This window comes from Somniosus microcephalus, chromosome 19 (assembly GCF_052327205.1).
Source record: "Somniosus microcephalus isolate GS21.2 chromosome 19, FLI_Smic_1.0, whole genome shotgun sequence".
Classification (NCBI taxonomy): domain Eukaryota; kingdom Metazoa; phylum Chordata; class Chondrichthyes; order Squaliformes; family Somniosidae; genus Somniosus; species Somniosus microcephalus.
Window position 1 is genome coordinate 53,544,561 of NC_141005.1, and position 288,358 is coordinate 53,832,918.

The 288,358-nt window shown below is 46.4% G+C and overlaps 2 protein-coding genes across 2 annotated transcripts; both read right to left on the minus strand.

Moving 5' to 3' along the window:
- Positions 1–6,467: 6,467 nt before the first annotated feature.
- On the minus strand, positions 6,468–166,192 carry LOC147104441 (uncharacterized). The gene is made up of 5 exons (XM_085962183.1): positions 166,138–166,192; positions 163,627–163,828; positions 159,472–160,469; positions 158,309–158,484; positions 6,468–6,569 (listed from the first exon to the last, which is right to left on the minus strand). Exons 1-5 carry the CDS (start codon positions 166,190–166,192, stop codon positions 6,468–6,470), a joined length of 1,533 nt encoding a protein of 510 aa, XP_085818309.1.
- Positions 166,193–166,227: 35 nt separating this feature from the next.
- LOC147104442 (uncharacterized) lies at positions 166,228–169,708 on the minus strand. The gene is made up of 3 exons (XM_085962184.1): positions 169,112–169,708; positions 168,615–169,045; positions 166,228–166,306 (listed from the first exon to the last, which is right to left on the minus strand). The coding sequence occupies exons 1-3, from the start codon at positions 169,706–169,708 to the stop codon at positions 166,228–166,230; spliced, it is 1,107 nt and encodes a 368-aa protein (XP_085818310.1).
- Positions 169,709–288,358: the final 118,650 nt, after the last annotated feature.

Sequence of the window (288,358 nt, forward strand, 5' to 3'; positions counted from 1 at the left end):
TTTGTGACACATCCCACAGCTCTCCGCCTTGCAGCTCCGAGCGATGTGTCCAGACTTGCTGCAGTTATAACAGTACAAGTCCGGACAGTTTCTTACAAGATGGTCGTGTCCAAGACAATAATAACAAACCTTCACTTGGTTATCATGCAGTACTTGGAAGTATTGCACTCCTTCCATTGTCTCGAATTTCATGCTGTGCGGTAATGACTTCACCCGCTCTGGGAACCGCACCTTTATGAAACGGGTTCCATCTGCTACCCATGTTCCTGGATAGTATCTCCTCTTTATTGCCGAGCAAATTTTAATGTCCCACGACTCCAACTTTTTGATTAGCACACCGTCCTCAATATAAACTGACAAGTTTAAGAATGAGACCACCACCTCTTCCGAATATAGCAGAGATACAATGGGGAACAAAGAAATATAATGGGGAACAAAGAAATGGCAGACCAACTAAGTACATATTTTGGTTCTGTCTTCACAAAGGAGGACACAAATAACCTCCCAGAAATACCGGGGAACATAGGGTCTGATGAAAGGGTGGAACTGAAAGAAATCAGTATTTGTAGGGAAATGGTGTTAGGAAAATTGATGGGACTGAAGGCCGATAAATCCCCAGGGCCTGATAATCTACATCCCAGGGTACTTAAGGAAGTGGCCCTAGAAATAGTAGATGCATTGCTGGTCATCTTCCAGAACTCAATAGACTCTGGAACAGTACCCATGGATTGGAGGGTAGCTAATGTTACCCCACTATTCAAAAAAGGTGGCAGAGAAAAAGCGGGGAATTATAGACCGGTAAGCCTGACATCGGTAGTGGGGAAAATGCTAAAGTCCTTTATAAAAGATGTAATAGCAGAGCACTTGGAAAGCAGTGACAGGATCGGACAAAGTCAACATGGATTTACAAAAGGTAAATCATGCTTGACTAATCTACTGGAATTTTTTGAGGATGTAACTGGTAAAATAGATAAGGGAGAACCAGTGGATGTGGTGTATTTGGACTTTCAGAAGGCTTTCGATAAGGTCCCGCATAAGAGATTAGCGTGCAAAATTAAGGCACATGGGATTGGGGGCAAGGTATTGACTTGGATAGAGAACTGGTTGGCGGACAGAAAGCAAAGCATTGGAATAAACGGGTCGTTTTCTGAGTGGCAGGCAGTGACTAGTGGGGTACCGCAAGGATTGGTCCTAGGACCCCAGCTGTTCACAATATATATTAATGATCTGGACGAGGGAATTGGATGTAATATCTCCAAATTTGCAGACAACACAAAGCTGGGTGGGAGGGTATGCTGTGAGGAGGATATCATGAAACACCAGTACGATTTGGACAGGTTAGGTGATTGGGCAGAAACATGGCAAATGCACTATAATGTGGATAAATGTGAGGTTATTCACTTTGGTGGCAAAAACAGGAAGGCAGATTATTATTTGAATGGCAATAGATTGGGAGAAGGGGAAGTGCAAAGAGACCTGGGTGTTCTTGTACACCAGTCGCTGAAGGTAAGCATGCAGGTGCAGCAGGCGGTTAAGAAGGCAAATAGTATGTTGGCTTTCGTAGCAAGAGGGTTCGAGTACAGGAACAAGGATGTCTTGCTACAGTTGTACAGGGCCTTGGTAAGACCGCACCTTGAGTATTGTGTGCAGTTTTGGTCGCCTTATCTGAGGAAGGACGTTCTTGCCATGGAAGGAGTGTAGCGAAGATTCACCAGGCTGATACCTGGGATGGCAGGAATGACGTATGAGGAGAGATTGTGTCGATTGGGCTTATACTCACTGGAGTTTAGAAGATTGAGAGGGGATCTCATCGAAACCTATAAAATTCTGTCAGGCCTGGACAGACTAGATGCTGGAAGGATGTTCCCGATGGTCGGGGAGTCCAGAACCAGGGATCATAGTCTAAGGATAAGGGGTAGGACATTTAGGACTGAAATGAGGAGGAATTTCTTCACCCAGTGAGTGGTGAACCTGTGGAATTCTCTGCCACAGAGGGCGGTGGAGGCCAGTTCATTAAATATATTCAAGAAAGAGTTGGATATATTTTTTAAGGCTAAAGGGATCAAGGGATATGGGGAGAAGGCAGGGACAGGGTACTGAATTTGGATGATCAGCCATGATCTCATTGAATGGCAGAGCAGGCTCAAAGGGACGAATGGCCTACTCCTGCCCCTATCTTCTATGTAAGAACTTATCACCAATCTTCAAACTGAGTAAAAGTCTTTCCACCTCCTCTCAGCCACTGACCGTCACCTCGAACCCAACATTCGGCTTTGGTTGGCAGGAAAAGCAGCTTCCCTCGCTACAGTCCTCATGTACCGCTTGGATAATACCCCAAGCTCGTATCTCCTTATCCTCGCACTGAACCACCATCGTGTTTTCTTTTCCAAACCTCCTAGGATCCTGGCCCAAATCTTTGGGCCTTTTTCTCTCCCTTCCAACCACAGTTTCTCCCCTGACCTCTGAGGGACCCAGCTCTCCAGACCCCTCAGCAACTATCTGACTGCTGTTTATGGGCCAAAAAGGCCCTAAAACCTGAAACAAAAAACCAAAAACCCACCACCAACTTTTTACAAGCTCACTCCAACTCCCTGCAGTAATCAGGCAACCAGTAACACCTGCTCACTCCTAGCCCCTCCCACCTAGAGAGTGCTACCCACTGAGCCACAGCTGACACTATACCACTCTATAGTCTTCCACGTTGAAGTTCCAATGCAGTGCACCACCATGCAGTACATTGCTGTCTTCCTTTTGATAGGTTTGTGCAAAATACTGATGCAATGGATTTTCCAATGTAACTGATTGTGCTTTTACTGCAGGGAGTGTGCATGGGTGACTTTCAATTCATGAAGGATATTTGGAGGTACTGCACTGTGTTGAAAACCAATCAGGTCATTCAAACATTGTAATGAAAGTAAATAAAGTGAGATAGTATCATGTGACAAGTACCTGGATGGTAAGATTACAGTATTGTAGTTTGATGCCCAATTCTTCAGTATATACTCTACCGTAATACTGCTGAATTTGTTTGTAGTGGATTAATTCAGCAATATTTATCAAATGGAGTAAAATATTCCACCTTATCCACTAGAAGTAGTGCTTCCTTTATAATGCACTAGGGTAGAAGTATAAGTAGTGATTGTGATTTAATTTAATTGATTGCTTACTCTGCCATACAGACACTTTCCTTGACCTTTAAGCCAGGATGGCTAATTGAGCCGTATTGAGTAAGATTACTGTTAACAGCGAATGCTGAGTTTATTCTGCAGCCATTTGTGTCCATTTTATTTAGACAGAAATAAAAGAGAAAAATAAGAAAGAAATGCAGACAGATTAACATGTATGCATGGAGATGTATCCAAATAAAGTAACCGCTGGAGCATTTTGGTCTATAATTATAGCATAGTAAGTAGGTCAGACAATGGGGCTGAATTTAACCTGGAGCGGGCAGGGGGCAGGCTGAGAGTAAAATGCACTCGCTGGCCTAAGTTTCAAGCCTGCGGTATTTTAAACACCGGGCCTCATTTAAATGCCACTGGTCCACGGGTAGGAAGAGGACACAGAGTGGCTGTCTGCACCCTTGGCCGTCCATTGCCCTGCAGGTGAGTGGTGGGGCAGGTGTTTCAGGAGGGCCCTGTGGAAAGGAAGGAGGGCAGTCATAGAGTCATAGAGTCATAGAGTAATACAGCACGGATAGAGGCCCTTCGGCCCATCGTGTCCGCGCCGGCCATCAAGCCCTGTCTAATCTAATCCCATATTCCAGCATTTGGTCCGTAGCCTTGTATGCTATGGCATTTCAAGTGCACATCCAAATGCTTCTTAAATGTTGTGAGGGTTTCTGCCTCCACAACCCTTTCAGGCAGTGAGTTCCAGACTCCAACCACCCTCTGGGTGAAAAAGTTCTTTCTCAAATCCCCTCTAAACCTCCCGCCCTTTACCTTGAATCTATGCCCCCTAGTTATTGACCCCTCTACTAAGGGAAAAAGCTCCTCAGCATCCATCCTATCTATGCCCCTCATAATTTTGTACACCTCAATCATGTCCCCCCTCAGCCTCCTCTGCTCCAAGGAAAACAAACCCAATCTGCCCAGTCTCTCTTCATAGCTGAAGCGCTCCAGCCCTGGTAACATCCTGGTGAACCTCCTCTGCACCCTCTCTAACGCGATCACATCCTTCCTGTAGTGTGGCGACCAGAACTGCACACAGTATTCCAGCTGTGGCCTAACCAGTGTTTTATACAGCTCCATCATAACCTCCTTGCTCTTATATTCAATGCCTCGGCTAATGAAGGCAAGTATCCCATATGCCTTTTTTACCACCTTATCCACCTGTTCCGCCGCCTTCAGGGATCTGTGTACTTGCACACCCAGATCCCTCTGACCCTCCGTCTTGCCTAGGGTCTTTCCATTCATTGTGTATTCCTTTGCCTTGTTAGTCCCCCCAAAGTGCATCACCTCGCACTTTTCCGGGTTAAATTCCATTTGCCACTGTTCCGCCCATCTGACCAACCCATCTATATCGTCCTGCAGACTGAGGCTACCCTCCTCGCTATTTACCACCCTACCAATTTTTGTATCATCCGCGAACTTACTGATCATACCCTTTACATTCATATCCAAGTCATTAATGTAGACCACAAACAGCAAGGGACCCAGCACCGATCCCTGTGGTACCCCACTGGCCACAGGCTTCCAGTCACAAAAACAACCTTCGACCATCACCCTCTGCCTTCTGCCACTAAGCCAGTTTTGTATCCAATGTGCCAAGGCACCCTGGATTCCATGGGCTCTTACCTTCTTGACCAGTCTCCTGTGCGGGACTTTATCGAAGGCCTTACTGAAATCCATGTATACCACATCCACTGCGTTACCCTCATCCACACACCTAGTCACCCCCTCAAAAAATTCAATCAAATTAGTCAGACATGATCTTCCCTTGACAAAGCCATGTTGACTATCCCTGATTAATCCTTGCCTCTCCAAGTGGAGACAAATTTTGTCCCTCAGGATTTTTTCCAATAGTTTTCCTACCACTGATGTTAGGCTCACTGGCCTGTAGTTCCCCGGTTTTTCCCTACTACCCTTCTTGAATAATGGTACTACATTAGCGGTTCTCCAGTCCTCTGGCACATCCCCTGTGGCCAGAGAGGTCCTGAATATATGTGTTAGAGCCCCCGCAATCTCCTCCTTTGCCTCACACAGCAGCCTGGGATACATTTCATCCGGGCCTGGGGATTTATCCATTTTTAGGCCAGCTAAAACCGCCAATACCTCCTCCCTCTCGATGTTAATATGTTCGAGCATATCACAGTCCCCCCGCCCTATTTCTATGTCTACATCGTCCTTCTCCATAGTGAAAACAGATGCAAAAAATTCATTTAGAACCCCTCCTACATCTTCCGGCTCCACACACAGATTGCCACTTTTGTCCCTAATGGGCCCTATTTTTTCCCTAGTTATCCTCTTACCCTTAATATACTTATAAAACATCTTCGGATTTTCCTTTATTTTGCTTGCCAGTGTTATTTCATGGCCCCTCCTTGATCTCCTAATTTCTTTTTTAAGTATCCCCCTGCACTTTTTGTACTCCTCTGGGGCTTCCTCCGTCTTTAGCCTTTTGTATCTACCAAAAGCCCTCCTTTTTTTCCTAATCCATTCTCGTATATCCCCTGACATCCAAGGTTCCCTGTGGTTTTTGGAACCACCCTTGACCTTTACGGGAACATGTTGCCATTGTATGATCCCAATACAGTCGAGGGGTAAGGGGAGGCCGTAACTTTCCTTTTGGGGTCTGGAAGAACACATGTGTGTGACAGTTTGGAATGGGAGCAAGGGAAGCTCCATAGGCAAAAGTTATTTTAAATAGCCTTTAAAACATTTTTATTGTACTTTTTTAGAATATTTTTAATTTTTTCCATATTTTTGAATTTTATATTAATATTTATATTTCTGCAATTATAGGGTTTTTTTCATCCTTAAGTTCATTTTTAAAGTGTCTGAAATACAGTATGTCATGGTTGAGGTTGTACAAGATGAATGGAGGCATATGAAGGATTTCTGTTCCAATCCCTCCATGGTCTCGCCCCTCCCGATCTCTGCAAATTCCTCCAGCCCTACAACCCTCCAAGAACTCTGGATTGCCCCAATTCTGGCCTCTGGAGCATCCCCAATTTCCTTCGCCCCTCCATTGGTGGCCGTGCCTTCAGCTGCCTAGGCCCTAAGCTCTGGAATTCCCTCCCTAATCCTCCCTGCCTTTCTACTTCTCTCTCCTCCTTTAAGACACTCCTTCAGACCTACCTCTATGACCAAGCTTTTGATCACCTGTCCTAATGTCTCCTTATGTGGCTCGGTGTCAAATGACGCTTGTCTGATTACACTCCTGTGAAGCGCCTTGGGACGTTTTACTATGTTAAAGATGCTATATAAATGCAAGTTGTTGCTGTTGAGATATACTGGCCCCTGACCCTATCAGCAGATCTTGGCATAATTAACCTGCTTAAGACCAAGGACAACTGTCTCAGCTTGCTCCAGGTCAGCAGTGCAGAGCTTTAGTATCTGCAGCAAGGACACCTGCAGTCAACGTACAAGATAAGGTAACACCGCCAGCAGTCCGCACAGTCGCCACTCCTCAATTATATCCGTGGCTCAATCCTGTCTCCCATTGCAATATCAGGTAATGTGCTGCACACACCTGCATCAAGCAGGTGACTGGCGCGTCAGTCAGCATAGCCAACACTTACATCTCCTTTTTCCATTGCTAAGCACGACATGACATCTCAATGCTATCGCACTGGTGCATTTCACAAAATACAGAGGGTCATTGATGGCTGCCCTTTAAGGACTGAATGCTCTGATATTCTGTGTAGTCCCCTTCATCTTCTGCAAAGCTCAAGCTGTCCAAGGAGCGTGTTTAAATGAGGTTCATGGGCTGGCCTTGCCATATCCGATGATGCCAGTTCATCACTTGATCCTGGTGGTTTTACTTGGCCAGGATTGCCGAAACATCCCTCAGATTCATTGCCATTAGACAACCATTGATGGGCACCCATCTACTGAGTTTATTCTTAGGTAGAAGATGGATAGCCTGATTATATCAATATACTCCTGTGAATATATCAACCAATTTTTCTCTCATAAGTTGTCTCTTCTGATAGGAAATCTTTACCTCCTCTGAGATTTTATAGGACTTTCTCGCTACCTGACTTCAATGCATCTCTCTCCCTGAAAAGGAGAAATCTTCCCAATACAAATAAAGCTTTAAAACCCATTTATAAAATGCTGCCTTTGTTGCATCAGTATTGATCTTGCACACACGACAGATGAATGTCCTAGGTATATTTTATTAAGCATTTAAATGTAAAACATTCTACTTTGATAGTCTTGAAAGTTGTTTATCTTGAAAGCTGTTTATCTTAAACTAAATGAGTTTTGCTTTCAAGAAAACTTTTAGTTTAAAAACGTATGTCTTAATATAGAACTACAGAACGGGATGCAAAAATAAAACTTACTTTACGCCCTTGAGAACAGAACTCAGTTTGAATATGTTAGCACAGGAACACACACTGCAACACAGAACACCTCTTGGTTCAAAGAAGTTAATTTAAAAATTGGCAATAGTCAAGGCTACTGAGCTAACAGCTTAGATGACTGGTGACTTAACACAGTGTCATGTTCCCAAGTCTGAGATCTCATTTCATACTGAAGGTTTTGAGGAAAGCCTGTTTCGGATATTTCTAATTTACTTAGGTGCATCTAAACATCAAAAGTGAGTGCCAGGGTGAGTGTCAAACCAAAGATTGAATAAGATTTAAGTCAAAATGTAGCTTTTCATGAAAACATGAATTCTGGTCACACATGGATCATGCACCTAAACCTTCTTTTTCCCAATTTGTCATTTCTTTTTAAAATGAAGCTTGCATTAGATTATTCTGTTCAATCTGCCCCTTCCCTTTTCAATACTTTTTGAAAGGTTCTGTGGCATAACTAAGACTGCCTATTTCCACTTCCCTAACATTGCCCATCTCCGCCCTTGCCTCAGCTCATCTGCTGCTGAAACCCTCATCCATGCCTTTGTTACCTCTAGACTTGACTATTCCAACGCACTCCTGGCTGGCCTCCCCCATTCCACCCTACGTAAATTTAAGGTCATCCAAAACTCGGCTTCCCGTGTCCTAACTCGCACCAAGTCCCGTTCGCCCATCACCCCATGCTTGCTTTCCTACATTGGCTCCCAGTTAAGCAACGCCTCGATTTCAAAATTCTCATCCTTGTTTTCAAATCCCTCCATGGCCTCGCCCCTCCCTATCTCTGTAATTTCCTCCAAACCCACAACCCTCCGAGATATCTGCGTTTCTCTAATTCTGCCACCTTGAGCATCCCTGATTATAATCGCTCAACCATTGGTGGCCATGCCTTCTGTTGCCTAGGCCCTAAGGTCTGGAATTCCCTGCCTAAACCTCTCCGCCTCTCTACCTCTCTTTCCTCCTTTAAGCTGCTTCTTAAAACCTACCTCTTTGACCAAGCTTTGCAGATGACACAAAGCTGGGCGGGAGGGTAAGCTGCGAGGAGGATGTCGGGAAACTCCAGTACGATTTGGACAGGTTGGGTGATTGGGCAGAAACATGGCAAATGCACTATAATGTGGATAAATGTGAGGTTATCCACTTTGGTGGCAAAAACAGGAAGGCAGATTATTATTTGAATGGCAATAGATTGGGAGAAGGGGAAGTGCAAAGAGACCTGGGTGTCCTTGTGCACCAGTCGCTGAAGGTAAGCATGCAGGTGCAGCAGGCGGTTAAGAAGGCAAATGGTATGTTGGCCTTCGTAGCAAGAGGGTTCGAGTACAGGAACAAGGATGTCTTGCTACAGTTGTACAGGGCCTTGGTGAGACCGCACCTTGAGTATTGTGTGCAGTTTTGGTCACCTTACCTGAGGAAGGACGTTCTTGCCATGGAGGGAGTGCAGCGAAGATTCACCAGGCTGATACCTGGGATGGCAGGAATGACGTATGAGGAGAGATTGTGTCGATTGGGCTTATACTCACTGGAGTTTAGAAGATTGAGAGGGGATCTCATCGAAACCTATAAAATTCTGTCAGGTCTGGACAGACTAGATGCAGGAAGGATGTTTCTGATGGCCGGGGAGTCCAGAACCAGGGGTCATAGTCTAAGGATAAAGGGTAAGCCATTTAGGACTGAAATGAGGAGGAATTTCTTCACCCAGAGAGTGATGAACCTGTGGAATTCTCTGCCACAGAGGGCGGTGGAGGCTAGTTCATTAAATATATTCAAGAAAGAGTTGGATATATTTCTTGAGGCTAAATTGATCAAGGGATATGGGGAAAAGGCAGGGACAGGGTACTGAATTTGGATGATCAGCCATGATCACATTGAATGGCGGAGCAGGCTCAAAGGGCCGAATGGCCTACTCCTGCTCCTATCTTCTATGTTTCTATGTTTCTATGTTTGGTCATCTGCCCTAATTACCCCTTATGTGGCTCGGTGTGAAACTTTTTTTGTCTTCTAATACTCCTGTGAAGTGCCTTGGGGCGTTTTACTACATTATAGGTGCTATATAAATATAAGTTGTTGTTGTTGTTCCTGGCAGATTTTTAATGTTTTAATCAAAAGGTTTTTCGTGCTGTTTCTCTTTCCAGCATCTTTCAGTGGTCACGAGTATCTGCGCTGGGATAAGAAAATATAGACAAAGAATTAATGTGCCTCTTGGAAACATATCCCACCTGTCTTGTGACCTTTTATGGCCCAAGGTGACAATTATTATTCACCCATGCATAGACTTAGCCATGAATCTCCAAAAGTAACTGATACCGTGTTCATGTTTTTGGTCAGCCAAGTATTGGACATATATGGAAACCATCATCATGCTTTAGCATCTCCAAGCCAAACTACTGAGTAATCCAAACACGTAGAGTTCCCTTTTGCCTGATTTGGAGTGTACATTCTCTCCCTGTTTACCTAAGTCCTGAGAACAGAGGTGCAGTTTGACAAGAGCCAAGGCCTAGAGATCTTAAATGTGAATAGGGGCACTGCTGGTTTAATCAACTAAAGAAAGGAAGAAAGAAGAAAGAAAGAACTTGCATTTATATAGTGCCTTTCATGACCTCAGGATGCCGCAAAGCGCTTTACAGCCACTGAACTACTTTTTGAAGTGTAGTCATTGTTGTAATATAGGAAATGCAGCAGCCAATTTGCACACAACAAGCTCCCACAAACAGCAACAAAAGAAATGACCAGATAATCTGTTTTGGGTGTTGGTTCAGGGATAAATGTTGGCTAGGACACCGGGAAAACTCACCTGCTCTTCTTTGAATAGTAACATGGGATCTTTTACTTCCACCCAAAGGATAGCTCCCCCTCAGTACTTCACTGAAGTGTCAGCCAAGATTATGTGCCCAAGCTTCTGGAGTATGACTTGAACCCATGACTCTCTGACTCTGAGGCGAGAGTGTTACCATTGAGCCAAGGCTGATGCTGAAACTATGCAGCAATGGTAAGATTACTACCAATTGTATGGCTACAACCAGCTAACCCATTAGGGTGTTGAATTGCAAAGTTACCTGGAAGTGAGTGGGAAGAATCCCAGTCCCAAATGATCAGTCTATCCTGCAAGACTGACTGGTTTGCAGTGCCCTGGAGTATCTGAACCTGCCAGGCTTAGATATGAGATTACCAACTCTGTCACAAAGGACTGACTTGGCTTTAATCTCCCACCACTAGACATACACTCTTGGAGGCAATTCAACCCCAAAGAGATCTTCAACTTACATTCAACTTAAAACTTCATTGTTGTCTATAAATCGCTCCATGACCTTACCCCACCTTATCTTTGCAATCTCATCTAGTCTTATATCCTCTCCTGCACACTCCATCACTTTGACTATGGCCATTTGTGGAACCCCTTCCTCACCCCATCATTGATGACAGAGCCTTCAGCCACCTGGGTCCTACTCTCTGTAACTCCATCCCTAAATCTCTCCACCTTTAAAATTCTTCTCAAAACTCATCTCTGTGAGTAAATTTTGAATTGCCTCCCCTGTTTTCTTCTTTCCTGGCTCAACATCCGTTTCCTTATATCTATTTGTGAAGTGCCTTGGGACATTTCCGTACCTTAAAGGCACTATGGGGCACAAAATACATGCTGATTTTGGTGAGATAGGAGCATAGTGCCAAGGTGGCAAAATTGAGAGGGTTGGATTTGTGGCTGGGACCCGTTTCCACCAATATGGTGCCCATTTTTCTTCCTGTCGCCCAAAAATGTTCTGGGTGGTAGGGGCCATCTTTTGCATTTGCCCCTTCACCAGTGTGTGCATGCAAATTACATGCATGACATAACACATCCGAATTCCCAGCAATTATGCCTCCATTAGATGTCATTTCCATGAATGTAACTTACATGCAGATAAATGAGGTGTATCCTTCTCATGAACTGACTCATTCAGCAGAAGTGATCCATTTAAAAGTGCTCATTGCTTGGAAAAAAATTATCTGTTTCTCAAATCTGCCTGCATATTTCAGAATTAATTAATTTTTTTTTGGGGGGGGGGATGTGTGGGAGGGGGTGTGGAGGCTACTGAGTTGTACTTCTAACTATTGGAGTGAGGGGATCTTTGGTCACTCGCACATGCTTGACTTCCCCCAAGCACAGGAATAGATAATACTTAGCAGCATGGGTTTTCCTATGGGGATTCCCTCTTTTGCAATCTTGATGGAGAAGCAGGAAGTGAACAGAAGGGAGAAAGCGAGAGTGCAGCAGCTTCATGAGGCCAACATGCTATTATTCTCACATATATACATATAATAATATAGGTCCCACTGATCCTTATGAGTCCATGATGCGCAAGTGAAGAGGTGGAGGTGGCCGTTCCCTTACCTTGGCTGCCCTCATCTGGTCATTAAGGGGGAAAAATTCGGTGGCGCCCCCTTTGGTGCGCGAACTTCGCCGGGGCGCTACTTTTAGTGCCCTGAAAAAGTTAGCGCCCCAGCGCCATAAATTCAGTGGTAGCGCCCCAAGCAGGAGGTGGGGCGCTACTGGAAGCGCTCCCCATCCTTCTCGGGGCGCTGCAAGTGAATATCGTGGCGCTATGCCAAAAAAATGGCTGCCCGACACCTGCCCCTTAAGTAATGCCAGCGCGGATGCAAAAACGCCCCCTGATCCTGTCGGACATATCGTCCGGCGATAGGTTAGGGGTCGCAACTGAAGTTTGCGGCCGGGGCACGGGCGGGGCGCTGCGCACGGCGATGATGTCATTGCCAGAGGAGCAGCGCCATGGGGTGCTGCCGGCTACCGCCGCCGCTAACCTCCCGGGGGCACTAACAGGAGGCGTAAAGCAACCCAATTTTTCCCCCTAAGTATTTTGCAGCACTGTTCTGCTATCCTGGTGGTAAGAGAGATGGACTCGGTGTCACTGCCACCTCCCCCACACAGCACAACAGACTGGCCCAGAAATTCGGGTCGGAGGCTTCCAGCGGGTTCAAGCCTCCAACCTGCACTTACCTAGCGCGCCGGCCATTGTGCTGTGGGCCCGCGTGGGATTCCGATCCTGGGCCTCCTCCAATTGCCGGCGCGCAGAGCTTGCGTATCCCAGGGGCGCAGTTAGTTCGAAGCGTCCCCTGGGATCAAGTGGGCCATGGAGAGCCAATGGTAGCAGGGAATCTGTATTCATAGATTTGACAGGAAGAGCTGTCAAATCTATGAATACAATTCAGCCCCAAAACATCACTCAAACTTCAAATAATTTTTTTTTAAAAATCACATTTTTAAAATAACTATAAATGACATAAAATAACTATTTTAAACAATAATTTACATTTTTGAAAAAATTAACTACAGTTTCTAACGGGGCTAAAAATAAACTTACCTTTCTTTAAAGCATTTAAAAATAATAAACCTGTGGAAAAAATGTTTTAATTTAACTTAATTCACCACTTACCTTGTTAAAAGCAAGCCTTGCGACTGCTTTTTACAAGCGTAGCTCCTGGAGACTTACCCTCCCGGAGAAACCTGCAAAAAAAATGGAAGTTCCAGGCGTACGCGCTGCCTCTCCGGCGCACGCGTTCGACCTGTGAACCCCTTCCTTTAAGGGAACGGAAGTTCCGGTTTCCCGCGCATGCGCAGTGCATGCACGAAACCGGCACTTTCGTTGGGCCTACACGTGAGTACCCAGCGCGTACTCACCAGTGGGGACCCGAATTTCTGGCCCAAAAATTTTGGTAACCTCCTTCCCTGAGAGCCCAGCAGACGGTCTCTGCTCTGGCAGACCTAGTCCGGGAGGATCAGCAACATTCTGGGCTTGCCTCCTTCTGCCACTACTTGCCTGAAGCCTTCCATATGAGCCATCAGTGTGTGAAGTTGGAACCATGATGAAGTCTTGAGAAAATACAGAGGAATCCTTTGGCAAGAATTCACTGCGGGAGAACATTTGGCAAAAGGGGAATTTGGAGAAAACATAACACTTACCTGCTGTGCCTTCACCACCTTAAGTTACTGCAGACTTTTAAATCCTGCAGCCATAAGTTGGCTACTCCCTTCCCAGCAATTCACTACCGTGTTACATGGGGGTTATACTCCTGGCCCACCATTCAATAATTAAGTGAGCTGACCAACAAATTCCGGTGGCGTCAGCAGCGGGTGGAAGTCCTGTCCCATCAGTAGCATTACTGCAAATGGCAGTGTGGATTTTCACACCTATTGTAAATGGTGGTGGTGGTGGTTGTTGTTGACTTTCTACTGCAAAGAGGATAGTTTGCTTGGTCATTAACTAACTGACAAGCATGGGTTGGAGCCCTTAAGTACCCGGTACCAGGACCCCTCCTGAACAGCAGGACTCACCATGAAGTATCACTGCTCTGCACGAACCAAACTGACCACAACTTGAAAACGCATCTGAGCCCATCAAACAGTGTTTCCACAGTATTCATAATCCTCTACAGAGCACTCGACCAGCAGACCGGTAACATTGTCACTCCCTGATACTGAGTTCCTTTGTATAGAATTGCTCTTTTGCTCTCTGACGGGGCTAAAGGACTGCTATTTTATTCCATAATAAAAATAGGCCTGGGCTTTGGCATTCCAGATTACCATGAAGCAAGAATGATGTAGGATTTTTAAAAATCAATCTTAAGAGATCGAATATGAACGAAAATAAAGATTTAGCATTTGTAGTATATAGTAACCATGGGAACTAAATCATTTTCACAATATGCATATCATGCGTAAGTAGTACTCCCAGAATTGAATCTGCATTCATGAACTTTCAAGTGGCAGTGGACTGAACTACAGCTATTGTACAGCACTAGTGCAGAAAGTAGTCATTGATATTATGGCATCTGGGAAAATGACAGCTGAAGAGCTGTATAACTGATGTTATCTGCTTTCTGATGCGGTTTCCAGGGATTGTAAACTATTTGGATGGACTAAAATCCACCTTGATTAAGATCTCCAATGATCTCTCCTCGCAAGCAACCTCATAATCCCTGTGTGCACCTGCCACGATAAACCCTCCGCACATACCTGCCTTTAGCAACACACAGTTGGCTGTCAGTTGAAGCTTGATCATTGCTTCCCACCTGCAGCTCAAAATTCAGTGGGATAATTTTGAATGGGATTCACATAACCCCAAACCCTGTGAAGGAAGATGCAGTAACTGCTGTTCTGAGCTCCTGTGTCTTATGCTTTTAAACTTTCAAACTGCTTGGGAACACATAGATTGTGTAAAGCCCCCTCCTCAGTCCCGTCTTCAAAATTCAGTTCAGTAACATCATGAATTCCATTCCATCCAAAAACGCCTATGACCAGAATATCTCTGAGAAACAGTTTTAAAGCAAAAAAAACAGGGAACAATGGATGGCAGAGAAGCTGGTAAATGTACAGTTTACTATTCTTTACACTTAGTTGGGAATGGAATAGAATTCACACATACACTGAATTTGACCTTCAAGATGTCACTGAAGAGAGAGCTCCTGATCTGTCATCGACCAGCAGTTTAAAAGCATAAGACACTCTAACCCAAAGATTCTAATTCTCTACAGAATACAAATTGATGTAACATGAACAGAAAATAACAAAAGTCAAGCAGAATTAAAATTAAAATAATTGATTGATATCCCTTGTCTTCCATTATCGAATAATCTTCTGACACTCAACTATCTCAACTCACAGATGAAGAAGGGCCCCTTGGGTAGATGCTGGAGGGCACCTGGCATCTGTGGAACTGTAAGTTAATGCCTTCAGGGGAGGAAGGTGAAAATTGGGGTAAAGGAAGTAATTAAAGGATGTCATAGAGTCAATGGGCTGGATTTTACCAGCCCTGAGGAGGCGGGTCTGGAGGCGGGACTGCTGGGAAAATCGAAAAGAAAGGGAGCGGGTCCCAAACCCGCTCCCAACCCACCACCAACCAATCTTCCTGGGAGTTGGGTTCCTGATTTGCGCAGGGACCCAACTCCTAGCGGCGGGAAGAGGATTATAGCCACTTAACTGCCTGTTAACAGGTAGTTAACAGGCAGTTAAGAGGCCTTTTCCAATTTTTAGACTTCTGCTGCGGGCTTCCCGACATCGGGGAACCCCGCCAGGGTAAGTGAGGCATGCTGTGGGTGTACTGTAATGTTTGTGTACAGATGACAGCTGCAGAAGTGGTGTGAAGGATGCAATGGGACACTGGTGAGTATCAGAGGTAAGGAAATGTTAGGAAAGTCATTTTTAATGTGTTTAGATTTTTCTGTAGGTGACAAGCTTTGAAGTGTTTGTGTGGCCTCACCTCATTGGGAGAAGTGACAGATCGCTTCTGTACCCTCACCTGCAGCTGCCATCTGTTTCATCCTAAGGAGAGAGTCAGTGGAGAGCCTGGGTTCAAGGGCTCACCAGTGTACAGTGATTGTCAGTGTTTGACAGCACCTCAATGCTGTCAAACACTGTCAAATCACCTGTCAAAAATTTATGGTTCATGTGCCTTTAAGAAAACTGGCAGATGAAGCGTCATCAACTGACACCGGCTTTCCCTTAATTGTCCAGCAAGTCTGCAGGGTGGGCTTAACAAGGCCAATCAGGGGAAAATAGCGTCATGCGTCGGACGTCGCTGGGGGCGGGACTAGAACCCAGAAGGCAGCAGTCCTGCCCCCAACACGTTTCGGTGAATAAAATCCAGCCCATAGAGTCATAACGGCACAGAAAGAGGCCATTCGGCCCATCGAGTCCGGGCTGGCTCTCTGTAGAGCAATCGAGTCAGTCCCATTCCCCCACTCTATCCCCATAGCCCTGCAAGTTTCTTCCCCTCAAGCGCATGTCCAGTCTCCCCTTGAAAACATTGAGTGTCTCCGCTTCCATCACTTCCATTGGCAGCAAATTCCAGGTCACCACCACTTGCTGCGTAAAAAAGTTTTCCCTCACGTCCCCCCTGTATCTCTTGCCCAAAACCTTAAATCTGTGCCCCTAGTCCTTGTACCATCAACTTGTGGGAACAGCCTTTCCCCGTCTACCCTATCCAAACCCGTTATAATCTTGTACACCTCTATCAAATCACCCCACAACCTTCTTTGCTCTAATGAAAACAAATCCAGCTTCTCCAACCTGTCCTTGTAGCTAAGATCCCCCATCCCTGGAACCATTCTGGTAAATCTCCTCTGCAGCCTCTCAAGGGCCTTCACATCCTTCCTAAAGTGTGGTGACCAGAACTGGACGCAATACTCCAGTTGTGGCCTAACCAGCGCTTTATAAAGGTTCAGCATAACTTCTCTACTTTTGTACTCAATACCTCTATTTATGAAGTCCAAGATCCCATATGCTTTGTTAACCACTCTCTCAATATGTCCTGCCACCTTCAGGGACCTATGCACATTAACTCCCAGGTCTCTCTGTCCCTGCGCACTCTTTAAAACTGTGCCATTCAGTGTATAAGCCTCTCCCTGTTCCCTCTGCCAAAATGCATCACCTCACACTTCTCTGTATTAAATTTCATCTGCCACTTGTCTGCCCATTCTGCTAGCCTTTCTATGTCCTGTTGCAGTCGATTGGTATCATCCTCACTGTTTGCCACACCCCCAAGTTTGGTGTCATCGGCAAATTTAGAAATTCTACTCTGTGTAGCTTCAAAGCACCCTGACAGGGATGTTGCTCCAACATGCTGTGTTAAAACATTCACGTGCTTACAGAAGTTACAACTAATGGCCCAGTAATTCCGGGCACAACGCGTGAGTACGGATGGGGTACTCACGCATGTGCCCGGAGGAATTGCCGGTTTTCAGCATGCACAGCGCATGCGCTGAAAACCGGCATTTCCTGTCCTCTGACCCAAGGGGTTAAGAGGCAGAACGCGTGCGACTGCACAGGCAGCGCGTGCGCAGTGAAATTCCTTTTTTTTTTCAGAGTTGCCCGAGTGTAAAGGCCTCCGGTTTTTACGCGTAGAAAAACCAGACGTAAGTATTTAGTTTTTCAGGTAATTGGGCTTTTAGTGCAATGTAGAATTTTTTTTTCCATAGGTTTGTTATTTTTAAAGAATTTACAGTAAGGTAAGTTTAGTTTTAGACCCTATTTAAAAAAAAATTTTTTTTTCAAAAAATTGATTAATTGTTTAAAACATTTTTTTAAACTTATTTATAGTTAATATAATAGTGGGATGTTTTTTAAAAATTTTATTTAAAGTTAAAGTAGTGTTTTGGCAGCCCATACTTTTCATGAGTTTGACAGCTCTTACTGTCAAACTCATGAATGAGTTTCCCCTCCCCTGATTGGCTGCACAGTGCTCACCTGATCCCAGCCGGCACATCGCACTAACTACGCCGCTGGATCAGGCAAGCACAGCGCGCCGACAGCTGAACCGGGCCAGTGACAGGAAATGCAAGCAGGCCCGGGCTTCAGATGTTGGCGCGCAGGGTGAGTGCACATCGGGGGCTTGCACGCGCGGCAAGCCCCCAATCCTAATTTCAGGGCCAATGTCTTTACCAATTTCAACAACCTTTTATCAAATGAGTAGTTTTTAAGGTAACTGGTGGAACTCACATGGTCGAGTGTATAGGCATTCTGGGGCATGGAGTGTTGTGTTCTATACTTAACTGATATCACGGGGGCAGTTTTAACACACCCTGCCTGGCAGGAATGGGGCAGGTATACAGTTAAAAGAGCCATGCAAAGACTTACTGCCCTGCTCGCACTCGATTCCCATCCGCCGCTAACTGGGCCCTTCCTTTAGGTGGCTGAGCTGCCTGCGTAATGCAGGTGAACGTCCCATTAGTACATGCCACGTGAGGTCATGTGATGCCATTACCACCCTGATGGCATTTTTAACGGTCTACTGAGTGGGACGCCCGCTGTGGGCACCCTACACCCTACTTAGTAAAACTTGGCAGGGAAGGTGAGGAGGCCCTCTAAGGTAAGTCAAAAGCTGTCCTTAACGGGGTCAGAAAAGCCTCTGCTGTCCCAAGCTTCCCTCCCTTTCCACCTGTGAAACAGACTGGCTTTCCCCTCTGTGAATTACCTTGTTGCCGATGGGCGGGTCACGTGATTTTGACTTGACCGAAGCCGGCCAACCGCTTCTTTTATTGGCTGTTTTGGGCGGGCAGCTGACTGGCGAGATGTAACTGAGGCCCTGGTGGTCAAACTGGTGATGTCAGGCGGGTTCGATCTGCTGCACCCCCCAACCTGCCCGGCCGGATACATACTAAAATCCCCCCTACCGCTGCCGCCATTTTGTTTCCTACTGAGGTCTTGCAATTGCCTAGTGAGAACTTTCTTTATCACAAGATAACAAGATATTGATTAGGAAGGTCATTCGACCCATCTTAGTTCAGCCATTCAGAATGACCTTAAAATCTTCCCATTGCACCATCCAATTGTTTGCTAAATAATCACAGGTGTTTCACCTCCACTACTCTAGCTGGAAGTCCATTCCATGTGTGAAGAAGATCTTCCTGACCCAGTCCTAAATTTACCTTTTACAAGTTTGACCCGGTGTCTCCTTCACTTACTTTCACAATTTAGTTTGAAGTAACTTTCCGGATTTAACCTTTCCTTGCTTTTCCCTATCTTATCAAGCTCCTTAAGCTCAACTTTCAGATGCCTGAAAAGCTCCAGTTTCTCCGGTCTTGCGTCATAACACTGACCTGGAACACTAGGGATCAGCCTTGTGGCTCTTCTCTCCATGGACTCCAGTGCTTGAATGTCCTTCCTGGATTTATGATGGAGATCAAATGGGGCAGATGCCCCAAATTCCTACCCTACCCTGCAGGAGAAATGACCACTTTACGGCCTCCGCAACCCATGAAGCTTGGGCCCTTAATGCCCACAGGTAAACACAATATTAATGCATTGGAAGGGTTTTCTTTAAACCGCTACAGCTGAAAATACTGAGTTGAACCCCAGCTCTGCTCATTTGCCTCTGTGTCTGATCACTGCTCTGGCCCTGCCCATGTGTGAGTGTGCACTCTTTTCAGGCCTCTTTCAGTATGTTTTATTGTGTAATATTTACATTTCAGAAGAACAATTATTTTGTACTCTTCGATAATTAAAAATAATATATGAGTAAGTTGTTTTTTCGGTCAAGTATATGTGAAGCCTGCTGCCACCAGTTCTAATAAACACTGCCATTTCCCTGAAGGAAAAGCTGAAATGTACAGTAATTATGTGCAAAGGTATTGCCAAGGAGCAGATTTTTATACTACAATTTCTGACAAGCCATTTTTGACCTACAGTAATGCATTTTCTGAGCAGCTTTGCTTAGTTTCAACTTTAAATGCATTGTAAATCCATTAATTTTATGACAATGTAGCAGGATGCAATTAAAAATATTAACTTTGTTTTGCATGAATGTAACTCATATGCAAGATGTAGCATTTTGTTTCATATTTTTATCTCCTGTAGAATGTCACCTTCGATAGGCCTTAATGTGTGTACGAGGGAGTGACAGAGAATGAGGTTTTCATCCAATATTACCCTTAGGTAAGTCAGAGACAATCTATATTAATGACTTGGATGAAGGGACCGAGTGTACTGTTGCCAAACTTGCTGACAATACAAAGAGAGGTGGGAAAGCAAGTTGTGAGGAGGACACAGAGTCTGCAAAGAGATATAGAGAGGTTAAGTGAGTGGGCAAAAACTTGGCAGATGGAGTATAATGTGGGAAAATGTGAGGTTATCCACTTTGGTAGGAAGAATAAAAAAGCAAATGATTATTTAAATGGAGAAGGACTACAGAATGCTGCGGTGCAGAGGGATCTGAGTGTCCTCGTACATGACACACAAAAAGTTAGCATGCAGGTACAGCAAGTAATTAGGAAGGCAAATGGAATATTGGCCTTTATTGCAAGGGGGATGGAGTATAAAAGTAGGGAAGTCTTGCTGCAACTGTACAGGGCGTTGGTGAGACCACACCTGGAGTACCGCGTACAGTTTTGGTCTCCTTATTTAAGGAAGGATATACTTGCATTGGAGGCAGTTCAGAGAAGGTTCACTAGGTTGATTCCTGGGATAAAGGGATTGTCTTATGGGGAATGGTTGAGCAGGTTGGGCCTATACTCATTGGAGTTTAGAAGAATGAGAGGTGATCTTATTGAAACATATAAGATTCCGAGGGGGCTTGACAGGGTAGATGCAGGGAGGATGTTTCCCCTCGTGGAGGAATCTAGAACTAGGGGGCATAGTTTCAGAATAAGGGGCCTCCCATTTAAAATGGAGATGAAGAGGAATTTCTTCTCTCAGAGAGTCGTGAATTCTCTACCCCAGAGAGATGTGGAGGCTGAGTCAGTGAATATATTCAAGGTGGAGATCGACAGATTTTTGAATGATAAGGGAATCAAGGGTTATGGGGAGCGGGCAGGGAAGTGGAGTTGAGGCCAAGATCAGATCAGCCATGATCTTATTGAATGGCGGAGCAGGCTCAAGGGGCCGAATGGCCTACTCCTGCTCCTATTTCTTATGTTCTTATGTTCTTAGAGACAAAAGCCTTGATTTTATTTCCTGATGGGTCCACACGAGGCCTCTTCTGGCCTTGGATATTCTTGCCACCAGATTGGCCTGGCGGGGATGCCACGACAGCTTCCACACTCAGGCCACGGGTTAAAATTGCAGTCAGGCCCTGACGACGTCATCGGAGCCCAATCTGCATATTTAGGGAAGAACCCTACTGTCGTCTAATGGGAGTCCCCCTTGCCTGCTCAACAAAACAGGTTAAAGTCGCAACTGCGGGAAGGCAGTGAGATCGGAGGGGGCAAGTCTGTGCAACTATTTTAATTGTCCACCTTCCAGGTTTCCATGGGTGGGCAGTATTAAAATTGGCCCTGAACTCTCTCACATTCTGATTGGCTATGTATAGAGTAACATGGCAGTGAAGGTGAGGTGTTGATCCTTTTGACTGGAATATGTTACAGAGGGAAGAAGTGAGCAGAAGGCATTTTTTAACAAGTGAGGAATGTCTCTCTTTTAAGGCAGTCATCAAATCACACATTTCGTTAGCTATCTTACCAGGGAAGAGAGAATTAGCCTCAGTTCAGCTATTTAGTTCAATTCATTCAAAACCAACCCAGGCAGATCAAACACTGAGTAGGAACTGAGAGTTGAACCTGGTACTAAATCAACAGCAAAGTGAAAATGGATTTACCAAGTTTCTAACCAAACTCACCGACATCCCACCTTTCTAATAGGAATCCAAGCACTGCTCAGTTTAGGATTGGCTACAGTGAAGTAGCCAAATTCAGACTCACTCCCACTGTCTGTCCAGATATGTGCTTGTCCCTTGTGTTGAGACTGGGTTCCTGCACGGCCACAGAAGACACAGTGGAAAGTATAAACAGACACCGAAGTCTAAATTTACATGGAAGATGGTGACTTCATCCGACGCCAATAATTCAACTCATTGTATAATTTGGAATGGCACCTGCCTTGCGGTTATTATGGTGCTTGTGTGAGGACAGGGAACCAGTCTAACACCGTATTCACTGAGCCTGCATACTAAAGGACACATTTTCCAATTGTGCATTGCCCGCAGGGAGAAAACTCATGCATGCAGTCCACAATTTTCTGGCGAATAATGGGTAATTCCTGAAATATGCTTCTCATGAGAGACGTTCTACACTGGAAGCACACAAAAGGGGGGCATTCGGCCCATTGTGCCTGTGCCGGCTCTCTGAAAGAGCTATCCAATTAGTCCCACTCGCCGCCTCTTTCCTTTTTAAGTATAATATCCAATTCCCTTTTGAAAGTTTTTATTGAATCTGCTTCCACCACCCTTTCAGGCAATGCATTCCAGATCATAACAGCTTGTTGAGTAAAAATAAGTCTCCTCATCTACCCCCCACCCCAGGCTTTTTTTGCCAATTATCTTCAATCTGTGTCCTTGAGCAGAAAATGTACTCTCAAGTGCCATTTGTATATTTATTACCTTTTTAATGCCCCACTTCAGATCCTCCTGTGACGTATATTGTGAATGTGGGCAGACAGCTTGCACCCAACTTCTGCTATGTGGTGTGTGAGAATGTTCAATGATTACACAGTGTTCTGGACCGATGGACTATTTTATGTGCAGATAGCACCCTCTGGTGGTGGTTATGTGTTAGCAGTGTGTTTGTATGAAACAGAGGTCATTTGACCTTTGTTCCTTTCTTCCTGTGTGAGGTCATTTGACCTTTGTTCCTTTCTTCCTGTGTGAGGTCATTTGACCTTTGTTCCTTTCTTCCTGTGAGAGGTCATTTGACCTTCGTAATCTTTCTTCCTGTCTAACCCAGGAAGTAGAATCCCAGGAAGTAGAATTCCAGGAAGAACCTGGCAGTAATGGAGGATTCCATGAGGGTTTCACAATCCAATGTAATCTGATTTCATATGTTAGGCCAAGCGCAATATCTGTGAGTATCTTTGTTTGTTAGCATAATAGCAACATTGTCAGAGTAGTATTTTGACAATAATATGTTTATAAAAGGTTAATATTTGATAGTTACAGAAGTTAGTCCAAATGTTAGTTAGTTATACAATTAATCTATTCTACTGTTGTAAATATGTTATATCTTATGTAATATCGAATGTATAGTACTCAGTCTATGTACAAAACATACTTTATCTTTGTTTACAGTTTCACAAAAATTGTTCAAGTAAAGGCTTCAAACAGCAAACGGCTTCACGAAGAATTATTTTGAATAAGTGTTTAACTTGCTGGATAACTAGATAGGAGCACGTCTAGCACGGCCAGTACACACAGCCTGGAATTTCCATCCACTTCTATGGGTAAGCACCTAGCCTCCCGAGAGCCCAGTCAAGATAGGGAACTCAGTGTTGGGAATTGCAACACGGACATGGATCCTACAATTCCATGGCACAGGGCTGCCTGAGAATTTTTTTTTAATTAAAAGCTTTCTTTATTTTTGGAACCTTTGAATTGCCTAGCAATAACTGCAACATGTGAAGAAATCACACAAGCAAGAAAAATACCAATAATTAAACAGTCATCACAATATATAGCTATAATATAGCAAGAAAACCTATATCGCAACAATAACAAGTTTAGGATTCTGGAACCGTGAAGTGGGGCCTAGTAATATACAAAAGAACATCCTTCACACACTGGAATATGACTGGAATTTCCTCAGAGATGCTCCTGCTCCTCTGTCAGAAGTGCGTGTACTCTTTTGGTGCGCACTATAAACAAATAAACTGTAACTAAAAAACCATTAAAGAAAACTTAACAACTCAAATTAAAATTTGGTTGTCGGGGGTGATGATTGCACTCCAGTCCCTGCGGTGCCCACCAGTCGCGGAAGGCCTCGAGCGTGCCGGCGGACACCGCGTGCTCCATCTCCAGGACCACCCGGGCGCGAATGTGGCCGTGGAAGAGAGGCAGGCAGTCGGGCTGCACGACCCCCTCGACTGCCCGCTGCCTGGACCAGTTGATGGCCACTTTGGCCAGGGCCAGGAGCAGTCCCAAGAGGAGGTTTCCCCGATCTGCCTGATCAACCCCCCACCCCCCCCTCCACCCCTAACACCGGGTGACCAAAGATCAGGAGCGTGGGACTGAAGTGCAGCCAGAAACCGAGGAGCAGCCCCTTCAAATAGTTTGCCCCACTTCCGGCAATGTTACGGCTCCAATAAAATTCCTGGCTCTCACCTTCTTTGCTGATCACTCAAATCCCTTAAATACCTGGAGTGACGAGAATGATAGCGACCAGAATAGCTACAATAAAAAGTAGGGACCACTAGAGGGCGCCCCTGCTGAGGCTTGCAGAAGTTGAAATTCTGAATGCAGCATCTGCTTGAGCCACCTATGGCCAAGGTCTCTGCAGCTCATGGAGTTCTGGAAGTTGTCAAGACTGATAAATGTCTACCATTTAATGGAGTATAAGTGCAACAATAACAGAGTATCTTCGACTCTGCCACATTAGCTAGAAGCCAATGAAGAACCAGAAAAATTCACAATCCGAATCATGGGAGCAAAAGTATGGAAATTTATGAGAACCCACTGTGTCAGTCCATACACAAAGGGCAGGTGAAGCACCCGCTACAGCCTTATCAATTGGAAAAAGATGATCGCTTTTACCACATATGAGCAAGACAAAGCAGAATGGTCTGATCCAGGAGGACATCAAACAGTCAAAAAAACAAGGTGAAGGAATATCTTGATAAAAGAATATGGGGGAAAATTTCGGTTGATTAGCGCCTCCTGTTAGCGCCCTAAGAGGGTGCTAATGAGGCACAAAACAACTAGCACCCATGCGCGGCAATGTTTGCACCGCTCGTGAAATTGACCAGGCGCTAAACACTATCGCCACGATCTCCTGCGCCCGCAGATCGTGACATCAGTCGAGCGTGCAATGCCCCAGTAGCGCCCTGGACCGGATATTGAGTGGCGCCCCCTGCCTTTCCAGAGGGGAACATTTTGCAGTCGTGAAGGGACTGGGGGAGCACTATTTAAAGGCAGCCGCTTCCTGCCTTTTTTTGTCGGTGACATTTTTGCACCACACATTCTGAGAGAGAGAGAGAGAGAGAGAGAGACTACTGGAGAGATTCAACACTGTGTGAAGGAGTTTTGGGTACTGAGCAGCACTTTGCAGGTTCATTTTGATTTGACATTCCTTGCATCGATTTAGAAGAGACTATGGGGGCTGCATTCTGAGCTCTTTCCCTGCGTCTCTCCATTGTTCTTTCCAGCAGAATTGATGTACAGGTCTCTCCAGGCCGAGATTTAAGGCTACAATGAGCAAGGTGTGGATGGAGAGCAAGATCGACCCTCCCCTTTAAGAACTGGCCGGCGCCAGTGTGTCTGTGTTCCATTGCTGACTGACATCAAATGAGCTTCGCCAGCGCTCTGAGGTAGCGCCTCGCTCCTTGGCGTTAGCGCCTTAAGAGAGGTGTGTAGCACCTGATATAGCACTCAAATCACCTCCAAGGGCGATAGAAGCCAAGTTTGCAGTCGGAGACGATAATTAGCGGCAGGCGCTAAACTTTGCGCCCAGCCGATAATTGTGCCCCAAACGAGGCGATACCGAATTTCTCCCCCTATTTGTTGAAAGGTCAGAAGTTAAGAAAGGGTTGGTGAAAAACTATGGGAAAGAAAAACTGTCGCCTCCACAAACACACACAGTGATGTGAAATAGCTCAGGAAAGTATGGTGGTGGCAGTGTGTACTGCAGTTAAACTACTGGTAGTTTTATTCATGTCTACAAATCATTCTTGAAGTTTAACGTTCAAAAAAATTGTGTAAGTGTTTGCCGTCTATTTTCATAATGTCCTCAATGTTATGTACCAACGTACTAAACATGCCAGCATATTGTGGCAATTAGGTTTTGTCAGTGTTCAACATTTAACTTTTGAAAGGAAGGAGGGATGTAATGTTTAAGACTGTTATTCTATTACATACTTACCCAGTAACAGAAGAAGCCTAGCCCTGGAGGGAATGCTCTCATGAGAACACTGCCTAATCTGCCTCCTTCTCTGCCCATCTCTTCCTGCTTTGGCCATTCTATCTCTGCTGGCTTTTACAGTCCCTCACAGCAGGAGTCAGGGAGGCCAGCTGAATAATAAGCTATCTCATCCTCCTCCGCAACGTGAAACCAATCGACGGTGCAAGAAGAGCAGCTGTATAATGTGAGGGAGGTTGGGATACATTTGTACGTTTGGGTCAGCTTGTGTACTTTATATTGTTCTAACCCAAGAACCTCAGTCACACTTCTGGCCTCTTGCTCAGCCCTGCTTTTCATTGCTGCACCAGAGGGGGCCGTGTCTTCAGCTGACTAGGCCTTAAGCGGTGGAATTCCCTCCCTAAACCCCTCCGCCTCTCTACCTCTCTTTCCTGCTTTAAGACTCCTTTAAAGGATGCTCCTGTAAAGCACCTTGGGATGTTTCACTATGTTAAAGGTGCTATATAAATGCAAGTTGTTGTTATTGTTGAGGCTGCCAAGTTGGTATCATTTTGCAATATGCCAATCATTGGGACACAGTCCAAGTTGATTGCAAGTTAAGCCAGTGCTCAGCAACACCCTTCTCTGCAAAGAGCACAAAGCCTTGACCTGAACAGGATGGTTTGACACAACTCCCACAAGTGCACATTGTCATTGCAGGCAACATGGTGAGCAAGTTGCTTTACAGCATTTCCAGTACTGAGTAGTCTCTGATTCAGTCTTTGTGTAAGGGCTGAAGAGTTTTCACACTTGGCATGTATCCACAAGCAGATTGTCGCGTAACTCAAAAATCCCGCGTCATTCACTCCACGATTAAATGGCATTAACAAATTTAAAATCCTGAAATCTGTTGACAACTGTATGGCTGATGTATTCCAGATATATAGTTTATAAAATGATATCTGACAGCACCTCATGGTCCATAGCGTGTCATTTGCAAAATGTAATCTGTTGGATATACCTTGTACGATTGAATTTAGTGATTTTATTTCCCTCACGATAAATTATGCATTTATTGCAATGCATTAAAGTGAATGGATACTAAATTTTTAATTTTCATAGCTCATTTAGTTTTAGTGTTTAATAGATATTTCAAATGTTAAGGCCTGCTCTTAACTGCTCATTCCTTACGTTTTCTCTGTATTGCTAGTTTGCAGCACAGAGGTACAAAAAAGTAAGAAAAGAAATTTCCGTTGATTTCAATGGCAATGCCAATCGAGCGGTTTCTACAATGCGCGGCTGATCCACAACGCCAGTTTTATGCCCATCAGCATGTTATAAAATCTACCCCATGCATGGTATGCAAAGAGGAAAGACTTCATGGAATAAAAACAGAAAATACAAAAGCAAAATACTGCGGATGCTGGAAATCTGAAATAAAAACAGAAAATGCTGGAAATACTCAGCAGGTCAGGCAGCATCTGTAGAGAGAGAAACAGCAGGTCAATGACCCTTCGTCAAGACTTCGTGGAGTTGGGTGTTAAGTCCATTGACTGCTCTCCACCAGAGACAGTAATAGCTGTTAGAAGTGGAGTTGTTTGCATATTAATAACAGCCTTTTTGTTTGTATTTTTCCATCTTTGTAACAGTACAAGTGTCTGATGTCGCTTCAAATTAAATGCAGTTTCCTCTGCCAAATGGATAATTTAGCAACCCTGAATGCATCAGGGTCCTGATCCAAATGGGTGATGGGATAAGAGGCAACTGGTCATCCTCATCACAAATTATGAAACAGATTCAAACGTTTCATTGACATTTTCATTTACGACAACTGTAACTGTCACATTTCGGGAATTTTAATAATCTTTTTCTTCATGGAAAGAATTTTAGGATTGAGTTATGTTTAAGTTTATATTTTAAAGCAAAATGAATTTGCACAGTCTTTTTTTAAATAGCCACAGGTTGCAGCCACTGAAGATGTATATAAAAGCCAGGCGGGCTAGTTTGAGGAATGTCACAGCTTACATTCTGCTTCAAGCTGATACAGTGAGGGCCAATTGTCCCATCCCAGGCCCATTAGCCAGGATGGCTCCCCTTCATTTTTGAGAACAGCAGGAAACGTTTCCTTTAAACCCACAACCAAGGGAGCAAGAGAGGTAGCCCACTTTATTGACAGACCTATTAGCAAATCACTAATGAGGAGGAAATCAACATTACAGCGCTGCCCTTGGATGAAAACAGAGAAGAAAGGACATAGAAAAACATACAAACATAGAAAAACATAGAAAAAAATAGGAGCAGGAGTAGGCCATTCGGCCCTTCGAGCCTGCTCCGCCATTCAATATGATCATGGCTGATCCTCTATCTCAATACCATATTCCCGCTCTCTCCCCATACCCCTTGATGCCTTTCGTGTCTAGAAATCTATCTATCTCCTTCTTAAATATATTCAGTGACTTGGCCTCCACAGCCTTCTGTGGTAGAGAATTCCACAGGTTCACCACCCTCTGAGTGAAGAAATTTCTCCTCATCTCAGCCCTAAATGTCCTACCCCGTATCCTGAGACTGTGACCCCTCGTTCTAGACCCCCCGCCCCCAGCCAGAGGAAACATCCTCCCTGCATCCAGTCTGTCTAGCCCTGTCAGAATTTTATACGTTTCAATGAGATCCCCTCTCATTCTTCTAAACTCTCGTGAATACAGGCCTAGCCAACCCAATCTCTCCTCATACGACAGTCCTGCTATCCCAGGAATCAGTCTGGTGAACCTTCGCTGCACTCCCTCTATGGCAAGTATATCCTTTCTTAGGTAAGGAGACCAAAACTGCACACAGTACTCCAGGTGTGGTCTCACCAAGGCCCTGTACAACTGTAGTAAGACATCCTTGCTCCTGTACTCAAATCCTCTTGTAATGAAGGCCAACATACCATTTGCCTTCCTAACTGCTTGCTGCACCTGCATGTTTGCTTTCAGTGACTGGTGTACAAGTACACCCAGATCCCTTTGTACATCAGCATTTTCCAATCTATCACCATTTAAATAATACTCTACCTTTCTGTTTTTCCTACCGAAGTGGATAAATTCACATTTATCTACGTTATACTGCATCTGCCATGTATTTGCCCACTCACTCAACTTGTCCAAATCGCTTTGAAGCCTCTTTGCATCCTCCTCACAACTCACAATCCCACCTAGTTTTGTGTCATCAGCAAACTTGGAAATATTACATTTGGTTCCCTCATCCAAATCATTGATATATATTGTGAATAGCTAGGGCCCAAGCACTGATCCCTGCGGTATCCCACTAGTCACCGCCTGCCACCCCGAAAAAGACCCATTTATTCCTACTATCTGTTTCCTGTCTGTTAACCAATTTTCAATCCATGCCAGTATATTACCCCAATCCCATGTGCTTTAATTTTGCACACTAACCTCTTATGTGGGACTTTATCAAAGACCTTCTGAAAATCCAAATACACCACATCCACTGGTTCTCCCTTATCTATTCTACCAGTTACATCCTCAAAAATCTTCAGTAGGTTTGTCAAACACGATTTCCCTTTCATAAATCCATGTTGACTTTGTCTAATCCCGTTGATATTTTCTAAGTGTCCTGTTATCACATCCTTTATAATAGACTCTAGCATTTTCCAAACTCCTGATGTTAGGCTAACCGATCTGTAGTTCCCTGTTTTCACTTTCCCTCCTTTTTTAAATAGTGGGGTTACATTTGCCACCCTCTAATCTGCAGGAACTGTTCCATCTATATATATATAAACTGGTACATCTCTCTGTCTGTCTCTCTGTCTGTCTCTCAGCCTGTCTTTCTGTCTGTCTCTCTGTCTGTCTCACTGTCTTTCTGTCTGTCCGGCTATACAATCAAAAGTTATAGAGCGTACCTACACGTATGTTATATCGAAAGAAACCTTATCATTAGGGGACTATCGTAGGCGTATTTACTTTTTTGTCAGACAAAAATTGTTTGGACAGTATACAAAAAACGTTCAAAAATCCACTCAATAGCGGTTGACCAATCCTACCTCTCATTAGCGTTGAGTGATGTGCTGCTTTACCAATCCTACAGTTCACTCACCTGATGGTTGACCAATCAGTGCGTCATGGGCGGGTCCTAATCCTCCAGTCTCCCTAAACTTCGCCGCCATTTTTTCCATCCTCACAGGGACAGCAGCAGCAAAAGAAACCCCCACATTGCGGCTCCCGATCCCGCTCCCGCCCCGCTGGAGCGGCAGGTAAGTTGTGCTCACTCGGGCCGTGCCTCACAACCGCTCGGCCCGACACACACAGCGGTTGGGGGAGCGGCAGCGGCCGGCCATCAGCCGCGCGATCCGCGGGGGAGCTCAGCTTGGGTCCGTCTCGACCCGACAGCTCGGCCGCGCCTCAAGCGCTAGGCCCCGCATGGCCGCTAGCACAACAGCACCGGGCCTCAGGCGCTAGGCAGGGAGGGAGGGGGAGGGGAGGGAGGGAGGGGACAGCACAGGGAGAGGGAAAGAGGGAGAGATAGGGGGGACAGACAGGGGCAGGGAGACCGCGCGGCCCAAAATTGCCCTGGCAACGCCGGGCACCCCCAGCTAGTAACCTATTAAATTTTGGAAGATGACAACCAATGCATCCACTATTTCCATGGCTACCTCTTTTAGTACTCTGGGATGCGGATTATCAGGCCCTGGGGATTTATCGGCTTTCAGTCCCATTCCCTCTTTTAGTACTCTGGGATGCGGATTATCAAGCCCTGGGGATTTATCGGCTTTCAGTCCCATTAATTTCTCCAGCACTATTTTTTTACTAATACTAATTTCCTTTAATTCCTCCTTCTCACTAGACCCTTGGTTCCCTAGCATTTCTGGGAAGTTATTTGAGTCCTCTTCCGCGAAGACAGAACCGAAGTATTTGTTTAATTGCTCTTCCATTTCCTTGTTCCCCATTATAATTTCTCCCATTTCTGACTACATTTGTCTTTCTTTTTTCATACTTGTAGAAGCTTTTACAGTCTACTTTTATGTTCCTCGCAAGTTTACTCTCATACTCTATTTTCCCCTCTTAATCAATCTCTTGGACCTTTTTTGCTGAATTTTAAACTGCTGCCAATCCTCAGGCTTGCTACTTTTTCTGGCAACTTTATATGACTCCTCTTTGGATCGAATACTATCCTTAATTTCTTTTGTTAGCCATGGTTGGGCTGCTTTTCCTTTTGTGTTTTTGCGCCAGAAAGGAATGTATAACTGTTGCAATTCATGCATTCGCTCCTTAAATGTTAGCCATTGCCTATCCACCGTCATGCCTTTTAATGAAACTCCCCAATCTATCATAGCCAACTTACTCCTCATACCTTCGTAGTTTCCTTTGTTTAGATTTAGAACCCTAGTTTCGGATTGGACTACTTCACTTTCCATCTTAATGAAGAATTCTATCATGTTATGGTCACTCTTCCCTAAAGGACCCCGCAAAACAAGATTATTAATTAACCTTGTAGTGTATGTGCCTTTAAGACAGAACTACTTTTACAGCTCCTATATACTGTAGTACCGGCAGTGACCACACCTGTATATAAGCTTTGCGCATGCCTCTGTACCCCCAGCCTTGAGACTACCCTCCTCCAGTAAATACCTGTTTTATTGTTAAGTTACAGCATCCGTGTGGTTATTGAAAAGCAGCATACCCTCAGAATCACGGATCTAACAAACCTCAATACCCAATCTAGGATAGTCTGTTCCCTAGTTGGCTCCTCAATGTACTGGTCTAAAAATCCATCTCATACACACTCCAGGAATTCATCCTCCACAGTCTTATTGCTAACTTGGTTTGGCCAGTCTATATGTAGATTAAATTCACCCATGATTACTGTAGTACCCTTGTTACATGCATCTCTAATTTCCTGTTTGATGCCATCCCCTACATTACCACTACTGTTTGGAGGCCTATAGACAACTCCCACCAATGTTTTCTTCCCCTTGGTGCTTCTTAGCTCCACCCAGACTGATTCTACATCTTGATTTTCTGAGCCAATATCCTTTCTCACTATTGCTCTGATTTCATCCTTTACAAACAACGCCACCCCACCTCCTTTTCCTTTTTGCCTGTCCTTCCTAAATATTGAATTACCTTGGATATTCAGCTCCCAGCCTTGGTCACCCTGTAGCCATGTCTCCGTAATCGCAATTATATCGTATCCGTTTACTTCTATTTGTGCTGTTAATTTGTCTACCTTATTACGAATGCTTCGTGTATTCAGATACAGTGCCTTTAGATTTGTCTTTTTAACATTTCTAGACATCTTAACATTTTTTTGTGCTATGGCCCTATTTGCCTTATTACCATTTTTTCTTACCCGGACCCTATTTGTTAGTGCACTCCTTTGTTTGTACGCTCTGTCCCTTCTTGACACAATCTGGTTATCCTTACCCCAATCACTTTCCTGCACTGCTTCCTTGTCTTTTCTCTTTAGCATTCTAGATTTCTCTCCACCAGGACCCTCCCCCAACTTATTTAGTTTAAACTAAGGGATATATTGGCCGGCAGTCAGGCTGTGAGGTTTAGGCCCAGAAGCTAAGTTTTGGTTGAGAAGTCAGCCAATGGCTTGGCCATTACAATCGACTGGACCTCCCTGCTGCCACTCCTGAATGGGCCGGCCCGTCACTAGGCCACATTCCCACCTTGAGTTCAAATCAACCCCAGCCTTGTTATAAAAGGGCAAGTGTTAGATGCTGCCTCAATTTAGAGATTCAGCTTGTGCTGTGAAATGGATCATTTAGTGAGACTGCAGTTAATACCTGAAATTTAACAATTAAATTGGAAGGTTTTGACCCAAGTGCTTTTGCTTCTCCTTGAGGTGGGGGTGGGGGGGGGGGTTGGGTGAGGTACATAGGTGAATTATGAGCCCTTTCTCACACTCTGCGGTGGTAATACAGTATTTAATATGTACATATTACTGTGGAAGTATGAGAAATGATATGAATTTTAAATTGTAAAATGCTCCTGAGCAACTTTTTATTGATGAGACAATAAAGTTGGTGGTTGCTCTCATGATTAGGTTTCAGGATATATTTTGCTGTTGGTGTTCCATTCTTTTAGAATTTTTTGTGCTCATCAGAATGAGGAATGTTAGTGCTAGGGAAATGGAACACTTCCTCACTTTTATTACTTTGTGTCAGCATCAAGCATTCCCAGGTCAGGTACAGCACAGCTGGATGTGGACAGTTCCCACTGTAGCAAAATCATAAATCTGCGCTTACGGTTTCTATACAAATAATAAACCTTCCCTTGATCTGCCTTAACTCCAGCCCCAGAAGAGCATCCATTACTGAACTATCAGAATGACAGAAAAAAAGGTCTTGCATTTACATAATACCTTTCATGACCTCAGGATGTCCCAATCTGCTGCACAGCCAATGAATTACTTCCTTTTTGACATACAGCCATTGCTGTAGGCAAATGAGGCAGCCAATTTGCAAACAGATTACTGACCATTTACTCATTACTATTTCCCAAATTCCCACAAAGAGTGATGAGATAAATCTTTTGGTGGTGTTGGTTGAGGGATGAACAGCCTCAGATTAATGTTTCATCTGAAAGACGGCACCTCCAACAATGCAGCACTCCCTCAGTACTGCACTGGAGTGTCAGCCTAGATTATGTGCTCAAGTCCTAAATAGGGTTTGAACCCACAACCTTTAGACTCAGAGGCCAGAGTGCTATCACTGAGCCACACTGGCACTCAAGTAAAATTGTACTATTAATATCCATAGAATAAATATTAGAAAAATGCTACATTATAGATTATTAATTTTGTTAGTTTTACCAGTATTAATAGATACATCAGATTGATTTATGCTTCACATATTGAAATAAGGGAAATATTAATTTGGTTTACATGATGCTGCTATCCAATGAAGACTCCTAAAAGAGTGATCTTGTCAGTTTTATTAATGTCATTCAAGCAACTCAACAAACGTAGTCAGGCTCCTCTGTCACCACAGTGCATGCTATGACATTGGAATAATATAAAAGCCTCAAATATCCCAGATCAGGCGTATTCCCCAGACCTTCAACTTAAGTTAGAGATAGCCGAATTCCATAAGACGCTTACATGGGTATAAAGGTTCAGGCTATCTTTCCCTAAAGGAACGGAATGACTGAAGATGTTACTGTCCTCCAGATAGTACTTTTAATAAGTTGAACTAGACTGTAACCTTCCGGATATTATGAGGGTCCGGAATACCCCCCAGAATTCTGCAACTCCTTACAAAAGAGTGTACAGGATTTGTGGGTTTGCAAGTTTATACAGAATTACTCTTTGAGACAATTCTAAAACTATATAGTTTTATTTAAGAGCCGACTTTCAGTTAACATCTGTTGAATCAGTTGCAACATTAACAATTCAAAATACAATTAGCTTACATTTCTTATTTCTCAGAGATCCTTATTCTCGAATCTTTACTTCGTTACATTTCTTATTTCTTACTTATTTCTAAATCCAGAACATCCACCAAAATCAATCACTTTGACTTCCCGAGACTCATAGTTAAAGACTTACAGAGATTCCTCTGAAGAGTTGAGAAATGCTTTGCCCATTCAGCGAGTTCTGACTTTCTGTTCAAAAGGTCTTATTTTTATACCTTTTTGGCAGTGGTTTCTTCTTTGATGTTCTCTGCTGATGTCAGCTAATTGTCTTTATTGATACCTCTTTCGAATGCTTTCTATCTTACTATCATTTCAACTATTGCATGCATAATTATTTCTCTACCTTTAGGTGTTCCAAAAACCATCATAAAAACAATGACAGCTATGGTTTCTGTTTGATGTCATTCTTACAAAATGCTTTTCATTCAATTCTTAATATTGGCTTTACTGGTTTTTAGCAGACATTTTGACTCCCCTTACTGCTCCAAGTTCAATATAAACACAATGCAATTGCTTGGTGTATCTACTGAAGTCATATTTTCAAAGCCTTCTTGTTGGTATTATATTTACAATATGTAAATCAAAACCACTTTAACTGTGTGTTTACTTGTTTTCTAGCTATCTCAATTGGTTGCATATTTAATCGTGTTTCCTGTCTTATTTGATGTTACTTTTACAAAGGCACATGGTTTAATCAATATTTTATGTTCCTGTTCAACATGTTGGTTTTTAACACCTCACTTGGGTCTTCCATTGTGTTTCACCCAAACTCTAGACTCTTCGGAAGCAAGTCTTTGCTTTTCAATAGGGTCTTAATTTCTTGGTCAATATTCCTTTCCCATTCCAAAGCTTGTTTTCAACTTTGTTATCAACTGATCTTTTCTCAGAAGCCTGTATTTCGTTTGCAGCCTTGTCTGCTGAGACTTGTGTCTTTTAAACTCAGTATATTCTGTATTAATAATATCAGAATTCTGTTCATAGTATCGTATATTTCTCTGAATCATGGCTATTCCTTCACAGTATAATCTATGCACATTATGTCCAAAGCAAAAAACCCATTACAGCCTCCAATCTCTTTATTTCCTTATGCTATTAATCTTTCTCATTTTATTTTCTCCGCATGTTTTCCTTTGTCATTTTATTCCCCCCCCCAAGTTTCTATTTAAAACTGAGGAAAAAAACTGCAGTCAGCGTTGATTTCCTCTCCCCGTCTAATTTACCCCCCTCCTTGCCTGAAGGTGCTAACTCTCAATGGGTCACATTTTCCATGAGGGCCAGAAGCCTCCAGTACCCCATCCAAGAGGCCATGTGTGAATGTAGACACTCCGGCCCCAATTTCCCCCCAGCCGTCAGGCGGGGTTTCAGGCGTGTGGGGGGAGAAAATCCCAAATTTGGGGGTCCCGACACCATCCAGCCCAAAACCCCGCCCCACGTAAGTTTCAGGGACGGCGGGTACCCGCCCCGTACTGGGACCCGCCGAAACCAGGCGGGAAGGGATTAGTGCCAATTAACTGCCTGTTAACAGGTAGTTAACAGGCAGTTTTTAGCCTAATCCCTATTTTGAGGGGTTTCGTGTGGGTTTCCCGACGGCTCCAAACCACGCCAGGTTAGAGCAGGCGGGCCGTCGGGTTGAAGGAGCTGGAGGGGTCGCGATGTTGATGCTCAGGTGAGTGATGGGTGCGTGAGTGTAAAGGTAAGTGTGTTTGGTGTGTCTAAAGTGTGTAAAGAACTTTTGCTTACCTGTACTTACCTTCACAGCCTTTCTTCCTGTAGCTGAACGGCTGCGATCTGTCAAAAGTGACAGCCTTCAGCTTTGAGTGCCGGTAAGAGTTCTAACTGAGTCTGTGCAGAATGACTCATGTCAGAACTCAGACTGTCAGTGTATAGTAATCTGGGATGTAATGCTTAAGTTATCCACCAGATGGAGACAAATAGTGAGGGATCACAATTACCAGTGTTTTAAGGTAATGTCCTGGCACACCACTTATTAAAGTAGTGGTATTGCATTCTGGGTATGACTCAGAGGTTGATCATCCATCTTTTGCTCGTGCAGTAAGAAATAGAGTGCTTTGCCTGCAGCTGTAAGAGCTATGTTCTCTGCTAAACCATGTAATTAAAAAGTTAAGTTTTGGTTCCTGAAGTCTGGCTTATCACAGTTTCTGACCTTACCACTTGGATATCACATTTGGTGATGAGGCTGAACAGATCTCATCTTGAAGAAGGAGAAATAAAAGAAAAGCACTGAATCAAGAAATCATGGCGGCTATGGTAGGACAGATATCTGCTTTTGATGTTCAAACGCTGACATGGAAAGAATACTGTGAGTTGCTGGAGCATTTCTTTGTAGCAAATGATATAGTTGATGTCGGGAAAAGGAGAGCTATTTTGCTCACTTCCATGGGAAGTCAGACGTATAGTTTAATGAGAAACTTACGCAGTCCTGAGAAGCCTAGAGACGTAACATTTGCTAACTTAGTGGACTTGCTAAAGGAACATTTCAATCCCAGACCGAGTGAGATTGTACAGCATTTCAAATTTAATTCACGGAACAGGAAACTGGGAGAGACTGTATTGGATTATGTAGCGGTGTTGAGAAAACTGGCACATGATTGCAATTACAGGAACAGTTTGAAAGACATGCTGAGAGATAGGCTTGTTTGCGGGATAATGGATGCTCGAATACAAAGGAGATTATTGTCTGAGACTGGGCTTACGTATGAAAAAGCGTTGGAACTTGCTCAAGCCATAGAGACAGCTAACCGTGATGTAAAAGAAATACAAGGTTCAGACTGGGCTACGACAAAGCAAGTTGGAGGTCCGGTTGTGCACAAGTTAAATATGAGTCAGAAACCACAACGTGAGCATGTAAAGGCATGTTATAGATGCAATGGAGATCACCTGGTGAGGGAATGCAGGTTTCTGGAGGAAAAGTGCCACAAGTGTGGGAAAAAAGGACATATAAAATGTGCATGCAGAGCAAAAGCTACCCTGGAGGTATGCAAACCTAAAGGGGGAGAAAAGCAAAACCTAGTAAGAGAAGTGACAAAACAGGGAGCACATCACATCAGTGGAGAAGCTGAGAAAGAAGACGACATGTTCATATTGCATAGTATGGTAGAGGACATTCCAAAAGTGGATCCTATCACTTTGCAACTGATAGTAAATGACTCTAAGGTGAACTTTGAGGTGGATACCAGATGTGGTGTTACCATAATGAACAGGGAGGAGTACTCAAAATTGTGGAACCGTGCAAAAGTTCCAAAGTTAAAGTCTTGCTCTATGAAGCTTAAAACGTATACCGGTGAACGAGTGGCAACATTGGGTACAGCTATTGTAACTGTGAAACACAGGGATACCGCAGAACAGCTACCTGTAGTTGTAGTATCGGGTTCTGGACCAAACTTGTTAGGTCGGGGCTGGATACGAGAACTTAAATTAGATTGGGGAGCAATAAATCACCTAGAGGGAGGCAAACAATTGTCTTTGCAAGACGTGTTGATTGAACATGAGAACGTGTTCAAGGAAGAACTTGGAACATTTAATGGCCCCCCAGCTAAGATTTATGTCGACAAGGAGGCACTGCCAAGGTTTTTTAAACAACGACCTGTGCCGTATGCCATGAAACTGAAGGTAGAGGCTGAGCTTGACCGTCTTTTGAGAGAGAACATTCTGGAACCCGTAAAATGTTCAGAATGGGCAGCTCCCATTGTACCTGTTTTAAAACCGGACAATTCGGTAAGAATCTGTGGAGATTATAAATTGACAGTAAATAGGGTGTCTAAACTTGAACAGTATCCTATTCCTAAAACTGAGGATCTTTTTGCAAACCTGGCTGGAGGGAAGAAATTCACGAAGCTGGATATGAGTCATGCATACTTGCAGATTACACTAGATGAGGAATCCAAGAAGTATGTAACCATAAATACACACAAGGGTTTGTTTACCTATAACCATTTGCCATTCGGTGTCTCATCTAGTCCAGCTATCTTCCAGAGGACTATCGAGGGTGTACTGCAAGGGATTCCACATGTTTCTATTTATCTGGATGACATTCTGGTGACGGGAAGAACCGACCAGGAGCATCTGAGCACTCTGAGAGAGGTACTACAAAGATTGGATAAGGCTGGGTTACGGCTCAAGAGGAGTAAGTACACTTTCCTGGGGAATGAGGCCATGTTCCTGGGACACAGAGTGGATGCCACAGGGCTCCATCCAATCAAGGAGAAGGTACAAGCACAGCAGGAGGCCCCAGCTCCTACAAATGTGACTGAGTTAAAAGCTTACCTGGGACTGCTAAACTATTATAACAGGTTTTTACCAAACTTGTCAACTGTGTTAGCACCTCTTCACAAACTACTGCGCAGGGAGACACAGTGGCAGTGGGAAGAGGAACAGAGAGTTTCATTTGAACAGTCCAAGAAACTGATACTGTCTTCGGATGTGTTGGTTCACTACAATGCAGAGAAAGACATCATTCTCTCTTGTGACGCTTCACCTTACGGGATGGGGGCAGTTCTTTCACACAGCTTGGAAGATGGAACAGAAAGACCGATAGGGTTTATGTCTCGAACTCTGACCCCAGCGGAAAAAAACTATTCCCAGTTGGATAAAGAGGGATTAGCCGTAATGTTTGGGTTACAGAGGCTTCACAAGTACATATATAGCAGGAAATTCACCATATGCACCGATCATAAACCTCTTCTATCTCTTTTTAATGAGATGAAAGCAGTACCACAGATGGTGTCACCCAGGATCCAGAGGTGGGCAGTGACTTTAAGGGCGTATGAGTATGTCATCGTTTACAAGGCGGGCAAGTACCATGGGAACGCAGATGCCTTGAGCCATCTTCCACTACCAGGTACACCTAGCCGTGCAGCTCCAGAGGACAGAGTTTTGATGTTGGAGGACACGGATACGGCAATTGTGACCGCGGAACAAGTAAGGACTTGGACTGGTAAAGATCCAGTACTGTCTAGAGTCCGAGAATATGTAATGAGGGGTTGGCCACAACATCCGGAAGGGACTGATTTCACACCTTACAGTGTCAGGAAGACAGAGCTGAGTGTGCAGGATGGTTGTGTGTTGTGGGGAGCTCGAGTGATTATTCCACAGCCAGCACGACAGTCTATCCTAGGGCAACTACATCAGTGTCATCCTGGAGTTTCGCATATGAAAGCCTTGGCAAGGAGTTACTTGTGGTGGCCAAAGCTAGATGAGGAGATAGAAAATCTTGTCAAGACATGCAGCACTTGTCAAGTACACAGGAAGGCACCAGCCGCGGCTCCTCTCCACCCCTGGGAGTGGCCGGATAAACCATGGAGAAGATTACATGTAGATTATGCGGGTCCATTTATGGGAAAGATGTTCCTCATAATCATTGATGCACATTCGAAATGGATGGATGTGTATCCTGTAAATTCTGCTTCATCTACTGTTACTATAGACTGCCTGCATAGGAGTTTTAGTAATCAAGGGATACCGGAGATCGGAGTAAGTGACAATGCCACGTGTTTTGTGAGTACAGAAACACAAGAGTTCATGAGAAACAATGGCATAGTGCACGTGACTTCAGCTCCATATCATCCATCTTCAAATGGACTTACGGAGAGAGCCGTAGAAACATTTAAGGAGATGATGAAAAAAAGCGCGGAAGGGAGTTTGGTAGCACAGGTGTCATGAGTTCTGTTCAGTTACAGAATAACACCTCAATCTACCACAGGACTCTCTCCTGGTGAGTTGTTGTTAGGACGTCGACTACGCTCCACTCTTGACCTGGTTCACCCAGATCTAAAAAGGAAGGTGGAAAACCAACAAATCAAACAAAAGGAGAACCATGACAGAAGGACAAAGAGCCGCAGTTTTGGAAAAGGTGATGCGGTCCTCACCAGGAATTTCAGTTATGGTCCAAAATGGATTCCTGGCGTCATAGACTCAATGACCGGTCCAGTTTCATATACGGTCATGGTGGGAACTGGTCAGGTAGTACGCAGACATGTGGATGAGATACTGACCAGACAAAGGGAAATCGAACTGGAGGTTCCAGAGGAAATGTTGGAGGACAAGTTGGTCCCCAGTTATCCAAATGCATTGGTGGTACCAACACCACGAACAGAGCCAATTATACCTGGACCCCTTCATCAAGAGGAAACCATCGTAGCAGAGTCAGATACTCTGAGTACTGCTCAGGAGCAGCAGGTGGCTCTACCACAATCAAGCAGGGACTTGAATGTGAGATGTTCACCAAGGCCTCACAAGCCGCCAGAGAGATTGATCACGACCTGCTAGATTCGTTCAGTATGGACTATCGTTAAAGGAGTTTCCTTATGGACTTTTTAAGAATGTTGTTAAGAAATTATTGTAAACATAAGAGGGGGGGGATATAGTAATCTGGGATGTAATGCTTAAGTTATCCACCAGATGGAGACAAATAGTAAGAGATCACAATTACCAGTGTTTTAAGGTAATGCCCTGGCACACCACTTATTAAGGTAGTGGCATTGCATTCTGGGTATGACTCAGAGGTTGATCCTCCATCTTTTGCTCGTGCAGTAAGAAATAGAGTGCTTTGCCTGCAGCTGTAAGAGCTATGTTCTCTGCTAAACCGTGTAATTAAAAAGTTAAGTTTTGGTCCCTGAAGTCTGGCTTATCACAGTTTCTGACCTTACCACTCGGATATCACACAGTGTTTTACAGCTTCAAACAGCTGTGAGACACTGATATTTCATCTGTCAAAAACTCTTGACAGATGAAATTGCAGTCTGTGACATCACTTGTTGCCGGGTGGCCCTTAATTGGCCTGCTGAGCCCGCTGGGCGGGCTCAACAAGGTCAATCAAGGGAAAATCGTGCGGATTGGCCGAACGTTGAAGTAGGCGGGTCAAAAACCCGAAAGGGGAAGTCCCGCCTTCTTCCCGACAGGTTCGGGAAAATCTACCCCTCAGTGTTGGAAGGTTATTGTAGTACAGGTTGCATCGCAGCCAAGTGCTGTCCTGCCCTTACCCGACATCCATACAAGTGTACTTTCCAGCAGAGTCAGTGAATAGTAAATAGGAGTGGGCTGATGTTTCCCCCCAACCCACCCTAGCCTAGCCCAAGGTGCTGAGGCCAATTGTAGTGCCCACCTTGCAGTGCAAGCTGATTGGCTAATTCAAGCCAGACTGAAAATCAAACCTGGAGCTTTCCACAAAAATGGGGGTAATTTTTAACTTTTGGCCCAAGGGGGTGCTAAGTGAGTGGTGTGTCCATGGTGCCAGACCAAAGCCTTCATCAGAAGGCCCCGAACCATTTTCAGCTACTAGCCTCATTTGAATTTAGCCGGCAAGCTGAGGGGTGCCAGCGGGCACTCTGCTGCAGCGTGCCGGTTTCGGATGGCTGTAAATTAGTTGGTTTCTGCATGGAGCAGGCTGATAGGTTGGGCCTGTTTGAGGAGGAGGCGAGAATGGAGGGGGGGAGGGGGACTGGACCACCCCAGCAGTGGGCCGCTGTTGTTTTACGGGGCCTGGAGGAGCACTCCTGCTCCTCTGGGCCCCACAAGTATTGCCCACAAAAAGTTTCCCAGACCTTATTTGGAGCGGCCTAACCAGTGGTCCCTTTAAGGATCTTTCCTCTGACGAAAGGTTATCGACCTGAAACGTTAAACCTACCTTCTACTCCCCAAAGGTGTTAAATGATCTGTTAAGAGTTTCCAGTATTTACTGTTTTGAAAGTGTTCAGCTTGGGCTAAATTCGGGTTTTCTGCAATTTCAGTGAAAGTGGCCACTTTGAGTTTGGGATTCAGTTTAAAGCTTATTGTTAACTGTCACTTTGTATGACAAGGTTGTTTTTCTCTCCTCGCACACTGGTTCCATCTATAGAGAAACACTGGGTAATAATTTGTTTCACACTTTTTCTGAATCTAGTTTGTATTCCCACTCTGAAGGAAGTTCTTCAATAATTTGAGAATGCTGAAATAAGTGACACATAATGGACCTTACTTAGAAAGCGATTTGACAAACAAACTGACATGAAAAGGATGCCTAAAAATAACATGGCTTCTTACTTTCACTCAGCCAATAAGTGCCACTCCATTGTGGTTAAAACCATTTGACAAAATCCCCAAATCCATCCGCACATCAGATGCCCAGTTTGCTTCAGGATCATCCAACATGTCAGATTAAGTCAATTTATCATCCATCTGAAAGAAGAATCCACCACACAGTGTGACACATATAAAGCGGGACCTTTAACAAGATAATACAATACATTTAGCACAGAGTGACTGATCAGTTCGTTGAACACATTCACATGAATTCTCAGGTGGACGTAAAAGATCTCTATTGGAAGAAGAGCAGGGGAGTTTTCCCTGGTGTCCTGGGCAATGTTTGTCCCTCAACCAACATCACTAAAACCGGTTATCTGGTCCTTATTTTATTGCTGTTTGTTGGAGCTTGCTGGGCATAAATTGGCTGCCGATGTTCCTACATTACAACAGTGACTACACTTTAAAAATACTTCATTGGCTCTGAAGTGCTTTGGGATGTCCTGTGGTCACTCGATAAATGCAAGTCTCTTCTTTCTTTTAGCTGCTACTGAATGTGAGTCCACGTGTATCTGGAGACTCTAAAGAGTAGGCAATAACTTTTAAGGAAAAAACATCCATTTCTGTGGAAGTAATGAAAATGCTGGTTTTTGAAATACAATGCATCAGGCTCCTGATGTACACCATTTATCTTGTCTATTATAGATTCTTCACTGGCTGTGGTTAGCAAGTTGGTTGAGTGAACACTGATTTACCTGTAAGTATTTAAAAGTAACCATCAGTTTCTCTTACACTGTAACTCCTGAGCCATGTAATCAGCAGGACAGGTGACTACTTGGGAACTCTGCAAAATCACATAAAAATGCTAATGTGGCCCCATGTCAGGTTTTGGTGATAATATTTGCTCATCGGATGATTTGCATCCTGGGATATTCTATTACAAAGTGATGTACCTGTTTAGTAATCTGTCTCTGGTCAAACCGCATTAGACTCACGGCAGGAAATGAGCTTTCTCCTTTAGGCTAAGTGAGTGCGGAGGTGATAGTTCTAATGGAAGTCTGGTACTCAAGTATCTGTACTGTTCAGCATGTATTAGGAGAATAGTCTGTGCAGTGTTCTGTAAAAATGCATTAAGCTTGATGGAAATACAATTAATTTTGTATTAAATATTATTTGCCTGTTCACACTTAAAGGTAAGTGAACATTTATTTTGGCCAGACATTTTGTGTGATGTCTTATTTAAGGAGGGGTTTTGTATTAACTATAAAGGAGATGTGTCAGAACCTATGCATTTATGATTAAACTAGCTGAAGTGCCCGGCGGTGCCGAGGCTTTTTCGAGGGCATGTTGTTGTTGGAAGAGAGAGAGAGAGAGCGACTGGGGGGGGGGAGGGAGGGCGGGGGGGAAGGGAAGGGGGGGAAGGGAAAGGGGGGGAAAGGGGGGAAGGGAAGGGGGGAGGGGGGAGGGGGGGAGGGGGAGGGGGGAGGGGGAGGAGGGGGGAAGGGGCGGGGGGGAGGGGGGGAGGGGAAGGGGAGGGGGCGGGGGGGGCGCGGGGAGGAGGGGGGGAGGGGAAGGGGAGGGGGGCGGGGGGGGGCGCGGGGGGGAGGGGGGAAGGGGAGGGGGGAGGGGAGGGGAGGCGCGGGGGGGGAGGGAGGGGAGGGAGGTCGCGCCCCCCCCGAGGGTCGCGGCCCCCCCGAGGGTCGCGGCCCCCCGTGGGTCGCGGCCCCCCCGAGGGTCGCGCCCCTCCGAGGGTCGCGCCCCCCCCGAGGGTCGCGGCCCCCGCAGAGGGTCGCGCCCCCCCCCCCCCCGAGGTGAAGACCGCCGATTGCAGCTGTGCGAGACGGCCGGGTGGCCGGTTGCCAGGGGGACGCTTGACGCTCAGCAAGCCCCGCCTCCCGGCCGAGCCAGAGAGAGACGCCGCGTCTCAGCTCCTGCTGCGCGCGCACCCTAGCGGCGCTGGGCTGAGGCTCGGCCCTCCAGCCTTCGAGTGGGGCCGGGAGGTGCCTAGCTCGGGCGTGGGTGTGAAGGAGAAGCCGAGGCTTCGAGGCCTACCTGGAAAAACGGGGAAAGGTAGGAAAATTAATGAGATTAGATAAGTTAATTCGTTTCTAAATAATTTTTTTAAAAACAATATGTGTTTTAAAAGCAACGTTTTTTTTTAAGACGCAGAAAGTGGGAAAAAGAAAGGAAAAGTTTGGAATCAAGATGGCGGCGACTCACCTCGGTTCAGAACGATAAAGCCCGGCCACACACGCACCGATTGGCCCGGCGGCACACGCCAGCAACCCGGCGTACGATTGGTCGAGCTCAAGGTCACTCTGTCGCTAATGAGCGGATAATGAGATGCTAATGAGCGGAATGTTGAAGGTTATTGGGATACCGCGGGCGCAATTTTAGCCCGGCCGAAACGTAAATACGCTTAAAACCGTCTCGGAAGCGTAAGCTTTCTTTGGAGGTAACGCGCGCGTAGGTACGCCCTGTAACTTTCGAGCGCATAGCCCGCCAGACGCACAGGCGATGACAGACAGAATGACAGATAGACAGAATGACAGAATGACAGAAGTACCGATTTATATATATAGACTAGCTGAAGTGCCCGGCGGTGCCGAGGCTTTTTCGAGGGCATGTTGTTGTTGGAAGAGAGAGAGAGAGAGTGACTGGGGGGGGGGGAGAGAGAGAGAGAGAGAGAGCGCGCGACTGGGGGGGGAAGAGACGAGAGCGACTGGGGAGGGGACGAGAGAGAGAGAGAGAGAGGCGCGACTGGGGGGGGGAAGAGAGAGAGCGACTGGGGGGGTAGAGAGAGAGCGACTGGGGGGGTAGAGAGAGAGCGCGGGTGGGGGGAAGGGCAGGCGGGGGGGAAGGGAGGGCGGGGGGGAAGGGAGGGGGGAAGGGGGGTGAAAAGGAGGGGGGTAGGGAGGGGGGGAAGGGGAGGGCGGGGGGGGGGAAGGGGGGGGAAGGGAGGGGCGGGGGGGGGAAGGGAGGGGGGCGGGGGGGGAAGGGGGGCGGCGGGGGGGAAGGGAAGGGGGGGAGAGGGAGGGCTTGAGGCTGAGAGACAGGCACGGCCATGCCCGGTTGCCGGGGTAACCCTGCCGTGTCGCCCCGCACTGCCAAGAGCCCAGCTCTCCGAGCCCCCGCCCCCCCCGGCCGAGAGCCGCGCTCTCCGAGCCCCGCCCCCCCCGGCCGAGAGCCGCGCTCACTCCGAGCCCCGCCCCCCCCCGGGCCGAGAGCCGCGCTCTCCAAGCCCCGCCCCCCCGGCCGAGAGCCGCGCTCTCCAAGCCCCGCCCCCCCCGGCCGAGAGCCGCGCTCTCCAAGCACCGCCCCCCCCGGCCGAGAGCCGCGCTCTCCAAGCCCCGCCCCCCCCCCGGCCGAGAGCCGCGCTCTCCAAGCCCCGCCCCCCCGGCCGAGAGCCGCGCTCTCCAAGCCCCCGCCCCCCCCCGGCCGAGAGCCGCACTCTCCAAGCCCCAGCCGGCCCGCACTCCCGCTGCCGGGGTAACCCGATCCGCACTCTCGAGAGCCCCGCACCCCCCCCCGCCCGAGCCGAGCGTGGAACAGAGTCTCACCTGCTCCTGCTGCGCGCGCACCCCTGACCCTCGTGGCTGACGCCGTTGCCCCGGGTAACGTGACACGGGGCGGGGGGGTGGGTGTGGTGAGGAGCTTAGCAGCAGCCCAGTTACCTAGCTCGGGCCTGGCTGGGCAAGAAAGGCCCAGGCTTTCAGGCCTAAGAAAAAAACGGGCAAAGGTAGGAAAAAGAATGTTCAGGTGAGATAAAATATTTACAAATGAGTGATTTATTTTAAAAGAATTTAATAAATTGAATTTTATTTTGCTGGAAATGTATATTTGAAAAGAAAGACGCAGAAAGCAGGAAAAAGAATGGAAGCAAGATGGCGGCTACTCACCTCGGTTCAGAACGATAAGGCCGCCCACACACGCACCGATTGGTCGACCGTCAGGTGACCAAAGCGTAGGATTGGTCGATCGTCCCGTCACTCGACCGTAGGAGGGCCCGGCCGCATGCGGCAGCAAGCCGCCGTACGATTGGTCGACCTCGAGGTCACTCTGTCGCTAATGAGCGGATAATGAGATGCTAATGAGCGGAACGTTGAAGGTTTTTCAGATACCGCGGGCGCAATTTTAGCCCGGCCGAAACGTAAATACGCTTTAAAACCGTCTTGGAAGCGTAAGCTTTCTTTGGAGGTAACGCGCGCGTAGGTACGCCCTGTAACTTTCGAGCGCATAGCCCGACAGACGCACAGGCGATGACAGACAGAATGACAGAATGACAGAATGACAGACAGACAGACAGACAGACAGACAGACAGATGTACCGATTTATATATATAGATAAGAAATAAGCTGTATTAACTTCACAATAAAGCTATGTAGCAAGAAAACATCTCTTATTTAAATGCTGGCTCAAGGAGGGTAATTTAAAACACAAAGATAAAGGCCGCGATTTTGCCGGTGCTCAGAGAGGCGGGTCAGAGGTTAAAGTGGTATTCATTGATGGCGGGTCCCGAACCCGCCGTCAACCCACCTCCAAACAGCTTTCCCAAGTGTTGGGTCCCTGATTTGCGAATGGACCCGACACCTACCGGCGGGGAAACGGATTAAAGGCAGTTACCTGCCTATTAACAGGTATTTGTCAGTGGTATTCGGCCTGTTTTTTGATTTCCCTGCTTCTGGGTCGGGTTTCCCGATGTCTGGACACCACGCCAGGTAAGTGTGGCGTGTTGTGAGTCTGGTGTAATGTTTGTGAAAAGCTGACAGCGGCAGAAGTGGTGTGAAGGATCCAATGTTGCACATGGTGAGTTTCTGACCAAAGAGAATATTGGTTACTGCATTTTTAAAACATATACAGATTTCTTTAGCTTACAATTTTTAAAGTAGGGAGGTTATGCTTCAGTTATACAGGGCATTGGTGAGACCACATCTGGAGTACTGTGTACAGTATTGGTCTCCTTATTTAAGGAAAGATGTAAATGCATTGGAGGCAGTTCAGAGAAGATTTACTAGACTAATACCTGGAATGGGTGGGTTGTCTTATGAGGAAAGGTTGGACAGGCTAGGCTTGTATCCGCTGGAGTTTAGAAGAGTAAGAGGTGACTTGATTGAAACATATAAGATCCTGAAGGGTCTTGAAAGGGTGGATGTGAAGAGGATGTTTCCTCTTGTGGAAGAATCTAGAACTATGGGTCACTGTTTAAAAATAAGGGGTCACCCATTTAAGACCGAGACGAGGAGATTTTTTTTCTCACAGAGGGTCGTGAGTCTTTGGAACTCTCTTCCTCAGAGGGCGGTGGAAGCAGAGTCTTTGAATATTTTTATGGCAGAGGTAGATAGGTTCTTGATAAGCAAGGGGGTGAAAGGTTATCAGGGTTAGGCGGGAATGTGGAGTAATCGGATCAACCATGATCTTATTGAATGGCGGAGCAGGCTCGAGGGGCCGAGTGGCCTACTCCTGCTCCTAATTCGTATGTTTGTATGTAAATCCAACTGTATGTCCAGTGCCACCTCATTGGGAGAACCTCTCTCACCAGTGACAGATCGCTTCTGCCATCTCACCTGCAGCTGCCATCTATTCCAGCATGTGGAGGGAGTCATTGGAGAGCCTGGATGCAAGAGGTCACCTTTGTGCAGTGACTGTCAGTGTTTTCAGCACCTCAATGCTGTCAAACACTGAGAAATCAACTGTCAAAATAAAATTGTGCATGGTCCCTTTAAGGAAGCCGGCAGATGAAGCGTCATCAAATGACATCAGCAGACCTGCTTCCTGTTAATTGGCCGGCAGGGCGGGTTTAACAAGGCCAATCAAGGGAAAATCACATCTGTGGAGTGGAGGCAGCTGGGGGCGGAACCGGAACCTGGAAACCTTCTGTCCCACACCCATCCCGACAACGAACGCAAAATCGCGGCCAAAGAGTATGGACCTTAAATTCCTCGGTTTGGAGAGGGCAGAAGCCCCACTTCCACTTGGGGGACCTGGAATATGGGCCAGAATCCCTCCTACATCAGGGGGGCATGTCGGCGGAAGTTCCAGGGCAATCCAGGAATTCCTCCGTTCACGCCCCTGAAAGGCCTCAATGGAAATCACACCAGTTGATACCTGGCGTGGGACCTTTTTGAATTCTTCTGAAGACCCCAAACCTTGACTGCAATAAGGTAATCGATCCTGAAGGGAATAGATTGCCCTCTCTCACATCAGAGCTGCTCCAGCTGATGCTGACGATTGGGGATAAAAATTGGGTTGCTTTGCACCTCCTGTTGGTGCCCTAAGAGGGCGTTAATGGGGTGCAAAGCAACTAGCGCCCGGGCGCGGTGCCACCCACGCCTCCCGTGAAATTCAGTGGGAGGTTAGCGGCGGCGCTAACTGGTAGCGCCCCACAGCGCTGCGCCACCGCCGATGATGTCATTGCTATGTGCAGCGCCCTGCTTGCACCCCGCCGTGATCTTCGGGAGCGCCCCCTGACTTACTGATGGACGCTATGTCCAACGGGGTCAAGGGGGCCTACCTGCGGCCGGGGAGGCGCAATTTAAAGGCGAGGTGTGGGGTGGCCATTTTTGTTGCTGGCCGCCTGCCAGCACCTGAACACCCCGCCCTGCGGAGTGCCGGCAGCACCTGAACACCCCCCCCCTGCGGAGTGCCGGCTGCACTCCATGAGCTTGGCACTTCTCTTAAGTGTCGGTGTCGGTGCAGGCTCGATGGGCTGAAATGGCCTCTATCTGCACTGTGGGGTTTCTGTGATTCTGTGATTAAGTGCCGGGCTCTTTTGCCGGCACTCCTGATCCCTGGGGGCCCAGCTGGGCCCCGGGTCGCCCTGCGCAAGGCTCCTCCCCTTTAAGAGGGGTGGAAGGCCTGCAATACCACGGCTCAACGTAGCACCACGATATTGACTCACAGCGCCCCAAGATGGATGTGGGGCACTTCCAGTAGCACCCCGCTTCCCTCTTGGGGCGCAACCATTCAATTTCTGGCGTGGGGGTGCTAATTTTTCCGGGGCGCTAAAAGTAGCGTTCCGGCGAAGTTAGCTCCCCAAATGAGGCGCTACTCAATTTTTAGCCCTCTATCTCAGGCCAAATAAAATTTGCAACTAGGAAGTGTTCTCAAGCAGCTAGGGAGTGACAGCCCAGAACTGCTCACAGGTGTGGTCTAACCAGGGCTTTGTATAGCTGAAGCATGACTTCTACCCCCTTGTATTCTAGTCCTCTAGATATAAAGGCCAGCATTCCATTAGCCTTTTTGAATATTTTCTGTACCTGTTCATGACATTTTAATGATCTATGTAGCTGGACCCCCAAGTCTCTTTGGGCCACCAATGTTTTTAGCTTTTCACCATTTAGAAAGTGCTCTGTTCTATCCTTCTTAGGTCCTAAGTTATAATGATGACTAAATAAGTTAACTTCTGTTTTTCTTGTATGGGATTCTGGGATACTCACTGGTGTTTTTGGAGTCACATTCCATGATTCCATCCGTAAAAATTACAAATCCACCACTTTGCACAACGTCTCAAACTCTCAAGGGGAGGAAGGTGCAATGTGATCGCTGGCAACCATTGACTCAAGAAGCTAAGATGGAATCGTTGTTGACTGCGGTAACTTTATACAACCACAACAACAACAATAACAACAACTTGTATTTATATCGTGCCTTTAACGTAGTAAAACGTCCCAAGGTGCTGCACAGGAGTATTTTAAGACAAAAAATTTGACACCGCGCCACATAAGGATAAATTAGGGCAGGTGACCAAAAGCTTGGTCAAAGAGGTCAAAGATACAACCACACACAAACTGAAAGTAGCCAGACCAGTAGTTTCCAAACATTAAACCTCTCTAATGGAATTTACGGGGAGAACTTTAAATTTCATGTAGAAAATAAAGCTGAATATTCACAATGTGCAGCCAAAGACTGCATATTTTAGGGGTGCAACCCTTACATTCCCTGTCTCATTTTATTTCAAAGAGAGTTCAGTGACAATAAATGAAATAAAATCCCTTCTTCCTGGTTATATAAGCTTCCTTCCACTGTAGATTTCATCTTACTCTGCCACAAGCCAATATTACTCAGAAGGAGAAGGATTTGCCTGTCACCATTTTTGACAAGTTAAAAAAATTATGAAGTGAAGGGAAGCAAATGACTAACTCTTAATCTCTGTGTTCTCTGCAAAGGTTATACTCAGCTGAGGAGAAGCAAGGGAATTTTACATGACAGGAATGTTAATAAAGAAGCTTCAAAGATATCCATCTGGAGAACCATTTTGAGTTTCATTCTGCACCCATTCTGCCTATTTCATGGTGTATGAACATTAGGTTTATCAGTGCTTTGCCTGCCTGATTGTATACTATAGACTAGTATGACCCTGTGGTCACTGACATACATTATCGCCCATTCCAGCAACGCCTCGATTTTAAAATTCTCATCCTCGTTTTCAAATCCCTCCATGGCCTCGCCCCTTCCTATAGTAACCTCCTCCAGCTCTACAACCCTGTGAGATTTCTGCGGTCCTCAAATTCTGGCCTCTTGCGCATCCCCGATTTTAATCGCTCCACTATTGGCGGCCGTGCCTTCCGCTGCCGAGGCACTAAGCTCTGGAATTCCCTCCCTAAACCTCTCGGCCTCTCTACCTCTATCCTCCTTTAAGACACTCCTTAAAACCTACCTTTCCTAATATCTCCTGGAATGCTTTGGGACGCTTTACTACATTAAAGGTGCTATATAAATACAAGTTGTTGTTGTTGTAGTACGTCTGATCTGTGATTCTAGAGTCTGCAGACTTTGCTCATTGACTAAAAGTGCAGCTAGTTCCCAAAGATGGAATGTCCCATTGTCAGGTTAATCTTGTTGATCACTTTTGTGACCTGAGCACTAAGTTGACCCATTCGGTGAACAGAATATCTTTTAGATGCCATGCATTAGTCTAGGGGCCCACATCTTAAGTATAAACCTCACAGAGGGAATGCTGCCGACCGTTAAAATGGGCCCGTCTCATATTTGGGGATGTAACTCACAACCCCCCGAGATATCTGCGCTCCTCTAATTCTGCCCGCTTGAGGATCCCTAATTATAATGGCCCAGAAATTCGGGTCTCCACAGGTGAGTACGCAAGGGGTACTCATCCGTAGGCCCAATGGAAGTGCTGGTTTTGTGCATGCACTGCGCATGCGCGGGAAACCGGCACTTCCGTTCCCCTGAAAGAAGGGGTTAAGAGGTGGAACGCGTGCGCGGGAGAGGCAGCGCGTGTGCATTGAACTTACGTTTTTTTTGCAGGTTTTCCCGGGAAGGTAAGTCTCCAGAAGTTAGACATGTAAAAAGCAGTCGCAAGGCCTGCTTTTTACAAGGTAAGTGGTGAATTAATTAAAATTAAAAAAAATTTTCCACAGGTTTATTATTTTTAAATACTTTAAAGAAAGGTAAGTTTATTTTTAGCCCTGTTAGAAAATAATTTTTTTTTCAAAAATTTAAATTATTGTTTAAAATAGTTATTTCATGTAATTTATAGTTTATTTTAAAAATGTGATGTTTTTTTAAAATTTATTTGAAGATTTAGTGATGTTTTGGGGCTTATAGTATTTATAGGTTTGACAGGTCTCAAACTTATGAATGAAGCATTCCCTGCTACCATTGGCTCTCCATGGCCCACGTGATCCCAGAGGACGCATCGAACTAACTGCGCCCCTGGGATATGCAAGCACTGCGTGCTGGCAGTTGGAGGAGGCCCAGGATCGGAACCCCACGCAGGCCCACAGCACAACGGCCGGCGCGCAAGGTAAGTGCAGGTCGGAGGCTTGCACCCGTGGGAAGCCCCCGACCCGAATTTCTGGGCCAATCACTCAACCTTTGGTGACCTTCTGTTGCCTAGGCCCTAAGCTCTGGAATTCCCTGCCTAAACCTCTCTGCCTCGCTACCTCTCTTTTCTCCTTTAAGACGCTCCTTAAAACCTACCTCTTTGACCAAGCTTTTGGTCATCTGCCCTAATTTATCCTTATATGCATCGGTGGCAATTTTTTTGTCTTAAAAGACTCCTGTGCAGCGCCTTGGGAGGTTTTACTACGTTAAAGGTGCTATATAAGTGCAAGTTGTTGTTGTTGTAACTGCATTAGAATATCTTTTATTTCTGGATTTATATTGACGATAATCTTTCTAAAAACTTCTGTTTCCTTTAACTGAGGTGATTATTAACGCAGTTAGTTTGGAAATTAGTACAAAAAAAAAGAATCTTAGACATGCACGAGGTATTCAGTCAGTCAGCATCTGGAAGAGAAAGTTAACTTATTGCAGCAGCTGTGACACTTCATCAGAACAATTGTCTGATCCCTGTAGCTGCAGAATAATCAGCAATATATCCAGAATGAAGATTATTTTATTAAATAGGTACCTGAACATCCTAAATTAGTATGAATAAGCTAATTTGCTGTTGAAAGATAACTTTAATACAGTTTTAATATAATTTGATTCCCATCAACATTAACAACAACTTGCATTTTTACAGTGCCTTTACTGTAGTAAAATGTCCCAAAGTGCATCACAGGAACGTTATCAAACAAAATTTGACATTGAGCCACATAAGGAGATGTTAGGACAGCTGACAGAAGCTTGGTCAAAGAGGTAGGTTTTAAGGAGTGTCTTAAAGGAGGAGAGAGAGGCGGGGTGTAATTTGTGGAGGAAAGGTCGAATGGGTGGAGACTGACACCAATATGGTTATAGTGATTCTTTATTGTCAACAAGTAAAAGATTAATACATGCAGGTATTTAAGCGATAGTTAACAGAACAGAGCAAGAGTTGATATTACCCACTGCACTCTAGGTGGAGTCCAGTGTCCAGTTTGCAAATGCTTTTGTCCCGTCATGTTGCACCTTCATCTCGTGTCTTGACTCTACACTGTGGACGTGGCTCCTTGTTTTGACTCGATAACTTTTCCTGCAAACGTAGCTCTGCTTTTAAACCCTGAGAATGAAGAACCTATACTGCACTAATCGGGTTTCCCTGTGGCTGTTTTCCCTCCTGGAGAGCCAATCACTATAGCGACACATCTGCCCCAACCCCTGAACCATCAAAACTGTGGTTAACACCTTCCCAATTTCATCTCTGTTCAACAGACAATGGCCATCCTGTTTGACTAACTACTAATCAATTTAACCTAATACAAAAGCAAAATACTGTAGATGCTGGAAATCTGAAATAAAAACAGAAAATGCTGGAAATACTCAGCAGGTCAGGCAGCATCTGTAGAGAGAGAAACAGAGCTAACATTTCAGGTCGATGACTTTTTGTCAAAACTGGAAAAAGCTGGAGATGGAACAGAGATTTTAAGCAAGTGTGGGGGCAGGGAGAGGGGGGAGGGGAGGAAAGAACAAAAGGGAAGGTCTGTGATAGGGTGGAAGGCAGGAGAGATTAAGAGACAAAAGGGATGATGGTGCAAGGCGAAAGGAGATGGTAATAGGACAAGTTAAGAAACAAAAGATGACTCTAGATGAAGTGTAAATGGCAATGGCAGAATGATTGACAGCTGCCATGTGAGAGAGAGAGAAAAAATAATGATAGGGGCAGAGGTTATGATCTGAAATTGTTGAACTCTATGTTGAGTCCAGAAGGCTGTAAAGTGCCTAATCGAAAGATGAGGTGCTGTTCCTCGAGCTTACGTTGATCTTCGTTGGAACAGTGTAAGAGGCGGAGGACGGTGAGGTGTGAGTGGGAGCGGAGCGGAAAATTAAAGTGACAGGTGACCGGAAGCTCGGGGTCACCCTTATGGACTGAACGGAGGTGTTCCACAAAACGGTCACCCAATCTGCGTTTGGTCTCCCCAATGTAGAGGAGACCGCATCGTGAGCAGTGAATACAGTATACTAAATTGCAAGAAGTACAAGTAAATCGCTGTTTCACCTGGAAGGAGTGTGAATCAATTTAACCTGTTGTTTCCTGCCTGCCATTTCAAAGGAATATGAGAGGCCTTGAACCCATTCCAGACTGTTAATGTGATTTCGCTGCTAGTCTATCTACCAGTTTCTGCCCCGCCATTGTTCTGGCTAATCTCTGATATTAACACCTCACAGAAGAACATGGGATGCTTTCCACACACAATATGGAATGGCGCGTTCCTGCTTTTCCACTGTCCTGACTAATCACCAATATTAGCACATACTTATCTGACAATGACCTCAGGATGTGATTAACTTCTGATTTGCATCAGCAGTTTTAAGGTTTAAACGTTATCACTTTGAATAATTTGCAATGCAGGATGGTTAATATGGCCAAGCAAGAGACATCCATTTTACTCCTATGCCCAATATTCTTACAAGAAAGGCAGAGAGGTTTGGGGAGGGAATTCCAGAGTTTAGGGCCTAGACAGCTGAAAGCACCGCCACCAATGGTAGAATGAGGAGAGCAGAGATCCCGGAGGGTTGTAGGGCTGGAGAAGGTTACAGAGAAAGGGAAGGTTGAGGCCATGGAGGGATTTGAAAACAAGGATGAGAATTTAAAAATCTTTTAAAAAGAATGAAGCATGAGTAAAGATTTCCATCGGAATTCTTCTAATCAGCCGGCATAACTCCGGCGGAAACCCCGGATAGATGTGTAAATGAGGTTTACGCTGATCTTCCGTTGAAGATACGGTCACCGATCAGGAGAACCCACGAGGGACCTCCTGCCAATTATATCTTGTTTATTCAGGCATTTGGACTGAACTGAATTTCCTGAATAGATGTGGGGAAGGGGCGCTAAGGTAGATGCGGGGTTCCAGAGGCGGCCGAGCATTGGGAGCGAGCTGGGCAAGCATTGGGAGTAAGGCGGGTGATCCAGGAATGGAGTGGGATGGGTGAGAAGTTGTATCGGGAATGGCACAGGTGGGACGGAAATGGGATACACTGGGAATGGGCGTGGGTGACCCAAGAACAGGCTGGGTGGTTGAAAGGTGGCATCGGAAACGTGCCGGGTGAGCAAAGGCATCGGGAATGGGAAGCTTACCGATTATAGGTCATTATGGTGCAGAACTTCGGGTCTCCACGGGTGAGTACGCATGGGGTACTCACCCGTAAGCCCAATGGAAGTGCCGGTTTCCTGCATGCATTGCGCATGCGCGGGAAACCGGCACTTCCGTTCCCCTGAAAGAAGGGGTTCAGAGTTCGAACGTGTGCGCAGGAGAGGCTGCGCGTGCTCATCGAACGTACGTTTTTGTTGCAGGTTTTCCCGGGAGGGTAAGTCTCCAGAAGTTAGACATATAAAAAGCAGGTGCAAGGCCTGCTTTTTACAAGGTAGCTGGTGAATTAATTAAAATTAAAACATTTTTTCCGCAGGTTTATTATTTTTAAATACTTTAAAGCAAGGTAAGTTTATTTTTAGCCCTGTTAGAAAATATTTTTGTTTTTTCAAAAATTTAAATTATTGTTTAAAATAGTTATTTCATGTAATTTATAGTTTATTAAAAAAATGTGATGTTTTTAAAACATTTATTTGAAGATTTAGTGATGTTTTGGGGCCCGTAGTATTTATAAGTTTTCTCAGCCCTTCCTGTCAAACTTATGAATGAAGCATTCCCTGCTCCGATTGGCTCTCCATGGCCCACGTGATCCCAAGGGACGCATCGAACTAACTGCGCCCCTGGGATACGCAAGCACTGCGCGCTGGCAGTTGGAGGAGGCCCAGGATTGGAATTCCACGGGGGTCCACAGCTCAACGGCCGGCGCGCAAGGTAAGTGCAGGTCGGGGGCTTGCACCCGCGGGAAGCCCCCGACCTGAATTACTGGGCCATTATTTCTCTTTTCTTTCATTGGTCAAGGAGTTAAGCCATTGGGCACGATGTTCCCCAGGTCCCAGAAGTGACATTGACATCGCTGTGCCGTTATTGGATCGATGTTCCAGCAATTTTTGGCGCAAAGTCCAATTAACGTCGTTTGCCACCAAATCATCAAAGATTTCGGGAAGGATTAAAACAATGCACACTTAATGAGCAATTGCAATTTTACACTCATTGGTGCCTAGTCTATGTTAAAGATGGGAATCAGCCATTTTTTAATTGGGAAACTGAGGCGAGAGGCTAAGTTCTGTATCACAAGTCACTACTTAAAAGAGTAAGCGAAGAGGTAAATCAAAAATAGTGATTTACTGATGCCAAGTGTTGATAAGAATGAAACAAGAGGGTAAATGGGGGAAAGGTAGAGAATCCCTGCATCCAGACACTAGGATCTTTGAGATGTGCCAGTGGTGCAAGAGAATCCAGGTAGATCTGCCACCTATTGTGAGAGTGAGCCAAGGTGACTTCATTCTGGTGAAAGAATATTTCACTTATTTCTATGATTGCTGTTCCATTCGAGCTCGTGGCGACAATTCTACGAGATCTATCTACTCTCATGTCCTCTTAAGTATGAGTTGACAAATGGTTTATAGTACAGGGCTCTCTTAGGGGAGCTACTGTGAAATCATTGAAAGGGAAAAAATATATCTTAAACACCCAAAAACTGCAACACTCAGAAAGAATTTAAAAACTGACTGCTTTTTAACGATATAGTGGTAGATTTTCAGCTTGCTGTTCAGGTGTAAAGCTACTGTTGTTGTAGATCGGATGCTCATTCCAGAAACCACCTCATTTCATTTCCATTGATTTCGTCGGAAATGAAAATTGGACTGTTTATATAACAGGTGGTCAATCGGCAACATCAGCTTTACATAAGCAGAATACTGCGGATGCTGGAAATCTGAAATAAAAACAGAAAATGCTGGAAATACTCAGCAGGTCAGGCAGCATCTGTGGAGAGAGAAACAGAGTTAACATTTCAGGTCGATGACCCTTCGTGAGAACTGAAAAAAGCTGGAGATGGAACAGATTTTAAGCAAGTGTTGGGGCAGGGAAAGGAGGGAGGGGAGGAAAGAACAAAAGGGAAGGTCCATGATAGGATGGAAGGCAGGAGAGATTAAGAGACATTAGGAGAGCTTAAGAGATGGTGCAAGGCAAAAGGAGATGGTAATGGGACAAGTTAAGAAACAAAAGATGGCTCTAGATGAAGTGTAAATGGCACTGGAAGAATGAAAGAAGCTGCCATGTGGGAGAGAGAAAAATAAAATAAGATAAATGGAAAAAAAGGATAGGGGCAGAGGTTATGGTCTGAAATTGTTGAACTCTATGTTGAGTCCAGAAGTCTGTAAAGTGCCTAATCGAAAGATGAGGTGCTGTTCCTCGAGCTTACGTTGAGCTTCATTGGAACAATGTAATAGGCCGAGGACAGTGAGGTCTGAGTGGGAATGGAGCAGAGAATTAACGTGACAGGTGACTGGAAGCTCAGGGTCACCCTTACGGACTGAATGGAGGTGTTCCGCAAAGCGGTCACCCAATCTGCGTTTGGTCTCCCCAATGTAGAGGAGACCACATCGTGAGCACCGAATACAGTATACTAAATTGCAAGAAGTACAAGTAAATCGCTGTTTCACCTGGAAGGAGTGTTTGGGGCCCAGGACAGTGGGAAAGGTGGAGGTAAAAGGGCAGGTGTTGCATCTCCTGCGCTTGCATGGGAAAGTGCCGGGCGAAGGGGAAGGGGTGTTGGGGTTAACAGAGGAGTGGACCAGGGTCTCGCGGAGGGAGCGGTCCCTTCGGAATACTGAAAGGGGAGGTGAGGGGAAGATGTGTTTCGTGGTGAGATCACGCTGGAGCTGGTGGAAATGGCGGAGGTTGATCCCTTGAATGTGGAGGCTGGTGGGCTGAAAGGTGAGGACAAGGGGAACCCTATCGTGGTTCCGGGAGGGAGGGGAAGGGGTGAGAACAGAAATGCGCGAGATAGAACGGACACGGTCGAGGACCCTGTCAACCACGGTGGAGGGGAATCCTCGGTTGAGGAAAAAGGAAGACATGTCGGAAGCACTGGTATGGAAGGTGGCATCATCAGAGCAGATGCGGCGCAGATGGATAAACTGGGAGAATGGAATAGAGTCCTTACAGGAAGCGGGGTGGGAAGAAGTTTAGTCCAGGTAGCTGTGGGAGTCAGTGGGCTTGTAGTGAATGTTTGTCAATAGCCTATCCCCAGAGATGGAGACAGAGAAGTCGAGGAAGGGAAGGGAAGAGTCGGAGATGGACCATGTGAAGGTGAGGGAAGGGTGGAAATTGGAAGCAAAGTGAATGAAATTTTCTAGTTCAGGGCGAGAGCAGGAAACATCACCGATACAGTCATCAATGCACCGGAAAAAGAGGTGAGGGAGGGGACCTGAGTAGGACTGGAACAAAGAATGTTCCACATATCCCACGAAAAGGCAGGCATAGCTGGGACCCATGTGGGTTCCCATAGCAACACCTTTAATTTGGAGGAAGTGAGTGGAGTCAAAGGAGAAGTTGTTCAATGTGAGAACAAGTTCAGCCAGGCGGAGGAGGGTGGTGGTGGATGGGGACTGGTTGGGCCTCTGTTGAAGGAAGAAGCAGAGCGCCTTCAGGCCATCCTGGTGGGGGATGGAGGTGTAGAGGGCTTGGACGTCCATGGTGAAAAGGAGGTGGTTGGGGCCATGAAAATGGAAACTGTTGAAGTGGAGGAGGGCGTCGGAAGAGTTGCGAATGTAGGTGGGAAGAGACTGGACAAGGGGAGAACAAATAGAGTCGAGAAAGAAAGAGATAAGTTCCATGGGGCAAGAACAGGCTGAAACGATGGGTCTACCAGGGCAGTCCTGTTTGTGGATTTTGGAAAGGAGGTACAAGCGGGCTGTGCAGGGTTGGGGAACTATGAGGTTGGCGGCCATGGAGGGAAGGTCTCCAGAGGAGATGAGGTCAGTGACGGTCTGAGAAACGGTGGCTTGACGTTCGGTAGTGGGGTCATGGTCCAGGGGGAGGTAGGAGGAGGTGTCGGAGAGTTGGCGTTCAGCCTCTGCTAGGTAGAGGACGGTTCACCAAACAACAACAGCACCACCCTTGTCAGCAGGTTTAATGACAATGTTGGGGTTGGATCTGAGAGAATGGAGTGCTGCAAGTTCAGAGGGGGGTAGGTTGGAGTGAGTGAGGGGAGCAGAGAAATTGAGATGGCCGATGTCATGCCGGCAGTTTACAATGAAAAGATCTAGAGAGGTTAAGAGGCCAGAGGGAGGGGTCCAGGTAGAACGAGAATTCTGAAAATGGGAGAAAGGGTCAGCCGTGCGGGGGAAGACTCCTGGCCAAAGAAGTGGGCACGAAGACGAAGGTGACGGAAAAAGAGCTCAGCATCGTGCCGAGCTCGAAATTCATTGAGATTGGGGCGTAAGGGGATGAAGCTCAGGCCTTTGCTAAGGACTGATCGTTCGGAGTCAGAGAGGGGAAGGTCAGAGGGGATAGTGAAAACACGGCAGGGGGTGAGATTGGAAGAAGGGCTCATCCTCCACCATTTCCGCCACCTTCAGTGTGATCCCACCACCAAACACATCTTCCCCTCACCTCCCCTTTCAGCATTCCGAAGGGACCACTCCCTCCGCGACACCCTGGTCCACTCCTCTATTACCCCCAACACCCCTTCCCCTTCGCCCGGCACCTTCGCATGCAAACGCAGGAGATGCAACACCTGCCCTTTCACCTCCACCCTTCCCACTGTCCTGGGCCTCAAACACTCCTTCCAGGTGAAACAGCGATTTACTTGTACTTCTTGTAATTTAGTATACTGTATTCGCTGCTCATGATGCCCTACATTGGGGAGACCAATCGCAGATTGGGTGACCGCTTTGCGGAACACCTCCATTCAGTCTATAAGGGTGACCCCAAGCTTCCGGTCGCCTGTCACTTTAATTCTCCGCTCTAATCCCACTCAGACCTCACCATCCTCAGCCTCTTACACTGTTCCAATGAAGCTCAACGTAAGCTTGAGGAACAGCACCTCATCTTTCGATTAGGCATTTTGCAGCCTTCTGGACTCAACATAGAGTTCAACAATTTCAGACCATAACCTTTGCCCCTGTCCTTTTTTTCCCATTTATTTTATTTTATTTTTCTCTCTCCCACATGGCAGCTGTCTTTCATTCTGCCAGTGCCATTTTCACTTCATCTAGAACCATCTTTTGTTTCTTAACCTGTCCCATTACCATCTCCTTTTGCCTTGCACCATCTCTTAATCTCTTGTAATGTCTCTTAATCTCTCCTGCCTTCCATCCTAGAACAGACCTTCCCTTTTGTTCTTTCCTCCCCTCCCCCCTTTCCCAGCCCCAACACTTGCTTAAAATCTGTTCTGTCTCCAGCTTTTTCCCAGTTCTGACGAAGGGTCATCGACCTGAAACGTTAACTCGGTTTCTCGCTCCACAGATGCTGCCTGACCTGCTGAGTATTTCCAGCCTTTTCCATTTTTATTTCAGCTTTACATACCTGGGTGGTAAGTTGAAAATCTACACCAATCTCTCAGTTTTATGAGACTTTCTTAGGACTGTTGAAACACTCATCGTTTAGTACAATCGTACTTATGCATCATTGTCTGAGCATTTTCCACTAAGGGATTTTATGTTGATGAGAGTTAACAAAAGCAAATGATCTGCATTGTGAGGAGATGTCCCGAACAAAGCACAATAGCAGATGATACTTCATGCCAACATGTGCTTGTAAGATTAATACTCCTTTCGTTGGCCTGCAGAGAGTGTGTTACTGCAAGAAATCAGCTGTACACAATGGGTGTTCATACCACAACAGCACACTAACAAAAAACTAAAATGTTATTTAAAATACCGGTTCAAGACTGAACATGTTATAGGGTTGCCACCGACACTCCAGGACTGTCCTGGCGTTCCCAGGAAATGAAGATTGCTCTCCAGGGCACTGCTGCGAGCATTCCTGGAGAAAGATCATCCAGGAAAAGAAAAACATTTGTGTGTTTTTTTTCATTTTCTTTGAACACATTCATTTATTAGTTATAAAAAAAAATTGGAGATGGGGAGGGGGGACGATTTCCTCAGCCCCGAGGAGGCGGGTATGGAGGCGGGACTGCCGGGAAAATGGCAGAATTTGGGGGCGGGTGACAAACCCGCCCCCAACCCGCCTCCGTGCCATCTTCCCAGGAGGCGGGTAGCAATCCCACGCCGGGTCCCGTCTCCTTGGAGGCGGGAAGGGTTTAAAGCCTATTAACTGCCAGTTAACAGGTAGTTAACAGGCAGAAAATAGGATTATCCCCTTTTTGCCCTCACAAGCGCGGGCTTCCCGAAGGCTCCAAAACCCGCCAGCTCAGCTCAGCGAGTAGGCGGTCTGCGGGGGTTGGTGGGCGTGCAAAAGTGTGGTGTGAAGGGAAGTGATGGGTGCAAGAGTGTCGAGGTGAGTATCTGAGATAAGTCCTAAGTGTTTTTAAAAGTGTACTTACTGTTGTTTCTTCCTGCAGGCTTCAGTCGGTTTCTATACGGGGAGTCTTGCACCTCCGTGTTGCAGATGAAAGATGTCTGTTGCATTTTCAGATGCAACAAACATCTCACTTCTGAAATAGAAAGAAGGTTGATGAGGTCTTGTATGCAAGACCTCATCAAACTGCAGAGATTGTCAGTGTTTGACAGATTCACAGGCCTATCAAACGATGACAATTCAGCTGCCAAAATTTTTGACAGATGAAACGTCATACATTGACGTGCTTGGCAACCGGCTTTCTGTTAATTGGCCTGCTAAGCCCGCTGGGTGGGCTTAACAAGGTCAATCGGGAAAATAGCGTGGGTTGGCCACAACATGATGGAGGCGGGACTGAAACCCGACAAGCAGCAGTCCCGCCTCCAACGTGCCTCCATTCACAAAATCATCCCCCGGGAAAAGGGTTGCTTGACTGAAGTTGAGAATCACCCAATTGGTTAATGAAACGTCTATTCGCTTCTCGATTGGCTGTGGGAAGTTGGTGTGCTGCGTGTATGGACGGGTTGGGCGACCAATAGGGGAGGCGGGAGGTCATGTGATGAAACCTCCAGGGAATATGTCCAACCAGAGTTGGTGACCTTTAAACGTGTATAATATTCACAGTTTTGAAATGGAAAGTTGCAGAAATGCCATCATTTAAGATTTAAAAAACCCACCAGCATTAAAATAGTGGTCTGAGAAATACAGACCTATTTGTTTTTATTTTAAAAAAGTACTTGAATTTAATGAACTTAATCAAAGGAGCCATACTTAAAATCAGTGAAACTTCAGTCATCTGAGGTCCAGAACCTGCTGGAATAATCTGTATTTTTTTTCTATTTGAAGTAGTTCTTTATAAAAATCAATTTTACTGACTGGATCTCTCCTTGACATTTGCTGGATCATCATTCTTTCTGAACAGTTCGGCTACCTCATCACTCATTTAGTTTAGTTAAAACCATAATAACCTATATGTTTATTTTTAGAAAAAGGCAACTTAGAAAGTTGCTGAAATATGGATCTTGTTGCTGGAAAGTTGGAATGATTTCTTGGTCGCAATCTTACCTGAGGAGGCGTGTTGGGGGCGGGACTGCTGGTTTCTGGGTTCTAGTCCCGCTCCCAGCAAAGTCTGAGGACCTGATGCTATTTTCCCCTGATTGGCCTTGTTAAGCCCGCCCTGCAGGCTTGCCAGCCAATTAAGGGAAAGCGGGTGTCAGATGAGGTCAGTGCATGATGCTTCATCTGCAGGTTTTGTTAAAGTGACAGGCACCATAATTTTTTGACAGATGATTCGACAGTGTTTGACAGCATTGAGGTGCTGTCAAACACTGACAATCACTGTCCAAAAGTGAGCCCTTGCACCCAGGCTCTCCAATGACTTTCTCCTTAGGAGAAAACAGATGGCAACTGCATGTGAGATTGCAGAAGCCATCTGTCAATTCTCCCGATCAGATGAGGCTTCATAGAAACATCAAATCTTGTCACCTGCAGAAACATATAAACAGAATAAATATATTTCTCACTACATTCTCTCACCTGCCATACTTACCTGTGCACCATTGCACCCATCACACTACCTCTGCATCTGTCATTTGCACACTTACACTGCAGCAGACCCACAGCTCGTCTCGCTGACCCTGGCGGGGTTCCCTGACGTCGGGAAGCCTGCATTAGCAGGCGGAAAATGGGGAAAAACCCCTTAACTGCTTGTTAACTACCTGTCAACAGGCAGTTATTTGGCTCTAATCCCCTTCCCGCCGCTAGGAGACGGGTCCCTGTGTGAGTCGGGGACCCGCCTCCCGGGAAGATGGTTCGGAGGCGGGTTGGGAATGGGGTTAGGACCCGCTCCCAATTTTTCCCATTTTCCCAGCAGTCCTGCCTCCAAACCCACCTCCTCAGGGCTGGGAAAATCTAGCCCAAGAATTTAGGTAGGCCAAAATCAAAGTTATAAGGGTAAATTTCTCAACACCTAGCACCACCAGTGCAGCCTTGCACGCCCTGGTACAAGAGGCACATCTTTAATGTAGACTAGACAGCCCATTTACCAATAAGCACATATTAGAAAACCTTAGCATGATTTTCTGTCCATGGATGGAAAATGCAGCTGTGATTTTCCATTCTACGCTGTCTGCATGTGATTCTCTGCGAGTGTAACAGGGCCACACAAAATTTACTTTATATGACATATGCTGCAGTTTGTCTGCTGTTTTCCATAGCATTAGACTTCAAAATGGTCACTAAAGACCTCTGATGGCTCACCTGGTAAAGCACCAATCTGTGTGTTAACGAGTTACACAGACTAAGAAGGTCCCAGGTTCGATTGCCCCGATCTGTACTGATTTAACGGATTTGAGACAGAGAGGCAGCACCTGCCACCTTTTCCTCTGGATAAGAGAAGGGAAAAGAAATCAGCCGAGGTTCTCATTCCTGCTCCTTATCCAATGGCTCCTCCTAAAAAATGCAGGTGTGTTGACATTAGGTGGGAACAGGATCAAGCTCAGTTGCACTGCTTTCCCGCAGCTGAATAGTTTACTGAGCTGATTGGCACACCAGGAATGGACATTTGGGCAAAGTACTAAAGTGTGGCTGGCAGCCATGGAACTTCAGGAGGTGCAGCAAGAAAACTGGAGGAAAATATGTGCAGTGTGTGGTCTATGGCTGTCTGATTTGCACATTAAATATGGTGACGAGTACCAGAGAGGCACAGATATAGCTCTCAGCACAAACACAAGGCAGAAGGTAAGCAATGCAAACAATGTTTAACTCAATTATATAAACTGTAGCTGTGTAACTATTACTTCATGATGCTGCTGGAGTTTTCCCAGTATGATGGGGCAGATCCATTTGAATCATGGAGGTGCGATGTGCACCTCAAGCTTACAAGTCAGAGTCAGCCTCTGAGTCAGAAGACACTGGCCTAGATATTCTGAGCCTGTTTAATTGACATAGCTCGGGCAGCCCTGATTGGAAAATGGGCCAGAGCTTTGGTCTACTGGCTCTCCGCCCATTTTAGGGCCTGCCTCATTTTCTGTCATCATTTCTGTAGGGCGGTGGAAGGCACCCCCCTGAAAACAGTTGGGAAACTTCATTCTAATACTAATTTAAGGGCAAGGACATCCTGCATGTTTCCTGAAGTCCTGGTATACAGAACATAGATTCTCGATAACGTTTGTGAACTGGATTGCTAGGTAATGTTGAGGATATAGAAGTTCATTCAAAGAACACGGCACTGTTAAGATAAATGTATTTCAACAATTTCTTGACCTTTTACTTCATTTTTTTTCTGCTGGGTTCTCACGAGCCTTTGTTACAATTTTATAATGGCCCCTGGCACCGTTATCTTCCCGTCTCTCTACTAATGGATTTTTCAATGGGTTTCCCTGTCTGATGTGTTTTCAAGAACAAAAGGACCAAGAGAGGGATGCTAGGCAGGTCAGGCTGCACTCAAGACTAACTGTAATGTTGGCGGTTGTGTAGAATGGGCCTGTACTCTCTGGAGTTTAGAAGAATGAGAGGTGATCTCATTGAAACATACAAGATTCTGAAGGGGATTGACAGGGTAGATGCTGAGAGATTGTTTCCCCTGGCTGGCGTGTCTAGAACTACGGGGCATAGTCTCAGGGTAAGGGGTAGGCCATTTAAGACTGAGATGAGGAGGAATTTCTTCACTCAGAGGGTTGTGAATCTTTGGAAGTCTCTGCCCCAGAGGGCTGTGAATGCTGAGTCTTTGAGTATATTCAAGGCTGAGATAGATAGATTTTTGGACTCTAGGGGAATCAAGGGATATGGAGGTCGGGCGGGAAAGTGGAGTTGAGGTGAATGATCAGTCGTGATCTTATTGAATGGCGGAGCAGGCTCAAGGGGTCATATGGCCTACTCCTGCTCTTATTTATTATGTTCTTATGCCACCCCAGAAGCACCCCAATCACAGTATGTCATGCTTTCATTGGCATTCCTCGCTCAACCAAAAAACAAATTAGCTGGTCACTAATTCTATTGGAAGAAAGATTCAAAATTTTACAGCACATTTCAAAGAGCTTCACAATTAATTATTTTTGGATTGCGGTGATTGAAATAGCTGTTAGATACCAAGATTGGCAGATGATGGACTAGTGCAGTTGGAATCAAGGCACTCCTATGATTGTTCCCAGTCAACTTGCATAGTGTGATGCCTCAGTGCAGCTGGTTGAAGCAAGTCTGTACAGAATAAAAATAAAACCCAATTGTTTTCAAAAGTCCATTTAACTTGGCCACATGAGGATAGCCAACGTGACTCAGACTAGAGACACAAAGGAGTATTGCAGTATTATTCCTATCGCTCACAGATTTCCTTTGGCGTTACTCACAGTAAGTCGGAGCACATGCTGCTGTGTAATGACAGGACTGACCTACCATCTAAAGCATAATGTATTATTCTGCTGCTAAGTCAGAGGTGTGTTTCACTCTTCCCCATCTCTTTAATGCCACAAAGTTTAATTTGCTGCAAATAAGCAAAACCTGAGGTGAACCGGAGATTAATTGCTGTTAGTGAGAGCTGTTTGCAGATTGGCAATTGCTTGTAATTCCTTCTAATTTCCCGTCTCCCCATCAAAAGAAACTTGAATGAAATGACTGGCATTTTCTATGTCTTTTTTTATACCTTTAATATTTTGAAATGTGATGTCTAAAATATGAAGGGCCCATGTTAGACTTTAACCGCATTTCAAGCTGGCTGGCGTGACCAATACTCATGAGTTGTCCTCACCCTGGTAGTTCTCTTGTGGGTTTTCAGCTTCTCTCCTCCCAGGTGAGTCTTGTTTACCTTAGTTCCTGCCCAATGTCTTCATCTAACCGCAACTAATAGGCACATGTGACGGGTGAAACTACGCACTTCAATTCTTGCCGTTGTTTTTTATTCTGTGATGTGGTCGATTATTTTTTATTACTGTGTATCTGAAAGAATACGAAACATGAACAGCAATAAAAGGGTTAAATTAAAGGTGGTCAATCCTAGCAAGAATGTATCAATATTCAAGTATGGAAGGGGTGTTCTAGTTAAAATGTCTTGAATTTAAACTTTAACAAGTATTATAAAAGGTGTTCATTTTAATCAGATTGCATTTTGGGTATCTCTAGCCATCAAGGAATCATGGAAGGAATTATAAGGCAGAATATATTAGAGCTCTATCTAGTACTGAAAGAAAATGTGGTTAAAGCAGGAGGCTGTAAGCTGGTACAAGTGCTTTAGTTTGTTTAATGTAATTGTAAGTGTTCATATATGATATTTTTTGGTTGGCTGAGAAAATATCTATTTTCTAAACATAATATTAATAGGCTGGTTATTTGATATCTGCAGCATTGGTTGGACTTTGATGAAACCAGTTCTTTGGTGAATAAAATTTATTATAAACACAGACAGCTGACTTGCATGCTTGAGAGACAGTGGGCTCAATTTTGCCAGGCCCGAGGAGGCGGGATTGGAGGCGGGATTGGAGGCATGTGAGGTGGTAAAATCGCAAAAAATGGTGGGCGGGCCCGATCCCGCCTCCATCCCGCCTCCGAGCAATTTTCCCACATGTGAGTTTTCTGACCTCGTTTCCATCCCGCCTCCAAGAGGCTGGATAGGCCCTTAAGGCCCTTAACAACCACTTAATTGCCTCTATAATCCCATTTTGAGAGGCCTTTCTGATTTTCCCACTTTTCCCACGTGCTGCACGTCTCCTCTGGAACACGCCAGTGAATCCTGGCGGCATCACAAGTGGATTGCTTACTAACAACTGCAGCTCCACCATTAAAAAGGGGTTTTCACCAATGATCATTTTCAGGTGGCGGAACTTTGTTGTCTCAGGTCTGGGGGAACTTTTAGCAGGCATACTCGTTGTTGTGGAAGTTTGGAGCCTGACACCCATCTCCAGTGAGACCTCCTGGGAAACCCCTCTCCCCATCTTGAATGAGCGCTTCCTCAGCTGAGGTATATACCAGAAGAATGGGAACTATTTATTTCCTTTCCTCCTGGACATCAGATTCAGACGAAGACCAGCCGCGACAGCAGCAGAACCCTGAACAACAGCAGCACCAACTGCAGGAGCAACAGCAGGAGCTCCAAGCTGCTGCTCACCCACCTGAAGCTGCACAGGCAAGAAGACGCCAGCGCATGGAAGCATGTCGGCGCAGGAGATACCCCCAAAACAAGGTCTACAGACAGAGAATCAGCTACCTCAAAATGACTGAGCAGCAGTGCCAAAGGAGGCTCCAAATTTCGCGAGAGGTGGTGGGTGACATCTGCACAATGCTGCAGCAAGACCTGGAGCCCAGAGGAGCAGGTGGACACCCCTTACCAGTGGCCGTCAAAGTCACCACCGCACTCAACATTTTTGCTTCAGGCTCATTCCACGGATCAGCAGTAGACATCAGCGGCGTCTCCCAGGCGGCCGCATACACTTGCATCACGCAGGTAACTGATGCCCTCTTTGCCATCGCGCACAATTACATCAATTTCTCCAAGGATCAAGCCGGTGTAACTGCGCGTGCAGTTGGGTTTGACAATCTGGCAGGCTTTCCAAGGGTGCAGGGTGTCGTTGACTGCACACATGTGGCCCTTAAGGCACCCCATCACAATCCAGGTATTTTTGTCCACCGCAAGGGCTTCCAGTCCCTCTACGTACAGCTGGTGTGTGACCATAAGAAGGAAATTTTGCATGTTTGTGCCAAGTACCCTGGCAGTTGCCATGACTCCTTCATCCTGCGCCAGTCTAGTGTGCCTCTGTTCTTCCGTCCGCCAGACCAACTTTTCGGATGGCTACTTGGAGATAAGGGCTATCCCCTGAAGACGTGGCTAATGATGCCGTTGAGGAGCCCATCCACCGAAGCTGAGGAGCGCTACAACTCCAGCCACATTTCCACCAGATCCATAATCGAGCAACCCATCAGCTTGCTGAAGATGCGCTTCAGATGCCTTGATAGATCAGGTGGAGCCCTGCAGTACTCAGCAGCCAGGGTCTCCAGAATGGTCGTGGTTTGCTGTGCACTTCACAACATGGCACAGCATCGTGGCTTGCAGATGCCTGAGGAACAAGTGGCTCATCACATAGCCTCCTCAGATGAGGAGGAGGAGGAGAGCGACAATGAACAGCTTGCAGAGGTGCATCAACCAACGGCAGCAGCTTAAGAGCACATTGCTGCCCGGGATGCAAGGCATGCACTCATCTTGGCCAGATTTGCTTAGCCTGCACAATCAAACACTTTTGCCTCGCACCTTCTTATCAGACCATCGACAATAACCAAGAACCTGTGGATTCCTATCACTCTGACCACCATACTGACAATTACAAGTCATCCTAAGCCCTCAATGTGGAAGTCCCATTAGCGAAATGACACACGCCACAACTGCAACAGTTTGCCATCAGAAGTTTTAATGACAATAACCAACTGATGGCATTTCAAAATTAAACATAACATTACACCCAAGTGACTATCCTTGTGACTACTTGTGCAATATCTTCCTCTTACGCATGCTCCTACATGGTGCTTCCCCTGTGGCTTCAGCAGATGTGGAGGCCCCTTGCTCGCTTTCTTGCGGCTCCTGTCTCAACACCTTTGGCGGGCGTCCTCTGGGGTTGCGAACCTGTGAGGACTCGGCAACAGTCTGCTGCTCCTGCGGCTGTACAGGGGTTGAGACGCCGATCTCAGTTGGGTGGGGACTCTGGTGGGGCTCTGACCATGGGCTTTGCAGTGGCATGGTCGTGTGAGCGCTTGGAGAGGAGCCCCCACTTACTTGTCTGCCACCAACATCCCTCTCATGGGTCAGCCCCACTTCAGAGCTAGCAAGTGGCTTGACAGCACCTTGCTGCACTCCAGGGGAGCCATGAGGACCCGTTTTTGTACTGGAAGTCCTACTCCCGAGGACTTGCATGAAGGTCTGGTTTGTTTGCTCAATAGCTGACCATCGCTCCTCAAGAGATGTCAGTCTATTCTGAACAATTACCATGTTTTCCATACCCTGGCGACTAAGCTCCTCCATGGACGTAGCCATCCTCTCCTCTGCTGTAGCCATCCTCTCCTTTATGGTAGCCAACCTTACCATGGCAGTAGCCATCCTTTCCATGGAGGTTGCCATCCTTTCAGAGGTGATGCGTTCATGCGCCAACACCTCCACAAAGGCTCTGCTCATGTTAGCAATGGACTCCTCCATTCGCTCTACACTCGCAGCGACCGTGGAGACAAAACCTGCCAGAGACTCCTGCACCTGTTCCTAGAGTTCCAGCACTGCTCTCCTTCTGGATGGACCCAGAGGCACAGGGTCGACATGCAGCGGAGCTGGGAGCCTCCTGCGCCCTCCGACGAGGACTCTCCACTGCTGTCCCTATCTCCACCATCTGCTGATGCTCACTTGTGAGCTGTGATACACCAGGTGACAGCTCTACTCTATGTCCCGAAGGTCCCACCGAGGTGTGAGTGTCTGCGCTGGTGATGTGTGTGCTTAATTCTGCTGACGCAGCGCCCTCAGAGGTTACAGCTTGCTCTGAGGAGTCTGGAAGCTCAGTCTCTTCCTCCTGGACAGTGGGGATGGGGGCTGTCGATGGTCCTGTGGGGGAGTAAAGGAAAGAGTTAGAGATGTGAGGTAAAGGTTGCATGCACATTGAATAGTGCAGATGATCATAAGTCAATCTGTTAGAGCATCAGATTCATTGTCAGTGACTCATGCAATGTCAATGAGAGAGATGCCAAACTATTCTGTCACCAGCTTGCTGTGATGCGCCTGCCCGTCCGTCCCCCACTTGGGAATCCTCCTCAATCCTGGCAATTTCCAGGGCCGCCGCCTCCGAGGTGGTGAGCTGGGCTACTGAGGGTGGCCCTCCTCCTGTCCTTGCTCTTTCCCTCTTATTGTGGGCTCTCTTTTCCTGCAATGAGGGACACAAGTGGAGTTTGAGTGAGAATAAAGGAGTGAGTGTAGAGATTCCATAGCATAGATGCTTAGAAGGAGACAAAGGGCCCTTCCTGTGTGTTGTAAGTTGTCATTGCATCACAGTGATGGAGAGTGTGAGGGCTGCATGGTCGAATAGTTAATTGAATGTGACCATAGAGAGAGAGGGAATGGGTAAGTGTGCAGGGATGTAAGTGTCAAGTGGGCTGCGGAGGAGAGGTGATGGGGATCAGATTGAGGGTGATGGGAAAGTCATATTCACTTTTCCGGTGCGCAGAAGGTCATGAAACCTCTTACTGCACTGCAGCCTGGTTCTGCGGCGCATAGACATTGAGTTGACCTCCTGGGCCACTTGCATCCACACAGCTTTAGTCTGCTGGGGAGGCTTCTTCTTCCCTGAGGAATGGAAGAGCACCTCCTTATTTGCTCTTGCTCCCTCCACCAGAGCTTGGAGGGAGGCCTCATCGAACCATGGAGCACACTTTGGCCTATTGCTGGACATAGTTGCTGAATGAAGTGATCACAGCAATGGGCATAAAGTTTAAAGTCTCCAGAAGAAGCAAGGCTGTTTGCAGGCCTTAAATCCAGCAGCTTTGGTGACATCATCGGAGGCGACTTTCAGGATGGAAAGCCTAATTGGGCCAGGGGTTCCCACACGCTGGAAATTAATTGCCCAATTAGGGGAAAATTGCTCTTTTTCCCACATCACACTGGAGTCGGGTTCAGGACTCTAAAAACACATGACACGCCCCCAGCCCGCCCACACTGGCAAAATCAAGCCCAGTTTGTGAGAGAGATGGGCAGGTGTACTAAAAAAAGAAGTAACAAAACAACTGTAGGTGCTCCTATTATAATAGTCAGTTATATGGGGAGGCTGGCAGAGGTTGTTTGAAATGACCTGTGTAAACTTAAAGGAAAAGCCATTGATCCAGATGCACTGAATTGGATAAATCCTAAATCCACCAATAATAGCAGACCTTTCTAAAATGCATGAGCCATGAAAATCAAACAGATGAGCTCAAGGCCATTAAAACGTTATTTGCCACATATGCAACAAGAGGTTTTTCTTTAACTGAACAAGGCAAACAAATTCCCCATGACTCCTCCAGAGTGCTATTATAATAGGAGGACCTGATGGGCTATAACAGGGGATGGAGCAGACAGCATTGCCTGTGCTGCAGTGCCCTATGGCCTGAGCATCATTTCCGCAGTGGCTATATCCCTGGCCTAAATTACAGTTCCATGCAATGAAAGATATCATATGGTATAGAGTCATAGAGTAATACAGCACGGATAGAGGCCCTTCGGCCCATCGTGTCCGCGCCGGCCATCAAGCCCTGTCTAATCTAATCCCATATTCCAGCATTTGGCCCGTAGCCTTGTATGCTATGGCATTTCAAGTGCTCATCCAAATGCTTCTTAAATGTTGTGAGGGTTTCTGCCTCCACAACCCTTTCAGGCAGTGAGTTCCAGACTCCAACCACCCTCTGGGTGAAAAAGTTCTTTCTCAAATCCCCTCTAAACCTCCCGCCCTTTACCTTGAATCTATGCCCCCTAGTTATTGACCCCTCTACTAAGGGAAAAAGCTCCTCAGCATCCATCCTATCTATGCCCCTCATAATTTTGTACACCTCAATCATGTCCCCCCTCAGCCTCCTCTGCCCCAAGGAAAACAAACCCAATCTGCACAGTCTCTCTTCATAGCTGAAGCGCTCCAGCCCTGGTAACATCCTGGTGAACCTCCTCTGCACCCTCTCTAACGCAATCACATCCTTCCTGTAGTGTGGTGACCAGAACTGCACACAGTATTCCAGCTGTGGCCTAACCAGTGTTTTATACAGCTCCATCATAACCTCCTTGCTCTTATATTCAATGCCTCGGCTAATGAAGGCAAGTATCCCATATGCCTTTGTTCTGGACTTATCACATGCAGATAGCACCCTCTGGTGGTGGTTATTGTGTTAGCAGTGTTAGTATACAGCAGAGGTCAGTTGACCTTTCTTCCTGTTTGACCCCGGAAGTAGTTTCCCAGAAAGAACCTGGCAGAGCAATGGAGGATCTTCCATGAGGGGTTCCACTCTCAATCCAGTTCCATCTCATCTCATATGATAGGCCAGACGCAATATCTGTGAGTATCTTTGTTTGTTAACATGATAACAACTTTGTCAGTGTAGTATTTGACAATACTTTGTTTATAAGAAGTTAATAGTTGGTAGTTACAGAAGTCCAGCTCAAATGTTAGTTAGTTATACAATTAGTCTATTCTATTGTTATAAATATGTTTATATCTTATGTAACATTTAATGTATAGTACTCAGTTCTATGTACAAAACATACTTTGGCCTAGAAATTCAGTCGCGTTTGCGCCCACTTATGGGCTATAGAGTGGTTTGCGCCGGAAGTTTTTTCACGCCCAAAATTCAGTTGGTCCGTAACATCGACGTTAGCCAGTAGCGCTGCACCGGCACCGACGACGTCATCGGTGTGTGCAGCGCCCCGGTTCCAATGCAATTCCGGTCCGACCGCCAAATTCAGTTGCGGCCGCCTCTCCCGTGGCGGCCGCAAACAGCGTTTGCAAAACGGTGCCTTGCAGCTCCGAGAGGCCGGCGCATAAAGGTGGAGGGGCGGCCGGCCGCTTTCCCGGCGGCCGCCTGGCCGCACCTCCCTCCCTGGACTCCTGCACCACCCCCCCGCGGCATTGGTGTGTCACTCCCGCGAGCCCGGCACTTCTCCGTGGTGCCGGGCTCATTTGCCGGGGGAATCCAGCGGCGATCTCACGGCTGCAGGCAGCTCCTCCTTAAGAGAAGGAGGAGGCCTGCAGTACCCCAGCCTGCCGCACCGCATCGGGTGCCGCAGCGGCAGCTGAACGCCTGAAACTGACATTCTTCGCCCCAAACGAGGCGGCCAAACCCTCCAATAGCGCCTGCCTCCGTGTTGGGGCGGCGCAACTGAATTTCAGGCGGGCGCTACGGGAATCCGGCCGAGCGCTAAATTTCGGGCGCTAAAGACCTGGCGGGGCTATACTTAATTTCTAGGCCTTTGTCTTTGTTTACAATTTCACAAATTTGTTCAAGTAAAGCTTCAAAACAGCAAACCGACTTCTCGAGGAATTATTTGAATAAGTGTTTAACTTGCTGGATAACTAGATAGGAGCATGTCTAACGAGACCAATACAGTGAAAAGATAGCATTACGGCTAGCTGTGAAGAGCGGAGCAGCAGGAACTCAGAGCAGGCCATCATGACGGAGCCAGCTTAAGTCTTCACCTTGTACACCACACTTACCTCACATCAACATGTCAGAAGATAATACCGAAAACGCTACTCAGCGAGTAGAAGACCTTAAACAGCCAGACGAAACTGTAGAATGCGATAATCGGTCTATAAGCTCTGGTTACTACAGATCGCAAGCTGGTTCACGGTCATCAGGTGGTTCTAGAGTAAGCATGGCCATCGCCAAAGCACGGGCTAGGCTAGGAGCAGCTCAAGCCAGAGCTGTGCATGCCGACAGAGAAATAGAAATAAAAGTAGAACAAGTTGAACTCTGAGCTGAACTCCAAGCTGATCAGGCCGGTCTCCAAGCCGACCAGGCCCGACTCCAAGCTGATCAGGCCCGTCTCCAAGCTGATCAGGCCCAACTCCAAGCCGACCAGGCCCGTCACCAGGTTGGACGCCAGGCTGAACAGGCCCGTCTCCAAGTCACATTAGAGGCTCTGCAGCAACAAAAAGAGATAGATGCTGCATTAGCAGAGGCACAAGTATTCGAGGCAATTTTGGAGGGAGCTGATCCCGAGACAGCTTACAAACCTTTAATTCCCGTTCCACGGCAGAGTTGACGACAGCGCACCAGAGATTACGTGAGCAACCATGCCAACATACAGTTTACGAGAGAGCGGGATGAAGGCCCGCACATCTCTACAGACGCAAGCACTTCATATAACATGCCCCAAGTTGCCAACCAAGGTCAAAGTAGACAGCATGCCTCAAGCCGCAGAGTCTCCCCCAGCAAAACGGAAGACACGGTGCAGAGGAATAGAACGCTGAAGAGAGAAAGTCAGCAGCAAACCCCCTTTCGTTTCCTTGAGACTCCCAACAGAGCCCCTACACAAGGCAACCCTGGCACAGGTCCCAGCACCTACGACCTTGCCAAATACCTTGCACGCAGCCAGCTGGTGACTACAGGGTTAACCAAGTTTGATGACAGGCCAGAGAATTATCGGGCTTGGAAGTCCTGCTTCCACGGTGCCATATCGGGCTTAGACCTGTCGGCAGGAGAAGAGCTCGGCCTCCTTATCAAATGGCTCGGCCCAGAGTCCGCCGGCCAGGCACGCAGGATAAAAGCGGTCAATGTGGGACAGCCGCCAGCGGGGTTGAAGATGGCTTGGGCGAGGCTGGAAGAAATCTACAGCTCACCTGAAGCCATTGAAAGGGCTCTCTTTGACAGGTTGGAGAACTTTCCGAAGTTGACGAATAAGGAACCCCAGAAGCTCCGTGACCTTGGAGATCTGCTGTTGGAACTCGAAGCTGCAAAGCAGGACGGCTACCTACCCGGCCTATCGCACTTAGACACTTCCAGAGGGGTAAGTCCCATCATTGAGAAGCTTCCATTTAACCTGCAGGAGAAGTGGGTCGAAGTTCAAGCTAAAGCACAACGTTACCTTCCCACCATTCTCTGCGTTTGCCGAATTCATCCGTAAAGAAGCCAAAGCCAGGACAGACCCCAGCTTCAACCTCTTCTCCTCCCACACAGCACTTGCCAGAAGAGACAAGTTCGACAGACATGGAAAGACACCAATATCTGTCCACAAAATGCAAGTGTCTTCAACCGAGAACACAAAGGATCAGAAGAAATCTGAGGATATGAGCAAACAATGCCCCATCCACAACAAGCCGCATCCATTAAGGAAGTGCAGAGGCTTCAGGGAGATGTCCCTGGAAGATCGGAAACAGTACCTCAAAGAGAACTCTATATGTTTCAAGTGCTGCTCTTCCACGAACCATCTCGCCAAGAACTGCAAGGTAGATGCAAAATGCACAGAATGTGAAAGTGATCGGCACATTTCAGCACTCCACCCAGGCCCAGCTCCTTGGAAGTCAGAGTCGCCTCATCCCGCCTCAGAGCACGGCGGGGAGAGAGAGGGAGCTGCTGGTCCGGAGATTACATCCAAGTGCACCGAGGTGTGTGGAGAAGGAGTGAGCGCAAGAGCATGCTCCAAGATATGCCTCGTTAATGTGTACCCTGTAGGACGTCGCCAAGAATCTGAAAAGATGTATGCCATACTAGACGAACAAAGCAATCGTTCTCTAGCAAGATCCGAGTTCTTCAACATCTTCAAGGTCAAAGGAAGTCCGTCGCCTTACACGCTGAAGACATGTGCTTGACTTTCAGAGACAGCCGGCAGGAGGGCCTGCGGTTATGTTGTTGAGTCAGCCGACGGGAAGATTAGCCTCCCCCTTCCTACACTCATCGAATGTAACCAAGTCCCCGACAACCGTTCTGAGATTCCCACTCCGAATGCAGCTCATCATCACCATCATCTGAGACGCATTGCAGACGAGATCCCACCTCTTGATCCAGATGCAGGCATACTTCTGTTGTTGGGAAGGGACATCCTGAGGGTACATAAGATAAGGAAACAGATCAACAGTCCACATGACGCCCCTTTGCCCAAAGGCTAGACCTCGACTGGGTCGTTGTTGGAGACGTGTGCCTCAAGGGCACTCACAAGCCATCTCAGGTGAGCACACTCAAGACTTCTTGGAGAATGGTCGTCCAAGCTACCTTACCCCATGCAGTAGTCAGATCCGAGTGACAGAGAAGTTCAGTCATACGGCCCAGCCTCAGAAAACCCCAGCGCTGATCTCCACAGACAACACACAGATGATGCTCACTGGAGAGAACCCGGGTCAGTCAGTCTTCTGTCGCACCGCCAATGACCACAAACTTGCTCCATTGATCGACGACATGAGATTCCTCCAGATTATGGACAATGAGGCCTCTCGTGACAGCTCTAACAGCTGGGTTGCACCCTTACCCTTCCAGAACCCCAGACGACGGCTGCCGAACAACAGGGAGTATGCTTATAATCGTCTTAACTCACTCCGTCGCACGCTAGAGAAGAAGCCGAAGATGAAGGCACACTTCCTAGAGTTTGTCAAGAAAATGCTGGTCAATGATCATGCAGAGATAGGTCCTCCACTCCAGGAAGGCCAAGAATGTTGGTACCTCCCTTCCTTTGGAGTCTATCACCCCAAAAAGCCGGAACAGATCCGCGTGGTGTTTGACTCCAGTGCACCATATCAGGGAGTCTCAATGATGTACTCCTCACAGGGCCCGATCTCAACAACAGCCTCTTGGGGGTACTCATGAGATTCAGGAAAGAGCCCGTCGCCATCACTGCCGATATCCAGCACATGTTTCGCTGCTTTGTGGTGAGAGAAGACCACAGAGACTTCCTCTGCTTCCTGTGGTATCACAACAACGACCCCAGCAGAGACATTGTGGACTACAGAATGCGCGTCCATGTCTTCGGGAACAGCCCGTCCCCTGCTGTCGCCATATACGGACTGAGGAGGGCTGCCAAGGAAGAAGATGAAGACGACTTTGGCAGTGATGTGAGAGGGTTTATCGAACGAGAGTTCTATGTCGACGACGCACTGAAGTCATTCCCGACCGAAGCAGAGGCCATCAGTACCCTCGGACGAGCTCAGGAACTACTTGCACTATCCAACCTCAGGCTGCACAAGATAGCCTCTAACAGACCAGCAGTGATGGAGGCGTTCCCCCCTGAAGATCGTGCTAAGGACGTCAAGGATCTAGACCTCTTCAGAGATGACCTCCCCCTACAGCGTAGCCTAGGAGTGTCTTGGAACATAGCAATGGACACGTTCACGTTCCAAGTCTTAGATGACAAGAAACCCTTCACACGTAGAGGAGTGCTCTCTACAGTCAACAGCCTATATGACCCTCTCGGCTTCTTAGCCCCTGTCACCATACAAGGCAGGCTGCTCCTCAGGGAACTCTCCACACGCGCTGAAGAGTGGGATTCACCCCTCCCTGAAGAGATGGAAGCAGAGTGGGACAGATGGAGAGACTCACTCCAAGACTTACAGGAGATCCGAATACCTCGCTCCTATACGTCCTTCTCTCCCTCAAATGCCCAATTCAAAGAGCTTTGTGTCTTTGCAGATGCATCTGCTAAGGCCATTGCAGGTGTGGCTTATCTGAAGGTCACCTCTCAAGATGGACAAAGCAAAATCGACTTAGTCTTTGGTAAGGCCAAGTTGGCACCCCAGCCAGACCTCACCATACCCAGATTGGAACTGTGCGCAGCAGTATTAGCAGTTGAGATTGCAGAGTTCATAGAAGAGGAGATTAATCTGAAGTTCGACCGCATCACATATTATATAGACAGCAAAGTGGTGCTAGGATACATCCATAACCAAAGTAGACGGTTCTACGTATACGTGAACAACAGGGTCCAACGTATTCGACAGTCCACATCCCCCAACCAGTGGAGGTACGTCCCCACAGACCTGAACCCAGCTGACCATGGGTCTAGATCTGTAACAGCGTCCCTTCTCAGCAGCACGACTTGGCTGTCAGGACCTGCTTTTCTTCAGGATCCGTCCCCGCACTTCTCCGAACTCAATGAGTCATTCGACCTCCTCAACCCTGTTTCTGACTCTGAGATACGCCCACAAGTCACAGCGAACATTACTCAAATCTCTAAGGACCTGATGAGCACCAAACGCTTCAAGCGTTTCTCCAAATGGAACACTCTCATAAAGATGGTAGCACGCCTAACCCACATAGCTCATACCTTCTCCCAGTCTACACAAGAGAGTAGCTGCCATGGGTGGCACATCTGTCGTAAGAGTCCCTCTGAAGAGGAGCTCAAGAGAGCCAAAATCCTTGTGATGAAGAGTGTCCAACACGAGTGTTACTCAGAAGAGTTGAAGTGTATAGCAGCAGAATGCAACCTACCCCCTCACAGCTGTCTACGGAAGCTGCATCCTATCGTCGACACCGATGGACTGTCTCTGAGGTGGCCTTTCTTTTGTCGCCAGAGGACTCCAGTGACAAGTAGAGTTCGGACTATGTGGAGTCGTTAACGACCCCAGACGGGGAGTGTTCTGGACTTATCACATGCAGATAGCACCCTCTGGTGGTGGTTATTGTGTTAGCAGTGTTAGTATACAGCAGAGGTCAGTTGACCTTTCTTCCTGTTTGACCCCGGAAGTAGTTTCTCAGAAAGAACCTGGCAGAGCAATGGAGGATCTTCCATGAGGGGTTCCATTCTCAATACAGTTCCATCTCATCTCATATGATAGGCCAGATGCAATATCTATGAGTATCTTTGTTTGTTAACATGATAGCAAATTTGTCAGTGTAGTATTTGACAATACTTTGTTTATAAGAAGTTAATAGTTGGTAGTTACAGAAGTCCAGCTCAAATGTTAGTTAGTTATACAATTAGTCTATTCTATTGTTATAAGTATGTTTATATCTTATGTAACATTTAATGTATAGTGCTCAGTTCTATGTACAAAACATACTTTGTCTTTGTTTACAGTTTCACAAATTTGTTCAAGTAAAGCTTCAAAACAGCAAACCGGCTTCTCGAGGAATTATTTGAATAAGTGTTTAACTTGCTGGATAACTAGATAGGAGCACGTCTAGCGAGACCAGTACATGGTATATACAACAATATAAATGTGAATGACACCTCAATCACCTTCCTCCTTATTACCTTGGTCAGGTTATTCAGCAACTTTTTCCATTCCTGTAGGCGCTGTTTGTTTTTCAAATAATATTTTAATATTATTTAGCCCAGGCATGGTGATCCCCCACTTAGTGTAGAAATATAATCTGAGAAATTACTGTGGATGATAATTAGCATATGAACAGTTTGAACATTCATTCACTGTCATCACCAACATTAGAAGCATAGAAACATAGAAAAATAGGAGCAGGAGTAGGCCATTCGGCCCTTCAAGCCTGCTCAGCCATTCAATATGATCATGGCTGATCCTCTATCTCAATACCATATTCCCGCTCTCTCCCCATACCCCTTGATGCCTTTTGCGTCTAGAAACCTCTCTATCTCCTTCTTAAATATATTCAGTGACTTGCCTCCACAGCCTTCTGTGGTCGAGAATTCCACAGGTTCACCACCCACTGAGTGAAGAAATTTCTTCTCATCTCAGTCCTAAATGTCCTACCCCGCATCCTGAGACTGTGACCCCTCATTCTAGATTAATCCCTAGGCTAAAGTTACTCTTTTATTTCAAAGAACATGTTCATGAAAACATCAAACTCGTGCTCCCTGAAACATGACTTATGCCCAAGTGTACAATCTTGCTTCAAGGTATTTTTCCTTTACCTCACTAATGTCGACTCATGGCTCTTGCATAGTTGATGATGCTGGAAAATGTAAGTGCACTGGTCTCCACATGACCAACATCTCTCAATTTGTTAACTCTGTGTTCCTCCAACTCTAGCCTCTTGTGTACCCGCCCCCCCACTTCTTTTGCCCCACCATTGGTAGCCATGCCTTCAGCTGTCTAGGTCCTAAGCTCTGGAATTCCCTCCCGAAATCTCTCTACCTCTCCTCCTTTAAGACTCTGCTTAAAACCTACCTCTTTGACCAGGTATTTGGTCCCCCCGTCCTAATGCCTCCTTCTTTGGCTCGGTGTCATTTTTTGCCTGTGAAGTGCCTTGGGAGGTTTTCCTATGCTAAAGGTGCCATATAAATGCAAGTTGTTGCTGTTGTTCATTAAGCCAGTGTGCTGGCATTGTGATGTAATATTGGCCCAGAAATTCGGGTCGGGGGCTTCCCGCGGGTGTAAGGCCCCGACCTGCACTTACCTAGCGCGCCGGCCGTTGAGCTCTGGGCTCCCGTGGAATTCAGATCCGGGGCCTGGCCCAGCTGCCGGCACACAGTGCTTGCGTATCCCAGGGGTGCAATTAGTGCGATGCGTCCCCTGGGATCACGTGGGCCATGGGCAGCCAATCGGAGGAGGGAAAAGCCCATTCATAAGATTGACAGGAAGAGCTGTCAAAACGTATAAATACTACGGCCCCAAAATAGCAGTAAACCTACAAATAATTTTTTTTTAAATCACACTTTTTAAATAAACTATAAATTACATTAAATAACTATTTTAAACAATAATTTAAATTTTTGAAAAAATAATTTTATATTCTAATAGGGCTAAAAATAAACTTACCTTGCTTTAAAGTATTTAAAAATAATAAACCTGTGGAAAAAATGTTTTAATTTAAATTAATTGACCACTTACCTTGTAAAAAGCAGGCCTTATGCCTGCTTTTTACATTTCTAAATCCTGCAGGCTTATGATCCCGGGAAAACCTGCAAAAAAAAACTAAGTTTGATGCGCACGCGCAGCCTCTCCTGCGCGCGCGTTCGACCTCTGAACCCCTTTGTTCAGGGGAACGGAAGTGCCGGTTTCCTGCACATGCGCAGTGCATGCAGAAAACCGGCACTTCCATTCGGCCTACGGGTGAGTACCCCGTGCGTACTCACCCGTGGAGACCCGAATTTCTGGGCCATTATGTCATGGCACAAGCACACACTACACACTGGGCAAGCTCAGCATCTGTTCCAAGGCACAACTCCAATTTTCTTTTAAATTAAAGATTTGGAAATAGAAATACAATTTTTTTTGTGCATGTACAGCAGACCAGTTCTTAATTTTCCCAATCAGCCTCCAATGGGCCTACAGGCGAGAAGAGGAAATAAATAATAAAAATGTGGCATCGCTCAGCCACAACTGAAAACCAATGTAAAAAGGCCTTTAGTTATTAACATTAAATATAACGCAGATACTTTAAAAAGATTGATGGTTTGTTTTAAATGTTTAAACTCATTAATTTGCTTTATTACCTTGTATATTCCATTGGATGGTTTAATTTAGCATCAGTGGTAAATTGAAATGCGCAGAAAGCATAAAGAGTATAACTACTGTGCATTGAACAGCAGCAAATAGTACAATCCGACTGATGATCTTAGCCTTAAAATATAATCCTTACAAATGCTGATAATTATGATAAAACCACAATTTACATTGGAGAAGCATATGCTTAGGATGTGAAACACTGAGGACTGTGTTTGTTTGGGCTTTTAAGATTAATATTGCCTCTAATTTGTTGTATTGCAGAGAGCATTTACAATGATTGTAGTTTTATTTAATCTTTGAAAGTGCAGGTATACATTGAAAAAATGTAACTTACCCAGTGCATGCTCTGAGTAAGGATTTCTCCCTTATCTATGTGTTTATTACTTCTAGACTTGCTTTCTCCAATACTCTCCTTCACTAGCCTCCCACCACCCTATCCTACACAAACACTCATCCAGAACTACCTGCATGTCTCCTATTCCGTACAAAATCTTGATCAACTATTACTCCGACCCTTGATGACCTCTACTCGCTATCCCTCATCGCATCAATTTTAATCTCCTCATCCTCAGCTTCAAATCCTTTTGTCACCTCATCCCTTACCTACCTTTGCAACAATTGAGAAAAGGCCAAGTTAACAATAAGATCCTGCATATTCACTTCTTTTGACTATGCAGCTGTATAATGTCTTCTTCATAACCTTAGTAACAAGTGGCTTTTTTCTGATTTTTAGCTGATGTTCAGTTGCCCAATTTTAGATGGAACAATCCTCTCATGTGAGCTACATAGTGATAATCAGTGTATTAGCATTTTCTATCACTGTTACACCACTTTATAATCATTTCTCATTTTTGCTAAACATAATGGGGGAGAAATTCGGTGGGTTAGCGCCTCCCATTAGTGCCCCCGGGGTCGGTAATGGGGCGTTAATGACTTACTGCCCGGGCGCGGCAAGATGAATGGCTCCCACGAACTTCGGTGAGAGGTTTGTGGCGGCAGTAAGATTTTGCGCCACAATCTCCGTCGCCCAGAGATCGTGACATCATTGTTGTGCGCATCGCCCTGGTAGTGCCCTGGATGTAGTGTATGTACCTTTAAGGGGAGAACTACTTTTTACAGCTCCTGTATACTGTAGTACCGGCAGTGACCACACCTGTATATAAACCCTGAGTAGGGATCTGTACAGTTAGTTTTAGAGTAACCCTCATCCAGTAAACACCTGTTGATTGTTCCCTGCAGTCTCTTGTCTAATTATTGAAGGGCACACAACATCAAGATACACGGATCTAACATTGGTGACGAGAAGATTCAAACCTACCTGCAAATCTGCATCACCTCCCAGGGATTCGCTCCTGGAGAACAGTGAAAGAAGAAGGCCGAGTCCAGAAGCACGGGTGTCGACCATCCAGCGGAGACTTGAGCATCACAGGGGAGGCTGTTGAGAGCTGGGCTTGGTTCTCCAGTCACGGTGGTCCAGCGAAACGGGCTGGCAACAGGTACGGCGCAGACCCTTCCCGGACAGCGGCGGCTAGAGCCGACCGATGGCACAGAAAAAGGCCGAGCAGCGTCGACGGGAGAAGAGAGAGGGTAGAGCGCACAAGGCGCAGCTGGTGTTCAGGACTGAGCGGCGTTGACGGGAGAAGAGAGAGGGTAGAGCGCACAGGGTGCAGCCGGTGTTCAGGACCGAGCGGCGTCAACGAGAGAGAGCAGAGCGTAGCCGGTGTTCAAGGGCCGAGCAGCCTCAATGAGAGAGAGAGAGGCGCGCAGGAAAACGCGCAGAGCGCAGCCGGTGTTCAAGGGCCGAGCAGTGTCAGCGGGGAAGAAAGGAAAGCGCGGGAGACGTCATTTTGAGCCGCAGCGGAGAAGAAGGGAGAGCGCGGGAGACGCCATTTTGAGCCGCAGCGGAGAAGAAGGGAGAGCGCGGGAGATGCCATTTTGAGCCACAGCGGAGAAGAAGGGAGAGCGCGGGAGATGCCATTTTGAGCCAGTCTAACCACACCCAGGGATGCCGAAGAGTGGCAGTATCACAGCGTTCGACAATGAAGTCGAAGATTGGACGACATATGTCGAACGCATAGAAGTGTACTGCAAGGCGAATGAAGTGCCAGATGACAGGAAAGCGCTGGTATTGTTGAATGCAATGGGTGCAAAAACGTATGGCTTACTGCGAAACCTAGTAACCCCAGAGAAGCCAGTGGAAAAGGATTTTGAAAACATAGTGTCAATCCTACAGGACCACTTAAACCCCGCACCGCTGCTGATAGCAGAAAGATTTAAGTTTCACGAAAGGAACCAGCATAAAGATGAAAGTAATGCTGAGTATTTAACAGAACTGCGCAAGCTATCAAAACACTGCCAGTTTGGAATGGGACTAGCAGATACTTTAAGGGACAAGTTTGTGTGTGGGCTTCAAAGTGAAGGAACCCAGAAACGGCTTCTATCAGAAAAGGATCTTACGCTGGACAAGGCTTTCAGCATGGCAGTATCACACGAAGCAGCCGCACGGGACGCTGTGGTGATACAACGGAGACTGCAAGAATATGGCACAAATGAAATGTCATACGGAACAGTGAAGTGCTATCGCTGCGGCAGAACAACACACGACCATAATGATTGCTGGTTCAAGGAAAAAGTGTGCAGACAGTGTGGAAAAGTAGGACACATAGCAAGAGTCTGCAGGTCGGGAAAGAAAACCAGCAGCAAGAAATCTCCACAGGAGAAGTACAAGAAGGTACATAAGGTGACGGAGAGTAGTTCAGATGAACAGAAAAGTGATACAGACTCCGGAAGCAAGGAGCTGGGTTGTCTGAAACTACATAATGTGATCAAAACGGAGGATCACCAAACTATCTGGGTCACGCTCAAGATAGCCGTAGTCCAAGTGAAAATGGAATTGGACACAGGATCAGCCCTAACAGTCATAAACCAAAGGGACTACAAGCGGCTATTCTCACATATACCCTTGAGAGATACAGAGATTGTCTTGAAGATGTACACGGGGCAAAAAGTCTACCCCAAAGGAAAAATAAGGGTGAACGTTATAAATAAGGGAGAACGTTATATATAACGGCAAGGAAACACCAAAAATGGACCAATATGTATTGCCAAATGGAGGACCACCACTACTAGGACGTGAATGGATCCGGAAGATACAGCTAGATTGGCATTCCATACAAGCACTGACTGTAGATGCCAAAAAGGATGACGACGTCACACCTGGACGACTGTCAAAAATGCTAACTGACGCACAAGAAGTGTTCCAGGAGGGACTCGGAACACTAAAAGGCATAACAGCGACGATCAAAATAGAGGAAAATGCAAGGCCAAAGTTTTTAAAGGCCAGACTGGTGCCTTATGCGATCCGCCCAGCCGTCGAAGCAGAGCTGGAAGGTTTGGAACATTCAGGAGTACTGTCCAAAGTGGACTGGGGCGAGTGGGCTACACCCATCGTTCCTGTAATGAAGAGGTCATTGAGTAATACGCCTGGGGAACCAAAGAAGGTTCGCATCTGTGGGGACTTTAAGGTGACAGTGAACCCAGTCCTTCACACGGTACAATATCCGCTTCCGCGGATTGAAGATATTTTCGCCTCGCTATCTGGAGGGAAACGCTTCACTAAGGTTGACCTGGCCCAGGCGTACCTGCAAATGGAGGTAGAAGAAGCCTCGAAACAGTACCTCACGATCAACACTCATAAAGGTCTCTACCAATACAACCGGCTGGTGTTCGGGGTAGCATCAACTCCGGCTATTTGGCAAAGGGCAATGGATCAAGTCCTGCAAGGGATTCCAGGGACCCAGTGTTATTTGGACGACATACTGGTCACGGGCGAAAATGACAGTGATCACCTCGCCAACCTGGAGCAGGTGCTCACTAGATTGAAGGAACCTGGTCACGAGCTAATCGCCACAAATACGAGTTTTTCCAGAAGCAGATCTCGTATTGTGGCCACGTTATTGATGAAGAGGGGTTACATAAGTCCCCTGAAAAGATTGAGGCAGTAGTCAAGGCTCCAGCATCGGAAAATGTGTCACAACTGAGGTCGTTCCTCGGGCTGGTGAACTACTACCATAAGTTCTTGCCGAATTTGTCCACAGTACTACACCCACTGAACACCCTACTGCAAACGGGGGTACCATGGAAGTGGAATGACGAATGTAAACGAGCTTTCCAGAAGTGCAAAGAATTGATCACATCAAAAGAGGTGTTGGCTCATTTCAACCCAGCACTACCAATTCGGTTGGCGTGTGATGCATCACCCTACGGCATTGGAGCGGTGCTGTCGCACAAATTCCCGGATGGCTCGGAGAGGCCAGTAGCCTTTGCGTCTCGGTCACTAATCTCAGCCGAGCGTAACTACGCCCAGATTGACAGGGAGGCCCTCAGCCTAGTGTGGGGAGTGAAAAAGTTCAACCACTATCTGCACGGGCAGAAGTTCACCTTGCTGACTGACCACCAACCACTTGTCTGCATCTTTAATCCAAAGAAGGGCGTTTCGGTGATGACTGCGCAATGGCTACAAAGGTGGTCCCTTTTTCTAGGGGCGAACCAATATGAAATCGAGTATAAGGGCACGAAACAGCATGGAAACGCTGATGGGCTATCACGCCTGCCACTGCCTACTGTGGAGGAAGCACCAGCAGTGGACCCTGTCGAAATATTTTATTCGACTATAATAAACGCTTGCCAGTAACTAACGCTGATATAGAGAAGGAGACCCGAAATGACCCGACACTGTCTCGGTTATATGACTTGACGGTGAAGGGATGGCCAACACATGGCCAACACATGGCGACTCACTGTTGCCAGCATTCTCATCCAGAAGAGAGCAGCTGTCAGTATGCCAGGGGACCTTGATATGTGGATCCCGAGTGGTAATTCCACCCAAGTTAAGGGAGAGTGTGCTTAATGAGCTTCACGAAGGCCATCTGGGAGGGGTGAAAATGAAAAGCCTTGCTAGGGCTTATGTGTGGTGGCCGGGGACCGATCAGCAAATCGAGGACCTGAGAAAGAGCTGCTCAGGATGCCAGAAGGTCCAAAATGCACCACCGCATGCCCCTCTACACCCTTCAATGTCGGGCAACCAGTCTTGGCCCGCAACTACCGAACAGAGAAATGGCAACCAGGAACAATATGCACACGGCAGGGGCCACTAATGTACACAGTGGATGTTGGGGAGAACATTGTGAGACGCCATGTTGACCAGATCCTAGAGTCACAGGAACGAGTCAACCCCATGTCTCACGTACCTGGTAATGAACCCGACATACAGGTTGCATCTACCCCAGAAACAGTAGCATTGGAAGCTGATGAACCAACCGACGACAGGGGGCCAGAATCGCCTCCGCACCAAGAGCAAGACACTCAGGAAAGGCGCTATCCAGAAAGGATCAGGAAGCCGCCCCAAAGACTGAATTTATAAATAGACTATTTTCAGTTAATGTTGCATGTTAAAAGTGTTAATTGTAATTAGTTGATATTTAATTGTTAAATGAATGTTATGGTACTGTTAATCTAAAAGGGGAGGAATTGTAGTGTATGTACCTTTAAGGGGAGAACTACTTTTTACAGCTCCTGTATACTGTAGTACCGGCAGTGACCACACCTGTATATAAACCCTGAGTAGGGATCTGTACAGTTAGTTTTAGAGTAACCCTCATCCAGTAAACACCCGTTGATTGTTCCCTGCAGTCTCTTGTCTAATTATTGAAGGACACACAACATCAAGATACACGGATCTAACACTGGACCCAAACTTTGGTTCCGCCCCCTGAAGCATCGCCAGGCGATGACACCGACAGCTGCAGGAGGCGTTGATCAGGAGGCCGGGCGCATTGGGGGTGAAAGGTGAAAGTTAAAGGGGAGGTTGCTTGGTTAAGTACCTAAATTTCTGAAATGTTTTTGATTTTTTTTTACTTCTCCTGGGCCGCGATCGATCAGCCCGGCACTCTGCTGGAGTGCTTGGGGCTGATCGGGCTGGATCGCGGCCGCTGTCGGGGACCAGCTGACTGGTCCCAATGCAGAGCCTGCAGCGATGGCCCTTCCCTTTAAGGGAGGGATGGAGCCTTGGATCGCGGCGGCGCTGCACGGGACATTGTGCAGTGCCATACCACTACCACCCCACCTGCGTCCTTTAGTGCTCCAGGAAGGAAGTGGAGCACTTGATTTAGCACTCCACTTCCTTCCTGGAGCGCTAAAACCCAATTTTTTAAAAGCTGGTAATCATTAACGCCCGGTGTTCAGTTTCCCAGCTTTCAAAGGTTACTGTCCCCAAATGGGGCGATATTGAATTTCTCCCCCGGTGAACTTGGGAAAGTTTGGCCCTATGGTAGGTTCAAGATCTCTGCGCTCCTCCAATTCTACCCTCTTGCGTATCGCCGGTTTTTATCGCTCCACCATTGGTGGCCGTGCCTTTTGTTGCCTAGGACCTAAGCTCTAGAACTCCCTCCTAAACCTCTCCGCCTCTCTACCTTGTTCCTCCTTTAAGATGCTCGTTAAAACCTACCTCTTTGACCAAGCTTTTGGTCACCTGCCCTAATTTCTCCTTATGTGGCTCCGTATCAAATTTTGTTTGATAACACTCCTGTGAAGCGCCTTGGGATGTTTTACTATGTTAAACATGCTATATAAAGGCAACTTGTTGTTGGTTTCCTATTTAGGTGCCAGATAGGAGCATGCATTTTCTCTCCTTTTCACCTGGCATCTGAGCACATTGGAGAGGAAAATAGGCTTCTAACTTCAATACAAAGAAGGACAAAGAATCCATTTGCAGGGCCAAATATCTATATTTACAAGTCGGTTGCAAAAGTATTGGAGGGCAGGAAGGGTTGGCTTTCAGTCATCCACTTGCCAGCTCTTACTTTGTATCAGGCTGTGCTACTTCACCATTTGTGCAAGATTTGGGCTTTGTTAATGTATTTTCCTCAAGTTTAAAAATAGCAGGACGAACCCTGGGGTCCTTGGCTGAATTGCTATGATCTGAATATCACTGAGTCAGGCAGTCGGCACATTAAAATGCTAATCAGGGTCCTATGACTTACGTTGCCCTTTTTGGACTGCGCTGAGCACAGTCTGGCCAGTATCAGCTGGTATCAGAGGCTCCCAAAGGTAAGTTCCTCTTTATTTCTGTGGGGCCAGGAGGAGCAGCAGGCTCCACAAAACCAACCTGGGCGCTCGGACTACCCCTCCACCTCCATAAATCTCCTCCACCTCCATACATCTCCTCCACCTCCATACATCTCCTCCACCTCCATACATCTCCTCCACCTCCATACATCTCCTCCACCTCCATACATCTCCTCCACCTCCATACATCTCCTCCACCTCCATACATCACCTCCACCTCCATAGATCATCTCCACTTCCATACATCCCTCCACCTCCATACATCTCCTCCACCTCCATACATCTCCTCCACCTCCATACATCACCTCCACCTCCATAGATCACCTCCACCTCCATAGATCCTCTCCACCTCCATACATCATCTCTACCTCCATAGATCACCTCCACCTCCATACATCACCACCACCTCCATACATCCCCTCCACCTCCATACATCCCCTCCACCTCCATACATCCCCTTCACCTCCATACATCTCCTCCACCTCCATACATCTCTAAGAAGTCACACAACACCAGGTTATAGTCCAACAGCTTTATTTGAAATCACAAGCTTTCGGAGCACTGCTCCTTCTTCCATACATCTCCTCCACCTCCATACATCACCTCCACCTCCATACATCTCCTCCACCTCCATACATCACCTCCACCTCCATACATCTCCTCCACCTCCATACATCTCCTCCACCTCCATACATCACCTCCACCTCCATACATCACCTCCACCTCCATACATCACCTCCACCTCCATTCACCTCCTCCACCTCCATTCATCTCCTCCACCTCCATAGGTCACCTCCACCTCCATACATCACCTCTACCTCCATACATCTCCTCCACCTCCATATATCTCCTCCACCTCCATAGGTCACTTCCACCTCCATACATCACCTCCACCTCCATACATCTCCTCCACCTCCATATATCTCCTCCACCTACATACATCACCTCCACCTCCATAGATCATCTCCACCTCCATACATCTCCTCCACCTCCATACATCTCCACCTCCACACATCACCTCCACCTCCATTCATCTCCTCCACCTCCATACATCACCTCCACCTCCATACATCACCTCCACCTCCATACATCACCTCCACCTCCATACATCTCCTCCACCTCCATACATCACCTCCACCTCCATACATCCCTCCACCTCCATACATCACCTCCACCTCCATACATCCTCTCCACCTCCATACATCTCCTCCACCTCCATACATCTCCTCCACCTCCATACATCCTCTCCACCTCCATACATCCTCTCCACCTCCATACATCTCCTCCACCTCCATACAACTCCTCCACCTCCATACATCCTCTCCACCTCCATACATCTCCTCCACCTCCATACATCCTCTCCACCTCCATACATCTCCTCCACCTCCATACATCTCCTCCACCTCCATACATCTCCTCCACCTCCATACATCTCCTCCACCTCCATACATCTCCTCCACCTCCATACATCACCTCCACCTCCATACATCTCCTCCACCTCCATACATCACCTCCACCTCCATACATCACCTCCACCTCCATACATCTCCTCCACCTCCATACATCTCCTCCACCTCCATACATCTCCTCCACCTCCATACATCTCCTCCACCTCCATACATCTCCTCCACCTCCATACATCACCTCCACCTCCATACATCACCTCCACCTCCATACATCACCTCCACCTCCATTCATCACCTCCACCTCCATACATCCCCTCCACCTCCATACATCCCCTCCACCTCCATACATCTCCTCCACCTCCATACATCTCTAAGAAGTCACACAACACCAGGTTATAGTCCAACAGCTTTATTTGAAATCACAAGCTTTCGGAGCACTGCTCCTTCTTCCATACATCTCCTCCACCTCCATACATCACCTCCACCTCCATACATCTCCTCCACCTCCATACATCACCTCCACCTCCATACATCTCCTCCACCTCCATACATCTCCTCCACCTCCATACATCACCTCCACCTCCATACATCACCTCCACCTCCATACATCACCTCCACCTCCATTCAGCTCCTCCACCTCCATTCATCTCCTCCACCTCCATAGGTCACCTCCACCTCCATACATCACCTCTACCTCCATACATCTCCTCCACCTCCATATATCTCCTCCACCTCCATAGGTCACCTCCACCTCTATACATCACCTCCACCTCCATACATCTCCTCAACCTCCATATATCTCCTCCACCTACATACATCACCTCCACCTCCATAGATCGTCTCCACCTCCATACATCTCCTCCACCTCCATACATCTCCACCTCCATACATCTCCTCCACCTCCACACATCACCTCCACCTCCATTCATCTCCTCCACCTCCATACATCACCTCCACCTCCATACATCACCTCCACCTCCATACATCACCTCCACCTCCATACATCTCCTCCACCTCCATACATCACCTCCACCTCCATACATCCCTCCACCTCCATACATCACCTCCACCTCCATACATCCTCTCCACCTCCATACATCTCCTCCACCTCCATACATCTCCTCCACCTCCATACATCCTCTCCACCTCCATACATCCTCTCCACCTCCATACATCTCCTCCACCTCCATACATCTCCTCCACCTCCATACATCCTCTCCACCTCCATACATCTCCTCCACCTCCATACATCCTCTCCACCTCCATACATCTCCTCCACCTCCATACATCTCCTCCACCTCCATACATCTCCTCCACCTCCATACATCTCCTCCACCTCCATACATCTCCTCCACCTCCATTCATCACCTCCATCTCCATACATCACCTCCACCTCCATACATCTCCTCCACCTCCATACATCACCTCCACCTCCATACATCACCTCCACCTCATACATCTCCTCCACCTCCATACATCTCCTCCACCTCCATACATCTCCTCCACCTCCATACATCTCCTCCACCTCCATACATCTCCTCCACCTCCATACATCACCTCCACCTCCATACATCACCTCCACCTCCATACATCACCTCCACCTCCATTCATCTCCTCCACCTCCATACATCTCCTCCACCTCCATTCATCTCCTCCACCTCCATTCATCTCCTCCACCTCCATACATCACCTCCACCTCCATACATCTCCTCCACCTCCATACATCACCTTTTTAAGGTGGGATGTAGAAATGATCTGTGAAAGTATTCCCAAATACTTTAAAATGACTTTGGGACCAGAGAGATTACTGCAATAATAGGTGATAACAAAATATCAATAGAATTTGTGGATGGATTGAACAAAACTATTGTGGAATAAAATGTTTTTAACCAGTTGTAAACCCCCCCCCCCGAATATTTTAAGCCTTTTCCTATAAACACATAAAACTGTTGTGTCATGGATTCAGAAGTAGGTACACAGGGCAAATTGTGCCAGATTAAAGGAAGGATTAGCACAGTGCCAACAATGGACTGGATGAGGTAAAGTTAACATTCCCTTCCAATAGGGCAGCCATGTTCTACCCAGTCCAAAACTGGACAGGGGTGAAGTGGGTTTGCCTGAGGATCGGGTGGGGTGGTGGGAGTGGGTGGGCCTGAGGATTGGGTGGGGTGGTGGGAGTGGGTGGGCCTGAGGATCGGGTGGGGTGGTGGGAGTGGGTGGGCCTGAGGATCGGGTGGGGTGGTGGGAGTGGGTGGGCCTGAGGATCGGGTGGGGTGGTGGGAGTGGGTGGGCCTGAGGATCGGGTGGGGTGGTGGGAGTGGGTGGGCCTGAGGATCGGGTGGGGTGGTGGGAGTGGGTGTGCCTGAGGATCGGGTGGGGTGGTGGGGGTGGGTGGACCTGAGGATCGGGTGGGGTGGTGGGGGTGGGTGGGCTTGATGATGGGGGCGGCGGTCCTCTGTGGATTTCTGTGAATTTAAAATAAGTGAAGCAGGGCTCCAAGGATTAGATTACATATGCTAGGCTTATATTCCATGGAATATAAAAGGTTACGGGTGATTTGATTGAGGTTTTTAGTATTTTGAAAGGAATTGATAGAGTGGATAGAGAGAAACTTTTTCCGCTGGTGGGCGAGTCCAAGAGAAGGAGACATCACCTTAAAATAGACTCTGGAACAGTTCCCATGGATTGGAGGGTAGCTTGTGTAACCCCAATATTTAAAAAAGGTGGTAATGGAGCCTGACATCGGTAGTGGGGAAAATGCTAGAGTCCATTATAAAAGATGTAATAACAGAGCACTTGGAAAACAGTGACAGGATCGGACAAAGTCAACATGGATTTACAAAAGGTAAATCATGCTTGACTAATCTACTGGAATTTTTTGAGGATGTAACTGATAAGGGAGAACCAGTGGATGTATGTCCGTATATATTCCTTTACGTATATGTATATATTCCTTTACTTATGTGTATGAATGTATGTATTTAATTATGATTTTCCAATAAGTTACTTTCTCTGAAAGTCATAATTAAATAAATACATTCATACACATAAGTAAAGGAATATATACATACACGCAAAGGAATATATACAGACATACATACATAATTACTTAGAAGAATATATTACTGATGAAAAGTTTCTTTCTTAAAAATGTTGGAGTCATTTTCACATTAATAAACACAGCAAATTCAATTCACATAGCCACAATTGATCCTTCTACCTACAGTACTGAAAACCTGTTTTAAAAAACAAAAATAAACTTTAAAACTTACCTCAGCATTTCTTAAAATAACTTTCCTCCCTTTCCCAAACAAAAATATTGCCTTTCAGAAGATCCACGATAAAAAATATCTTCCTCCGCAGCCTCTGGAGCAACTGTACTCATGCTTTTTTCATGTGTAAGTTGTAAGGACTTAACCTCACTGAAAGCATGAATGAAACTGGTGAATTTTACTGCGGACGCGCTGCCTGTGCAGTTGTACGCGTTCTGCCTCTGAACCCCTTCGTTCAGAGGCCAGGAAATGCCGGTTTTCCCCGCATGCGCTGTGCATGCTGAAAACCGGCATTTCCTCCGGCCAGACGCATGAGTACCCCGACCGTACTCGCGCGTTTGGAAGGGAATTACTGGGCCAACATTTTACATGTCAATAAAATGAAATTTTTTTAAATTGCATGATTTGCCCCCTTGCATCTGTGACTGAGGGTCCAAGGAGGTGCATTGCGCAAGAGGTCATCGTCGTACGTATCCTCACACTGTTCCCTTTCGGGAACTGTATGAAGTGGTGGAAGGATTTCTGGCCACGTTAACGCTCCTTCCGTGACCATAACCATCTTCATACCAGCCATTAGGGTGGTTAGTCCTATGGCGCGAGGGTTTTACGGGCTCCCACAACCCATCTGAGGAGGGGGGGGCCACCCACACCCGCGGACGCAAGTATCCCGCTGGCTGTCCACCCAGAATTTATAGTTGGAGCTCCGACTCCACTTGCCGGGACTGGCTGGAGTGGGGTTCGAAACCCTACTCCTTCTGGCCCAGCGGCGGGGATGCTTACCGCTACGCAGAAGGCCCACTCCGCGCAAAAGATGACACCCTTACGTTTCCTGCACCTTTTCCCTCCCCGTGACTGGAGCCCTATGCTGCCACTTGAAAGACCAAGCTATCATCTGTCCTTTTTGCGGCGCCTTGGACTTCTCATTACCAATGATGAGCAGGCGCTGCACCTCCACCTCATTGAGGAGATTGCTGAGGTCATCATCAGTTCAATTGTGAGTTCTTTTAATGCCGTGAATTGTGCTCATTCCAGCCATTTCACGTTGCTAATCTGAGTGGGCCTTTGGCGTAGCGGTAGCATCCCCGCCACTGGGCCACACCGCGTAGGGTTTCGAACCCCGCTCCAGACAGTCCCGGCAAGTGGAGTCGGAGCTCCGGCTCTAAATTCTGGGTAGACATCCGGTGGGATATTTGCGTCCGTGGGTGTGGGTGGCCCCCCCCCCCTTGTATAGGTTGTGGGAGCCCGTAAAACCCTCCCGCCATAGGACTAACCACCCTAATGGCTGGTACAAAGATGGTTACGGTCACAGAAGGAGCGTTAATCACGGCCAGAAATCCTTCCACCACTTCATACCGTTCCCCAAAGGGAACAGTGTGAAGACACGTACGACGACGACGTTGCTAATTAAATAAATGGAATGAAAAAAATGCTTTCAGGGCTTTTAAAAGTCTTGAAATCGCTTTAATTCTGTTTAAAACTACTTCAGATTCTTCAAAATAATTTAAACGTTTTTAAAAGTTTATAAAAGTTACCAAAAGCTTCTTAAAAATACAAAAAACCTATTTAAAATGCTGCTCTACATGTAAAAATGCTTTGCAGCTTGTGAGAAGCATTGGAGGCGTGTCCTTTTAAAATGAGACCTCAAGGGGCGTGTCTCAGTTGCACTGCGCGCTACAGGCTTCGCGCTGGCTGCACTCCTGGGCGGCGTGACGTCAGACGCTGCCCGGGATTCTTCTGTTTCAAAAAGGAATTCCAGGCGTCCCTGGAGGTGAACGGCAGGCGCGTCAGGTAAGTGCAGATCGGGGGCTTGCACGCGTGGCAAGCCCCCGACCCGAATTTCTGCCCCAATGTCTTGGATAGAGAACTGGTTGGCAAACAGGAAGCAAAGAGTTGGAATAAACGGATCTTTTTTCGAGTGGCATGCAGTGACTAGTGGGGTACAGCAGGGATCAGTGCTAGGACCCCAGCTATTCACAATATATATAAATGATCTAGACGAGGGAACTAGATGTAATATCTCCAAGTTTGCAGACGACACAAATCTGGGTGGGCGTGTGTGCTGTGAGGAGGATGCCGAGAAACTCCAGGATGATTTGGACAGGTTGGGTGATTGGGCAGAAGCATGGCAGATGCAATATAACGTGGATAAATGCGAGGTTATCCACTTTGGTAGCAAAAACAGGAAGACAGATGGCAATAGATTGGGAAAAGGGGAAGTGCAACGAGACCTGGGTGTCCTTGTGCACCAGTCGCTGAAGGTAAGCATGCAGGTGCAGCAGGCGGTTAAGAAGGCAAATGGTATATTGGCCTTCGTAGCGAGAGGATTCGAGTACAGGAGCAAGGTTGTCTTGCTGCAGTTGGACAGGGCCTTGGTGAGACCACACCTTGAGTATTGTGTGCAGTTTTGGTCACCTTATCTGAGGAAGGATGTTCTTACCATGGAGAGAGTGCAGCGAAGATTCACCAGGCTGATGCCTGGGATGGCAGGAATGACGTATGAGGAGAGATTGGGTCGATTAGGCTTATATTCGCTAGAGTTTAGAAGAATGAGAGGTGATCTAAAATTCTAACAGGACTAGACAGACTAGATGCAGGAAGGACGTTCCCGATGGCGGGGGAGTCCAGAACCAGGGGTCACAGTCTAAGGATAAGGGGTAAGCCATTTAGGACTGAGATGAGGAGGAATTTCTTCACCCAGAGAGTGGTGAACCTGTGGAACCCTCTACCACACAAGGCAGTTGAGGCCAATTCATTAAATATATTTCTTAAGGCTAACGGGTTCAAGGGATATGGAGAGAAAGCAGGGACCGGGTACTGAATTTGGATGATCAGCCATGATCGCATTGAATGGCGGAACAAGCTCGAGGGGCCGAATGGCCTACTCCTGCTCCTATCTTCTATGTTAAGTTAATTCTATAAAATCAGAGCCAGGGCATTCAGGAGAGAAGTTAGGAATCACTTCTTCAGGCAAAGGGTGGTAGAAGTGTGGAACTCTCTCCCACAAAAAGCAGTAGATGCTAGCTCAATTAATGATTGATAGATTTTTGCTAGACCAGGGTATAAAAGGATATGGAGCCAAGGCAGGTGGATGGAGTTAGGATACAGATCATCCAGGATTTCACTGAATGGCAGAACAGGTTACAGGGGTTGACTGGCCTACTCCTCTTCCTACCTACACATGTGCAGTGTGCCAAAGTAATCAGGAAATATTTTACAAGTAGATTTTAAATGCAGGCTTTGAATATCCTACTTTTGGTATCCAGGTTTCAACTATCAAAATTATTGGGTGACCATTGGAGGGATGCTGGAGCCGCTGGCAGGGCCAAACTTAACATTGGAAAAGCCGGTCCCGGGCTGCGCAGGAATGGCAGAGAGCTGCGCGGCCACGGGACTTATAGGGAATGTTGCCGCCTCCCCGTAAATATCGGCCCAGAAATTCCGTTCGCAGGCCTCCCGCGGGCGGAGGGCTGCGATCTGGAAAAATCTGCGCCTGGACCGGAGGGCTCCCGGGAGGCGCAGAGTTCCGTTGCTGGGCCTCTCCAAACTGCCGGTGTGCAGGGCCCACGTATCCCAGAAGCGCAGGCGGTTCGCAGTGTCCCTGGGATCACATGGGTCATGGGGAGCCAATCAGAGAAGGGAATGTCCCATCGTACATTTGACAGGAAGACCTGTCAAATATATGAATAGAGATCACCCCTAAAAACATAGTTTAAATAAACTAAAAAAAAAAAATCACATTTTTAAAATGACTATAAATTACAATAGATTAAGTATTTTAATCAAAAATTTTTTTTTTGAAAAGATAATTAAAGTTTTTAACGGGGCTAAAAATAAATTTAGCTTTCTTTAAAGTATTTTTAAATGATAGACCAGTGGAAACTTTTTTAAAACTTTTTTCAACTCTTATCCTGGTTAAAGCAGGCCTTATGCCTGCTTTTACCAGGCGCAAGAATTGTAAGAGGGAAAAATTCAGTTGTTTGCGTCCCCCGTTAGCACCTTAAGAGGGCGCTAATGGGGCATAAAGTAACCAGCGCCCGGACGCAGCGATGTTTGCACCGCTCGCAAAATTGACCGGACATTTTGCGGCGGCGCTAAACACTACCACCACGATCTCCTGCGCCGGCAGATTGTGACATCAGTCGAGTGCGCAACGCCCCGTTAGCGCCCCGGACCGGAAATTGAGTGGCGCCCCCTGCCTTATCGCCTGCCGCTAGCAACGACAGGTTGAGGGGAGCGTTATGCTGTCAGAAAGGGACTAGGGGAGCGCTATTTAAAGGCGACCGCTTCCTGCCTTTTTTTGTCGGTGACATTTTTGCACCACGCATTCTGAGAGAGAGAGAGAGAGACTTCTGGAGAGATTCAATGCTGTGTGAAGGAGTTTTGGGTACTGAGCAGCACTTTGCAGGTTGATTTTGATTTGCCCTTCTTTGTATCGATTTAGAAGAGACTATGGGGGCTGCACTCTGAGCTCTTTCCCTGGTTCTCTCCGTTGTTCTTTCCAGCAGATTTGATGTACAGGTCTCTCCAAGCTGAGATTCAGGCCGAGGTTCAAGGCTGCAATGAGCAGGATGTGGATGGAGAGCAAGATCAACCCTCCCCTTTAAGATAAAAACAGAAAATGCAGGGGAAACTCAGCAGATCAGACAGCATCAGTGAAGAGAGAAACAGAGTTAACGTTTCAGGTCGATGCCCATTCGTCAGAACTCCCCTTTAAGAATTGGACGGTGCCAGTGTGTCTGTGTTCCATTGCTGACTGACATCACATGAGCTTCGCCAGCGCTATGAGGTAACGCCTCGCTCCTCGGCCTTAGCACCTTAAGAGAGGTGTGGGGCGCCTGATTTAGCGCTTCAATCACCTCCAGGGGCGATAAAAACCAAGTTTGCCATCGGAGGCGATAATTAGCGCCAGGCGCTAAACTTTGCGCACGGCCACTAATGGCGCCCCAAACAGGGCCATACTGAATTTCTCCCCCTAAGTGTTTTCTGCGGGCGGAGGGTCTCCAAAAAACAGAACTCTCCATCCGCAGAGGCCCTGCTCCCGGGCAGGCGGAGGATCTGTCAAGAGCTTCTTGACAGATCAGAAATGCTGGTTTCCAACGCATGCGCGGTGCATGCCTAAAACTGGCATTTCCGATGTCCCTACGGGTGATTACACAGCTCATACACACCCGTAAGGATCGGAATTTCTGCCTCATCGGCGCCAAGGTGTTTGAACAGCATTCCTCCTGACCTAGTAATACAGACTAGTTTGAACACACTTATACATTTTCCCTGGGGGCTTTCGAACACTGATGTTTGTAAATGTCAGCTCAATTGCACTTAATCCCTTCATCAGCACAGATCTCTTAAATTTGAAGCAAAATGTCATTAACCCGTGTGGCAGTTTCCCCATCTGTGTGGTTTGGTCAGTCACACTGCACATCTGTCTGCCACTGTACACAGCCGACAGCTGCAATTCAGCTAAATCCGGCCAAAATGAATAAACAGTCCAATCAGTCAGAAGACCGAGAGAAGTGCCAATCGAAGGCAGCCAAGCAACCAGAACTCACCAGAAAGGGAAAGAGACTCTGGGAGGGCTGAAAAATCTGAAATAAAGCTGAGAAATGCTGTCATTGCACAGCAGGCTGGCCAGCAACCCAAGTGTCTGTTGTGATGAAAAGTCACTGTTAACCTTTTATCTCTCCGAGATGCGGGGCGACCTGTTGTGCTTCACCAGCAGTCCCTGTGTCTGCCAGGAACTTTAAGCAGAATTCTTGTGCTGACAGCATCTACATAATCGTGATTGAGGAAGAGCAACGGAAAGATGTAGGATATTACATTCCTGCCCTCACATTTTTTACATTATGCTTAATCTTTGGAGATGATCAAAACACAAGGCAGTAAAATCCTATCATAAGGTGCTACATTTTTCAAAAGAAATGGTTAACAATTAACAGTTTAACGTGGATCGCTGAGTCCCAACACTACATTACATGATTTTTTTTTCTAATCTGTTGGATTGATTAACGCACTATTTATCATTAATGAACATATATTTATGTGTATTATAATAGGCACCTTGGATTTTACACAGAAATATGCATGTGTGGAGATAATGATACAAGTCTGTAGATTTTCTGTGTCAAAATATCATTGAATGGTCTTTATTGGAGTGACAAGACACGAGTCATATTTTTGACTTGACTCAGAAAAGGTGGGGGTCTGGAACTCACTGCCTGAAAGTGTGGTAGAGGCAGAGACTCCTCGTCCCATTTAAAAAGTACTTGGATATGCACTTGAAGTGCCGTAACCTACAAGGCTAAGACCAAGAGCTGGAAAGTGGGATTAGGCTGGGTAGCTCTTTGTCAGCCGGCACAGACACGATGGGCCAAATGGCTTCCTTCTGTGCTGTAAATTTCTATGATTCTATGATAAAGAACCCTGCCAAACCTTGAAGCTCCAACTGTAGCCAAGAGGGTTCTGGAATTTACTGGGATTGCACCAAAATGTTGGAATTCAGAAGAAATGGCGCACGAGTTTCAGATTAAGTCTTATGTTTCTTTTCCCTGGAACTTTGGATGATTTCTATATTGTAAATATTGACTCTCAGTTCTCTACCTCAGGGATCAAATTTCATTTTTAAGTCGAATCTTTAATGCAAGCTGTGAGCATTGTTGATAACGCTGCTTCTGAACCACTAAAGGTCAGTGATAAGGACATTTTCATCAGCGATTCAGGGGCTGGAAGATTTATTTCAGACTGTTGCTGCAAACCGATTGCTATCCCTCAAGAACGTTTATTTTCTTTTTCTTTACCATATACCAGCCGACCTTAATATTTTTGGGTATACCTTGCAGCAAGTTACCATTTTCAGCATCTTGCACAAGAGAGCTTATCTTTTTGCTGCATTATTTCCACTTGTCCTGCTTCATGTTAAAACTCTTGCCAGAATAACATTGCTGGTCTCAGTTCTGAATAATGGCCCCCTGTGTAATCTATCTAAAACAGATACGTACAAAATCAAGCTGCAAATTGACATGTGGCCCCACACTCTGTACTAAAGAGGTTGGTTTTCGAATGGCAGTCCATTAGGATCATTTTCACAGTATTAACACTGTGAGGTAATTGATTGAAAAGTGTAACAAAATTCCTGTTTGGCATTGCTGCAAGACATGAGAAATGGAACAAGGACTTGTTCCAAGGACTTCTGCAGTTAATAGAAAGAAGTGTATTTCTATATATCGTGTTGTTGAAATACTAGAAGCACTTCACAATAGTGCGGTGACTGTCATCATGCAGGCGACCTGGTTGCAATGATTGCGACCTCACAAGGAGATTATGAACATGGCAGAAATGTCCAGTGACAGTGAGTCCCGGCGAGAAATCTGAATCTCTCTGAGAGGAAAGCTGTCATATTTCTGGAGCTTGTGACCATTTTTCCACCAACAGGATTTGGGAATACAGTTACTTTTAATGTTTTTGTTTTAAAAGCATAGTATATTACTACAAGCTTTGATTAAAAAAAAGAGGTTCTCAGACATTAGGTGGTTACGATGCTAATGAGCTATCCTTGATGTTGCTTCCTTATAGGCTGTAATCCTCCATAATTGATAAACACTTAATAGCCATCTCATGAGACTAGTGTTTTCAGCTGGGGGATGTTCAGAAATAATTGTGCAGCAGGATATGTGTCAGACCCACCCGAGAGGCAGACATGGGAGGCCAAACGATGCCCTGTCTGGCTGGGGACAGGGTGCACCGTTTGTCTAGGCGGCGGATGGGCAGAAAGAGGTAGACAGTGATGGAATTCAGGAGTAGCACTCAGCTAGAATACCAAAATGAAGCACAGTGAGCGGACCGATTGCAGGGGCTCCACTGACAATTCTGGTCCTTTTCTGATCCGCATATAAATACTGTGGCTACAAGAGCAGGCCAGAGGCTGGGAATTCTGTGGCGAGTGTCTCACCTCCTGACTCCACAAAGCCTTTCCACCATCTACAAGGTACAAGTCAGGAGTGTGATGGAATACTCTCCATTTGCCTGGATGAGTGCAGCTCCAACAACACTCAAGAAGCTTGACACCATTCAGGATAAAGCAGCCCACTTGATTGGCACTCCATCCACCACCTTCAACATTCACTCCCTCCACCACCGGCGCACTGTGGCTGCAGTGTGTACCATCTACAAGATGCACTGCAGCAACTCGCCAAAGCTCCTTCAACAGCACATTCCAAACCCACGACCTCTACCACTTAGAAGGACTAGGGCAGCAGACGCATGGGAACATCACCACCTACAAGTTCCCCTCCAAGCCACACACCATCTTGACTTGGACCTGTATCGCCGTTCCTTAACTGTCGCTGGGCCAAAATCCTGGAACTCCCTTCCTAACAGCATTGTGGGTGTACCTACACCATATGGACTGCAGCGGCTCAAGAAGGCGGCTCACCACCATCTTCTCAAGGGCAATTAGGGATGGGCACTAAATGCAGGCCTAGCCAGCGACTCCCACATCCCATCAATGAATTAAAAAAAAACCCTGATTGGAAAATCATGTGAACCCTGCCCCCAAATTCCCAGCGGGAAAGATTATTAGCGTTAGTGAGTTATACTGCTGGGTCTGCATTGTTCTCTCGTCAGGGGAGACGCAGTACTTTGAAAGCATGCACGCTCGGAGCTGCACTCATCGGTGTTTAAAACATTCGTTGCATTTTAATGTTAATGCCGATGTTTTAATATTGTTTTACAGACGGCTCTTTGTTGAGAATTATAAAGGTGAAAAATGGTGCTTAATCAGGTCATCAGTTTGATCATCTGGAACTTTTTCAGAGCTTATTTTGCATCAGTTGCAGCCTCTCCTGGTCAATGTGAAGCCAAAACAGCCTCACACTACCTCCTGGAGGAGACCTTCGATTAGTTACACTGCGTATTTTACAGCGTTGCCGAACCCAACTTTAAAAAAAAATTGTTTATGGGATGTGGGTGTCGCTGGCAAGGCCAGCATTTATTGCCCATCCCTAGTTGCCCTTGAGAAGGTGGTGGTGAGCCATCTTCTTGAACCGCTGCAGTCCATGTAGTGAAGGTGCTCCCACAGTGCTGTTAGGGAGGAAGTTCCAGGATTTTGAACCAGCGACGATGAAGGATCGGCGATATATTTCCAAGTCAGGGTGGTGTGTGACTTGGAGGGGAACTTGGAGGTGGTGATTTTCCCATGCACCTGTTGCCCTTGACCTTCTAGGTGGTAGAGGTCGCGGGTTTGGGAGGTGCTGCCGAAGAAGCCTTGGCGAGTTGCTGCAGTGCATCTTGTAGATGGTACACACTGCAGCCACGGTACGCCGGTGGTGGAGGGTGTAATGTATGTACCTTTAAGGGGGAGAACTACTTTTTACAGCTCCTGTATCCTGTAGTACCGGCAGTGACCACACCTGTATAAACCCTGAGTAGTGATCTGTACAGTCAGTTGCAGTTTGAACCACGTTGAGTAAACACCTGTTGTACCGTTCTCTGCAGTCCTTTTCTTATTATTACACGGACGTAACAGTGGCGACGAGCAGATTCGAACCTACCTGCAACTCTGCATCACCTCCCAGGGATTCGCTCCTGGAGAACAGTGGAAGAAGGTCGAGTCCAGAAGCACGGGCGTCAACCACGGGCAACCGCCCAGTCATCCAGCGGAGATTTGAGCATCGCAGGGGAGGCTGTCGAGAGCCAGGCTTGGTTTTCCAGTCACAGTGGTCCAGCAAAACAGGCTGGCAACAGGTACTGCGCAGACCCTTCCCGGACAGCGACGGGCTAGAGCCCGACCGAGCGGCACAGAAAAAGGCCGAGCAGCGTCGAAGGGGGAGAGAGCGAGGACAGAGCGCACAGGGCGCAGCCGGTGTTCAGGACCAAGCGGCGTCAACGGGGGAGAGAGACGAGAGAGAGCAGGGCGCAGCCGGTGTTCAAGGGCCGAGCAGCGTCGACGGGGGAGAGAGAGAGGGCAGAGCGCACAGGGTGCAGCCGGTGTTCAGGACCGAGCGGCGTCAACGGGGGAGAGAGAAGCACACAGGAAATCGCGAGGCGCTGCCATTGCCACGAGGACCACAGAGAGTGGCATTGGCAGCAGCGCAGGAGCAGCACACGAAACCCACAGGGCGTCGCCATTTGCCACGAGGACCGCCGAGAGCGGCGTTGGCAGCAGCACGGGAGACGCCATTTTAAGCTGCAGTGGGGAAGAAAGGAAAGCGTGGGAGATGCCATTTTAAGCCAGTCTAACCACACCCAAAAATGCCGAAGAGTGGCAGTATCACAGCGTTCGACAATGAAGTCGAAGATTGGACGACATATGTCGAACGCATAGAAGTATACTGCAAGGAGAATGAAGTGCAAGAAGACAAGAAAGCGCTGGTATTGTTGAATTCAATGGGTGCAAAAATGTATGGCTTACTACGAAACATAGTAACCCCAGAGAAGCCAGTAGAAAAGGATTTTGAAAACATAGTGTCAATCCTACAGGACCACTTAAACCCCACACCACTGCTGATAGCAGAAAGATTTAAGTTTCACAAAAGGAACCAGCATAAAGATTGTTGTATCCGTGTGTTAATAGAGACATGGAAGGCAGGAGTAGGTTTCACAGGTGTTTACTGAACAAAGTCTGGAGGTGAACTAACTGATACAACACAATATACAGGCTTATATAGCCCGAGTGGCCATTACCGGCATTACAGTACACAGGGGGCTCTTAAAGGCACATACACTACAATTCCTCCCCTTTTAGCCAACCAGTACATAATATTTTAAGTAATCATTAATTACATGTTACAAGAACAATAATCTACACATTGCTGCAGTTAATCAATTATAAGTCAGTCTCTCTGGAGGCTTCCTGACTCGGTCCGGATAACGCCTCGGTGGTGTAGTAGTTTCTGGTGGTGTAGTAGGTTCTTTTGGCAAGGCTGATTCGGCTTGAATGCCAGTGTCGGGTTCATCTGGTTCCAGTATCACCGGATCGGAGGTAGATACTATGGGTATCTCTACTTCATCATTAGGCGTATAGAGTTGTGGTGTAGGTTGCCCCTTTTCGGATGACTCTATGATTTGGTCAGCATGGCGCCTTATTATGCTTTCTCCAATGTCCACGGTATACATCAGCGGTCCTAGTCGTGTGCAAATAGTTCCAGGCTGCCATTTCTCGGTACGGTAGTCCCGGGCCAAAACTTGTTGACCTATCTGGAAGGTTCTAGTTCACCTTTCATTCATGCCTTGAAATTGCCGGTTCTCCACGTCCCTTCTGATGTTTGGCTTGATCAAATCCAGCCGGCATCTTAGGCTTCTATTGAAGAACATCATGGCGGGAGTTTGGTTTGTAACCATATGTGTTGCATTCCTGCATGCAAACAAGAAGTTATCTACCTTATGCTGAAGTTTTATGTCTTCATTACCCATGGCCTTTATGGCCTTCTTGAAGGTCTGGACAAACCTTTCAGCCAATCCATTGGTGGCGGGATGGTATGGAGCGGACGTGTAGTGCTTAACCCCATTGTTTTTTAAGAACTTCCTGAATTCTTCGGACACAAATTGCGGTCCATTATCAGAACATATCTGCTCCGGCAGCCCATTCCTGGCAAATATGGTCCTTAATACTGTGATGGTTTTTTCCGTGGTGGTGGAGGACATCTTTATTACCTCCGGCCACTTGGAGTGTGCATCAACCGCGATTAAGAACATTGAGTCCATAAATGGACCAGCAAAGTCGATGTGTACCCTTTGCCATGGAGATGAGGGCCATTCCCATGGATGTAAAGGGGCTTGTGGTGGAGCGTTTTGGACCTTCTGGCATCCTAGGCAGCTCTTGGTCATTTCTTCGATGTCTCCATCGATACCTGGCCACCATACAAACGCCCTGGCTAGGTTCTTCATTTTCACTCCACCCAGATGCCCCTCATGAAGCTCCTTTAGCACTTTATCCTGGAGTTTGGGTGGAATCACCACTCTGGATCCACACATCAAGGTTCCTCGGCACACTGACAGCTGTTCTCTTCTTTGTGAGAATGCTGGCAACAGTGGTTCGCCATGTGCTGGCCATCCCTTCACTGTTAAATCGTAGACTCGTGAGAGAGTCGGGTCATTTCTCGTTTCCCTTTCAATGGCAGAATTTGTTACTGGTAGACATTCCACTATGGTAGAGTGGAACATCTCCACTGGGTCTACTGTAGGTGCCTCTTCTACCGTTGGCAACAGTAGGCGCGATAAACCGTCAGCATTCCCATGCTGTTTTGATCCTTTGTATTCTATGTCATATTGGTGTGCCCCTAGAAAAAGGGACCACCTCTGTCGCCTTTGCGCTGTCATAATGGGAACACCCTTTTTAGGGTTGAATATGGAGATGAGGGGTTGATGGTCAGTCAACAAGGTACATTTTTGTCCGTGTAGGTAATGGTTGAATTTCTTCACTCCCCATACCAGGCTGAGTGCTTCCCTGTCGATTTGGGCATAGTTACGCTCAGCTGAGTTCAATGAGCGTGATGCAAAAGCTATCGGCCGTTCCGAGCCATCAGGGAATCTATGCGATAATACTGCTCCTACGCCGTAAGGGGATGCATTGCACGCTAGTCTGATTGGCAGTGATGGGTTGTAATGAGCCAAAACTTCCTTGGACGTGAGTAAGTCTTTGCATTTATGGAAGGCACGTTTACAGTCTTCGCTCCATTTCCAAATTACTCCTGTTTGTAGCAGTTCATTAAGAGGGTGCAGAAGAGTTGATAAGTTCGGTAAAAATTTATGATAGTAATTTATCAATCCCAGGAACGACCTTAATTGTGAAACATTTTCAGGTGCTGGGGCTTTTATGACCGCTTCAATTTTTTCAGGTGACTTATGCAACCCTTCCTTATTAATTATGTGGCCACAATATGATACTTGATTCTGGAAAAATTCGCACTTGGGGCGATTTGCTCGTGGGCCCTATTCTCTCAGCCTAGTGAGCACCTGCTCCAAATTGGCAAGGTGCTCGTTGTCGTTTTCTCCTGTTAAAAGGATGTCGTCTAGGTAGCATTGAGTCCCCGGAATCCCTTGGAGGACTTGCTCCATAGCTCTTTGCCAGATAGCTGGAGCTGATGCTACTCCGAAAACCAGTCGATTGTACTGGTACAGGCCTTTGTGTGTATTTATCGTGAGATACTTTTTAGAGGCCTCTTCCACCTCCATCTGTAGATATGCCTGTGCCAAGTCAATTTTGGTGAAACGTTTCCCTCTGGATAGTGAGGCGAAACTATCTTCTATCCTCGGAAGAGGATACTGTACCGTGTGAAGGACCGGGTTTACAGTCACCTTGAAGTGTCTACAGATGCGAATTATTCTCTGTTCTTCCGATTTATCATTATTCAACGTTTTCTTCATGACCGGGACAATGGGTGTTGCCCACTCGCTCCAATCTATCTTGGATAATACACCTGCCTTTTCCAAATTCTCCAGCTCTGCCTCGACTGCTGGACGAATTGCGTATGGCACCGGCCTTGCCTTAAAAAACTTGGGAATTGCCGCATCTTCCACTTTTATTGAGGGGGTGATGCCTTTCAAGGTTCCTAGTTTCTCTTGAAACACTTCCTTGGCGTTGGCCAAGATGTCTTTTAATCGTTCAGGTATGACGTCATCGCCATTTTTTTCCTTACTGGTCACCGTCAGTGCCTGAATGGAGTGCCAGTCTAAACGTATCTTCCTGATCCATTCACGTCCCAACAGCGGTGGACCACCATCTTGTAGAACGTATAAATACAACTTCTGTATTTCCTTGCTGTTGTATACAACAGGCACCTTTATTTTCCCTTTTGGGTATACTTTCTGCCCGTATATGTTTTCAAGACAATGGATGTGTCTTTCAAAGGTATATGCGGAAATAGCCGCTCGTAATCCCGTCGATTTATGACAGTTAGGGCTGATCCTGTATCTAGCTCCATTTTAACTGGGGACACCGCTATCGTGAGGGTAACCCAAATGGTCTGGTAATCTTCTTTGGCAATTACATGATGTAATTTGAGAGAGCTTAGTCTCTTGTTTCCGGAGTCGCTATTGCTCTTCTGGTCTTTGGAGCTACTGTCCGTCATCATTTGTACCTTTCTGTACTTTTCCTTATTGATTTTTTTTCTGTCAGTGGATTTTTTTTTTCCAGATCGGCATACACGTGTAATGTGTCCCATCTTTCCGCATTGCCTGCATGCTTTGTCCTTGAACCAGCAGTCCCTCTGGTCATGGGTGGATCTGCCGCAGCAATAACATCTCTCGAAACCCCATGTCATTTCATGGGTGCCAAAGTCCTGTGGCTTTTGCTGTATCTTTGCAGCTCCTCTTGCTGCTGCTTCATATGATACAGCCACACTGAAAGCCTTGTCCAGTGTCAAATCTTTCTCAGAAAGTAGCTTTTTTTGTGTTCCTTCACTTAGGAGACCGCAGATGAATTTGTGTCGTAGAGAATCTGCCAGTCCTGTCCCGAATTGGCAGTGTAGGGTATCAACAATCTCCTTAAAATTCTTGTCCATCGGTTTGGCTGGAGTGATTAAGTTTCATAACAGCCCGTATGTCCTTGCGCCCATTAGATTTAGAAGTACCGATGCCTTTTTATCATCTTTTTTTTCATTCGCTGTGCAATATTTCTCCACTCTTTCCACATATATGGTTCAATTCTCTATATCTTTATCGAAAGCATTAACATTGCCAGCCTTAGGCATCTTGAAAAAAAAATGGCGCCTCCCGCGCTTTCCTTCCTTTCCTGCAGAAAAAATGGTGCCTCCCGCGCTTTCGTGCCGCTGCTGCTGACAACGCTGTTTTCCGCGGTTTTTATTTACAGGTGGAGACTCGTTCTCGCCGGACTCTCTGGGACTTATCCCTCCCTCTGCTTGTCCGAACGCCGACCTGCTTTGCAGCGCCGGCCGTCTCCCGAGTGCTCCCCCCCATTGTCTGTGTTTGCCTCCGCCTTCGCTGCTTGGCCCCACTGCAGAGCCAGCCGATGGAGCCCCAGCCCGCCGCCCAGGAAGGATTATTGCAGTACCTGCCACCAGCTCGGCTAGCTGGTGAAACCACAGCCTTTTTTTTTTTTTTCTTGCTTTTCTTCGACTTTGGATGTCTGAGGAATCGATGTCCTTGAGGTGCTGCCGAATTGCAAGTAAGTCCGTTTCCAATTCGTCGCCACTGTTGTATCTGTGTGTTAATAGAGACACGGAAGGCAGGAGTAGGTTTCACAAGTGTTTACTGAACAAAGTCTGGAGGTGAACTAACTGATACAACAGAATATACAGGCTTATATAGCCCGAGTGGCCATTACCGGCATTACAGTACACAGGGGGCTCTTAAAGGCACATACACTACAATTATGAAAGTAATGCTGAGTATTTAACGGAACTGCGCAAGCTATCGAAACACTGCCAGTTTGGAACGGGACTAGCAGATACTTTAAGGGACAAGTTTGTGTGTGGGCTTCAAAGTGAAGGAACCCAGAAACGGCTTCTATCAGAAAAGTTTCTTACGCTGGACAAGGCTTTCAGCATTGCAGTATCACATGAAGCAGCAGCACGGGGCGCTGCAGAGATACAACGGAGACCGCAAGAATATGGCACAAATGAAATGTCATACGGAACAGTGAAGTGCTATCGCTGCGGCAGAACAACACACGACCATAATGATTGCTGGTTCAAGGACAAAGTGTGCAGACAGTGTGGAAAAGTAGGACACATAGCAAGAGTCTGCAGGTCGGGAAAGAAAACCAGCAGCAAGAAATCTCCACAGGAGAAGTACAAGAAGGTACATAAGGTGACGGAGAGTAGTTCAGACGAACAGAAGAGTGATACAGACTCCGGAAGCAAGGAGCTGGGTTGTCTGAAACTACATATTGTGATCAAAATGGAGGATCACCAAACTATCTGGGTCACGCTCAAGATAGCAGGAGTCCAAGTGAAAATGGAATTGGACACAGGATCAGCCCTAACAGTCATAAACCGAAGGGACTACAAGCAGCTATTCTCACATATACCCTTGAGAGATACAAAGATTGTCTTGAAGACGTAAACGGGGCAAAAAGTCTACCCCAAAGGAAAAATAAGGGTGAACGTTATATATAACGGCAAGGAAACACCAAAAATGGACCTATATGTATTGCCAGATGGAGGACCACCACTACAAGGACGTGAATGGATCCGGAAGATACAGCTAGATTGGCATTCCATACAAGCACTGACTGTAGATGCCAAAAAGGATGACGACGTCACACCTGGCCGACTGTCAAAAATGCTAACTGACGCACAAGAAGTGCTCCAGCAGGGACTCGGAACACTAAAAGGCATAACAGCGATGATCAAAATAGAGGAAAATGCAAGCCCAAAGTTTTTTAAGGCCAGACCGGTACCTTATGCGATCCGCCCAGCCATCGAAGCAGAGCTGGAAGGTTTGGAACGTTCAGGAGTACTGTCCAAAGTGGACTGGAGCGAGTGGGCTACACCCATCGTTCCTGTAATGAAGAGGTCATTGAGTAATACGCCTGGGGAACCAAAGAAGGTTCGCATCTGTGGGGACTTTAAGGTGACAGTGAACTCAGTCCTTCACACTGTACAATATCCGCTTCCGTGGATTGAAGATATTTTCGCCTCGCTATCTGGAGGGAAACGCTTCACTAAGATTGATCTGGCCCAGGCGTACCTGCAAATGGAGGTAGAAGAAGCCTCGAAACAGTACCTCACGATCAACACTCATAAAGGTCTCTACCAATACAACTGGCTGGTGTTCGGGGTAGCATCAGCTCCGGCTATTTGGCAAAGGGCAATGGATCAAGTCCTGCAAGGGATTCCAGGGACCCAGTGTTATTTGGACGACATCCTGGTCATGGGCGAAAATGACAGTGATCACCTCCCCAACCTGGAGCAGGTGCTCACTAGATTGAAGGAATATGGGCTCCGAGTGAATTGCCACAAATGCGAGCTTTTCCAGAAGCAGATCTCGTATTGTGGCCACGTTATTGATAAAGAGGGGTTACATAAGTCCCCTGAAAAGATTGAGGCAGTAGTCAAGGCTCCAGCACCGGAAAATGTGTCACAACTGAGGTCGTTCCTCGGGCTGGTGAACTACTACCATAAGTCCTTGCCGAATTTGTCTACCGTACTACACCCACTGAACACCCTACTGCAAATGGGGGTACCATGGAAGTGGAGTGACGAATGTAAACGAGCTTTCCAGAAGAGCAAAGCATTGATCACATCAAAAGAGGTGTTGGCTCATTTCAACCCAGCACTACCAATTCGGTTGGCGTGTGATGCATCACCCTATGGCATTGGAGCGGTGCTGTCGCACAAATTCCCGGACGGCTCGGAGAGGCCAGTAGCCTTTGCGTCTCGGTCACTAACCTCAGCCGAGCGTAACTACGCCCAGATTGACAGGGAGGCCCTCAGCCTAGTGTGTGGAGTGAAAAACTCCAATCACTATCTGCACGGGCAGAAGTTCACCTTGCTGACTGACCACCAACAACTTGTCTCCATCTTTAATCCAAAGAAGGGCGTTCCGGTGATGACTGCGCAACGGCTACAAAGATGGTCCCTTTTTCTAGGGGCGCACCAATATGAAATCGAGTATAAGGGCACGAAACAGCATGGAAACGCTGATGGGCTATCACGCCTGCCACTGCCTACTGCGGAGGAAGCACCAGCAGTGGATCCTGTCGAAATATTTCATTCGACTATAATTGAATGCTTGCCAGTAACTAACGCTGGTATAGAGAAGGAGACCCGAAATGACCCGACACTGTCTCGGATATATGATTTGACAGTGAAGGGATGGCCAGCACATGGCGACTCACTGTTGCCAGCATTCTCATCCAGAAGAGAACAGCTGTCAGTATGCCAGGGGACCTTGATGTGTGGATCCCGAGTGGTAATTCCACCCAAGTTAAGGGAGAGAGTGCTCAATGAGCTTCACGAAGGTCATCTGGGAGGGGTGAAAATGAAAAGCCTTGCTAGGTCTTATGTGTGGTGGCCGGGGATTGATCAGCAAATCGAGGACCTGACAAAGAGCTGCTCAGGATGCCAGAAGGTCCAAAATGCACCACCACATGCCCCTCTACACCCATGGGAGTGGCCCTCATCTCCATGGCAACGGGTGCATATTGATTTTGCTGGTCCATTCATGGACTCAATGTTTTTAATAGCCATGGATGCGCACTCAAAATGGCCTGAGGTGATCAAAATGTCCTCCACCACCACAGAGAAAACTATTGCAGTCCTACGGACCATTTTTGCCAGGAACGGCTTGCCAGAGCAGATTTGCTCTGATAACGGACCACAGTTTGTGTCCGAAGAGTTTCGAAGATTTATGAAAAGGAATGGGGTAAGGCATTACACATCCGCCCCGTATCATCCAGCCACAAATGGATTGGCTGAGAGGTTCGTACAAACCTTTAAAAAAGCAGTAAATGCCATGTGCGATGATGACATTCCACTGCAGCATAAGGTGGACAATTTCCTGTTAGCCTACAGAAATGCAACACATGCAGTCACCAACCAGGCCCCGGCCATGATGTTCTTTAACCGAAGGTTGAGATCTCGTCTGGATTTGCTCAGACCAAATGTACGAAGAGATGTTGAGAGTAAGCAATTCGAGCACATCAATGAGAAGCCGACAAGGAGCTTCAATGTAGGGCAACCAGTCTTGGCCCGCGACTACCGAACAGAGAAATGGCAGCCAGGAACGATATGCACACGGCAGGGGCCACTAATGTACACAGTGGCTGTTGGGGAGAACATTGTGAGACGCCATGCTGACCAGATCCTAGAGTCACAGGAACGAGTCAACCCCATGTCTCGGCTATACGTACCTGGTGAGGAACCCGACGTACAGGTCGCATCTACCTCAGAAACAATAGCATTGGAAGCTGATGAATCAACTGACGACAGGGTGTTAGAATCGCCTCCGCACCAAGAGCGAGACACTCGGGAAAGACGTTATCCAGAAAGAATCAGGAAGCCTCCCCAAAGACTGAATTTATAAATAGACTATTTTCAGTTAATGTTGCATGTTAAAAGTGTTAATTGTAATTAGTTTGATATTTAATTGTTAAATGAGTGTTATGGTACTGTTAATCTAAAAGGGGAGGAATTGTAATGTATGTACCTTTAAGGGGGAGAACTACTTTTTACAGCTCCTGTATCCTGTAGTACCAGCAGTGACCACACCTGTATAAACCCTGAGTAGTGATCTGTACAGTCAGTTGCAGTTTGAACCACGTTGAGTAAACACCTGTTGTACCGTTCTCTGCAGTCCTTTTCTTATTATTACACGGACGTAACAGAGGGAGTAAATGTTTAAGGTGGTTCATGGGGTGCCAATCAATCGGGCTGCTTTGTCATGGATGGTGTCGATCTTCTTGAGTGTTGTTGGAGCTGCACTAATCCAGGCAAGTGGAGAGTATTCTATCACACTCCTTACTTCTGCCTTGTAGATGGTGGAAAGGCTTTGGGGAGTCAGGAGGTGAGACACTCGCCACAGAATGTTGTCCAATGTAGCTTCCTACCTGTGAATAATGAGTGTAACCTACAGTGAATCACTGTAAGAAAGATAAACAATGGAGCAAGTTGCTATGGGAATTAGGAAGATGTGAAGAATAGGTATGGGAACCTGGGTGTCCTTGTACAAGAATCGCTGAAAGTTAACATGCAGGTACAGCAAGCAGGTAGGAAAGCAAATGGTATATTGGCCTTTATTACAAGAGGATTTGAGTATATGAGTAAAGACGTCTTACTGCAATTATATAGGGGCCTGGTGAGACCACACCTGGAGTATTGTGTACATTTTTGGTCTCCTTACCTAAGGAAGGATATACTTGCCATAGAGGGAGTGTAACAAAGGTTCATCAGACTGATTCCTGGAATGGGCTATTGTCCTATGAGGAGAGATTGAGTAGACTAGGCCCATATTCTCTAGAGTTTAGAAGAATGGGAGGTGACCTCATTGAAACATACAAAATTCTTACAGGGCTTGACAGGGTAGATGCAGGGAGGATTTTCCCCTGGCTAGTGAATCTAGAACCAGGGGTCACAGTCTCAGAGTAAGGGGTCGGCATTTAGGACTGAGATGAGGAGAAATTTCTTCACTCAGAGGGTAATGAATCTTTGGAATTCTCTCCCAGAGGGCTGTGAAGGCTCAGTCGTTGAGCATATTCAAAACAGAGATCGATAGAGTTTTGGATATTAAGGGAGTCAAGGGATATGGGAATAGTACAGGAAAATGTTGAGGTAGAAGATCAGACATGATCTTATTGAATGGCAGAGCAGGCTCGATGGGCCAATTTCTTATGTTCTTATGTCCTGCTCCTATTTCTTATGTTCTTATGTTCTTCTTATGAAATGGGAGTATTGTGCTGAGCTCTTTCAAGAAACTAAAGGTAGGAAATTATGCTGCGTGATATTTTCAGATGACACTTTAGCAAATTCCTTTATCCATTATTTTAGCAGAAGCATTACCCTGTCTAATATAAATACCTCCATTAAATAGCAGACAGAGGAATTTCAAATGAAAGTGTAAAGTGCCTGGTCTGGTAATATCGTGCAGTGTTACTTCCATGTTCAGATCATCATACAAGTGGGAAATCATTGCTACGATCCTCACCGGACTGTTATAGTGAGTCAGGGAGACTCTTTGCTAACTATAGGAAGAAATTCACCAATTCTGTGATCCCAGTTTTGGGTGGGGGGGGGGGGGGGGGGGGTGGTGGTGGGGTGGGGGGCTGTGCACGAAGGGAGAGCAGACTGGAGATAGGCCTTCGATACCAAGCATGGTTTCTCCGATCCGCGCCACCTCTGAATGCAGCTCCACGCTGGGATCGCAGGATTGGTGAACTTATGTCACAATGCCCAGGTTAGTCTGGGAACCCCCTATAAGAAGAAGAAAGACTTACATTAATATAACGCCTTTCACAACCTCTGGATGTCCCAAAGTACTTTACAGCCAATTAAATACTTTTGAAGTGTAGTCATTGTTGTAATATAGGAAATGCGGCAGTCAATTTGCCACAGCAAGATCCCACAAACAGCAATGAGATAATGACCAGATAATTTGATTTTAGCGATGTTGGTTGATGGATAAATATTGGCCAGGTTACTGGGGAGAACTCCCCTGCTCTTCTTTGAATAGTGCCATGGGATCATTTACATCCATCTTAGATAGCAGACGGGGCCTTGGCTTAACGCCTCATCCAGAAGACGGCACCTCCAACAGCGCAACACTCCCTCAGTACTGCACTGGAGTGTCAACCTAAAATATCAAGTCTCTGGTGTGGGACTTGAACCCACGACCTCCTGACTCAGAGGTGAGAGGGCTACCAGCCCCACTGAAACCTAGTAAGAAATAAATATGTTAAATTGTTGCAAGATTTTTGCTGACTGATGGCATAAAGCAGGCCTTGCTGGGGACTGCATCACTCTCCTTTTAAATATTTCAATTATTATAGTCTTAGGGTCACACCACGTTTCTTGACTGCAGGTGAGGCTGCACCTAAACATGCTCTTCGCTCATATTATGGGCCAGAAATTGGTGAACGGGGCTTGCACGCGCGTGCAAGCCCCGTATATGTACTTACCCCGCGCTACTGCCGATCAGCTCCAGAGACGCCTGGACTTGCTTTTGAAAAAGAAGAATCCCAGGCAGCGTATGACGTCACGCCGCCCAGGAGTGCAGCCAACGCGGAGCCAGGAGCGTGCAGTGCAAGTGAGACACGCCCCTTGAGGTCTCAGTTTCACTGGACACGCCCCCAATGTTTCTGTCAAGCCGCTAAGCATTTTTACATGCAAAGCAGCAGTTTAAATAGGTTTTTGGAAGTTTTTTGAAGATTTTGGTAACTTTTATAAACTTTTTAAAATGTTTACATTATTTTGAGTAATCTGAAGTAGTTTTAAAGAGAATTAAAGCAATTTAAAGACTTTTAAAAGCCCTAAAGGAATTTTTTAAATTCAATTTATTTATTTAGCAATGTCGTCGTCATACGTGTCTTCACACTGTTCCCTTTGGGGAACTGTATGAAGTGGTGGAAGGATTTATGGCCATGATTAACGCTCATTCCGTGACCGTAACCATCTTTGAACCAGCCATTAGGGCGGTTAGTCCTATGGCGGGAGGGTTTTACGGGCTCCCACAAGCTATACAAGGAGGGGGGGGCCACCCACACCCACGGACGCAAATATCCCACTGGATGTCAACCCAGAATTTAGAGCCGGAGCTCCGACTCCACTTGCCGGGACTGTCTGGAGCGGGGTTCGAAACCCTACCCTGATCTGGCCCAGCGGCGGGGATCCTACCGCTATGACAAAGGCCCAATCCGATTAGCAACGTGAAATGGCAGCATAGGGCTCCAGTCACGGGGAGGGAAAAGGCGCAGGAAACGTATGGGTGTCACCTTTTGTGCGGAGTGGGCCTTTTGCGTAGCAGTAAGCATCCCCGCCGCTGGGCCAGAAGGAGTAGGGTTTTGAACCCCACTCCAGACAGTCCCGGCAAGTGGAGTCGGAGCTCCAACTTTAAATTCTGGGTGGACATCCAGCGGGATACTTGCGTCCGTGGGTGTTGGTGGCCCCCACCCCTCAGATGGGTTGTGGGAGCCCGTAAAACCCTCCCGCCATAGGACTAACCACCCTAATGGCTGGTTCAAAGATGGTTACGGTCACGGAATGAGCGTTAATCACGGCCATAAATCCTTCCACCACTTCATACAGTTCCCCAAAGGGAACAGTGTGAGGATACGTACGATGATGACCTCTTGCGCAATGCACCTCCTTGGACCCTCAGTCGCAGATGCGAGGGGGCAAGTCGTGCAATTGTTAAATTTTTCATTTTATTGACATGTAAAATGTTGGCCCAGTAATTCCCTTCCAAATGCGCGAGTACGGTCGGGGTACTTACGCATCTGGCCGGATGAAATGCCGGTTTTCAGCATGCACAGTGCATGTGGGGAAAACCGGCATTTCCTGTCCTCTGAACGAAGGGGTTCAGAGGCAGAACGCGTGCGACTGCACAGGCAGCGCGTGCGCAGTATAATTCGCCGCTTTCATTAATGCTTTCACTGAGGTCAAGTCATTACAACTTACACATGAAAAAAGCATGGGTACAGTTCTTCCAGAGGCTGCGGAGGAAGATATTTATTATCGTGGAGCTTCTGAAAGTATGTATGTCTGTATGTATTCCTTTGCGTGTTATGTATATATTCCTTTACTTATGTGTATGAATGTATTATTTAATTATGACTTTCAGAGAAAGTAACTTATTGGAAAATCATAATTAAAAACATACATTCATACACATTAGTAAAGGAATATAAAACATACATACATATACGTAAAGGAATATATGTGGACATACATACATAACTCATTCTCACATTCCATTCACACAGCCACAATTGCTCCTTCTACCTACCGTTCTGAAAACCCTTTTAAAAAAAAACATTTTAACTTTAAAATTTACTTAAAATTTCTTAAAATAACTTCCCTCCCTTTCCCAAACAAAAATATTGCATTTCAGAAGCTCCACGATAAAATATATCTTCCTCCGCAGCCAATGAACAACTTTACACTTGCTTTTTTCAAGTGTAACTTCTAAGGACTTACCCTCACTGAATCCATCACTGAAATCCACAAAGTTCACTGCGCAAGCGCTGCCTGTGCAGTCGCACGCGCTGTGAATAGACCTCGGGTCTGGAAATGCCGGCGTTCCCCGCATGCGCTGTTCCTGCTGAACGCCGGCATTTCCAACGGCCAAATGCGTGAGTACCCCGACCGTACTCACGCTTCTGGCCGCGAATTTCTGGCCCAATATGGGTGCATCAGCTAGACATTGCCTTGGTCTGTGTAGTGTATGTACTTTGAAGAAGGAACTATATTCTGCAGCCCCTGTATAATGCAGTACCAGTAGTGACCACCCCGGTATATAAGAACATAAGAACATAAGAACATAAGAAATAGTAGCAGGAGTAGGCCAATCGGCCCCTCGAGCCTGCTCCGCCATTCAATAAGATCATGGCTGATCGGATCCTAACCGCCAATCCACTATCACAGAACCATCTCCTGAATCTAACAGAATTAGACACACGAAATAGGAGCAGGATCAGGCTACACGGCCCCTGGGCCCGCTCCGCTACCCACAGGGCCATGACCGATCCGAACCTAGACTCATGTCCAAATTCCTGCCCGCTCCCCGTAACCCTTAATTCCCTTTACTTCTAGGAAACTGTCTATTTTTGTTTTAAATTTATGTAATGATGTAGCTTCTACAGCTTTTTGGGGCAGCATATTCCATGGACCTACCACCCTCTGAGTGAAGTAGTTCCTCCTCATCTCAGTTTTGAAAGAGCAGCCCCTTATTCTAAGACTATGCCCCCTAGTTCTAGTTTCACCCATCATCGGGAACATCTTCCCCGCATCCACCCGATCCGACCCCTTCACAATCTTATATGTTTCAATAAGATCGCCTCTCATTCTTCTGAACTCCAATGAGTAGAGTCCCAATCTACTCAACCTCTCCTCATATGTCCATCCCCTCATCCCCGGGATTAACCGAGTGAACCTTCTTTGTACTGACTCGAGAGCAAGTATGTCCTTTCTTAAGTATGGACACCAAAACTGTACGCAGTATTCCAGGTGCGGCCTCACCAATACCTTGTACAACTGAAGCAATACCTCCCTATTTTTATATTCTATCCCCCTAGCAATGAAAGCCAACAGTAGTTCCAGTTTTGTCTCCATTCAGTAAACACCTGTTATAACCAACTCCTGCAGTCCATGTCTCAATTACACACGGACGTTACACTGGCGACGAACAGATCCGAACTTACCTACAGTTCTGCACCACCTCACGGGGATCCATCCCTGAAGCAAAGTTGTTAGAGGTCGAGGCCAGAAGGAAGAAATCCAAAAAGAAAAAAAAACAAACAGAAGAAACGGGCGTCGACCGTGGACAACCGCCCTCTGATTCATCGAATTCGAAGATTGCAGGAGAGGCTGTCGAGAGCTGGGCTTGGTTATCCAGTCTATGGTGTTCCAGCTAATCAGGCTGGTGGCAGGTAGTACACTGATCCTTCCTGGGCTGCGGCGGGCTAGAGCTTGATCGGGTGGCTTTTCAACGGGGCCGAGCAGCGTTGTCGGGAAGAGGAGAGAGAGAGAGAGGGTGGAGCACACAGGGCACGGCCGGTGCTGCGAAGCCGGGCAGCGCACAGACCCGAGAAGAGGGAGGAAAGTGTCCTATAGGGTCTGCTCTGACAACGGGAACAGTAATTAAAATTAAAGAAATTAGAAGCGCAGAAAGCCGCGAGGAGCTGCAGTTTGCCACGGGGACCGCGGAGAGCGGCGTTGGCAGCAGCGCGGGGGGGAAGTGCGCGAAGACCATAGGGCGTCGCCATCAAGGCATAAAAACGCCAGCAACAGCGCTAGCAGCAGCGGAAAAGACAGAAAGCGCGGGAGGCGCCATCTTAATCCAGCGGGGAAGAAGGCAAAGCGCGGGAGGCGCCATTTTGTTCAATCGGGGAAGAAGGCAAAGCGCGGGAGGCGCCATCTTAGATCTCCAAGATGCCGAAGACTGGCAATATCACTGCCTTCAATAATGCAATTGAAGACTGGACCACGTATGTGGAAAGAGTCGAAGTATATTGCAAGGCAAATGAAGTAGGCGATGAGAAAAAGGCATCGGTACTACTAAACTTAATGGGCGCAAGAACGTACGGCCTATTGCGGAACCTGATCACTCCAGTCAAACCGATGGCGAAGAGTTTTAACGAAATTGTTGATATCCTACAGGAACACCTAAATCCTACACCGCTGCTGATAGCAGAAAGATTTAAATTCCACAAGAGAAATCAGCATAAAGATGAGAGCAATGCTGATTACCTTATGGAACTACGCAAGCTATCAAAGCACTGCCAGTTCGGAGCAGAACTGGCAGATACCCTACGGGACAAATTTGTCTGTGGACTCCTGAGTGAAGGAACACAGAAGAGGTTACTCTCAGAGAAAGAGCTGACGCTAGATAAGGCTTTCAGCGTGGCAGTATCGTACGAAGCAGCAGCAAGGGGAGCTGCGGAAATACAGCAAAAGCCACAGGAATACGGCACCCATGAAATGACACGGGGATTTGAAAAATGTTATTGCTGCGGCAGAACAACCCATGACCAGAAGAACTGCTGGTCCAAGGACAAAACATGCAGGCAATGCGGAAAGATGGGACACATTGCATGAGTTTGCAGGTCTGGGAAGAAGACTAACGACAACAAAAAGACTACTAAGGAAAAGTACGGGAAAGTACAAAAGATGACGGACAGTAGTTCCGAAGACCAGAAGAGCGATAGTGAATCCGGGAACAAGAGACTAAGCTGTCTCAAACTACACAACGTAATCACAAAAGAGGATCACCGAACCATTTGGGTCACCCTCATGATAGCAGGGTCCCAAGTCAAAATGGAATTGGATACAGGATCAGCCCTGACCGTCATGAATCGACGAGACTACGAGCGGCTATTCTCACACATACCCTTGAAAGACACATCCATTGTCTTGAAGACATATACGGGGCAGAAAGTATACCCCAGAGGGAAAATAAGGGTGCCTGACAAATACAACGGCAAGGAAATACAGAAATTGTATCTGTACATACTGCAAGATGGTGGACCACTGTTATTGGGACGTGAATGGATCAGAAAGATAAGTTTAGACTGGCACTCCATTCAGGCACTGACGGTGGCTGGTAAAAAGGATGATGACGTCACACCTGGACGATTGTCAAAAATCTTGGCTAACGCTAAAGAGGTATTTCAACAAAAACTGGGAACTCTTAAAGGCGTAACCACCTCGATAAAAATAGAAGAGAATGCAATTCCCAAGTTTTTCAAAGCAAGACCGGTACCGTATGCAATTCGCCCAGCCGTCGAGGCAGAGCTGGAGAATCTGGAGAATGCAGGCGTGCTAACTAAGGTAGACTGGAGCGAGTGGGCGACACCCATCGTTCTTGTCATGAAGAAAACGTTAAACAATAAGTCTGAGGAGCCAAGGAAGGTTCGCATCTGTGGGGACTTCAAGGTGACTGTGAACCCAGTCCTTCACACAGTACAGTATCCTCTTCCGAGGATAGAAGATATTTTCGCCTCACTATCTGGAGGGAAACGTTTTACAAAAATTGACCTAGCGCAAGCATATTTGCTGATGGAGGTTGAAGAATCCTCTAGGAAATATCTCACGATAAACACTCACAAAGGTCTTTACCAGTATAATCGACTGATATTTGGAGTTGCATCAGCTCCGGCTATATGGCAAAGAGCGATGGAACAAGTCCTGCAAGGGATTCCGGGGACTCAGTGTTACTTGGACGACATCCTAGTGACAGGTGAAAATGACAGTGAACACCTTGCCAACTTAGAGCAGGTGCTCACTAGACTAAGAGAACATGGGCTACGAGCCAATCGCCCCAAGTGCAAGTTTTTTAAGAAACAAATATTGTATTGTGGCCACGTGATTGATGAAGAGGGGTTACATAAGTCCCCTGACAAAATTGAAGCGGTAGTTAAGGCTCCAGCACCTGAAAATGTGTCGCAACTGAGGTCATTCCTCGGATTGGTGAATTACTACCATAAGTTTTTGCCGAATTTGTCCACAATTCTGCACCCACTGAATGCCCTGCTACAAACTGGAGTAGCATGGAAATGGAGCGATGAATGTAAGCGGGCCTTTCAGAAGTGTAAAGGGCTGATCGCTTCTAGAGAAGTATTGGCTTACTACAACCCATCACTACCGATAAGACTGGCGTGGGATGCGTCTCCATACGGCGTTGGAGCGGTACTGTCACATAAATCCCTTGATGGTTCAGAGAGGCCGATAGCTTTTGCGTCACGCTCGTTAACTGCAGCCGAGCGTAACTACGCCCAGATTGACAGAGAGGCCCTCAGCCTGGTGTGGGGGGTGAAGAAGTTCAATCACTACCTGCACGGACAGACATTTACTCTACTAACTGATCATCAACCTCTTGTCTCCATTTTCAACCCTAAGAAGGGCGTTCCGATAATGACAGCACAACGGCTACAGAGGTGGTCCCTTTTCCTAGGGGCACACCAATATGACATCGAGTACAAAGGAACTAAACAGCATGGGAATGCTGATGGATTGTCGCGCCTACCGTTGCCGACGGTGGAAGAAGCACCTGCAGTGGATCCTGTGGAGATATTCCACTCGACCATAGTCGAATGTCTACCTGTGACGAATGCAAACATATAAAAGGAAACATGAAATGACCCGACACTCTCCAGGGTCTATGATTTAACGGTGAAGGGATGGCCAGCACATGGCGAACCACTGTTGCCAGCATTCTCGCCGAGAAGAGAACAGCTGTCAGTGTGCCGAGGAACCTTGATGTGTGGATCCAGAGTAGTAATTCCACCCAAATTGAAGGATAGAGTGCTCAATGAGCTTCATGAGGGTCTTCTGGGAGGGGTAAAAATGAAGAACTTAGCCAGAGCGTTTGTGTGGTGGCCGGGAATCGATAGAGAAATCGAAGAGATGACCAAGAGCTGTACAGGATGCCAGAAGGTCCAAAACGCCCCACCACAAGCCCCTCTACATCCATGGGAGTGGCCCTCATCTCCATGGCAAAGGGTACACATTGATTTTGCTGGTCCATTTATGGACTCGATGTTTTTAATTGCGGTGGATGCACATTCAAAGTGGCCAGAGGTAATAAAAATGTCCTCAACAACCACAGAAAAAACCATCACAGTCTTACGAACCATATTCGCCAGAAATGGGCTGCCTGAACAGATTTGCTCCGACAATGGACCACAGTTTGTGTCTGAAGAGTTCCGGAGGTTCTTAAAGAACAATGGTGTTAAGCATTACACATCCGCCCCATATCATCCAGCCACCAATGGATTGGCTGAGAGGTTCGTTCAAACATTCAAGAAGGCTATCAAGGCAATGTGTAATGAAGACATACCCCTACAACACAAGGTGGATAACTTCTTGTTTGCCTACCGGAATGCGACACATGCGGTTACCAACCAAACTCCAGCCATGATGTTCTTCAATCAAAGACTAAGATGCTGCTTGGATTTGGTTAAGCCAAACATCAGAAGAGATGTGGAGAACAGGCAGTTTCAGAATATGAATGAAAGGCCAACCAGGAGTTTTAAGATAGGTCAACCAGTTTTGGCCCGGGACTACCGCACAGAGAAATGGCAGCCAGGAACGATCTGCACACGGCAAGGACCTCTAATGTATACCGTGGGCGTTGGAGAGAGCATTGTAAGACGCCATGCTGACCAGATTCTAGAGTCACTGGAAAACGTCAAATCCACACCACGATCCGATACACCTGGTGATGAAACCGAAGTACCAATTGCATCTACCTCAGAATCGGTGATATTGGAAGCAGACGAACCAAACAACGACGTTGATCCCGAATCAACTTTGCCAGAAGAACCTGATACCCCAAAGAGGCGTTATCCGGACAGAATCAGGAAGCCTCCTCAAAGACTGAATTTATAATTGCTTAACTTCAGCTAATGTATATAGCAACTGTAATTGTAAATATGTTATTTAATTATTAATCGAATGTTATGTACTGTTTAGCTAAAAGGGGAGGAATTGTAGTGTATGTACTTTGAAGAAGGAACTATATTCTGTAGCCCCTGTATACTGCAGTACCAGTAGTGACCACCTCGGTATATAAGCCTGTGCAGTAACTTTGTATAGTAGTTCCAGTTTTGTCTCCATTCAGTAAACACCTGTTATAACCAACTCCTGCAGTCCGTGTCTCAATTGCACACGGACGTTACAGTCTGCTTGGGAGATTCCCTTAATGCTGGCTTGTTGGATGGTGGTAAACAATTCTTGAGGAATTTTTGATAGCTGAGCATTTCTCTTTCAGTGAGTTGTGTTAGATCCGTGATTCTGAGAGTATGATGTTTTCAAATAACTACACGGATGCTGTAACTTAACAATCAACAGGTGTTTACTGGAGTAGGGTAGTCTCAAGACTGGGGGTACAGAGGCATGCTCAAGGCTTATATACAGGTGTGGTCACAGCCGGTACTACAGTATACAGGAGCTGTAAAAGTAGTTCTCTCTTAAAGGTACATACACTACATTTCCTCCCCTCTTAGATTAGCAGTACCCATAATATTCAAATAACAATTAACACTTTAACATGCACATTAAACAAAAATAGTCCATTTATAGATTCAGTCTTTGGGGCAGCTTCCTGATCCTTTCTGGATAGCGCCTTTCCTGAGGTTCTTGTTCTTGGTGCGGAGGCGATTCTGGCCCCTTTCCGTCGGTTAGTTCATCAGTTTCCACTGCTACTGGTTCTGAGGTAAATGCTACCGGTATGTCGGGTTCATCCCCAGGTACTCGAGACATGGGGTTGACTCGTTCCTGTGACGCTAAGATCTGATCGACGTGGCGTCTCACAATGTTCTCGCTGACATCCACTGTGTACATTAATGGCCCCTGCCTTGTGCATTTCGTTCCGGGTTGCCATTTCTCTGTTCGGTAGTCACGGGCCAAGACTGGTTGTCCTACATTGAAGCTCCTTGTTGGCTTCTCATTGATGTGCTGGAATTGTTTATCCTCAACATTTCTTCGCACATTTCGTCTGAGCAAATCCAGACGAGATCTCAACCTTCAGTTAAAGAACATCATGGCCGGGGTCTGGTTGGTAACTGCATGTGTCGCATTTCTGTAGGCTAATAGGAAATTGTCCACCTTATGCTGTAGTGGAATTTCATCATCGCACATGGCCTTTATCGCCTTTTTAAAGGCTTGTACGGACCTCTCAGCCAATCCATTTGTGGCTGGATGATACGGGGTGGATGTGTAATCACAGAATCACAGAATCACAGAATCTACAGTGCAGATAGAGGCCATTTCAGCCCATCGAGCCTGCACTGACACACATCCCACCCTATCCCCGTAACCCCACGTATTTAATCCCCTAACACTAAGGGTCAATTTATCATAGCCAAATCAACCTAACCTGCACATCTTTGGACTGTGGGAGGAAACCGGAGCACCCGGAGGAAACCCACGCAAACACGGGGAGAATGTGCAAACTCCACACAGACAGTCGCCTGAGGCCAGATTTGAACCCGGGTCCCTGGCGCTGTGAGGCAACAGTGCTAACCACTATGCCGCCTTACCCCATTCCTTCTCATAAATTTCCGAAACTCTTCGGACACAAACTGTGGTCCATTATCAGAGCAAATCTGCTCTGGCAAGCCGTTCCTGGCAAATATGGTCCGTAGGACTGCAATCATTTTCTCTGTAGTGGTTGAGGACATTTTTATCACCTCAGGCCATTTCAAGTGAGCATCCACTGCTATTAAGAACATTGAGTCCATGAATGGACCAGCAAAATCAATATGCACCCATTGCCATGGAGAGGAGGGCCACTCCCATGGGTGTAGAGGGGCATGTGGTGGTGCATTTTGGACCTTCTGGCATCCTGAGCAGCTCTTGGTTAGGTCCTCGATTTGTTGATCGATCCCCGGCCACCACACATAAGCCCTAGCAAGGCTTTTCATTTTCACCCCTCCCAGATGACCTTCATGAAGCTCATTTAGCACTCTCTCCCTTAACTTGGGTGGAATCACCACTCGGGATCCACACATCACTGTCCCCTGGCATACTGACAGCTGTTCTCTTCTGGATGAGAATGCTGGCAACAGTGAGTCACCATGTGTTGACCATCCCTTCACCGTCAAATCATATACCCGAGACAGTGTCAGATCATTGCGGGTCTCCTTCTCTATATCCGCGTTAGTTACTGGCAATCGTTCAATTATTAACGAATAAAATATCTCGATAGGGTCCACTGCTGGTGCTTCCTCCACAGTAGGCAGTGGCAAGCGTGATAGCCCATCAGCGTTTCCATGCTGTTTCGTGCCTTTATATTCTATTTCATGTTGGTTCGCCCCTAGAAAAAGGGATCATCTTTGTAACCGTTGTGCAGTCATCACCGGGACGCCCTTCTTTGGATTAAAGATGGAGACAAGTGGTTGGTGGTCAGTCAGCAAGGTGAACTTCTGCCCATGCAGATAGTGGTTGAATTTTTTTACTCCCCATACTAGGCTGAGGGCCTCCCTGTCAATCTGGGCGTAGTTGCGCTCGGCTGAGGTTAGTGACCGAGATGCAAAGGCTACTGGCCTCTCCAACCCGTCTGGGAATTTGTGCGACAGCACCGCTCCAATACCATAGGGTGATGCATCACATGCCAAACGAATTGGTAGTGCTGGGTTGAAATGGGCCAACACCTCTTTTGATGTGATCAATTCTTTGCACTTCTGGAAAGCTCGTTTACGTTCGTCATTCCACTTCCATGGTACCCCTGTTTGCAGTAGGGTGTTCAGTGGGTGTAATACCGTAGACAAATTTGGTAAGAACTTATGGTAGTAGTTTACCAGCCCGAGGAATGACCTCAGTTGTGACACATTTTCCGGTGCTGGAGCCTTGACTACTGCCTCAATCTTTTCAGGGGACTTATGTAACCCCTCTTCATCGATAACGTGGCCACAATACAAGATCTGCTTCTGGAAAAACTCGCACTTGTGGCGATTAGCTCGTAGCCCATATTCCTTTAATCTAGTGAGCACCTTCTCCAGGTTGGTGAGGTGATCACTGTCATTTTCGCCCGTGACCAGGATGTCGTCCAAATAACATTGGGTCCCTGGAATCCCTTGCAGGACTTGATCCATCGCCCTTTGCCAAATAGCCGGAGCCGATGCTACCCCAAACACCAGCCGGTTGTATTGGTAGAGACCTTTATGAGTGTTGATCATGAGGTATTGTTCGAGGCTTCTTCTACCTCCATTTGCAAGTATGCCTGGGCTAGATCAATTTTGGTGAAACGTTTCCCTCCAGATAGCGAGGCGAAAATATCCTCAATTTGTGGAAGCGGATATTGTACCGTGTGAGGGACTGGGTTCACTGTCACCTTAAAATCCCCACAGATGTGGACCTTCTTTGGTTCCCCAGACGTATTACTCAACGACCTCTTCATTACAGGAACTATGGGTGTAGCCCACTCGCTCCAGTCTACTTTGGACAGTACTCCTGAACGTTCCAACCCTTCCAGCTCTGCTTCGACGGCTGGTCTGATCGCATAAGGCACTGGTCTGGCCTTACGAAACTTTGGGCTTGCGTTTTCCTCTATTTTAATCATTGCTGTTATGCCTTTTAGTGTTCCGAGTCCCTCCTGGAACACTTGCGTCAGTTAGCATTTTTAACATTCGTCCAGGTGTGACGTCATCATCCTTTTTGGCCTCAACCTTCAGTGCCTGTATGGAATGCCAATCTAATTGTATCTTCCGGATCCATTCACGTCCTAGTAGTGGTGGTCCTCAACCTGGCAATACATATAGGTCCATTTTAGGTATTTCCTGGCCTTTGTATATCACTTTCACCCTTATTTTTCCTTTGGGGTAGACTTTTTGCCCCGTGTACATCTTCAAGACAATCTCTGTAGCTTTTAAGGGTATGTGTGAAAATAGCCGCTTGTAGTCCCTTTGGTTTATGACTGTTAGGGCTGATCCTGTGTCCAATTCCATTTTCACTTGGACTCCGTCTATCTTGAGTGTGACCCAGATAGTCTGGTGATCCTCCATTTTGGTTACCTTATGTAGTTTCAGACAACCCAGCTCCTTGCTTCTGGAGTCTGTATCACTTTTCTGTTCGTCTGAACTACTGTCCATCACCTTATGTACCTTTTTGTACTGCTCCTGTGGAGATTTCTTGCTGTTGGTTTTCTTCCCTGACCTGCAGACTCTTGCTATGTGTCCTGCTTTTCCACACTGTCTGCACACTTGGTCCTTGAACCAACAATCCTTCTGGTCATGTGTTGTTCTGCCGCAGCAATAACACTTCCCTGTTCCATATGACATTTCATTGGTGCCATATTCTTGTGGTCTCCATTGTATCTCAGCAGCGCCCCTTGCGGCTGCTTCGTGTGATACTGCCATGCTGAAAGCCTTGTCCAGCGTAAGATCCTTTTCTGATAGAAGCCGTTTCTGGGTTCCTTCACTTTGAAGCCCACACACAAACTTGTCCCTTAACGTATCTGCTAGTCCCACTCCAAACTGGCAGTGTTTCGATAGCTTGCGCAGTTCCGTTAAGTACTCAGCATTACTTTCGTCTTTATGCTGGTTCCTTTTGTGGAACTTATATCTTTCTGCTATCAGCAGCGGTGTGGGGTTTAAGTGGTCCTGTAGGATTTCTACTATGCTTTCGAAATTCTTATCCACAGGCTTCTCTGGGGTTATTAGATTTCGCAGTAAGCCATAAGTTTTTGCACCCATGGAATTTAACAAAACCAGTGCTTTCCTAGCATCTGGCACTTAATTCGCCCTGCAGTACACCTCAATACTTTCCACATATGTCGCCCAATCTTCGACTTCATTGTCGAACGTAGAGATACTGCCACTCTTCGGCATCCCTGGGTGTGATTTAACTGTCAAAAATGGCGTCTCCTGCGCTCTCCCTTCTTCTCCGCTGGCACAAAATGGCGTCTCCCGCGCTTTCCTTTCTTCCCGCGCTCGCCCTTCTTCTCCGCTGCGGCTTCTAAAAATGGCGTCTCCCGCGCTCTTCCTTCTTCTCCGCGGGTCAATGGCGTCTCCCGCGCTCTCCCTTCTTCTCCCCGCGGACACTGTCCAGCCCTTGAGCCCTGGCTGTGCTTTACCCTCTCTCTCTCTGTTTTGTTTTTCCTCGACGCCGCTCGGTTTTCAACCCCCGGCTGCGCCCTGTGCGCTTCACCCTCTCTCTTACCCCGTCGACGCTGCTCGGCTTTTTCTCTGCCGTCGGTCGGCTCCAGCCGCCGCTGTCCGGGAAGGGTCTGCGCTGTACCTGTTGTCAGTCTGTTGCTGGATCGTCGTGGCTGGGGAACCAAGCCCGGCTCTCAACAGCCTCCCCTGTGATGTTCACTCTCTGCCAGACGACTGGGCGGTTGCTCGTGGTCGACGCCCGTGCTTCTGGCCTCGACTTTCTTCCACCGCCCTCCCGGAGCGAATCCTTGAAGGGAAATGCAGAGTTGCAGGTAGATTCGAATCGACACTCGTCGCCACTGTTAGATCCGTGATTCTGAGAGTATGATGTTTTCAAATAACTACACGGATGCTGTAACTTAACAATCAACAGGTGTTTACTGGAGTAGGGTAGTCTCAAGACTGGGGTTACAGAGGCATGCTCAAGGCTTATATACAGGTGTGGTCACAGCCGGTACTACAGTATACAGGAGCTGTAAAAGTAGTTCTCTCTTAAAGGTACATACACTACAAGTTGTACGTCCTGCACACACATACATATATATATATATAAGTAAACACACACATAGTAAACTCTTTCTTATCCGGCACCTATGGGACCAGGATGGTGTCCGTTGATGAAACATTCTGGATAACAGAGAGGTATACCTACCAAGGCAATTTTTAACACAAACAAAAATAAAAAATCAAGAAATATACTGTATAATTGGGTACTCACCTACAGAATGTTCCGTTAAATGTATGGTAGAATCGGCAAGATTACCGGTTATTGAGGTGTTGTTTTGTATTGAGATATATCTATTTTGCCGGTTATTAAAGTATTCCGGATGATAAAGTGCCGTTTAAATGAGTTTACTATATATTAATGTAAAAATATCCCAAGACACTGCACAAATAGAATAGACCAGGGAATGGATGCTGAGCCATGAAGGGAGAGAGTAGGAGAGGGTGACCAAAAGCTTGGTCGGAAAGTTGGGTTTTAAGAAGGTATTTAAAGGTAGAGACAAAATATGGAGAGGCAAGAGGGGTTTAAGGAGAGAGCATTATCCACACGAGCACTACAAGTGGCGATCACTACAGGTAGATTCCACTTTTCTGAGAAAACCTTGCAGGTAGAGTTACTGTTTGCCCCCACGGTGTGCTCAAGGGTACTGACAAGTTAACCAGCTAAAGCCGTGTAGTGTACCAGTGTGAGCTTCCTGCTACTAGTCCAGCCAAGACCACACTACCCATTAGGGCATTGGCTTGCAGGGTTACCTGGAGCCAAAAAGGAAGAGTCCCACCTCTCAATAGTAGATCTACCCCTGCAAGTCCCCTTATTGAGCTAGGCTGGTTGGTCAATCATCAACGATGCCCAGGAGTATGAGGGACCTGCCAGGCTTAGGTGTCACGCTACACAGTCTGTCACAGTGGGTTGACTTGGTTCCAATATTCCATCATCAGGCATGTAATCTTTGGACCAGCTCAACCCCAAATACACCCACCACCCTCCCCCCAACCTCCTCATGGAGGATCGCCACCGGTTGGTCATAATAGTTTGTTGCAGATGGGCAGTGTAACAGTCCCCTCCACACTGCAGTAACAACCAAGTGCAAGGATACATTAAATCATAGGGCGGGTCGCAGGAGTGCTGGCAGGGATATTGCAGGTCTGCAGAATCTGATTTTCTGTCCAGCGCTCCCTGTAAACGCCATTTGATGTGGGGAGCATCTGACTGCAGAACCAGGCCACATGTTTATGTACTTTAGCATTGTGGGCACTTTGAGATTTGTTTTAGGACAGAGCAGTTCTGCAAGCACTAAGTTCTGTACTTTTTACACAGTTAAAATAGTCACACAACAATCAATATTATCAGTATAGCTTGACACGACACAAATGAGTTTGTGTGTATATATAGGCAGGTAAAAATGAAATCAGATTGCTTAGTATCCAACAGTAGATTTTATAGTAATCTATAGCACAAAATAGATAGCAAATGTCAACCGAGGGGATACTTCATTTATACTAGGAATACCGATTTAGACTCAGCATAGTCTCTTAGAATCACGATTAGAATGAATGTTACTGAAAGATTTAGAATTTTCTCTGTCAGAGCTTTTTCTCACTGTTTGGCCAGAGGTTAGCAATTTTATTTGAAGAAGGCTGTAGGTGTACTCTGGGTGTAGAATGTTTGCTGTGGCTCAGTGGGTAGCACTGTCACCTCTGATATTAGAAGGTTGGGGGTCCAAGTCCCACTCCAGAGACTTGAGCACAGAAACCTAGGCTGACACTTCAGTGCAGTACTGAGGCACTGTCGGAGGTGCTGTCCTTCGGGTGAGACGTTAAACCAAGGCTCCGTCTGCTCTCTCAGGTGGACATAAAAGATCCCATGGCCCTATTTTGAGGAGCTGGGGCGTTATCCCTGGTGTCATGGCCAATATCTATCCCTCAATTGACATAACTAAAAACAGATTATCAGGTCATTATCACATTGCTGTTTGTGGGAGCTTGCTGTGTGCAAATTGACTGCTGCATTTCTACATTAAAACAGTAACTACACTTCAAAGTACTTAATTGGCTGTAAAGCGCTTTGGGATGGCCTGAGGTCATGAAAGGCACTATATAAATGCAAGTCTTTCTTTTACTCTGGCTGGGCACAGGAGGAGGCTGCTTCGGCCTATGCTTTCCTTGTTACTATGTGTGGGTAGGAGTGCACAGGCACTTTCCTTGTCCTGTGTGTTGACTTCTTTTATTCAGTAAGTAGACAAAATGAGCACTAAAAATTATCAAATTGCTATGTAGTTCTGTGGGACCACATGCACATGATCACAAGGTAAATATAAATCATTTGAGGCCATTCAGTTCATCTTTGCTCATCCGTCCAGAAGGACCCTACAGTCCCCCCAACACAGCATCCAATTGTTTCCTGAATGATTCCAGGGTTTGCACCTAAAATCTGTACTCGGTAACCCACTCTACCTATTGACCACTCTTTGGGGGTAATTTTGACTTTGGGCGATAGTATAAAACAGGCGAGATAGGATCAGCCACCCAATACATATACATCTCTCCTGATTTTCATTTCCATTGGTAATCTCGCTACCTGACGGAAATAAAAATCAGGAAAACCAAATGAAAATTTAAATGGCCACAGTCAGCTTATCTGAGCCGTGCGTCTCTGGTTGTTGCAGTCTCCATACATCTTACAAACTCTCCCTGTCCTTCTAGCTTACGATGCTTAGGTAGTTAAATAGGATTTTAAAAAATTACTTGCCCATTTTATTGGTGCACAACATTTGTTTTGGTGCTGTGTGTCTTAGGGTCAACTAAAAGTAATGCATGACTGAGTAGCCAATTTGAAAGCACCCGCGATGATGCTGCCTAGCTAGCTAAATAGCCGCGTAACTTGTATAAACAGCACACTGTGGGCCAACCCAGCTGTGGAGTTTCTAGGCTAAGTTTCTGGCATTAAAAGGGAAATTAGAGATGCGTGCAATAAGGGTACAGTAGTCATCATGGGTGACTTTAATCTACATATAGATTGGGCTACCCAAATTAGTAACAATACTGTGGAGGAAGAATTCCTGGAGTGTTTACGGGATGGTTTCCTGGACCAATATGTCGAAGAACCAACCAGAGATCAGGCCATCTTAGACTGGGTATTATGTAATGAGAAAGGATTAATTAGCAATCTTGTTGTACGAGGCCCCTTAGGTCAGAGTGATCATAATATGATCGAATTCTTCATTAAGATGGAGAATGAAGTAGTTGACTCAGAGACTAGGGTCCTGAATTTAAATAAAGGAAACTACGATGATATGAGGCTCGAGTTGAGTAGGATTGATTGGGGAATGTCACTCAAAGGGCTGATGGTGGATAGGCAATGGCAAACATTCAAAGACCGCATGGATGAACGACAGAATTTGTTCATCTCAGTTTGGCATAAAAATAAAGCAAAAAACGTGGCTCAACCGTGGCTAACAAGGGAAATTAGGGATAGCATAAGATCCAAGGAGAGGACATATAAATTGGCCAGAAAAACCAGTAAACCTGAGGATTGGGAGCAGTTTAGGATTCAATAAAGGAGGACAAAGGGATTAATTAAGAAGGGGAAAAGAGAATATGAGAGTAAGCTTGCACGGAACATAAAAACTGACTGTAAAAGCTTTTATAGATATGTGAAGAGAAAAAGATTGGTGAAGTCAAGCATAGGTCCCTTGCAGTCAGAATCAGGGGAATTTATAATGGGGAACAAAGAAATGGCTGACCAATTAAATACATATTTTGGTTCTGTCTTCACAAAGGAGGACACAAATAACCTCCCAGAGATGTCGGGGAACATAGGGTCTGATGAAAGGGAGGAACTGAAAGAAATCAGTATTTGTAGGGAAATGGTGTTAGGGAAATTGATGGGATTGAAGGCCGATAAATCCCCAGGGCCTGATAATCTACATCCTAGGGTATTAAGGAAGTGGCCCTAGAAATAGTAGATGCATTGCTGATCATCTTCCAACATTCGATGGAATCTGGAACAGTACCCATGGATTGGAGGGTAGCTAATGTTACCCCACTATTCAAAAAAGGTGGTAGAGAGAAAACAGGGAATTACAGACCGGTAAGCCTGACATCGGTAGTGGGGAAAATGCTAGAGTCCATTATAAAAGATGTAATAGCAGAGCACTTGGAAAACAGTGACAGGATCGGACAAAGTCAACATGGATTTACAAAAGGTAAATCCTGTTTGACTAATCTACTGGAATTTTTTGAGGATGTAACTGGTAAAATAGATAAGGGAGAACCAGTGGATGTGGTGTATTTGGACTTTCAGAAGGCTTTCAATAAGGTCCCGCATAAGAGATTAGCATGTAAAGTTAAGGCACATGGGATTGGGGGCAAGGTATTGACTTGGATAGAGAACTGGCTGGCAGACAGAAAGCAAAGAGTTGGAATAAACGGGTCTTTTTCTGAGTGGCAGGCAGTGACTAGTGGGGTACCGCAGGGATCGGTCCTTGGGCCCCAGCTATTCACAATATATAATGGGCCAGAAATTCAGGTCTCCACGGGTGAGTACGCATGGGGTACTCACCCGTAAGCCCAATGAAAGTGCCGGTTTCCTGCGTGCACTGCACATGCGTGGGAAACGGCACTTCCGTTCCTCTGAACGAAGAGGTGGAACGCATGTGCGGGAGAAGCTGCGCGTGCGCATCAAACTTAGTTTTTTTTTACAGGATTTCCCGGGAGGGTAAGCCTGCAGAATTTAGAAATATAAAAAGCAGGCGTAAGGCCTGCTTTTTACAAGGTAAGTGGTGAATTAATTAATATTAAAACATTTTTTCCACAGGTTTATTATTTTTAAATACTTTAAAGCAAGGTAAGTTTATTTTTAGCCCCGTTAGAAAATAAAATTATTTTTTTCAAAAATTTAAATTATTGTTTAAAATAGTTATTTCATGTACTTTATAGTTTATTTGAAAAATGTGATGTTTTTAAAACATTTATTTGAAGATTTAGTGCTATTTTGGGGCTGTAGTATTTATAAGTCTTGACAGCTCTTCCTGTCAGACTTATGAATGGAGCATTCCCTGCTCCGATTGGCTCCCCATGGCCCACGTGATCCCAGGGGACGCATCGAACTAACTGCGCCCCTGGGATACGCAAGCGCTGCGCGCCGGCACCTAGACCAGGCCCCGGATCGGAATTCCACGGGGGCCCAGAGCTCAACGGCCGGCACGCAAGGTAAGTGCAGATCGGGGGCTTGCACCCGCGGGAAGCCCCTGACCCGAATTTCTGGGCCATTAATGATCTAGACAAGGGAACTAGATGTAATATCTCCAAGTTTGCAGATGACACAAAGCTGGGTGGGTGTGTGTGCTGTGAGGAGGATGCCGAGAAACTCCAGGATGATTTGGACAGGTTGGGTGATTGGGCAGAAGCAAGGCAGATGCAGTATAACGTGGATAAATGCGAGGTTATTCACTTTGGTGTCAAAAACAGGAAGGCAGATTATTATCTGAATGGCAATAGATTGGGAGAAGGGGAAGTGCAACGAGACTTGGGTGTCCTTGTGCACCAGTCGCTGAAGGTAAGCATGCAGGTGCAGCAGGCGGTTAAGAAGGCAAATGGTATGTTGGCCTTCATAGCGAGAGGGTTTGAGTACAGGAACAAGGATGTCTTGCTGCAGTTGTACAGGGCCTTGGTCAGACCACACCTTGAGTATTGTGTGCAGTTTTGGTTGCCTTATCTGAGGAAGGATGTTCTTGCCATGGAAGGAGTTCAGCGAAGATGCACCAGGCTGATACCTGGGCTGGTAGGAATGACGTATGAGGAGAGATTGGGTCGATTGGGCTTATACTCGCTGGAGTTTAGAAGAATGAGAGGAGATCTCATTGAAACTTATAAAATTCTGACAGGACTGGACAGACTAGATGCAGGAAGGATGTTCCCGATGGTCGGGGAGTCCAGAACCAGGGGTCACAGTCTAAGGATAAGGGGTAAGCCATTTAGGACAGAAATGAGGAGGAATTTCTTCACCCAGAGAGTGGTGAACCTGTGGAATTCTCTACCACAGAAGGCAGTAGGGGCCAATTCATTAAATATATTCAAGAAGGAGTTGGATATATTTCTTAAGGCTAAAGGGTTCAAGGAATATGGAGAGAAAGCAGGGACAGGGTACTGAATTTGGATGATCAGTCATGATCGCATTGAATGGCGGAGCAGGCTCGAGGGGCTGACTGGCCTACCCCTGCTCCTATCTTCTATGTTTCTATACTATATTAAGTGACAATGTACAGATGAAGAACTGCAGATCCCAGAGCAAAGAGCCAGCACAGGCACAATGGGCTGAATGGCCTCCTCTCTGTGCTGTATGATTCTATGATTCTATGAACTCAGCAATGAGAGCACAGGCAACTGTACCTGTACTATGTGGAGCAGAAAACACTAATAACCGGAGGACAAAGCCATCACCTTGGACAGAAGCATGTGATCAGGTGCCCGGAGAAGCTGGCAAAATATCAGGAAAAAGTGTCTGATCTCAAAAACAAACACTAAGGTGAGCAATGAGGATGAACATGAAAAAAGTGTAGGTTGATTTTTTTAAATATATAAATAAATAACACATAGGCCTATCAAAATAAATTACAGATGTCAGACGCATTGCCTTGCACACCTTACTATAGGAATCCTTCTGTGTCACCAACATAGGCAAACTGCTGATCTAGGGAACCCGTAACAGACTATTATTTCTTCCGATCCACGATTTCTTACAATGTGCGGTTTTTGCCATTAGAACGCCATGGAGCCGGCTGTGCGGGAGCTGCAGATCGCGCAGCATATAGGGCACATTGGTCATCAGTCTCTTATTTTAGCCTGTTTATTCTAAATGCCTCCACTTAAATAATAGACAGGAGGAAGTCATACATGTGTGTTAAGCATTCATCTACTATAGCTTTCTCCTGTCCGCTATTACAAATAATTTCTGGTCTTTAATGCATAACAAAATAGTCAAAAAAATTTGCCCACAGCCCTAATATTCCTGTGGAGAATAATTTTGTTTTAATGTACTTTATTGCACAGATGCAGCATTTAGGACTTTTGGCTTGTTAAGCACCATTTAGTGACAAATGTGTAAATTTATTCATTCTCCAGTTCACACAACATTAATGGTGCCTGGGTTAAAGCAGCAGAGGCCCAGCAAGGAGCAAAATGGGAGGTATTGTGAGGAGCAATCCAACTGTTCCAGTCTACACAGCAGCAAGGGTGCAGAATATGTTGGAGGAAGAGGAGAAGCAGCGGGGAGGTCAGAAGCTATAGAAAGGTCTACTATTATTCCAAACACTGCGTCTACCGCAGGCAACAGAAACTACTTTGACTTAATTGTGTGAGACAACTATATCTCACCAATGAAGCCATAAATAAATTCTGCCATCTTCTGGAATCAGCCAAGGAGCAACATCAGCACTGCACTGCCAGGAGCAGAAAAAGTAACAACAATCAACCTCTTTATTCAATGTATGAATAATGATAGTCTTGTAACCTCCTCACCTGCCACCTTTATTTCACCCAGTCTACTAGTTCTTAACCATCTTCATTACTTCCCTTTGTGTTGCATATGCCGTTGCCAGCCTACATCCACCTCGGAGATGTCTTCGCCCCTAACTGCCTGTTTTCCACTCTTGGTCGCCTGTTTTTTTACCTTATTTCGATGGGCTGGTGGATACCTGGTGTCAATCATTTTTACCCATCCCATTGTCTAATTACAGGGGAAAGGATACCTCTGACAGCCCCCTCTCCCATCTTGCCGAGGTCAGCTATTTCCCTATCTCTGTTCTAAATGTCTTGTTGTGTTTCTAAAGACATCTTGCTTATGCTACCGGCTCCATGCTGTCCTCCTTAACAGTTTAGCCAAGCCTTGAAGGCCTGTTTTTGTGTTCTGACCTCGTAATCCAGCTCTCTGTACAACTCTTTTTCTGACATGACTGGAATCCTTCTGTGCCATCAACTTAGGCAAACTGCTGATCTAGGGAACCCATAACAGACTATTATTTCTTCCAATCCATGATTTCTTACACATGTGTGGTAGTTTGACTGGGTCGCGCAGCCAAAAAAAAATTATGGGGAACATTGCTGACGACTATTGCATGAAAACATTAAACAGTTGTCCGCTAATATTGTCACGTATAATTTTTAGGTTCAAATCACTGCAAGTTAACATGTGAGTTGCCTTTATTGCATAGAGGAATGCCATCCCCTTAAAACTTGAGAAATGTATGCATCCTAAGGCTAAAGGGATCAAGGGATATGGGGAGAAGGCAGGGACAGGGTACTGAATTTGGATGATCAGCCATGATCTCATTGAATGGCGGAGCAGGCTCGAGGGGCCGAATGGCCTACTCCTGCTCCTATCTGTAAAGTCTCTGTGTTCTAGTTGTAATTAATAACACACAGGCTACAAGATTAAAGTTCAACAGGTCTTTACTGGTTGGAGGTCAGGACTATATCTGAAATACATCTTACTACACAGTGCTTATATACCGGTGGTCACCACCGGTATTATGTATACAGCAGCCAGAGAAAGTAGTACATCTCTTAAGGTGGAACAGGCTTGAGTTCTCTTAAGGTGGAACAGGTTACAGACACCACAATCCTCCCTTTTTAGCTTAATAGTCATATCCCCATTTAACATAACATCATAACATATATACATATATAACTTCAGGTATAAACAGTTCAAAGGTTCAGTCTCTCAGGAGGCCTTCTGATTCGGTCTGGATAACGCCTTTCAGTGGTCTCTGATTCTTGTTGCTGAGGTGACTCTGCTTGTTGGTTCCCTATGTATTGGACGTCATCATCAGGTACAGTCCCTGCTGAGGTAGATGCTTCAGGTTCATTAACGTCTTTCACAGTTGTCTCTGTCGCAACCATGGGTTCGACTCTTGCTCTTGATTCTACCAGTTGATCCGCATGACGCCTTATCACATTGTTACCAATATCTACTGTGTACATCAGAGGTCCTTGTCTGGCCTGAATTGTTCCGGGCTGCCATTTTTCGTTTCCATAGCCCCTTGCCAACACTGGTTGTCCTACTTCGAAACTTCGAGTGGACTTGTTATTAATATGCCGGAACTGTTTGTTTTCCACTTCCCTCCGCACATTTGGTTCTAACAAGTCCAACCTGGACCGCAACCTCCTGTTATAAAACATCATGGCAGGACTTTGGTTAGTCACTGCATGAGCGGCGTTTCGATACGCCATTAGGAAATTGTCCACCTTGTGCTGTAGCGGAATCTGATCATCGTTCATGGCCTTTATTGCCTTTTTGAATGTTTGGACAAATCTCTCGGCCAACCCGTTTGTCGCCGGGTGATATGGGGCAGAGGTATAATGTTTCACCCCATTCTTCTTTAAGAATTTTTGGAATTCTTCCGACACGAACTGTGGTCCGTTGTCCGAACAGATCTGTTCTGGCAATCCGTTCCTTGCGAATATTGTTCTTAACACCGCAATTGTCTTTTCTGAAGTAGTGGTATTCATCTTGATCACTTCTGGCCATTTGGAATGTGCGTCCACCGCAATTAGGAACATGGAGTCCATGAATGGACCAGCAAAGTCAATATGTACGCGTTGCCATGGGGCTGAAAGCCATTCCCATGGGTGTAGTGGTGCGATCGGCGGTGCATTTTGCACTTTTTGGCACCCAGCGCAGCTTTTCGTCAACTCCTCTATCTGTTGGTCAATACCCGGCCACCATACATAAGCCCTAGCAAGACTTTTCATCTTAACTCCCCCCAGATGACCTTCATGCAGTTCTTTTAGAACTCTTTCCCTTAACTTGGGAGGAATAATCACTCTTGTCCCGTACATCAAAGTACCATGGCAGACGGACAGCTGGTCTCGCCTTGCCGAGAATGCCGGTAACAGAGGATCACCACATGTTGGCCATCCTTTCACTGTCACCTCGTAGACTCTGGACAGTGTCGGGTCGTTCCTGGTTTCTCTTTCAATACTTGCATTGGTGACTGGTAAACACTCGATGATGGTCGAATGAAATAACTCAACAGGGTCAACTTTCGTCGTTTCTTCTTCTTCAGGTAGTGGCAGGCGCGACAGCCCATCAGCATTGCCATGCTGCTTCGTACCTTTGAATTCTATTTGATATTGATGTGCCCCTAGGAAAAGGGACCATCTCTGGAGACGCTGTGCTGTCATCACTGAAACACCCTTCTTAGGGTTAAAAATGGATACGAACGGCTGATGGTCTGTCAGAAGTGTGAATTTTTGGCGCTGTAGGTAATGATTAAACTTCTTCACTCCCCATACAAGGCTGAGAGCCTCCCTATCGATCTGCGCATAGTTGCGCTCAGCGGAGGTCAATGATCTGGATGCAAACGCGACTGGCCTTTCCGTGCCATTTGGCAACTTGTGTGAGAGTACTGCCCCAATACCATATGGGGAAGCATCACAAGCCAACCGAATAGGCAGTGTCGGGTTGAAGTGAGCCAACACTTCCTCTGAGGTGATCAATTCTTTGCTTTTGCGAAATGCCTTCTTACAGTTTTTGCTCCATTCCCATGGTACCCCCTTCTGTAAAAGAGCGTTTAGCGGGTGCAGTACCGTGGATAGATTTGGTAGAAATTTACGGTAATAGTTAATCAATCCTAGAAACGACCTCAACTGAGAGACATTATCCGGAGCGGGAGCCTTTACAACTGCCTCTATCTTGTCAGGAGACTTATGAAGCCCCTCCCGGTCAATGACATGACCACAGTACGAGATCCGCTTCTGGAAGAACTCGCATTTCTGCCGATTAACTCTAAGTCCATACTCTTTCAGTCTGTTGAGCACCAGTTCCAAGTTTGCGAGGTGTTCTTCATCACCATCACCTGTAATCAGAATATCGTCCAGGTAACATTGTGTGCCTGGAATTCCCTGTAATACCTGCTCCATGGCCCTCTGCCAAATTGCTGGAGCCGATGCCACTCCAAAAACCAGTCTATTGTACCGGTACAAACCTCGATGCGTGTTGATCGTGAGGTATTGGCGTGACTCTTCTTCAACCTCCATCTGCAAGTACGCCTGCGCCAGGTCTATCTTGGTGAAGTGTTTCCCTCCAAGCTGGCCACACGTTCTGCATTCTTGGTTTTTAAACCAACACTGGTTCTGATCGTGCGTTGTCTTTCCGCAACGATAACATTTTACAGTACTCAAACCCAATTTATTTGTACTGAGTTCCGGTGACCGTAGCTGCATTACTGCCGTGCCTCTCGCTGCGGCTTCATGTGCTGCTGCCATAGTGACCGCTTTCTCAAGCGTCAGCTCATTCTCCTCGAGCAATCGCTTTTGTGTATCTTCTTTTAATAAACCACACACAAATTTATCTCGTAGCGCCTCTGTCAATCTCATTCCGAATTGACAGTACTTTGCTAGCTTACGCAATCCCATTAAATATTCAGCATTGCTTTCATCCTTCAGCTGCCTTCTGCTGTAAAATTTAAATCGTTCCGCTAGCATCAGCGGCGTGGGGTTTAGGTGATTTTTCAGGACAGTAACAATCTCCTCGAATGTCTTATCCGCCGGTTCATCTGGTGATACAAGGTGTTTCAATTGCCCGTATGTCTTCGCACCCAGTAAGTTTAATAATGTTAGTGCTTTCTCTGCATCTGGGATTTTATTTGCTTTACAATAATTTTGTATGCGTTCTACATACATAGCCCAATCTTCGATGTCGCTATCAAAGGTATTAATGTTCCCATGTTTAGGCATCGTTGCAATTTAATTTCTTTTTATTTTTATCCAAGATGGCGGCTTCCGCGCTCTTTTCTTCATCCTCCGCCTACAAAATGGCGGTTTTCCCGCGCTTGGCGGTCTTCACCCTTCCCCCGACGCTGTCTCCGCTTCACCGCGGCTCTCGCGCCTTCAGTTGCCCCCGACGCTGCGCCTTTTTAGCCCGAATGCGGCCCGGCCCTTATCACCAGCCGCGATCGATGTCCCCGTGCTGCGCCTTTCGGCCCGAATGCGGCCCGGCCCTTATCTCCGGTCGCGATCGATCTCACCGCCCTTATTCCTCCGTCTTCCCTCCCCGTCTGTACAGCCAACGTGGCCGATTTTCTGGTCGCGTCGCTGCCCGGCTTACCCACTACCGAGGTAGAAAGAAGATAGCTGACAGCCGCTGATGGAGGCTTCGAGTTCAGGGTGTCTTCTGCACTCTGGTTTCTCGATGTCTGCCGCGCGACGTGTCTTCCAGCAGGGTGATGAGGGTGGAAACCTCTCTTCGACGTCCGTTCAGTGGACGAAGCCGCCGTGGATATAACTGCCGCAGGGTAAGAATCTGACTCGTCGCCACTGTAAAGTCTGTGTGTTCTAGTTGTAATTAATAACACACAGGCTACAAGATTAAAGTTCAATAGGTCTTTACTGGTTGGAGGTCAGGACTATATCTGAAATACATCTTACTACACAGTGCTTATATACCGGTGGTCACCACCGGTATTACGTATACAGCAGCCAGAGAAAGTAGTACATCTCTTAAGGTGGAACAGGCTTGAGTTCTCTTAAGGTGGAACAGGTTATATACACCACACTATCTTCTATGTTTCTATGTTTCTATCTTAATTTCCAGTACTATAGATATCTTAAATACCCATTGTTTCCTTAGATCTGTGACTTGGAGCTGTTCATATACTTTCACAGAACATTCGTATATACATAGCGTCCCAAGGGCTCTGAGGGCCAATTTTCCCTCTGGAGTTCCCCGGTTCCCCTGTGTAGCTTCAGTGGATAGGGAGCCAATCCGGTGGTTCTCTTTCACTACATACCGTTTTCGGGATTTCGTGCCGGAAGTGACATTGGATGTTCCATACATCCAAATATGGACAGGCGTATTCTAATAGCATGCAGATGATGTATTTCCCACCGTTTGCACCAGAGCAATGCAGGTCATTCGGAACACTGTTGCTATGGTGTGTGGAAGGAGGATTGGGGCTAACGCTCAGTTCTGAGTCTCGCTGATCACTCCGGTGACTGTCCCAGGGTTGAGATTACACTAATCTTTTTGGTGGCCTCCTGATGGCATTTCTGCCTGCAGTGGAGATGGCGGAAAATTACGGATGCTACAGGACCTTGGAAGCTGGCACAGTTTGAAACTGTCGCTCAGGCAGACAGAAGTATGGGGTTTCTTTGGGGGTAATATTAACTTAACTTTCCATGGGAAACCCATGGGATCAAGTGTAATGCCAGTTTTACACCCCGTCCAATATTACTCTCTGTTGACTTCAATGGAGAACACAATCTGGCGGATGTAAAGCCAGCGTCGCACCCGATCTCGCCAGTTTGACAATGGGCTGGTTAGGTTAAAATTTCCTCCTTTGTTTCCTGGCAAAATTTGATAGTGGAGACAACACATCAATCTCCCACAATCGATTACACTTACTGGGATGGGATATTTAGATTTTAAGCCCCCTTTGCCAGCCCTTACAGGGATATTTAGATTTTAAGCCCCCTTTGCCAGCCCTTACATTGCTGGACATGAGTAAAATTACTCTATGGCTAGCTTCCAGTATTGCTTGGCTGGCAGAAAGGTGCATTTTCCTTATCGGTGGAAGTGTACTAGAACAGTTTACATAGGATATACAGCACAGAAACAGGCCATTGGGCCAAACCAGTCCATGCCAGCATTTATGCTCCACTCGAGTCTCCTCCCGTCTTTCCTCATCTAAATCTATCAGCATAACCCTCTATTCCCTTCTCCCTCATATGCTTGCCTAGCCTCCCCTTAAATGCATCTATACTATTTGCTTCAACCACTCCTTGTGGTAGCGAGTTCCACATTCTCACCACTCTTTGGGTAAAGAAGTTTCTTCTGAATTCCCTATTGGATTTCTTGGTGACCATCTTATTTTGATGGCCTCTAGTTATGCTCTTCCCCACAAGTGGAAACATTCTCTCTGTATTTTAGGTTGATTGGCCATGATAAAAATTGGCCCTTAGTGTTAGGGGGGATTAAATACGTGGGGTTACGGAGTTACGGGGATAGGGCTTGGGTGGGATGGCTGTCGGTGTAGGGACCGGGTGCTAGGGTTTGGATGATCAGCCATGATCTCGTTAAATGGCGGAGCAGGCTCGAAGGGCCGAATGGCCTACTCCTGCTCCTAGTTTCTATGTTGCTATGTTGCTATCCACTTTATCAAAAATTTTCATAATTTTAAAGACTTCTATTAGGTCACGCCTCAGCCTTCTTTTCTCAAGAGAAAAGAGACCCAGTCCATTCATCCTTTAAACCCGTCGGCGTTTTCCATGAAAGCCAGCCCAATTTTCTGCCACAATCATTTTAGAACCACCTGCCACTGTAGGAGAAGCAGTAGGCTGAGGTTAAATGGCCACACAAGAGGAGGCACCGAGGGGAGCCGCAATGGTCTTATACAGTAAGAGGATCAAATTTGTTGTCAGGGTGATGATTTATCACAGATGGGTTACATGTAGAATAACTTAGAGAAAGGAAGCAGAATGTCATGAAGATGCATTGCTGAGGATCACAGCGAAGTAGCTCACCTGCGCCTGAAGACCGAGGCATGAGTACCAACAGACAAGGGCTGGAGGCCACCTATGGTATCTGCCCAGCGGTGGCCTCCTGATCCTCCTCTTCCTCCTCAAAGCAGAGTTAAAGAGGAGGTTCAAGGGAGACCCTGTTGGTTTCCAAGGCCCAATCCACTTCCTTAAAATTTGAAAATGCTTTAAAAATCTTTACACAGATACTTTAAAAATACTTAAAAATTAAATAAAGTTTTAAGAACCTTAAGGAAACTTCAAAAAAAGTTGCAAAAATTACAAAACCTTAAAGATAATTAAAATCTACTTTAAATAACATGAATTAAAACCTTACTTATCATGTCCTCAGACATCCAAAGTACTTGCAACCAATGGATTACTTTTGGAATGCTGTCACTGTTGTTACATAGGCAAATGCAGCAGCAGATTGGCACACAAGGTCTAACAAACTGCAAATGAGATAAATGACTGGGCAATCTGGTTTTTGGTGGTGTTGGTTGAGGGAGGAATGTTGGACAGGACACTGGGAGAACCCCCTGCTCTTTTTCCAATGGTAGCTTGGGATCTTTTATGTTCACATGATCTTACCGCCTTATTGGAATACGTCACACGCCCACCCATATTTGGGCAGGGACTTCTGGTGTCTGGTGGAAGTGTTGCCAGATGATTGGTTCATGTGCAGAGATGGGTGGGCAACCTGTGATAGCGGCCTCTGCTCAATCTCCAGCCCGTCCACCCAAGGAACACTGCAAAGTGGATGTAACTTGGGCAGAAAATCCTATCTGAGTAGTGAGAGAGGAAATTTGTGTGTAAGTTAAACTTGGGGCAATTAAAGGGGAGCCTGAAAAAGCACCGCAACCCAATAGTAGCCTCTGCCACTGCTGTAGGGGCAGAGGACTAAGAAGAGACGGGCAAAAATCGGCATTACAGCATTGCTACAATTGACTCTTCTCTCCACATCCCAGAATGGTTATAAGCTGCATGAATTGCACCAAATACTGTCGAACTCACCTTATACAAAGCAGAGCGGTTTAAGATGTCATCCTGTTTGCATTGTGCCATCTAATAACTGTGGCGAGTAATGGATTTGTTTTGTGTGTTTGTTCAAAAGTCACAAATGGCATTAATTATTTCTTACAAAAACTTTAAGCAAATTGTGATTGTGTTGTTTATTGCTAATTGAAATTGAAATTGAAAATGAAAAGTGAGTTGAATGTTAGTGATAAAGGTTAGTCTGGATGCCTGGCGAAAATGAAAACATTCTCAATCTTTGAGCTTTTATAACACATCTAGTCTGTTCATACTTATTAAGGAATTACAAGTTATAACAGCCTCTCTTGATTAGAATAATTGAACACAAATAAATCCTGATAAAAACGTAACTAGTTTACCACATAATATTAAGTTTGAATGGGGAATTTACTTGGATCAGGATTTCTGGATAATGGGAGCGGATGGAAATGGTAAATTGGAATGTTTCGCTTGGCTGACTGTTATATTGGACAGGTACGCATTTATCAACTGAAAGATAATTTATATTGTATCTATTCTGTAGTGATTTTGTCCTTCTATAACATTGTACTGAGATCAAGTTCTGGCTCAGTGATCCAGGACAACACCTGTAATCCGCTAACAATTGCACCCTGCATCACGGCATTGAGGCAGATTTTTCTGTTATTGCACTTGAGCATATTAGATTGCCTGGGCGCAGCACATGGAGGGGAATTGAGTGGGGAGCATTGCACGCCCACAATGGAGTCTGTCCCAATTTCTGCCCAAGTGCAGAACCAGGAAAGTCTGCCCCATCATTCCCTAAGTAAGTACAACTTGTAGCGGCGATGCCATACCAAGTAACATTATAATGGATATAAGATTTGATTTTCTGACTGGCAGGAATGTTTTTGTCGGCATGATTCAGGCGTGCAGGAAATTTGGCAGGGATCCATTTTGCCGGATCCCTGAATTACGCTGAACTCAAGTTTCTGGTTGGCCTTTTAAAAAGGGCTGAAGTGTTCTTGCACAGAATCTTTGAGAGCTTCATTTAAATGACAAAATGACAAAGGGCAGCACAGTGGCATAGTGGTTAGCACTGTTGCCTCACAGCGCCAGGGACCCGGGTTCAAATCCGGCCTCGGGTGACTGTCTGTGTGGAGTTTGCACATTCTCCCTGTGTTTGCGTGGGTTTTCTCTGGGTGCTCTGGTTTCCACCCACAGTCCAAAGATGTGTGGGTTAGGTTGATTGGCCATGATAAAAATTGGCCCTTAGTGTTAGGGGGGATTAAATACGTGGGGTTACGGGGATAGGGCTTGGATGGGATGGCTGGCGGTGTAGGGACCGGGTGCTAGGGTTTGGATGATCAGCCATGATCTCGTTGAATGGCAGAGCAGGCTCGAAGGGCCGAATGGCCTACTTATGTTTCTATGTAAAATTAATCTTGATGAGAAGGAAATTGGAACATGTAGGATTTCTGATCTTCTCACCTGGAATGCATTGTGGATTCCGCTCCCACATGTAAATTAAACATGACCCCCAGCGATGTTATTGTTTTCAGGAAGTGAGCTCCCAAAGCTGTATTTTTGATTGCAACAATCTAAATTCTGAATATGGGAATTGCTATGGATGCTCCTTGTTATTGAGTTTTTTTGGAAGCAGGAGGAGGATGAAAGGAGACCTGCAAGATAGGTTCACTTGTATCAGAGCTGGGTTTCTAGCACCTACTATTACTCACACATCCATGGCTACAGACCCAAACACATGTACTTGGGAATGTCTAAGGGTAACAGCATGCACCTCACCAGGGTGGCAGTGACTGAGCTGGGACATCTGCTGGAATCTGACCTGTGGACAACCTCCGTCACAGGGACAACACTGCCGGTAGCTATGATGGTCACCACAGCACTGAACCTTCCAAGCTACCTCAGGGGACATCTGCAAGATTGGTTAATCCGCAGTGCACAAATGGAAGAGGAAAAGACCTGTCATGTCCTGAAGATGGCCTAAAGCATTTCATAGCCAATGAAGTACTTTCGAAGTCACTGTTGTAATGCAGCAAAATGAGGCAGTCAATTTATGCAGAGCAAAGTCCTACAACCAGCAATGAGATAAATGCCCATATAATCTGTGTTATTGATATTGGTTGAGAGATAAATATTTGACCCCCCTGCTCTGCTTCAAATACTGCAATGGGATATTTTATGTTCACCTGAGCAGTTAGACAGGACCTCTTTCAAAGTCTCATCTGAGAGGCAGCACTCTGACAGTGCAGCCCTCCCTCAGTGCTGCACTGAAGTTTCATCCTAGATTATATGCTCAAGTCTATGGAGTGGGGCTTGAACCCATGACCTTTGACTCAAGGGTGAGACTGCTACCTCTGAGCAAAAGCTGACACTTGCACCAAGATGCATCCAGAAGGTCACTGATGCCTTCTTTACCAGGCCAAACATTTCCATTACTTTCTCCATGGAACGGTAGCAATAGAGTGAGAGGGCACTGCAATTTTTGTACATTGCACATTGCAGAATTCCCAAAGTCCAGGGCATTATTGATGGAACCATGTTTTTGTTACCTCTAGACTTGACTATTCTGTGCCTTTGTTCCCTCTAAACTTGACTACTCCAACGCACTTCTGGCTGACCTCCCACGTTCTACACTAAGTAAACATGAGGTCATCCAAAACTCAGCTGCCAGTGTCCTAACTCGCACCAAGTCCAGTTCACCCATCACTGACCTACATTGGCTCCCGGTTAAGCGACGCCTTGATTTCAAAACTCTCATCCTTGTTTTCAAATCCATCCATGGCCTCGCTCCTCCCTACCTCTGTAATCTCCTCCAGCTCCACAACACCCCGCGATATCTGCACTCCTCGAATTCTGCCCTCTTGAACATCCCTGATTTTAATCGCTCAACCAGTGGTGGCCGTGCCTTCTGTTGCCTAGGCCCTAAGCTCTGGAATTCCCTGCCTAAACCTCTCCGCCTCTTTGCCTCTCTTTCCTCCTTTAAGATGCTCCTTAAAACCTACCTCTTTGACCAAGTTTTTGGTCACCTGCCCTAATTTCTCCTTATGTGGCTCGGTGTCAAATTTTTTGTCTTCTAACATTCCTGGGAAGCGCCTTGGGACGTTTTACTACGTTAAAGGCGCTATATAAATACAAGTTGTTGTTCTTGAACCCAAGTGGGCATCTGGGCCTCCACACATCTGGGCTCTCTCCTATTGCATTCATGAACTGCAGGGACTTCAGCTTCATCAATGTGTAGGTGGTCAGTGACCATCAATGCAGGATCATGCAGGTGAATGCCCATTTCCCAGGCAACAAGCACGATTCCTTTATTTTAAAGACAGCAGTTGGGCTATTTGAAGGAGAAACATGATTGGATAGATGGCTCCCAGCAAAACCAAGCCTACCCTCTTCTACCTTGGCTCATGACAGTCCTATGCCAAAACATTAGGTGAATGCAGATCCAACATGTCTATGCAACCAGCAGGATCATTTGTGAGCATACGGTAGACATCTTGAAGCAACACTTTGAAGTGCCTGCACATATAAGGGGGCTATAACAATACAATACAATTCCACCAGGGTCTCTTCAGATTACTCCCTTGAAGAATTTGTATCTGTTATGTTCAAACAAAGGCATTCTATAGATTGAGTTAACATAGCATTTTTACTTGAAGCAAAATGAAAACAAGAATTATGATAAAGATCAACATTAATTTTTTTTAAACGCACAACTATTTCTAAAATGAAAGCAAAGATTATACTGAAGGTCAGTGCAAGCTTCTTTGAAACCTATTTGCAGAATTCTTCTAAAACAGATGAAAAGCTTTCTTATGACTTGAGCTGAAACTATATTTCCAATTAATAAGTATTAGTTTTGACAACGGAAAGAGAATTAGCATTGTAATGAAGTTCTGCAGCTTTGAAGCTTTGGTAAAATTAACAAGGCTTTGATACCCATCTGGGCTCAGAATGGACCCCTGCCACTGAAAAACTCCATCTTGGCAATGTCAGCATTAACATCTATCATTACGATCCCCACCAGAATTTATTAAGCACTAACAGCTGTGATGTTAATTCTTCAGTGGAGACCAATGTTTTAAAGCTTCAGCATAGTGAATGTTCGAAGTTAACAATCTATCTCCACCCATAAAAAGAAAAGGAAGTGAGCAACCACAAAAATTGGATTCATTTCCATCGCTCAGTATGCCAGTATCATAGAATCATAGAATGATACAGCCCAGAAGGAGGCCATTTGGCCCATTGTGCCTGTGACAGCTCTTTGATAGAGCTATCCAATTAGTCCCACCACCCTGCTCCTTCCTCATAGCCCTGCAAAATTTTCCCCTTCAAGTATTTATCTAATTTCCTTTTGAAAGTTATTATTGAATCTGCTTCCACCACCCTTCAGGCCGTGTATTCCAGATCATAACAAGTTGCTGCGTAAATTTTTTTTTCCTCATCTCTGAAACGTTGGGGTCGATTTTCGTGGAGCTGTCAGGCGGGGTTTCAGGCGTGTGGGGGGGGGGGGGAAATCCCGAATTTGGGGGTCCCGACACCATCCCGCCCAAAATCCCACTCCACGCAACTTTCAGAGGCGGCGGGTACCTGACCCGCAATTGGACCCGCCGACCCCAGGCGGGAAGGGATTAGTGCCAATTAACTGCCTGTTAACAGGTAGCTAACAGGCAGTTTTTAGCCTAATCCCTATTTTGAGGGGTTTCGTGTGGGTTTCCCGACGGCTCCAAACCACGCCAGGTTAGAGCAGGCGGACCGTCGGGTTGAAGGAGTTGGAGGGGTCACGATGTCGGCGCTCAGGTGAGTGATGGGTACATGAGTGCAAAGGTAAGTGTGTTTGGTGTGTCTAAAGTGTGTAAAGAACTTTTACTTACCTGTACTTACTGTAATGTATATACCTTTAAGGGGGGAACTACTTTGTACAGCTCATGTATACTGTCGTACCGGCAGTGACCACACCTGTATATAGCACTGAGTAGTAATCTGTACAGGCAGTTCCACTGTGAGCCACATTGAGAAAACACCTGTTGTATCGCTTCTCCTGCAGTCTGTGTCTTATTATACCCAGACACAACATTGGCGACAAGGCAAGTTCGAACCTACCTGCAACTCTGCATCACCTCCCGGGGATTCATTCCTGGAGATCAGTGGATTGGAGGTCCAGGCCAGAGACTCGGGCATCGACCACGGGCAACCGTCCAGTCATCCAGCAGAGACTCGAGAATTGCGGGGGAGGCTGTCGAGAGCCAGGCTTGGCTTTCCAGTCGAGGTGGTCCAGCGAAACGGGCTGGCAACAGGTAGTGCGCAGACCCTTCCCGGACAGCAGCGGGCTAGAGCCCGACCGAGTGGCACAGCAAAGGGCCGAGCAGCGTCGACGGGGGAGAGAGAGAGAGGGCAGAGCGCACAGGGCGCAGCCGGTGTTCAGGGGCCGAGCAGCGTCGAAGAGAGGGAGAGAGATGCGCAGAAACCTGCGAGGCACCGCCATTGCCACGAGGACCGCCGAGTGTGGCGTTGGCAGCAGCGGGGGTGGAAGGAAAGCGCGGGAGACGCCATTTTAAGCCATTGGGAGACGCCATTTTAAACCACACCCAAAATGCCGAAGAGTGGCAGTATCACTGCATTTGACAATGAAGTCGAAGATTGGACTACATATGTCGAACGAATAGAGGTGTACTGCAAGGCAAATGAGGTGTCAGATGACAAGAAAGCGTCGGTATTGTTAAATTTAATGGGTGCAAAGACGTATGGTTTATTACGAAATCTAGTAACCCCAACGAAGCCAATGGAAAAGAGTTTTGAAGACATAGTAACGATACTACAGGAACATTTAAACCCCACACCGCTGCTGATAGCAGAAAGATTCAAGTTTCACAAATGGAACCAGCATAAGGATCAAAGCAATGCTGATTATTTAACAGAACTGCGCAAACTATCGAAACACTGCCAGTTTGGAGCGGGACTGGCAGATACCTTAAGGGACAAGTTTGTGTGTTGGCTTCAAAGTGAAGGAACCCAGAAACGGCTTTTATCTGAAAAGGACCGTATGCTGGAAAAGGCTTTCAGCATTGTGGTATCATATGAAGCAGCAGCACGGGGCGCTGCAGAGATACAACAGAGACTGCAAGAATATGGCACAAACGAAATGTCATATGGAACAGAGAAGTGCTATCGCTGCGGCAGAACAACACAGGACCAGAACGATTGCTGGTTCAAAGACAAAGTGTGCAGACAGTGTGGAAAAGTAGGACACATAGCACGAGTCTGCAGGTCGGGAAAGAAAACCAGCAATAAGAAACCTACCAAAGAAAAGTACAAGAAGGTACATAAGATGACGGAGAATAGTTCAGACGAACAAAAGAGTGATAACGACTTTGAAAGCAGGGAACTGAGTTGTCTGAAACTACATAATGTGATCACAATGGAGGATCACCGAACCATTTGGGTCACTCTCAAGATAGCAGGAGTCCAGGTAAAGATGGAATTGGACACAGGATCAGCCCTAACAGTCATAAACTGACGGGACTACGAGCAGCTATTCTCACACATACCCTTGAGAGACACAAAAATGATTTTGAAGACGTACACGGGGCAAAAAGTCTACCCCAAAGGAAAAATAAGGGTGACCGTTATATATAATGGTAAGGAAACACCAAAACTAGACCTGTATGTATTGCAAGATGGAGGACCACCATTACTGGGACGTGAATGGATCCGGAAAATACAACTGGATTGGCATTCCATATAGGCACTGACTGTGGCTGACAAAAAGGATGACGACGTCACACCTGGGTGACTGTCAAAGATCCTAACTGACGCGAAAGAAGTGTTCCAGCAAGGACTCGGAACACTAAAAGGCATGAAAGCGATGATTAAAATTGAAGAAAATGCAAGCCCAAAATCTTTTAAGGCCAGACCGGTACCTTATGTGATCCGCCCAGCCGTCGAAGCAGAGCTGGAGAGTCTGGAACGTTCAGGTGTACTGTCCAAGGTAGAATAGAGCGAGTGGGCTACCCCCATCGTCCCTGTGATGAAAAAGTCGTTTAGCAGCACGCCTGGGGAACCAAGGAGGGTTTGCATCTGTGGGGACTTTAAGGTAACAGTGAACCCGGTCCTTCACACCGTACAATATCCACTTCCGCGGATTGAAAATATTTTCGCCTCGCTATCTGGAGGGAAACGCTTCACTAAGATTGATCTGGCCCAGGCGTATCTGCAAATGGAGGTAGAAGAAGCATCAAAAAAATACCTCACAATCAACACCCATAAAGGTCTCTACCAATACAACCGGCTGGTATTCGGGGTAGCATCAGCTCCGGCTATTTGGTAGAGGGCAATGGAACAAGTCTTGCAAGGGATCCCAGGGACCCAGTGTTATTTGGACGACATCCTGGTCACGGGCGAAAATGACAGTGATCACCTTGCCAACCTGGAGCAGGTGCTCACTAGATTGAAGGAATATGGGCTCCGAGCTAACCGCCCCAAATGCGAGTTTTTTAGAAAACAGATCTCGTATTGTGGCCACGTTATCGATAAAGAGGGGTTACATAAGTCCCCAGAAAAGATTGAGGCAGTAGTCAAGGCTCCAGCACCGGAAAATGTGTCACAACTGAGGTCGTTCCTCGGGCTGGTAAACTACTACCATAAGTTCTTGCCAAATTTGTCTACAATACTACACCCACTGAACACCCTGCTGCAAACTGGGGTGCCATGGAAGTGGAGTGACGAATGTAGACGAGCTTTCCAGAAGAGCAAAACACTAATCACATCGAAAGAGGTATTGGCCCATTACAACCCGGCATTACCAATTCGGTTGGCATGTGATGCGTTACCCTACGGCATTGGAGCGGTGCTGTCGCACAAATTCTCGGACGGCTCAGAGAGGCCAATAGCCTTTGCGTCATGATCACTAACCTCAGCCGAGCGTAACTACGCCCAGATTGACAGGGAGGCCCTCAGCCTAGTGTGGGGAGTGAAAAAGTTCAATCACTATCTGCACGGGCAGAAATTCACCTTGCTGACTGATCACCAGCCTCTTGGCTCCATTTTTAATCCAAAGAAGGGCGTTCCGGTGATGACTGCGCAACGACTACAAAGATGGTCACTTTTTCTAGGGGCGCACCACTATGAGATTGAATATAAGGGCACGAAACAGCATGGAAATGCTGATGGGCTATCATGCCTGCCACTGCCTACTGTGGAGGAAGCACCAGCAGTGGATACTGTCGAAATATTCCATTCGACTATAGTTGAATACCTACCGGTAACGAACGCTTGTATCGAAAAGGAAACCCGAAATGACCCGACACTGTCTCGGGTATATGATTTGACGGTGAAGGGATGGCCAGCACATGGCGACTCACTGTTGCCAGCATTCTCGAGAAGTAGAGAACAGCTGTCAGTGTGCCGGGGGACCTTGATGTGTGGATCCCGAGTGGTAATTCCACCCAAGTTAAGGGATAGAGTGCTCAATGAGCTTCATGAGGGTCATCTGGGAGGGGTAAAAATGAAAAGCCTAGCCAGGACTTATGTGTGGTGGCCGGGAATCGATAAACAAATCGAGGACCTGACCAAGAGCTGCTCAGGATGCCAGAGAGTCCAAAATGCACCACCACAGGCCCCTCTACACCCATGGGAGTGGCCCTCATCTCCATGGCAATGGGTGCATATTGATTTTGCTGGTCCATTCATGGACTCAATGTTTTTAATAGCCGTGGATGCGCACTCGAAATGGCCTGAGGCGATCAAAATGTCCTCCACCACCAATGAGAAAACTATTGCAGTCCTGCGGACCATTTTTGCCAGGAATGGCTTGCCAGAACAGATTTGCTCCAACAACGGACCACAGTTTGTGTCCGAAGAGTTATCATAGAGTCATAGAGTCATAGAGTTTTACAGCACAGAAAGAGGCCCTTCGGCCCATCGTGTCTGCGCCGCCGATCCATCCCTGTCCAGTCTAATCCCATTTTCCAGCATTTGGTCCATAGCCTTGTATGCAATGGCATTTCAAGTGCTCATCCAAATGCTTCTTGAATGTTGTGAGGGTTCCTGCCTCTACCACCCTTTCAGGCAGTGAGTTCCAGATTCCAACCACCCTCTGGGTGAAAAAGTTCCTCCTCAAATCCCCTCTAAATCTCCTGCCCCTTACCCTGAATCTATGCCCCCTTGTTATTGACCCCCCTACTAAGGGGAAAAGTTCCTCTTTATCTACCCTATCTATGCCCCTCATCATTTTGTACACCTCAATCAGGTCCCCCCTCAGCCTTCTTTGCTCCAAGGAAAACAACCCCAGCCTGTTTAGTCTTTCTTCATAGCTGAGGCGCTCCATCCCAGGTAACATCCTGGTGAATCTTCTCTGCACCCTCTCCAAAGCAATCACATCCTTCCTATAGTGAGGCGACCAGAACTGCACACAGTACTCCAGCTGTGGCCTCACCAGCGTTTTGTACAGCTCCATCATAACCTCCCTGCTCTTATATTCTATGCCTCGGCTAATGAAGGCAAGTATCCCATATGCCTTTTTAACCACCTTATCTACCTGTTCCGCTGCCTTCAGAGATCTATGTACATGTACACCAAGGTCCCTCTGACCCTCTGTACTTCCTAGGGTCCTACCACTCATTGTGTATTCCCTTGCCTTATTTGTCCGTCCAAAATGCATCACCTCGCACTTTTCAGGGTTAAATTCCATTTGCCACTTTTCCGCCCATCTGACCAACCTGTTTATATCGTCCTGTAGCCGGAGGCTTTCCTCCTCGCAATTTACCACCCCACCAATTTTCGTGTCATCTGCGAACTTACTGATCATACCTTTTACATTCTCATCCAAATCATTTATGTAGATCACAAACAACAAGGGACCCAGCACCGATCCCTGAGGTACCCCACTGGACACAGGCTTCCAGTCACAAAAGCATCCTTCGATCATCACCCTCTGCCTCCTGCCACTCAGCCAGTTTAGGATCCAACGCGCCAAGGCACCCTGGATCCCATGGGCTCTTACCTTCTTGACCAGTCTCCTATGCGGGACTTTATCCGGAGGTTCTTGAAAAAGAATGGGGTAAGGCATTACACATCCGCCCCGTATCATCCAGCCACAAATGGATTGGCTGAGAGGTTCGTACAAACCTTTAAGAAGGCAATAAAGGCTATGTACAATGACAACATTCCACTGCAGCATAAGGTGGACAATTTCCTGTTCGCCTACCGGAATGCGACACATAGAAACATAGAAACATAGAAGATAGGAGCAGGAGTAGGCCATTCGGCCCTTCGAGCCTGGTCCGCCATTCAATGTGATCATGGCTGATCATCCAAATTCGGTACCCTGTCCCTGCCTTTTCCCCATATCCCTTGATCCCTTTAGCCTCAAGAAATATATCCAACTCTTTCTTGAATATATTTAATGAACTAGTCTCCACCGCCCTCTGTGGCAGAGATTTCCACAGGTTCACCACTCTCTGGGTGAAGAAATTCCTCCTCATTTCAGTCCTAAATGGCTTACCCCTTATCCTTAGACTATGACCCCTGGTTCTGGACTCCCCAGCCATCAGAAACATCCTTCCTGCATCTAGTCTGTCCAGACCTGACAGAATTTTATAGGTTTCGATGAGATCCCCTCTCAATCTTCTAAACTCCAGTGAGTATAAGCCCAATCGACACAATCTCTCCTCATACGTCATTCCTGCCATCCCAGGTATCAGCCTGGTGAATCTTCGCTGCACTCCCTCCATGGCAAGAACGTCCTTCCTCAGGTAAGGTGACCAAAACTGCACACAATACTCAAGGTGCGGTCTCACCAAGGCCCTGTACAACTGTAGCAAGACATCCTTGTTCCTGTACTCGAACCCTCTTGCTACGAAGGCCAACATACCATTTGCCTTCTTAACCGCCTGCTGCACCTGCATGCTTACCTTCAGCGACTGGTGCACAAGGACACCCAGGTCTCTTTGCACTTCCCCTTCTCCCAATCTATTGCCATTCAAATAATCATCTGCCTTCCTGTTTTTGCCACCAAAGTGGATAACCTCACATTTATCCACATTATACTGCATTTGCCATGTTTCTGCCCAATCACCCAACCTGTCCAAATCGTACTGGAGTTTCCCGACATCCTCCTCACAGCTTACCCTCCCGCCCAGCTTTGTGTCATCTGCAAATTTTGGAGATATTATATCCAATTCCCTCGTCCAGATCATTAATATATATTGTGAACAGCTGGGGTCCTAGGGCCGATCCTTGCGGTACCCCACTAGTCACTGCCTGCCACTCGGAAAACGACCCGTTTATTCCAACTCTTTGCTTTCTGTCCGCCAACCAGTTCTCTATCCAAGTCAATACCTTGCCCCCAATCCCATGTGCCTTAATTTTGCACGCTAATCTCTTATGTGGGACCTTATCGAAAGCCTTCTGAAAGTCCAAATACACCACATCCACTGGTTCTCCCTTATCTATTTTACCAGTTACATCCTCAAAAATTTCCAGTAGATTAGTCAAGCATGATTTACCTTTTGTAAATCCATGTTGACTTTGTCCGATCCTGTCACTGCTTTCCAAGTGCTCTGCTATTAAATCTTTTATAATAGACTCTAGCATTTTCCCCACTACCGATGTCAGGCTTACCGGTCTATAATTCCCCGCTTTTTCTCTACCACCTTTTTTGAATAGTGGGGTAACATTAGCTACCCTCCAATCCATGGGACATGCAGTCACCAACCAGGCCCCAGCCATGATGTTCTTTAACTGAAGGTTAAGATCTTGCCTGAATTTGCTCAGACCAAACGTACGAAGAGATGTTGAGAGTAAGCAATTCTAGCACATCCATGAGAAGCCAACAAGGAGCTTCAATGTAGGGCAACCAGTCTTGGCCCGCGACTACCGAACAGAAAAATGGCAGCCAGGAACGATATGCACGCGGCAGGGCCGACTAATGTACACAGTGGACGTTGGGGAGAGCATCGTGAGATGCCATGCTGACCAGATCCTAGAGTCACAGGAACAAGTCAACCCCATGCCTCGCCCATACGTACCTGGTGATGAACCCGACGTACAGGTCGCATCTACCCCAGAAACAGTCGCATCGGAAGCTGATGAACCAACCGACGACAGGGGGCCAGAATCGCCTCTGCACCAAGAGCAAGACACTCGGGAAAGGCGCTATCCAGGAAGGATCAGGAAGCCTCCCCAAAGACTGAATATATAAATAGACTATTTTCAGCTAATGTTGCATGTTAAAAGTGTTAATTGTAATTAGTTGATATTTAATTGTTAAATGAGTGTTATGGTACTGTTAATCTAAAAGGGGAGGAATTGTAATGTATATACCTTTAAGGGGGGAACTACTTTGTACAGCTCATGTATACTGTAGTACCGGCAGTGACCACACCTGTATATAGCACTGAGTAGTAATCTGTACAGGCAGTTCCACTGTGAGCCACGTTGAGTAAACACCTGTTGTATCGTTTCTCCTGCAGTCTGTGTCTTATTATACCCAGACACAACACTTACCTTAACAGCCTTTCTTCCTGCAGGCATCGGGAGCCCATCACTCAGCCGGCACTTAAAGCTGAATGGCTGCGATCTGTGAAAAGTGACAGCCTTCAGCTTTGAGTGCTGCTGAGAGTTCAAACTGAGTCTGTGCAGAAGGACTCATGCTAGAAGTAAGACTGTCAGTGTTTGACAGCTTCAAACAGCTGTGAAACACTGATATTTTATCTGTCAAGAACTCTTGACAGATGAAATTTCAGTCTGTGACATCACCTGTTGCCGGGTGGCCCTTAATTGGCCTGCTGAGCCCGCTGGGCGGGCTCAACAAGGTCAATCAAGGGAAAATCGCGCGGATTGGCTGGACGTCGATGTAGGCGGGCCAAAAACCTTGAAGTTGTAGTCCCGCCTTCTTCCCGACAGCTTCGGGAAAATCAACCCCGTTAACTCTGTTTTTCTCTCCATAGATGGTGCCTGACCTGCTGAGTATTTCCAGCATTTTCTGCTTTTATCTCCTCATCTCAGCTCTGGTTCCTTTGTCAATCATCTTAAATCTATGTCCTCTGGTTACTAACCCTTCTGCCAATGGAAACAGGTTCTCCTTATTTACTCTGTCAAAACCCTTCATGATTTTGAACACCTCTATTAAATCTCACCTTAACCTTCTCTGCTCCAAGGAGAGCGACTCCAGTTTCTCCAGTCTCTCCAGGTACCTGAAGTCCCACACACCTGGTACCATGCTTGTAAATCTCCTCTGCACCATCTCTAAAGCCTTGACATCCTTCTTAATGTCATGCATTGATTAGTGTGTGAGGCTAGTGATGCAGTTGGTAGGAGACGGCTTTTGAAGATCCATTCACTGACCATGACCAGTGGTCTGAAGTCATGAATCTTCTTTGGACACTGGAGCCAGGAGGTGGGCAGCGATAGCCTCGGTGATCTGGTCCCACATCATTCTTTCTGGAGGGCCTCCTGTCCCCTGTGGGACCTCTCTTGCGGTGTTGACCCACTGCACAAAGTTGGAGTGCCATGTGAGAGACCCTGGGTGCCCTTTCTCTGGCTTGCTAAGAAATAGGAGCAGGAATAGGCCACTTGGCCCCTCGAGCCTGCTCCACCATTCAATAAGATCATGGCTGATCTTGGGCTCAAAGCCACTTCCCAGCCCACTCCCCATAACCCTTCACTCCCTTATCTTGCAAAAGTTTGTCTATCTCCACCTTAAATGTATTTAATGACCCAGCCTCCACAGCTCTCTGGGGCAGAGAATTCCACAGATTTACGACCCTCTGAGAGAAGAAATTCCTCCTCATCTCAGTTCTAAAAGGACGACCCCTTATTCTGAAACTATGCCCCCGAGTTCTAGATTTCCCCATGAGGGGAAACATCCTCTCTGCATCTACCCTGTCAAGCCCCCTCAGTATCATATGTTTCAATAAGATCACCTCTCATTCTTCTGAATTCCAATGAGTATAGGCCCAACCTGCTCAACCTTTCCTCATAAGTCAACCCCCTCATCTCTGGAATTAACCCACCCAGTGAATCGTCTCTGAATTGCCTCCAATGCAAGTATATCCTTCCTTAAATAAGGAGACCAAAACTGTACACAGTACTCAAGGTGTGGTCTCACCAATACCTTGTACAGTTGTAGCAGGACTTCCCTGCTTTTATACTCCAACCCCCTTGAAATAAAGGCCAACATTCCATTTGCCTTTTTGATTACTTGCTGTACCTGCATGCTAACTTTTTGTGTTTCATGCACAAGGACCCCCCCAGGTCCCTCTGAACTGTAGCATTTTGTAATCTCTCTCCATTTAAATAATAGTTTGCTTTTTTATTTTTCCTGCCAAAGTGGATAACCTCGCACTTTCCCACATTATACTCCATTGGCCTCTCCCCGGTGTGAGTGCATTGGTGTCTCAGCAAGTGGGGTGAACGAATGAATCCCTTTCCACACACGGAGCAGGTGAACGGTTTTTCCCCGGTGTGATTGCGCTGGTGTGCAAGCAGATCATTTTTTCTTTTAAAGGTCTTCAAATCAATCAAATCAACTTTTATTGTCATTGTTAGTGCACAAGTGCAGTACAACGAAATGTAGGCTTGCGGCTCCCGAGAGTGTACATTTAGATTAAGACATTTAAACATTCAACATACATTTGGCTTGTAATACATTAACATAAACATAACCATAATAAAGTGCATTGGCAGATGTGCAGGCTTTAGAGTTTATTTGTGGAGTTCAGTAGGATGACAGCCCTGGGAAAGAAGCTGTTCCTAAATCTGGTCGTACGGGTGCGAATGCATCTGTAGCGTCTCCCAGATGGCAGGAGGGCGAACAGACTGTGGCTGGGGTGGGTAGGGTCTTTGATGATGGACCGTGACCTCCGTAAACAGCGTTTCTGGTATATGTGCTCTATGGTCGGTAGCCGGGTGCCGGTAATGCGTTGGGCAGTTTTGACTACCCGCTGCAGGGCTTTCCGGTCATAGCAGCTACAGCTGCCATACCATACTGTGATACAGTTTGTCAGGATGCTCTCTATTGTGCAGCGGTAAAAGTTAGAGAGGATCAGGGGTGACAGGTTACATCCCTTCAGCCTCCTTAGGAAATATAGGCGCTGCTGGGCCTTCTTCACCAGAGAGGAGGTATTGAGGGACCAGGGGAGGTCTTCCGTGATGTGGACTCCGAGGAACTTAAAGCTGTCCACCCTTTCCACCACAGCCCCATTGATGTGGATGGGGGTGTGACTTCCGTCTTTAGACTTCCTGAAGTCCACAATGATTTCTTTGGTTTTCTTGATGTTAAGGGCCAGGTTGTTATCGGCGCACCACTTCACGAGATGCTGGACCTCCTCCCTGTAGGCTGACTCATCATTGTTGGTGATCTGGCCTACTACCGTGGTATCATCCGCAAACTTGATGATGGTGTTGGATCCATGAACAGCCACACAGTCATGGGTGAAGAGGGAGTAGAGGAGGGGGCTCAGCACACATCCTTGTGGGGCCCCCGTGTTCAGGGTCGGGGGGGGAGGTGTGGTTACCTAATTTAAAAGGTCTCTTATCAGTGTGAACAAGCTGGTGTGTAGTGAGGTGGGATGAAGAAGTGAATCCCTTCCCACACACCGAGCAGGTGTACGGCATCTCCCCAGTGTGAACTCGCTGGTGTGTCAGCAGATCCCTTGTGCTTTTGAAGCTCTTCTCACAGTCAGAACATTCTAAAGGCCTCTTCTTGGTGTGAACAAGTTGGTTTGCAGTGAGGTTGGCAGACTCTGTGAATCCCTTCCCACACACAGAGCAGGTGAACGGCCTCTCCCCGCTGTGAGTGCATTGGTGTGCCAGCAAGTTGGATGAACGAGCAAATCCCTTCGCACACACGGAGCAGGTGAATGGCCTTTCCCCTGTGTGAGTGTGTTGGTGAGCCAGCAAAGAATTTCTGCTTTTAAAGGTCTTCTTACAGTCAGAACATTTAAAAGATCTATCATCAGTGTGAACAAGCTGGTATGTAGTGAGGTGGGATGAAGAAATGAATCCCTTCCCAAACACGGAGCAGGTGAATGGCCTCGCCTCAGTGTGAATACGCTGGTGTTCAGTGAGGTTCCATGAACGAGTGAATCCCTTCCCAAACACGGAGCAGGTGAATGGTCTCTCCCCAGTGTGAATACGCTGGTGTTCAGTGATGTTCCTTGAACGAGTGAATCCCTTCCCAAACACGGAGCAGGTGAATGGTCTCTCCCCAGTGTGAATACGCTGGTGTTCAGTGATGTTCCTTGAACGAGTGAATCCCTTCCCAAACACGGAGCAGGTGAATGGTCTCTCCCCAGTGTGAATACGCTGGTGTTCAGTGATGTTCCTTGAACGAGTGAATCCCTTCCCACACACCGAGCAGGTGAATGGTCTCTCCCCAGTGTGACTGCGCCGATGAGTTTCCAGCTCAGATAGGCAAGAGAATCCCTTCCCACAGTCTCCACATTTCCACGGTTTCTCCGTGGTGCGGGTGTCCTTGTGTCTCTTCAGGTTGGACGATCGGTTGAAGCCTCGTCTACACACAGAACACATATATGGTTACTCCCCGCTGTGAAAATTTTACTTATATAACAGATTCTACAAACAAATACTAATTATGATATTCATACAATATTACAGTTGTGTAGTAAAGTTCTTCTAGCAGGCAGTGTCCACCCACTGAGCAGACCGATAGCAGATCTGGGAGGCACCACAAGATGTTTCACCTTGACTGCAGCAGATTTCAACGATGAGTTTCAGGAAGCCCTTGAATGTGCCGGTAAGTTTCAAACTGGGTTGAAATATTGCTGGAATTGAATGACTACCATATTTGAATCATTAACCTGCCTCTCCTGAGGGGAGTACGCGGAACCAGCCCAACGCGCCCGAATTAAAGGTAGAAATCGGCACGTTGAAGCCAACACGCTTACATTTCTGGTCACTTTAACCGACCCACCCGCATCTAAACCCACGGGCAGCTCCACATTAAAATTCCCCCCCATGCCCCTGTTTATAAAGCCCAGGAGTTAATTGGAACTATAAACTTCTTAAATTGATAGTTAAGACAGATGGCTTTGCCCGTTGCCTAGACAGCACAATGATGTTTATGGACCTCTCCAACAGGGAAGGTCCCTGTGTAGAGAATAACAACAACTTGCATTTGTGTAGCACCTTTAACATAGTAAAACATCCCGAGGTGCTTCACAGTAGCGTTATCAAACAAAATTTGACACCAAACCGTATAAGGAGATATTAGCGCAAAAGAGGTAGGCTTTAAGGAGCGGCTTAAAAAAGGAAAGATAGTCAGGAGTTTGGGGGAACGAATTCCAGAGCTTAGGGCCCAGTAGCTAAATGCACGGCCGCCAATGGTGGAGCGATTAAAACTGGGGACGTGCAAGAGGCCAGAATTGGAGGAGCGCAGCAATCTGTTGTAGGGCTGGAGGAGGTTACAGAGATAGGGAGGGGTGAAGCCAAGGAGGAATTGAAAAAAAGCTTCAATTCAAGAGTTTCTGGGCAGATAGTCTTTTAATTCAGAATCTAGCAGCCTCTATGTAAACATACAATAGCAAAATGCTGCGACTGCTGGAAATCTGAAATAATAACAGAAAATGCTGGAAACACTCAGCAGGTCATATGTATATGAAATAAAGAAAATCTGTCTTGTGTTTAGAATTTCATTCTAAATCTAATTTAATTGTGCCAATATTTTCATTTTGACAATATTTTCATTTTAATTCCAGAGCTATCTGTGGTAGTGCTGAAGCACTTTTCCCATTTTTTTAGGTGCGGAAGGGAATTCAGCTTGGAGAGCTGAAGACTCCCATTTGGGAATTCTTTTTAACGTTAATTTTTTTTTCAGAAGGCAATTGAGCAGCAGGGCTGAAAACTGCATATTTTTACATCATTTTTAATGTTATCATTTCTGACAGCATTGCCCTTTTAAGAATATGAGAGTGCATTGCCCTTTTAACATCCCACAATGCTTTGCAAAATCTCAGCCTCACTTTCAGAGGCTGAGCGAAGCTCCAAAGCTGCTTCTGGACGCCACATTGGGGCCTGATGCCAGGACAAACACTGCCAGGAGGGCATTACATTGTCAGTTTACCACTGGGCCAATAATCATTGGCCCCCAGCGCCAATTTTTCAGTCCTACCGGTGCCACCATTTTCGGTGGCTTTAATCCCCCCGGCCACGGTGGCACTGGCAGCTTTCTTGGAGGCCACGAATTTCTAAGCCTGTATCTTTTGACATCGAAGGCGCTCTAGCTTTGGATGTTCTTCCTTTCCCCCTTGTGTCTATGCTATACCCAAACCATCTCCTCGCTGAAGATCTCCCATTAAGAATATAAGAAATAGGAGCTGGAGTAGGCCATTCGGTCCTTTGAACCTACTCCACCATTCAATAAGATCATGGCTGCTCTTCTACCTCAACTCCACCTTCCCACACTATCCCCTTATCCGTTGGTTCCCCTAGTATACTAAAATCTATCGATACTGTCTTGAATATACTCAAAGACTGCATCCACAGCACTCTGGGGTAGAGAATTCAAAAGATTCACACCCTTTGAATGAAGAAATTTCTCCTCATCTCTGTCCTAAATGGCTAACCCCTTATCCTGAGACTATGATCCCTAGTTCTAGACTCTCCAGTCAGAGTAAACAGCCTCTCAGCATCTACCCTGTCAAGCCCCTTAAGAATTTTATATGTTTCAATGAGATCACCTCTCATTCTTCTAAACTCTAGGGAATATAGGCCTAGTTTACTCAATAATCCTTCCTATTTCTGAACTACTCTTTATTCTAATGAAGTTAGTCTCTCCTAGTCCTTCGTGCATCTTGTATCTCCTCTCTAATGCTTCATCCTGTTACTCCTCCCCCTGCCAACTTAGGTTAAACCCTCCCCCACAGTACCAGTTAACCTCCCTGTAAGAACATGGGTCTCAGCGTTGGTGAGGTACCCCCAGTCAATCTGTGTGTGGTGCACAGAATTGGACACAATGCTCCCGCTGGGACCTAACCAGTGATTTATAAAGGTTTAGCATAACTTCCTTGCTTATATACTCTATGACCCCGATAATAACTGCGAGGTGCATTTGGAGTGCAGGCGGCGGCGGGGGTTGGGGGGGCGGTTCTGATATTGCATGGGAAACCCAAAAGTAAATTCAGCACGTCTGTCTGTGGTACTTTAACGCAGGCAGCTCATTATAATTTTCTTTCTGGGTTTGCCGTTGAATGCGTGGCAGCGGGCGTGATGAGGACCCACTTGACGTGATCTCAACTCGGCTATTTAAAGAGCCAATCCAAAGGTGGAATTTGGATGAGCTGGGAGTTGGCCGTGCAGATTCTGGATGCCAACATGTCTGGTGCCATAAGTAGGATGACAGACATCTTAGCCTTGGCCTTACAGCGCGTCACATGAATTGATGGGGACCAATGGGGAGATGTGCAATGGGTGCTTGGCTGTTTGTAGGACTGCTTTGTGTTAATGGCATTGGGGAGCATTGGATGTGGTTCTTACATTAATCCTGTGGTGGTAACTAAGTGAACCTTACAATAATAAGGGTATCCTTGGCTTCCTGGGCAGCATTGTGAGCGGCTGGTGCTGCATTGGCGTCATCCTCCTCCTCCTCCTCGGATTTCTCTGCAGATAATGGATGCTCAGCGCCTTGTTCCTCCTCCAACTCCAATCCTCACCGCTGCGTAATGTTGTGCCACTCCTTAAGTCTGCTTCCAGGTCCAAAGACGCCCGGGATCTCGGACTGCCGCAGGATGAAAGCATCATGGCAGCTCCACGGGAATCTGGAGCGCACCTGCAGAAATATCTTCTTGTGGTTGCACACCAGTTGCAGATTGATGAAGTAGAACCCCTTGCAGTTCACGAACACTCCTGGTTGATCTGGGCGTGTGCAGTCAATGATGCCCTCCACATGTGGGAAGCCAGCCAGAGATGCAAACTCGAGCGCCAGATCATTCTGACTGGCGTCATCACAGGCAAAGTTCACATAATTGCCGGCCCTGGCAAACAACCCATCAATCACCTGTCTTATGCATTTATGGGCCGCTGACTGGGAGATCCTGGATATGTTTCTGGCAGAGCTCTGGAAGAATCCAGAGGCAAAAAAGTCGAGGGCGGTGGCCACTTTCACTGCCACTGTTATCTCGTGGCCACCAGGTCCAGCTGGTCTATTTCTAGGGAGCTGCAGATGGCTGCCACCACCTGACACGACAACCTCAGCCTCCGGAGGCACTGCTCTTTGGAGAGGTCTAGGAAACTGAGCCTCTCCATGTACACCCTGTTTCACGACTAGTGCATCCTGCGGGCTGTACCCCTCTGCTGCTCTTCTCTCTGCTGTGCAGCTGCAGGACTGTCAACAGCAGGCTGTTGCTGCTATTGCTCCTCATCCAAGGTCAATCTAAGGTGCCACCCATCCTAATCTGATTCTGAAAACCTCCAAAGTGTAGAAAGAAAATTCTCAGCAGAAGTATTGGGAACAAACCCTTTCCCAGTGGTAGGTAAGAAAGCAGCCGTGATCACTGAGTATTTATTGGAGTATTTGCCTGACTTTTAATAAGCCCCATCAATTCGCTTTGTGTTCTTGGCTAGGTCTCAACGCCGAACTCAGGAAGCCCGTGGATGCGCCGTTAAGTTTCAAACTGGGTTGAAATATTGCTGGAATTGAATGATTACCATAATGAATCGCTAACCTGCCTCTCCTGAGGGGGGTATGCGGAACCAGCCCAACGCGCCCGAGTTAAAGGTGGAAGTCAGAACATTGAAGCCAACACGCTTACATTTCTGGTCACTTTAACCAACCCACCCGCATCTAAGCCCACGGGCAGCTCCACGTTAAAATTCCCCCCCATGCCTCTGTTTATAAAGCTAAGGATCCCATTTGCTTTTTTAACAGCCTTCTCAACTTGTCCTGTCACCTTCAAAGACTTGTGTACATACACCCACAGGTCTCTCTGTTCCTGCACCCCCTTTAAAATTGTATCATTTAGTTTATATTGCTTGTCCTCATTCTTCCTACCACAATGTATCACTTCACACTTCTCTGCATTAAATTTCATCTGCCTGTATCTTCCCATTTCACCAGTCTGTCTATGTTATCCTGAAGTCTGTTAATATCCTCCTCACTGCTTACTACATTTCAAAGTTTCGTGTCATCTGCAAACTTTGAAATCATGCCCTGTATACCCAAGTCCCAGTCATTAATATGTATCAAAAAGAGCAGTGGTCCTAATACTGACCCCTAGGGGATGCCACTGCATACTTCCCCCCAATCTGAAAAACAACTGTTCACCACTACTCTCTGCTTTCTGTCTCTTAGCCAATTTGGTATCCACACTGCCGCTGCCCTCTAATCCCATGGGTTTTAATTTTGCTAACAAGTCTATTATGTGGTACTTCATCAAACGCCTTTCGAAAGTACATATACACAACATCAACCACAATACATTCATCAAATCTCTCTGTTACTTCATCAAAGGACTCAATCACGTTAGTCAAGCACAATTTGCCTTTAACAAATCCATGCTGGCTTTCATTTATTAGCCCATACTTTCCCAAGTGCCAATTAATTTTGTCCCAGATTACTGTCTCTAAATGTTTCCCCACGACCGACATTAGGCTGACTGGCCTGTAGTTACCGGATTTATTCCTCTTCGCTTTTTTAAACAGGGGTGCAACAATTACAATCCTCCAGTCCCCTGGCACCACCTCCATATCTAAGGAGGATTGGAAGATTGTAGCCAGAGCCTCTGCAATTTGAGCCTTACTTCTTCCCTCAGTAACCTAGCATGCCTCCCATCCGGACCGGGGCTTACTTCTACTTTGAGGACTGCCTACCTTTTAAGTACTTCCTCTTTATTTTTATCACATCCAATATCGCTACTACCTCCTCCTTTACTGCTACATTGGCAACATCCTCTTCTCTAATGGAGACAGATGCAAGTATTCATTTACTACCTCAGCCATGCCCTCTGCCTCCACAAGAATTTCTCCTTTTTAGTCGCTAATCGGCCCCACCCTTCCTTTGACTACCCTTTTACTATTTATATGTTTATAAAAGACTTTTGGGTTCCCTGTTATGTTGGCGCCTAATCTATTCTCACACTCTCTCTTGGCCCCTCTTATTCCCTTTCTCAGATCTCCTCTGTACTTTCTATATTAAGCTTGGTTCTCTGCTATATTATGAAACTTACATTTGTCATAAGCCTCTTTTTTCTGTCTCATGTTAATCGCTGTGCCACGCGTCATCACCGCGATCCGGTCTAAAAATGGTGGCCTCCACTCTAGCGCCCTTCTATGGCGTGGGACTCGGTGGCCGCCATTTTGGTGAGGGCCTTACTGCTGCCGATAGCAGTGCTGGGCCTGGAAATGTAAACTAAGAGAGGGTGACGCCACGCTGACTTAGCGTCACGCTCTGCGAACTTGGACCTTAGCGCTGAGTTCAGCAGACTGACAGAGGCGCTGTCAGCAGCTCTTAAACAGAAACACACATCTTTCAGGTTAGTTTGCATTCAAGCTTTTGGATTGGATTTTTTTTAATTTTATTGAAGTAGTGGCTTGGTGCAATACAAGTTTAAAGTTTAAAGTGTGCAGGGAGTGCAGCTGGATGCTTGCAAGGCCTTGGATGGAAAAGAAAGGAGACAGAAAATGCTGGAAATACACAGCAGGCCGGGCAACATCCGTGGAGAGAGAAACAGAGTTCATGTCTTAGGTTGAGATGCTGCCTGACCTGCTGAGTATTTCCAGAATGTTATGCTTTTATTTCCGGTTTACAGCAGCAGAGGGAAGAGGGAGATGCAGAAGAGGAGGAAACAGAAGGATGGGTGCAAACCAGACAGTTCCTTTCTGGTGGGGATATCAGGGATGGAATCATCCGTCTGCAGTACCAGTGACCGCAACCCCAACTTCCGTTTCCACATTTGTCCCACACCTTACCTTCCCTCTCTTACTGACCATCACAGCGTCCTCTTGGCCACAATGCTGAAATAAAAGCCACCACAAAGCAAACTTTCCAATCCAACTTTATACATCTATCCATCCAATATGACATCAAGAAATCAGCTCATCACCCTTATGCATTCCCTTAGTGACTGCCTGTGTGTGCCTTTGCCTATCCTACTGATGTCACGCAGTGTTACCCCAGTGGATGCAGCATGGCTGATGGAAGGCTGTTGACTTTCAGTGGGGGACACTGCAAATGGCCTTGCTGGTCAACCTTGAGGAGCTCGGGGCTGGGAGTGTAAACTCGAGTGACGGTGTTTCTTCTTCTTCTTCTTTACTCTCCTCTCCCTCTTCTTGGTTACCCACTGGCTGGGCAGGCTACATTTCTTGGGTGTGTGAAATGAGGAAGGCACAAGGGTGGGGTTGTGGTGAGGGGAGGGGAGGAAAGCAAGAGGTGCATGCCAGAAGATGGATAACGTATGAGGATACCAGCATCTTGTATCCATTCAGCCCTGTCGTTGACCAAGCCAAGAATGGCCAGCATCATCTTCTCCAAGGGGGTGAGGTGAAGCTAGGAATGGGAGGTGTGCCTCGTGATTGGTAAAGATTATTGGTAGTCGAGTTATTGTGTGTGGGGGGGGCAGTCGTGCATTGAGCAGTGTGTGAGGCTAGTGATGCAGTTGGTAGGAGAGGGCTTTTGAAGATCCATTCACTGACCTTGACCAGTGGTCTGAGGTCATGAATCTTCTTTGGGCACTGGAGCCAGTAGGTGGGCAGCGATAGCCTCGGTGATCTGGTCCCACATCATTCTTTCTGGAGGGCCTCCTGTCCCCTGTGGGACCTCTCTTGCGGTGTTGACCCACTGCACAAAGTTGGAGTGCCATGTGAGAGACCCTGGGTGCCCTTTCTCTGGCTTGCTAAGAAATAGGAGCAGGAATAGGCCACTTGGCCCCTCGAGCCTGCTCCGCCATTCAATAAGATCATGGCTGATCTTGGGCTCAAAGCCACTTCCCAGCCCGCTCCCCATAACCTTTCACTCCCTTATCGTGCAAAAATTTGTCTATCTCCACCTTAAATGTATTTAATGACCCAGCCTCCACAGCTCTCTGGGGCAGAGAATTCCACAGATTTACGACCCTCTGAGAGAAGAAATTCCTCCTCATCTCAGTTCTAAAAGGGCGACCCTTTATTCTGAAACTATGCCCCTGAGTTCTAGATTTCACCACGAGGGGAATCATCCTCTCTACCTCTACCCTGTCACGCCCCCTCAGTATCTTATATATTTCAATAAGATCACCTCTCATTCTTCTAAATTCCAATGAGTATAGGCCCAACCTGCTCAACCTTTCCTCATAAGTCAACCCCCTCATCTCTGGAATTAACCCAGTGAATCATCTCTGAACTGCCTCCAATGCAAGTATATCCTTCCTTAAATAAGGAGACCAAAACTGTATGCAGTGCTTAAGGTGTGGTCTCACCAATACCTTGTACAGTTGTAACAGGACTTCCCTGCTTTTATACTCCAACCCACTTGAAATAAAGGCCAACATTCCATTTGCCTTTTTTGATTAAATGCTGTACCCGCATGCTAACTTTTTGTGTTTCATGCACAAGGACCCCCAGGTCCCTCTGAACTGTAGCATTTTGTAATCTCTCTCCATTTAAATAATAGTTTGCTTTTTTATTTTTCCTGCCAAAGTGGATAACCTTGCACTTTCCCACATTATACTCCGTTGGCCTCTCCCCGGTGTGAGTGCATTGGTGTCTCAGCAAGTGGGGTGAACGAATGAATCCCTTTCCACACACGGAGCAGGTGAACGGTTTCTCCCCAGTGTGAGTGCGCTGGTGTGCCAGCAGATCATTTTTCCTTTCAAAGGTCTTCTCACAGTCAGAACTTTTAAAAGGTCTCTTATCAGTGTGAACAAGCTGGTGTGTAGTGAGGTGGGATGAAGAAGTGAATCCCTTCCCACACACCGAGCAGGTGTACGGTCTCTCACCAGTGTGAACTCGCTGGTGTGTCAGCAGATCCCTTGTGCTTTTGAAGCTCTTCTCACAGTCAGAACATTCTAAAGGCCTCTTCTCGGTGTGAGCAAGTTGGTTTGCAGTGAGGCTGGCAGACTCTGTGAATCCCTTCCCACACACGGAGCAGGTGAACGGCCTCTCCCTGCTGTGAGTGCGTTGGTGTGCCAGCAAGTTGGATGAACAAGCAAATCCCTTCGCACATACGGAGCAGGCGAATGGTCTTTCCCCTGTGGGAGTGCGTTGGTGTGCCAGCAAATAATTTCTGCTTTTAAAGGTCTTCTCACAGTCAGAACATTTAAAAGATCTATCATCAGTGTGAACAAGCTGGTGTGTAGTGAGGTGGGATGAAGAAATGAATCCCTTCCCACACACCGAGCAGGTGAATGGCCTCTCCCCAGTGTGAATACGCTGGTGTTCAGTGAGGTTCCATGAACGAGTGAATCCCTTCCCAAACACGGAGCAGGTGAACGGTCTCTCCCCAGTGTGAGTACGCTGGTGTTCAGTGAGGTTCCTTGAACGAGTGAATCCCTTCCCACACACCGAGCAGGTGAACGGTCTCTCCCCAGTGTGAATATGCTGGCGTTCGGTGAGGTTCCATGTACGAGTGAATTGCTTCCCACACACGGAGCAGGTGAACAGTCTCTCCCCAGTGTGACTGCGCCGATGAGTTTCCAGTTCAGATGGGCAAGAGAATCCCTTCCCACAGTCTCCACATTTCCACGGTTTCTCCGTGGTGCGGGTGTCCTTGTGTCTCTCCAGGTTGGACGATCGGTTGAAGCCTCGTCTACACACAGAACACATATATGGTTACTCCCCGCTGTGAAAATTTTCGTTATATAACAGATTCTACAAACAAATACTAATTATGATATTCATACAATATTACAGTTGTGTAGTAAAGTTCTTCTAGCAGGCAGTGTCCACCAACTGAGCAGACCGATAGTTAGCAGATCTGGGAGGCACCACAAGATGTTTCACCTTGACTGCAGCAGATTTCAGCGACGAGTTTCAGGAAGCCCTTGAATGTGCCGGTAAGTTTCAAACTGGGTTGAAATATTGCTGGAATTGAATGACTACCATATTTGAATCATTAACCTGCCTCTCCTGAGGGGAGTACGCGGAACCAGTCCAACGCGCCCGAATTAAAGGTAGAAATCGGCACGTTGAAGCCAACACGCTTACATTTCTGGTCACTTTAACCGACCCATCCGCACCTAAACCCACGGGCAGCTCCACATTAAAATTCCCCCCCATGCCTCTGTTTATAAAGCCCAGGAGTTAATTGGAACTATAAACTTCTTAAATTGATAGTTAAGACAGATGGCTTTGCCCGTTGCCTAGACAGCACAATGATGTTTATGGACCTCTCCAACAGGGTAGGTCTCTGTGTAGAGAATAACAACAACTTGCATTTGTGCAGCACCTTTAACATAGTAAAACATCCCGAGGTGCTTCACAGGAGCGTTATCAAACAAAATTTGACACCAAACCGTATAAGGAGATATTAGCGCAAAAGAGGTACGTTTTAAGGAGCAGTTTAAAAGACGAAAGAGAGTCGGGGAGTTTGGGGGAACGAATTCCAGAGCTTAGGGCCCAGTAGCTGAAGGCACGGCCGCCAATGGTGGAGCGATTAAAACTGGGGACGTGCAAGAGGCCAGAATTGGAGGAGCGCAGCAATCTGTTGTAGGGCTGGAGGGGGTTACAGAGATAGGGAGGGGTGAAGCCAAGGAGGAATTGAAAAAAAGCTTCAATTCAAGAGTTTCTGGGCAGATAGTCTTTTAATTCAGAATCTAGCAGCCTCTATGTAAACATACAATAGCAAAATACTGCGAATGTTGGAAATCTGAAATAACAACAGGAAATGCTGGAAACACACAGCAGGTCATATGCATATGAAATAAAGAAAATCTGTCTTGTGTTTAGAATTTAATTCTAAATCTAATTTAATCGTGACAATATTTTCATTTTGACAATATTTTCATTTTAATTCTGGAGCTATCTGTGGTAGTGCTGAAGCACTTTTCCCATTTTTTTAGGTGTGGAAGGGAATTCAGCTTGGAGAGCTGAAGACTCCCACTTGAGAATTCTTTTTAACATTAATTTTTTTTTCAGAAGGCAATTGAGCTGCAAGGGCTGAAAACTGCATATTTTTACATCATTTCTAACAGCATCGCCCTTTTAAGAATATGAGAGTGCATTGCCCTTTTAACATCCCACAATGCTTTGCAAAATCTCAGCCTTGCTTTCAGAGGCTGCGCGAAGCTGCAACGCTGCTTCTGGACGCCACATTGGGGCCTGATGCCAGGACGAATGCCACCAGGAAGGCGTTACATTGTCAGTTTAGCATTTGGCTAATAATCATTGGTCCCCAGCGCCAATTTTTCAGTCCTACCGGCGCCACCATTTTCGGTGGCCTTTAACCCCCGGCCACGTTGGCACTGACAGCTTTCTTGGTGGCCACGAATTTCTAAGCCTGTATCTTTTGACATCCAAGGAGCTCTGGCTTTGGATGTTCTTCCTTTCCCCCTTGTGTCTATTCTATACCCAAACCATCTCCTCGCTGAAGATCTCCCATTAAGAACATAAGAAATAGGAGCTGGAGTAGGCCATTATGTCTTTTGAGCCTACTCCGCCATTCAATAAGATCATGGCTGCTTTTCTACCTCAACTCCACCTTCCCACACTATCCCCTTATCCGTTGGTTCCCTTAGTATACTAAAATCTATCGATACTGTCTTGAATATACTCAAAGACTGCATCCACAGCACTCTGGGGTAGAGAATTCAAAAGATTCACACCCTTTGAGTGAAAACATTTCTCCTCATCTCTGTCCTAAATGGCTAACCCCTTATCCTGAGACTATGATCCCTAGTTCTAGACTCTCCAGTCAGAGTAAACAGCCTCTCAGCATCTACCCTGTCAAGCCCCTTAAGAATTTTATATGTTTCAATGAGATCACCTCTCATTCTTCTAAACTCTAGGGAATATAGACCTAGTCTACTCAATAATCCTTCCTATTTCTGAACTACTATTTATTCTAATGAAGTTAGTCTCTCCTAGTCCTTCGTGCACCTTGTATCTCCTCTCTAATGCTTCATCCTGTTACTCCTCCCCCTGCCAACTTAGGTTAAACTCTCCCCCACAGTACCAGTTAACCTCCCTGTAAGAACATGGTGAGGTGCCCCCAGTCAATCTTGTCCAGGTCACTCCTGCCCCACAACTGGTCCCAATACCCCAGGAACTTCAACCTCTCCCTTCTGCACAATCTTTCCAGCCACGCATTAACCCGCCTGTCTTACTGTTCCTATACTCACTAGCACATGATGCTTGGAGTAATCCAGAGATGACCACCTTTGAGTTCCTGCAGTCAGAGTTTCAGGAGCGGGGCAGGAAGTTAAAGAGCAGGACCTCAACCCTTTTCCTTCCTATGTCGTTGGTTCCAACATGGACCACGACCTCTGTCTGTTCCTCAGAATGTCTGCACCCATTCCGTGATATCCAGTAGCTGGAAGACATAGGGCAGGAATTTAACTCAGGGGTCGGGTTGGAGGCGGGACTACAACTTTCAGGGTTGTAGTCCCGCCTCCATCGAGATGCGGCCAATCCACGCGATTTTAACTTGATTGACCTTGTTGAGCCCGCCCAACGGGCTCAGCAGGCCAATTAAGGGCCACCCGGCAACAGGTGACGTCACAGACTGAAATTTCATCTGTCAAGAGCTTTTGACAGATGAAATATCAGTGTTTCACAGCTGTTTGAAGCTGTCAAACACTGACAGTCTTACTTCTAACCTGAGTCCTTTTCCACAGACTCAGTTAGAAATCTCTCCTGCACAGTAAGCTGAAGGCTGTCACTTTTGACAGTTCGCAGCCATTCTGCTTTCTGTGCCGGTGAGATGAGGGACTCCCGGAACCTAAAGGAAGGAAGGCTGAAAAGGTAAGAAAAGGTATGTAAAACTTATTTAATCACTTTAGACACACCAAACACACTTACCTTTGCACTCATGCACCCATCACTCACCTGAACACCGACATCTCGACTCCTCCAAGTCCTTCAACCCGACGGCCCTCCTCCTCTAACTTGGCGTGGTTTGGAGCCGTCGGGAATCCCACACTTCAGCATCAAAAATAGGGATTAGGCTAAAAACTGCCTGTTAACTACCTGTTAACAGGCAGTTAATTGGCACTAATCCCTTCCCGCCTCGGGTAGGTGGGTCCCAGTGCGGGGCGGGTACACGCCTCCTTTGAAACTGGCATGGAGGCGGGTTTGGGTGCGGGAAGGGGTCGGGACCCCTGATTTCGGGATTTTAACCCCCCACACGCCTCCAATCCCGACTCCATGGCCCAATGAAAATCCTGCCCATAAACCCATTACCAAAAGAATGAGAAGAGGTTAGGAGAATTTTTTTTATGCAGAGGGTTTGTAGGACAGGAACTGTCCTCCCAGAATCAGTGACGGAAACAGATTCCATCAAAAGGAAGTATATAAATATTTTAAAAAGAAAAATTTAAATGGGTGTGGGGAAAGGGCAGGGGAATGGAACTAACTGCTCTTTCAAAGAGCGATGGGCCAAATGGCCCCCTCCTTGTAATGTAAACATTGATTCATTAGATCCTTAGAAAATATGTAATTGCTGTTAAAGTGATCGGCATTTAAAATACTCTTTAAAAAAAGTTTTCACAAGGAAAGAATCATGGTCATGGCATAAAAAACTAAGCATGGGATATGTAATCAGCAGCAGATTAGCCACTGATAATGCCAGAGCAATAATGTTTGAATGGCAGATATTGGCCATAACTACTCGCTGAGTTAAAAACAACCATATATCTGCCTCATGGTAACTGCACCTGTACAATATGCTAATTTTTATGGCTATTCATTATACATTATAGCATGCTGACTCACTATACGCAACAAAGCAAGAAGCTCCTGAAGAGTGTATTCATTGACCTGGAGTAGGTACAAAAAATGATATGAAGTTAATAACCTTAATTGCAATGTACATCTTGGGCACTGCTGGTGGTTGTTGTAGTTTTGTATGACGGGAGAAGCTTATAATGGGATGTCTAGTTTGGCTATCCATTCGATGGCCTCGTGAGGTGCCAAGTGGAGATGCCAACTGCAGGTGTTTAAAGCTAGTAATGTGAATGGCTAGTGCCAGCTCTAGGAGAAGTTAAGGATTTTTTTTGTTTGTTTCTCGGTTGGAAAGGAGCAGGTTATAAATCACTGAACGTTTTCTCTCTGAGGTGATCCATCACGCCTGCTGCCTAGTGGCAGCTGCTACCTTTATAAGCATTTCCTGTAATTGTCTTTCACTAAACTGCACTTGTAGAAAGGGGTAAAGCAGTCATGTTGGATGTGGGGTTTTTTTTCAGTTTGTTGTTTAATCCGTTCTTGTGTTTCAGAGCAGAATGTTTCCAAGACTCAAATTCCTGCACAGTGCCAGCATGGGCTCAGTCTGACAAAGATTAACCTGAATGATTTTGACATAATAGGTTTTGCTTTAAGAGATCAAACAGGTAACAACAAGGGACTGAATGGCAAAATCTATATAAAGATCATTGCATCTCCTCCAAGGCCGTTGCACACTGCACTGTGCGTTATATGCACTTCAGAAAATGATGTCCATAATATTTGAACTTGCATATTAAGGTTTTGGAATAAAAATATTGTACATTGATAATTGAATACATTTTCCTGCTCACTTATAATTTTTCCTTTGGGATTTTAAGACAGCAACAAAGGTTATATCTAGACATTAGAAACTACAAAGCAGAATAAGCCCTTCAAACTGTGAGGATGCTTGCATTACTTTGTAACTGAAAATGAATCATTCATAAAAAGCAACTTTTCTGATGCAAATCACAATTATATTTCACCTTCTTTCCTAATTTCCATTGCTTTCCTGCAGGCACCGCAGTGATAGTGGGATAATACCTCTTATCGAGTCTGTGAAATGATCTTGGCTAACTTACAATGAACAGGTTTGAATGCCTACATTAAAAGGACTGTCAATCCTTTTAGCATTCTATGGTGAATGCAGATGTGACTCGTCAGCCTATTAGCATTCCAAAGACATGTCATTATCTCAGATCTTAAGGGGCTATAAAACACATGAAAAAAATCTCTTAAAATTGATGTGGCTACTCTTTTTTCATGTCAGAATCCTCTGAATGGTGAACTCTCCTTCAGCCATAGCTGAATTTTTCATTTTAGAAACTGGAATCTGTCTTTTACAGCTAATTTTTTGCACACATTATTATTCATGTAAAATAGCAATCAAGTGATATGGCTTACCAAAGATATAAGAGCTACTTCCCGTGGAATATAGAACCTGTTAAAATTCAAATGAGATAGAGTTCAGTTCTATGGGCCTTCTTTACTATCTCTAGAAGAAGCAAAATCTACCCTGTATTCAAAGAGAATTATCTTTCATCACTTCCATTTGAATTTTTTTGTGATTCAATTTTGACTGTGCCAGGAAAATATACTCTGCATTATGACTACCAGTTCAATAATCCTTTTCTTAACAAGAATATAAGGAACTTGTATGGTGTTTTTTTTTGGCTACTCCTACTAAAATTGACTTAGGTGCAGGAACCCCCACCCCCTCCCCCAGTGATTGAGTGAATTTAAGCAGTAAGTAGTTAAGGCACAGAAGTTCTGGGGTCACGACCTGGTCAGTTCTGAGTTGACTGGTTTCATCCAAAAAAAAGGCGACTGGGTGCTACAATTGTCCTGATCACATCTCACATAAAGATGGAAAATCTGCATAGTTTCCCACTCCTGATTGCTATCTGGAGATGTGTGTGTGTCAGTTAAGGATCATGTATGAATAATGCCACCTGGGCAGGATACTGCAGAGATCCTGCTGCCCAGGGAATCCTCAGCAAGGAGTCAGCAACTTCGGAGGTGGGGGGAAGTGAGAGGAATGTTGAAGGATTAAAAAAAAATCTAATGTAGATATCTATGTCGCCTGCTCTGAATCATACCTGATCAAATATGATCCCTGTCGATTTTTGGAATCCAGTACAGAGTAGCAAATTATTCATGGTATTGGTCACAGTTGGTTGATGAACATAAGAGGACTGATTTTAACTTTCAGCCATGGTGGACAATGGGCGGTACTGGATCAGCTGCCCATTATACACCCACCCAATTTTCTTTTCCATTTCGATACATGGGCTGCGGTTTTATCGGCGCTCAGAGGGCAGGTTCGGAGGCGGGTCAGCTGTTAAAGTCGCAATGATTGACGGTGGGTTGGAAACCTGCCGCGGTCCCGCCTCCATGTGAGTTTCCAGAGTGTCGGGTCTGTGATTTCAGAACAGACCCGACACCAAGTGACGGATGAGGGATTTAAGACACTTAACTCCTTGTTAAGTGCTTATTAATTGCTATTTGGACAGCCGTTTCCTATTTTCCTGCATTTTCAAGGGGTTTCACGACATTTGGAGATCACGTCAGTTAAATATGTCGGGAGTAGCAGCGAGCTGCATAGTTCACAGCTGCAACTGCAGTATAAATGCTGAACTCTCACATCTGTTCACTTTCAAATGTCAGAGCTTGGTAATTTCAGGATTTGGAAGACACATTTGATCTGTCTTGAGGCTGTAAGTGTGTGGTGTTAACTCAATATGCACTGTCACCTCCTTGGAATCACCTCTCTCCCCATTGACTGAATGCTTATAACATCTCATCCTCAACTGCCATATATAACAGCAAATTGGGAACCATTTATACTCTCTCATCCTGGTCCTCAGAATCTGAGGAGGATCAGCCGCAGCAACAGCAGAACCAGGCACACCAGCAGCAACAACAACAAGAGCGCCAACCTTGTCCTCAACCACCTGATGCTGCGCAGGGCGGAGGGCCTAAGTGCTGGGCTGTACCGCGCCGCAGGAGAGACCCTCAACACAGGGTTTACAGGCCAAGGATGAGCTTCTTCAACATGACTGAGCAGCAGTGCCAAAGGTAGGCTGAGACTTCCGTGAGAGGTAGTTGCAAACATTTGCACAATGCTCGATCAAGGCCTGCAGCCCAGAGGAGCGGGTGGACCCGCCTTACCAGTGGCTGTCAAAGTCACCAGCGAACTCAACTTCTTTGCGTCAGGGTCCTTCCAGGGATCAGCAGCAGACATTAGAGGCATTTCCCAGTCGGCAGCCCTCAGATGCATCACGCGGGTTACTCAGTCCACCAATTACATCCACTTTGCCACTGATGAGGCAAGTGTTACTGAGCAGGCGCTAGGCTTTGTCAATTTGGCTGCCTTCCCACGAGTGCAGGGCGTCATTGACTGCAAACATGTGGCCATCAGGGCACCCCATCAGAACCCAGTGGTATTTGTCAAGTGCAAGGGCTTCCATGCCCTTAACGTGAAGCTGGTGTACAACCATAGGAAGAGCATCATGCATGTGTGTGCAAAGTTCTCTGGCAGCTGTCATGACTCTTACATCCTGCGACAGTCCACTGTCCCTCAGCTCCTCACTCCGCTGAATGAACTTTCTTGCTGGCGCCTTGGAGACAAGGGCTATCCCCTGAAGAGGTGCCTAATGACACCATTTAGGAGGCCATCAAATGAGTCTGAGGAGCGTTACAATCAAAGCCACATTTGCATCAGAAGTCTCAAAGAGCAAACAATAGGGTTGCTCAGAAAGTGCTACAGATGCCAGGACAGGTCTGGTGGAAGCCTACAATATGCACCAGCCAGGGTCTCCAGACTCATCATTGTCCGCTGCACCCTGCACAACATCGCACTGCAGCGATGATTAGCGCTGGATGAGGAACAAGGTGCAGAGCGCACAGCCTCTTCGGAGGAGGAGGAAGAGATGCAGGAGGAGCAGAATGAGGTGCCAGATGAGGAATACCAGGAGGAGGCAGCTGACCCATTGTGACCAGCACGCGAGCACATTGCTGCCCGTGAAGCCAGGGATAGCCAGATTCACCTACATTTATGCAGCACCGATATGAGGCTGCTGTTATATCCGTGTATCTTAATGTTGTGTCCTTCAATAATCAGACAACAGACTGCAGGGAACGATTCAACAGGTGTTTACTGAATGAGGGTTACTCTAGAACTAACTGTACAGATCACTACTCAGGGTTTATAGACAGGTGTGGTCACTGCCGGTACTACAGTATACAGGAGCTGTAAAAAGTAGTTCTCTCCCTTAAGGTACATATACATTACATACATTACAATTCCTCCCCTTTTAGATTAACAGTACCATAATACTCATTTAACAATTAACATTTTTAATATACAATGTTATATGAAAGTAGTCCATTCATATATTCAGTCTCTGAGGAGGCTTCCTGATTCTTTCTGGATAACGCCTTTCCCGAGTGTCTCGCTCTTGGTGCGGAGGCGATTCTAGCACCCTGTCGTCAGTTGATTCATCAGCTTCCAATGCTATTGTTTCTGAGGAAGATGCGACCTGTACGTCGGGTTCCTCACCAGGCACGTATGGCCGAGACATGGGGTTGACTCGTTCCTGTGACTCTAGGATCTGGTCAGCATGGCGTCTCACAATGTTCTCCCCAACATCCACTGTGTACATTAGTGGCCCCTGCCGTGTGCATATTGTTCCTGGTTGCCATTTCTCTGTTCGGTAGTCGCGGGCCAAGACTGGTTGCCCTACATTGAAGCTCCTTGTCGGCTTCTCATTGATGTGCTGGAATTGCTTACTCTCAACATCTCTTCGTACATTTGGTCTGAGCAAATCCAGACGAGATCTCAGCCTTCGGTTAAAGAACATCATGGCCGGGGCCTGGTTGGTGACTGCATGTGTCGCATTTCTGTAGGCTAACAGGAAATTGTCCACCTTATGCTGCAGTGGAATGTCGTCATCGCACATGTCCTTTACTGCTTTTTTAAAGGTTTGTACGAACTTCTCAGCCAATCCATTTGTGGCTGGATGATACGGGGCGGATGTGTAATGCCTTACCCCATTCCTTTTCATAAATCTTCGAAACTCTTCGGACACAAACTGTGGTCCGTTATCAGAGCAAATCTGCTCTGGCAAGCCGTTCCTGGCAAAAATGGTCCGTAGGACTGCAATAGTTTTCTCCGTGGTGGTGGAGCACATTTTGATCACCTCAGGCCATTTCGAGTGCGCATCCACGGCTATTAAAAACATTGAGTCCATGAATGGACCAGCAAAATCAATATGCACCCGTTGCCATGGAGATGAGGGCCACTCCCATGGGTGTAGAGGGGCATGTGGTGGTGCATTTTGGACCTTCTGGCATCCTGAGCAGCTCTTTGTCAGGTCCTCGATTTGCTGATCGATCCCTGGCACCACACCTAAGCCCTAGCAAGGCTTTTCATTTTCACCCCTCCCAGATGATCTTCGTGAAGCTCATTGAGCACTCTCTCCCTTAACTTGGGTGGAATTACCACTTGGGATCCACACATCAAGGTCCCTTGGTATACTGACAGCTGTTCTCTTCTGGATGAGAATGCTGGCAACAGTGAGTCGCCATGTGCTGGCCATCCCTTCAACGTCAAATCATATACCCGAGACAGTGTCGGGTCATTTCGGGTCTCCTTCTCCATACCAGCGTTAGTTACTGGCAAGCATTCAATTATAGTCGAATGAAATATTTCGACAGGATCCACTGCTGGTGCTTCCTCCGCAGTAGGCAGTGGCAGGCGTGATAGCCCATCAGCGTTTCCATGCTGTTTCGTGCCCTTATACTCGATTTCATATTGGTGCGCCCCTAGAAAAAGGGACCATCTTTGTAGCCGTTGCGCAGTCATCACGCCCTTCTTTGGATTTAAGATGGAGACAAGTGGTTGGTGGTCAGTCAGCAAGGTGAACTTCTGCCCGTGCAGATAGTGATTGAACTTTTTCACTCCCCACACTAGGCTGAGGGCCTCCCTGTCAATCTGGGCGTAGTTACGCTCGGCTGAGGTTAGTGACCGAGACGCAAAGGCTACTGGCCTCTCCGAGCCGTCCGGGAATTTGTGCGACAGCACCGCTCCAATGCCATAGGGTGATGCATCACACGCCAACCGAATTGGTAGTGCTGGGTTGAAATGAGCCAACACCTCTTTTGATGTGATCAATGCTTTGCTCTTCTGGAAAGCTCGTTTACATTCGTCACTCCACTTCCATGGTACCCCCGTCTGCAGTAGGGTGTTCAGTGGGTGTAGTACGGTAGATAAATTCGGCAAGAACTTATGGTAGTAGTTCACCAGCCTGAGGAACGACCTCAGTTGTGACACATTTTCCGGTGCTGGAGCCTTGACTACTGCCTCAATCTTTTCAGGGGACTTATGTAACCCCTCTTTATCAATAACGTGGCCACAATACGAGATCTGCTTCTGGAAAAACTCGCATTTGTGGCGATTAGCTCGGAGCCCATATTCCTTCAATCTAGTGAGCACCTGCTCCAGGTTGGCGAGGTGATCACTGTCATTTTCGCCCGTGACCAGGATGTCATTCAAATAACACTGGGTCCCTGGAATCCCTTGCAGGACTTGTTCCATTGCCCTTTGCCAAATAGCCGGAGCTGATGCTACCCCGAACACCAGCCGGTTGTATTGGTAGAGACCTTTATGAGTGTTGATCGTGAGGTACTGTTTCGAGGCTTCTTCTACCTCCATTTGCAGGTACGCCTGGGCCAGATCAATTTTAGTGAAGCGTTTCCCTCCAGATAGCGAGGTGAAAATATCTTCAATCCGCGGAAGTGGATATTGTACAGTGTGAAGGACTGGGTTCACTGTCACCTTAAAGTCCCCACAGATGCGAACCTTCTTTGGTTCCCCAAGCGTATTACTCAACGACCTCTTCATTGCAGGAACGATGGGTGTAGCCCACTCGCTCCAGTCCAATTTGGACAGTACTCCTGAACGTTCCAAACCTTCCAGCTCTGCTTCGACGGCTGGGCGGATCGCATAAGGTACCGGTCTGGCCTTAAAAAACTTTGGGCTTGCATTTTCCTCTATTTTGATCGTCGCTGTTATGCCTTTTAGTGTTCCGAGTCCCTGCTGGAACACTTCTTGTGCATCAGTTAGCATTTTTGACAGTCGTCCAGGTGTGACGTCGTCATCCTTTTTGGCATCTACAGTCAGTGCTTGTATGGAATGCCAATCTAGCTGTATCTTCCGGATCCATTCGCGTCCTAGTAGTGGTGGTCCTCCATCTGGGAATACATATAGGTCCATTTCTTGTGTTTCCTTGCCGTTATATATAATGTTCACCCTTATTTTTCCTTTGGGGTAGACTTTTTTGCCCCGTGTACATCTTCAAGACAATCTTTGTATCTCTGAAGGGTATATGTGAGAATAGCCGCTTGTAGTCCCTTTGGTTTATGACTGTTAGGGCTGATCCTGTGTCCAATTCCATTTTCACTTGGACTCCTGCTATCTTGAGCATGACCCAGATAGTTTGGTGATCCTCCGTTTTGATCACATTATGTAGTTTCAGACAACCCAGCTCCTTGCTTCCGGAGTCTGTATCACTCTTCTTTTCATCTGAACTACTCTCCGTCACCTTATGTACCTTCTTGTACTTCTCCTGTGGAGATTTCTTGCTGCTGGTTTTCTTTCCCGACCTGCAGACTCGTGCTATGAGTCCTACTTTTCCACACAGTCTGCACACTTTGTCCTTGAACCAGCAATCATTATGGTCGCGTGTTGTTCTGCCGCAGCGATAGCACTTCACTGTTCCGTATGACATTTCATTTGTGCCATATTCTTGCGGTCTCCGTTGTATCTCTGCAGCGCCCCATGCTGCTGCTTCATGTGATACTGCAATGCTGAAAGCCTTGTCCAGCGTAAGATCCTTTTCTGATAGAAGCCGTTTCTGGGTTCCTTCACTTTGAAGCCCACACACAAACTTGTCCCTTAAAGTATCTGCTAGTCCCGTTCCAAACTGGCAGTGTTTCGATAGCTTGCGCAGTTCCGTTAAAACTCAGCATTACTTTCATCTTTATGCTGGTTCCTTTTGTGAAACTTAAATCTTTTTGCTATCAGCAGCGGTGTGGGGTTTAAGTGGTCCTGTAGGATTGACACTATGTTTTCAAAATCCTTTTCTACTGGCTTCTTTGGGGTTACTAGGTTTCGTAGTAAGCCGTACATTTTTGCACCCATTGAATTCAACAATACCAGCGCTTTCTTGTCATCTGGCACTTCATTCGCCTTGCAGTATACTTCTATGCGTTCGACATATGTCGTCCAATCTTCGACTTCATTGTCGAACGCTGTGATACTGCCACTCTTCGGCATTTTTGGGTGTGGTTAGACTGGCTTAAAATGGCGTCTCCCGCGCTTTCCTTTCTTCCCTGCTGCGGCTTAAAATGGCGTCTCCCGCACTGCTGCCAACGCCGCTCTCGGCGGTCCTCGTGGTGACTGGTGACGCCCTAGTTTTCGCGCGCTTCTCCTACGCTGTTGCCAATGCCGCTCTCTGCGGTCCTCGTGGCAATGGCAGCGCCTTGCGTTTTCCTGCGCGCCTCTCTCCCCCGTTGACGCTGCTCGGCCCTTGAACACTGGCTGTGCTCTGCTCTCTCTCGTCTCTCTCCCCCGTTGACGCCGCTCGGTCTTGAACACCGGCTGCGCCCTGTGCGCTCTGCCCTCTCTCTCTCCCCCGTCGACACTGCTCGGCCTTTTTCTGTGCCGCTCGTTCGGTCTCTAGCCCGCCGCTGTCTGGGAAGGGTCTGCGCAGTACCTGTTGCCAGCCCGTTTCGCTGGACCACCGTGACTGGAAAGCCAAGCCTGGCTCTCGACAGCCTCCCCTGCGATGCTCAAATCTCCACTGGATGACTGGGCGGTTGCCCGTGTTCGACGCCCGTGCTTCTGGACTCGACCTTCTTCCACTGTTCTCCAGGAGCGAATCCCTGGGAGGTGATGCAGAGTTGCACGTCGGTTCGAATCTGCCTCGTCGCCAATGTTATATCCATGTATCTTAATGTTGTGTCCTTCAATAATCAGACAACAGACTGCAGGGAACGATTCAACAGGTGTTTACTGAATGAGGGTTACTCTAGAACTAACTGTACAGATCACTACTCAGGGTTTATATACAGGTGTGGTCACTGCCGGTACTACAGTATACAGGAGCTGTAAAAAGTAGTTCTCTCCCTTAAGGTATATATACATTACATACATTACAGCTGCCACATCCACATGAACGTTGCCGTGACCACACATCAACACCATAGAGCATCTCTACAATGATCTGTGCATTCCTTGCACTGTCACCACCATTGCTGGACATAAAAGGCGCCCTCACCTTTCAATGTGCCACTTCAAATTGAGACAACACATATGGCAACCAATTTCAAACATTCATACAACATAAATTTATTCCAACAGAGTAAAAGAACAGAAACTTAACATTGATTTATAGCAGAACACCCAAGTGAGTACCCTTGTGATTATTTATGTGGCAGCTTTCTCTTATGCGTGCTTCTACGTGGTTCCACCCCCGTGGCTTCAGCAGATATAGAGGCAGCCTGCTCACTTCCCTGCTGCGCTTGCTTAGACGCCTTTGGTGGTCATCCTCTAGGTTTTGGAGCCTGTGAAGGCCCCGCCAAAGTCTGCTCCTCCTGCGGCTGCACAGGGACAGGCTTGGTCATCGCTGTTCGGGGAGTCATCTAGGGCTCTGACCGAGGGGTTGGCAAGGGGATGGCAGTTTAAGCACTTGGAGAGGAGCCCCCGCTTGCATGTCCCCTCCCACCATCATCCCTCGCATGGGCCACCCGCACTTCTCTGCTAGCAAGTAGCTGGAGAGCACCTTGCTGCACATCAGTGGGACCATGAGGACCCGTCTCTGTACTGACAGTCCTCATAACGGGGACGTCCATGAACCTCTAGTTCCTCTCCACGATAGATGCCCATCTATCCTCCATAGCTGAACATTTACTTAGAAGAGTTACCATGTTGTTTTGACTCTGGCGATTTATATCCTCCATGGAGGTTGCCATCCTTTCTGTGGCGGTACCTATATTTGCCATTGCGTGCGCCACAGCATTGCACATGTTTGAGATGGACTCCTCCATTCTCTGCACATTCACAGTCACCATGGTTGCAAACCCTGTCAGAGCCTCCTGCACTTGTTCCTGATGCTCTATTTCTGGATGGCCCCCGAGGCTCAGCGTCTACATGTAGCTGAGCAGAGCGATGAGCATCCTGCGGCCTCCGACGAGGACTCTCCACTGCTGTCCTAGTCTCCACCATCTGCTCTTGCTCACTCCTGAGTTGTGATACACCAGGTGACAACACTACTCTATCTCGCGATCGACCCACCGAGGTGTGCGTCTCTGCGCTGGTGCTGGGTGCGCTCATTTCTGTTGACACTGCTCCCTCAGAGGATGCAGCTCCTGCTCTTCCTCCTGGACATTAGGGAGGGGGGCTCTTGATGGTCCTGTGGGAGAGTAAAGCCAGGAGTTAGACATGACATGTGATATGTAGATTGCAGACACATCTCATTGTGCACATGATGAGCATTCAATTTCTATTGACATCAGATTTCATATGTGTCACTCATAAAAGCCAAATAAGATGGATGGAGAAGCATTCTGTCACCAGGTTGTTCTACTGAGCCCGTCTCTCCATCCCCCACTTCGAGTTGTTCATCTGATCCCGCACTGCCGAGAGTGGCCTCCTCAGCGTGGGTGAGCTGTGAGAACGATCGTGGTCCTCCTCCTGTTCTCTCCCTCTCCCACTTATTGTGGGCTCTCTTTTCCTGCAATGAGGGAAAGAAGTGGAGTTTCAATGGGAGTGATGGAATGAGTGTAAAGAATGGATAGGATAGATGGTTAGAGGGAGACTGTGATGGAGTGGGTTCCAATTACCAGGTTCCCTCCTTTTGAGTTGTTAGTTGTTGTTATTGCATTCTGCAATCATCCTTGTTTGATTCTTTGAATCCTTTCCAATGGATCAACGTCCTTTTGAAGGTAGGTGTCCGTAATTGCAGGTGACCAAAAGCTTGGTCAAAGAGGTAGGTTTTAAGGAGCGTCTTAAAGGAGGAAAGAGAGGTAGCAAGGCGGAGAGGTTTAGGCAGGTAATTCCAGAGCTTAGGGCCTAGGCAACAGAAGGCACGGCCACCAAAGATTGAGCGATCATAATCAGGGATGCGCAAGAGGGCAGAATTAGAGGAGCGCAGATATCTCGGGGTGGGGGGGGGGGTGGTTGTGGGGCTGAAGGATATTACAGAGATAGGAAGGACTACAAGTTTGAGATTCAAGCTTTAAAAAAGAGTGATGCAGTGGGAGAGGCGTGGACCTGAAAGTGGGGATGGACCCGGAGCTGATAATCAAAGGATTCTGGACCTCAAATGGATTAGTGTTGGGGGTTGGTAGCATTAATGAGGATGGATTTGAAGGTTAGTAGTCTGCAGAGTTGAAGCTAGTGTACAGTCTATTACTGGAGCAATGGGTCCATTGGTTACAGTTATTGTTGTCTTGCACGAAGGCTACTGAAAAATCATAAGGATTGAGATGTTATGCAACTGGTATCACCCACAAGACCCATGGCGTACATTAGGCCTGTCAGTCAAATATGTGTCAAATGGCGTTTCATGCTTCGCAACATTTAAGCTGCATTTGCCCTAGACATGCATAAAAATGGGGAAAATGCGTTATCTGAGGACATTGTATTAACAAGCTGAATGCTTTAACTATTCAACCAGAGGAGGGATTGACAAATTGACTTTATACAAAAAAAAACTACCAGTGACGGCTGGAGTGTAAATGCAATCACACATAGGCAGACACAGGCAATTTGACCAGCATTTCGTGCTGAAATGGGTGCTTGTTCCATTACCCAAACATAAAATCAATACACACGTCCAATTTTCTGCATGCACCTTTTCCAAGGTCTAAATCTTGAATTCCAGAGCTGAAGATTATAGGAGTGGGGAGGGTGTTTATTTCACAGAATGAACACGTATCAGCATCAGGTTGTAATGTGTGCATGTTTGGTTTTAATCAGCATTCTTGCTTTCTTTATGTAATCTCTTTGTGTTCGTGAAGCCAGAGAGCTACAGAGCAGAGAATTGCAAGGCTGAGTTTGATGGTGCAAATTTACTCATTTATTTGCGGTTTGAAATTGAAATTCATCCGGTGTCTGCTACTGCTGTCTAAGCTAGTAATATAACAGTCCCAAAATCTCACCATTAGCATGAACCACGGATCATTGCTCAAAATTGCTTTACATGCTCTAGTTTCAGGTGACTGGCGATACTATAAGTAAAACACACGCACAAAGATGATTGATAGTAAAAATGACTTTGTGGACATTAAGTGGTGGCTGTTTCTCTCTAATAGTAGCCAGTAATGGAGCAGTGTCTTTGTATGTATGAATACATTAGCTTCTGGGAGACTTGAGTAACAAGGCCCAGAGTAAATATAAAAAGGGATCGATATAATTAGAACGCCTCAGCTTTTCCCTTTGCATGTGTCTGCCTTTAAGCTTGTGCTGGGTGCCATAAGGAAGCTTACCTTGTTGACAGGAATTTGAATCTGGTTATTTAGAGATACACACAGACAACAATTTTTTTATCAAGAACCTGACAGATTTTATGCTTGTTGTTTGAGAACAAAATAATGTTACTGCACTTGCCTCGGCTTAAAGTCAGCAGAGGGTGTTAGGAACATTTGTGCAGTTATATATAATTTTAATTATAAACTGATTTGCATGCATAATTAATGTGGAGCTTCTGCTTGGTGAACAGATGCCAGTTGTTAATTTGATTATTTCATGACTGATGCAATGCAACACAAATGCCTCAAAGGTATATCTTCAGAAAGCAATAAAAGAAAACTGACTAATATAAAGCAGAATTTGTTTGGACAGAAAGCAAAGGTCTGGAACTGCAGTCGTCACCTGCATTGAGCAATGGGTGACTGGTGCTCGAGCACATTCTGTTCACCTCTGGGACCAGAGCTTGAATCCAACCTAGACTGAGAGGAAGACAGCTGTGAAGGAATCTGAGCACTAGCGAGTCCCAGTGAATGCGAGTCCAAAGCACAAATGCTGACCTTAAAACATGGGACTGATTTACCAATTTTGTTCAGAAAGTGCAAAGTGTGGGTTATGGAAGTACTAAACTGGTTCAGCTGGAGTTGCTCATTGGAAGCTTAAGTTGAGGTATGTTGTTAGTGTACCACATAGTCTGATTTGGAAGCGGCTCTCCCATCAATATCCAAAATAGGAAAACTTCCATTGCCTTTGGTTAACTTGTACTGTTTTGGGAATGTGTAAAACTACCACGGCAAAGTAAGCAGCTTTAACTTGCCCGATCAAGAACATGAAACCATTCATCTAAAGCAAACCATAGTCCCTCTGACTCTCTTTGACTTCAGCTGCTGCAGTATAATGGATGCCCTTTCCTGGTAATGTGTGGTACCCATGAGGTGCGTTTGCATTGTGCAAGCTAACCACCCTCACTGTGTGAAACAAGACGCTGCAGAAGATTATTTTGCCTTTTAAATGCAAATAGAAATATAATTATCAAATGGAAACCCCCCAGATTAGATTACTGTAGGGTTTTTTTGATTTTTTTGACCAGGCTCTGAGTTAATATTCCTGAGTATCATTGGGTGAGATGCCAACTGAGTTACAGATGTAAGTACAACATGTACTCTAATAAAATCATCTAACCATGTCAGAAAAATTGCTAGACTCAAGCAACTGGGCTTCTTATGAAGGCTGACTTTCTGAACACGTGCACCTTGCGAGGAGGTTTGCCTGCCAAGAATACACCTTGAAACTTATAAAATTATCTCATTGAAACTTATAAAATTCTAACAGGACTAGACAGACTAGATCCAGCAAGGATGTTCCCGATGGCGGGGGAGTCCAGAACCAGGGGTCACAGTCTAAGGATAAGGGGTAAGCCATTTAGGACTGAGATGAGGAGGAATTTCTTCACCCAGAGAGTGGTGAATCTGTGGAATTCTCTACCACAGAAGGCAGTTGAGGCCAACTTATTAAATATATTCAAGAAGGAGTTAGATATATTTCTTAAGGTTAAAGGGATCAAGGGATATGGGAAGAAGGCAGGGACAGGGTACTGAATTTGGATGATCAGCCATGATCTCATTAAATGGTAGAACAGGCTTGAGGGGCTGAATGGCCTACTCCTGCTCCTATCTTCTATGTTTCTATGTAACACACATTGGGAAATCGTTGGGGAGCCGACATTCAAATTCCCGCCAAGTGGTCCCGGTGGCTGAAGCTTCACATAGTGAGTGCCCGTTTGTAAAATGACACCCAGTAAGATAAACTTGAAGTTAAATAGTTACTGAGTTTTTGGACATATACAAGGTATTTATGGACCTGCTATTAGTCAGATAGGAGGAATAAAATATCTATATCCAAGAAATCTCATCTAGTTACTGTGCTCAGGAGATCTTAATGTAAGTAAATTGCTCATGTTCCTTATTGCCTGGGAATGACCACTCAGAGTTAGGATGGATGTCATCACAGAGGACAGGGCTCCAGTAGTTTCTCTTTTTTAATCGCTTAAATGGATTCCTGGACCAATGTTTACAAGAAAAGATCACTGAGGTTCTGTGACATTTATAATCAATGCAGGTTAGCATTTCCTTTAAACCAGCCAATTCTTTTGTTAGACTCTGAAATGGGAAAAAAAGACTTTTACTTTACATAATTCAATAGCCCCGAGCATTTTCTACTAGAATGCAATTGCTGCTGCGCTAGTGAACACAAAGCAATTTTTGTCTTAATATAAAGACCACATGATGCCATTATTTAAATGAAATTATACCCACTTTATGCTTTTTCTTTGTATGTGAAATAAAAGAGAAATGGAAAGCAAATGTTTGGAGAGCAGTCTCCATACATGTGAAGGGTACAAATGTTTATGAGTTCATTTATTATCATGTGTGTACTGTTATACCGAGTAATTTGGGGCAAAATTTTCACCTGCCTTTACGAATCCATTATTTGTCAAAGCCAAGTTGTGACTATACCGGGATTGAGTGCAATGTTGGCTGGAGTTTTGTTCGGGGAGGTGGGTTGGGGAAGGGGTGGCTCCGAGGCGGACAGGAAACCCGGGAGGCCGGGGTTCCTGCAGGCCCTGCCGATTTTACTGGCAGGGCCTAATTTGAATGTGAGGCCTCAGTTTCTCGCCCGCAGCCAGCCAGGAGGGGTCGGCAATCGGCAGGGGGGAGAGAGGTTCGGGGGAGGGGGGGGTGGGGGGGGAATCGGCAGGCGATGGGGGGTGGTCGGGGATCATGAGCTGTGGATTGGTCAGGGATTGGGGGGATTGCTGGAGGATTGGAGCCGGTCTCATCATCATCGTTGGGGAGGTGGGGGGAGGCCTGGGAATGCGATTGGAGACCTCGTGACGGGGCCTCCGATCATGAGGGGGTGGGTTAGGCAGGAACCCTGGTTCCAGGAGGTTGGTATAAAGCCACTTACCTCCTGGATGCAGCAGTCCTCACCTCGGTTTAACTGCCGGGTTTTACGAATTGTGTGAAACCTGTCCACAGGCAGTTAAATTCAAAATGGAGGGAAAAATAGAGGCTTCCAGCCACACCACAATATTTAAGTTGAGGTAACGCCCTTTGAGAGTGGGTTGGTCGCCCGCCCCCCGTCCCGCCTCCAGGAAAACCGGAAGTGGGCGGGTTGAAGGCGGGATCAGGTCAGGATTCACATTTTTAACAATTTAACTGCTCCCACGCTCCAAACCCATCTGTTTTTTTATGGGAAAATTCCAGCCATTGACTTTGCCCGTGCTTGCATATTTCTGACCCATATGATGAGAATCCCATTATTGGACAATGTTGGGTTTCAATCTGTGCAGGTCTATACGGGTTTCAGCATGTGGTATGGATGTCACAAATGTTCATTTAAAACCTGATGTTGTCCACGCCCTGTTGCACCTATCAGTGTTTCCATTTTAACTGGTGAGAAGTAGGAGCTAAATTGTGAATACTTCAGGATCAAGGGCAATGTTGACTTTGCCCAGATGTGACTTTATCCACAACAGTTCAGATAACAAGCCAGGATTATTGTCCTCTCCAGACACATTTTTCTTCTTTCTTTCCAAATGTTCTCTCCTCTTTGTGGGCTACAGTGCTACAGTTTCCCAGGCAGTGGCCACCCTCCCTGAGAAAGGTGCCTAAAGTTTCTCGCTGCCCCCCCCCACCCCCCAGGTAAATAATTACAACTGCAGAACACCCTGCAGTTCATCCTTGATAAACTTAATTGAGAAAATGTTAACCTTTCTTCTACTACTATATCCTTTTGGGAAGGAGGGGGAAGAGTGGCGAGATTCTGTCTCATACAGTGACACTGCATGAAGCAGTGTTTTGTTAACAGATAGCACATTATTAAAGGGATGAATGTAACGTTTTTGCTTTAACACGTGCCTTTAAGTAAGAATTCCCACCATCACTACCTTTATTGAAAAAGAGTTGAGGGTCTCATTGGTGTTAGTAGGTTGGACACTTTCCTTTCACCTTGGTGACTTTGAAGGCCAAATCCAGACTGATTGGATGAAAGTCTTCCCTCGCTGTAAGAATTTTTCACTAGTTTAAGTAGTCTCCTTACTACAAAAATGGCCCTAATTTGAAATCTTTCTTTGAGAGACCAGAGATTGGAAAAATGGCACACAATAGGGGGTGCTCTCCGGATGTTCGAACTGAAACACATTGTTGGGGCAGAGTTCAGGGAGGTTTACCTCACCATCGGATGACATTCTTGCACATGAATCAGTATTCTAGCTTTCTGACCATTGTAAGGTTTGTTTAACTTTAGAACGCAGTGTCTAAAAGGTCTGGAAAGTGCTACGTTTGATAGTAATCTGATGGGCAGAGTACTACATATAGAATAATAGACGCTCAGAGGTGTGTTTGTGGGAGGTGATTATTGCACAGACAGCAAGGCTGCTGACAAAGAAGACTGGGCATATAATGTATGGGACAAGCTGGATGGACCAACAGGTCTTTTCTTGTCTGTCATTTTTACATAATGGATAATGGATGTCAAAGGGCACAAGAGAGCAGTTGAGTGTCTGATGTTGGAGGTGCAAAATGACATAAAAATAATCCTCACATTCTGATGTATGGGATATCAAATCACAGGGATATAATTTTCACGGAATACTGGAAGATAAACTGCCTTTACAATATCACAGGCCTTACTGGAGTGACTGTCATATTGTACAGCATTAATCCTTGCAGTAGCTGTTGTCCTCTAAGACCTTCTCAGTCAGAGTCCCTTCCAGTAAATAAATCACTGGGCTTTCAGACTCTATATTATTCAAATCCTTATAGACTCCAGTGATATATATTGCATTGTCTCATGATTTATTTATTAGGTGTAAATGTGACTTTGTCTTAAATCAGGTTGTGCTGAAACCTATATTGTTGCGGAGATTTGCTCTGAGCAAGGCAAAATCGACTATAATTTATGTTAATAATCCACTGGGCTCCGTGTGTATTTTGCAAAATTGGTACCTTTAAGGCTCAGTAATTGCATTAATCTATAATGCATAATTGCAATCATTTATTTACTGCTTGTAAATGCAAAAAAAATTTCCATGATGAATTTAGAATTGTTTTACACTGTTTCAGTGTGTATAGCAAGCATGACTTGATCGCTTCTAAAAGGGTAATGCACTATAATAATTTGTCAGCAAAGATCACATTAGACCGTGAAGTAATGCAGTTACTCTCATCATTGTTTAACGGCAAGCTTTAAAACCCCCAAGGGTTTTTTTTAAACTAAAAAATACAAAAGACATTTTCCTTTGTTCGAATTGCTTGCTTTTTCAGCTGAATGAAGGAAGAGTTGTGGAAATCTTAGGTTTATACAATCATAGAATCTTGTAGCACAGAAGGAGACTATTCGGCTCATTGTGCCTGTGCTGACTCTGTGAAAGAGCTATCCAATTAGTCCCACTTCCCCGCTCTTTCAACATAGCCCTGAAAATGTTTCCTTTTCAAGAATATTTGGAGTTCTCTTTTGATAGTTAGTATTGAATCTGCTTCCACCACACATTCAGCTAATGCATTCCAGATCATAACAACTCACTGCGTAAAAACATATCTCCTCAATCTCCTCTGGATTTTTTTTGCCAATTATCTTAAATCAGTGTCCTCTGGTTACCAACCCAACTACCAGTACCAGTCCTCCCTATCTACCCTATCAAAACTCTTCATTGTAATTTGAACACCTCTATCATATCTCCCCTTAACCTTCATTGCTTGAAGAAGAACAATCCCAGCTTCTCTAGTCTCTCCACATAACCGAAGTCCCTCAATTACTCAACAGGACAGGCTGCATTTGTGGAGCGAGAAACAGAGTTAACGTTTCAGGTCTCCTCTGGAGATCTTCCCTCCGCCGCCTCCAAACTCATAGTCCCCCAACCCCGCACAGCCCACTTCTACCTCCTTCCCAAAATCCACAAACAGGACTTGTTCTTGCCCCATGGAACTTATTTCTTCCTATCTCAACTCTTTTTTTCTCCCCTTGTCCAGTCTCTTCCCACCTACATCCGTGAATTTTCCGACACCCTCTGCCAGTTTAACAGTTTCCAGTTTCCTGGCCCTAACCGCCTCCTTTTCACTATGGACGTCTAATCCCTCTACACCTCCATCCCCCACCAGGATGGCCTGAGGGCACTCCGCTTCTTCCTTGAACAGAGGCCCAACCAGTCCCCATCCACCACCACCCTCCACCACCTGGCTGAACTTGTTCTTACATTAAACAACTTCTCCTTTGATTCCACTCATTTCCTCCAAATAAAAGGGTGTTGCTATGGGAAGCTGTATGGGTCATAGCTATGCCTGCCTTTTTGTGGGATACGTGGAACATTCTTTGTTCTATTCCTACTCAGGTCCCCTCCCTCGCCTCTTTTTCCGGTACATTGATGATTGTATCGGTGCCACTTCCTGCTTTCGCCCCGAACTAGAAAATGTCATCAACTTTGCTTCCAATTTCCACCCCTCCCTCGCCTTCAGATGGTCCATCTCCGACTCTTCGATTCCCCGATTTCTGTATCTCCATTTCTGAGGATAGGCTGTTGACCAATATCTAATATAAGCCGAAATAACAACAGAAAATGCTGGAAAAACTCAGCAGGCCAGGCAACATCCGTAGAGAGAAATTAGAGTCAACGTTTTGGGTCAAAACCCTTTATCAAGGGTCTAATATAAGCCCACTGACTCCCACAGCTGCCTTGAATACACTTCCTCCCACGCCACTTCCTGTAAGGACTCTATTCCATTCTCCCAGTTTCTCCATCTCCATTACATCTGTCCTGATAATGCCACCTATCATACCAGTGCTTTCGATATGTCTTCCTTTTTCCTCAACCGAGGATTCCCCTCCACTGTGGTTGACAGGGTATGACCATCTCCATCTCCCGCACTTTTGCTCTCACACCTTCCCCTCCCTCCCAGAGCCATGATAGAGTTCCCCTTGTCCTCACCTTCCACCTCACCAGCCTCCACATTCAATGGATCATCCTCCGCCATTTCTGCCACCTCCAGCGTGATGCCACCCCAAACACATCTTCCCCTCCCCTTTCAGTATTCTGAAGGGACCATTCCTTCCGCGACACGTTGGTCCACTCTTCAATCACCCTCAACACCCCTTCGCATGGCATCTTCCCGTGCAAGCACAGGAGATGCAACACCTGCCCTTTTACTTCCTCTCTTCCCACAGTCGAGGGGCCTAAACACTTCTTCCAGGTGAAACAGCGATTTACTTGTACTTCTTTCAATGTAGTACACTGTATTTTCTGCTCACGATGTGGTCTCCTCTACATTGGGAAGACCAAAGGCAGATTGGGTGATTGCTTTGCGGAACACCTAAATTTAGTCCACAAGTGTGACCCTGAGCTTCTGGTCTTTTGCCATTTTATCTCTGCATCACACTCTGTCCTCGGCCTCCTACACTGTTCTAATGAAGCTCAACGGAAGCTCGAGGAACAGCACCTCATCTTTCGATTAGGCACTTTACAGCCTTCTGGGCTCAACACTGATTTCAACAGTTTCAGACCATAACATCTGCACCCATTTTTTCCGACAGCAGCTGTTTGTAATGATTCTGCTATCGCCATTTACAGCTTCTCTAAACCCATCTTTTGTTTCTTTACTTGTCCCATTACCATCTCCTTTTGCCTTACACCATCATCCCTTTTGTCATTTAATCTCTCCCGCCTTCCACCCCATCACAGACCTTCCCTTTTGTTCTTTCCTTTCCCCCCTGCCCCCTTTCCCTGCCTCTGTGCTTGCTTAAAACCTGTTACATCTCTAACACCTTCCAGTTCTGATGAAAGGTCATCAACCTGAAACGTTAACTCTGTTTCTCTCTCCACAGATGCTGCCTGACCTGCTGAGTGTTTCCAGCATTTGCTGTTTTTATTTCAGATTGCCAGCATCCGCAGTATTTTGCTGAATTCCCTCATCCCTGGCACCATTCTAGTAAATCTCCTCTGCACCCTCTCCAAGGCTTTGGCATCCTTCCTGAAGTGTGGTGTCCAGGATTGGACACATTACTCCAACTGAGGCCTAATCAGTGATTTATAGATGTAAACTGCTCATCAAAAGGTAAATTAGTTGAAAGTAAATAATGGTGGAATGTCTGTGGAAAAGTGCTAAGGAATGATATGAAAGAGGAATTCCTATCCGAATCAGTCACCAGAATCTCTCACACTTACACAAAAAGAAAACACTGCAGATGCTGGAAATTAGGTTTGCAAACTGGAGTGAAAACTGATTCACAAACTCTGCTGCAAAATCTCTATTGTTGCCTTTGTGAGAAATTAAAGAATCACTCATACCATCTAAATAGTCCAGGAGATGGCTTGTTTCCCAGACAATACAATATATTATATTCAATACAATTGTTATATACAATAGAAATTTATTGCATACGGGGAGAGCTAGATAAATTTCACACCGCCTATTTGCAATATCCATTTTTGTCTGCAAAGTTTCACTCAATATACATGTTTTCCAGATAGCCAGGTTTTTAATAAGCAATTCAGAATAGAACAGCTATCAGCTCATGCAGAGACAGGACACCCTGCTGTTTACATTGATGCAGCCATTACTAATTTACATCGGTGAACCAGCCAGATTCAACTTCAAAAGGACTCACAATCAGCTTGTTAATATCATAGGAAACACCTGTTATTTATACTGATATGGCCATTAACAATTTAAATCACTGAACCAAGTCGATCTCGGCTCAAAAGATGCATCTGTTTCTTTAATAAAAAAGTTAAGCAAGACAAAAATCCACATTTGTGACAAAGCTTTTCTACATTACACAGACCGTTTTGCTGCTCCTCGATTTTTGGCTGCACTTCAGTCCCACGCTCCTGATCTTTGGCTGGAGATGGAGCACGTGGTGTCCGCTGGCACGCTCGAGGCCTTCCGCGACTGGTGGGCGCCGCGGGGACTGGAGTGCATCATCACCCTGACCAACCAAATTTTAATTAATTTGTCAAGTTTCAATTAATGTTTTAAGTTTTGTTACAGTTTATTTGTTATGGTCCCTACAAAAAGAGTACACAGTTCCAATGTAGTGCCCTGTGCAGTGAGACAAGTGACTACTTCATCTAGTCCTGGTGTATCAGAGTCATTAGAATGCAGACTCAGGAGGGACACTCAGTAAGCTCGACCTCCACTCTGTGCCAACTGGCTCCTCCTACATGGAAGTTACAACACAGAAACAGGCCATCCCAACCAGTCCTCCTCAATGATTAACATTGATAATTGTTGAATCCGTGAATCTTAAAGTATGGTGTTCTTCAATAACGACACGGAGGCTGCAGATTAACAATCAACAGGTGTTTACTGGAGGAGGGTAGTCTAAAGACTAACAGTACAGACGCTGCTCAAGGCTTATATACAGGTGTGGTCACTGCCGGTACTACAGTATACAGGAGCTGTAAAAGTAGTTCTCTCTTAAAGGTACATACACTATAATTCCTCCCCTTTTAGATTAACAGTACCATAACATTCAAATAACAGTTAACACTTTAACATGCACATTTAACTGAAATAGTCCATTTATAGATTCAGTCTTTGGGGCGGCTTCCTGATCCTTTCTGGATAGCGCCTTTCCTGAGTGTCTTGTTCTTGGTACGGAGGCGATTCTGGCCCCCTGTCGTCGGTTAGTTCATCAGTTTCCGCTGCTACTGTTTCTGGGGTAGATGCTACCGGTATGTCGGGTTCATCCCCAGGTACGCGAGACATGGGGTTGACTCGTTCCTGTGACGCTAGGATCTGGTTGACATGGCGTCTCACAATGTTCTCCCCGACATCCACTGTGTACATTAGTGGCCCCTGCCGTGTGCATATCGTTTCGGGTTGCCATTTCTCTGTTCGGTAGTCGCGGGCCAAGACTGGTTGTCCTACCTTGAAGCTCCTTATCGGCTTCTCATTGATGTGCTGGAATTGCTTATCCTCAACCTTTCTTTGCACATTTGGTCAGAGCAAATCCAGACGAGATCTCAACCTTCGGTTAAAGAACATCATGGCCGGGGTCTGGTTGGTAACTGCATGTGTCGCGTTTCTGTAGGCTAACAGGAAATTGTCCACCTTATGCTGTAGTGGAATGTCATAATTGCACATGGCCCTTACTGCCTTTTTTAAAGGTTTGTACGAACCTCTCAGCCAATCCATTTGTGGCTGGATGATACGGGGCGGATGTGTAATGCCTTACCCCATTCCTTCTCATAAATTTCCGAAACTCTTCGGACACAAACTGTGGTCCGTTATCAGAGCAAATCTGCTCTGGCAAGCCGTTCCTGGCAAATATGGTCCGTAGGACTGCAATCGTTTTCTCCGTAGTGGTGGAGGACATTTTGATCACCTCAGGCCATTTCGAGTGCGCATCCACTGCTATTAAGGAAATTGAGTCCATGAATGGACCAGCAAAATCAATATGCACCCGTTGCCATGGAGAGGAGGGCCACTCCCATGGGTGTAGAGGGGCATGTGGTGGTGCATTTTGGACCTTCTGGCATCCTGAGCAGCTCTTTGTTAGGTCCTCGATCTGTTGATCGATCCCCGGCCACCACACATAAGCCCTAGCAAGGCTTTTCATTTTCACCCCTCCCAGATGGCCTTCGTGAAGCTCATTGAGCATTCTCTTCCTTAACTTGGGTGGAATTACCACTCGGGATCCACACATCACTGTCCCCTGGCATACTGACAGCTGTTCTCTTCTGGATGAGAATGCTGGCAACAGTGAGTCGCCATGTGTTGGCCATCCCTTCACCGTCAAATCATATACCCGAGACAGTGCCAGATCATTTCGGGTCTCCTTCTCTATATCCGCGTTAGTTACTGGCAAGCGTTCAATTATTGACGAATAAAATATTGCGATAGGGTCCACTGCTGGTGCTTCCTCCGCAGTAGGCAGTGGCAGGCGTGATAGCCCATCAGCGTTTCCATGCTGTTTCGTGCCCTTATACTCTATTTCATATTGGTTCGCCCCTAGAAAAAGGGACCATCTTTGTAGCCGTTGTGCAGTCTTCACCGGAATGCCCTTCTTTGGATTAAAGATGGAGACAAGTGGTTGGTGGTCAGTCAGCAAGGTGAACTTCTGCCCATGCAGATAGTGGTTGAATTTCTTTACTCCCCATACTAGGCTCAGGGCCTCCCTGTCAATCTGGGCATAGTTGTGCTCGGCTGAGGTTAGTGACCGAGACGCAAAGGCTACTGGCCTCTCCAACCCGTCTGGGAATTTGTGCGACAGCACCGCTCCAATACCATAAGGTGATGCATCACACGCCAACTGAATTGGTAGAGCTGGGTTGAAATGGGGCAATACCTCTTTTGATGTGATCAATTCTTTGTACTTCTGGAAAGCTCGTTTACATTCGTCATTCCACTTCCATGGTACCCCCGTCTGCAGTAGGGTGTTCAGTGGGTCTAATACTGTAGACAAATTTGGTAAGAACTTATGGTAGTAGTTCACCAGCCCGAGGAACGACCTCAGTTGTGACACATTTTCCGGTGCTGGAGCCTTGACTACTGCCTCAATCTTTTCAGGGGACTTATGTAACCCCTCTTCATCAATAGCGTGGCCACAATACGAGATCTGCTTCTGGAAAAACTCGCACTTGTGGTGATTAGCTCGTAGCCCATATCCCTTCAATCTAGTGAGCACCTGCTCCGGGTTGGCGAGGTGATCACTGTCATTTTTGCCCGTGACCAGGATGTCGTCCAAATAACACTGGGTCCCTGGAATCTCTTGCAGGACTTGATCCATTGCCCTTTGCCAAATAGCCGGAGCTGATGCTACCCCGAACACCAGCCGATTGTATTGGTAGAGACCTTTGTGAGTGTTGATCGTGAGGTATTGTTTCGAGGCTTCTTCTACCTCCATTTGCAGGTACGCCTGGGCCAGATCAATCTTAGTGAAGCGTTTTCCTCCAGATAGCGAGGCGAAAATATCTTCAATCCGCGGAAGTGGATATTGTACCATGTGAAGGACTGGGTTCACTGTCACCTTAAAGTCCCCACAGATGCGAACCTTCTTTGGTTCCCCAGGCGTATTACTCAACGACCTCTTCATTACAGGAACGATGGGTGTAGCCCACTCGCTCCAGTCCACTTTGGACAGTACTCCTGAACGTTCCAAACCTTCCAGCTCTGCTTCGACGACTGGTCGGATCGCATAAGGCACCGGTCTGGCCTTATAAAACTTTGGGCTTGCATTTTCCTCTATTTTAATCATCGCTGTTATGCCTTTTAGTGTTCCGAGTCCCTCCTGGAACACTTCTTGTGTGTCAGTTAGCATTTTTGACAGTCGTCCAGGTGTGACGTCGTCATCCTTTTTGGCCTCTACTGTCAGTGCCTGTATGGAATGCCAATCTAATTTTATCTTCCGGATCCATTCACATCCTAGTAGTGGTGGTCCTCCATCCGGCAATACATATAGGTCCATTTTTGGTATTTCCTGGCAGTTGTATATCACGTTCACCCTTATTTTTCCTTTGGGGTAGACTTTTTGCCCCGTGTACGTCTTCAAGACAATCTCTGTATCTCTCAAGGGTATATGTGAAAATAGCCGCTTGTAGTCCCTTTGGTTTATGACTGTTAGGGCTAATCCTGTGTCCAATTCCATTTTCACTTGGACTCCGTCTATCTTGAGCATGACCCAGATAGTTTGGTGATCCTCCATTTTGATTACGTTATGTAGTTTCAGACAACCCAGCTCCTTGCTTCCGGAGTCTGTATCACTTTTCTGTTCGTCTGAACTACTCTCCATCACCTTATGTACCTTTTTGTACTTCTCCTGTGGAGATTTCTTGCTGCTGGTTTTCTTTCCTGACCTGCAGACTCTTGCTATGTGTCCTGTTTTCCCACACTGTCTGCACACTTGATCCTTGAACCAACAATCCTTCTGGCCATGTGTTGTTCTGCCGCAGCGATAACACTTCGCTGCTCCATATGACATTTCATTTGTGCCATATTCTTGCGGTCTCCGTTGTATCTCTGCAGCGCCCCGTGCGGCTGCTTCGTGTGATACTGACATGCTGAAAGCCTTTTCCAGCATAAGAACCTTTTCTGACAGAAGCCGTTTCTGGGTTCCTTCACTTTGAAGCCCACACACCAACTTGTCCCTTAACATATCCGCTAGTCCCGTTCCAAACTTGCAATGTTTCGATAGCTTGCGCAGTTCCGTTAAATACTCAGCATTACTTTCGTCTTTGTGCTGGTTCCTTTTGTGGAACTTAAATCTTTCTGCTATCAGCAGCGGTGTGGGGTTTAAGTGGTCCTGTAGGATTTCCACTATGCTTTCGAAATCCTTATCCACTGGCTTCTCTGGGGTTATTAGGTTTCACAGTAAGCCATACGTTTTTGCACCCATGGAATTCAATGAAACCAGTGCTTTCCTGGCATCTGGCACTTCATTCGCCTTGCAGTACACCTCAATGCGTTCCACATATGTCGCCCAATCTTCGACTTCATTGTCGAACGCTGTGACACTGCCACTCTTCGGCATCCCTGGGTGTGGTTAGTCTGGCTAAAATGGCGTCTCCCGCGCTCTCCCTTCTTCTCCGCTGGCTCAAAATGCCGTCTCCCGCGCTTTCCTTTCTTCCCGCGCTCGCCCTTCTTCTCCGCTGCGGCTTCAAAAATGGCGTCTCCCATGCTCTCCCCTCTTCTCCGCGGCTCAATGGCGTCTCCCGCGCTTCCTTTCTTTCCCCGCGGACGCTGCTCAGCCCTTGAGCCCTGGCTGCGCTCTGCGCGTTCTCCTGTGCACCTCTCTCGTTGCCGCCGCTCGGTCCTAAACCCCGGCTGTGCTTTACCCTCTCTCTCTTTTTTTTGTTTTCCGTCGACGCCGCTCGGTCTTCCACCCCCGGCTGCGCCCTGTGCGCTTTACCCTCTCTCTTACCCCGTCGACGCTGCTCGGCCTTTTCTGTGCCATCGGTCGGCTCCAGCCGCCGCTGTCTGGGAAGGGCCTGCGTTGTACCTGTTGCCAGTCTGTTGCTGGATCGTCGTGGCTGGAGATCCAAGCCCTGCTCTTAACAGCCTCCCCTGCGATGTTCACACTCTCTCCGGATGACTGGGCGGTTGCTCGTGGTCGACGCCCGTGCTTCTGGCCTCGACTTTCTTCCACCGTCCTCCCGGAGCGAATCCTTGGAAGGAAATGCAGAGTTGCAGGTAGATTCGAATCGACCTCGTCGCCACTGTTGAATCCGTGAATCTTAAAGTATGGTGTTCTTCAATAGCGACACGGAGGCTGCAGATTAACAATCAACAGGTGTTTACTGGAGGAGGGTAGCCTAAAGACTAACAGTACAGACGCTGCTCAAGGCTTATATACAGGTGTGGTCACTGCCGGTACTACAGTATACAGGAGCTGTAAAAGTAGTTCTCTCTTAAAAGTACATACACTACAATAATCCTTTCTAACCAGTGATCAGTGACTTACTCTCTGCTTCCTCATCGGCATTACTAACTACTTCTCTAACCCTAACCGCCCACTGTCTCAGGCGGAACCTGATTGTTTGCAACCTTGGCAGCCTATTCAACCATAAACGGAGTTTCCGACCCCATATCCTCTCCATTCCAAAGACTTCCATTTCTGAATCATCGCCTGCCTTCACTGCTCCCTCAGCTCATCTGCTGCTAAAACCCTTATCCATGCCGTTGTCACCTCCAGACTTGATTATTCCAATGTTCTCCTAGTCAGCCTCCCATCCTTCACCCACCGTAGACTTCAGCTCACTCAAAACTCTGCTACCTATATCCTATTCTGCACCAAGTCCCGCTGACCCATCATCCCTCTCCTTGCTGATCTATATTGGGTCCCGGTCCCACAATGCCTCAAACTTAAAATTGCTTAATCCTTGGCTTTAAATCACTTCTTGAGCTCACTCCTCCCTATCTCTGTAACCTCCTTCAGCCCTATAAGCTCCAACTCCACAATGCTCTGTTCCTCTAATGGCCTTCTTGTACATCCCTCATGCCCTTCCTCCTTTGGTCCCACCGTTGAGAGCAGCGCCTTCAGCTGCTTAGGACCCATGCTCTGGAATTCCCTCCTTAAACTCCTCGACCCCTCCACATCTCTCTCCTCTTTTAAGAAAATCCTTAAACCCACCTCTTTGACCAAGATTTTGGTCACCTCTCCTACTATCACCTTTTGCTTGGTGTTCATTTTTATCGTTACGACTTTGTGAAGCACCCTGGCATTTTTTTTCAATGTTAAAAGGTCGTTATAATGCAAGTTGTCATTGCTGAAGCTTGATGCCTTGATTATGTTAATATTTTTAAATGGCCATGCTAAACAATTCAGACTTACTAACTAATAGGTTCATAGGGGACTTGAGGCCTGCATATGGCAGTGCCTAATGACACTGAGCTAAAGGAGATTGATCCAGAAATTCGGGTCTCCACGGGTGAGTACGCATGGGGTACTCACCCGTAGGCCCGATGGAAGTGCCGGTTTGCTGCATGCACTGCGCATGCGCGGGAAACCGGCATTTCCGTTCCCGTGAACGAAGAGGTTCAGAGGTCGAACACGTGCATGGGGGAGGCTGCGTGTGCGCATCAAACTTAGTTTTTTTTTACAGGTTTCTCCGGGAACGTAAGCCTGCAGAATTTAGAAATGTAAAAAGCAGGCGTGAGGCCTGCTTTTTACAAGGTAAGTGGTGAATTAATTAAAATTAAAACATTTTTTCCACAGGTTCATTATTTTTAAATACTTTAAAGCAAGGTAAGTATGTTTAGCCCTGTTAGAATATAAAAAAAAATTCAAAAATTTAAATTATTGTTTAAAATAGTTATTTAATGTAATTTATAGTTTATTTAAAGACTGTGATTTAAAAAAATTTATTTGAAGGTTTAGTGCTATTTTGGGGCCGTAGTATTTATAAGTCCTGACAGCACTTCCTGTCAGACTTAAGAATGGAGCATTCCCTACTCCGATTGGCTGCCCATGGCCCACGTGATCCCAGGGGATGCATCGAACTAACTGCGCCCCTGGGATACGCAAGCACTGCGCGCCAGCAGCTGGACCAGGCCCCGGATCAGAATTCCACGGGAGCCCACAGCTCAACGGCCGGCGCGCAAGCTAAGTGCAGATCGGGGGCTTGCACCTGCGGGAAGCCCCCGACCCGAATTTCTGGGCCATTATATAAGCATGCAAGAACAAAGGACATGAAAAGAACAGCCGCTCCAGTTCTGACAAAAGGTCAGCGACTTGAAATGTTAACTCTGTTTCTCTCTCCACAGATGCTGTTTGACCTGCTGAGTATTTCCAGCATTTTCTGTTTTTATTATAGTCGTTCCATCGAGCCTGTCTTATACTGTCATGGTAACCCCCCCCCTCCCCCCCCAATCCCACTCACCAACAACCACAGAAATTCCTGCGAAAGTAAAAAAAGGAAACAAAACCATAGGCCAATTTAGGAAAAATCTCCTCTCTGAGCCCCAAAGGTGATCAGACAGGTTCCAGAAGATCATGGTGACTGTGATACCCCAAATACCCATCTACCTTCTATATGTAGTTATGTTGGCCACCCTCAGCTAATCTACACTGTGCATGCTGGCAACCTGTTCCATAGGTCGCCGACTCTCTGTGAAAAGAAGTACTTCCTGACATCTAGCCTAGTTCAATGCTTATGGAATTTACACGCATGTCCCCCGGTCTTCCCTAATCTATCTTACTCAAATAGCCGCATGGACTAAATCTACTCCTTTGATTATTTTAAAGACCTTACTTAAATCTTTTCAAATGTATGCTTTTCTGGAGTAAAAAGCTCAGTGTGGTAACTAGGGCCCTTAAACTAGGTACTGATCTGGTGACCCTCCTCTGAATCTTTTCCAGGTTTATTACCACCATGTACGAGGACCAAAACTGGACGCAGTATTCTAGATAAGACCTAACCAAGGCTTTGTACAGAGACAGTACAGTGTTTCTTGTTTTGCATTTAATCATCTTTGCAATACATTCTAACATTCTATTTGCTTTCATAATAGCCTCGTGGCACTGGTCATGAACTTTCGAAGATTCATTCCCTGTAACACCTTCACCCACTCGGCAGCCTTGAGCATGAAACCCTGCATGGTGTACAAATGTTTGGTGTTGCCCTTACTCATGTGCAAAAAGGTTAAGCAACCTCCTTTCTCCTCTGGTTCACAACAACACTTTCCCAGTAAGCACGAGACTTCGTAGTGGAGTAAACTGAACAGACTTTATTGATACACAGTAAAGGTGATCAGTCTTAACTGTATACAGAGAGTGGATACGTATTCGGTTTCTGTATCTTTCGAGTACACTCTGAGATACTGTTGCAAACCATGCTCTTTTATACACCATATATATATCTTGACTACATCAAAGGAAAATGTTAAATTACGTATCTATTTCCCAAATCCTCTGAATATGAAAACAGTTTGCAATTGTTTACCTCAGAACCATTTCCTCTACACGCGACTTCCTGATGTAACATTTTTTAGCATCTTTGACCAATTGTTATCTGTATCTAATGGATACCTACTACCCATGTTTATTACCCTAAAACTAAACATTAACCATTCATGGTTGATGTCATTACTAACACTCATTCCCTTACACAAGCACTTTACATTTCAGAAAGCAAGCAATGCCTTCTCCTTGCCACACTTCAAAGTCATCCTGTTTATATTGGAAAGCCTGTTGCTTTAAGATATAAAAGTTTGACTGTTAACCCTTTTAACTCCCCAAGATGTCCAACATACATCTCTCCAGGATGTCTAACAGAAACATAGAAACATAGAAGATAGGAGCAGGAGTAGGCCATTCGGCCCCTCGAGGCTGTTCCGCCATTTAATGAGATCATGGTTGATCATCCAAATTCAGTACCCTGTCCCTGCTTTCTCCCCATATCCCTTGATCCCTTTAGCCTTAAGAAATATATCTAACTCCTTCTTGAATATATTTAATGAATTGGCCTCAACTGCCTTCTGTGGTAGAGAATTCCACAGGTTCACCACTCTCTGGGTGAAGAAATTCCTCCTCATCTCAGTCCTAAATGGCTTACCCCTTATCCTTAGACTGTGACCTCTGGTTCTGGACTCCCCCGCCATCAGGAACATCCTTCCTGCAGCTGGTCTGTCTAGTCCTGTTAGAATTTTATAAGTTTAAATGAAATCCCCTCTCATTCTTCTAAACTCTAGCGAATATAAGCCCAATCGACCCAATCTCTCTTCATACGTCATTCCTGCCATCCCAGGTATCAGTCTGGTGAATCTTTGCTGCACTCCCTCCATGGCAAGAACATCCTTCCTCAGATAAGGCGACCAAAACTGCACACAATACTCAAGATGTGGTCTCACCAAGGCCGTGTACAACTGCAGCAAGACATCCTTGCTCCTGTACTCGAATCCTCTCGCTATGAAGGCCAACAGACCATTTGTCTTCTTAACTGCCTGCTGCACCTGCATGCTTACCTTCAGCGACTGGTGCACAAGGACACCCAGGTCTCGTTGCACTTCCCCTTTTCCCAATCTATTGCCATTCAGATAATAATCTGCCTTCCTGTTTTTGCCACCAAAGTGGATAACCTCACATTTATCCACGTTATACTGCATCTGCCATGCATCTGCCCAATCATAATGGATTTTCTCGGCATCCTCCTCACAGCACACACGCCCACCCAGTTTTGTGTCATCTGCAAACTTGGAGATATTACATCTAGTTCCCTCGTCTAGATCATTTATATATATTGTGAATAGCTGGGGTCCTAGCACCGATCCCTGCGGTACCCCACTAGTCACTGCCTGCCACTTGGAAAAAGACCCGTTTATTCCAACTCTTTGCTTCCTACACATATCACACTACATTTATCTATTTCAAATGAATGCCTTACATGCTTTTGAAAATGTTGTAAAGTGTTGCCTCAAAGAAATTTCTAAACATGATTTTAAAAGTAACACTCAAATCAAAAATTCACACTTTGTTGCAAAGATAGGTGCTGTTTCTTCTGAAGATCTCTTGCAGTTCCTTGATTATTAAGTGATGTTTAGAAGTAGGTCTGGTTTCCCAACACTTTATGGCATATTGATTCACATAAATAATGAACGATAGCGATCCTAGGCTCCCTGGCATGGATGGGCTCATCTGTTAAAGGACACTGCCAGCACATTGGAAGCTTTCAGACAGACAACAGTCAGCTACTGTAAAGATTGGAAAAATGGTTTAGCTGTTAAGGAAGATCATAAGTCAAAAAATGGTGATTTTAATAATACAGCACCTGGTCTGAGAATATCCTTAGAATAATTGAAATTCAATTTTGGGTAAAGTTATTGTGTTTTTTTTTGTTCCATTTCAACAGTGTAATTGCCTCATTTGTGGCATGGATTTAACTCATCGTAAAACAAAATTCAATTTCGGTTAAAGTTATCAAATGGATTTTGTAAAATACTACAATTGGAACAATATTTAAAGAGTTTGAGTTCCAATTTCCTGTAGTCAAACATTATTCATCTATGTATAACTTTATTTTACTGAGTGCAAGGCGCATATTTTTTGTGGTATATGATTTTCTCAAGAAGCTTTTGTACATAATAAAAGTCATGATGTATGATCGATCTTTTCATCTCCTCAATCCATCAACTGGATATTATTGACATTGAACTGTTGTATGAATATTTATATGGACAAAGCTGGGAAAGCACCAATAACCTGGAGCCCCTTCCTGGAGGTCCTCAGCAACTCCACAGCACGTATGCAGAAGAAACAAAAAAGCACAGTAAAGAAAGTCCATGCTTTGCAGTTCCCAAGAATAAAGATGGATTTAGTCTTCCTAATCTCAACAGAAGTATGGCTTCATAGTTCTAAGACTTGGTTTACTTCTCTATGAAGGATTGCTGAGTTTGAAGCATTCCCCTTGAATGGAACAACACCAATTGCCTTGTTTCCTGCTTTACTCTGCCTTTCCTGATTTCTGTTTAATCAGATAATTCCTGTGGTTTATTTATGATCCCAGGCATGGCCAATTCTAAAAGTGTCTTCAACACACTTAGCTCTAGAGGGAAGGGTCAGGGGGAAAGTGAGTTTGAAGGCAGGGAGCTTCTAGCTTATCCAGTTCATCATGTCTTATTGGCATCTGGGCAAAGTTGGTTGACCACCAGAATCCTGCTTTGCTTAAGATATTGTGCATGTAGTGGCACATTATTATGTTTTCTTGAGTTATTCACCAGAAAAGATGAACCTGCAATAAACAGGCAAACATAAGAACATAAGAACATAAGAAATAGGAGCAGGAGTAGGCCATTCGGCCCCTCGAGCCTGCTCCGCCATTCAATAAGATCATGGCTGATCTGATCCTAATAGCAGTGGATGCGCACTCGAAATGGCCTGAGGTGATCAAAATGTCCTCCACCACTACAGAGAAAACGATTGCAGTCCTACGGACCATATTTGCCAGGAACGGCTTGCCAGAGCAGATTTGCTCTGATAACGGACCACAGTTTCTGTCCGAAGAGTTTCGGAAATTTATGAGAAGGAATGGGGTAAGGCATTACACATCCGCTCCGTATCATCCAGCCACAAATGGATTGGCTGAGAGGTTCGTACAAACCTTTAAAAAGGCAGTAAGGGCCATGTGCGATGACGACATTCCACTGCAGCATAAGGTGGACAATTTCCTGTTAGCCTACAGAAATGCGACACATGCAGTTACCAACCAGACCCCGGCCATGATGTTCTTTAACTGAAGGTTGAGATCTCGTCTGGATTTGCTCCGACCAAATGTGCGAAGAAATGTTGAGAATAAGCAATTCCAGCACATCAATGAGAAGCCGACAAGGAGCTTCAATGTAGGACAACCAGTCTTGGTCCGCGACTACCGAACAGAGAAATGGCAACCCGGAATGATATGCACACAGCAGGGGCCACTAATGTACATAGTGGATGTCAGGGAGAACATTGTGAGATGCCATGTCGATCAGATCCTAGCATCACAGGAACGAGTCAACCCCATGTCTCGCGTACCTGGTGATGAACCCGACATACCGGTAGCATCTACCCCAGAAACAGTAGCGTCGGAAACTGATGAACTAACCGACGACAGGGGGCCAGAATCGCCTCCGCACCAAGAACAAGACACTCAGGAAAGGCGCTATCCAGAAAGGATCAGGAAGCCGCCCCAAAGACTGAATCTATAAATGGACTATTTCAGTTAATGTGCATGTTAAAAGTGTTAACTGTTATTTGAATGTTATGGTACTGTTAATCTAAAAGGGGAGGAATTGTAGTGCATGTACCTTTAAGAGAGAACTACTTTTACAGCTCCTGTATACTGTAGTACCGGCAGTGACCACACCTATATATAAGCCCTGAGCAGGCATCTGTACTATTAGTTTTTAGACTACCCTCATCCAGTAAACACCTGTTGATTGTTGATCTGCAGTCTCCGTATATTTATTGAAGAACACCATACCTTAAGATTCACGGATTTAATATCTAGTTTAGTGGCTCTCAATGTTTTTTGGTTGAAGGGCCCGTTTTCAAATGGTTTAGTAATCATGGACCCCCGATCTAAATTATAATACTATATAACACTCATAATATGAAAGAGCTGCATGTAAAGAGTATTTTAATAATGTTTTTTAAAAAACGGGTATTTACTGACAGATATCAGTGTAATGGGTGCGCCTGTTTCTCACACCAATTCTGGGTATTCCACAGCAACAGATGGCCACTATTAGCCATTTAAGAACATAAGAAATAGGAGCAGGAGTAGGCCAATCGGCCCCTCGAGCCTGCTCCGCCATTCAATAAGATCATGGCTGATCTGATCCTAACCGCCAATCTACTATCACAGAACCATCTCCTGAATCTAACAGAATTAGACACACGAAATAGGAGCAGGATCAGGCTACACGGCCCCTGGGCCCGCTCCGCTACCCACAGGGCCATGACCGATCCGAACCTAGACTCATGTCCAAATTCCTGCCCGCTCCCTGTAACCCTTAATTCCCTTTACTTCTAGGAAAATGTCTATTTCTGTTTTAAATTTATGTAATGATGTAGCTTCTACACCTTTTTGGGGCAGCATATTCCATGGACCTACCACCCTCTGAGTGAAGTAGTTCCTCCTCATCTCAGTTTTGAATGAGCAGCCCCTTATTCTAAGACTATGCCCCCTAGTTCTAGTTTCACCCATCATCGGGAACATCCTCCCCGCATCCACCCGATCCAACCCCTTCACAATCTTATATGTTTCAATAAGATCGCCTCTCATTCTTCTGAACTCCAATGAGTAGAGTCCCAATCTACTCAACCTCTCCTCATATGTCCATCCCCTCATCCCCGGGATTAACCGAGTGAACCTTCTTTGTACTGACTCGAGAGCAAGTACGTCCCTTCTTAAGTATGGACACCAAAACTGTACGCAGTATTCCAGGTGCGGTCTCACCAATACCTTGTACAACTGAAGCAATACCTCCCTATTTTTATATTCTATCCCCCTAGCAATGAAAGCCAACATTCCATTGGCCTTCTTAATCACTTGCTGCACCTGCATACTAACCTTTTGAGTTTCGTGCACCAGGACCCCCAGATCCCTTTGTACTTCAGTACTTTTCAGTTTCTTGCCATTAAGATAATAACTTGCTCTACGATTTTTCCTGCCAAAGTGCATAACCTCACACTTTCCAGTATTGTATTCCATCTGCCAAATCTCTGCCCACTTACTTAGCCTGTCTATGTCCCCTTGCAGGTTTTTTATGTCCTCCTCACTCATTACTTTCCCTCCCATCTTAGTATCATCTGCAAACTTTGATATGTTACACTCGGCCCCCTCCTCCAAATCGTTAATATAGATTGTAAAGAGTTGGGGACCCAGCACTGACCCCTGCGGAACACCACTAGTTACTGATTGCCAGTCTGAGAATGAACCATTTATCCCAACTCTCTGCCTTCTGTTAGATAGCCAATCCTCTATCCATGCCAGAATATTACCCCCAATCCCGTGATTTTTTATTTTAAGCAATAATCTTTTGTGTGGCACCTTGTCAAATGCCTTTTGGAAGTTTAAATACACTACGTCCACTGGTTCCCCTTTATCCACCCTATATGTTACTTCCTCAAAGAACTCCAGCAAATTTGTCAAACATGACTTCCCCTTCATAAAACCATGCTGACTTTGTCCTTTTAAATTATGATTATCCAAATGTCCTGTTACTGTCTCCTTAATAATGGACTCCAAAATTTTACCTTCCACAGATGTTAGGCTAACCGGTCTATAGTTTCCAGCCTTCTGTCTACTGCCCTTTTTAAATAAGGGTGTTACATTAGCAGTTTTCCAGTCTGCCGGGACCTTTGCCGAGTCCAGGGAGTTTTGGAAAATTATTACCAATGCATCCACAATCCCTACTGCCACTTCCCTCAAGACCCTAGGATGTAAGCCATCAGGTCCAGGTGATTTATCCGCCTTGAGTCCCATTATTTTACCGAGTACCACTTCCTTAGTGATTTTGATCGTGTTTAGCTCCTCCCCCCCTTTAGCCCCCTGTTTGTCCAGTGTTGGGATATTCTTAGTGTCTTCGACTGTAAAGACTGATATAAAATATTCATTCAGTGTTTTTGCCATCTCCATATTTCCCACCATTAATTTCCCGGTCTCATCCTCTAAGGGACCAACATTTACTTTAGCCACCCTTTTTCTTTTTATATAACTATAAAAACTCTTACTATCTGTTTTTATATTTTTTGCTAATTTACTTTCATAATCTATCTTCCCTTTCTTAATCAAACTTTTTGTTATTTTTTGCTGTCTTTTAAAGTTTTCCCAATCCTCTATCCTCCCACTAGATTTGGCTACCTTATATGCCCTTGTTTTTAGTCGAATACTATCCTTAATTTCTTTACTTAGCCACGGATGGCTGTCTTTTCTTTTACACCCTTTTCTTCTCAGTGGAATATATATTTTTTGGAAGTTGTAAAATAACTCCTTAAATGTACACCTCTGATCATGTATCGTCTTACCCTTTAATCTATTTTCCCAATCCACTCTACTCAATTCCGCTCTCATACCTTCATAGTCTCCTTTATTCAAGCTTAGCATGCTTGTTTGAGATCCAACCTTCTCACCCTCTAATTGAATATGGAATTCAACCATGTTATGGTCACTCATTCCAAGGGGATCCTTTACTAGGACATTTTTAATTAATCCTGTCTCGTTACACAGGACCAGATCTAAGGTTGCTTGTCCCCTGGTCGGTTCAGTTACATACTGCTCAAGAAACCCATCCCTAATACACTCAATGAACTCATCCTCAAGGCAGCCCTGCCCAATTTGATTTGTCCAATTAATATGATAGTTAAAATCCCCCATAATTATAGATGTTCCCTTATTACAAGCCTCAACTATTTCCTGATTGATACTCCGTCCAACAGAGTTGCCACTGTTCGGAGGTCTATAGACTACGCCCACTTGTGTTTTTTTCCCCTTCTTATTCCTTACCTCCACCCAAACTGTTTCATTATCCTGATCTTTTGACCCAATATCATTTCTCTGTATTACAGTGATTTCTTCCTTTATTAACATAGCCACCCCACCTCCCCTTCCTTCCTGCCTGTCCTTCCTGATCGTTAAATAACCTGGTATGTTTAATTCCCAGGCATTGTCACCCTGCAGCCATGTTTCTGTAATGGCCACAAGATCATACCCATATGTAATTATTTGTGCCATTAACTCATCTATTTTGTTACGAATGCTACGTGCATTCCTGAAGAGTCCCTGTCTCACCCTTCTCTTCCAAGTTATTAAACGAAGAATCCCATAGGTCTTACTTCCCAGATGTATGTAGCAGAAATTATCTTTGGGTCATACTCACCCCCCAAAAACCTAAGTGCGCCTTCTGAAAGTGAGCGCCATTATTCACAAGACTGACTTTTCCATTTGCACCAAATATTGGGATTTTCATGGATCAGTTAGAATTATTGGATTCAGTTCTGAATGTGATGGATAACAGCTAGAACCTTTCATTGCGCTTGAGTTTATTTATCCAGTCAAGTAAAAAAATCCTGTCTATGGTTTTAGTACTTATCAAGATATGACCTTATTGTATTGGTTTTATCATATTTTACCCTCAAAGTTGCATTTGTGTAAAGTTCTCGGGGAAGTTCTTGTGGCTGCTATGAAAACTCATTTATCTGTGTGTTTGGTTCACTTGCACCAGGTTTCCAATGTGGCACCATGTTGTGTGTGGAACCAGAGTTAATATGCAGTTAGGTGAACAGGGAACCTTTGTCCCCTCGCACCCACTGTGTCCTAAAAGGTGATTTACCACAAATAATTTTGTTGATTCATTGGCCACGATTTTGCCGACCGAGGTGGGTCCGGGACGGCCAGGGTCGGTGTCATGGTGCCAGCCCGTTGCCTACTGCAGTCCGCACTCTCCAAGTGATTTTACATTGATTGGGCTTGTTAAGCACGCCCTGTGAGGTTCCCAGCCAATTAATAGGAAGCGGGTCTGATGACGTCATTTGATGATGCATCCTCAGCCGGTTTCCTTAAAGGGGCCATGTCCAAATTTAGTTTGACAGTTCTGCTGTCAGTGTTCTGCAGCATTGAGGTGCTGCAAACACTGACGAGCACTGCACAGAGGTGCACGGCTGCACCCAGGCTCTCCCATGACTCCCTCCATATGCTTCGCACGCAGGGAGGTCCTCTTTCCTTCCCATGGGTGGAAGAGACCTCCCCAATGCAACTTAGTTGCACATTGCACAGGAGGGCACAAGCAGGGATGTCGTCAGGAGGACTAGGCTACAGTGGCGCAAGCCTTTCAATGATCCCAGCAGATCATGAAACGCTACTGCCAAGCCACACTCCTTACTCACACCAACTTACCTTGCACCTCCACCCATCCCTCTCTATCTACATTATCACTTCCCCATTTCACTAGCCAACCCTCACACTCACCCTCATCCTACTGCAAGCATACCAACTAACAACACACAAGGGTAGGCACTTGGATGTTTTAGCCAATGTTCATGTGAAGTTTCTGGTAATGTGCTGTCAAACATTGAAACCTTTATTTTCAGCACTTTGCATTCTTGGAAAGATTTGTGTGAACCTTTGGAAGTGTCTCAGTGAGTTGCAGTGAATGGTGAGACATAACAGTACCCCCTGCAAAGGTGATGAGTGTGAAAGAAATGGCTTGGGCATTGTAGGGATGCTTTATGGTGTTGGCATGGGGTGGTGCCAACCTGGCGCATCATGTGGCAGCCAGGGTGTACAGCGTCAAGTGAAGTAAATGTGGCCATGGTGAGGCCATCCCCGGTGTCCCGGTCAGCAATATGGTTGGGTGCTGATGCCCTCTGTCCTGTGCAGTGTCAGTTGATTGCGGAGAAGGCTGGTGTTGTTGTTGTTGCTGCTGGTGTGCCCGGTGATGTTGGTGTTGGGGCTGACCTTGGTGGGATTCTGAGGACCAAGGTGAGACAGTTTTAAGGGCAACAATGCTGATGGAATAGATGGCAGGTGAAGTTGAGATGACAGAATTGATCTGTCAATGGTGAGAGAGGTTGTTCCAATGAGGTCGCACTGGATAGAGAGTTGGCTCCAAAAACTTGCAAGCTGCAGAAAGCTCAATATGTCTTCCAAATGCAGTAACCAACAGTTTCTGACCTTTGAAAGTGAACAGCTGTAACAAGGGATCTTGCAGACAACTTTGGCAGCTGGCAGGTCATGAGATAATTCAATGCTGAATCCACTCACGACATGCTGAGCTGACGTGTTCCCCGAGCAGCGGGTAACCCATGGGGGAGCACGTAAAATTGAAATGTAGGCTTAAAATAACAGTTAATTGGATGCTAACAACCCATTTAATGATGTGAATTGCCTGCCCGGCTGCTTGATGTCGGGTCTGTTTAACGCCGACAGACCCGACACCTGGGAGACTTGCGTGGAGGCGGGTTGACAGCAGATTCCCTAATTGCTGTCAATCTTTGCTATTTTGACAATGGACCCACCTTTGAACACGCCCTCTGAGCGCCGGCAAAATTCAGCCCATTATTTCATTGCAAACCATTTCCCTTGCAAGGGCAGCACGGTGGCATAGTGGTTAGCACTGTTGCCTCACAGCGCCAGGGACCCGGGTTCGAATCCGTCCTCGGGCGACTGTCTGTGTGGAGTTTGCACATTCTCCCTGTGTTTGCGTGGGTTTACTCCGGGTGCTCCGGTTTCCTCCCACAGTCCAAAGATGTGCAGGTTAGGTTGATTGGCTATGATAAATTGACCCTTAGTGTTAGGGGGATTAAATACGTGGGGTTACGGAGGGATATGTGTTGGCGTAGGGGTTACGGGGATCGGGTGGGATATGTGTCGGTGCAGGCTCGATGGGCCGAAATGGCCTCTATCTGCACTGTGGGGTTTCTGTGATTCTGTGATAACCAAGTGGGTCAATATTTTCCATACACCTGATTTCCCTGGGTGTGTTTAAAAACATGGATAGCTGCCAGTGTTGCTTTGGTCTTCAAAGGCTCGGTGGAGTAATTTTTGAAGCCATATACCAACATATTCTGATGAATAACCTCATTGAAGCATACACTTAAATTAGATTTATGTATCTTTTCATGCACACTCAACGTCTCCTTATAATAATGTTTTCACTACAAGTCATTGGTGTCCATTAAATTTAGTAATTTGAGTTATTTATTGGTTTGCTTACATGTTCTATTAATCTAAATGCACGAATAATACTGGCTACTTTTTCTACAGATTACTTTTGAGCTGTAAATGCCAAATGCTAGAGGTAAGCTTCAATGTCTGTATCAATACAAATTGAAGTCATTTAGATTTAATGGGAAAAATCAGAGCTTTGCTCAATTCAGAACATAAGGAAGCATAGAATGAGAAATGGCTACTTGACGCATCACGTCCACTCCTTTTGCCAATAATGTGAAGTTTAATTTGTCATGCCTATTTAGTCAATCTCTTGATGGAATGCCCACACAAAATAAGCCCTAATTCCCAAAGATAATTGAGAATAACTCCGGAATATTCATCTATCCTCACATTCCCATTATTAATTCTCTCCAGAAATATTCCCCACCCCATAGCACAGGAACCAGCCAAGTTGATTTTGACTTTGGGGTAAGTGTAAAGCAGGTGATAATGAATCGGCAGCCCCATTACAACTCTCCTGATTTGTATTTCTGTTGAATCCATCGTTTAACATCAGTCCCTGTTACCAGGCTCCAGACTGATTTCAGCTGATGTGAACATTGTCACTGTCAATGATCGCAGTACAAGTTGACTATCACAATGGCGCCGCACCATTCCTTGAGAAAAATAACTGTGGTGAGTCACTCATCCCTGCGATGCTGCTGAGTTGTAAGCCTTTCGCTCTTGAGGAACGCAAGCCGCAAAGCCCCATTTGTCTGTGTGATGCCCTGAACGACCAACAGCTATTACTGGAGTTTTACATCATTGGGTAGAAATTAGAATTTGTACCCATGGCACCAAGCTTCATTCACTAGGAGGACATGTATCGAGAATTTGGGTGGGGAAGTCATCTGTCTTGAGGGTTTCCTGAAGGTCCCAGTGAACTTTGGCACTGAAATTCCTGACATGGCTCCCATTGTATGTTTCACACTGGGGATGCAAATTCATAAAATCGACCTGAATATCTTTTATTCCTCTCCAGTGTTTCTCCCTTCTCTCATGAAGGTGCTGGTCTATGTTGAGGTTGAGATCCACAGGCATTGGCTACCCATCAGTATTTCGCCAAGTGACAGTTCTTCGTAAGACATAGCAAATATCAGTGGGGTATTTGATTGTTGGAACATCACAGTTGAGCATAATCTTGTCCTTATTTCATATTCAAGTACACACACGTGCACACACACACTCCCATGCTTGACAGTGATCAGGAATGGGAACTCTGGGTGATTCCACACCTCCCCCTTAACCCAGGGCTGCTGAAGCCAATTGTACCGCCTGACGTAAGAAAACTGCTAGGCACTTGGTCTAAGCGTTAAACAAAGCTTTAATCAACTGTTTTACAACATGGAGGTCTCGTTGTGTCCTTCACTAGTTCCTGTTAAGAATGTCCTGCGCAAGCTGTGCCCGTGCCCGAGTATTTATACTCTCCCTGGACAGCGCCACCCGCAGGCCACTCAGTATTATTTCATAAGTCTTTCTTTCATGAATGACTGATTCATGTCACCGCCCATGTTGCCACCCACTTTAGCTGAGGATGGCCTAATCAGCACAGACCAGGGATAGAACCTGAGACCACCCCCACACTACCGATTGGGTTGGGGGCTTACACAGTAGGGCAAATTCAGCAAGGCTGCACTCTCAGAGCAGAGCCTTGCTAGATGGGAGTGCGGGTTAGAGATAGGCCTACAACGCTAAAGCCCGGATTCTCCAAATCACATGCCCATCCCTCCAGGTCTCACTGAATTTGCCCTCACCTCTTTCTTGGAAACATTAAGTGACAAATTCTCAGTTTAAGGTGAGTGTGCGTCAGCTTATTGTAAGGTCAGCCTAGCCTGAGGATCACAGCTGACACGTGACAGATGAAGTTAAATTTTTATGTTAATTTAAATAAGTGAAGAGCTTTCTGTAACGTCCGTGTGTAATTGAGACACGGACTGCAGAAGTTGGTTATAACAGGTGTTTACTGAATGGAGACAAAACTGGAACTACTATACAAAGTTACTGCACAGGCTTATATACAGGGGTGGTCACTACTGGTACTGCAGTATACAGGGGCTGCAGAATATAGTTCCTTCTTCAAGGTACATACACTACAATTCCTCCCCTTTTAGCTAAACAGTACACAACATTTGATTAATAATTAAATAACATATTTACAATTACAGTTGCTATATACATTAGCTGAAGTTAATCAATTATAAATTCAGTCTTTGAGGAGACTTCCTGATTCTGTCCGGATAACGCCTCTTTGGGGTATCAGGTTCTTCTGGCAAAGTTGATTCGGGATCAACGTCGTTGTTTGGTTCGTCTGCTTCCAATATCACCGATTCTGAGGTAGATGTAATTGGTACTTTGGTTTCATCACCAGGTGTATCAGATCGTGGTGTAGATTTGACGTTTTCCAGTGACTCTAGAATCTGGTCAGCATGGCATCTTACAATGCTCTCTCCAACGTCCACGGTATACATTAGAGGTCCTTGCCATGTGCAGATCGTTCCTGGCTGCCATTTCTCTGTGCGGTAGTCCCGGGCCAAAACTGGTTGACCTATCTTAAAACTCCTGGTTGGCCTTTCATTCATATTCTGAAACTGCCTGTTCTCCACATCTCTTCTGATGTTTGGCTTAACCAAATCCAAGCGGCATCTTAGTCTTCGATTGAAGAACATCATGGCTGGAGCTTGGTTGGTAACCGCATGTGTCGCATTCCGGTAGGCAAACAAGAAGTTATCCACCTTGTGTTGTAGGGGTATGTCTTCATTACACATTGCCTTGATAGCCTTCTTGAATGTTTGAACGAACCTCTCAGCCAATCCATTGGTGGCTGGATGATATGGGGCGGATGTGTAATGCTTAACACCATTGTTCTTTAAGAACCTCCGGAACTCTTCAGACACAAACTGTGGTCCATTGTCAGAGCAAATCTGTTCAGGCAGCCCATTTCTGGCGAATATGGTTCGTAAGACTGTGATAGTTTTTTCTGTGGTGGTTGTGGAAATTTTTATTACCTCTGGCGACTTTGAATGTGCATCCACCGCAATTAAAAACATCGAGTCCATAAATGGACCAGCAAAGTCAATGTGTACCCTTTGCCATGGAGATGAGGGCCACTCCCATGGATGTAGAGGGGCTTGTGGTGGGGCGTTTTGGACCTTCTGGCATCCTGTACAGCTCTTGGTAATCTCTTCGATTTCTCTATCGATTCCCGGCCACCACACAAACGCTCTGGCTAAGTTCTTCATTTTTACCCCTCCCAGATGACCCTCATGAAGCTCATTGAGCACTCTATCCTTCAATTTGGGTGGAATTACTACTCTGGATCCACACATCAAGGTTCCTCGGCACACTGACAGCTGTTCTCTTCTTGGCGAGAATGCTGGCAACAGTGGTTCGCCATGTGCTGGCCATCCCTTCACCGTTAAATCATAGACCCTGGAGAGTGTCGGGTCATTTCGTGTTTCCTTTTCTATGTTTGCATTCGTCACAGGTAGACATTCGACTATGGTCGAGTGGAATATCTCCATAGGATCCACTGCAGGTGCTTCTTCCACCGTCGGCAACGGTAGGCGCGACAATCCATCAGCATTCCCATGCTGTTTAGTTCCTTTGTACTCGATGTCATATTGGTGTGCCCCTAGGAAAAGGGACCACCTCTGTAGCCGTTGTGCTGTCATTATCGGAACGCCCTTCTTAGGGTTGAAAATGGAGACAAGAGGTTGATGATCAGTTAGTAGAGTAAATTTCTGTCCGTGCAGGTAGTGATTGAACTTCTTCACCCCCCACACCAGGCTGAGGGCCTCTCTGTCAATCTGGGCGTAGTTACGCTCGGCTGCAGTTAACGAGCGCGACGCAAAAGCTATCGGCCTCTCTGAACCATCAAGGGATTTATGTGACAGTACCGCTCCAACGCCGTAGGGAGACGCATCACACGCCAGTCTTATCGGTAGTGATGGGTTGTAGTGAGCCAATACTTCTCTTGAAGCGATCAGGCCTTTTCACTTCTGAAAGGCCCGCTTACATTCATTGCTCCATTTCCATGCTACTCCAGTTTGTAGCAGGGCGTTCAGTGGGTGCAGAATTGTGGACAAATTCGGCAAAAACTTATGGTAGTAATTCACCAATCCGAGGAATGACCTCAGTTGCGACACATTTTCAGGCGCTGGAGCCTTAACTACCGCTTCAATTTTGTCAGGGGACTTATGTAACCCCTCTTCATCAATCACGTGGCCACAATACGATATTTGTTCCTTAAAAAACTCGCACTTGGGGCGATTGGCTTGTAGCCCATGTTCTCTTAGTCTAGTGAGCACCTGCTCTAGGTTGGCAAGGTGTTCACTGTCATTTTCACCCATCACTAGAATGTCATCCAAGTAACACTGAGTCCCCGGAATCCCTTGCAGGACTTGTTCCATCGCTCTTTACCATATAGCCGGGGCTGATGCAACTCCGAATACCAGTCGATTATACTGCTAAAGACCTTTGTGAGTGTTTATCGTGAGATATTTCCTCGAGGATTCTTCAACCTCCATCTGCAAATATGCTTGCGCTAGGTCAATTTTTGTAAAACGTTTCCCTCCAGATAGTGAGGCGAAAATATCTTCTATCCTCGGAAGAGGATACTGTATTGTGTGAAGGACTGGGTTCACAGTCACCTTGAAGTCCCCACAGATGTGAAGCTTCCTTGGCTCCTCAGACTTATTGTTTAACGTTTTCTTTATGACAGGAACGATGGGTGTCGCCCACTCGCTCCAGTCTACCTTAGTTAACACGCCTGCATTCTCCAGATTCTCCAGCTCTGCCTCGACGGCTGGGCGAATTGCATACGGTACCGGTCTTGCTTTGAAAAACTTGGGAATTGCATTCTCTTCTATTTTTATCGAGGCGGTTACGCCTTTAAGAGTTCCCAGTTCTTGTTAAAATACCTCTTTAGCGTTAGCCAAGATTTTCGACAATCGTCCAGGTGTGACATCGTCATCCTTTTTACCAGCCACCGTCAGTGCCTGAATGGAGTGCCAGTCTAAACTTATCTTCCTGATCCATTCACGTCCCAATAACGGTGGTCCACCATCTTGCAGTATGTACAGATACAATTTCTGTATTTCCTTGCCGTTGTATTCGACAGGCACCCTTACTTTCCCTCTGGGCTATACTTTCTGCCCCGTATATGTCTTCAAGACAATGGATGTGTCTTTCAAGGGTATGTGTGAGAATAGCCGCTCGTAGTCTCGTCGATTCATGACGGTCAGGGCTGATCCTGTATCCAATTCCATTTTGACTTGGGACCCTGCTATCGTGAGGGTGACCCAAATGGTTCAGTGATCCTCTTTTGTGATTACATTGTGTAGTTTGAGACAGCTTAGTCTCTTGTTCCCGGAGTCACTATCGCTCTTCTGGTCTTCGGAACTACTGTCCGTCATCTTTTGTACTTTCCTGTACTTTTCCTTAGTAGTCTTTTTGTTGTTGTTAGTCTTCTTCCCGGACCTGCAAACTCGTGCAATGTGTCCCATCTTTCCGCATTGCCTGCATGTTTTGTCCTTGGACCAGCAGTCCTTCTGGTCATGGGTTGTTCTGCCGCAGCGATAACATTTTTCAAATCCCCATGTCATTTCATGGGTGCCGTATTCCTGTGGCTTTTGCTGTATTTCTGCAGTTCCCCTTGCTGCTGCTTTGTACGATACTGCCACACTGAAAGCCTTATCTAGCGTCAGCTCTTTCTCTGAGAGTAACCTCTTCTGGGTTCCTTCACTCAGGAGTCCACAGACAAATTTGTCCCGTAGGGTATCTGCCATTCCTGCTCCGAACTGGCAGTGCTTTGATAGCTTGCGTAGTTCCGTAAGGCAATGAGCATTGCTGTCATCTTTATGCTGATTTCTCTTGTGGAATTTAAATCTTTCTGCTATCAGCAGTGGTGTAGGATTTAGGTGTTCCTGTAGGATATCAACAATTCGTTAAAACTCTTCGCCATTGGTTTGACTGGAGTGATCAGGTTCCGCAATAGGCCGTACATTCTTGCGCCCATTAAGTTTAGTAGTACCGATGCCTTTTTCTCATCGGCTACTTCATTTGCCTTGCAATATACTTCGACTCTTTCCACATACGTGGTCCAGTCTTCTATTGCATTATCGAAGGCAGTGATATTGCCAGTCTTCGGCATCTTGGAGATCTAAGATGGCGCCTCCCGCGCTTTGCCTTCTTCCCCGATTGAACAAAATGGCGCCTCCCGCGCTTTGCCTTCTTCCCTGCTGGATTAAGATGGCGCCTCCCGCGCTTTCTGTCTTTTCCGCTGCTGCTAGCGCTGTTGCTGGCGTTTTTATGCCTTGATGGCGACGCCCTATGGTCTTCACGCGCTTCCCCCCGCGCTGCTGCCAACGCCGCTCTCCGCGGTCCCCGTGGCAAACTGCAGCTCCTCGCGGCTTTCTGCACTTCCAATTTCTTTTATTTTAATTACTGTTCCCGTCGTCAGAGCAGGCCCTATGTGACACTTTCCTCCCTCTTCTCGGGTCTGTACGCTGCCCGGCTTCGTAGCACCGGCCGCGCCCTGTGTGCTCCACCCTCTCTCTCTCTCTCCTCTTCCCGACAACGCTGCTCGGCCCCGTTGAAAAGCCACCCGATCGAGCTCTAGCCCGCCGCAGCCCAGGAAGGATCAGTGTACTACCTGCCACCAGCCCGATTAGCTGGAACACCATAGACTGGATAACCAAGCCCAGCTCTCGACAGCCTCTCCTGCAAATCTTTGAATTCGATGAATCAGAGGGCGGTGCCCACGGTCAACGCCCGTTTCTTCTGTTTGTTTTTTTTTCTTTCTTCTGGCCTTGACCTCTAACAACTTCGCTTCAGGGATGGATCCCCGTGAGGTGGTGCAGAACTGTAGGTAAGTTCGGATCTGTTCGTCGCCAGTGTAACGTCTGTGTGTAATTGAGACACGGACTGCAGAAGTTGGTTATAACAGGTGTTTACTGAATGGAGACAAAACTGGAACTACTATACAAAGTTACTACACAGGCTTATATACAGGGGTGGTCACTACTGGTACTGCAGTATACAGGGGCTGCAGAATATAGTTCCTTCTTCAAGGTACATACACTACACTTTCTTTTACCTTTATTACCACTCCGGTCCTTTTCCTAGCTGTCCTTGCTCAGGGAAAAATATCTGGACCATAAAGCACTGGAATAGCGGAGAGCAGCCCTCATAGTATTACTGTACAGTCCATCACGATAATAAAATAGCGAACCTTTATTAGAGGTACTCAGTGTTACTTATCACTGGGTTAGTAAAAAAATTAATTTAAAGTTTTATGGACTCACTGCCTCTTGCACCTTACAGCCAATGAAATACTTTTGAAGTGTATTCACTGTTGTAATGTAGGAAACGCGGCAGCCAATTCACGCACAGCAAGGTCCCACAAACCACAATGTGAGAATGACCAGACAACCTGTTTTAGTGATGCTAATGTTCTTTCTTTAATCCAGTAATTAAGCTGTGTGTTTCACAGTACTTAATTGCTGTATTTTTTTAATACAATTTTCTGCTCAGCAAGATGATTGATGTTAGTCCTGGCATTTCTCTCCACTGTCTCCTTGACAGTGAATGTTTCCCTTGTGTATTGGCAGCCACAACTGGGCTCAGTACTCAAGGTACAGTTCAATCAGAGCAGCGTACAGTTTTATCATGGAACTCCTCTGATGGTAATGCCCCAACACTAATGCCTGGGGAACCCCACTCAGTATACACCCCACTACGCCCACCATCCCCATGCTCTCCAATTGTGCCATTCAGTTCCTGATTACTGTTATAGAGGTGAGAAAAAATAAGTAAAAATATTTATCCCCCTTCTCTTAAGAGAGGGTGAATGCATATTTTTATATGGCAGGGGGAGGGGGGAGGGAGGAGCAAACTTGTTTTGAAATTCAGAATTTGTGTCACTTGGTACAAACAGCACCATTATCTGCTGGAGATTGGAGCCCGTGAGCCTTCTGAATTAAAACTGGCTGAACTTCCTATTTAACAGGAGCTGGTAGATCTGGGGCTGAGTGCTTTGTATGTATACTGATCCTTAGAAGTGTTTCACTTATTCATTTAATTTTTGCTGTTCTTAAAATAATTGTTTGTGTCTGTAGTGTGAGAGCATGACAGAGACAGGCCCAGTGATACCAGTCGCAGGGATCTCGCCGTGGACTGTTTCGGCTTTTCCAGCACTCCTAATGCATTTAGTAGGGAAAAAAATAAGGATAATCACCCCAGGCAACCTTCATAAATCTCTTAATACAAAAACAAAATACTGCGGATGCTGGAAATCAAAATAAAAACAGAAAATGCTGGAAACACTCAGCAGGTCAGGCAGCATCTGTGCAGGGAAAAACAGAGTTAATGTTTCAGGTCGATGACCTTTCATCGGAATTGGGAAAAGTTAGAGATGTAACAGGTTTTAAGCAAGTACAGAGGCAGGGAAAGGGGGAGGGGAGGAAAGAACAAAAGGGAAGGGTGGAAGGCAGGAGAGATTAAATGACAAAAGGGATGATGGTGCAAGACGAAAGGGGATGATAATGGGACAAGTAAAGAAACAAAAGATGGGTCATAAATCTCTTGTTATTTTCTTGGTTTTCTCTTGGGTTCAGTGTCACTGATCACTCCTCTAAGCAAGCTCACGATCCTCCTGTTGAGGTGGACGTTGGTTCTGCCGGGAATCTTTTTGATCCCCATTTCGGTTTTCCTTGTATCCACCCATGGCTCTCTGATAGTTTTGGCTTGTGTAAAAGCTGTCTCCATAGGGAGTCCACTGTCCTTCGCTTTCCTTTTGAGGTCTAGCCCCTCGTCTATCCCATCTTTCCGGGGAGAAATCTTTCTCGTGTTGTGGGCGAGTTGGGGGTGTACACCTTCTGGAATACCCTCTTGGGGGTCCCGAGCCATGAGTTTGTGTCTGGGCGGGGTGGACTTGAGACTTGGGTCTATGCAGTCCTTGTTTCTGAGTACTAAAGGTACCTTCTCCATTTTTTTTATCCCTAGTTTCTGGTCTCATTATAGGTTTAGTTTGGGGTAGACCTAAGAGGTCATGATTTAATTGGATAATGTGATTGACATTATCTCATCTTTGTTGGTTATCTCGATAATCATTTAGAGCACCCTCACAGGCAAGTTTGAGGGCTGTATTTTGGTACTGATTGGCCAGGCAACCGTGGACAATGTCCCAGTTATCCGGTGTGAGTACTTTGCCTAATCTGTAGGCAGCTACCAGCCCTTTAGTTGTGGCTGTATTAGTGAGTATTTCCTTGATGGAACCCATTACATGCCCTCCCTGAGTTGCCGTGAGAACATAGGCAAATATTTGAACCCAGTTGTTACACTGGTTTAATGGGAGAATTAAGTCTGAACTTAGCATCATTTGTAGTAGTTGCCTCAGGTGTTGGGCATTCCAATCTTGGCAACAGGTTTCCAATTTATCAAGCTTAGTTAGAATCCAGCAGGTTTTTTCCTGGCTGGTGTTTCCCGGTCTACCACACATTGTGTAGGTAGAGCTCAGGTTTATTTGACCTAGGGGCGCAATGTGTGGTTGCTGGGGTCGGCTTACTGGACCAGCAGTCCTTGCGCCTCCAGCATTTAGATAAGATTGAGCTAGTGCCTGTCGGCATTGATTATTGATGGATTTTAAGCTGTCTATAGTCTTCTCGAAGATTCTGGTTATTTATTTCATCATGAGCTTGCCACCTTAACCGGAATCCATGGCCCCCAGGAGCATAGGCTGCTCCGGGTCCTACTATTCGGCCATGGTTACAACCACCTTGTGGGGCACCGTTCATTAGGCCTCCTAATTGTGCAGGTGTGCACCTTATCATTAAGAAATTTAGTGGATTTGGAGTATTTGTTTGATTATCCTACTGGATATTCTGTATCCCCTGGCTCTGGGGATTAACATCAATTGTGCCATGAGTTCTAATGACTCCATCGGCATCAAAGCCTTCTATTTCAAAAATTATCACTTGGTCTTGTGAAGGTACAGGGATAGGATTATTTCCCCTAATAAAGCAATCATTTGAATTTCTTAATAAAAAAGACTTGGCCAATTCCGACAGGGTTTGCCATTTCGTCAGGATCTAACCTCGGTTAGGGTTTAATATGAACTTTATAAGAAATTTCTAGACCTCAATGGTATATTGAGGGAGTTCTGATTTAAGTTCTACAAGGCCTGATCAGGGACTTGTCGTCTCTAGAGACTTAAATCTGGGTCTTAGTATCACTGTCAGTAAAACACTCCTTCTATACTTAACAATCTACGAGATGGATATAGATATAAATATAAGTATAGGGTTCTGTATCAACTCATTAACACAAACGTTGGGCGCCAACTGAAGGGATAATTACTAGTCCTAGCCCCTTTAGGGCTACCCCGGATCAGGCGTATTCCTCAGACGTTCACTTTCAACTAAAGTTTGAGGTAGCCGAATCCTAAAGATGCTTAATTGGGTCTAAAGGTCTGGACTATCCCTAAAGGAAAGGAGCAACCTGAAAATGTTACCGTCCTCCAGATAGCACTTTTAATAAGTTTAGCTAGACTGTAACATTCCGGATATTATGAGGGTCCGGAAAACTCCCCCAGAATTCTGCAACTCCTCACCAGTGTACAGAAATTGAGTTCGCGAGTTTGATACAGAAGTCTTATGTGAGACAATTCTAAAAATATATAGATTTATTAAAGAACCGACATGTAATTTACAGTTGGTGAGTCAATCGCAACATTAACAGTTCCAAAAAGAGAAAACTTACAATTCTATTATCAGAGAACCTTACTCTCAAATCTTAACTTCGCTACAGTTTTACAGTTCTTAAAGTTCTATTCAGGATATCCACCAAAATCAAATACCTTTGATCCCTGAGGTACAAAGAGTTGGAGACTTACAGAGCTGCCTCTGAAGCTGAGAATCGCTTTGCCTCTTTAAAGCGAGTCTACTGTCCCATTTGAGAGTTCAATATTTATACCCTTTTCCAGTGGTATTTCCTTTACGGTTTTCTGCTGATGTAAGCTAATTATCTCTCGTCATTTTTCTGCTGACCCCTGCAATTCGTACAGTCACCTCAGCTTGTAGCATCACAGAATTATGTCTCTTCTCTAGGTGTTCTAAGATTACCATAAAAACTGTGTAATGGCAGGTGTGTTTTACTTGATGTCATTTTGATGAAGGCAGATGTTTCTTAATTTTATGTGCTTCTTTACAAAGTGTAAATTAGAACACCTTGTACAGGGTGAACCATTGTTTCATCCCGAAAGGTTCAGACTACCAGAGCCTTTAACCTTCTGTTTCAATAACGTTATTGATTCAGTGTCAACAACTATCTTATCTCTATAGCCAGAATGCTTTCACAGCTTTTTCATAGTTCGGTTTCTAGATTTCCAGACCCAGTTTGTCATGTTTTAATAAGGCCAGAATTCTTTCATAGAATGGTGTTGTAAGGATTTGGGGCTTCTTTAAACTGGTTTAAAGTAATTTTCCTGGTCTTGCAGCCTTTGCCTGCACTCAGACCAATTTTAAAATAAAACCAATTTTAAAACAGCGGTTTCGAATCGCTACCCCACCTTCCAGTTCTGACTGCAGGGCTTATAATTATTGATATTAAAACAGACACGTAGTTTGGATGAGAGAAAAAAATCAAGTTTTATTAACTAAAAGAAACTATAATCAAAATATCAAACTATCCCACACGAACACAGTAATTACAGTAAAACTATATAACGGGGTTGCAGGCGGCGAAAACGAGGGATTCAATGGCTACAATGTTATTTAGACAATCTTAGCAATTCCCTTAAATCACCATCCCCCAAACTCCTTAACTAGGTTGCTATGCTGAGGAGTCAGAACACTCGGCTCACCTGTGGTCCAGCGAAGTAAGCGAGAGAGATAGCTTCAGCATCTATCTTTATACCTGGTGCAGCCCCTGCCGTCCTGCCTTGCAAGGGCTGTGTGCAAAATTCCCCACCCAAAAGGGTCCAATACACAAGAGAAAGCTGTGATTGGCTGCCTCAGAGCGGTTGGACTGGATTAATGTGTCTTCCGGAGCTTCCTGGGCTGAAACAAAAGGGAGATACAACTGCTCTATTGTCCAGCGCTGGGTGATTTAAAACCCATTCAAATCTTGAACGATTCCCATTCAAGGTGCAAAAGTCTCTTCTGCAGTTTAGATGTATCCACTCGATATACAAACAAATGCTAATAGCATTCAATTGCTTTGTAAACAAAGCATTGTCCTTTGTCTTCGGCCATGTGGTGACAGACATTTTTATCCCTGGAAATTTAAAAGCACATCACCAGGGATTCTTTAATCAAAAAAATGAATCTTCAGAACTGTAAATTATTGCGAATTCTTACAGTGTATTTTTCTGAATAGGTTATATGGCTTATTCCTTCACAACTCTACAGTCCACGGACATCAGCATATCAAAACACCTTGGGCTCCAGAGAGCAAGCTACAAACACTGCAGAGTAGATTTTCATCTTCACCACCTGGGCGATAATCTTGGTTTCAATGGAATAAAAATTATGTGGGTTCTACAAATGGTGGCTGATCTGTTCTGCCAGATCACTGCCCAGGCAATGAAGATGAAAATCTACTCCATTGGCTGGATTTTGCCAATGGGGAGCTTTTGGAGGCGGGACTCCCACTTGTCGTGTTTTAGTCCTGCCTCCATCAACTTCTGGCCAACCCACGCTATTTTTCCTTGATTGACCTTGTTAAGCCCGCCCAGCGGGCTTAGCAGGCCAATTAAGGGGAAGCCATTACAAAGAATTTCAGCGTAAGACGTTTCATCTGTCAAAAATGTTGACTCCACAGTGAGTTCTTGAATTCAAGACTCAGCAAACCTCTTTATTTAGCAGAAATTAGATGGTTGTTGCATTGGAGAATGCAACAGCCATCTGTCATCTTGTGGTCTCCATATTTAACGAATGATATACTTGCATTGGAGGCAGTACAGAGAAGGTTCACTAGGTTGATTCCTGGGATGAAGGGGTTGATGTATGATGAAAGGTTGAGCAGGTTGGGCCTATACTCATTGGAGTTTAGAAGAATGAAAGGTGATCTTATTGAAACATATAAGATTCTGAGGGGGATTGACAGGGTGGATGCTGAGAGGATGTTTCCCCTAGTGGGGGTATCTAGAACTAGGGGGCATAGTTTCAGAATAAGTGGTCGCCCATTTAAGACAGAGATGAGAAGGAATTTCTTCTCTCAGAGGGTCGTGAATCTTTGGAATTCTCTACCCCGGAGAGCTGTGGAGGTGGAGTCACTGAATATATTCAAGGTGGAGATTGACAGACATTTGAACTACAAGGGAGTCAAGGGGTATGGGGTGAGAGCGGGAAAGTGGTGTTGAGGACAAGATTGGATCAGCCATGATCTTATTGAATGGCGGAGCAGGCTTGAGGGGCCGATTGGCCTACTCCTGCTCCTGTTTCTTATGTTCTTATGTTCTTATCTCTGCCACGGAGGTGCGAGACTCTCCGCATACCCAACTCTTGAAGCCTGCAGGAAGAAACAAAAGTAAGTAAACTTTTTCTAACACTTTCCACTTACCTCACATACTCACCTCTCCACACTTGCACCCATCACTTACCTTGACAGCGCACCTTTGCACCCCTCCGAGACCCGCAGACCCACTACTCGCCTCGGGGACCTTGGCAGGGTTCGGAGACTTCAGGAAGCCCGCACTTGTGTGGGCAAAATGGGGATAATCCTCTTATCTGCCTGTTAACTACCTGCTAACAGGCAGCTAAGTGGCACTAATCCCCTACCCACCTCCTGGCAAGATGGCACGGAGGCGGGTTGGGCACCCGCCCCCAAATTCTGCCATTTTCTTGGCAGCCCCGCCTCCATACCCACCTCCCCAGGGCTGGCAAGATCGTTCCCCATGCCTTTGTTCCTGCAAAGGTGTCTATTGGTCAGACAGGTGGCCTTCCTTTAACTGACCTTGGGTTTAACCCTGAAAATATTCCACAAGAAAGAAAATGAGAAATGAAATAATACACTATAGATAAAAATGCTTGCAACTTCTCAAAGAGCTGATTATGAGGCAACAATGACAAAGGCCTATGGGCCGATTTTAACCTTACCGGTTAAAATGCCTGGAGTTACGTACCCGCCCTGGAGCTCCCAGGATCTTGCCGTCTGCAAGTTTAACCTGCTCTTCTGAGTAGGCGGTAGGAACACCCTCCCAAAGTTGCCAGGGTCCTTCTTTACATATGCATGTCGGGTACTGATGATGTCATCAGGACCCAACTACAATTGTAACTGAGTATAGACAATAAATATAGACTGAGAGGGCTCAACTAACTATAGTATAGAAAGGTAAGGGTTAATAAACCTATTCCTCAAAGGATTCGAGAACAGCTAAGCCAGGAAGTCTTGTTTGCAAGAAGTATCTTTGAAGTAAACAACTAAGACTGTTTATGTAAATAGACTGTTTTCAAAGGATTCAGGAACAGATAAATCAAGAAGTCAAATCTGTGACATGTACCTTTGATGTAGGTACACTAAGGTCTATAAAGGATCATGATTTTCAATCGTTATTTGGAAGGCTCGAAAGAGAGAAGCAGAAACCAAAAGTTTCTCTATATATAGATTGATCACCTCTGCTGTATATGAATAATAAAGTCTGTTCCGTATACTCCACCATCAAGTGTCTTGTGCTTACTCGAAGTATGTTGTTGTGAACCATAGAAGAAAGGAGATTGACTAACAGTTGATCCTCAACAATCCACCCTTCCTGAACGCGACCCCCACGAGACGGCCCTGGAACCTGATCCCGCCACCTGCATTGTGTTGTTGGTGGCCTCCAGGCTGCCCAATTTTCCGTCTGTTCCAGTCAGGAAGTGGAGCGGAGGCTTGTTAATCAGGTCCCGGATATAGTAGCCTGGGATTGATTTCTGGAGCAGCGGTTGAGTTCCAACCTTGCCACTACCTGCCCAAATCGGGGCCTTAGGAACAGCCTGCCTATCTATTCTCTCAGCCAGGAATGTTTCATAGTACAGAGAGACCAGAAGTAGGTCATTTTAACCTAACTTGCTGGGCCGGAAACACACGTGATCGAGTGGAATGCCGGTTTTACACCCCGTCTGATATTAGCCTCCATTTGACTTCAACGGAGAATAAAATTGGGCAGGGTGTAAAACAAGCAGTGCACCCGATCCCACGGATTTCCCGCCCAGTGAGCTCGGTTAAAATTGCCCTGAAAAAGAAGGAACGATTAAACACCAAATCACAAAAAAAGCATAATTTAAGGAGCAGAATGAATTATTTTATAAGTATTTTCTCTTCTTCTTGCACCATTGTTATTCCTCCCTCCAGAAGGTGTCAAAAATGTTGCAGATATAAATATTATGGTACTGCAGTACCTTTGAAAATCTGTGAACAAGGTGAATTTGCTGTCGTACATGCCTGAAAATTCATGCCTAGATAAAGTATTTTTTATAGGTGCTCATGTTGATGATTTATGGAAACTATTGCTCTTTTTTTCTTGTCTGTCACCTCATCATATAAAATTGATGGAGTGTTACAATAATCTCTTCTCAAAAGGTCTTGCAGGAATTGAGGCAGCAACTCCTGCTGAACTCCTTGTTGCCTGGAACCAAATTGCCTCTGAAAGAATTGCTTTTCATGCTGTTACTCCTGGGTGCGATACCTGCTTTAGCACAATTTTAGGCAATTGCATCCAGTGTTTATGAAATAAAGTCGGTGGATAGATGAAAACACACAAACTAATGGACCAGCGGGCGAAGCAAAGTCTTGAATTTTGAAAGCAGTTCCGTGTGGATTGTATCTGCTAATGATTATAATAAATAACCCAGAAGTGTCCACGGTGAAATAAGGTACCAGCTAATGAAAGTACATGCTTTAGCCTTGAGTTTTAATTAGCTCAAAGCCTCCTATTTTATCACAGAGCCTGCTGGATTATTCATTGTGGGCTTAATAAAACATGCCATCTCCTCAGCCCCACTTTTTTTCTCATTAAAAGGAAATCTTTCCCCTTCCTCAGCACTTTCTATTGCAATAACTTCCATTATACAACAAATTAATTAGTAAACCTAGAAATTACTGTTAGTACTATTAACAGGTGACTGCTTAACACATTTATATAACGGTCCTTCAACCATTATTGGAACAAAGGTTTAAACCTAGTTAGAATGTCCAAATGTCCTTTAGGGAAGGAAGCCTGCCGTCCTTACCTGGTCTGGCCTATATGTGACTCCAGACCCACAGCGATGTCATTTACTCTTAACTGCTCTCTGAAGTGGCCTAGCAAGCCACTCAGATGTATCAAACCGCCACAAAAAAGTATAATAAGAATAAAACCTCTCGGACTACTCGGCATTGATGTAGACATCAGATTTGGATACAACAAAGGCATAACCAGCCCAGTCGACCCTGCAAAGTCCTCTTCACTAATATCTGGGGACTTGTGCCAAAGTTGGGAGAGCTGTCCCACAGACTAGGCAAGCAATAGCCTGACACTGTCATACACATAGAATCATATCTATGTCCCAGACTCCTTCATCACCATCCCTGTGTATGTCCTGTCCCACCAGCAGGACAGACCCACCAGAAGTCACAGCATAGTGGTACACAGTCAGGAGGGAGTGGCCCTGGGAGTCCTCAACATTGACTCATGGCATCAGGTCAAACATGGGCAAGGAAACCTCCTGCTGATTACCATCTACCGCCCTCCCTCAGCTGATGAATCAATACAACACCACTTGGAGGAAGCACAGAATGTACTCTGGGTGGGGCTGGGTATTGACTTGGATAGAGAACTGGTTGGTGGACAGAAAGCAAAGAGTTGGAATAAACGAGTCATTTTCCGAGTGGCAGGCAGTGACTAGTGGGGTACCACAAGGATCGGTCCTAGGACCCCAGCTGTTCACAATATATATTAATGATCTGGACGAGGGAATTGGATGTAATATCTCCAAGTTTGCAGACGACACAAAGCTGGGTGGGAGGGTAAGCTGTGAGGAGGATGTCGTGAAACTCCAGTATGATTTGGACAGGTTGGGTGATTGGGCAGAAACATGGCAAATGCACTATAATGTGGATAAATGTGAGGTTACCCACTTTGGTGGCAGAAACAGGAAGGCAGATTATTATTTGAATGGCAATAGATTGGGAGAAGGGGAAGTGCAAAGAGACCTGGGTGTTCTTGTGCACCAGTCGCTGAAGGTAAGCATGCAGGTGCAGCAGGCGGTTAAGAAGGCAAATGGTATGTTGGCCTTCATAGCAAGAGGGTTCGAGTACAGGAACAAGGATGTCTTGCTACAGTTGTACAGGGCCTTGGTGAGACCGCACCTTGAGTATTGTGTGCAGTTTTGGTCGCCTTACCTGAGGAAGGACGTTCTTGCCATGGAAGGAGTGCAGCGAAGATTCACCAGGCTGATACCTGGGATGGCAGGAATGACGTATGAGGAGAGATTGTGTCGATTGGGCTTATACTCACTGGAGTTTAGAAGATTGAGAGGGGATCTCATCGAAACCTATAAAATTCTGTCAGGCCTGGACAGACTAGATGCAGGAAGGATGTTTCCGATGGCCGGGGAGTCCAGAACCAGGGGTCATAGTCTAAGGATAAGGGGTAAGCCATTTAGGACTGAAATGAGGAGGAATTTCTTCACCCAGAGAGTGGTGAACCTGTGGAATTCTCTGCCACAGAGGGCGGTGGAGGACAGTTCATTAAATATATTCAAGAAAGAGTTGGATATATTTCTTAAGGCTAAAGGGATCAAGGGATATGGGGAGAAGGCAGGGACAGGGTACTGAATTTGGATGATCAGCCATGATCTCATTGAATGGTGGAGCAGGCTCGAAGGGCCGAATGGCCTACTCCTGCTCCTATCTTCTATGTTTCTATGTGCATCACCAAGAGTGGCTCGGTAATACTGCCACTGACCGAGCTGACTGAGTCCTAAAGAACATAACTACTATACTGGGCTTGTGGCAAGTGGTGAGAGAACCAACACAAGAAAAAACCTACTTGACCTCATCCTCACCAATCTACCTGCTGTATTTGCATCTGTCCATGACAGTATTGGTAGGAGAGACCACCGCACAGTCATTGTGGAGACGAAGTCCCCTCTTCACACTGAGGACACCCTCCATTGTGTTACATAAGAACATAAGAACATAAGAAGTAGGAGCAGGAGTAGGCCATACGGCCCCTCGGGCCTGCTCCGCCATTCAATAGGATCATGGCTGATCCAAATCTAGACTCACGTCCACTTCCCTGCCCTCTCCCCGTAACCCCTAATTCCCTTATCTGCTAGGAAACTGTCTATCTCCATTTTAAATTTATTTAATGTTGCAGCTTCCGCAGCTCTCTGGGGTAGCAAATTCCATAGATTTACTACCCTCTGAGTGAAGAAGTTTCTCCTCATCTCAGTTTTGAAAGGGCAGCCCCTTATTCTTAGATTATGCCCCCTAGTTCTAGTCTCACCCATCAGTGGAAACATCCTCGCCGCATCCACCCGATCAAGCCCCCTCACAATCTTATATGTTTCGATAAGATCGCCTCTCATTCTTCTGAACTCCAATGAGTAGAGTCCCAACCTACTCAACCTTTCCTCATACGTCAACCCCCTCATCTCTGGAATCAACCGAGTGAACCTTCTCTGAACCGCCTCGAGAGCAAGTAAACCAAAACTGCACGCAGTATTCCAGGTGTGGCCTCACCAATACCCTGTATAACTGCAGCAAGACTTCCCTGTTTTTATACTCCATCCCCCTTGCAATAAAAGCCAAGATTCCATTGGCCTTCCTGGTCACCTGCTGCATCTGCATACTAACTTTTTGTGTTTCATGCACCAGGACCCCCAGATCCCTTTGTACTGTAGCACTTTGCAGTTTCTCTCCATTTAGATAATAACTGGCTCTTTGATTTTTTCTGCCAAAGTGCATAACCTCACACTTTCCAACATTATATTGCATCTGCCAAATCTCTGCCCACTCACTTAGCCTGTCTATGTCCTTTTGCAGGTTTTTTATGTCCTCCTCACTCACTGCTTTCCCTCCCATCTTTGTATCGTCGGCAAACTTGGATATGTTGCACTCAGTCCCTTCCTCCAAATCGTTAATATAGATTGTAAAGAGTTGGGGTCCCAGCACTGACCCCTGCGGAACACCACTAGTTACTGATTGCCAGCCCGAGAATGAAGCATTTATCCCAACTCTTTGTTTTCTGTTAGATAGCCAATCTTCCACCCATGCCAGTATATTACCCCCAATCCCGTGATTTCTTATCTTGATCAGTAATCTTTTGTGTGGAACCTTGTCAAATGCCTTTTGGAAGTCCAAATACACTACATCCACTGGTTCCCCTTTAGCCACCCTGTATGTTACATCCTCAAAGAATTCGAGCAAATTTGTCAAACATGACTTCCCCTTCATAAAACCATGCTGACTCTGTCCTATTAAATTATGTTTATCCAAATGCTCTGTTACTGTTTCCTTAATAATGGACTCCAACATTTTGCCAACCACAGATGTTAGGCTAACTGGTCTATAGTTTCCAGCTTTTTGTCTACTTCCCTTCTTAAATAAGGGTGTTACATTAGCAGTTTTCCAATCTGCCGGGACCTTTCCTGAGTCCAGGGAGTTCTGGAAAATAATCACCAATGCATCCACAATCCCTACCGCCACTTCTCTCAAGACACTAGGATGTAGGCCATCAGGTCCGGGGGATTTATCCGCCTTAAGTCCCATTATTTTACTGAGTACCATCTCCTTAGTGATTTTAATCGTGTTTAGCTCCTCCCCCCCCCATTGCCCCCTGTTTGTCCAGTGTTGGGATATTTTTAGTGTCCTCTACTGTAAAGACTGATACAAAATATTTGTTCAGCATCTTTGCCATCTCCATGTTTCCCACCACTAGTTTCCCGGTGATGGGCCTTCAATAACCACAAAACTAGAAGTTATAGACTTAAACAAGTTGGCTTTAAATCACTAAGATCAGAGCTAACATCTCAACACGCCGACTGGTTCACAGGAATGAGTCATACAGATCCTGGGATCTTTATGTAAGAGAAGTCAGGGGCGGAGCCAAGAGCCAAGACCTGGAACCTCCCAGGTTAGTCGGGAAAGAGGAAGTGAAACTATACACAGTGGGGGAGGGTAATATACATGAGTGCAAAACGAATACAGGACCAACACAAACAGATTTCATTACATTCACCCCTTCTGTAGATTTAGTCCATCGGGGTGATGTTTCTTAAAATTTGGTATAAGTGAGTCTGTCAGGAGGTTTTGCAGTTCTCAGTGATCGGTGCAAAGCCGGTTGGGGTGCCTCTAGGGGAGTGGATTCTGGTTCCTCCGCTGTCCGGGCCTCCGCAGTGTCTTCCAGGTTATCTGCAGTGTCCTCCAGGTTAAAGTTGGGTATTGATACCTCTGGGCGTCCTGTCTCTTTGTAGTGTAGGTCTTCATCGGGTAGTCTCCCATCGTTCTCTCCGCTCCCTGAGGGAGCGAGGTCTTTTATGGAAACAGTGTCCTCTCGCCCGTCAGGGTATTCGATATAGGCGTACTGAGGGTTTGCATGGAGGAGCTGTACCTTTTCCACAAGGGTGTCCGTTTTATGGCCTCTCATGTGCTTCCGCAATAGTACTGTCCCCGGAGACGTCAGCCACGCGGGTAGAGATATGCCCGAGGTGGATTTCCGGTGGAAAATGAACATCTTTTCGTGAGGGGTAGCGTTAGTGGCAGTACATAACAGAGACCTTATGGAGCGGAGCACGTCTGGGAGGACTTCCTGCCAGCGGGAGGTCGGAAGGTCTTTTGACTTTAAGGCTAACGTGACAGCCTTCCAAACAGTAGCATTCTCCCTTTCCACTTGCCCATTACCCCGGGGGTTGTAGCTAGTGGTTCTGCTAGTGGCTATCCCCTTCAAGAGCAAGGACTGGCTCAGCTCGTCACTCATGAATGACGTCCCCCTATCGCTGTGTATGTAGTTCGGCATGCCAAACATGCAGAATAGATTACAGAGACACCTGATGACCGTGGCACTGTTCATGTCTGGGCAGGGAATGGCGAAGGGGAAGCGGGAATATTCATCAATGATATTGAGGAAGTATACGTTACGGTCGGCAGAGGGAAGGGGTCCCTTGAAGTCCAGACTTAGGCGCTCGAATGGCCGTGTGGCTTTGATAAGGTGTGCACGGTCAGGCCTGTAGAAACGAGGCTTGCATTCCGCACAGATGCGGCAGGCTCTGGTCATTGCCCTGACCTCCTCGATGGAGTGGGGCAGATTGTGGGACTTTATAAAATGGTATAGTCGGGTGACCCCTGGATGACAGAGGTCGTTGTGGAGACCCTGTAATTTGTCCGTATGAATGCTGGCACACATTCCCCGCAATAGGGCATCTGGGGGTTCATTAAGGGCTCCCGGCCTGTACATAATATCATAGTCGAACGTGGAAAGTTCGATCCTCCACCTGAGTATTTTGTCATTCTTGATTTTCCCCCTTTGTTTGTTATTAAACGTGAAAGCCACCGACCGCTGGTCGGTGAGCAGGGTGAAACGTTTGCCGGCTAGGTAGTGTCTCCAGTGCCGCACTGCCTCCACTATAGCCTGTGCCTCCTTCTCGACAGAAGAGTGCCTGATTTCAGGTCCCTGAAGGGTTCGGGAGAAGAAGGCCACAGGTCTCCCAGCCTGACTGAGGGTCACAGCTAAGGCAAAGTCTGACGCATCGCTTTCGACTTGAAAGGGAATGCATTCGTCCACTGCACACACTGCAGCCCTTTCAATGTCCTGTTTAATACTGGTGAAAGCCTCCCGAGCTTCAGCTGATAGTGGGAAGGACGTCGATTTAATGAGGGGTCGGGCCTTATCAGAGTAATTGGGCACCCATTGGGCATAATACGAAAAAAATCCCAGGCACCTTTTTAAAGCTTTGGGATTGTGTGGCAGGGGCAGTTCCTTTAGGGGGCATAATCGGTCAGGGTCCGGTCCAATTACCCCATCTTCCACCACACAGCCGAGGATACAGAGACGGGTTGTGTTGAAGACACATTTGTCTTCGTTGTAGGTTAGGTTCAGCTTTAGGGCAGTTTTTAAAAATCTCGCAAGATTTAGATCGTGGTCTTGCTGGTTGTGCCCGCAGATAGTGACATTGTCCAGATAGGGGTAGGTAGCTTGTAGTTTATTCTCGTCAACCATGCGGTCCATCTCACGTTGGAAGACTGCGACCCCATTTGTTACCTCGAAGGGCACTCTGAGAAAATGGTAGAGGCGCCCGTTCACCTCGAAGGCGGTGTATGGGCGGTCCTCCGTTCTAATGGGGAGCTGGTGATATGCGGATTTGAGGTCGATAGTCGAGAAGACTCGGTATTACGCAATCTGGTTGACCATTTCTGATATGCGGGGTAAAGGGTAGGCGTCCAGCTGGGTATAAATATTAACAGTCTGGCTGTAGTCAATTACCATCCGTTTCTTTTCGCTATTTTTAACTATGACTACTTGGGCACGCCACGGGCTGGTACTGCATTCAATAATGCCTTCCCGCAGGAGTCTGTCCACTTCCGCCTTGATAAAGTGTCTGTCTTCCAGACTGTACCGTCTACTTTTGGTCGCTATGGGCCTACAGTTCGGAGCGAGATTAGCGAATAAAGAGGGTGGGCTGATTTTTAAGGTTGATAGGGCACAGACTGTGAGTGGCGGCTGGGCCCAAGATTACATTAACACAGAGTTCTGGCATCACGAGGAGTTTAAAATCCTTGTAGTCCGTGCCTTTTACAGTCAGTGTTACCACACAGTAGCCCAAAATGTCCAAAGTGTGGGGCTTAGCAGCCATAGCAATTCTGCTCCGTGTAGGGGTTACCGTTAATGAGTGCCACCGTACCAGGCTAGGGTGGATAAAACTCTCGGTACTCCCACAGTCAATTAAACATTTCATTAAATTCCCGTTTACCTGTATGTCCATCATGGATTTTGTCAACAGGTGTGGCCTGGATTGATCCACCGTGATTGAAGCCACTGTTGGGCCCTGGGCGGCCGTTGAGTCGGGAAAAGATGGCGGATCCCAAGATGGCGGCCTGCACGGCACGTACGAGGTGGTGACGGAGTTGGAAATCGGATTCCCCCTGCAGACTTTGCTAAAATGCCCCTTTTTCTTACATTTGAAGCATGTAGCGTCTTTCGCTGGGCATCGTTGTCTGGGGTGCTTGGCCTGGCCGCAGAAGTAGCATTTCGGGCCTCGAGACATTGCTGCTGTAGTAGGACTCCTGGGTGAAGTTCTGTGTGGGGACTCCAGCGGCGTAGAGCTGGTCTGAGACCTGGATGGGGAAGATGGCTGATTCCAAGATGGCGGCCCCCTCGGCGCGCACGAGGCGGTGAGGGCCGCATGGCCGGAAGAATAAGAGTCAGAGTTTTTCTGGGCCACGTCCAGCGATCGCGCAGTGGCCACTGCCTTTTTTAAGTCCAGGACCTCCTTCTCCAGCAGTCTCTGCCGGATATAATTCGATTTGAGGCCCGTGATGAAGGAATCGCGGACCAATTCATCAGAGTACGCGTTGGCCGTCACGGCCTTGCAGTTACAGTCCTGGACCAGGTCCTTTAGGCCCTGTAAGAAATCGTCCATTGGTTCCTCTGGTCGCTGCCTGCGTGTAGCCAGCAGATGTCTGGCGTACACTTCGTTTACCGGCCTCTGGTATTGGGCCTTCAGGATAGTGATGGCCTCCGTGTAAGAGGTGGCGTCCCGGATGAACGAATAAATCCGATGACTTACGCGAGTAGTCAGTAGACTCAGTTTATCTACCTCGCTAGTGGATGAGGCCCCCGCGAAGAGTTCGAAGCATTTGAGCCAGTGTCCAAATTGATTTGATGCTTCAGCAGAATGTGGATCCAAGTCCAGACGCTCTGGTTTTAGGAGTCGATCCATCCTAGTATTCTTTAGTGATTAAAATTGATGGGCCTTCAATAACCACAAAACTAGAAGTTATAGACTTAAACAAGTTGGCTTTTAATCACTAAGATCAGAGCTAACATCTCAACACGCCGACTGGTTCACAGGAATGAGTCATACAGATCCTGGGATCTTTATGTAAGAGAAGTCAGGGGCGGAACCAAGAGCCAAGACCTGGAACCTCCCAGGTTAGTCGGGAAAGAGGAAGTGAAACTATACACAGTGGGGGAGGGTAATATACATGAGTGCAAAACGAATACAGGACCAAGACAAACAGATTTCATTACACCCGGTCCCATCCTCTAAGGGACCAACATTCACTTTAGCCACCCTTTTTCTTTTTATATAGCTGTAGAAACTCTTGCTATCTGTTTTTATATTTTTTGCTAGTTTACTTTCATAATCTATCTTCCCTTTCTTAATTAATCTTTTAGTTATTGTTTGCTGGCTTTTAAATGCTTCCCAATCTTCTATCCTCCCACTAGATTTGGCTACTTTATATGCCCTTGTTTTCAGTCGGATACTATCCTTTATTACTTTACTAAGCCACGGATGGCTGTCTTTTCTTTTATTCCCCTTTTTCCTCAGTGGAATATATTTATCTTGAAAGATGTGAAATATCTCCTTGAATGTAGACCACTGCTCTTGTACCGTCTTACACTTTAATCTGTTTTCCCAGTCCACTTTAGTCAATTCTGCTCTCATACCTTCATAGTCTCCTTTATTTAAGCTCAGTACGCTGGTTTGAGATCCAACTCTCTCATCCTCAAACTGAATTTGGAATTCAACCATATTATGGTCACTCATTCCAAGGGGATCCTTTACTAGGACATTTTTTATTAATCCTGTCTCATTACACAGGACCAGATCTAAGATTGCCTGCCCCCTAGTTGGTTCAGTTACATACTGCTCAAGGAACCCATCCCTAATACACTCTATGAACTCTTCCTCAAGGCTGCCATGCCCAATTTGATTAGTCCAGTCAATATGAAAGCTAAAATCCCCCATGATTATAGCTGTTCCCTTATTACAAGCCCCAACTATTTCCTGATTTATACTCCGACCAACAAAGTTGCAACTGTTAGGAGGCCTATAGACTACGCCCACTAGTGACTTTTCCCCCTTATTATTCCTTATCTCCACCCAAACTATTTCATTATCCTGATCCTTTGACCCAATTTCATTTCTGACTATTGCAGTGATTCCATCCTTGATTAACATAGCAACCCCACCTCCCATTCCTTCCTGTCTGTCCTTCCTAATTGTCAAATACCCTTGTATGTTTAGTTCCCAGTCATGATTATCTTGCAGCCATGTTTCCGTAATGCCCACCAGATCATACCCATGTGTAGTTATTTGTACCGTCAACTCGTCAATTTTGTTACGAATGCTGCATGCATTCAGATAAAGAACTTTCAAATATGTTTGCTGACAATTTATTCCTGCTTTTACCCCTTTTACTACTTTACCTTTATCATTATACATTCTGTCCCTTCCTGACACGCTCTGGTTTTTAATTCCCCCACTGCTACCTTGCTCTATTGCCTTCTCCGCTGTCATTTTTATTTTTCGCTCTCTTAAAACCTCCCCCCCACTAATTAGTTTAAAGCCCTCTCTACAGCCCTAGTTATTCGATTCGCCAGGATTCTAGTCCCAGCACTGGCCAAGTGAAGTCCGTCCCAACGGAACAGCTCCCTCCTGTCCCTGTACTCATGCTAGTGTCCCAGGAAGCAAAACCCATTTCTCCCACACCAGTCTTTGAGCCACGCATTTAACTCTCTAATTTTATTTACCCTAGCCAAATTTGCACGTGGCTCAGGTAGTAATCCAGAGATTATTACCCTTGTGGTTCTGCTTTTTAATTTGGCCCCTAGCTGCTCAAACTCCCTCAGCAGAACCTCCTTCCTTGTCCTATCTATGTCGTTGGTACCAACATGGACCACAACAACTGGATCCTCCCCCTCCCACTCCAAGTTTCTCTCCAGCCCAGAGGAGATGTCCTTAACCCTGGCACCGGGCAGGCAACACAGCCTTCGGGACTCTCGCTCTCGGCTGCAAAGAACTCTATCTATCCCCCTAATGATACTATCCCCTACCACTACAGCATTTCTTTTATCTCCCCCCACTTGAATGGCCCCCCGCTCCACGGTGCTGTGGCCGGGTTGCTCATCCTCCCCGCCGTCTCCGTTCCCATCCTCACAGGGAGTAAGAGCCTCAAACCTGTTGGACAAGAGCAAGGGCTGCGGCTCCTCCAACACTACCTCCTGGATCCCTGTACCTGCCTCACTTCTAGTCACACCATCCTGACCCTGGCCACGGACTACATCTGAATTAATTAATCTAATTGGTGTGACTACCTCCTGATACAGAGTCCAGGTAACTCTCCCCCTCCCTGATGTGTCTCAGTGTTTGAAGCTCAGACTCCAGCTCTTCAACACGGATCCGGAATTCCTCGAGCAGCCAACACTTACTGCAAATGTGATCACCGTGAGCATCAATGGTGTCCACCAGCTCCCACATAGTGCAGCAGCAACACATCACCTGATCTCCCATTCTATGTAATTAATTAAATTTATTAACATTATTCTTAAATACCCTGTGCCCCGATTCTAGATGATGAATATCGCACCTTAGAAACTATAAACCACAGAGTTTAAGCTTAAAAAAGAGAGAAATACTCACCAACCAATCACTTACCCGCTTTCTGGTGACGTCACACTTGGATTACTTTTTACCTCTCTCCTTCCCTCTGAGTTCCAAGGTTGGAGATTGGTACGCCTTACCTGGGGCTTGGGAGCCTTTATACAGCCGCTCAGCCCGCGATTCCCACCGATTCTCGCACTGAGGCCTTACCTGGGTCTCGGGAGCCTTTATACAGCCGCTCAGCCCGCGATTCCCGCCGATTCTCGCACTTAGGCCTTACCTGGGTCTCGGGAGCCTTTATACAGCCGCTCAGCCCGCGATTCCCGCCGATTCTTGCACTGAGGCCTTACCTGGGTCTCGGGAGCCTTTATACAGCCGCTCAGCCCGCGATTCCCGCCGATTCTCGCACTACCACCATGCTAAATGGGATAGATTCAGAACAGATCTAGCAGCTCAAAACTGGGCAGCCATGAGGCACTGTGGGCCAACAGCAGCAGCAGAATTATATTCCACCACAATCTGTAAACTCATGGCCTGGCATATCCCTCACTCTACCATTATCATCAAGCCAGGGGACCAACCCTGGTTCAATAAGGAGTGTAGAAGAGCATGCCAGGAGCAGCACCAGGCACACCTGGAAATGAGGTGCCAACCTGGTGAAGTTACAACACAGGTCTACAGGCATGCTAAACAGTAGAAGCCGCATGCTATATACAGAGCTAAGCGATCCCACAATCAACAGATCAGATGAAAGCTCTGCAGTCCTGCCACATCCAGCCGTGAATGGTGGCAGACAATTAAACAACTAATGGGAGGAGGAGGCTCCAAGAATATCCCCATCCTCAATGATGATGGAGCCCAGCATGTGAGAGCAAATGACAAGGCTGAAGCGTTTGCAACAATCTTCAGCCAGAAGTGCCGAGTGGATGATCCACATCGACCTACTCCTGAGGTCCCCACCATCACAGAAGCCAGTCTTCAGCCAATTTGATTCACTCCATGTGATGTCAAGAAACGACTGAGCACTCTGGATACAGCAAAGGCTGTGGGCCCCGACAACATCCCGACTGTCGTGCTGAAGACTTGTGGTCCAGAACTAGCCACGCCTCTAGCCAAGCTGTTCTAGTACAGCTACAACACTGGCATCTATCCGACAATGTGGAAATTTGTCCAAGTATGTCCTGCCCAATAAAAGCAGGACAAATCCAATCTGGCCAATTACCACCCCATCAGTCTACTCTCAATCAGCAGCAAAGTGATGGAAGGTGTCGTCAACAGTGCTATCAAGCGGCACTTACTCACCAATAACCTGCTCACCAATGCTCAGTTTGGGTTCTGCCAGGACCACTCGGATCCAGACCGCATTACAGCTGAATTCCAGAGGTGAGGTGAGAGTTACTGCCCTTGAAATCAAGGCAGCATTTGACTGAGTGTGGCATCAAGGAGTCCTAGTAAAATTGAAGTCAATGGGAATCAGGGGAAAAACTCTCCACTGGCTGGAGTCATACCCAGAATAAAGAAAGAGGGTTGTGGTTGTTGGAGGTCAATCATCTCAGCCCTAGGACATCGCTGCAGGAGTTCCTCAGGGCAGTGTCCTTGGCCCAACCATCTTCAGCTGCTTCATCAATGAACTTCCCTCCAACATAAGGTCAGAAATGGGGATGTTCGCTGATGACTGCACAGTGTTCAGTGCCATTCACAACTCCTCAGATAATGAAGCAGTCCATGCCCACATGCAGCAAGACCTGGATGACGTTCAGGCTTGGACTGATAAGTGGCAAGTAACATTCATGCCACACAAGTGCCAGGCAATGACCATCTCCAACAAGAGAAATTCTAACGACCTCCCTTTGATATTAAGTGGCATTATCATTGTCAAATCCCTGACCATCAACATCCTGGGGCATCATCATTGAGCAGAAACTTAACTGGACTAGCCACATAAATACTGTGGCTACTAGACCAGGTCAGAGGCTGTATATTCTGCGGTGAGTGACTCACCTCCTGACTCCCCAAAGCCTTTCCACCACCTACAATGCACAAGTCAGGAGTGTGATGGAATGCTCTTCACTTGCCTGGATGAGTGCAGCTCCAACAACACTCAAGAAGCTCGACACCATCCAGGCCAAAGCAGTTCACTTGATCGCGACCCCATCCAACACCTTAAACAATCACTCCCTCCACCACCGGAGTACCGTGGCTGCAGTGTGTACCAACTATAAGATGCACTGCAGCAACTCGCCAAGGCTTCTTCGACAGCACCTCCCATAACTGCGAACTCTACCACCTAGAAGGACAAGGGCATGGGAACACCATCACTTCCAATTTCTCCTCTAAATCACACATCATCCTGACTTGGAAATATATCGCTGTTCCTTTATGATCACTGGGTCAAAAGCCTGGAACTCCCAACCAAACAGCACTGTGGGAGGATCCTCACCACACGGACTGCAGCGGTTCAAGAAGACGGCTCACAACCACCTTCTCAAGGGCAATTAGGTATGGACAATAAATGCTGGCCTTGTCAAGGATGCCCACATCCAATGAATGAATACATAAAAAATGAAAAATAAACAGGTTTAAACCTTTGTTCAAACAGCACAGAACCCTTTTCACCGTGTTTCGGCTTACTCGGTACGGGAATGCATTAAATATTTGTCAGCTAATATCACTAATGAATAGCAAAAAGTGCACAGGGAGTAGATCTTATTTACCAATGGCAGCAATAAAAATCAATTTTTAGTTTTATTTTGCAGAATCTGATAGGTATATACAGTAGATCCATAGTTTTCAGTTCTGAGCCAGATTATAATGAAGTTAACCCTTTTGGTGTCCTGAGAAATGATCTCATCAGGGTGCAATTCCACAGCTGGGGGCACAGGTGAGATAACAGATGTAGCACTGGCTCTCGCTATTGACCAGGCTTTGATTAGCTGGCATTGGGAGCTGGTTTTCAGCCAAGCAGAGCTAATTTTTTTGGATTAGGCTCCAACCTCCAAAATGGATGACAGGGCATTGTAGACGGAGCATGAACGGCAAGTGCAGAAGTTTAAAATTACTTTTGTAGCTATAAAAAGATCAGAATAGATAAAATGGGGCATATGACATAGCAATAAAGTAAGGTTTAAACAAAATTAGAAGAGACAGAATGGAGAGAAATGGGAATGTGGTGTAAGCAGAACTAGTGTTTTTTAAAATGTAAAAACTGTGCATTATGGTTAATATTACATCAATAAAGCCAGTCCTGGCATCTGACCTGCTTTCTTGCTGTAATATTAATATTTGTTCTGGTGTCATAATATATGAGATGAAAATTATAAACAAGTAGCTGGTTCAAGAAGGTGAAATATTCCTGCTGACAGTCTAAGGACATTGTGCATATAACAATACACTCCCATTTAATAAAAAAGACCCCATTTGCTCAACTGGTAACCAACCTATTGCTTGTTGTAGTTTAATTAAAGAGCATACAGCATTTATTGATCCAAAGATCAAATTAGTTCATTTAATTGATTAATTGATGGGGCTTTTTAGTGGTGTTTGAACGTCCACAGACAGGAATGTACTGTCCTTCTGTATAATAGACTTACCCGTATATTTGTATGCGGTATTGTCAATGCCATAATTGGTGTAACATTCAATTTATATCAAGGTTTCACTTCAAAAGGAACAGCAGGGTGCTGAGGTTTAATCCTTAAGATGTAAAAACCAGGAATTTGCTTCCATTCAGCAGTTCTTTCTGAATTCTATTAAGCAATCTAATGCAGGGGCTCTGCTTTAAGTTCCTCCTTGAAATGTTATGTTACAGGAATCTAAAAGTTGCTGTTGGCATAAAACAGCAGTTGAGTGTTGCGGGGGCAGCAATGCTTGGAGTTGAAGCACCAGGCTCACACCCCGCTTCTCTCCTGACATTTTTTTTATTCGTTTATGGGATGTGGGCGTCGCTGGCAAGGCCAGCATTTATTGCCCATCCCTAGTTGCCCTTGAGAAGGTGGTGGTGAGCCGCCTTCTTGAACCGCTGCAATCCGTGTGGTGAAGGCACTCCCACAGTGCTGTTGGGGAGGGAGTTCCAGGATTTTGACCCAGCGACAATGAAGGAATGGCGATATACTCCCAAGTCAGGATGGTGTGTGACTTGGAGGGGAACTTGGAGGTGATGGTGTTCCCATGCGCCTGCTGCCCTTGTCCTTCTAGGTGGAAGAAGTCGCGGGTTTGGGAGGTGCTACCAAAGAAGCCTTGGCGAGTTGCTGCAGTGCAGCTTGTAGATGGTACACACTGCAGCCACGGTACACTGGTGGTGGAGAGAGTGAATGTTTAAGGTGGTGGATGGGGTGCCAATCAAGCGGGCTGCTTTGTCCTGGATGGTGTCGAGCTTCTTGAGTGTTGTTGGTGCTGCACTCATCCACTCATGAACAACATTGGCCCCTGGCGAGAGAGTCTAGAACCAGTGGTCACAGTCTCAGGATAAGGGGTCGGTCATTTAGGACTGAGACGAGGAGAATTTTTTTCACTCAGAGGGTTGTGAATCTTTGGAGTTCTCTACCTCAGAGGGTTGTGGATGCTTAGCTGTTGAGTATATTCAAGACTGAGATCGACAGATTCTTGGGCACTAAAGGAATCAAGGGATATCGGGATATGCCAGGAAAGTGGAGTTATTGTAGAAGTTCAGCCATGATCTTATTTGTTAAGTCTGTGTATTCCAGTTGTATTAAGATTAATTACTGACACAGACTACAAGAATAAAGTTTCAACAGGTCTTTACTAGTTGGAGGTCAGGACTATACTAAATACAATATCACTACACAGTACTTATATACCGGTGGTCACCACCGGTATTACGTATACAGCAGCCAGAGAAAGTAGTACATCTCTTAAGGTGGAACAGGCTTAAGTTCTCTTAAGGTGGAACAGGTTACATACACCACAATCCTCCCTTTTTAGCTTAACAGTCATATCCCCATTTAACATAACATAATAACATATATACATATATAACTTCAGGTATAAACAGTTCAAAGGTTCAGTCTCTCAGGAGGCCTTCTGATTCGGTTTGGATAGCGCCTTTCAGTGGTCTCTGATTCTTGTTGCTGAGGTGACTCTTCTTGTTGGTTTCCTATGTATTGGACGTCATCATCAAGTACAGTCCCTGCCGAGGTAGATGCTTCAGGTTCATTAACATCTTCCACAGTTGTCTCTGTCGCAACCATGGGTTCGACCCTTGCTCTTGATTCTACCAGTTGATCCGCATGATGCTTTATCACATTATTACCAATATCTACTGTGTATATCAGAGGTCCTTGTCTGGCCCGAATTGTTCCGGACTGCCATTTTTCGTTTCCATAGCCCCTTGCCAACACTGGTTGTCCTACGTCGAAACTTCGAGTGGACTTGTTATTAATATGCCGGAACTGTTTGTTTTCCACTTCCCTCCGCACATTTGGTTTTAACAAGTCCAACCTGGACCGCAACCTCCTGTTATAAAACATCATGGCAGGACTTTGGTTAGTCACTGCATGAGCGGCGTTTCGATATGCCATTAGGAAATTGTCCACCTTGTGTTGTAACGGAATCTGATCATCGTTCATGGCCTTTATTGCCTTTTTGAATGTTTGGACAAATCTCTCGGCCAACCCGTTTGTCGCCGGATGATATGGGGCAGAGGTATAATGTTTCACCCCATTCTTCTTTAAGAATTTTTGGAATTCTTCCGACACGAACTGTGGTCCGTTGTCCGAACATATCTGTTCTGGCAATCCGTTCCTTGCGAATATTGTTCTTAACACCGCAATTGTCTTTTCTGAAGTAGTGGTATTCTTCTTGATCACTTCTGGCCATTTGGAATGTGCGTCCACCGCAATTAGGAACATGGAGTCCATGAATGGAGCAGCAAAGTCAATATGTACGCGTTGCCATGGGGCTGAAGGCCATTCCCATGGGTGTAGTGGTGCGATCGGAGGTGCATTTTGCACTTTTTGGCACCCAGCGCAGCTTTTTGTCAACTCCTCTATCTGTTGGTCAATGCCCGGCCACCATACATAAGCCCTAGCAAGACTTTTCATCTTAACTCCCCCCAGATGACCTTCATGCAGTTCCTTTAGAACTCTTTCCCGTAACTTGGGAGGAATAATCACTCTTGTCCCGTACATCAAAGTACCATGGCAGACGGACAGCTGGTCTCGCCTTGCCGAGAATGCCGGTAACAGAGGATCACCATGTGTTGGCCATCCCTTCACTGTCACCTCGTAAACTCGGGACAGTGTCGGGTCGTTCCTGGTTTCTCTTTCAATACTTGCATTGGTGACTGGTAAACACTCGATGATGGTCGAATGAAATAACTCAACAGGGTCAACTTTCGTCGTCTCTTCCGCTTCAGGTAGTGGCAGGCGCGACAGCCCATCAGCATTGCCATGCTGCTTTGTACCTTTGAATTCTATTTGATATTGATGTGCCCCTAGGAAAAGGGACCATCTCTGGAGTCGCTGTGCTGTCATCATCGAAACACCCTTCTTAGGGTTAAAAATGGATACCAACGGCTGATGGTCTGTCAGAAGTGTGAATTTTTGGCCCTGCAGGTAATGATTAAACTTCTTCACTCCCCATACAAGGCTGAGAGCCTCCCTATCGATCTGCGCATAGTTGCGCTCAGCGGAGGTCAATGATCTGGATGCAAATGCGACTGGCCTTTCCGTGCCATTTGGCAACTTGTGTGAGAGTACTGCCCCAATACCATATGGAGAAGCATCACAAGCCAACCGAATAGGCAGTGTCGGGTTGAAGTGAGCCAACACTTCCTCTGAGGTGATCAATTCTTTGCTTTTGCGAAATGCCTTCTTACAGTTTTCGCTCCATTCCCATGGTACCCCCTTCTGTAAAAGAGCGTTCAGCGGGTGCAGTACCGTGGATAGATTCGGTAGAAACTTATGGTAATAGTTAATCAATCCCAGAAACGACCTCAACTGAGAGACATTATCCGGAGCGGGAGCCTTTACAACTGCCTCTATCTTGTCAGGAGACTTATGAAGCCCCTCCCGGTCAATGACATGACCACAGTACGAGATCCGCTTCTGAAAGAACTCACATTTCTGCCGATTAACTCTAAGTCCATACTCTTTCAGTCTGTTGAGCACCAGTTCCAAGTTTGCGAGGTGTTCTTCATCACCATCACCTGTAATCAGAATATCGTCCAGGTAACATTGTGTGCCTGGAATTCCCTGTAATACCTGCTCCATGGCGCTCTGCCAAATTGCCGGAGCCGATGCCACTCCAAAAACCAGCCTATTATACCGGTACAAACCTCTATGCGTGTTGATCGTGAGGTACTGGCGTGACTCTTCTTCAACCTCCATCTGCAAGTACGCCTGCGCCAGGTCTATCTTGGTGAAGTGTTTCCCGCCAGACAACGAAGCAAAAATATCCTCAATCCACGGAAGCGGATACTGCACCGTGTGAAGCACCGGATTAACGGTGATCTTGAAATCTCCACAGATGCGAACCTTCCCTGGTTCTCCTGGCTTGTTGCTCGAAGGACGTTTCATAACGGGAACAATGGGCGTAGCCCACTCACTCCAATCTACCTTAGACAGTACACCTGAACGTTCTAGCGCTTCCAGTTCCGCTTCTACAGTAGGTCGTATTGCATAGGGTACCGGTCTGGCTTTGAAAAATTTTGGTTGTGCATGTTCATCAATCTTGATGTTTGCCGTAATTCCTTTCAGTGTTGCCAGTCCTTGCTGGAACACCTCTTTAGCATCATCCAATATTTTGGACAATCGTTTAGGTTTGACATCTGTTTCCCCGGAATCTACCGTTAGTGCTTTTAAGGAGTGCCAGTCCATATTCATTTTCCTAATCCACTCCCGTCCCAGTAGTGGTGGACCTCCTTCAGGTAGCACATATAAGTCCATTACTTGGCTTTCTTCGCCCTTGTGGACCACTTTTACCTCTATCTTTCCGGTGGGGTACACTCTTTGCCCCGTGTATGTTTTCAATATAATCTCCGTATCCCGTAGGGGAATATGTTGGAATAACCTTTTGTAATCTTTCTTATTCATGACCGTCAATGCTGATCCAGTGTCCAATTCCATCTTTACTTGGACTCCTGCTATCTGAAGAGTGACCCAAATTGTCTGGAGATCTGCATCCTTACCAACGTTGTGTACTCTTAAGCTACCCAGTTCATTACTGCTAGCGTCTGAATCTGACTTCTGTTCGTTCGAACTGGTCTTTGTCACCTTGTGCACCTTTATGTATTTTCCTTGCGGTGACTTTTTGTTGCTGGTCTTCTTTCCTGACCGGCATACTTTAGCTATGTGGCCAAGCCTGCCACACGTTCTGCATTCTTGGTTTTTAAACCAACACTGGTTCTGATCGTGTGTTGTCTTTCCACAACGATAACATTTTACAGTACTCAAACCCAATTTATTTGTACTGAGTTCCGGTGACCGTAGCTGCATTACTGCCGTGCCTCTCGCTGCAGCTTCGTGTGCTGCTGCCATAGTGACCGCTTTCTCAAGCGTCAGCTCATTCTCCTCGAGCAGTCGCTTTTGTGTATCTTCTTTTAATAATCCACACACAAATTTATCTCTTAGCGCGTCTGTTAGTCCCGTTCCAAACTGACAGTACTTTGCTAGCTTACGCAATTCCATTAAATATTCAGCATTGCTTTCATCCTTCAGCTGCCTTCTGCTGTAAAATTTAAATCGTTCCGCTAGCATCAGCGGCGTGGGGTTTAGATGATTTTTCAGGACAGTAACAATCTCCTCGAACGTCTTATCCGCCGGTTCATCTGGTGATAAAAGGTGTTTCAATTGCCCGTATGTCTTCGCACCCATTAAGTTCAATAAAGTAAGTGCTTTCTCTGCATCTGGGATTTTATTTGCTTTACAATAATTTTGTATGCGTTCTACATACTTGGCCCAATCTTCAATGTCGCTATCAAAGGTATTAATGTTCCCATGTTTAGGCATCGTTGCAATTTATTTTATTTTTTTAAATTTTTTTATTTTATCCCAAGATGGCGGCTTCCCGCTCTTGTCTTCGTCCTCCGCCTACAAAATGGCAGTTTTCCCGCGCTTGGCGGTCTTCACCCACTGGCTGCAATGGCGTTTGGCGTGCCGCTGCTGCTCCCCTTTCCCAACGGTTAGTAACTCCCCCGACGCTGTCTCCGCTTCACCGCGGCTCCCTCGGGCATTCGCGCTTCCCCGATGTCGCGCCTCGCAGCCCTTCTTGCAGCCCGGTTATTAGCACCGGCTGCGTTCGCCTTCGCCGCGGCTCTCGCGCCTTCAGTCGCCCCAGACGCTGCGCCTTTTTGGCCCGAAAGCGGCCCGGCCCTTATCACCAGCCGCGATCGATGTCCCCGCGCTGCGCCTTTCGGCCCAAATGCGGTCGGGCCCTTATCTCCAGTCGCGATCGATCTCACCGCCCTTATTCCACCGTCTTCCTCCCCCCGTCTGTACAGCCAACGCGGCCGACTTTCTGCTCGCGTCGCTGACCGGCTTACCCACCACCGAGGTAGAAAGAAGATAGCTGACTGCCGCTGATGGAGGCTTCGAGTTCAGGATGTCTTCTGCACTCCGGGTTCTCGATGCCTGCCGCGCGACGTGTCTTCCAGCAGGGTGATGAGGGTGGATGCCTCTCTTCGACGCCCGTTCTGTGGATGAAGCCGCCGTGGATATAAACTGCCGCAGGGTAAGAATCGGACTTGTTGCCACTGTTAAGTCTGTGTGTTCCAGTTGTATTAAGATTAATTACTGACACAGACTACAAGAATAAAGTTTCAACAGGTCTTTACTAGTTGGAGGTCAGGACTATACTAAATACAATATCACTACACAGTACTTATATACCAGTGGTCACCACCGGTATTACGTATACAGCAGCCAGAGAAAGTAGTACATCTCTTAAGGTGGAACAGGCTTAAGTTCTCTTAAGGTGGAACAGGTTACATACACCACATTATTGAATGACAGAGCTGGCTTGAGGGGCCATTTGGTCTACTCCTGCTCCTATTTCTTAGGTAACATTGCTGGAGCCCCAAAATGGTAATAATGTACTCAAATCAAGCAACATAGCAATTAAAGGGCTAGATAGACCATTTCAGGGCAACTTTTCTCCTATTCCTACACTAACGTATTGCTGGTGCAAAATGTTGTTCTCACCGATGTGGAACAAACGTTAAAGGAGAAGCAACACAGAGAAAGTCTGTGTGGATGAAATTGGTCATTGGCAATTGCGCAATGTGGGTGATAGTGAATCAATATCCCATCTTACACCCGGCCCGATTCTCTTTACCATTTATTCAATTCACTATCACCTTTTTACACTATCGCTGAAGACCAATTTCATCCCCTAGAGTCTTCATGTTAAGATAAGTGGAGGGCTGATCCACGTGAGCCTTGAGCCTGGCTCCCCCATTAAGATAGGAAGGATAACTGTAAACTCTCAACTTTACAAAGTCCACATTATATGGGATACATCATTGAATGTCTAGCATTTAATCTATGATGCTTTATTTGGCTTGTCCTACATTAAACCAACTAGAATAATATTAATTAATAAGATATTGGCCCTGGAGTTCTCCTGGTTTCCCACCATAACTCCGGCAGAACACACAGAAAAACAACATCAGTGCCCATTTCCTGCCAAAATTATGGTGGGAGGATCCCCATGGAATTTCAGGGCCATTCTGTCAACAGCCTGAGTGAAATGCGGCATTGTTCAACCCTTGAATTATCCAGAAATAAACAACCGCGCAGAGCTGTAGCTATAACTATTTTATTCCCCTAACTCTCCTCATCCAAAGATAATATAATTACTGGAGCAATTTTCACAAATAGTACAACTACTGGGTTCTGCAATTACAACTGCACAGAAGTATCAAAATACACCTTAGTTTGAAGTAACGCATTTCGCATTACTGACTCACAGGCCCCGATATTTACTCGGAGGCACGTTGGGAGCAGGGTGGGAAACCCGAAGTCGTTTCAGTGGGTCTGTCTGTGGCATTGTAGCGCAGCCACCTGATTACCATTTGACTTCTGGTTTTGGCAGCAATGGGCATGGTGCGGACCTGCATGACTGAAGCTCAACTCCAGTATTTAAAGGGACAATACCAAGATTGCATTTGGAGGAGTTGGGTCGTTTGGCATAGAGACAGCAATTTCACAATGGACTCAGGATGCTCAAAGGTTGCGCTCTGCATTAACGACGCCTCCCTTGACGTACTGCTGGGGGCAATGAGGAGCTGTAGAGAAATACTCTTCCTCGGCAACGGGAGGAAGAAACCTGCTGCTGCTACAAAGAAGGTGTGGCTGGAGGTGGCCGAGGAGGTCAGCAGCAGGAGTATTGGGCCAAGCTTCTGTGCAGGAAGTGATTTAATGACCTAAGCAGGTCAGGAAAGGTGAGTACAGTTGCACATTCATCGACATCCTGCTGTGCGCATTAGCCCCCCCCACCCCTACTCTGCCTTGTCAAGCCTATTCCATCACATCATTCCTCTCAGCCACTTAGCTTGCAAGCGCACCTATCCTCCTCTTTCTATGCATCTCCTCACAACCCCATTTATCCATCCACTACTGGCACTCACCCACATCCTAATGCAATTTCCTACCTCTCCCTGATAGTCACCCTCACCAAATGCACTGCATCCATCGGGTGAACACAGGCCATTACAGCCACTCACAGGTCTGTTCTTTCCCCCGTTGCAGGAGAACAGAGCGCAAAGCACAAAGGAGAGGGAGAGAACCAGAGGTGGCCCTCCACAGATCTCACAGCAACCTAGTGCCAGAATTAAATATCATCCACCCACATGTCATACAGCACTCAGTCACGTTGACTTGATTTCAGCAGCGAGTGAAATATAATCATCTTCATAATGATCATTTGTAACATACTTACCTTGCCAGTACTAATTCATATCTTTACTCTCCGCCAGAGTCTTCACGCATGCAACAAGTCCCCCGAGGAGCTGATTCGTTCTGAGAGTGCACCGTCACAGGACACATGCATACCAAGCACCAGCTCAGATACTTGCATTTCGGTGGGTCCAATTAGACAGATAGTTGGGTTTTCACCTGGTGACTCACATTTCACAAGTCAGCAAGAGCAGACAGTGGTGGCAGTGACAGCTGTGGAGTGTCTGCGTCGGCGGGCACAGCCCTCTCCAAGCTCGGTTCCACTGGACACAGATGCTGTATGCTAGGGACCGTCAATGAAAAGGATAATCATTGAGGGGCAGCGGAAAATGTGCAAACTACTGACAGGCCTTCCACACACACTGTCCATGATTGCAGAGTGAATGGAGGAGTCCACCTCAAGCATAAGTCGAGTGATGCTGTGAGTTTGTATTCTTCCATGGATCAAGTGGTCAACCCTGTGGAACATCAATCACACCAATCAAATGAATCCATGTAGGCCTTGACCAAGGCCGTGTGATTCTGGATGCCAACATGTCTGATGCCTTCAATAGGATGACAGACACCTTAGCCTTGGCCATATAGTGCATCACTGATATGCACCAAGCTGGTCTCCAGCAGAGTGGGAGCAGTGAAGTGCGGCTGGCCCATGAGAGGGCTGATGGCGAAAGGGGACATGGAAGTGGGAACTCTGCTCAAAGCGTTCCAACTTCTCACCTGTTGCTCCCCCTCAGCCAGTACCCAACATGTTGCCGCGATGGCCGAGTCTGCCCCTGTACAGGTGCAGGTGAAGCAGTCTTTGCTGGGACCCTCACGGGCTCCAAAACTCAGAGGTCGCCGGCCACGAGCATCTCAGCAGTCAGAGCAGGCATGTGAGCAGCCTGCCTCTACCTCTGCTGAAGCCACAGGGGTTGCACCACGTAGGAGCAGTAGGAAAAAGAAGAGTAAAGTTTTGTAGTTGCACAAGGGTATGCACATGGGTGTGACACAAAATATTACATTGTTAAGTTTCCGTTCGTTAGTACAATCGTGTAAAATTTACCCCTTTCCCGTGTTGCCCATTCTTGGTTGCCGGGTGGCAACTCATCTTTTCAGTTGTTTGTTGATGAATGGAAAGAATGAATGGAATTGACGGGGTCCAATGGGGGGATGTGCAATGGGTAGTTGGTTGGTAATAGGACTGCATTGTGTCAGTGGGATTGGGGGGTGGGGGGATGAGAGTGGCCATTGGATGTGATTGTTACATGTGCCCAGTGGTGGTAACTAACTGAACCTTACAGCTATAAGGGAATCCCTGGCATCCTGGGCAGCAATCTGAGTGGCTGGTGCTGCGATGGGGGTCGCCATCTTCCACCTCCTCCTCCTCCTTGGATTCATCTGCAGACAATGTGTGCTCAGCGCCTTCTTCCTCCTGCAGCTCCAATCCTCGCTGCTGCACAATTTTGTGCAGAGCACAGCACACCATGAGTATTCTGGAGACCTTGGCTGGCGAGTACTGAAGGATGTGTCCAGAACTGTCCAGGCACCTGAAGTGCATCTTGAGCATGCCGTTCACTTGCTCAGTGACACATCTGGTTGTCAGATGGCTTTCGTTGTACTGCTCTTGGGCTTCATTGGTTGGTGTCATCAGCAGAGTTTGAAGGGGTATCCTTTGTCTCCTAGCAGCCAACCCTTAAGTCTACTTGCAGGTCCAAAGAGCTTGGACTGTCGCGGAACAAAAGCTTCATGACAAATCTCCGGGAATCTGGCCCACACCTGCATAAACCTTTTCTTGTGGTTGCGTACTAGCAGCACATTGATGGAGTGAACCCCTTGTGGTTAATGAATGCTCCTGCTTGTGCACGGATTGCCATGTAAGTGCAGACGATGATGCCCTGCACCTGTGGGAAGCCAGCCAGAGATGCAAACCTGAGCGCCTGCTTATTCTGACTGGTGTCATCAAAGGCAAAGTTAACATAATTGCCAGCCTTAGCAAACATCCCATCAGTGACCTGCCTTATGCATTTGTGTGCAGCCAACTGGAAGGTCCTTGATATGTCTCCGGAAAAGCCCTGGAAAGATCCAGAGACAAAAAAGTTGAGGATGGTGGTCACTTTCACAGCCACTGGTAACGCGTGGCCATCAGGTCCAGCAGGGAGCAGGTCTTCTTCTAGGAGGCTGCGGATGTCTGCCACCACCTGACGTAACAACCTCAGCCTCCGGAGGCACTGCTCTTCCGGGAGGTCTAGGAAGCTGAGCCTCTGCCTGCACACTCTGTTACGTGGATAGTTACTCCTGTGATCTCAACCCCTCTGCTGTTCCCCTGTCTGCTGCACCCCTGTCTGCTGCTCCCCTGTCTGCTCTACTCTCTCTGCTGCTCCTCTCTCTGCTGCTCCCCTGTCTCTGCTCCTCTCTCTGCTGCTCCCCTGTCTGCTGCTCCCCTGTCTGCTGCTCCCCTGTCTGCTGCTCCCCAGTCTCTGCTCCCCTGTCTGCTGCTCCCCTGTCTGCTGCTCCCCTGTCTGCTGCTCCTCTCACTGCTGCTCCCCTGTCTGCTGCTCCCCTGTCTGTTGCTCCCCTGTCTGTTGCTCCCCTGTCTGCTGCTCCCCTGTCTTGCTGCTCCACTGTCTGTTGCTCCTCTGTCTTGCTGCTCCCCTTTCTGCTCACTACCTACAGGTCTCGCCACAGCAGGCTGCTGCTACTGCTGCTGATGCTCATCTAGATCCTTGTCCGAGGTCCAGTCTAAGGCAGCCAAGGTGCCACCCATCCTGATCTGAGCCTCAAAATGCCCAAACTGTGGAAACTAACCTCTCACCACAAATACTGTTATCAAACCCTTTCCCAGTGGTAGGTAACAAAGCAGCTGTGAGCACAATATTTATTGCACTACCTGCCTGATTTTTAATGAGCCCCATGAATTTGATTTGTGTTCTTGCCTTGGTTTCAATGGAAAGTTTCAGGAAGCCTGGGAAACCATGGATGCACCGTTAAATCTGAAAGTATTTTGAAATATTGTTGCAATTCAGCAATTTGCACATTTAAATTGCTAACCCGCCTCTCCTGAGGGCATTACGCGCAGTCGAACACGCCCGATTTAAATGTGGAAACTGGCGGGTTGGAGCCGGCTTCCAGACGCACTCACATTTTCCTCAAGCTTAACCCTTCCACTCCCACCTCAATCTTGACTCAGTGATAACACTCTCGCCTCTGAGTTAGAAGGTAGTGGATCCATTCCAGAGACTTGAGCACATAATCTAGGCTGCAGTGCTGAAGATGTGCTGCACTGTTTCGAAAGGTCTCATGACTAAGAAAAACAGGGAATTCTCCTGGTGCCCTGGCCAACATTTATCCCTCAACCAACACCACCAAGAGCAAATCATGTGGCCATTTATCACTTTTCTGTTTGTGGAACCTTGCTGCGTTCAAATTGACTGCCAGGCTTGCCTAAATTACAACAGTGACTATTCTTCAAAAGCACATCATTGGCTGTGAAGCACCTTGGGAGGTTCTGCATTTTCTTTCTTTCTACTTTATCCTGCGCATTTGTTTCTAAATTTACATTGGGCCAGAAATTCGGGTCGGGGGCTTCCCGCGGGTGCAAGCCGCCGACCTGCACTTACCTAGCGCACCTGCCGTTGTGCTGTGGGCCCGCGTGGGATTCTGATCCTGGGCCTCCTCCAGCTGCCGGCGTGCAGTGCTTGCGTATCCCAGGGGCGCAGTTATTTCGAAGCGTTCCCTGGGATCACATGGGACATGGAGAGCCAATCGTAGCAGGGAATCTCTATTCATAGATTTGACAGGAAGACCTGTCAAATCTATGAATAGAGATCAGTTCCAAAACCAACTAAAACTTCAAATACATTTTTTTTTTAAATCGCATTTTTAAAATAACTATAAATTACATAAAATAACTATTTTAAACAATTATTTAAATTTTTGAAAAAATTAATTACAGTTTTTAACAGGGCTAAAAATAAACTTACCTTTCTTTAAAGTATTTAAAAATAATAAACCTGTGGAAAAAGTGTTTTAATTTTACTTAATTCACCACTTACCTTGTTAAAAGCAGGCCTTGCGACTGCTTTTTTCATGCGCAGCTGCTGGAGACTTACCCTCCCGGAGAAACCTGTAAAACAATCGGAAGTTCCAGGCATATGCGCTGGCTCTCCGGCGCACGCGTTTGACCTCCAAACTCCTTCCTTCAAGGGAACGGAAGTTCCAGTTTCCAGCGCATGCGCAGTGCATGCACAAAACCAGCACTTTCGTTGGCCCTACGCGTGAGTACACAGCGCGTACTCACCCGTGGGGACCCGAGTTTCTGTCCCATTATATTTTGTATACCTCCCAAATTTATATTACTGAAGTAACTGATCACAAGACTTTTCTCTGAACTGAACTGGGTTCTTTTAAATTTTTCTTAGCTTCTTTTCCTTTCAGCCATAACCCAAGTGGGTCTTCAGCTCACTTTGCCTTCTTTAGGCCAACTCTCTCCTAGTCTTCCTTGTCTTTCTTAGTTTGCAAGATGGAATAAAACGGTTTCTTTCTTAATCTACCTTTTAGCTTAACTTGTAAAGCTGCAGGCAAATCTCTCTCTCCTATACCTGAATACCACAGTGTGCCAAAGGATAGTGAATACCACAGTGTGCCAAAGGATAGTGAATACCACAGTGTGCCAAAGGATAGTGAATACCACAGTGTGCCAAAGGATAGTGAATACCACAATGTGCCAAAGGATAGTGAATACCACAGCGTGCCAAAGAATAGTGAATACCACAGTGTGCCAAAGGATAGTGAATACCACAGCATGCCAAAGGATAGTGAATACCACAGTGTGCCAAAGGATAGTGAATACCACAGTGTGCCAAAGGATAGTGAATACCACAGTGTGCCAAAGGATAGTGAATACCACAGTGTGCCAAAGGATAGTGAATACCACAGTGTGCCAAAGGATAGTGAATACCACAGTGTGCCAAAGGATAGTGAATACCACAGTGTGCCAAAGGATAGTGAATACCACAGTGTGCCAAAGGATAGTGAATACCACAGTGTGCCAAAGGATTGCGGTTTATCTTACATCACTGTTACAGAATTTGGGCTTTGTTAAATCTTAACTCATAAAGCAGTTTTAAACTTTTGATAAGCCTGATCTCAAGCAGTCTTCAGCTTTGGTCTGTCATCAAGATACTTCAGAAGTCAATATGGTTTGTGTTGTCATTGGAAATATAACAGGTCTGATATACATCAGTGTTGCTCTAAACAAGGAAACCTAGCTTTTTTTACCCAATGGCTTCTACTACTATTTGTTTCTTTTTTTTCTGACTCGCGCTGGCATTCAGTGTTTCAAACCACAGAGTGGGTGAAATTCCATAGCGCTGAGAAACGGGCGATGGCACAAGCAGGGCGCTGAAGTTGGCGATGTTCGAGCGAGGTTAGCCTTACTTAAAGCTAGCCTGCGCCTCTTAAAGGCAGTCTGCACCTCTTAAAGGTGAGCTGCCTTCTGCTGATCAAAAATGGTAAAAGCACTTCAGCACTAACCCAAATGGCTCAACAGGCCAGGGAAAGGGCACCCAGGGTCTCAGGCGCAGCACTCGAGTTTTGTGCAGAGGCCCAACACTGGAAGAGAGGTTCACTACCCACAGGGGGCCAGGAGGCCCTCCAGAAAGAAGGATGTGGGGCCAGGTCGCCGAGGCGGTCACTGCCAGCAGTGTCGCCCCCACCACCTGGTTTCAGTGCCCAAAGAAGTTTCATGACCTCAGACGAGTGGTCAAGGTCAGTGAATGCATCTTCAAAAGCCATCTCCTACCAACTGCATCACCAGCCTCACACACTGCTCAATACAGGACCCCCCCAACTCTCACCTACAAACAATCTCTACCGAACATGAGGCACACCTCACATTCCTAGCTTCACCTCATCCCCTTGGAGGAGACGGTGTTGGACATTCTTGGCAGGGGCATAGCTGAGCCCTTGACCAGTGGCGGGGCTGAAAGAATACAAGATGCCTGTCTCCTCATACGTTAGCCTCCTTTTCACATCCCATTTCCCTCTTATCCCACAATATCTTCTGATTTACAAGCTGCACATGGTGTAATCATGCACCTCTTGCTTTACCCCCACCCCTCACCACAACTCTCCTCTTGTGCCTTCCTCATTTGAGACACCCAAGAAATCCAGCCTACCCAGCCAGTGGGTGACCAAGAAAATGGCGGGGAGAGTGAAGAAGAAACACCGTCACTTGATTTCACACTCCCAGCCACCAGCTCCTCAAGGTTGACCAGCAAGGCCATCTGCAGTGTCCCGCACTGAAAGTCAGCAGCCTTCCACCAGTCATACTGCAGCCAGTGGGGTAGAACTGTGTAAGAGCACTACAATAGGCAAAGGCACATGCAAGACAGTGACTAAGGGAATGCACAAGGGTGATTAGTTGATTTTCTGGATATATATATGGATAAAGTTGGATTGGAAGGTTTGCTTTGTGGTGGCTTTTATTTCAGCATTGCGGCCAAGAGGCAACTGTGATGGTCAGTAACAGAGAGAAGGTAAGGTGTGGGACAAATGTGGAAAGAGGAATTGGGGTTGTGGTCACTGGTACCGCAGGTGGATGATTCCATCCCAGATATCCCGTCCAGAAAGGGGCTGTCTGGGTTGCCTCCTTCCTTCTGATTCCTCCTTTTCTGCTTCCTCCTTCTCTGCTTCTGCCTCTTCTGCTTCTTCCTCTTCCTCCTCCCTCTGCGAGCAGCTTGTCCCCTTTGCTGCCTCTGCTCCATCTCCATGTCATGCTGCAGCCCAAGGGAGACTGCAACCAGAGCAGTGGTTTGCAAACTGGGGTCCGCGGACCTCTGGAGGTCCGTAGTGACTTTCCAGGGGGTCTGCGACCGGAAGTAATTTCAAGCCTGCTCCTCTTTATAAAACCGACACTGATTCAGTTCTTGCGAATTATTCTCAACGGCTGGGCCCGCCTCCTCAGAGACCCACAGCTCTTACTCACTTTGCAACGAGCACTCCCTGCCGGTCGAGTCGATTCCTCTCCCTGTTGCCGCGACCCTGTGCCATCCTCCCGACACGTGATCGGAGCACCTGCAGGGCCCTCCAAACACGTGCCTGAAGGTGTTCACACAAACACGTACAATCCCACAGTGCAGCTGTTACAGAACATGCCAGTGGGACATTATGGCGGTGAGTCACGCTTCCAACAGCATCCCAGCATATGCACGGGTCCTCGTGCCCTCACTCACCTTGGCCAGCCTGCAGACAGCTTTAAAAATTGTCCAGCACTAAATGGCTAATAGTGGCCATCTGTTGCTGTGGAATACCCAGAATTGGTGTGAGAAACAGGCACACCCATCGCACTGATATCTGTCAGTAAATACCCATTTTTTAAAAAACATTATTAAAATACTCTTTACATGCAGCTCTTTCATATTATGAGTGTTATATAGTATTATAATTTAGATGGGGGGTCCATGATTACTAATCCATTTGAAAAGGGGTCCTTCAACCAAAAAACATTGAGAGCCACTAAACTAGATATTAAATCCGTGAATCTTAAGGTATGGTGTTCTTCAATAAATAGACGGAGACTGCAGATCAACAATCAACAGGTGTTTACTGGATAAGGGTAGTCTAAAAACTAACAGTACAGATGCCTGCTCAGGGCTTATATACAGGTGTGGTCACTGCCGGTACTACAGTATACAGGAGCTGTAAAAGTAGTTCTCTCTTAAAGGTACATACACTACAATTCCTCCCCTTTTAGATTAACAGTACCATAACATTCAAATAACAGTTAACACTTTTAACATGCACATTAACTGAAATAGTCCATTTATAGATTCAGTCTTTGGGGCGGCTTCCTGATCCTTTCTGGATAGCGCCTTTCCTGCGTGTCTTGTTCTTGGTGCGGAGGCGATTCTGGCCCCCTGTCGTCGGTTAGTTCATCAGTTTCCGATGCTACTGTTTCTGGGGTAGATGCTACCGGTATGTTGGGTTCATCACCAGGTACGCGAGACATGGGGTTGACTCGTTCCTGTGACGCTAGGATCTGGTCGACATGGCATCTCACAATGTTCTCCCCGACATCCACTGTGTACATTAGTGGCCCCTGCCGTGTGCATATCGTTCCGGGTTGCCATTTCTCTGTTTGGTAGTCGCGGGCCAAGACTGGTTGTCCTACATTGAAGCTCCTTGTTGGCTTCTCATTGATGTGCTGGAATTGCTTATTCTCAACATTTCTTCGCACATTTGGTCTGAGCAAATCCACACGAGATCTCAACCTTCGGTTAAAGAACATCATGACCGGGGTCTGGTTGGTAACTGCATGTGTCGCATTTCTGTAGGCTAACAGGAAATTGTCCACCTTATGCTGCAGTGGAATGTCGTCATCGCACATGGCCCTTACTGCCTTTTTAAAGGTTTGTACGAACCTCTCAGCCAATCCATTTGTGGCTGGATGATATGGGGCGGATGTGTAATGCCTTACCCCATTCCTTCTCATAAATTTCCGAAACTCTTCGGACACAAACTGTGATCCGTTATCAGAGCAAATCTGCTCTGGCAAGCCGTTCCTGGCAAAAATGGTCCGTAGGACTGCAATCGTTTTCTCCGTAGTGGTGGAGGACATTTTGATCACCTCAGGCCATTTCGAGTGCGCATCCACTGCTATTAAGAACATTGAGTCCATGAATGGACCAGCAAAATCAATATGCACCCGTTGCCATGGAGAGGAGGGCCACTCCCATGGGTGTAGAGGGGCATGTGGTGGTGCATTTTGGACCTTCTGGCATCCTGAGCAGCTCTTTGTTAGGTCCTCGATTTGTTGATCGATTCCCGGCCACCACACATAAGCCCTAGCAAGGCTTTTCATTTTCACTCCTCCCAGATGGCCTTCGTGAAGCTCACTGAGCGCTCTCTCCCTTAACTTGGGTGGAATTACCACTCGGGATCCACACATCAAGGTCCCCTGGCATACTGACAGATGTTCTCTTCTGGATGAGAATGCTGGCAACAGTGAGTCGCCATGTGTTGGCCATCCCTTCACCGTCAAATCATATACCTGAGACAGTGTCGGATCATTTCGGGTCTCCTTCTCTATATCCGCGTTAGTTACTGGCAAGCGTTCAATTATCGACGAATAAAATATTTCGACAGGGTCCACTGCTGGTGCTTCCTCCGCAGTAGGCAGTGGCAGGCGTGATAGCCCATCAGCGTTTCCATGCTGTTTCGTGCCCTTATACTCTATTTCATATTGGTTCGCCCCTAGAAAAAGGGACCATCTTTGTAGCCGTTGCGCAGTCATCACCGGAACGCCCTTCTTTGGATTAAAGATGGCGACAAGTGGTTGGTGGTCAGTCAGCAAGGTGAACTTCTGCCCGTGCAGATAGTGGTTGAACTTTTTTACTCCCCATACTAGGCTGAGGGCCTCCCTGTCAATTTGGGCATAGTTGCGCTCGGCTGAGGTTAGTGACCGGGACGCAAAGGCTACTGGCCTCTCCAACCCGTCTGGGAATTTGTGCGACAGCACCGCTCCAATACCATAAGGTGATGCATCACACGCCAACCGAATTGGTAGTCCTGGGTTGAAATGGGCCAACACCTCTTTTGATGTGATCAATTATTTGCACTTCTGGAAAGCTCGTTTACATTCGTCATTCCACTTCCATGGTACCTCCGTCTGCAGTAGGGTGTTCAGTGGGTGTAATACTGTAGACAAATTTGGTAAGAACTTATGGTAGTACTTCACCAGCCCGAGGAACGACCTCAGTTGTGACACATTTTCCGGTGCTGGAGCCTTGACTACTGCCTCAATCTTTTCAGGGGACTTATGTAGCCCCTCTTCATCAATAACGTGGCCACAATACGAGATCTGCTTCTGGAAAAACTCGCATTTTTGGCGATTAGCTCGTAGCCCATATCCCTTCAATCTAGTGAGCACCTGCTCCAGGTTGGCGAGGTGATCACTGTCATTTTTGCCCGTGACCAGGATGTCGTCCAAGTAACACTGGGTCCCTGGAATCCCTTGCAGGACTTGATCCATTGCCCTTTGCCAAATAGCCGGAGCCGATGCTACCCCGAACACCAGCTGATTGCATTGGTAGAGACCTTTGTGAGTGTTGATCGTGCGGTATTGTTTCGAGGCTTCTTCTACCTCCATTTGCAGGTACGCCTGGGCCAGATCAACCTTAGTGAAGCGTTTTCCTCCAGATAGCGAGGCGAAAATATCTTCAATCCGTGGAAGCGGATATTGTACCGTGTCAAGGACTGGGTTCACTGTCACCTTAAAGTCCCCACAGATGCGAACCTTCTTCGGTTCCCCAGGCATATTACTCAACGACCTCTTCATTACAGGAACGATGGTTGTAGCCCACTCGCTCCAGTCCACTTTGGACAGTACTCCTGAATGTTCCAAACCTTCCAGCTCTGCTTCGACGGCTGGGCAGGTCGCATAAGGCACCGGTCTGGCCTTAAAAAACTTTGGGCTTGCATTTTCCTCTATTTTAATCATCGCTGTTATGCCTTTTAGTGTTCCGAGTCCCTCCTGGAACACTTCTTGTGCGTCAGTTAGCATTTTTGACAGTCGTCCAGGTGTGACGTCATCATCCTTTTTGGCCTCTACCGTCAGTGCCTGTATGGAATGCCAATCTAATTATATCTTCCGGATCCATTCACGTCCTAGTAGTTGTGGTCCTCCATCTGGCAATACATATAGGTCCATTTTTGGTATTTCCTGGCCGTTGTATATCACGTTCACCCTTATTTTTCCTTTGGGGTAGACTTTTTGCCCCGTGTACGTCTTCAAGACAATCTCTGTAGCTCTCAAGGGTATGTGTGAGAATAGCCGCTTGTAGTCCCTTCGGTTTATGACTGTTAGGGCTGATCCTGTGTCCAATTCCATTTTCACTTGGACTCCGTCTATCTTGAGCGTGACCCAGATAGTCTGGTGATCCTCCATTTTGATTACATTATGTAGTTTCAGACAACCCAGCTCCTTGCTTCCGGAGTCTGTATCACTTTTCTGTTCGTCTGAACTACTCTCCGTCACCTTATGTACCTTTTTGTACTTCTCCTGTGGAGATTTCTTGCTGCTGGTTTTCTTCCCCGACCTGCAGACTCTTGCTATGTGTCCTGCTTTTCCACACTGTCTGCACACTTGGTCCTTGAACCAACAATCCTTCTGGTCGTGTGTTGTTCTGCCGCAGCGATAACACTTCCCTGCTCCATATGACATTTCATTGGTGCCATATTCTTGCAGTCTCCGTTGTATCTCTGCAGCACCCCGTGCAGCTGCTTCATGTGATACTGCCATGCTGAAAGCCTTGTCCAGCGTAAGATCCTTTTCTGATAGAAGCCGTTTCTGGGTTCCTTCACTTTGAAGCCCACACACAAACTTGTCCCTTAACGTATCTGCTAGTCCCATTCCAAACTGGCAGTGTTTCGATAGCTTGCGCAGTTCCGTTAAATACTCAGCATTACTTTCATCTTTATGCTGGTTCCTTTTGTGAAACTTAAATCTTTCTGCTATCAGCAGCAGTGTGGGGTTTAAGTGGTCCTGTAGGATTTCCACTGTGTTTTTGAAATCCTTTTCCAGTGGCTTCTCTGGGATTATTAGGTTTCGCAGTAAGCCATACATTTTTGCACCCATGGAATTCAACAAAACCAGTGCTTTCCTGGCATCTGTCACTTCATTCGCCTTGCAGTACACCTCAATGCGTTCCACATATGTCGCCCAATCTTCGACTTCATTGTCGAACGCTGTGACACTGCCACTCTTCGGCATCCCTGGGTGTGGTTAGACTGGCTAAAATGGCATTTCCCGCGCTCTCCCTTCTTCTCCGCTGGCTCAAAATGGCGTCTCCCGCGCTTCCCTTTCTTCCCGCGCTCGCCCTTCTTCTCCGCTGCGGCTTCAAAAATGGCGTCTCCCGCGCTCTCCCTTTTTCTCCGCGGCTCAAATGGCGTCTCCCGCGCTTCCTTTCTTCCCCCGCGGATGCTGCTCAGCCCTTGAGCCCTGGCTGCGCTCTGCGTGTTTTCCTGTGCGCCTCTCTCGTTGCCGCCGCTCGGTCCTGAACCCCGGCTGTGCTTCACCCTCTCTCTCTTTTTTTTTCCGTCGACGCCACTCGGTCTTCAACCCCCGGCTGTGCCCTGTGCGCTTTACCCTCTCTCTTACCCCGTCGACACTGCTCGGCCTTTTCTGTGCCGTCGGTCGGCTCCAGCCGCCGCTGTCTGGGAAGGGTCTGCGCTATACCTGCTGCCAGCCTGTTGCTGGATCGTCGTGGCTGGAGAACCAAGCCCAGCTCTCAACAGCCTCCCCTGCGATGCTCACTCTCTGCCGGATGACTGGGCGGTTGCTCGTGGTCGACGCCCGTGCTTCTGGCCTCGACTTTCTTTCACTGTCCTCCAGGAGCGAATCCTTGGGAGGAAATGCAGAGTTGCAGGTAGGTTCGAATCGACCTCGTCGCCACTATTAAATCCGTGAATCTTAAGGTATGGTGTTCTTCAATAAATAGACGGAGACTGCAGATCAACAATCAACAGGTGTTTACTGGATGAGGGTAGTCTAAAAACTAACAGTACAGATGCCTGCTCAGGGCTTATATACAGGTGTGGTCACTGCCGGTACTACAGTATACAGGAGCTGTAAAAGTAGTTCTCGCTTAAAGGTACATACACTACGCTAGAGCCCCCAGGACTGGGAGAAAGTGGTCTCCTCAGAGACCTTCCTTAAAGAGTCAAAGCCTTGCAAACGCCCAGCAGCACTCCCTGCACTCCCTTCACACTTTTTTAATGTATTACACCAAGCCACTACTCCAATAAAATGTAAAGAAACCAGTACAAAAGCAAAAATCTAAACTTACCTGAAAGTTGCGTGTGTCCCTTTATGAGCGCTGGTAGGGGGGTCCGTCGTACTGCTGGACGCATGTTCTACCGTGCGTGCTTTGGAGAGGGTGTTCATAAGAGTGGCGACATCCAAAATAGCAGGTTGTGCATCAATTCAGTGTTTTAGCCCTATTCTAACTTGATGGATTTGTTTCTACTTTTCCTACATAAGTATTTTCTATGCTTTTGGCCATTACAGGAACTGCATTCAGTGAGCCACTAGCGCTGGAGTTAGCAGAAAAGGACCAACAAGAGCAGATGTGAGGCGGCATGTGTGTCGTGCTGTCAAGTCCCACCTCTACTCTAAACAGTAGATCTCCAGTGCCAGGCTACCTGCCACAACTGACTGGAAATATCAGAGGAGATGCCTAAGGAAGCTGAGGTTCATCAGAGAGGCCTAAGACAGAGCTTTGTCTTCACTTCAGTCCATCGTTGTTAGCAGCCATCAAAGTCAGTGTGGCTCTAAATTCTTATGTGTCGAGCTCCTTCCAGGTTAGCGCTGGGGACATTCGCAGTATCACCAGTTTGCAGGCCACAGATGTGTCAAGAAAGTCACAGATGCATTATTCAGACACAAGAATTTAGAGCAATCTATTTTATTGGGGGTCTAGAAGCTTGAGGCCTGCTGTGTGCCTGTTGCCGTGGAGAACCACCAGTGGAACTGAGAGCCTGAGCTGAGCTGAGGCATGAACTAGGCTCATTAAGGTCTCAAAAAGTGTTAATGACTCATAATGCAATCTCAGAGCCTGAACAGTGTTGTTATAAAATCAATGCCCATATGAAATGGGCGCTGGATGGGTGACCTGTTCAGTCACGTTGGTTCCTGTTGTCTAAAAGGAAGTCTGGTTGGTAATTGCATCAAGTAACTGCAAGTTGACCCAATGAGTTTGTTGTTCATTTCATGGTGTCTAAGCTATTCAACCTTCTTAAAGCTGCTCGCTATCTGCCATCTTCGAGTGTTAGCTGAGAGAACTGCAATTCAGCGTTGCCTAAATTGGACTTATGTGTGCTTCACTGGTCATCTCGCTCTATCTGCTGGTGATAGCAGGCAGGATTAGAAGAGGCATGCAATACAGGCTGACCAGCAAACTTAGTATTAAGAGGCATTATACCGCAATATTGTAAAATTAAGCAAATTGTGAGCACGCTTACCTTGGTAACCTTCCCAAGACCAGAACGTTTCTCTTGAGCATCCCTGATTTTAATCACTCAACGGTGGCCGTGTCTTCATCTGCCAAGGCCCTAAGCTCTGGAATTCCCTCCCTAAACCTCTCTGCCACTCTACCTCGCCTCCCTCCTTTAAAATCTACCTCTTTGACCAAGGTAATCTGCCCTAATATCTCCTTATGTGGCTCGGTGTCAAATTTTGTTTTATAATGCTCCTGTGAAGCGCCTTGGGACGTTTTACTATGTTAAAGGTGCTATATAAATACAAGTTGTTGTTGTTAACTTGTTCCCTGGATCTGGTCACAAGTGAGACAGCTACCTCCTTCCAGGCTACTCTAACGCTACTCTTCAGAGAGAATGCCCCTTCACTCCAAGAAAAATGGGACTACGATTCTCTCCAGGGCCTTCTGCAGCAAGATCTCAAAACCTACTTCCTGAAAGGATACTCTTGGTCATCCTGGTCCTGCTGCAACCATTTCTATCCCGCATCGCAGTACAGTTTTAAAGGGACCAGCGGCTTTTAAGTCACCAGCGCACTTGTACCTTTAGTTCATGTACATTATAGTGCGAGGTCAGCTGGTAGGTGCAAGTTGGCCCGCTCTTTAACTGTAAATAAATATATCATTTGCTTCATTCTATATTTGGAGAATATTTATTATAATAGCATCAGACTACGAAGAATCCAGGGAACAGATCACTGAAAGTAGGGGTAATTGTTAATCTTTGGGTATGTGCCCTAGGGCAGATTATCAGAAAGGTTTTAAGATTTTAAGGGATGTGATGCACTTATAGGAATCACTGGTGAGCAACTGGGGAGAGAGAAAATAGTTCCAAAAGAAATTCAAAATTGTAATAGACAGCCACAAAATGATGAAACACAGAGGAGCGTGTTTATAATCACAAAAACTGTCAAATGTGCATTACGGAACATAAATTCAAAATGGTGACAGTTGGAAAACAAATATTTCTCATTTAATTCTGTTCAGTAGCAGAGATCCATCAAATGCGCAGGAGCGTATTTTTTGAACGCCTCTGCTCTAAAACAGTGTAACTGCAGAACCACATCTGTAGGTGGTACTCTCACTATGGAATTGTTTCAATGTAGCATCTCTTTTCAAAGCAATCTTACTTCCTTTTTACACTATTTAATCTATTACCGTTAACTCCTGTTTACAATTCCAGTACTCTTGAATGTATGGAGAACAATACTGTTTCACTTATGGCCACTTCTCCATTGCTATTTGTTTGAGAATCCCAAAGGTCTCATCCCTTTTCTGATTAACTTAACGGTGGCATGGCCATAATAACTGTGCCAATATATGCCTGAATGTTTGTGCCTCCATGTTCTCTGGCTTTTGCGTACTGGATCACTGCTGTTCATAGTGCATGGGTGGTGTAGAATAATCTGCTCAGTGCATAGGATACCCTCACGTCATACTTCTGTACCCTGATTATTGTCCTTTATTTTGGCAAACAGCAATCATTCAAAGGCTTCACAAATAGAGCACTTAGTAACTTCTGGTCTATTTCAACTTTAACAGTGTGGCTGTACGCAAGTGGATTAAGCCTTTCATAAACTAATGTAATGCTTAATAGTTCCTTCTTGTTCTGTATATTGTACCTCAGCATCAGTCAGTGTATGTGACTGGGTTACTACAAGACATACATTCGTAGGACCCGAATCCTGGCTGTGATCCATCAGCTGAAATTGGTGTTGGCCTTCTAGTATCATTCAGAGGTCCTTTGAGTTGTGAGCATTCTCTTTAAGCTTCTCCATCTTTTTCTATTGGTGATTCCATAGAGATTTAGTTACACATACCCAGTTACTTTACCGTATCTAGAAGTTTCTGCTCATCTTTCTTGCATAGTGGATGTAGCATGTGCTGAGTAGCTGAAGCTCTCATATTAGTGATGATATTGTCCACAATTATCAACTCTGACTCTAGATACACATTTGTTTTGGATAATTTTCAGTTTGATCCTTGTAGTACTTCTGAAATCTGACAGTGTGTTCCACTTTGAATGATTTTCACACTATTATGTCATCTTTCAATGTGTAAACACTTTCAATGTAGTCCCATATAATAGTTTTGCGATACCCTTCTGGATCAAGACAACGGCAATGAATCACATAGGGAGTGTTAACCGCATAACTTGAAATCTGCTTCATTCAGTTTCAGTTGCCAGAAAGAATGGACACGTCTAACTTGTTAAAACATTTTCCATTAGTAAATTCATGCCTTACAAACTTAAACTATTGGGGTAGATTTACAACTTTCTGCCCGGGGGTTAATCTGGCCTTGCGGATAGGCCGCCCGTTATAGAAACCTCCCAACTACCATTTCCATTGGGAAGAAGAAAATTCATGACAATTTCTCTTGTCAACAATTCTTAATGAGTTCACTTTTTCTTTGGTTCATCTATTTTCCTTTATGTCTTCTAAGCCCTCAGAGGAATGTGAGGTGTTGCATTTCAGTAGGATAAACAAAGAATGGGAATATACTGAAATGGAATCTATTATAAAGGATGCAATAACTGGGCACTTAGAAACTAATAGTAAGATTGGGCAGAATCAACATGGATTTATGAAAGGGAAATCCTGTTTGACAAACCTATTGGAGTTCTTTGAGGATGTAACTAGTGGAGTAAACAAAGGGGAACCGGTAGATGTGGTGTATTTGGATTTTCAGAAGGCCTTCGATAAGGTCCCACACAAGAGGTTGGTGGACAAAATTAGGGCACAGGGAATTAGGGGTAATATACTAGCATGGATTGAGAATTGGTTAACAGACAGAAAACAAAGAGATGGGATAAACGGGTCTTTTTCAGGATGGCAGGCTGTGACTAGTGGGGTACCGCAAGGATCGGTGCTTGGGCCCCAGCTATTCACAATCTATATCAATGATTTGGATGAGGGGACTAAATGTAACATTTCCAAATTTGCTGCTGATACAAAGCTAGGTGGTAGTGTCAGTTGTGAAGAGGATGTGAAGAGGCTTCAGGGGGATCTCGACAGGCTCAGTGAGTGGGCGAGAACATGGCAGATGGAATATAATGTGGATAAATGTGAAGTTATCCACTTTGGTAGAAAAAACAGAAAGGCAGAATATTTCCTAAATGGTGAAAGATTGGGGAATGCAGATGCTCAAAGGGACCAGGGTGTCCTTGTACATGAGTCACTGAAAGTGAATGTGCAGGTGCAGCAAGCCATTAGGAAGGCAAATGGTATGCTGGCCTTCATTACAAGAGGATTTGAGTACAGGAGTAAAGAAGTCTTACTCCAATTATATAGGGCCTTAGTGAGACCACACCTGGAGTACTGCCTTTATTACAAGAGGATTTGAGTATAAGAGTAAAGACATCTTACTGCAATTATATAGGGCACTGGTGAGACCACACCTGGAGTACTGTGTACAATTTTGGTCTCCTTACCTAAGGAAGGATATACTTGCCATAGAGGGAGTGCAACGAAGGTTCACAAGATTGATTCCTGGGATGGCGGGATTGTCGTATGAGAAGAGATTGAGTAAACTAGGCCTGTATTCTCTTGAATTCAGAAGAATGAGAGGGGATCTCATTGAAGCATACAAAATTATTACAGGGCTTGATAGGGTGGATGCTGGGAGAATGTTTCCCTTGGCTGGGGAGTCTAGAACCAGGGGTCACAGCCTCAGGATAAAGGGTAGGCCATTCAGGATTGAGATGCTGTGGAGGCTCAGGCATTGGGTATTTTCAAAATAGAAGTCGATAGATTTCTGACAAGTAAAAGCATCAAGGGATATGGCGATAGGGCCGGTGAATGGAGTTGAGGTAGAAGATCAGCCATGATCTCATTGAATGGTGGAGCAGGCTCGAAGGGCCGAATGGCCTACTCCTGTTCCTATTTCTTATGTTCTTATGTTCTTATACAGTCAACGGAAAGATGTTGAAGGGTATAAAGGAACAGAGAGACCTAGAGGTGCAAATACATAATTCTTTGAAAGTGTGAGTACAGTTAGATAAAGTCATAAAGCAGCCAATAGCAATTTGGGTTTTATAAATAGTGTCAAACAGTAAAGAGGTAGTAATACATTTATATGAGGCAAAGCTTAGGCTACAGTTAGAGTACTGTGCACAATGATGGATGCTCCATTATAGAAAGCCTTAGAGAGCACGGAGTGTAGATTCATCACAATGACACCAGTGACTATTTCCATAAGAGTGGACAAGGCTAAGAGAAGACTTAATAGAATTTTTTTTAAATCACGAAGGGTTTTGATAGGATGGAAAGATAAAAACCATTTCCTTTTGTTGGGGAGTCAGTAATGAGGCTTAATCGATTTAAAAATTATCATTAAGAAAGTAAGAACAGAGATTAGGAGAAATTTCTTCATGTAAAGAGCTATTAGAGCATGAAATGCTTTGCCTCAGAGTGTAATTGAAGCAGAGAATGTTGCATCATTTAAGGGAAGAACAAATAAATAGTTAAAGCAGCAGAAGATAATGGGCTATGGGGAGAGAGCAGGCCAGTGGGATTTAGTTTAGAATGCTTTGGCAAAGAACCTGCCTGTAATGTATGTACCTTTAAGGGGGAGAACTACTTTTTACAGCTCCTGTATCCTGTAGTACCGGCAGTGACCACACCTGTATATAAACCCTGAGTAGTGATCTGTACAGTCAGTTGCAGTTTGAACCCTCATCCAATAAACAGCTGTTGATCGTTCCCTGCAGTCTTTGTCTGATTATTGAAGGACTCAACATTAAGATACACGGATATAACATTGGCGACGACGCAGATTCGAACCTACCTGCAACTCTGCATCACCTCCCAGGGATTCGCTCCTGGAGAACAGTGGAAGGAGGTCGAGTCCAGAAGCACGGGCGTCGACCACGGGCAACCGCCCAGTCATCCAGCGGAGATTTGAGCATCACAGGGAAGGCTGTCGAGAGCCAGGCTTGGCTTTCCAGTCACGGTGGTCCAGCGAAGTGGGCTGGCAACAGGTACTGCGCAGACCCTTCCCGGACAGCGGCGGCTAGAGCCCGACCGAGCGGCACAGAAAAAGGCTGAGCAGCGTCGACGGGGGAGACGAGAGAGAGCAGAGCGCAGCCGGTGTTCAAGGGCCGAGCACTGTCAACGGGGGAGAGAGGCGTGCAGGAAAACGCGAGGTGCTGCCATTGCCATGAGGACCGCAGAGAGCGGCATTGGCAGCAGAGCAGGAGCAGCGCACGAAACCTACAGGGCATCGCCATTTGCCACGAGGACCGCCGAGAGCGGCGTTGGCAGCAGCGCGGGAGACACCATTTTAAGCCGCAGCGGGAAGAAAGGAAAGCGCGGGAGACGCCATTTTAAGCCGCAGCGGGGAAGAAAGGAAAGTGCGGGAGACGCCATTTTAAGCCAGTCTAACCACACCCAAAAATGCCGAAGAGTGGCAGTATCACAGCGTTCGACAATTAAGTCGAAGATTGGACGACATATGTCGAACACATAGAAGTATACTGCAAGGCGAATGAAGTGCCAGATGACAAGAAAGCGCTGGTATTGTTGAATTCAATGGGTGCAAAAACGTATGGCTTACTACGAAACCTAGTAACCCCAGAGAAGCCAGTAGAAAAGGATTTTGAAAACATAGTGTCAATCCTACAGGACCACTTAAACCCCACACCGCTGCTGATAGCAGAAAGATTTAAGTTTCACAAAAGGAACCAGCATGAAGATGAAAGTAATGCTGAGTGTTTAACGGAACTGCGCAAGCTATCGAAACACTGCCAGTTTGGAACGGGACTAGCAGATACTTTAAGGGACAAGTTAGTGTGTGGGCTTCAAAGTGAAGGAACCCAGAAACGGCTTCTATCAGAAAAGGATCTTATGCTGGACAAGGCTTTCAGCATTGCAGTATCACACGAAGCAGCAGCCCGGTACGCTGTGGTGATACAACGGAGACCGCAAGAATGTGGCACAAATGAAATGTCATACGGAACAGTGAAGTGCTATCGCTGCGGCAGAACAACACACGACCATAATGATTGCTGGTTCAAGGACAAAGTGTGCAGACAGTGTGGAAAAGTAGGGCACATAGCAAGAGTCTGCAGGTCAGGAAAGAAAACCAGCAGCAAGAAATCTCCACAGGAGAAGTACAAGAATGTACATAAGGTGACGGAGAGTAGTTCAGACGAACAGAAGAGTGATACAGACTCCGGAAGCAAGGAGCTGGGTTGTCTGAAACTACATAATGTGATCAAAACGGAGGATCACCAAACTATCTGGGTCACGCTCAAGATAGCAGGAGTCCAAGTGAAAATGGAATTGGACACAGGATCAGCCCTAACAGTCATAAACCAAGGGGACTACAAGCGGCTATTCTTGCATATATGCTTGAGAGATACAAAGGTTGTCTTGAAGACGTACACGGGGCAAAAAGTCTACCCCAAAGGAAAAATAAGGGTGAACGTTATATATAACGGCAAGGAAACACCAAAAATGGACCTATATGTATTGCCAGATGGAGGACCACCACTACTAGGACGTGAATGGATCCGGAAGATACAGCTGGATTGGCATTCCATACAAGCACTGAATGTAGATGCCAAAAAGGATGACGACGTCACACCTGGACGACTGTCAAAAATGCTAACTGACGCACAAGAAGTGTTCCAGCAGTGACTCGGAACACTAAAAGGCATAACAGCGACGATCAAAATAGAGGAAAATGCAAGCCCAAAGTTTTTTAAGGCCAGACCGGTACCTTATGCGATCCGCCCAGCCGTCGAAGCAGAGCTGGAAGGTTTGGAACGTTCAGGAGTGCTGTCCAAAGTGGACTGGAGCGAGTGGGCTACACCCATCATTCCTGTAATGAAGAGGTTGTTGAGTAATACACCTGGGGAACCAAAGAAGGTTCGCATCTGTGGGGACTTTAAGGTGACAGTGAACCCAGTCCTTCACACTGTACAATATCCGCTTCCGCGGATTGAAGATATTTTCGCCTCGCTATCTGGAGGGAAACGCTTCACTAAGATTGATCTGGCCCAGGCGTACCTGCAAATGGAGGTAGAAGAAGCCTCGAAACAGTACCTCACGATCAACACTCATAAAGGTCTCTGCCAATACAACCGGTTGGTGTTCGGGGTAGCATCAGCTCCGGCTATTTGGCAAAGGGCAATGGAACAAGTCCTGCAAGGGATTCCAGGGACCCAGTGTTATTTGGACGACATCCTGGTCACGGGCGAAAATGACAGTGATCACCTCGCCAACCTGGAGCAGGTGCTCACTAGATTGAAGGAATATGGGCTCCGAGCTAATCGCCACAAATGCGAGTTTTTCTAGAAGCAGATCTCGTATTGTGGCCACGTTATTGATAAAGAGGGGTTACATAAGTCCCCATAAAAGATTAAGGCAGTAGTCAAGGCTCCAGCACCGGAAAATGTGTCACAACTGAGGTCGCTCCTTGTGCTGGTGAACTACTACCATAAGTTCTTGCCGAATTTGTCTACCGTACTACACCCACTGAACACCCTACTGCAAACGGGGGTACCATGGAAGTGGAGTGACGAATGTAAACGAGCTTTCCAGTAGAGCAAAGCATTGATCACATCAAAAGAGGTGTTGGCTCATTTCAACCCAGCACTATCAATTCGGTTGGCGTGTGATGCATCACCCTATGGCATTGGAGCGGTGCTGTCGCACAAATTCCCGGACGGCTCGGAGAGGCCAGTAGCCTTTGCGTCTCGGTCACTAACCTCAGCCGAGCGTAACTACGCCCAGATTGACAGGGAGGCCCTCAGCCTAATGTGGGGAGTGAAAAAGTTCAATCACTATCTGCACGGGCGGAAGTTCACCTTGCTGACTGACCACCAACCACTTGTCTCCATCTTTAATCCAAAGAAGGGCGTTCCGGTGATGACTGCGCAATGGCTACAAAGATGGTCCCTTTTTCTAAGGGCACACCAATATGAAATCGAGTATAAGGGCACGAAACAGCATGGAAACGCTGATGGGCTATCACGCTTGCCACTGCCTACTGCAGAGGAAGCACAAGCAGTGGATCCTGTCGAAATATTTCATTCGACTATAATTGAATGCTTGCCAGTAACTAATGCTGGTATAGAGAAGGAGACCCGAAATGACCCGACACTGTCTCGGGTATATGATTTGACGGTGAAGGGATGGCCAGCACATGGCGACTCACTGTTGCCAGCATTCTCATCCAGAAGAGAACAGCTGTCAGTATGCCAGGGGACCTTGATGTGTGGATCCCGAGTGGTAATTCCACCCAAGTTAAGGGAGAGAGTGCTCAATGAGCTTCACGAAGTCATCTGGGAGGGGTGAAAATGAAAAGCCTTGCTAGGGCTTATGTGTGGTGGCCGGGGATCGATCAGCAAATCGAGGACCTGACAAAGAGCTGCTCAGGATGCCAGAAGGTCCAAAATGCACCACCACATGCCCCTCTACACCCATGGGAGTGGCCCTCATCTCCATGGCAACGGGTGCATATTGATTTTGCTGGTCCATTCATGGACTCAATGTTTTTAATAGCCGTGGATACACACTCGAACTGGCCTGAGGTGATCAAAATGTCCTCCACCACCACGGAGAAAACTATTGCAGACCTACGGACCATTTTTGCCAGGAACGGCTTGCCAGAGTAGATTTGCTCTGATAACGGACCACAGTTTGTGTCCGAAGAGTTTCGAAGATTTATGAAAAGGAATGGGGTAAGGCATTACACATCCGCCCCGTATCATCCAGCCACAAATGGATTGGCTGAGAGGTTCGTACAAACCTTTAAAAAAGCAGTAAAGGCCATGTGCGATGACGACATTCCACTGCAGCATAAGGTGGACAATTTCCTGTTAGCCTACAGAAATGCGACACATGCAGTCACCAACCAGGCCCCGGCCATGATGTTCTTTAACCGAAGGTTGAGATCTCGTCTGGATTTGCTCAGACCAAATGTACGAAGAGATCTTGAGAGTAAGCAATTCCAGCACATCAATGAGAAGCCGACAAGGAGCTTCAATGTAGGGCAACCAGTCTTGGCCCGCGACTATCGAACAGAGAAATGGCAACCAGGAACGATATGCACACGGCAGGGGCCACTAATGTACACAGTGGATGTTGGGGAGAACATTGTGAGACGCCATGCTGACCAGATCCTAGAGTCACAGGAACGAGTCAACCCCATGTCTCGGCCATATGTACCTGGTGAGGAACCCGACGTACAGGTCGCATCTACCTCAGAAACAATAGCATTGGAAGCTGATGAATCAACTGATGACAGGGTGTTAGAATCGCCTCCGCACCAAGAGCGAGACACTCGGGAAAGGCGCTACCCAGAAAGAATCAGGAAGCCTCCCCAAAGACTGAATTTATAAATCGACTATTTTCAGTTAATGTTGCATGTTAAAAGTGTTAATTGTAATTAGTTGATATTTAATTGTTAAATGAGTGTTATGGTACTGTTAATCTAAAAGGGGAGGAATTGTAATGTATGTACCTTTAAGGGGGAGAACTACTTTTTACAGCTCCTGTATCCTGTAGTACCGGCAGTGACCACACCTGTATATAAACCCTGAGCAGTGATCTGTACAGTCAGTTGCTGTTTGAACCCTCATTCAGTAAACACCTGTTGATCGTTCCTGTTAAGTCTGTGTGTTCTAGTTGTAATTACTAACACAGACTACAAGATTAAAGTTCAACAGGTCTTTACTGGTTGGAGGTCAGGACTATACTAAATACAATATTACTACACAGTGCTTATATACCGGTGGTCACCACCGGTATTACATATAGAGCAGCCAGAGAAAGTAGTACATCTCTTAAGGTGGAACAGGCTTAAGTTCTCTTAAGGTGGAACAGGTTACATACACCACAATCCTCCCTTTTTAGCTTAACAGTCATATCCCCATTTAACATAACATAATAACATATATAACTTCAGGTATAAACAGTTCAAAGGTTCAGTCTCTCAGGAGGCCTTCTGATTCGGTTTGGATAACGCCTTTCAGTGGTCTCTGATTCCTGTTGCTGAGGTGACTCCTCTAGTTGGTCTCCCATGCATTGGGTGTTATCATCATCAGGTACATTCCCTGCCGAGGTAGATGCTTCAGGTTCATTAACGTCTTCCACAGTTGTCTCTGTCGCAACCATGGGTTCGACCCTTGCTCTCGATTCTACCAGTTGATCCGCATGACGCCTTATCACATTGTTACCAATATCTACTGTGTACATCAGAGGTCCTTGTCTGGCCCGAATTGTTCCGGACTGCCATTTTTCGTTTCCATAGCCCCTTGCCAACACTGGTTGTCCTACGTCGAAACTTCGAGTGGTCTTGTTATTAATATGCCGGAACTGTTTGTTTTCCACTTCCCTCCGCACATTTGGTTTTAACAAGTCCAACCTGGACCGCAACCTCCTGTTATAAAACATCATGGCAGGACTTTGGTTAGTCACTGCATGAGTGGCGTTTCGATATGCCATTAGGAAATTGTCCACCTTGTGCTGTAGCGGAATCTGATCGTCGTTCATGGCCTTTATTGCCTTTTTGAATGTTTGGACAAATCTCTCGGCCAACCCGTTTGTCGCTGGATGATATGGGGCAGAGATATAATGTTTCACCCCATTCTTCTTTAAGAATTTTTGGAATTCTTCCGACACGAACTGTGGTCCGTTGTCCGAACAGATCTATTCTGGCAATCCGTTCCTTGCGAATATTGTTCTTAACACCGCAATTGTCTTTTCTGAAGTAGTGGTATTCATCTTGATCACTTCTGGCCATTTGGAATGTGCGTCCACCGCAATTAGGAACATGGAGTCCATGAATGGACCAGCAAAGTCAATATGTACGCGTTGCCATGGGGCTGAAGGCCATTCCCATGGGTGTAGTGGTGCGATCGGAGGTGCATTTTGCACTTTTTGGCACCCAGCGCAGGTTTTCGTCAACTCCTCTATCTGTTGGTCAATACCCGGCCACCATACATAAGCCCTAGCAAGACTTTTCTTCTTAACTCCCCCCAGATGACCTTCATGCAGTTCTTTTAGAACTCTTTCCCTTAACTTGGGAGGAATAATCACTCTTGTCCCGTACATCAAAGTACCATGGCAGACGGACAGCTGGTCTCGCCTTGCCGAGAATGCCGGTAACAGAGGATCACCACGTGTTGGCCATCCTTTCACTGTCACCTCGTAGACTCTGGACAGTGTCGGGTCGTTCCTGGTTTCTCTTTCAATATTTGCATTGGTGACTGGTAAACACTCGATGATGGTCACAGAATCACAGAATCACAGAAACCCCACAGTGCAGATAGAGGCCATTTCGGCCCATCGAGCCTGCACCGACACATATCACACCCTATCCCCGTAACCCCACGTATTTAATCCCCCTAACACTAAGGGTTAATTTATCATAGCCAATCAACCTAACCCGCACATCTTTGGCCTGTAGGGGGAAACCGGAGCACCCGGAGGAAACCCACGCAAACACGGGGAGAATGTGCAAACTCCACACAGACAGTCACCCGAGGCCGGATTCGAACCCGGGACCCTGGCGCTGTGAGGCAACAGTGCTAACCATTATGCCACCGAATGAAATAACTCAACAGGGTCAACTTTCGTCGTCTCTTCCGCTTCAGGTAGTGGCAGGCGCGACAGCCCATCAGCATTGCCATGCTGCTTTGTACCTTTGAATTCTATTTGATATTGATGTGCCCCTAGGAAAAGGGACCATCTCTGGAGTCGCTGTGCTGTCATCACCGAAACACCCTTCTTAGGGTTAAAAATGGATACCAACGGCTGATGGTCTGTCAGAAGTGTGAATTTTTGGCCCTGCAGGTAATGATTAAACTTCTTCACTCCCCATACAAGGCTGAGAGCCTCCCTATCGATCTGCGCATAGTTGCGCTCAGCGGAGGTCAATGACCTGGATGCAAACGCGACTGGCCTTTCCGTGCCATTTGGCAACTTGTGTGAGAGTACTGCCCCAATACCATATGGATAAGCATCACAAGCCAACCGAATAGGCAGTGTCGGGTTGAAGTGAGCCAACACTTCCTCTGAGGTGATCAATTCTTTGCTTTTGCGAAATGCCTTCTTACAGTTTTTGCTCCATTCCCATGGTACCCCCTTCTGTAAAAGAGCGTTTAGCGGGTGCAGTACCGTGGATAGATTTGGTAGAAATTTATGGTAATAGTTAATCAATCCTAGAAACGACCTCAACTGAGAGACATTATCCGGAACGGGAGCCTTTACAACTGCCTCTATCTTGTCAGGAGACTTATGAAGCCCCTCCCGGTCAATGACATGACCACAGTACGAGATCCACTTCTGGAAGAACTCACATTTCTGCCGATTAACTCTAAGTCCATACTCTTTCAGTCTGTTGAGCACCAGTTCCAAGTTTGCGAGGTGTTCTTCATCACCATCACCTGTAATCAGAATATCGTCCAGGTAACATTGTGTGCCTGGAATTCCCTGTAATACCTGCTCCATGGCCCTCTGCCAAATTGCTGGAGCCGATGCCACTCCAAAAACCAGCCTATTGTACCGGTACAAACCTCGATGCGTGTTGATCGTGAGGTATTGGCGTGACTCTTCTTCAAACTCCATCTGCAAGTACGCCTGCGCCAGGTCTATCTTGGTGAAGTGTTTCCCGCCAGACAACGAAGCAAAAATATCCTCAATCCGCGGAAGCGGATACTGCACCGTGTGAAGCACCGGATTAACGGTGATTTTGAAATCTCCACAGATGCGAACCTTCCCTGGTTCTCCTGGCTTGTTGCTCGAAGGACGTTTCATAACGGGAACAATGGGTGTAGCCCACTCACTCCAATCTACCTTAGACAGTACACCTGAACGTTCTAGCGCTTCCAGTTCCGCTTCTACAGTAGGTCGTATTGCATAGGGTACCGGTCTGGCTTTGAAAAATTTTGGTTGTGCATGTTCATCAATCTTGATGTTTGCCGTAATTCCTCTCAGTGTTCCCAGTCCCTGCTGGAACACCTCTTTAGCATCATCCAATATTCTGGACAATCGTTTAGGCTTGACATCTGTTTCCCCGGAATCTACCGTTAGTGCCTTCAAGGAGTGCCAGTCCATATTCATTTTCCTAATCCACTCCCGTCCCAGTAGTGGTGGACCTCCTTCAGGTAGCACATATAAGTCCATTACTTGGCTTCCTTCGCCCTTGTGGACCACTTTTACCTCTATCTTTCCGACGGGGTACACTCTTTGCCCCGTGTAGGTTTTCAATATAATCTCCATATCCCGTAGGGGAATATGTTGGAATAACCTTTTGTAATCTTTCTTATTCATGACCGTCAATGCCGATCCAGTGTCCAATTCCATCTTTACTTGGACTCCTGCTATCTGAAGGGTGACCCAAATTGTCTGGAGATCTGCATCCTTACCAACGTTGTGTACTCTTAAGCTACCCAGTTCATTACTGCTAGCATCTGAATCTGACTTCTGTTCGATCGAACTGTTCTTTGTCACCTTGTGTACCTTTATGTATTTTCCTTGCGGTGACTTTTTGTTGCTGGTCTTCTTTCCTGACCGGCATACTTTAGCTATGTGGCCAAGCCTGCCACACGTTCTGCATTCTTGGTTTTTAAACCAACACTGGTTCTGATCGTGCGTTGTCTTTCCACAACGATAACATTTTACAGTACTCAAACCCAATTTATTTGTACTGAGTTCCGGTGACCGTAGCTGCATTACTGCCGTGCCTCTCGCTGCGGCTTCGTGTGCTGCTGCCATAGTGACCGCTTTCTCAAGCGTCAGCTCATTCTCCTCGAGCAGTCGCTTTTGTGTATCTTCTTTTAATAAACCACACACAAAGTTATCTCGTAGCGCCTCTGTCAGTCTCGTTCCAAACTGACAGTACTTTGCTAGCTTACACAATTCCATTAAATATTCAGCATTGCTTTCATTCTTCAGCTGCCTTCTGCTGTAAAATTTAAATCGTCCCGCTAGCATCAGCGGCGTGGGGTTTAGATGATTTTTCAGGACAGTAACAATCTCCTCGAACGTCTTATCCGCCAGTTCATCTGGTGATAAAAGGTGTTTCAATTGCCCGTATGTCTTCGCACCCAGTAAGTTTAATAATGTTAGTGCTTTCCCTTCATCTGGGATTTTATTTGCTTTACAATAATTTTGTATGCGTTCTACATACATGGCCCAATCTTCAATGTCGCTATCAAAGGTATTAATGTTCCCATGTTTAGGCATCGTTGCAATTTAATTTATTTTTATTTTTATCCAAGATGGCGGCTTCCCGCTCTTGTTTTCGTCCTCCGCCTACAAAATGGCAGTTTTCCCGCGCTTGGCGGTCTTCACCCGTCCCCCGACCCTGTCTCCGCTTCACCGCGGCTCTCGCGCCTTCAGTTGCCCCAGACGCTGCGCCTTTTTAGCCCGAATGCGGCCCGGCCCTTATCACCAGCCGCGATCGATGTCCCCGCGCTGCGCCTTTCGGCCCGAATGCGGCCCGGCCCTTATCTCCGGTCGCAATCGATCTCACCGCCCTTATTCCTCCGTCTTCCCTCCCCGTCTGTACAGCCAATGCGGCCGACTTTCTGGTCGCGTCGCTGCCCGGCTTACCCACCACCGAGGTAGAAAGAAGATAGCTGACAGCCGCTGATGGAGGCTTCGAGTTCAGGATGTCTTCTGCACTCTGGTTTCTCGATGTCTGCCGCGCGACGTGTCTTCCAGCAGGGTGATGAGGGTGGAAGCCTCTCTTCGACGTCCGTTCTGTGGACGAAGCCGCCGTGGATATAAACTGCCGCAGGGTAAGAATCGGACTCGTCGCCACTGTTAAGTCTGTGTGTTCTCGTTGTAATTACTAACACTGACTACAAGATTAAAGTTCAACAGGTCTTTACTGGTTGGAGGTCAGGACTATACTAAATACAATATTACTACACAGTGCTTATATACCGGTGGTCACCACCGGTATTACGTATACAGCAGCCAGAGAAAGTAGTACATCTCTTAAGGTGGAACAGGCTTAAGTTCTCTTAAGGTGGAACAGGTTACATACACCACAGTTCCCTGCAGTCTGTTGTCTGATTATTGAAGGACACAACATTAAGATACACGGACATAGCACTGCCCAGACAAGTTAGGCCAATATGACCTCCTTCTGTGCTACAAACCTCTCTGGCTCCCTTGCTCTATTTTTAGTTTTTCTCACAATGCAAATGGTATTTTACTGAATGTTAGATTACAGATTATAACTTGTTGATCAATCCCGATCCAGTGTCCCTCTGTCAAACAACTGAATTTTTGAAATAGATCTCTGTGTGCCTGCATAATCGTTTGGTCCCATACCACTTTGAGCCTGTATTGCAAGTACATTTTTTACTGGACTGGGTTATTCATAATCACTCAGTTATAAAATTACCTGAACATCTGTTGGCACCAGTATAAATTACGACGTTTGTTTAGTGTCCATGAATGTGATGTAGGCAGCACACTTTCTTTTCATGGTGTGGTTTGTCTGCTCTTGAGCCTCCTGTCATCTGGTTCAGATGGGACATTCGCTTATGTTTCTCTAACTAATTTAAATACTATTAGGGCTTCATTTGACACCTAATGGCAGTAGCCAATCTCTCTCAATAGCTTCCTTGTATCTACTGCACCCATCCTCCTCAAGTAAATTTTCTTTTTCAAAGCATGTTTATGATTTTATCTACTCTGTGATTTGGCAACATCTTGCATAATGACGATTGTTGCCACATATTATTCTTAGCTCCCCAGTTACCGGACAACTTTTGGGCCCATGTCTGTGTGTGAGAAATATGAAACGGCTCTGTTTTGTTTTGCCCTGGTTTGCTGTTCTTTTAAATCGGGCACAAACAATACACGAGGCTTTAAAAAGCCACTTGCAGGCCTAGCCTGTTTTGTAACATATGTTGCAAAATTCGTCCTTATAGTTTCCCTGGTAACAGGCTTGAGAGACAGTCTGCCACACAATTTTCAAATACAGACAGACTTTGTGATTCATTCTGTTATGCCTGTGATAGATTTTTATTTTTGCATGAGGCTGGCAGTTATAAATTTGTAATGAGCTTTGGCAACAAGTTGAGAGCTGTAAAAAGGAGCGAGTTGTAAACAGTCCTGAGTGTGGTTAAATTGAACAAACTGAGTTCTTTGTAGGGAGAGGTAGGTATGTTTTAGCTAGCTCCCATAGCTTGTAAGAAGACAAGAAGGCGAGGAGCTCTGTATAAAACAGATTAATAGAATCATAGAAATTTACAGCACAGAAGAGGCCATTCGGCCCATCTTGTCCGTGCTGGCCGACAAAGAGCTACCCAGCCTAATCCCACTTTCCAGCACTTGGTTCGTAGCCTTGTAGGTTACGGCGCTTCAGGTGCATATCCAAGTACTTTTTAAATGTGATGAGGGTCTCTGCCTCTACCACCCTTTCAGGCAGTGAGTTCCAGACCCCCACCATCCTCTGGGTGAAAGATTTTCTCCTCCAATCCCCTCTAAACCTCTGACCAATTACTTTAAATCTATGCCCCCTGGTTATTGACCCTTCTGCTCAGGGAAATGGGTCCTTCCTATCCACTCTCTATCTAGGCCCCTCATAATTTTATACACCTCAATTAGTTCTCCCCTCAGCCTCCTCTGTTCCAATGATCTGGACGAGGGAACTAGATGTAATATCTCCAAGTTTGCAGACGACACAAAGCTGGGTGGGCGTGTGTGCTGTGAGGAGGATACCGAGAAACTCCAGTATGATTTGGACAGGTTGGGTGATTGGGCAGAAGCATGGCAGATGCAATATAACGTGGATATGTGCGAGATTATCCACTTTGGTGTCAAAAACAGGAAGGCAGAGTATTATCTGAATGGCAATAGATTGGGAGAAGGGGAAGTGCAACGAGACCTGGGTATCCTTGTGCACCAGTCGCTGAAAGTAAGCATGCAGGTGCAGTAGGCGGTTAAGAAGGCAAATGGTATGTTGGCCTTCGTAGCGAGAGGGTTTGAGTACAGGAACAAGGATGTCTTGCTGCAGTTGTACAGGGCCTTGGTGAGACCACATCTTTGAGTATTGTGTGCAGTTATGGTCGCCTTATCTGAGGAAGGATGTTCTTGCCATGGAAGGAGTGCAGCGAAGATTCACCAGGCTGATACCTGGGATGGCAGGAATGACGTACGAGGAGAGATTGGGTCGATTGGGCTTGTACTCGCTGGAATTTAGAAGAATGAGAGGGAATCTCATCAAAACTTAACATTCTAACAGGACTAGACAGACTAGATGCTGGAAGGATGTTCCCGATGGTCGGGGAGCCCAGATCCAGGGGTCACAGTCTAAGGATAAGGGGTAAGCCATTTAGGACAGAAATGAGGAGGAATTTCTTCACCCAGAGAGTGGTGAACCTGTGGAATTCTCGACCAAAGAAGGCAGTAGAGGCCAATTCATTAAATATATTCAAGAAGGAGTTGGATATATTTCTTAAGGCTAAAGGGATCAAGGGATATGGAGAGAAGGCAGGAACAGGGTACTGAATTTGGATGATCAGCCATGATCTCATTGAATGGCGGAGCAAGCTCGAGGGGCCGAATGGCCTACTCCTGCTCCCATCTTCTATGTTATAAAGAAAACAACCCCAGCCTATCCAATCTTTCCTCAGAGCTAAAATTCCCCAGCCCAGTTTATAGAGATTGAAGCTAGCTTTTAAATTTGTGACCTTTAGTTATTTTCTCATTTGAGGAGACAGATCCAATTTCTGCCATAAATAAGTTGTACCATTGTTACACTTTGACGTGCTCATTGTTCAGCTAATGCATTTTCTTAATAGGTTAGACTAGAACAGGGTCTGATGTGATGGGCTATCACTTATTGAGAATTGAAAATAAATCATGTGGAGGCGTATGAATAATTTCACTGGCTTAAATATAATTGACAGACCAGAATTTTCTGTTCATTATCCTGGGCACATTACCAAACATTTTACCTAGGTAATGAAACCAGTGAAGACACTCTAGAAGGCTGACAGAGTTGGGACGAATGAGGAGGTCTGAGATATGAGACCTGAAGGCCTGGTTTTTCCTGAACAAATGCACCCAAATCTGGCATGGGGTGGTGAGGCCATTGGCCTCAAAAAACGGTTGCTATTATTTTCCTGTGACAACCCTGCCGTGGCAGCAGACGCATAGGAGCACCATCACCTCCAAGTTCCCCTCCAAGTCATGCACCATCCTGACTTAGAAATATATCGCCTTTCCTTCATCGTCGCTGGGTCAAAATCCTGGAAATCCCTCCCTAACAGCACTGTGGGAGCCATAGGCCTAGAAATTCAGTTGGTTGCGCCAGCGATTAGCGCCTAAAGAGCCTGAGATTTGGGGCGTTACCCAATTTTTGGACGTGCGCAGTGATCCTAGCGCATCCTGCCATATTGAGTAGCCTGTCAGCACCGGTGCTAAGTCTTTGCGCCCGCTTGCGGGCGCTGCCAGATAATGACGTCATTTCATTGTGCAACGCATTTTTGGCGCCCCGTACCGGAAATTCAGTGGGGCCCCCCTCCGTTACGCCTGGCGCTATTAGTGACAGTTGGATGGAACGTTACCAGGTCCTTCTCGGACTCGGGGGGCGCTCTTTAAAGGGGACAGCACTAGTATAAAAGCGGCAGCCATTTGGCCTGGCCATACTGCTCGCTGCTGGAGAGAGTTGCAGACCTTCAGTTACACAGACTTGTTCTTATTGAGCCAGAGGAGCCTTGGGACCTTCAGCCCTGTCCAGAACAGTTGGATCCAGAAAGCTGACTGCGTCTTACTCGTCGGCCAGAATAATGGGAGCTGCTTTGGAGGGGAACGTCATCCTGGCTGAACAACTGGCAAGGGCACAGAGATGGAGGGAGAGAGGGAGGAGGGCCAATGGACGTCGCCAAATCCGACCATACGCTGCCAGGGTTTTCAGGCAGCAGGTCTCCTACCTTACCATGTCGGAGGAGCAGTGTCTGCGAAGGCTCAGATTTGGTAAGGATGTTGTCACTGAGCTGTGCCACCTGCTTGCTGAGGATCTGCAGCCGCGGATACGGTGCAGGACCTCTCTGTCGGTGGCCGTGAAAGTCACTGTTGCGCTCAACTTTTACGCCAGCGGATCGTTTCAGGCAGCAGCTGGGGACATATCAAATATCTCTCAATTTGCGGTGCATTGCTGCATCCGGCAAGTGACAGCTGCCCTCTACAAAAGGAGGCGCGATTTAATCACCTTCCCTGTGACCCTGGAGAAGCAGGTGGAGCGCGCACAGGGCTTCGCGGCTATTGCGGACTTCCCCATGGTGCAGGGGGCCATTGATTGCACACACGTGGCTTTGCGGGCACCATTACAGAATCTGGAGGAGTTCCGTAACCGAAAGGGGTTCCACTCCCTTAATGTCCAGCTGGTCTGTGATCACCGGCAGATGATCATGGCAGTGAATGCACAATTCCCTGGCAGCAGCCATGATGCGTTCATCCTGCGGCAGACCTCAGTGGCTGACCTTTTTGAGGCCCCGGCTCACCCACGAGGCTGGCTTCTGGGCGACAAGGGCTATCCTCTCTGCCCATGGCTCATGACCCCACTCCGTTTGCCCAGCACCCCAGCAGAAGAGCATTACAATAACAGCCATCAGGCCACCAGGAACATTGTGGAGCACACAATTGGTGTGCTGAAGCAGCGTTTCCATTGTCTAGACCATTCGGGGGGCACCCTACAGTACTCGCCGGAGCATGTGGTGCGCATCGTTGTTGTCTGCTGCATGCTCCACAACCTGGCCATTCGACGCACCCAGCCAATGCCAGCCGACCCTCAAGGTCCAGCAGAGCAGGCGGAAGAGGAGGAGGAGGAGGAGCATGCGGGCGAGGAGGATCAGGAGGAGGAGGAGGAGGAGAAAGATGGGAGGGCTCCAGAAACTGGAAGGGCCGTTCGTCAGAGGCTCATAAGGCCATGTGGGAAATCAGGGACACTGTCCCTGACAACTATGTGTGCAGGAAGTGTGTCCAGCTGCAGCTCCTAGCGGACCGCATGGCGGCGCTGGAGCTGCGAATGGACTCACTCTGGAGCATACGCGATGCTGAGGATGTTGTGGATAGCACATTCAGTGAGTTGGTCACACCGCAGGTAAAGGCTAGCTCAGACAGTAAATGGGTGACCAAAAGGCAGGGTAAAGGCAGGAAGGTAGTGCAGGAGTCACCTGCGGTCATCTCCCTCCAAAACAGGTTTACCATTTTGGGTACTGTTGGGGGAGATGACTTATCAGGGGAAGGCACCAGCAGCCAGGTTCAGGGCACCATGACTGGCTCTGCTGCACAGAAGGGCGGGAAAAAGAGGGATAGGGCTATAGTGATAGGGGATTCAATTGTAAGGGGGATAGATAGGAGTTTCTGTGGCCGAGACCGAGACTCCAAGATGGTATGTTGCCTCCCTGGTGCAAGGGTCAAGGATGTCTCGGAGTGGGTGCAGAGCATTCTGAAGGGGGAGGGGGATCAGCCAGTTGTCGTGGTACATGTAGGTACCAACGATGTAGGTAAAAAGAGGGAGGAGGTCCTACAAGCTGAATTTAGGGAGTTAGGAGCTAAATTGAAAAGTAGGACCTCAAAGGTAGTAATCTCTGGATTGCTACCAGTGCCACGAGCTAATAAGTTTAGAGAGAGTAAGATAGATAAGCTAAATACGTGGCTTGAGCAGTGGTGCAAGGGAGAGGGATTTAAATTCTTGAGGCATTGGAACCAGTTCTTGGGGAGGAGTGACCTGTACCAAGGGGACGGTCTACACCTGAACTGTGAGGGAGCCGATGTCCTCGGGGTAATATTTTCTAGGGCGGTTCGGGAGGATTTAAACTAATTTGGCAGGGGGATGGGAACCTAGGTAGTGGAAAAGAGGGAAGTCATATGAAGTCAGAAATAGATGGTAGAAAGGTGAGAAGCAATAAGCAAAGGAGAGAAACACAAAGGGCCAAACTAATTCATAATGAGAGTGTGAAAAAAGCAAGCCTGAAGGCTTTGTATCTTAATGCTAGAAGCATTAGGAACAAGGTGGATGAATTAGTTGTGGAAATAGAGGTAAACAAGTATGATTTGATTGGGATTACAGAAACGTGGCTGCAGGGTGGGCAAGGCTGGGAACTTAACATCCAGGGATATACAATATTTAGGAAGGATCGGCAAAAAGGTAGGGGAGGTGGGGTAGCATTGCTGGTAAAGGAGGGGATTAATGCAATGGAAAGGAAGGATATTAACTCGGATGAAACGGAATCTGTATGGGTAGAAATGAGAAATAGCAAGGGGAGGAAAACGTTAGTGGGTGTGATATATAGGCCTCCAAATAGTAATATGGAGGTGAGGGAAGGCATAAAAAGGGAAATTAGAGAAGCGTGCGATAAGAGCACAGCTGTCATCATGGGTGACTTTAATTTACATATTGATTGGACTACCCAAATTAGTAAAAATTCTGAGGAGGAGGAATTCCTGGAATGTTTTCGGGACGGTTATCTGGACCAATATGTCAAGGAGCCGACTCGAGATCAGGCCATTTTAGACTGGGTATTGTGCAATGAGAAGGGACTTATCAGCAATCTTCTTGTACGAGGCCCCTTGGGTCAGAGCGATCATAATATGATCGAGCTCTCAGTCGAGATGGAGAGTGAGGAAATTGAATCAGAGACTAAGGTCCAGAACTTAAATAAAGGGAATTATGAGGGTATGAGACGGGAATTGGGTAAGATTGATTGGGTGGTGTTTCTGGGGGGATTGACAGTGGATAGACAATGGCAAGCATTCAAAGATAGAATGGAAGAATTCCAGAACATGTTTATACCGGTTTGGCATAAAAATAAACCTAAAAAGGTGACTCAACCGTGGATAACGAGGGAAATTAGGGACAGCATAAAATCAAAAAA

Excerpts from the sequence above, each read along its gene's own strand:
- LOC147104441 (XM_085962183.1), bottom strand. The coding sequence starts at position 166,192 with ATGACGCGTGGCACAGCGATTAACATGAGACAGAAAAAAGAGGCTTAT. Across the intron at positions 158,485-159,471 it reads TAAGAGACCTTTTAAATTAG|TTGATTTGATTGATTTGAAG; the intron begins GTAACCACACCT and ends TGACAATAAAAG. Across the intron at positions 6,570-158,308 it reads AGAGGCCAATGGAGTATAAT|GTGTCCTTGCTGCAGATACT; the intron begins GTGGGAAAGTGC and ends CGTTGACTGCAG.
- LOC147104442 (XM_085962184.1), bottom strand. The coding sequence starts at position 169,708 with ATGTGTTCTGTGTGTAGACGAGGCTTCAACCGATCGTCCAACCTGGAG. Across the intron at positions 169,046-169,111 it reads AAAGACCATTCGCCTGCTCC|AGGCCGTTCACCTGCTCCGT; the intron begins GTATGTGCGAAG and ends CACAGCAGGGAG. Across the intron at positions 166,307-168,614 it reads ACCGGGGAGAGGCCAACGGA|GCCCAGCACTGCTATCGGCA; the intron begins GTATAATGTGGG and ends TTACATTTCCAG.